The sequence below is a fragment of the Cupressus sempervirens genome, chromosome 4 (genome assembly GCF_028749045.1).
Source record: "Cupressus sempervirens isolate cs-2001-9-10 chromosome 4, ASM2874904v1, whole genome shotgun sequence".
Classification (NCBI taxonomy): domain Eukaryota; kingdom Viridiplantae; phylum Streptophyta; class Pinopsida; order Cupressales; family Cupressaceae; genus Cupressus; species Cupressus sempervirens.
This window is the reverse complement of record NC_143121.1, coordinates 46,574,667-46,813,839: the sequence shown is the minus strand read 5'-3', so window position 1 is coordinate 46,813,839 and position 239,173 is coordinate 46,574,667. Positions and strand designations below refer to the sequence as shown.

Genomic DNA, 239,173 nt, shown 5'->3' with positions numbered 1-239,173 from the left:
CAAAACACGGGTCTCCCTAGGGTTCACCTTCCTATCTGAAGCTAAAAAAATAGTCAAATCAATTCTATGATGAATAATTGGAAAACTATAAAATATTTATCCAATTGACTAAGTAACATTGCAAGTTTTGGCATCAACCAAGAATATTGCACCAAATCAAATCCATCTGGAATCTGTTAGAATTGAGATAGATTATTTTATGGTTCATCAAATGGTACTGTTACATGTAACATTTTGTCTATATGCCTCATGATCTATGAGATATGACCATTACAAGGTGGCAGTTGAAAAGTGCTTAGTGCACCTTAGAGACACTTCAAGGCATGATGGTCATGATTGTTCTGGACACTCTACAACCAAAACAAGGGTGTCCGTAGGGTTCACTCACCCATATGGAGCTAATGGACTAGTTCATTTGATGTCATGATGAAAACTTGGAAATATATGCAATGTTGCTCCAATTCACTAAGTAATACTGCAAGTTTTGGCATCAAGCGAGAATGCTACACCAAATGAAATCCATTTGGAATCTCTTAGAGTTGAGATAGGTTAATTTAGGGTTTTTCAACATGGTCTTGTGACATCTAATAATTTTTCTATAGCCCTCACAAGCTCCGAGATATGATCACTACAAGATGACAGCTGAAAAGTGCTTAGTGCACCTTAGAGACACTTCAGTGCATGGTAGTTGTGATTGTTCTAGGCACTCAACGATTGAAAAATGGGTGTCACCAAGGCTCACATGCCCATCCAAAGCTAACATAATAGTTGAATCAATGCCATAATGAACAGTTGGAAAGATATGCAATGTTTCTTCAATTCACTAAGCAACATTGCACATTTTGGCATCAAGAGAGAATGTTGTCCCAATTCAAATCCATTTGGAATCCCTCAAAGATGAGATAGGTTACTATAGGGTTTGTCAACAAGGTCCCATACCATCCACCAATTTGTCTATATCCATCATGATCTCTAAGATATGACTATTAGAATATTGAAGCTGAAATGTGCTTGGTACACCTTGGAGACACTTTAGTGCATGGTCATCATGATTTTTCTAGACACTCCATAGTTGAAACAAGGGTGTCCCTAGGGTTCGCTTGCCCATCTGGAGCTAACATAAAGTTGAATTGATGCTCTCGTAACATTTTGTCTTTGATTTTGATTCGTGTCATCTAGATCAATTGTAAGACTAAATGCATCTGGTATACCTTGCCATTAGCTCATCAATTCAATACTATCACTAGCTAAATTGTGATAGTAAATCCTTTCTACATATCCAGGTCTATTTCTTTAACAACCAAATTTATTTAACCATATATCTTCAACACTAAGCATAACACAATATAAGCAAGAAATCAATGAAAATGGAAAAACTCTCACAATATTTTGTCTTTGATTTTGATTTGTGTCATCAAAATTAGTTGTAAGAATAAACCCATCTTGTATATCTTGATATTGGCTCATCAATTCAACATTATCATGCTCATTTGTGATAGTAAATCCTTCCTACACATCAAGGTCTTTGTCTTCAATAACCAAATTTATAACCTTATATCTTAGCCATTGAACATAATAATATATAACCATTAAATCAATGAAAAGGGGAAACCTCTCGCAATATTTTGTTTTTGATTTGTTTCATCAAGATTAGTTGTAAGACTAAATCCATCTGCTATGTATTCTGACATTGGTTCATCTATTCAACATTATCAAGCTCATCTTGTTCATTTTAAAAGTTTTCCTTCTCTGTTATGCATCTAAACATTTAATATATATTATTATTATAAACATATTACAAATCTAAAATAAAAAACAATACATGGGATATGTAAACTCAACTTCTCTTATTATGAAAATTCATTGACAAAACACATTTTTTCATAATGAAAAAATATTATCAAATATTAAGTTTCATGCCCAATCAACCATGATCAAATATTGAGAGAACATGGCCAAATAAAGCATATATGCCAAATCAAAAGTACAATTACAAAATGTAGCATCACATATATGAACGCTGATATGCACACTACAAATATCAAATATGTAAAATAATTGGTCATTCAATGACCACAATGATGTATCTACATAACATGCATCTATACAAATCTACGATGAAGGAGGATCATCAAAATGAAGCTTCTTTGAAGCACTACGTGGCTTTCTTTATGTCTACACAAGAACAATTCAAATACTAAATCAGATATGTTACCCAAAAGTAATATCAAATTAACTAAATAGAGGACTAGGTAAAAGAATAAAGAATAAATGCATTCCTGTTATAATTAAGACACTAAAAATACGTGAGGCATGGAATAAAGAATAAATGCATACCAAAGATGGAGGTGGGACTGATGTGGTAGTAGAAGGTACATCAACTGATGAAAATGTTGTGATGTTTACCTATTTGGTAAAATACATTGTATTTTATATACTTGAGTGAAATAGTAAAACATAGTAAATTTCACTTTCAAGTAAACAAAAATAATGGAAATTCATACCTCCTTCCTCTCTTGTATTTTACTAGTAGGACTCCTAACAAAAGAAAGTAGCAAAGGGGGTTGTGATACATAAAAGACAACTAAAACAAGTTAATAATGCACACATTTGTTGACAATCAATCTAAAACTACAAATGCATGTAATTGAATATTTAAATGCATAAGTTTAAAGTGTGTAAATAGAGTTCTAATGCATATCACTGATGGTGGTCCTGTAGTGTCAAGTGCAACTACAAATGATGATGCAACTATAACCATTTCCTACATGAAAAGTCATAACATATGACATCCAGTCAGAAAGGAACCCGATTTCTAATATTTTTGAACAAACAAGAATGTAATTGAAATAAATTATGAGAATATTACCTCTTCCCTCTCTTGAACATCAACAACATCTGGTGCATTCATCTACTTTGTGGAACCCATTTGTTTCTACATTCAATTTATAATAAACAATTTAGGTGAATTCATTAATATAGACTATAAATTTCGTCGTCTTCAATCATAATCTATTTTAACAAATATAGTAGAATTGAACTTATTTTGTTTGGGTGTCTTCAATGATTTCTTCCTCTTTCTCAATGGCTTCGGGGTATATGAGGTGTCCTAACAAAAACATAAGTAACATAAGAGAAATAAATATGGTACTATATGAGTTATATTAATATTGTAAACATAGAGAGTCAAGATATGATACTGCAAAACTCTGTAAACCAAAGTCAATGGATAACAGTGTCACATCATTAATTTGGGATGCCTCACTCACAAAAAAAGCTCTATAAAACACCAATTAAATATACATATTTATTAAGAAGTAATATTTTCAAACCAACAAGTATTATTTTATTCTAGTGAATATTGGTTCTCTTTACCTTAGGTGTTTGAGCTACCCGTGTACGTTTATTGGAATGACCACTATGAGGTGTGTTTCTATAACCCAATGCACCCTCCAAAATGCATACATCATGTATCAATACATATTCTTATTTCAGTACAAATCTATCTTATTTTGTAAATTTTAGGTGAAATTAATTAATAACATGTCAAAAAAAAAAAAAACAAACATCTATCACCCCTTCAAAAAACACCATCATCATTAAATCATCACTAAGGGCCATGTCCTTAGCATTAGATTCTTAACATCCTCTCCCACAATGTATACATGAATGGGATGTCGATCTATCCTTATTCACATCAGTATCTAGCCCATCACACAAACCATGGCGACTAATGCACATATGTTGAATAGGCTGGGGGGCCGAACCAAATGAAATAAATGATGATGGAAGAGGTGGCATAGGCTGGGATGACTCTGGTAGAGTATGTGATGGTGATGGAGCTGATGTACCCCCTCCTACAGCTAGTTGTGTGCCATGCTCAATGATGACATGAGTAATGATGTTGCTACATGAAGAATTTGTAAATCCATAGGCCCATTCTCGACTGTAGGGAGCACAACATGAATCAAAGGTTTGTTTGCTAGATGCTTCCTTTACTTTGGCTGGGTAACTCTGTGCACCCCGGATCTATCATATGCAAATTCCCTCCCTCTACCCTAGAACTCGCATAAGTTAAAATAATTTGGCTTCTTACCGAGGATAAACTCACAATATAATTTTCTCAAAAAATATAAGGGCACCTCATTATATTACAGCCCATGGTTAGTCAAATACCATATACCACCTATCCCAAAACACTAATTTGATCCCCCTATGAGCACACCAATGAATAGGAAATCGAGGGGTGGTTTTCTCTAGGCTGAGGCTAGTATCAAGATTGGTGAAAATAACACATATGTAACCTTTTTTTATGTTTTTATTTTTCACTTGATCATATGATAACCCATTTGCACAATATGCACGATATCTATCCCTTTATGAACTCCATTTAGTCACCTCCTCGGTCACCTCATTGACACTAGTGGCCATTTTTTCTAATGTGTCAGCAAAGATGGAGTGGTGACCAAGACTAGAAGACCTCAACCTAGCAACTAAATTAGTTATCTTGGCACTATTTTCTGTGAGACAATTAATAAGGTCTTCTTGACTAGAGTTCATATGATCTAATGAGATCCGTGAAGGCCTTGGACGTGGTCTAGTGGTTGTTGAGGGGAAACCATTTGAGGTTTTTGAGTGTTTGGGGTTGCCTCTTGAGGGTTTTGTAGTTCATTTTGAGGTGTTTGTTCAGGGTTAATATTTGCTTCTTCGGCAGGAGGTAGCCTTCAGTTTTCTTCACATTTATTGGATTTAGATATATCTGATTATTAAGTGATTATAAAAAACACAAATCAATACAAAAAACCTAAAATAATACAACATACAATACAAAAAACAAAAACAAAGATAACTAACCTTTTTGTGGAGGTATCATTGAAGATTACCAGCAAACAAGATGACTTCAAGGTTGAGGGAGCCAAATTTGATCGCATTTGTTTTTTTTTTTTACACTTTGACCTCTGTTGTCCTCAAATTTGGGTGTGAAAAATGGCCCAACCTGCGAGTAAACTAAAATTTACTTTCACCAGTAAAAATGTGATCGCATTTTTAGTATTTTAATTAAATAAAATGCAACCCTGTATATTTAGTTTGATATTTTTAAAATATTATTTTCTTGGCTAGGTAACAAGCCAAAACCAATTTTGAATTTTATGAAAAGTGCATATAACACAATCAAGTTATGTGCACTTTTCACTTTTTTTCTTTTCTTTCTTCTATTGTATCCACTTTTTTGCACACCATCGTGGTGTACTTACCCATCCAACATTCACTTCATATAACTCTCTTATGTCCTAATGATGGATCATTGAGTATGATTTGAAACATTGGCACAAAAAAAATCTACCCAATTGATTTTGAAAATGCACACTCAAATTGGTATGGATTGTGAAAGTCTAATGTCTACCCAAACTATTAATAACTAGGTGAATGCCACAACAAAAGTTTGTGAACTAGAAGTAGAGATGAAATTTAAGTATTTCAAAAACAAATTTGAAAGTACAATTTTTTTATTTAAATTTTATATACCTTGAAAACATTCATATTTTATAAAGAAACATTGTCACAACTAAATCATTATAGTGATTATACTTTTAAGATAAATAAAAAGCAATAGTTTTGAAATATAGAATAATATGAATAATAAGTACAAAAATATATTTTAAAAAGTTATATTAGAACATAGGAAAAAAAGTAAAACTATAATTTTTTTTTTTGGGTATACATCTATTTTATGGAAACCTATTCATTATTATTTGTTGTACTATGCTTCAACCAAATGAATGATAGAGTCTGGCATTAAGTAATGCATAGCTTCCATGCAGATAAAGGATAAAAATTAGAGATTTAATTTTATTGTGAGATTAGTTTTGGGCACTAGGTGGAAATTTAAATTTCCATTGGAACTTTGTAGATAGATAACTGAGCAAATGAAGCTAAATAAAGATAGACATAAGTAAATTGACGACGATAGAGATGGTGAAGAGTGGTCTATTCTTAACATCACCTCAAGTCTCACCAATGTATGGGGTAAGCTAGACCAAGGCCCTCCACCTCCTCCTCTTAGTGTTGCTCTTTCCCTTTAGTAGTTGTTTATATTGTCAATATGTATATCTTTAATTATTAATAAGAACCATACATATTCATCCAATTATTTTAAAAAATGAAATTGAAGATCATTAGAAGTCCCATCACTTCTAAATCATAGCCCACCTTTGACATCGCCCCCCAATTCTATAGTAGCTTTACATACACATAAAATGTGAATTTCTATAGAGACATCAAAATGATTGTTGACAATTAATTACAAACATCAAAATGACTTGAGAATTGACACCACCCCCAAATTTAAAGTGACTTTTAAGATGAATAAAATAAAGATTAATAAAGAATTATCAAAATGATTATTAACAAGACATTTTCAATTAAAATGGTGGAGAACTTGTACTCTTGAAAGAGAGGTCACAAGTTCAAATCCCACTGGGGGGTAGGGTATGTACACCTCGTTTGTAGCGCCAAGCGCCTCTCGAAAAAGAGTATGAGGTAGTCCCATATCACTGTCACCATATGTAAACCCAAAAACTATAGCATAGTGTCGTGGACTATAAAACCACCTTTCCTTTCCTTTTATGAATAATTAAATCTCACTTTGACCTTTTTCTCTTATACCTTCTATCATAATAATATATCACATAGTGTGATTCTAAATATTAATACTAAAAACACTAATACAATCCAATAAAAAAAATATATATACTCATTACTCAATGAATTATGAAAACCTAAATTTTTAATTATATTCTAATTTTTAACTTATGAAAATCTTATTTTTAATTATATTCTAACTTAATATTAAACATAAACAAATACCTTCTCAGCAACCACCTTGATGGTTATAACTGTACCTCATAACTCTATGGCTGCATTGGCTATGGAGTTCAAGTTCTTTCCAAGTCATTGCCAAAATAAACTATAGGTATACATAAGGAGAAATTAAGTGTCCACTTGATAAACTATGCTTTTTGGTTTCCCCAAATATAGTAGATTTGCACGTGACCACACGCAGTGATATTTTATGCGTTTCCCGGAGATAATTGTAAGCGGGCAAGCTGAAGGAAGGATAAGCACGCCGCCACGAGCGCATTTGGGCCTCGCCAAGTTTTTTCTTCACACATTTTGTCTGTTTTATTAATAATAATTTTACGTTGCCTCGTGGTCTGAACTTTGTTAAAAGACATTTATTTATTTATTTATTTATTTTTTTTTATTTTTTGGTTAAATTTTCGGTTTTTAAAATGTTGGAATGTGATAAAGAATTAAGCTTTGTCAAAATACGATACAAGAACCGAGGGCTGACACATTCCTCTCAGATTAGGTTTAATTTTTTTTGAATGTCGAGAAAGGAAAGTCCAATTAGGATGCACACATTTGACTGTATGTTTATTAATAAACTAATGTTGTGTCAGAATTGTGCTTCAACACAAGTCCGAATTGTTGGGTACAAAATTCAAGATTAGCAGTATTAAATAATCCTTGTGCACATCGCATCGTCTGCTGGAAAATATAATTATATTTTATTATGATATTGTTATGAGAATTTTACAGTTTAGTTTCATGAGTAGTAATTCAACTTGAATCTATTTCTTATGAGAATAAATGGATCAGTTAGCATTCATTGGATCTAGTGAGACAAAGGTGGAGTTTCTTCAATTTTTAAACCCATTCTGCTTGGAGTATGGCAAGCCATTATAGGTGATTTTGTGATTTTTTTGGTCGAGCTTTTTGTGATTTGAAACGTTAATGTAAAAATATAACAACAATCATATTAGTTGATAAACTTTTAATTAGTAAAATTTTAATGATCAAACTCTAAAAACATGAAGAGATTAAACAAATCTATTAAAATTTTGTTTACAAGTAACTCAAGAATTGGGTGGCTAGAGCAACTTTCTAAGCTTGGTCAGATTGTTATCCATCCATTTCAATCCCCCTGATTTTAGGGGTACCGCTAAATTAGAATAACCTACAAAATTTAAGAACGTTACAAAAATACGGCCAAAAATAGAAAATCAGCCATGTAGCCGAAAAGTCATGCAGAAACTACTAAATAAGGAGAACGTACAAGCTTCCAATACCTGTGTTAACGAAAACACGTGACAAACTAATATTTGCGTGTCGCCGGAAGACGACAAACAAACAATTTGTGCCTTCAAGATTTAATAAAAAAAATTAAATAGGTTTGAGCAGACGGCGACCACAGGAGTCGGGACGGTGGAATTTTCGTGGCTACACATTCTCACATGTACCATGATCCATATCAATCAATAAATAAATAAGTTTTTGTTTGAAACGATTAAATTTTCGTGTATCGCTTCTGGTTGCTTTTTCACGGGGCATATTTCCTCACCTAATTCTTCAAATATTAATTTGAAAAAAAAGTAAAATCACAAGCGATATTCTAAAAAGTTTGAATAAAAAATAGTTTAAAGATTATTACTGTACTTTATATGTACTACTACTCTAAGGGGAGTTTTGCAGCTTGTATTGGATGAATAGATTAGCCCACACTTCTAAGTAACCCATTTTTTAAATTTATTTTTTAAATTTCTGTAAAAACCACCTCATTGATTTTCTATTATTCCTTAATTAAATAAAAACTAGAAAACAAATCATTGCAATTTCCTATGTAAATAAGGCCCCGTTTGGTTACGAGAAGAATAGACACGGAATAGGGTTTTTAGACCCAAAACTAGGTTATGGAGGAAAAACATGGCGTTTGGTTCACCAAACGCAAAACCCGGTTTCGATTTTCGCCTGCCAATTTTGCTAAAAAATTGGAAGAAATAACTTCTAGGAAATAGGTGGAAGTTGAAATGAAAACAAGGTTTTGAGTTTTTATGAATGCATTTGAATAAATCGTCGGGTCTGCGGAATCCACCTTAGGTTTTTGGAATAACAAATTGGGATGTTGTGTTGTTTTTGGAAGACGACAGATTTTCGTGCTCTGTTGTGCGAAGGCGAGGGTTTCTAGTTTGCTGGGTTTCTTGGGCTGTGGCCGTGGCGTTTGTTGGGCTGTGGTCGTTTGCTGGGTTTGTTGAGTTCTTTGTGGCCGTGGCGTTTTCTGCGATTTCTCCACTTTGAACGACTGCGGCGATTTTAAACGGTTCTCTTCTCCCACCCACCTTTGCATATTGGATTTTTTTGGGGTTTTTGTTGTTCATTCAAACGTAACAGTTTGTTGCAGGTCTGGTTAGAAAAATAGTTAAAATATATGCTTAGGAATGAGTTCCAGTATGTTTAACTCTGATTACTTGTATATATCATAGTTAAAGTTTTAATTTTTTGTACTCATAGCAATGAAATTTACAAGTATATCAATAGCTTTTATCTATACATAGCTGACCTATACATAGTTTATCATGGTTCTATTTCTATCTACTATCTGCTTAGCAATTTAGTCAATATATGTGGTAACTGTTTGTTTCAAATTTGTTTTTAAAATAGTCAATATGTGCTCACTAATAAATTCGAGTATAGTGCTGTGAGAGATCATTACCAATGAAATGAACAATTAAATTTTGTAACAGTTTCTAGCTATTTGTTGCAAATCTGTTTAGCAAAATAGTCAATATGTGCTCGCTAATAAATTTCACTATAGTGCTATGAGAGATCAATACCAGTGAAATGAACAACCAAACTTTGTAACAGTTTCTTGCCAGTAATGAGTTCTAGTATACTGCTGTGAGAGATGAATGCAATACCATTAAATAGAGCCAAGTCATAAACTTGTGCTCACTAATAAATTCCAGTATAGTGTTGTGAGAGATCAATACCAGTTAAATTAATAACTAAAATTTCTAACTGTTTCTTGCTAGTAATGAGTTCTAGTATACTGCTGTGAGAGATGAATGCACTACCATTAAATAGAGCCAAGTCATAAACTATGTATGGATCAACTATGTATAGATCAATGGCAATCATGACTTTTATCTATACATAATCAATATGTGCTCAATATGTACTTAATAATGAATTCCAGTATGTGCTCATGTGATTACCTGTATATATCATAGTGCCAATCAAGCAAAACATGGCAATCATGGCTTTTATCTATACATAGTTGACCTATACATAGTTTATCATAGTTCAAATCTGTTTAGCAAAACAGTCCAATATATGTTGTAACAATTTGTTTAACAAAATAGTCAATATATGGTCACTAATGACTTCCAGTATAGTGTTGTGAGAGATCAATACCAGTGAAATGAACAACTAAACTTTGTAACAGTTTCTTGCTAGTAATGAGTTCTAATATACTGTTGTGAGAGATGAATACAATATCATTAAATAGAGCGAAGTCATAAACTATGTATGGATCAGCTATGTATAGATCAATGGCAATCATGGCTTTTATCTATACATAATCAATATGTGCTCAATAATGAATTTCAGTATGTGATCATGTGATTACTTGTATATATTATAGTGCCAATCATAATAGCAAAACATGGCAATCATGCTTTTATCTATACATAGTTGACCTATATATAGTTTATCATGGTTCAAATCTATTTAGCAAAACAGTCCAATGAGTTCCAGTATAGTTTTGTGAGAGATCAATGCATTACCATTAATCAAAGTGAATCATGTCAGTGAAATGAACAACTAAACTATGGATATATCAAGTATGTATTGATGCATGCAAAATCATTCAACATACTTATGAGGTCATAAACTATGTATAGATAAAAGCCATGATTTCAAACTATGTATAGATCAATGCAGAAAGAAACTCTATTCCCACTGCCAACAATGCTACTTTTCATCTTCTAAAAGACGAGCCTAAGTTTCAGCGGACCCAACAGTTTATCAAAACACATTCATAAAAGCCCAAATTCAGGTTATAGTTTGTACATGTGTATGTGTACATACATACATGTGTCTGTACATTTATACATGTGTGTACATGCATACATACATACATACATGTGTGTGTACGTACGTACATAAATGTGTGTGTACGTACGTACACACATACATACATGTGTGTGTACGTACATACATGCATACATACATGTGTGTGTGTACGTATGTACATGCATACATGTGTGTGTGTGTATGTACATACATGCATACATACATACATTCATGCGTGTGTACGTGCGTACACACATACATACATGTGTGTGTACGTACGTACATGCATACATACATGTGTGTGTGTGTACGTACATACATGCATACATGTGTGTGTGTGTACCTACATGCATACATACATGTGTGTGCACATACATGTGTGTATACATATAGACAAATGGAATCAGCATTATGCTTTCATTAGTATAGATAGATTACATGGAGTAGAATGACACATTATTGTAATTTGTTCATATGGGCTTATGATCCTCAGTAGTTGGTACTCCTTGCTATATTTGAATAAATAATTGACTTCTTAATGCAATGAGGCTAGCAAATAATCATGTTGTATCTCGATAGGTGATAGTTGATATCTCATAACTGATAGTGTTTAAATTGTCCACCTTTCAGGTCACTGATGGATCCTATGGAGAGTATAGAGGTCCAAGGAAGCATAGTTAGGAAGACCACATACACCCGCATTCTCACAATTCTTTTTGCTTTTGTTGGCATAGCCAAAGTACTGGTAGCTCGAGAAGGCAGTCAAATGGGTAAACAAATAAGAAAATGAAATTCCTTTTGTAGAGACATTATTCATTCGAATGAGGTGGATTGTCATGATCAGATTTGGATGAGTAGGGCAGCCTTCTCCTCTCTAGCTCATATTCTGAGGTTGAAAGGAAGCTTGAGAGATATGATCCACTTGAAGTTAGAGGAACAACTAGTGATGTCCCTCCACACCCTTGGGCACAATCTAAGGAACCACAAGATTGCCCATAACTTTGGGCACTCAGGAGAGACAGTCAGTCGGTACTTCCACAAGGTTTTGATGGTTGTCTTAGCCCTTCACAGAGATTACTTCATACCACCTAGTCCAGGCACTCCTCCCGAAATTAGTGGGAAGGATCATTTTGAACCATTCTTCAAGTTAAATCACACATTGTTACAAGTTTATTGTCTAGAATGTTGTCCTTATCTTATTATTACTTGAGCATACATTTGATCAGTGTATCATATCCCATAGGATTGCATTGGAGCCATCGACGGAACCCATATTCCAGTGCGAGTCGATGTCGACATACAGGGTAAATATCGTGATACAAAAGGGAACCTATCACAAAATGTTTTGGGTGTCTACTCCTTTGATTGTAAGTTTCAGTATTGCCTTGTTGGTTGGGAAGGCTCTGCTACAGATAGCCGTGTTCTAGCCTCAACTCTATCCAGATCAGATCCACTTGTAGTTCCCCCTGGTAAGCCAAATCACATTTTAATATACTAAAGGTTATGCTAAATGGTTCAAGTATTGAAAATATACTTTCTTTATGTAGGAAAATATTATCTCGTGGATGTTGGATATCCAAATGCACCTGGATTTCTCGCTCCTTATCGGTGTACACGCTACCACTTGAAAGAGTGGTCAAGATAAAACCCAGTAAACTCTGCACATGAGTTGTTCAACCATCGATGCTCCTCTCTTAGAAATGCAATAGAATGTACATTTGGTATTCTGAAGCAGCGTTTTCCAATCTTAAGACATGCAACGTCTTATGATATCATGACACAATCCTATATTGTTTTAGCATGTTGCATAATTCACAATTTCATTACGATAGAGGATGGCCTTCCATCGAAAGAAGCTATTGAAGAGGAAGATGATCATGATAGGATAGAGATACCATTGCTTGAGACATATGGGTTGTCTGAGGAGGATAGAAATGAGTGGGCCCAATTTCGAGAAGATATAGCAAATAGGATGTGGGAAGATTATAGATCTCAAGAATAAATGATTTATTAGAAGGCAATGTGCTTTATATGATTAAATTGATGTATGCATATACAATGATGGTGTGTGATTTCGTTATTCTGATATTAGTCCTTGCTACATTCTAATTAAATAAAAAGAACATTAACTTTCAATTTCACACCTACATTATGTACAAAAATTGTTGATCATATCTGCAATACACAATCCAACTTGAAATATAGATTACATTGTTTTAAATGCAAGAAAGCACAATTATTATACATCTTTGCATTGAGAAAGTACAATAACATGCTTCATAATGGGGCTCATGACTATTTACTTACCATTGATATCACCATTTTGTCTTGCTGATAGTTTTTTTGATGTTGATGTGTTATCATCAATTATTGCTTAAAATGTGTATCATCTTCAGTTAAATGTTTTCAAGTTTATTAAATGTTAGCCTCATTGCATTAGGATGTATTAAAAAATGATATTTAAAGTTTATTGTCTTCAATTTTAAATGAAATACAACAAGGAGTACCAAATGATGAAGATCATAAGCCCACTAGTAAGAAGAGAACAACGAATTTGTTGAAAATTCTATTTTTCTGATGTTACTGCTTGCTGCATTCCATTTAAATTTAAAGAGCAATAACTTTCAATTTCAGTCGTATGATTACTTTAAATCGTAATACGTTTACCTATTCAATATGTTAGCCTCATTCCATTATGACGTATTACAAATTGATAGTTAAAGATTTTCACTTTCAAATTTAAATGAAATACATGAAGGAGTACACTGGCATATACCGAGCTCATGATGAGCATGGACGAATCTGATCATGTGAACCAGATGTGTTCTCCCATTACTTTGAGTGATATAGATGGATCCCTAGCTATGAGCAACAAATCTTCTTCTTCAAAGAAGAAAATGTGGACAAAATCGATGGAACGCAAGTTTCTAGACTTGCTCCTCGAACAAGTCCATCTCGGACGGAAAGGTGAAGATGGGTTTAAAAAAGAGGCATGGACTACAATAGAGAGGACATTCAATGTAGTGATGAACTTGAATCTGTCATGAGATCATCTTAAGAATAAGCAGAAAACATGGAAAGTAGGATATAAAGTAATGAAGGACTTGAAAAATACAAGTGGGTTAGCTTGGAATGAAGAAACTCAAACTGTGGATGCTAAGGATTCAGTGTGGGATGACCTTTTGAAGGTAGGATGATCTTTCTACTCTTTTCATTGAATAAATTTTCCCTTCTTATTTTAATAATGAAAAACTTACAACCTAATCCATCTATTAATGCTTACATGTAGATGAGAGAATTCAAAAATGCAAAAATGTATAAGAGGTCACCTTTCTTATATTTCAATGAGTTGGATGTAATTGTTGGTAATGACATGTTCGCATCTACAATGCCCCTTGATGCTGAAGAAGGGCACCCTATGAATGATGCATTTAACGTGCTTGATGAGGATGATACTAATTGTGGTACACCTCTTGACAACCAACCAGATATTGATGAAGAGTTATATCATTCCAATCAGTCGAGTGCAAGTGCTAGAGGGACTCCTCCACCATCATCATCAAGGAGGGGAAAGAGGAAGAAGACATCTTTGGCTACATCATTGGATGTGATATGCAAAACTATGAAGGAACTGAAAGATGGCCTCGGTAAGCCTTAGATTGTAAAAGTGGATAAATCTGAAGATGATAATATTTTGACTGTTGCATATACTGCTCTCAAAGATGTCCCTAAACTGAGTTGAGCAATTTTCGTGAAAGCACATGATACCTTCATGCTTCAATGTGAAAGAGCCAAAGGGTTCTTAATGATGGATGAGGTGGAGAGAGTGGAGTGGATTGCAATGACATTTGGTACCATTTAGCTATTTTAGCTACTGACTGGATTGCAATGACTTATGCTGCATGATTACTCTGTTCAATGATTTTGCATTAATCTCTAATAGCATTAAACTGAAACTATATTGATCTCACATCACTATATTGAAACTCATTATTGAGCACATTTTGATTATTTAATTAGTGATCTCTCACAACACTATACTGGAAGTCAGTAGTGAGCATATATTTACTATTTTGTTAAACAGATTCTAAACAAACTGTTACAGCATGTATTGGACTATTTTGCTAAATAGATTTGAACCATGATAAATTATGTATATGTCAACTATGTATAGATAAAAGCCATGATTTTCATTGATCTTCCATGTATCCATACATAGTTTATGAGTTGGCTGCGTTTAATGGTATTGCATTGATTTGTACATAGTTTATGACCTCATAAGTATGTTGAATGATTTTGCATGGATCTATACATACTTGATATATCCATAGTTTAGTTTTTCATTTCATTGGCATGATTCACTTTGATTAATGGTATTGCATTGATATCTCACAACACTATACTGGAAGTCATTAGTGAGCATATATTTACTATTTTGTTAAATAGATTCTAAATAAACTGTTACAACATGTATTGGACTGTTTTGCTAAACAAATTTGAACCATGATAAATTATGTATATGTCAACTATGTATAGATAAAAGCCATGATTGTCATTGATCTTCCATGTATCCATACATAGTTTATGAGTTGGCTGCGTTTAATGGTATTGCATTGATCTGTACATAGTTTATGACCTCATAAGTATGTTGAATGATTTTGCATGGATCTATACATACTTGATATATCCATAGTTTAGTTGTTCATTTCATTGGCATGATTCACTTTGATTAATGGTATTGCATTGATCTCTCACAGCACTATATTGGAAGTCATTAGTGAGCATATATTTACTATTTTGTTAAACATATTCTAAACAAACTGTTACAGCATGTATTGGACTATTTTGCTAAACAGATTTGAACCATGATAAACTATGTATATGTTAACTATGTATAGATAAAAGCCATGATTGTCATTGATCTTCCATGTATCCATACATAGTTTATGAGTTGGCTGCGTTTAATGGTATTGCATTGATCTGTACATAGTTTATGATGTCATAAGTATGTTGAATGATTTTGCATGGATCTATACATACTTGATATATCCATAGTTTAGTTGTTCATTTCATTGGCATGATTCACTTTGATTAATAGTATTGTATTGATCTCTCACAACACTATACTGGAAGTCATTAGTGAGCATATATTTACTATTTTGTTAAACAGATTCTAAACAAACTGTTACAACATATATTGGACTGTTTTGCTAAACAGATTTGAACCATGATAAATATGTATAGGTCAACTATGTATAGATAAAAGCATGATTCCATGTTTTACTATTATGATCGGCACTATGATATATACAGTTAATCACATGAGCACATACTGAAATTCATTATTGAGCACATATTGACTATTTTGCTAAACAGATTTGACACAAACAGCCAGACACTGTTACAAAGTTTAGTTGTTAATTTCACTGATATTGATCTCTCATAGCACCATACTGGAATTTATTAGTGAGCACATATTGACTATTTTTCTAAATAGATTTGAAACAAATAGTTACCACATCTATTGACTATGCTAAGCAGATAGTAGATAGAAATAGAACCATGATAAACTATGTATAGGTAAGCTATGTATAGATAAAAGCTAGTGATATACTTGTCAATTTCATTATTGAGCACATATTGAGCACATATTGATTATGTCTAGATAAAATCCATGATTGCCATTGATCTATACATAGTTTATGACTTGGCTCTATTTATATGGTATTGCATTCATCTCTCACAACACTATACTAGAACTCATTACTGGCAAGAAACTGTTACAAAGTTTAGTTGTCCATTTCACTGGTATTGATCTGTCACAACACTATATTGGAATTCATTAGTGAGCACATATTGACTATTTTGCTAAACAGATTTGAAACAAACAGTATGTATGTACACACATGTATGTACGTACGTACATATGTATGTATGTATGTGCGTATGTATGTACACACATGTATGTACGCATGTATACATACTTGATGTATGCATTGCATTGATCTCTCACAACACTATACTGGAACTCATTACTGAGTACATTTTTACTATTTTGCTAAGCATGTATGTATGTGTGTATGTATGTATGTATGTACACACATGTGTGTACGTATGTATGTATGTATGTATGTGCGTATGTATGTACACACATGTATGTACGTATGTATACACACTTGATCTATGCATAGTTTAGTCATCCATTTTATTGACATGATTGGCATTGGTCAATACGCAGGATAGTTGTTCATTTCATTGGCATTCACACGATTGGCATGTGAAGTAATTCTAGATGGTTAATTGGCTTTGTGTAATGGTATTGCATTGATCTGTCACAACACTATATTGGAAATCATTACTGAGCACATTTTTACTATTTTGCTAAGCATGTATGTATGTATGTGTGTATGTATGTATGTATGTATGTGCGTATGTATGTATGTACGTGCATATGTATGTACACATGTATGTACGTATGTATGTCTATGCATATGTATGTACACACATGTATGTACGTATGTATACATACTTGATCTATGCATAGTTTAGTCATTCATTACATTGACATGATTGGCATTGGTCAATACATAGTTTAGTTGTTCATTTCATTGGCATTCACACGATTGGCATGTGAAATAATTTCAGATGGTTAGTTGGCTTTGTTTAATGGTATTGCATTGATCTCTCACAACACGTAGTTTATGATCTCGTAAACATTTGGTATAGTTGTTCATTGCGTTGTTAATTAGAGTTATATTTGAATCATACATACGTGGAATACACAAGGAGTGGCAAATGATGAATGCTCAATTGTAGAACTTGAAAGCATATAGAAATGTGATTTGCTAGATGATTGTATAGTTCATGATTATGTCTTATGTTATATCTATAGTCCTAATTTTCTTGCATATGTTTTTATTTTTTGTCTTTTATTTGATTTCCTATGTATGTTCTCGTTGACAAGATTATCAAAAGTATTGAGGATTTCTTGTAGATGATTGTACAATCATGATTATGTCCCATGTTATATGTATATTCCTAATTTTCTTGGATATTTTTTAAATTTATTATTTTTTTTTTCCACAATTTGGTTTCCTATGTACGTGCTTTTTGACAAGATTGTCAACGGTATTGATAAAGTGTCTTTCTCTTGTATTTTTTATTGCTCTTGATTTGCTGATATTGCAAGACCACACATGCTGATAAAAAATGAGCTATCTGATGATTGTTTACTATGTTTGTAAATGGTCAATATTTCTGATGCCACTCCTTGGTGTATTCCATTAAAAAAAATTAGGTTTTAATTTTTCAAGCATGTTTAGTTCATATATGTAGGATTGACCATCTAACAATACAAACAATAATAGGAAGATTGAGCAGCATGAGAGGGTTTTCGTTGAATGTGGGGCATAAGGGCATACATCGTGGATTTCTCAGTGTTTTCATATTTAACGGTGTGCCATCGAATGTGGGGCATAAGGGCATACATCGTGGATTTCTCAGTGTTTTCATATTTAACGGTGTGTTTTCACACCACCATTCAAATCATGGATATTGTTCTATCAAGTTAGCAAGTTTTCATATTGTTCATGGATATGTGATCTAGTTAGCAAGTTTTCATATTGTAGTAATTATGTGAAATTCATTATCAGAATTTCATGATGTTAAATTATGATTTATATGATTAATGATTTTCATGATCTTTTTTTTTAAAATTGCATGTAAAATCTATGTAGCCAAAATTTCACATTTTTTAAGAGCAATTATTGACAAAGCATCATTTTTCTTGTTAAAGTTATCATCAAATGTTTAATGTATGTGAATGTAAAATGGTATATTTTTTCCTATATAATATTTCATGTAAAATTTTAGTTGCATATTTTGTTGAATAATTAACTAACTTAATAAATTTATTAAAAGGGAGAGATACATAGAGGGGTAGAGAGTGCAGGATAGGAAGGGGGAGGGAGGGACGAAGGGGGAGAGCGAGAGAGAGAGAGGAGCTTGTGTGTTCCTGCATCTGTAGAAAGGTGTCTGTTGATGTGTGTTTTATGACTCACCAAACAATAGAACAAAATACCAAAATATCTTATCCTCTCTTGAATATATATCTGTCTATGACCTCATCAAGATCTTCAAATGTCTCCTCCCCAATTGAAAGCATTTTCCAAGTCGAAGATAGCTAGCAAAATCCTTTTGGTCTTTTCCTCCCTCCACAATATCCTTGTGTGCATAAACTCCATTAAAAATGTTCAGTGTTAGAATCAAGTGAGTAGGCCCTTTCAAGCTTGGATGGATAATACTCTCCCCTGGCTCTTTATCTGCTAGGAACTTAATGGTTTCATTCTCTTGTTCACTTCATGAAATGGAATCCTTTTCCGCAAAATATGGATCCTTAACCTCCTTATCCTTATCCTGTTCACCCTGATAGTTATCATTCTTCAGTGAACTCTCTTTGCAAGTTAACTCAACTCGGTACTTCACTTTTGTCATAGTTTTCACCCAATAGGTAAGGATGCTGCCTTCTACAATTTTTTCTACAGGATCTATATCTAGATCATCAGAAAGCTCCTCTTTCAATATTATTCCTGTCAAGCCTGATTCTAGATCACAAATTATACGATGATTTTGGACTCTGTGGGCTGTTGCTTGCACAATTTTTCCCACTGACAGGGTCTCTTCATTTTCTCTAGTCAGCAGATAAAATTCCTCATCCTGGGATGGCTCTTTATATGGCAATCTCAAATCCTTAAATCCATGTAACAATTCACTCTTTATGTCAGCAAGGGTTTCCTGCTTTTTATTGGATGTCCGTTGCTCCACTCCTCTAGCATATTCATCAATATCAAGGGCATTTAACAGATCAGGATATTTTTTGACATGCTCAACAACCATTTCTTGTGTTTCCTCATCCATATCATCTATATCATGTCCAACTTCTTCACAATATATGTCCTTAGCCATTTTCTTGGCAAGTTCATATGACTTGGATGAATTCTAGTATCATCCAATGGATCCATAACATGGTTTCCGGATGCTTCTTGTCCATTCCCTCTAACCCTTAAAAAAACCAATAGCATTTATAAAGACAAGTCACTCCAATAGCATTTATAAAGACAAGTCACTTCATAGCCTCTACAGTTGGTTGCTATAACCATTACCTGCTCAACAGCTTCATACTTTTCATCTGGAGTAAGGAAATGTTCCAGTGAATGAAGCTTCAATGATAATATTTCTTTGCCAGGACTACATAATGTTGCAATCATGGCCAATGGATTCTGAAGATACCGACCAAGAGCCACATCACGCCTCACAATCCCTCTGTGTGTCAGCAATTGGTCCTAAGAGATGCGAGAATTCTCATATAGTGCAAGCAATAATTCATCTTCATAAACAACATTTATTGTGTCCAATCCTTCTACCAAATCACGTGGATGAACACAAACACAGGGAGGGATAGAGGGAGGACACAAACACACACATATTTAGCGGCTAAGTCACAAGGTTCGAGTTTGAGTTCGAGTTCGACAATTATGAAGTTTAGATGAACTTGACAATAAATTCAATTAGACGATAAATTTGTCTTACATAATTTTTCAAAAATATATAATATATATGATCACAATTTCCAACAATGGGACAAAAAATAACTTTGTACAAATGATTGCAAGTATGATTATTTTTTACTTTTCTTTGCTAATAAATAGAATTAAAATAAAAAATAATAATCATTTTATTTATTCTTGACTAACAAAATAAAACTGTGAATATTCAAGAATAAAAAATAATAATAATGTAGTCTAATTATAAATAAATTAAACCATAAATATTAATACTTTACTCATTATAATCCTTGTGTTTCACTAATAAAATAAGATTAAAAAAATTTACATCAAATTCCAATTCCAATTGGAAAATGAATAACCAAACACAAGAAAAAGATATTCCCAGTCATATTCCATTCCAATTCCAATTTCTAAATTGGCAACCAAACACAGAATATGGATTTGAAAATTCATCTTCTGTATCAACCAAACGGTCCAACTATCTTCCTAAAATACATAACTAGGTTTTCGAAAACTTGGTTATGAGATAACCTGGTTATGAGAGAAATTCATCTTCCCCAACCAAACAGGGCCTAATAGATTTTTAAAATGGTCTTATCAAATAGGTTTTCTCCACTATATAGCCATTTCATATCTTCACAACTAAGAAGTCACAAATCTCTCAATTACTAATTAAAAGAAACAAACAAGTAAAAATCTAATAATGTACTTTACATGTACTAATATCTACCCATGGAGTATGAGTTTTGCAACTTGTTAGTCCCTATGTATTAATTTTTCAACAAAAAATGAATGCCATATTAGTAGGTTTGTAAGGTTTGATTTTAAAATACAAATATGATACACAAATTTCAATTTTTTGATTGGTAGTTGAGTAATTTCAGATCTATAAGATTTCCACAATCCATGAAAATGAGTTTTAATTTTTGGATTTGATTGTGTATAGTTTTTTACCATTAACGTTTCAGATCATACTACATGATCCATCATCAGGATGCAAGAGAACATGAAGAACAAAAATGATAAGTTGCCAATGGGTTTATGTCTATTTTCATGAATGGAAAAATAGTAAATTCAAAGGTGGTGCTCTTAATTAGAATTTGGAAGCTTCTTACTTCTTAACATTATTCTGGAAGCTTCTTGTAGAAACTTCATACTCCTTATCTTGAAGTTGCTCTGTATTTTCTTCTTAGAAAGCTATAGTTCCCTAGGCACAATCGATAGAGACTACAGATCATATCTGTATCCAACAAATACAAGGGCCTTCCAGATTTGTGAGCACCAATAGGAATCCAATAGGAGCAGAAGTATAAGCATAGCCAGGACCAAAAGTGTGGTATACCCATCGGGATAATTATCGATATCAGTAGTAGTACAAGAAGTAGGGATAGATCTAGTCAAGGGGATTTTACAGTTTTCTCTCCATCGATGCCATTGATTGAGAATAAAATTGTCAACAAACTATGAAGGATTCAGAATCCAAATTAAATTATGTGTTTTTGAAAACTTTTTGATCAAATTTTTAAAAACTTTGGTGTTTTGAAACCCTTAGATCATAATGTAGAGCAAGAGGATCTAGATAAAGCTCTCACACTTATTGCAATCTGCAACAATGGTTAAAAGGAAGGAGTTGTTTGGAACAACTTTACAAACTATACGCCAAGCTATGGAAGCTCTATTTTTTCATTTATTGAATGCATTTCATTTCCCTGTGTTGTATTAATATATAATTTAACATTTCTTCTTTTTTCATTTTAGTAGCTTTCATAACAGTAGCAAATTCCTATAAGGCATTTTTAGCGACAATCTATCAAATAATTGGTCTGACAGAAACATCAAAAAATAGGATGAATATATGTATAGGAATTCAAACTAAATTCCACAACCTTCTCTAACGTTCTCTATAACCATGTCATATTCAAGTTTCCTTTTAAATAACATACATGGAGGAAAATATTTTAGATGAAGATGTGGCAGAATGCGTCATAAGGTTTCCAACGTCACCTATTTTATAAGATACTAAACAAAAGATTTTTCCATCATAGAATATTATTTCAGTTTTAAACCATAACCTTTTGGTCCGTTGAAGTTTGAGCTTCATGGCAACATTTACACATCATCTTACATGGACAAGAATTTTAGTTTCTACATATATTGCTAAATTGCAAATGCAATTTTTTCCTAAGAATTATTTTTCTTGTTGCCTAAATAAAGGACGTAGTACACACCGCATAATTCCTCCAGAAATGGAGACAGATTTAGTAGATCCTGAGAAAACATTGTAGAAAGTGTTGAACCTTATTTGAAAAAGAAAAAATACTAACGGTTACCATTCCTCATCTACAAATTTGATTTGATATTGTTACCTTCTCATAAATCAAAATCCAAGTTGCATTTAGTGGATTGAGACTAAAAAGTATAGATAAATTATGGGAGAAATGTATTATATTTACTTGAGAACTGTTGGTCCTAAGGCTTGTGCACATGCCTTGAGAGTATCATATAGCATGCCACATACTAAAATTTCCTCCATGTGTTAGTATGTTAAATGGTAGAGTGCACATGTTTGATGAAGACCTTGGAGAACATCTTGAAAGAACTCAAGTTTTATCACTTTTTATCAACACTGTCATTTCTTCGACACTATAGATTGTTGGCTGATTTTAGCACAGATCAGGAGATGGCAGAATCAACTTTGTGTTCCTCCTCTAAAAATATGAATTGTTTCTCAATAACTTGAATTACAAGTTCCAGTGTTCCAAGAAAGACTTTTTGAGAATTTGAAATTTCAATGAAGAGAGTTCTCATGTGTGTCACTTTAGAGTCCACATAACTTAGGATGTAGATGCATATATTGACTTCTTAGAGCCTTTAGTTACAACATCTTAAACATATGTTTTAGGTGGGTAAGTGCTACTTGCTCAGTATTTATGAAGAGAGTTGAACATGTAGCTATTCAAGTAGAGTAAATTTTCCTACTAGTTATCTTCTCCAACTTAAGAGCCAAAGGGAATAACACTTGTCCTTCCAACATAGATGTAGGGTATTTTCTCTAGGAAAGGGAAAACAAAGCAACATCAACTAAAAAAAAATGTGTTGAAACATTCAAAATTTTAAAACTATCGAGTGTCCAGCCAGGGTTTCTATTTCTACATCCGTTAAGCTGGTGGACTTTCAACCACTTTAATGTTGATGTACTCCTGGGTTTGGACTATTGTGAGGTTGTGTTAATTCATGGAAAAGGTAGCCTATTTGGGGAGTTATCTACTTGAACCAAACAAAAAATTCTGAATTAATTACCTCAACTCAACGAAGAGGGGCCTGAGACTGAAATATTGCCTTCTATTGTATTTCTATATTCACAATTTCAGCTTTGAGACGGAGTGATTTTGGTTGTTTTGCACAACACTAGATTTTGATGAGAATTCCTTTGATGTTTGCATCATTGAGCCAACCACTCTAGCATTGTGTTCAAGTCATAGGCTATATACACATTTGCTTCAATGAATATGAAGCCTTATAACTAGTTTGAACAAATGATTCAATTTTATACATACCCTTGCTAAAAAATTCAAAGTCCTCGAACTCGTTTGAACAACACAATTTGTTGCACTAGTCTTTGTGACTTAAGATATATTGTTATAAAAGGACATCTATTCTATTTAAACATATTCTTCTCCATACCAAAAATGCCTACAAATTCCTTTTAATTGTTGTATTGTTTGCAACATATTAATTTCCATGTCTGTTTAAACTTTATTTTTTTTCTCATTTCTCAAGCAGGTAATCTATAGAGACATTTTGAGATACAACCGCATAAATCTTGTATAACTACAACATCAAAGAAACATCCTCTTAGAAGCAATTGCCTTTTTCTAAGTTGTAAACAATTGAGCATTAAATCTCAAATAGATCTATAGGTGGTATTGTGATTTCAAAAGATTTCAAAAGACTATGATTTCAAAAGGTAGGGACTCCATCTTAACAATAGCTCTTGTATTGGAGATCAAATAATGTTTCCAAATGACCAATTTTTGACCAATGTACTTTCGTCACGACCAAGGAATGTTGCAACTAGAGTTATAAGTAATTAATTGGCATATAAAGGAGTTTTAAAAAATGCTAAAATATGATGTACCATTCAAAATCTTAGAGTGCATAAATTAGTTAAAGGGCTACATGTACCCTTCCCCTATGGTGTATAGCTTATTTTGTTCTTATTTCCTTTAAATGGTATGTAGTTTGCATATAATTAACTTCTCAATGTTTAAATTAGAGAAAATGTAAATTTTTGGTTTTTAAAATTATATATTTTTTGATGGAAGGATCTTTCTCTATAAAGCCGTGCTAGTTATCTTATATGGAAGCATGAGCCTTAGGGTGAAATCTCTTCATCTTCTACCCAAGAACCTCATAAGGGATATCCATTACATCTAAATTGTCTAAGGTGCACATTGAAACCCATTCTTTATGATATCGAAGCCTTGCAGTCAATAATATCTGAATGGTGCACTTATTAAGAACCATTCAATTTTATCAACAACCCAAGGGCCCATGTACTCTAGTTTGGATTCAATTTTAAATTATAGTTTGACTAAAAAGACATCTTAATAAAATGCTTAAATGAAATTATCTTTAAGTAAGTTGTTATGTGGAATTTTTTTTTGATTGGTAAACGGTTGAAGCCATTTGTTATATTGAATAAATTAAAATTGAATTTACAGGGTTCTCCATTTAAACAGGCACTGGTAGGAAAGAATAGAGCAAGAAAATCTCTAGTCTTCCTTGGGACCGAAGTCCTATATTATACAATTTAAAATGGACATACCCCAGTTTATATGAAACTTCATACATGTTTATACAAAATTTGATGAAGCATTTAATAACAAATAGACTTTGAAAAGGGGACATAAATCTAATGAGAGGCAAGGTTTTGAACAAAATTCAACAAGGATCTTGCCATGAAGAATTGATCCTCCAACCATCTACATGACATAATACAACTATCTTTTGATATGGGATTAGTACCAAATCAATGTGATCATAAAAAATAGGAGGAATAAAAAGACCAATCGACATACTGTGAGACTCTTCATACAATAATAATCCTAGATTGTACCAATGGAGTTAATCAAAAGAGGTTTATAATATGCTTTATGTGAATCTTTATCTTGAATCTCATCCCATTACCTATTCAGTTTACAATTTATACTTAGAGTGGATTATATTTTTAGGGTCCTTATCTAGTTCGAATGAATAGATCAATCAAGATTATATTAACTAAATTCAATAATTTTAGATGTTCCTTAATTCTACTTATTCTTATCGTATTCTTATGAGTTTAAGAGGAGAAGTCTGAATCAACAGCCAACTTGAATTCATTCCTATTTCCTAAGATTGTAAAATAATTAGTAGTAGGGAAAAACACCCTGCTCTGGTTAAAGCTCTAATCTTAGTATTCTACTTAACCTAATTCTGTTATGCTAAATAGATAAAGTCTTCTCCCTCCACTCTTTTATTTGCCAATTTATCAGCTTCTAAATTCCCTTCATGATAAATATTTTGTATTCTAATGTCCTCAAATTGATCTATAAGATTAAGAACACTTTCTAGTTTAGCATTTAATATCCAATTCGGTGTTTTCACTTTCTAATTACATTTAGGATAATTTGTGAATCACCTTCAATAATTAACCTTTTAATATTCTTTTTAATGCTTAATTTTAATCCTTCTTTTAATGCTTCCAATTTAGCTATATTATTAGTTAAATTACCTAATGGTTTAGCTCATTTTAATATCCAATCTCTATTTTCTAATCTAACTATACAACCCAATCCTGCTTTCCCAGGATTCCCTCTAGAAGCTCCATCAAAGTTTTATTTTTTCCATCCTATCAGAGGTGCAACCGATTTACATTCTTTTCTAGCTATAGTATCCTTTTTAGGATAAACTAAAGGAGGATTAATCAAATGTAGCCATTTTCCCCTCATATGCTCATCCCATGTTGAGAATGTACCTTTTGCCTTGGGTGTGTTCCTAAGATGGCAATTCATAACTTCTATGATGGCTGCCTCGATTTTATTGAAAAAAGTTATCTTACTAAGTTCTAAATTTTGAAATATTTGTCTATTTCTTTCCTTCCATATTTCCCACATAATAATTACAAGTGTAATATTCCATAATTTCTCATAGACGCTAATCCTATCCTTAATTGGCCAACCCCTAAGAAATCCCTCAATATCCTAAGGTATAGGGGATGTCCAATTCAATTTATTCTTAACCCAATACCAAAAATCTTGCATGAAGGGGAACTTAAACAAAATATGCTCCATATTTTCAGATTCATTTTTGCATAGACTACATCTAGATGGTCCTTCAAATCCCATTTTAGAGAATCTATTAGCTGTAAGAATCTGATTTTGAATTGCCACCCAAAAAAAGATACCAACCTTAGGTAGGCATGTTGAATCCTAGCATATATCCAAGGGTATATCAATATTATCCCATCTTTGTGAGTTAATTATAAGATCATATCCTATCTTAACTCTGTATATTCCATCATTAGATGCTCCCTAGATGAGTTTATTTGCTTGATTATTGTGATTCACAAATAGTTGTTATGTGGATTTTATATTACCTGTAAGATTCAATAAATATCCAAATGCAATTAGAAAGTATTTGAATAGAAACTATGAAAATAAATAATTAAAAAAATGAATTTATTTTGTGTAAATTATAGATTTTTAAAATTAGATTGATAGACATTTTAAAAATGTACAAGCAAAGGTGTCAAGTGAATTCAACTTGATGACATTTGATTTGTCCAAGCCAAAACTACACAAGGAAGGCTCTAGTCTAAAACTAAAGGAAAAAATAGAGGAAAACTATTGGGACACCAATGAGATTGTTAGCGGTCATTGATCTATGATAGATGTAGAAATAATTTGCAAGATTATTCTAAAGTGAAGATTGTGTGAAGCTATTTTAATTTGATACCATTAAAATATGCAAAATAAAATAAAAAAGTGAAGGAAACAATGTGGCTCAAACATGAATCAAAAGTAGAAGAGTGAAACCCTAGCATAGAGCAACATTAATATTCAACTCATCATTTTAAGGCTACAATGTACCTAAAAATGACTGCTTGGTAAAGAGGGGAGAAAAATAGTGAGGATTAGCTAACAATATCGAGGGAAATGAGAAAAATAGCCATCTTTTAGAAGAGAAAGTTAACATTGACGATGAAAACAAGAGAGATAACCTTGTTTGAGTCAAGAACATGAAAAAATTGGATGTGAATTAAGGAGAAAACACAACTAATGATGCATAGATGGATGAAGAGTTAGGCTAGTCATTGTGAACTGATCTAATAAACCCCTAAGTGAGTAAAACTTTAGAAATGCAACTTCTTATGACGTTTTTCATATTACTTGTAAATGTCAAAATAGAAATGTTATCTTGTTTCTTATTAAATGCATTCCTTTTGAGATAATTTTTACAAATGGTTACATATAAATTGGAAAAGTTGAGGCTAGGAGATAGAAGCTTTAAGAGGGCTTGAGAAAGTTTATCTTCGATTCATGTTTAAAATCAACAAACCATGCTTAGGTTGTTTCACAAAATGGAATTTAGGTCATTTGTTTCCAAATTTTTTACCTATAAGCATAAAGTTTTAATTTTCTCCTTGAAGGGCCTTATGATTCACATTACCCTATGTGGATTGAGTTTCCCTTTCTTAATCTAGCATTCAAACCCATCCTTAAAACCATTGTGGCACAATTGGGTATGGTGTTATGGTCTAGACATAATTATAATAAATTTTCAGGCTTAAAGGTCCATCAATGAGCTTGGATGGAAATTGTTAGTTAGATTTTGAACTAGACAAACCTCTTGTCTGCTTGAACAAAGTTGGAGCTCATTTTTACTATCTGTACCATCTTAAATTAGAAGCACTTCAATTTAATGATGATTTAGCACCTATTTAAAGTGAGGTCATCATTCATTTGCATCTCTCTTCTTTTCTTCCCCTTTCTTCCCCTTTCTCCAAGGTGGAATTGGAGTAAAACCTAATTGACCCTCTTTCAAGCTCCTACTTTCATGGAATAAAGCTCAAGGTATGATCCAACCACCTTGGTTCTCCCTTTTCTTCATCCAATCACTTGGAATCTCTTATCCATACTGAAATTGCTATATCTTGAGTTTTGTACTTGATTTCCAAGATCCATGACCTATTTCAAAATTCCAAGGGAATCTTGAAGGTTATAGGCCTTAGTTGATAGGGACACAATGCACCCTTGTCCAATCAAGAGAATAGTGTACCCCTAATGGGCCAATTATAGACATTGTGCATCTCTATTTGGGCCCTATTTTGTGTCCATTACTCAAGTCCCATGTCGAGGCAATTTTGGGGTGTTAACTTCTAGGTAGGCTAGCTTGTAGGAGTTACTCAATTATGAGTTATTTATAAATCCATTTAATTGCTCCATTTTGCATCTAATCATCAAGTTTTTAAGTACGCACTCAATCTCCCAAGCTCCCAAGCATTCAAGAATTCAAGAAATCTCTCCATTGAAGATCAATGATTCTTGCATTCAAGCTATTGAAGGAGTTTATGCTAGACCTTCTATTGCCTTCTCAACATTCAAGATCCTTTGTTGTATCTTCCATATTCATCATCTCAAGATCTACATTCATTTACATTCATTCATAAGGTAGATTTCATGCACATTCATTCATGAAGGCTTTTGTTTCACTTTTATTTCCTTTCTATGGTTTTTGAAGTTGAGTCAAGACTATTGCACTTATATACTTGATTACATTCCAACTTCAAGAACATATTCATAGAATTACATTTCTTTGAATCTTAGATCTATTACTACTACTTGTTAGAATTCTATTTCCATTTCAATTCAAGGTTAATTCCTAAATTGGGGTTTGATTAAGGTGATTCCCCCACCCTTAAATAATTAACAACAAACCCTTCATTTTGCAAGTTTTAGATCTTGGATTTACAAACAAGTTGCACATTTGGATACCCTTTTCAACTTTATTTGGAACTACAAAATTAGAATTAGCTTCACACATATTTTAATAGGGTTGAAGAGGCCACCCTTGAATTCAAGGTCACACAAGGTCATCCTTATAGGTGGAAGTTACCCTGTCAGATCGCCAAATGATTTTTGGGTTTTGTCTGCCTTGCAAATTTAAGTCTACAATATGAGATTCAAGCATTTTTTTATCTCATTTGATAGCTCATTCAAGTTTTTATTTCATAAGGTATATCATCTTTTCTTTTTTCTTTCAATAAATCTCATCATTTCTTTAAATTTCATATTTATATTGTATATCTTGTTAGGATTAAAGAGATAGAAATAGCAATTACATGCAAATATAACCAATAAATAAAAAATGCACTCAAAAGAGAACACAAGACACAAATATTGAAGGTAGTTCACCCAATCCCTAGGCTACAACCACTAAACAACAAGTCTAATATTATTATCCAATAATTTCAACTTGATTACAATCTAAAATCCTTTGCAACTGAATACCATTGCAAAAAGCTACCATCTCATCATATATAATGAAATTCATATCTCTAATCCATTTTATACAAGTTTTCTGACACTTGCAAAATTAGGGATACAACAAGTCATCCAATAGAAAAATGATGCCTTTTAAAATAATAAAGTCATTTGAGCATTTGGGGGTGCTACCCCTAAAAACCCCTGTAGGGGCACTACCCTAAAAACCCCACCCTATATTGTGATAAAGAGTGTGCTTGGAGCTCAGTGCCAAAACCCCGCAAGGGGTGCTGTCCCTTGACCTCATCTTGGGGGCACTACCCTAAAACCCACGTAGAAAATTCTGTTGGGAAACCACACGTAATAAAATAGGGAAAAAATTAACCTCTAAGTCTAATTAAGATCCACATAATAACATAGTTACTTTCTTAAAACATTTTATGTTGGAGGTGAGAGGGAAATAAATTTGAGTTATTCATTCTTTTTCATTATGTTTTGATTTGACTTCCCCTCTTGTGTCCATCAAATCTAATCAAGGCTTGGTCTTGATCTTCCTCCTTTTAAATGTATTAGGGCGTTGATTCCATTTTACCTGTACACATTTTGGTGAACCTAACTATTGTTCTTATTTCTTGTATTTTAGAGTTAGATTTCATTTTGGTGTATCTAGATCTACCTTCATATGTTATTATTTGCATTTGTTGTATTTAGATCTCCTTTTGCACCATTTTCATGTATTTACATTTTGAGAATATACAAAATTTGCATCTAATTTCTTTCATAGTAATTATATTTCATTTGAAAGAGATTATTATCTCTCTTTTCAAGCTTCATTCATATATTCAATTTGTTTCATTTCATGGATATAATGAGAACTTAGTTTTTCCTTGCATTGATACATTCCCCTTCAAAGGGTATCCTTTTCAAACATGAAGTTAATCAACCTTTAGTGATTCATGATGTTCCTACCCTTGATAGTGCTACTATTTGGGATGAGCCTTTGGATAGGAATATTGACTGCTCTCTCCCTCATGAAACTTTTTCTCATGGTTGTTTATCCTCTAATGTGTGATTTATTCCTTCTTTGAATGATATTACTATTTGGGTGAACCCTTAGATGAGATTATGGATTGCTCTCTTCCACATGAGAAATTTTTGGATGATGAGATGGTTGTTGCTTCTCATGATCAATCTCTTTCTATGTATTTTATTGATATTACTTCTATAAATGAGGCCTTGATGAGTTTCATTTGTCCTTCTCCTAAGAGTGCCTTAGTGATAGAGGACCACACCATTGATATTCATTCTTATTCCTTTCAACATACATCTCAAATAAATTTGGGTCTTGTTGAACATGATACTCATTATGACCTTCGTTTCATGAATTTAATCTTATATCATAAGGATCGTCCTCATATTGACCATATAAGTGGTTTCTCCTATCTTCCAAATTGGGACACCTTAGATTTCACATCAACATGCATCATACATTCTCTAATTTTTGAATCAAACACCTTTTCTTAATGAGTATATACATATTGAATTTTTCTCTTTACACTTTTATTTAATTTCGTCTAGAAGAGATCTTCCTTTTCTTTTCTTTATCAATTCCTTTCTTATGTTATGTTTCATTTGAATTGTAAAGATGGATGGTATCTTTTTCATAATCATTTTACTTGATACATCTACATCCCTATTATGTTACTCCTAGGTTTGTGACATTGTTAGCTTATCATTTGGGGGCTCATTTTCCTACTTTGTGAGTAACATAGTACACATTTTCCTTGTCTCTTCACTTGGGGGAAAAGTGCCTTATTTTCATTTTCTATCTATATCATAAGATCCACTATCTCCCTTAGCTGACTTATTTTCCTTCCATATGATGACATCATTTTCTTGCATTTATTTTATTGTGAATAATTGTGGATTAACATCTCGAGTGCAATCTTATGTTTTCTTGAAATCACATGTCCAACGTAGAATGAAATCACTTAGGGAGACATAATGTGTCATTCTTCTCTTGTTCAATGCATCCAATATCCTTTATGAATTTGCATTCTATTATAAGTAATCTATCATTTAGGGATTAAATTTTATTTTCTTTCTCTCTTCTCTCTAGGATATATCATCCCTTTCTTCTGACAACTAAGTAGGAATAACATGTGATTCTTTCATCCCTATATTTCATTTCTCTATAGTTTTATACTATTTTATGGAACATTCTTATCTATGGGTATGTATTGTTGTTATATGCATGACCAAATATTTTATCCTAGAAAATATCTTTTCATGCCTTAGATTTTAATGCCTCTCATTTAATGGTCATCTATAGTTTACTTCATATGTGATATATTTTGTAGAATCTTATGTTATTAGAATTAATTATCCTATTATGATTCTTTCTTTTTCTATGGTATTGCATGATTCAATAATACTTCTTGTTGGCTATGGGATATTTGTATTTTGTGCATGGCTATCAATTTTTGCTTATGAATCATCCTTATATCTTTCAAATTTTTGTTATATAATCCACTATAGATCTCTTTTTCTTGTCTTGGCTTGGGGGTATAAAGCAGGGTAAACTTTAAGAAACCCCCCTCCAGTAAAATATATAAATTATTGGCAAATATTTTGTTATTTTGAAAAATTAATTTATTTTTATCGACGAATCTCACAATTTTTTATATTTTAAATATTATTTACATTGGCGATTATTTTGGAATAATAATTTTTTAGTAAAAAAATATTGACGAATCTCAATAATAATAGGGAGTTCGCTAATCGTCATGGAATATTGCAAATCAAAATTGAACATGTTTTATCTCATGGAAATTATGAGGATAATTACATTATATTTTAAATCAATAGTGAAAACTAAATATTGGTAATATATCCCTAAAGTAACTAATAATTATGATAATTATTGGTGAATTAATTTTAATTTCTTTGATAATATATAATATTTAAGTGAATCAAATCTAATCATGTATCATATATTGTGGCGAATCTTTGAGTTTAATTTTTTTAATAAAATAAATTATTGAGCAATTTTAAATATTTTAGAACTAAAATTTAATAAAAATGTGGCAATTTAGGTTACATTAAATCTTAAATTTTTAGCCATATTACTAGCAAAAAATTTCTAAAATTCATAAAATTATGAATATTCACCATAAAAATCACCCTAGGAAAAAGCTTTGTATGGGTCAAAACACAAACTTGTGTCACCCTTTTGTAAAGGAAAAGGCTAGCAAAAGTATAACTATTCACCTTCAATGATATAAAATTCATATTATTATTTAGAATTTGAAAATGAAGCAAACTAATGAAATGTCTAGAAATTGATCAAGTTTAGGATTATAATTTTTAACAATTATTTGGAATAAGAATTGATATATTTTCATAAATTTTATAGATAAATTTTTATTTGCTGAAAAATGCTAAAAATTAAGTCACAAAACTATGTGGAAATAAACTTATTTCCTTTTGATCTCAGAGTATGTTATACATATCATATATAACTAGAACATTCTAAACTAAGAATTGGCTTTAGACACATATTTTCACTTTTATAATCATTCAAAGTTCAACTCACCTAAAATCGATAGTTTTCATCTCCCACCATATTTTTCAAAACAATTTTATTCTAACTACAATAAAAATTATACATTCTAGAAGAGGACTCTCTCCTCTAGAATGTCATATAAGATTTAATTTTTTTTTATATAATTTAATATTTTTAAATTATAATATATTATATCTAATTAAAACACTATAAACTCTATATGAGAATATTCTTGACTTTGAGCTCTATAAAATGGTGTTTATAAGTTATTAAAAATATATCATAAAAAATAGTAAGAGTTATTGAAACATCAATTTTCTAAAATAATTATATTTCTTTAGTAATTGGATACAAACTAGTATAAAACATGCATTTAATAGACATTTCCAATTGGAAAAGTGTAATACCATATATAACTTAGCTAGAATGAATTTATCTAGACCATATATTTGAACAAAATTGATTTTTAGATAGAAATACTCAAATTTAGTCAGTAACACAACTTTGTACTTTTTTTACCCCTATATTCTTTATCTCTTTTTTCTAAGGATCTACTTTCTTTGGGCTTAAGTGAAAATTTTTTATTATGTGATTTATTATTATTTCTCTATGAAGAATTATGTATTGGCTATGGATTTTCTCTTTTAAAAAAAGTGATGACAGGTGTATGTCCTAAGTCATCACCTCTTCTTTATCAAGTAAAGTTCATTATTCCCTTGCTTGGAATTTTTTATCCTTCATCCAAGGACCCTAATTCCGCCTATATAGGGGCCTAAATAGGTGCCTTCTTGTTCTTCTTCCCCTCTTCCTTTTCTCAGAGATGTTATCTTCATCAAGCACTCCTCTTAGGTAGATGTCTTCTCATTAATATTTCTCCCCTTTGAGGATCCTCTTTCCATAAGTGATGTATCATTTTCATGATATGTATCTCCTTATTGTGTAAAATAGGTATCCTCTTTCTCTTCCCTCATGTCTAATATATAGACATGATAAGGAGGGGGCATATATTAGCCCTCCTTGTACATAAATTTTCCTCTTAATCATGGGGTGGCAATTATGAATTCTAAGCATGGCTTAGAGTACTTTAGCCCTGGATGCTTGGTATGCTTTCTAAGTTATTCTATGATCTATGCATTATTATTTCATCTCTCTTTTTCACACACAAGGAAAAATGCTAAATCTTATATATGGGTAACGTGTACAAGCTCCCTAAGTCCCATACATGGGTAATTCTTTCCAAACATATATGTTTAATCAAATATATGGGTAACATGAACATGCTTGCTAAATATCACATTTAGGTAACACATTCAAGCACAACATGCTAAGCCCCATACACATGTAACACATTTTTACAGGACCATGACATGGTGATATAAAGGATGTTGATCTATGGATGGAACTTTGGGGGGTTGACTAGCCGGTTACCATCTTGTTAGACTATTCAATGTCATCTTTATAAGATTTTCTTCTAGTGATTCATAGTAGGGTGTGCACTCTACCATATAGGCAAGGTAATCACTCATTTCTTCCTTCTCTCTCTTTTTCTTTCATGCTAGTAGATGATAGATCACAAAGCTATGCTATTAATGATGTTTCTCTTGCATTTCTTATGTCATTGTTTATGCTCTTATTATAGCTTTACAAATATGATACTAGTGGGTGATACGTTTCTTTAGTTGATGTCTCTTTCACTGGTTGATTTGGGTTTGTTTTAGTACTAACCCCTTGTTGTGTCTTTATCTTTTGGATATTGATTTCTTATTGTTTTCTTTTGTATCCTTGTTCATGGATGTAGAGTTTGGACCCTTGGTCTTGGGGGCTCATATCCTTTGACTAAGTGATGTTCTATCTCATTGTGATTTGCCAGATTCTTCTCTTCTTCTTTTCTCTACTTTAACGCAAGTGCAAGCTGACCCATACTCTCACTAAAATGGGGGATAAATATACCATATTAAATTATAATCACCTCAATTTAATGATTATTTATCACTCATTTAATGCGAGGTATTCATTCATTTGCATCTCTCTTCTTTTCTTCCCCTTTCTTCTCCTTTCTCCTAGGCAGAATTGTGATAATACCTAATTGATCCTCTTTAAAGCTCCTTTTTTCATAGTGTAATGCTAGAGGTATGATCTAACCACCTAGGTCCTCCCTTTTCTTCTGCTAATCACTCAAAATCTCTTATCCACATCGGAAATACTATATCTCAAGTTATGTACATGATTTTTGGGATCTGGGACCTATTTTAGGACCTCGAGAGAATCCCAAAGGTTTTGAGCCTTGGTTGACAGGGACACAATGTACCATTTTCCAATTAGTGATGTAGTGGACCCTTGATGGGTAAATCAAGGATATTGTGCATCCTTGTTTGGACTATTTTGGGTCCATTTCTTAGGTCACATGTCCACATATTTTTAGAGTGTTAACTTCTAGGAAGGTTGGCCTATGAGAGTTAGTCAATTTTAAGCCCTTTATAAACTTATACATTTGGTCCACTTTACATCTCATCATTAGGTGTTTAATTATGTAATTAAGCTCACAAGCATTCAAGGCATTCAATCAATCTCTCCATTGAAGATCAAGGATTCATGCATTCAAGCTATTGAAGGAGTTTATGTTAGATTTTCTACTGCATTCTCAACATTCAAGATCTCTTCATAAATTAAAGATCCTTTTTTGAATCTTCTTCATTCATCCTCTCAAGATCTACATTTATCTACATTCATTCATAAGGAATATTTCAAGTGCATTCATTCATGAAGGTTTTGGTTTCACTTTGATTTATTTTCTAGAGTTTTTGAAGTTGTGTCAAGGCCATTGCACTTACATACTTGATTACATTCCAATTTCAAGAGCATATTGATAGATTTACATTTATGCATGTTAGATCTATCACTACTACTTGTTAGCATTATATCTCCATTTCAATTCAAGATTAATTCCTAAGCTTAGGTTTGACCGAGGGAAACACCCCTGCCAAACAAAAAACAATAAAATCCTTCATTTTGTAGGTTTTAGATCTTGGATTGGAGAACTAGTTACAAATTTGGATCATTTTTAGATTTCTTTGGAAATACAAAGTTATAATCAACGCTACAGACAATTTTATAGGGTTGAACAGGTTACCCTTGAGTTCAAGATCATACAAGGTCACCCTTGCAAATGGAAGTCACCCCATTAGATTGCCAAATGATTTCTAGGTTTTATCCACCTTGTAGTTTTCCAACTTTGATAGTGAGATTCAATGATTTTTGAGCTCATTTGACAACCCATTTTAGTTTTGTATTTTATAAGGTATATTATCTTTCCCTTTTTCTTTTCAATACATCTCATCATGTCTTTATATTTCAGCTTTATATTGCATATCTACTTGTGTAAACCCTCTTATGGTGGAGGTGAGAGGGAAATAAGTCCAAGTTATTCAGATCCTTTTGCATTAGGTTATGCATTGATCTTCCTACTTGTGCTAATCAAATATAATCAAGGGTTGGATATTGGTCTTCCCCATTTTAAATGTGTTAGTGTGTTTGATTCCATTTCACCCCTACACACTATCAAAGTGAAGATTATTTGACTTGTGAGTGTCCCATTAGAAGAAATAAATTGTTACAACCACTTGTAATAAAGGGTACTCCCCTTATCAAAATAAACACACACACACACACACACACACACACACACACACACACACACACACACACACACACACACACACACACACACACACACACACACACACACACACACACACACACACACACACACACACACACACACAAAATAATAGACAAATAACAACAAATTGGAAGAACATAAAACTTTCTTTCTATTATCTCCAATGAAATGGAATTACACAATAAAAATATAACATGCACAACCAGATGGACATTTTCATTAAAATATTATACAAGCTAGAGCCATGATATACATCCTCATAACCATTCTAGATAACCTCATGAGCCTTTATTATATAGGAAAATTTTAACTTCCCAAGAAGGTTCTAGAAATTTTACCCCTTAATTTTAAGGCCAACCATCCTTAAGATATTATTATTTATATTTAAAGACAATGGAATAGGCCCCAAAAAACTATTGGAACTCAAATGAAGTTTTAAAAGAGTTTTATTTCTCTATTTTAATTAGTGCAACTTTATGAGACCATAACACTTTGCCAATTGACTTGATTTGTTACTCACTACTACAATTAGGCTCGAATTGCAATGGTAGGCTGTTGCAATTACGATGACAACTTGTCGCCCAAGTGACAACAACATGAATTGGCTTCTATCGAATGGGTGTTAGACTTTTGCCATCACAAATTGCGATGACAAGGGCTTTCGTCACAATTGTGATAGATAAAGCTATCGTGAATTGAAGCTAGATGGGGTAATACACCATCACAATTGCGATGACTATCTATAGGAGATGTCATCGCATGTGTGATGTGTATACAACAACAATGCTGTAGGACTAATAACTAGCCGTCAAACCTGTCTATCACCATATCAACAAATTTGTGGTAGCAATTCTGTAGAATTGACAACTAGCCATTGGAATTGTGATGGCTTGCTGTATTAATTAAAAAATAATTTTGGTGGAAAAAGTTGAATAGTTATGATGCTCTCATAACTCATTGTAGATTCACACAATTAGTTGTCATGCAATCATAGGTTAATATTGAGCTTCACTTGGTTTTGAGAATAGTTTAATATTCTCTAATAATCAAGGCCAACCATGTGAAGGTTCTTGTATTGAATTTGTTTGCAGCCTAGACTATAATGCCTACCCCTACTTGACTTTTCTGATTGTATTGTCAAATTCCTTTAGGCCAGTTTTCTAATTTTGTTTTATGATTAGCGATGGTGGATTGCTAGAATTAATTAATTGTATTTCATATTTAGTTAATATATGTGTTGAGTTACTTTAGTACTAGTTATTTCAATTATTTCATGATTGTTTTGATGATGATATATATGTTCATTTAGTGATTTTCAATTATTTAATGATGTTAGTTAGATGGATAATTTTTATGTGGTTTCTATGGATACTTACCCCATACTTCCATGTGTATGGTGTGAGTGTATGTTTTCTTTATGTTTGATGTTTTTGATGTGGTCGAGGAAGGGAGTTGTAGTCACCTACTAGTTGAGATCTACACGATGAATCACTTCCTGCCATTGCCTGTTTAGTTTAGAATATTGTGTTTGTACATGTGTGAATTTTATGCAGATTGCAAGTACCAGGTATCGACTTCCCTGAATTGCCAGGATGAGCGTACCCTATCATAGTATTTCAATGGTATAAGTGGGGAGATAACTCTTGAGTCCAAATCCCAAACCCTAAGCTAATTGTCCTAAAAAATAGGACAAGTATCTGAGTTAGTTTACCCATCCAAATTTGTCAAGTGATGTGAATTCATGATTTTGACCCTAGAGTTTGATTATGTTCTTTGCCTTCAATTGAGTTGTCATTTTTAGTTTTGTGAGTATGTGGTGATTTTCTATTATAATTAAATCAAATTAAAAGATAATTTAATGGAAATTTTATAAAGAATTTTGATATTTAATTAATTAATAATTAATTAAATAAAAGAATTAAATTTAAAGATTTTATTAAAGTTCTATTTTTGACGTATTTATATTTATTTAATTTAATGATAATTATTTAAGAGTTTTATTTGAATTAATAAGCTCTAAATAATATTATTAGTTAAATTAATAAATATGATATTAAAAACATCTAATGATTAATTAAAGTGAGAAAGAAATTTAATTTAATAAATACATTTAAATTTAAATTGCTTAAATTTGTTGCATGAAAATTGTATATAAGAAATTCAATATTTAATTATATTTAATTAATTAAATAATTAATTAAATAAAAGAATTAAATTTAAAAAATTAAATTAAAGTTCTAATTTTAGCGTATTTATATTTATTTAATTTAATAATAATTAGTTAATAGTTTTATTTTAATAATAAACTCTAAATAATATTATTAGTTGAGTAATAAACATTATTTGATTAAAAAGAAAATATTAAAATATGTGAATATTTAATTAATTAAAAACTACTTAAATTTATGCTTTAAAATTAGAAGTCTAAATTTAGAAAATCGGTTAAAGAGAAAATAGAATATCATGTTATTTAATTACATTATTAAATATGTACTTCAGTTTAAAATATTTATTTTAAAAGTCTAATTTAAGAAGTTGAATAAAACTAGAATTAAAATATTAAAAGATTAAAGACTTAATATTGTTTTATTATGATTATTTAATTAATAATTATTAAATTAGAGTTGCTTTTAAATAACGAGCTTAAATTATTCTTATTAATTTAAATAATAAACTATGCTTTAAATAGTGCTTGTATTAATTAATAAAGTGGAGGAAAAGAAAATATAAAAGAATATTTTAATAAAAAGTTCTTTAATTGTGCATGTAAGAATTAAATTTAAAAGATTTGATTAAAGTTCTAATTTAGGCATATTTATATTAATTTAATTTAATAATAATTTATTTAGAAGTTTTATTTTTAATAAACTCTAAATAATATTATTAGTTAAATTAATAAATATTATATTAAAAACGTCCCATGATTTAATAAGGGAGAGAAAGCTTTAATTTGATAAAGTTTATTTTAATTAAATTGCATAAAGTGTTTGCATGACAATTATAATATAGTAATTAAAGACAAAGGGTTTTCACATGATTGCATGATCAAAGCCTTGATTTGGGGGAAAAACACTTTATTAGGAAAATTAGAGCTCATTTCTAGATACACAAGTTTGGAGGAGCCAAGTTTCAAAAAGAGGGTTTTCAAAAGAAAAGGAATATTCTTATTTGTTTGTGTATTCATTGTTTTAGCATCAGATCCAAGTAAGATCTTGTGGGTTTGTGCAGTAGTTACTCATTCTTCAAATTTCTATCTTCTTCATGTCTGTTGTGTTTCTGTTTTCAGAATTTCTTTGGGTTGAAACCCTTGTTTGAGAAAATTGATTTCCATTATAGAATTGTTCGTGATTTAATCTAAAAACCTTTAGTAAACATTGAACTTTAGGGCTTTCAAAACCTAATGAATTATGAAATTCACTTTTGTATGTACTTTTATTTTTATGACGTGTGATTTTATCATTGGCTGTCGGGTTGATTTAGCTTTGACCAACTAGGTTGTATTACCAAAGGCTTGGGAGTTTTGTTTGTGATGTCATGATGATGCATTGTATATGATCTTTTATACTCAACCATGGTAATGTGTCTAGTATGCTCTATGATGTGTGTTGATCTATTGATTTTTATTGCTTTCCAATGTTCTTGTGTGAAATTAAGGTGAATGGTGTGACCTATCTGATATAACCTTTGAGTCTTATATCAATTGTATTTGGATTACTTTCCAGTCACTTGTATAGGACTGAGGTGTTTGTATGATTTGTTCTTGGTGATGTCATGTTATGACATGGATTGGTTTATGTATACTTGATTTTGGGATTAGTCTTGTTAGGATGATTGTATTGGTGGAATCCATGATTATGATAAGTGTTTTTCAATACTTCTCAATTGCTTGTTTAAGAACTGATGTATGGTATGTGGTCTTTTGTGATCTTTTGATTTTACCAAGCTTAGGGTAGGTTATCTATATGTCATGTTGGGAAGTGGCTTGCGATGGAGGCCAGGGCCCAAAGTGGCTGCTAGGGTAACCCATTGTAGGTTATTTAATAAGTGATAACATTTCATTAAATGGGTTTAAAATGAATTAACAGGATGTTGGTACCATATAAAGTCACTAAGGGGCCGGAGGATTAAAAGACTAGCCGGGTAACCTTAGAGTTGACTTGTTAGTATGCCTTGTTAGTACAAAAGGATACTAGTGCCACATAGAGTCACTAGGGGGCCAAAGGATTAAAAGACCAGTTAGGTAACCCTAGAATTGGTTTGTGCGATGAAACTTGCCCACTTGCATAGTAGATTTCCTACGTGTTTGTGTTGCCTCTAGGATTAGTTGATACTTGTGTCTTGGTACCCTTTGAGATAGTTTGCTTTTAGGTGATTCCTTGAACCTAGATGTTGGTTTTTGACTTTTGAGTTTGTTATCCTATTTGGAACTTGAGACTATCTCCTTAGCATGGTGGGAGTGGACCTTTTTGGGTTCATGAGGTCAGGTGGTAGTGCTTTTTTCTTATACCATTGAGATCTGACCGTTAGATACCATTGCTGGATGTGTTGTGCAGATGTTCCTTTCTATCTATTCTTGTATTTCTATGTGGATGGTTGTACTATTGTATTGTATTTGATTTCATAAGATCTTAAGAGATGATGTAATTTATTTCATGATGTATATTATTTCAACCTTTCATACCTTGTGACCTATATAGTGGATGATTGTGCATTCTATTTATTGCCAAGTGGCATCATATATAATTGTATATTATTTAAATAGATTCATATTGGTATATTATTATTTGATGTGGATTTATTATATATTAGATTTATTATTAATTAAACTTAAATGTGATTCAACGTCATGGGACCCTTAAGAGTTGTAACCTATTTATGTGTTGTTGATATATGAGTGTATGTTAATTGCTTCTGCTATGTTAAAATTGTTGTTGTAAGTTATTAACTTCAACTTTTAAAAAAAAATGTTTGAAAAACTTAGTAAAACTTAGTAAAACTTTAGGTTAACTTCTTTTGGGTCACATGGCAGGGTGTCACATATACATGATTCTGGAATTGCTCGATAGGCACTGTATGTAGTGCAATGAGAAGATTATGGAGGCTGATGAACCTATCTCTGAATATGATTTTATATACTTTCATGTAGATTTCAAGTCTATTCAATTTTCATTGAGTTTTGCATTAATTTATTAGGTTTTAAATATGTGCTAGTTAATAAAAAGATTAATTTGGTTTTTTTTTTTGTAGAAATAGATATAATTTGGGCTATGCATTTGTGAATTTTACATCTACTAAAGCTACATGGAAGTTCTATAAAATATTCCACAGCCATTATTAGGTTAAATTTAATTCCAATACAATTTGTGAAATTACATATGCCAGAATCCAGGTACTGTGTGATCTTAAGGAAAGCTTTATATATGTACTCATGTTTGACTTATTATAGTTTTCTATTGTTAATCTTTGTATGATCTATATTGAAATAACCTTTGACACTATTGTTTATTTTCTTTGATAGGGCTTCCATCTTTTAAAGGATCACTTTAGAAATGCTAGGCTTGAATGTGACACAGATGAATTTTTGTCATTAGTCTTTGATCCACCCCACAATGTGAAAAATCTGATAGTTACAAGAATCATTTGGTCTCGTCGAAAAGGTAAAATTGACAGGAAAACCAGTTATAGTGGTAAGAATGTTGCAGTCTCTTGATAATGTTCAAAACCAAAGTTGAATTTTAGAAATAGATTTGTTAGGAAAACACTCTCTCCAATGCCACACATTCCATACTTTTTTTCTATTGCAATTGCAAAATTTAAAGTTATTGGATTCAAAAGTAGATAAGATGGTTGATGTATATATTGATGTAGATAAGAAATTTGTGTTTGGAAATATAAGGGATATTAATGAATTTCACTATATGTATGTATATATACAAAGAGATCTTTTTTAAGGTGCTTATTACATCTTAGTAGAAGAGAAAAATTGATCCAACTATATACATATTTTAGAATCCAAATAATAAAACAATAAAACTCACTCAGCTCGTGCTAAGTGACTTACCTCAAAATCTTGCACACAAATAATGTAGAGTTAATGGGCTACACACACACACACACACACATATACACACACATATATATATATATATATATACATATATATGTATATATATATGTATATGTATACATATATATATATATATATATATATACATATGTATACATATACATATGTATACATATATATGTATACATATGTATATATATATATACATATGTATATATATATATACATATGTATATATATATATACATATGTATATATATATATATACATATGTATACATATATATGTATACATATGTATATGTATACATATGTATATATATATACATATGTGTATATATATACATATAGATATATACATATGTATACATATACATATGTATACATATATATGTATACATATGTATACATATATATGTATACATATGTATACATATATATGTATACATATGTATATATATATATACATATGTATATATATATATATTTATACATATGTATATATATATATATACATATGTGTATATATATACATATGTATATATATACACATATGTATATATATATATATACATATGTATAAATATATATATATACATATGTATATATATATACATATGTATATATATATATATACATGTATATGTATACATATATATATATACATATGTATATGTGTATATATATCTATACATATGTATATGTATATATGTATGTAGGGGAAATATAATGCCCATTAAAAATGACATTAACTCTGCCCATTTTTCTTGGTATATATATACATATGTATATGTGTATATATATATATATATATATACATATGTATATGTATATATGTATGTAGGGGAAATATAATGCCCATTAAAAATGACATTAACTTTGCCCATTTTTCTTGGTTTGTACACACACACACACACACATATACATAGAAGCAGACAATGGGAGAAAGAAGTAATTGGGGTAGAGATGCTGAGGGTGATAGATGGAATTCTAGTATAGACTATAGACATGTGGATCATAGACCTTGAACTTCTCATCATGGCACAAGAAGATATGAAGAAGAGAGTGGTGGGAATGTTTGTAAGACTAAATTTGATGAGAGATATTCCTAGAACCCTGATAGGAGGTGAGAAAAAATACAAGCATAAATGATGACATTGATAAGATATATGCATTTAAAGGTAAAAAGCATGAGGAAGAAAATAATAAATATGATTGTTAAGTCAACAATTATAAAAACATAATAGTCAAAGAATGTTTGCACAAGCTTGCAAGCTCCTTGAGATATTATTTCGTACAATTTAGTATTTACATGGCATGTGATTTATTTTCTCTTTATGTAGACATGTTACTAAGAAGTAAAAGGTTTTATATTTTAGTTTTCCATTGACTCATAATATGGAATGGTGGGTTATATATTAGAATTTGGTAATTGCAAGATTTGTTTTTTTCTATATTTCAAAATAGATATCTATTTGTAAATTGGTCAAACAATATTTCTAGGATTTCCATTTTGAAAATAATTGGAAGGTTTTGTTGATTAATATCAACAATGTACTTCACTTGAAACTTCATTATTACCTTAAATGCATCATGCAATGAGAAATTCTATTTGAAAAGTTTATGGGCCACTCATTTTTTGGTGGTACTATTTCTTAAGTTATTTAAAGTTAACTTCTTATTGGTTCATGGTGGATTAGAATGTATTTAAAAGGAAAAAATGAATTTGTCAAGGTTTCGTGTCAAACTACTTGTTACTTATAAGTTGTTACTAAAAATGAAAATGTAGGTAGTAGTGATGATTCTCTCTTGTAATAATGTTGTTACTAAAGTCTTCATAAAACCAAACTCATATTGAAAAAAGAAAAAATAGTCTTGGTGAAATAGAAAGCACCTTAGTAAAACTGAATTTGAATTAAAATTCAAGAGCCATTTACTTAATCTTGCTTGTGATGTATATACATAACTTAATCAGGCATAACCCAGTTGAGGGTATTATATCAAATAGGAGATGTTCCATTTTTTGGAATCTAGGACTATTTTTGTATTCCAAGTATGTGAGGCAAACAAGTGAGTTTGACCTTTGCTATACATATATACATATATACATATATATACATACATGTATACACACACACAAACACACACACACACACACACACACACACACACACACACACACACACACACACACACACACACACACACACACACACACACACACATATATAAACACATACACATTGTTAGTCTCAGATTGGTTTTGACAATTAAGTGTCAACACACTTAAGAAATTTCTAAAGTTGTTGTCAAGTATAATATAGATGTTGAGCTACGGTATGTGCCGAACTAGAAATTCAATAGGTGCCAAGTTATTCAAGTGCCGAGTGACAATTGATGCTGAGCTAGTATATGTGCCAAGCCAATATAGGTGCCAAGCAAGACAGAGTTACTACAGGAGCCGAGCAAGAAAAAAATTCTATATGAGCCAAGTGTATCACCTAGTTTAGTAGTGTAACATGAATACTAGCTATTAAAGAAAGCATTAACAATACTAAAATTAGTAAACACTTAAGAGAGAACTGATTTGTTATCACCACAAATGGAGGCAAACCAAGAATGGTAAGCTCCAAATGGTATAACAGAATGATACAATAGATTTGTCCCTAATTTAAGGTATGTGTGCTCACAAGTATAGCTCAAGCTTCAAATGGATGGATGGGGTGAGTGAGATAAGGTTGCAACAATGGAGTCATGGAGTGATTTTGCCATTATAATGGTATTTTGGTAGTGTGTGTGCTCTCAAAATATCATTATAACTTTGCATGGAGGATGGATGATTTTATGAAGGGAGGAGGTTCAATTTATAGGCCAAGGGTTGAAGGAATGGATGGCCAAGATGTCGAGATGATGAGATGGTGAGGGAGGGTCAGGATGCACTCAAAAGGGAGCACAAGGATTGTGCTTGTTTAGCACCAATGAGGAGGTGACAATTGTCACAAGGAGAGTGCATGCGAGGGGATAGGGTATGAAGTGGTTAAAGGGAGTAATGAAGGGAGGGTGAGTATGCAAGACTAATGAATGAAGGTGTAAGAGCCATTAAGAGGAGTGTAAGAGATATTTGAGGCTCATTTATGTTGGAGGGTGAGGGGAAGATATTTGTTGACTTTAGCTTGGGTTAGCAAGTCTTAACCCATGTTTATGATTGTGCACATGATTAGAAGAAGGTTAGGATTAGCTTAGAAGGGGGGTTAGGTGGTGAGTGATTTATCTTTGATGGGATGGATTAGTTAGGAGGCTAAGTGAGGTTAGTATGGGTGAATGGGTTGGATTAGGGGTTAGGATAGGGTTTTAGGATTTCAAATATTTTATTAAATGAATTATTCAATAAAATGGGAGTATGGAATTAAATTGAATATATTTGATGAATTATCCGATTTAATAGAGGAATATGGATTTAATTGATAAATTGATTTTGGGTTATCATTTGATTTTATCAATTGGACTATAGTTAATTAAATTAATTAATTAACTAGGGGATGACGATTAATTAATTAAATAGTAAATATTTAATCAATAATGTCCTAGGAGATGACTAAATATGATTACTTATTGATGTAATCAGATTTAGGTGTCTACACCAAGCATCAACAATTAGTAAGTGTTGAGTAATACAAAATCAACATAAGAGTTTGTGCCCTCACAAACTCACATGTAAACCATTTTTGAGCCGACTCAAGATGAATCATGAAGGATCTAAAATATAAGACCAAATCTATTATATTCCCTATGTAATCAACATGCAACCAATTAGAAAAATGTAGAGAACATGCAACCAATTAGGAAATATGAAAAGAATTGAGCGAGAAAAGATGGATGAATCTTGATTGAAGATTCATACCTAACCCTAAGTCTTGAAACCTTTATAAGGAGGTCAAGACCCCATAATTCATAGAGTGAGCGAGCAAGAGGTTGTGTGGGAATGCATGAGTGAATGCTAGCGAAGTTTTGAAAGGGTTGAGAAGACTTAGAGGAAGAACAACATTGCAGAATCAGTTGGTCAAGAACATAGTATCAACACTTCAAACATGGATATAATAGATTAGGAAGGATCAGATTAGATTAAATAGAAAAAGGATATGAAATTAGCAATTGAAGATTGTAAGTCATCAAGTCAATACAATCTATTATGCTTTCTAGCCATTGTATCAGGAGAATGAAAATCCTATGAAGATAGGTTAGTTTAACAACCATGTTGTAAATCCTTTAACAGGGTGAAATTCCAAGTGAATGTTTGTAAATCTTTTAGATAGGTCACTTTTAACAAGGTGTAAAGCCTTTAATAGGGCAGGCCTTTCACAAGGCAGACCATTGATGGTGGTCAAACTTTGTGACCTTGACAAGTTACATATTGTTGTAGTGATAAGTTGTGGGTATCATCCCCACCCTAGTTTTACCTTCTCATTTTGGAGGGTTTCTGGGTGATCAAATCTTGTGTTATCTATTTTTGTGCATGTCTTTATTTTCATGTTAATTAGATGTGTTAGATGCATGTGAATAATCTCAATTAAAAGTTTTAGAGGGTAAAGTTTGTTACTTCTGATTCACCCCCCTCCCTCTCAGAAGTAAATCGTAAATCTTCCCAACTGCAAATTCCAACACACATAGTGTCATTGTTTAGAGGTAATGTCATTGTGGTAGAGGCTTCTACAAGGGAATGAGCCTCGTGAGTTAACATATAATATCTTAAAATAGTTAAATGCTACCTAAATATGTCCAAGTTGTCTACAAATTGAGGCATACTCTGCGTACTAGGCTGCCTACATACCTGTATCCATGCAATCAAGACCCTTGAACTACTCACTCTAACAAATATGTAGTTCTAGTTTCTAATTATTTTGATATAGCTATATTCTTATAACCACTGGTGAGCTTTACTCACCTAATACAACTCTTCACCATCATGCACCCACTTAGGTGAATAATATGGTTTTCTATAATTACAATACTATAATACCCTAGTGTAACTGTATTTTTGTAGTTTATAGTTAATGTAAGGTTAAACTATATACATCCTAACTCACTCCTTATATAGTTATGTTTAAAAGCTTGTGACAATAATGAATGTGACAGAAGCTTTTTTAAAAGCACATATTCCTTTTATTAAATGTAAGGTTGATTACTTGAACATCCATACATATATAAGCATGGTAAGTTTGGAATGTCATGAAATCAATCTTTAAAGTACTGGAATGTCCTCATTGCCTTGTGCTACTATTAGGGGAAGTCCATATTTATTGCTCATGAATAATTTATCATACAGGTACATCCAAAAATGTCCTCATCACCTCCTACATAAAATGAATCCAATATTGGAAAATGACCCCTAATAAATAATAGTTCAAGTGAAATAAACACATGAAAAATGAGAAAGAAAAAGAGGAATCTACTTACCAATAGGCACTGCCATTGCATCTGTGGCCATGCTATCTATTGAGTGAGTTTTATTATTTTTCTATTGTGCCAAGATCTCTTTGTATACATACATACATATATATAAAAATATACATATGTATATATATGTATATACATGTACATACATACAAACATACATACATATATATAGAGATCACAAGGGCATGATAATGAAATACAATGATCTTTGGCTTTGTTCAAGTCTTGATTTTAATGAAGTAAGAAAGTATGAAGTAAAAAAATGTTCAATAAAACAATTATGAAGTAACATAAATGGATCATTTTCTCGATCCTATTATGACTTTATGTGAATGCATTTGATCATTACTTGGATGATATTATGCATGAGATATTTACTCAATCACCAAGATATAATATAATCTATAAGTATAGATTTCTGCATACTTAGTTTGGTATGAATAGTTTCATTTGAATGCAAGGATAATTGTTTGTGTGAATTCAAGACATGAATGGTTAATTTAATTTAGTACAAGTACTATGCAAGTGTGTATGTATGCATGTAAAGTAGTTCACATAATGAACTGATATACATATATACATGCACATATGCATACAATCATCATAATTAGTTATCCTTGAATTTGACCAAAACTATTATATATGAACAAGAGCACAAAGATCACAAGGGCACAACACGACAATGAAATGCAGCGATCATAAGGAAACAACAACAAAATCCTAGATCTCCACTGATATCCACCAACATTCAGAACTCTCCACCCTTGTTTGGAGCTCTCCACCCTCTTTCACACACAAATCTCCACAATCAATCAAAACAAATGGGGAATTATTAATGCCATCTTTTCTTTTCTTTTTTATTTATAATCCATAATCTATAATCCACAATCCACAAGATCTCTCTTTATATATACATACATACATACATAGACACACATATATGTGTGTGTATGTATGTTTGTATATATACACACATACATAGACAAACATATGTGTGTGTGTGTGTATGTTTGTATATATACACACATACATAGACACACATATATGTGTGTGTATGTATGTTTGTATATATACACACATATATATACATATGTATATATCATATACATACATACATACATACATATATACATACATACATATATATATTAATACATACATACATACATACATACATACACATATATACATACATACATACTTACATATATATACATACATATATATACATACATACATATATACATATATACATACATAAATGCATACATACATACATACATAAATGAAAAAAAAAAAATGGTGTTGAAATAGTACATAAAGTGCTTGACATGAGATGTCCGCAAGTGAGGAAGTTGACCAATCTTTAAATATTGAATGCTGAAATGAAATCTATCGATGATCAAACATCTATTCTAGAGTTGCAACACAATGTGAAGTTGATTTTAGATAAGGTAGAGGTAGATATTCAAAAGTTTGATAATCAAAACTTAAGGCACGAGAGCGAAGGAGAAGAAGTGGCTTTAGAAAGATACTACACAACAGAAACAACATCTAGACAACATTGAGGATATAATGGGAGCCACTGGATAGAATCTAGAAAAGTGTTGCGATAGGTACTATGACATTGAAATCACTTGCAAGTGTCTTCGAGAATTTACAGTCCAAATATCAAATTCTTATAAGAGCATTTCAAGTATTGGCACAATCTCCCTATGATGATCCCAAGTATCAAATGCTTATAAGAGTGTTTCAAGGTTGGAAACCACTTCAACATCCTTTAAATGGTTTAGAGGTAATGTCATTGTGGCAGAGGCTTCTGTAAGGGAACAAGCCTTGTGATTATGACATTTACATAGAATAAAAACTTGCTTCTTCAACTCCTTACACTCAAGTTTTCACTGAATTTATTCTTCTAGTAGTGAGAATAGCAACTAAAAATTCTTGGGAGCTAAGGGACTATGAACCTATGCTACATTTTCTAGAGATATAAGAGAAGTTACTATCGGCTACAAACTTTATAACATTTTGGATTATATAGTGATGCCTAAATTAATAGTAGCAGTAGATACTTGGGATCCTTGTAGGGAGAGCGTGCCAATACATGCATTGTTACATCCCTAGCTTCCATAATTGGGTTAGTGTATGGAGCCTTTATATCCAACCATTCGTTATAAATTAGGGAATGTGCTTCATGCCTAACATTTAAGTGATGCATCTGCATATGCAATTTTATCACCATGGAAAATTGTATTTGATCCTCCTAGATGGAAACAACTAATTGTTCATTTTAATGTACCTAATCTAATGACAGTTCTACAAGAATTTGTAATCAACCCAATTAATCAACAAATAGACCCAATTTACCAGGTTATGACTAGCTTCTTTCTAAAAATATCTGCTATGATACATTTTTGTAAAATTTCTTGCCAACTCTGCCCTTTTTCCCTGGTTTACATTATTTTGTAGAGGATCTTGAGGTAAGTCACATAGCATGGGTTGAGTGAGTTTTATTGTTTTATTATTTGGATTTTAGAATATGTATGTAGTTGGATCAATTTTTCTATTGTGCTAAGATGTAATAAGAACCTTAAAAATATATCTAAATATACATGTTTAGAAGGAAATATAAATATATATCCATTTAGAAGGAAAAGAAATGAACATTTACATAGTTCTTGAAGAAAATGGCAGAGCTAGGGCACGTCAATGAAATCATAGAGCAAGGGCATGACATGGCAATGCAATCACAGAGCAAGAGCATAGAGATCACAAGGGCATGAGTGTTGTAATTCTTTAGAATAATTAAGTGGGGGGGTGAATTAGTTATCCAAGGTCCAGATGCACTATTAAAACTTTTCACAGCTTAGTGAACCCATATCCATAAAATTTTTTCATCATGCATGCATCCATTAGATTATGCAATCACTTAAACTTGTAGGTTACAATACACACTATTAAATGTGACTTGGTTAAAGGATTTCAATCACCCTATTAGGAGTGAGCCTTGTTAGAGGATTTTGGATCATTCACTTGGAATGTCACGTATTTAAAGGATTTACAAATGACTATTAGGTCAACCTTAATCCAAAGGATTTACCCTAGAATGATATAATGATTAGAGAGTAATAGTAAGGCTTGATTTGACAACAACTTACAACTTTATTTGTAGATTACAGATCTCTATTTCAATCCTCCATTCTACTTGGCTTTCACACTCTTTAGCTCTAACAACTTGTTCACCCTTCAAGCATCCATACCATTAAGCCTTCTTGCTTTGTTTGTCAATGTAGTCTCTTCTCTTATGTCACTAAATGAAGCAAATACCCTAGACTCCTTGTCTTCCTTAGGTTCTCACACATGACAACCCTTGCTTCTGACTAGCCATCTCTATAAAAAGAGAATTAAGTGTTGGAAATATAAGAGGAGTAACTGAGAGGGTGGGGTGAATTAGTTACCACTAAAATAAATCATAGATCCCTTATATGCTAGTACAAAATAAATTCTAAGAACTAAATACTGCTGATGCTCAGTAAGTACACATAAAATGGTGTAACTCAGTAAATACTAAATTTGCTTGATAAGTATCAACATGCAAATCTTTAATGTTATCTATGATTACCATTACTTTAACTTAGTTGCAAACACATAAAAGAAAATAGCATGAACACAATTGACACAAGGATTTAATGTGGAAACCCAATTTGGGAAAAACCATCAATTGCAACTACTTACTGTTTTCACTCTTCTGAAGTGATCCCTATTAGGAGCCAATCCTGTTAAAAGTTACAAAACACACTATTAGGTGTGACCTTGTTAGAGGATTTAATCACCCTATTAGGAGTGGCCTTGTTAGAGGTATTTAGACAATTCAACAGAACTGCCACCTTGCTAGAGGATTTACAAATAGCTACTAAGCCAACTCTGTTAAGAGATTTAGATCACTACTATAATGGTTAGAGAGTAACAATGAGATGACCTAATTTGAATGCAACTAAATTGCTGATTATAGATCTATATTCTAGCTTGTACTTCATCCTTCTTGATTAAATATATCTTATCTACTCCTCAAGGATATTCTTCTTATCCTTCAAATTCACTTCCTCTCTTCATCATTAAATCTTCAAATCATTCACACTCTCACACACTTTGAGATTCTCAACTTGACCTTATATTTATATCTTTCATATTGTCAAGTCAATTCAAAATATAACTTAGAATAATTAATATTTATTACCTCAGTAAGGTAGAACAATTAGATAAATCAGTTAATCTTAATATGCCAAAACAAGAAAATCCTTCATTAGCCATCACAACTCAGTAGATACTAACTTAGAAACAATTTCCTGTGTTAATCAATTGCATTTGGTTAATAGTGCATATTCACACTAATCCTTTGGTAACCAAGTGAGCTCGGTTAGCACTAGTTCCATCGAACTTTCCTTCATTAATCGAGTGAGCTCGGTTAACACTCATCTTCTGTAGACTTTCCTTCGATGCTTAAGTGAACTTAGTAGACCCTACCTTCTAAACTAGGCAAACACATGAACACTTAGTAGACACAAAAAATTGTCTTCACTGCTGAGTGATCTTCACATGCACTGACTGATAATGATATGACATTTGTGTAACATCAAAGACAATACACAATTAATTAATTGTATCCAATAATCTCCCTCTTTGGCAACACAAGATGTCATAACATAATGAAATTTTAAAGAAAGAATAAGGTAAGGAACATATCCTTAGTTTCATTCTGATTCTCATCCATGAGAACTCCCTCTATCAATGTTAGCTCTTTCTGCCCTCAGTTTTCTCCCTCTATCAGAAAACTTTTTCCTGCAACAACTTCTTGCCAAGTTCATTCCCCCTCTTTGACATTTGTTCATAAAGTTTCTATGATAGAAAACTTCACAAACTTCTCCCTCTTACTAAAAACTTCTTCCTCTTAGAAAAAAATCTTATGAGATATGACAAAATAACTTCTCCCTCTTTGACAACACATGCAAAAGAAAACAACTTGTAGTCTCAATGTACCTTAAGTTCTGATTCATTTACAATATGCCCTTGTCCATTTTGCACCAACTGATTGATCTTCAACTTAGCTTTTGTTTTAGATTAAGGTAAAAGTAGGTTTTGAAGGGACCCCAAAACCCTTTAACAAGAAGCAGAAAGATAAAGCATTATAGCCCAACCAGGTAAAACTTGCAACAAACTATAGAACAGTATCAAAATCAGGTTATATAGGGACCTGAAACCTCTAGAAAAGTCCAAGAACAAACTAACCTAGGTTTTACAGGGACCTGGAACCACAAATAGTCAAAACAAAAAAAACCAAAAACCAGGACCAGAGACCCCAACCAGTAACCAAACTAGACAGAAACTAAACTAGGGAACCCGACCTAGAGCCACTATTACAGCTCCTAGATCATTTTAGCAGCTTCCTTACCAATTGCTGTAGTCTCTTGAATGGTTTTAGCAGCCGAAGCAACAACAACTTTCATTGCACTCTTCCTTGAGCTCTGCCTTGTTCTTTTGCTCGGACTCTCAGCCGAAGTGATATCTTCATTAGCCCTTTTGCCCAGGTTTGCAACGGCCGCACATATACTCGAGATGACCTATTCCATCTTAGTGCTACTCTCCTTAATTAGCATTTTGAGGTTCTTCTCATAGTTGTTAAGTTTATTAGGGATGTCTCCCATCTGCCCTTCTAGTTGGCTAAGTTTGACATTGATAGTATCTAGGTTATGTTGGAGAATTTCCACCTTTTTCTTCAAACGCATCATTTCATTGTAGATCTAGGAATCTACTTTGAGGATGGTGTTAGCTTTATCCTTTGCAGAATGTAGGAAGGTGAGCATGGTATCCCTCTGCATTGAGTCACTATCCCGTGTGGGGGGGAATGAACATTGTCATTGTTTTCCTCCATTTCCATTTGATCCTCCTTTCGAACCCTGGCAAAGTCCTCTATGTGAGCAGAGTCCTTCCTTTTTTCTTCCTCTATCCCCTTGACAAGAGAAGCAGTCTTAGCCGTATGGTCCTCCTTACTATTCTCAACAGGATTCCCAATAGTGTTATCTTCCTCTTTATCACCCCCACTAGATATAGCCTAGTTACCCTCATTAATAGATTTACTCTATTCAAAATTACCTTCACTATTGGCTTCCTCTTTCCCTTGTTCATTAATACCTTTAGTCTCTAGGTACCCGTCCAAATTAGAGCTTAAATCCTCGACGTCAGTATCTTCCTCAACCTCAGGGTTAATATTCTCATGGCTTTTCAATTTCTCGATCTTAGACTCGTCATCCTCATGTTTTTGAGAAGCTGAGGGTTTCAAATTCAGGGCTTTATATTTACCTTTAACAGAGTCACCCTTCTTACTCTTAATGGAGTCCTTCTTCTTGTCCTTAGAGGGAGTAGAGGCAATGTGATTATTTTTACAATACCTCTCAATAAGAAGAATCAGCCCTTCATGTAAAATGGGTTTGGACTCCTTCTTATGAGCTTCTAAACTATGAAGTAAAGAAAACTGCAAAAAGAAGGGGAAATATATTCTATCTTTGTGTTTGAAGTGATTTAAAAAAAAAAAGTGGCATTTATGAACTCTTTTACTTCTTCCATCAAGTATGAAATACTCATGGATACAACAAAGAACATCCCTCCAGATCTCCTTTATCTCAAGCACATCGAAGAAATCACCACTCTTTTCCAGTTGCTTCTCCTCGTCTTCCATTTTCAAAAACTTTTTGTAGGCTGCATTTGAAATATTGGTTTTCTTGGTGAGTTTTATGCCTGCCGTGGAGAGCCCCGTGATCTCTACAATAAAATCCTTTGTAAGTTTCACAGTAACACCATGGAGAGTGACTTTGTCATTGGACCAGTTCTTAAAGAAAGTCGTAGTGATATGTGGCTTAAAACCATTAAGCTACTCCAGATAACAAGTCACATTTCCTTTCTATAGAATTTTCCATACATCCTCACGAGCCTTCTAGGCATCACAATTTTTTGGTTCCTGCTTGCATGGTTCGCCCCCCATCTGTAGAGAATTGAGAATGCACTCAAACCAAAGAAACCAGACGCAGAGAGTGAAAGGGTTAAAATGAAAACTATTTTTTGTCCCATGAAAAGAGACTCTCTTTTTTAGAGATACGTGCAAAAACCACATCACATTCATTTGAGTGTACTTCCTTGGGGAAGAAAATCTGGCAATAATATGCTCACTCCCCGAAATCATTAACTTTCTAATCTTTACAAATCTTTCCCACTTGCGCATGGATGGCTTCATAATGAATAATTGCTTTGAGATAAACTTGGTTAGTTAATTCATTAGTCCATCTCACCTTTTGACCCGTTAGGACAACATAGTTGGCAATCCAATTAGCAACTCCGTTGGCCTCTCGAAAGGTATGGGATATGACAACTTTTTCTTCAAATTTTTGAATAAGGTATTTGATCTCCTTGATTGTGGCCTCTATCAACCATGAGATAGAACTTTTATTATTTAGGATATTCACAATATTTAGAGAGTCACCTTCCAACCATAAATTCATAGATCCCAAATCCACGACAATTTTCATAGTATAAAGGGCAGCCATTGCTTCAGCAATGTGACTACTAGTCCTGCCTATGGGGATTGCTATAGCATCTTTAACATTTCCCCTATGATCTCTCAACACACCTCCACAACCCGCACTTCTTGGGTTTCCCTTAATAGCACCATCAAAGTTTCCTTTAATCTAACCATAAGGGGGGGAACTCCAAGTGATGGTTGATCTTGGGTTATCAGTTTGAAGTTTAGGATTTTTGGAATGCATTGGATTATCAATAGGAAAGGTTTTATCAGGGTTCTTCAGAGATCTGAAATTCTCCTTAAAAGATCTAATAATATTCTGACCAAGCACCCATCCAGGAACCTCTCTGTTTCTAAAAATTCTATTATTTCTTTATTTCCAAATACCCCACCAGAGATGAGGAAGAGTAATTTTCCATAGGAATTGAACATCAAAATTCTTAGAAGGGCATTGCCAGCTTTTAAAAGAAGATTCCACATTATTTTGATGAACCTAGGTCAAATTCCAATACATAAGGATCTCAGTCCAGACTTGCTGGGTATAAGAGCAGTTTAGAAACAGGTGGTCTCTATCTTCAAATCCATTCTTGCATAAAATAAACCTATTCACCAAATTTATACCTCTTTTTTGCAAGTTATCAAGGGTCAAAATTTTATTTTGAAGTAGGACCCAAAAGAAGATGTTAATTTTAGGAATGAGACCCTTAGTCCAAGCCTGAGACCAAAAGGGAAGATTTTCCTTCTCCTTAGAAACAAAGAATGAAGAAACTTTGAATTGCCCACTAGGTTCAGCATACCAAATAATCTCATCCTCAAAAGAAGGATGGAGATAAACAGCATTGAGAGATAATTGGATGTGATTGAAGCATTTATCAATGTCCTTCAAGTTCACCCAAGAGTCATTCTGCTAGTAATGACTAACAAGAGTGCCATATCTCTGCTTGCATAAGTCAACTTGTGTCATATCTTGAAAATCTTCAATTAAGGGGTGATCCTTAAGCCATACATCTTTCCAAACCATTACCAATTTTCCAAGAGCTTCCTTCTCCAAGAATTTTCTTTGTTCCCTGCACAACTCCCCAAATGGAGGAAGGATGAGAAACATCAGAAGAAGAGAAGAAATCAGGAAGAGAAATAGAATTAAGAAGGTACTTGTGTTTCCATATGGTACTCCACTCTTTGTTTTCATGAAAAACACACCATCCTTGTTTAGCTAGAAGAGCTTTATTCATGCTTCTAATTTTCCAGATGCCCAGTCCACCGTCCCTAACTGGTTTACAAACTTGGTCCCAAGCAATTAAAGGTATTCTCTTTTTTACCTCTGCACCAGTCCATAAAAAATTCCTTTGAATTTTGTCAATAGCCTCAGCAAATTTAGTGGGGATTTTAAAAAGACTTAAAGCATAAGTTGGTATACTTTGGAGAGAAGCTTTAAGAAGAATTAATTTACCAACCTGGCTTAAAAGGTTCCCTTTCCAACCAGCCAACTTCTTGTTGAATTTGTTAATAAGGTCTTCCCAAAAGGAATCTAGAGCCTTCAAGCCTAAAGGAAGACCTAGATAGGAAGAAGGGAGAGACCCTATAGAATAATCAAGGATTTTGGCAATTTTATGTTGTCTAAGAATAGGGGTATTGAGAAAAAACACATCACTTTTATTCCAGTTAACCAGTTGGCCCAAGGTAGAAGAATAAAGATTTATTGCTTGCTTCAAATTTTTGGCTTCCCTGACTTCAAATTTCCCCATAAAGATGGTATCATCAACAAATTGGCCAATTTTCCAAGAGCTCCCTTCTCCAAGAATTTTCTCTGTTCCCTGCACAACTCCCCAAATGGAGGAAGGATGAGAAACATCAGAAGAAGAGAAGAAATCAGGAAGAGAAATAGAATTAAGAAGGTACTTATGTTTCCATATGGTACTCCACTCTTTGTTTTCATGAAAAACACACCATCCTTGTTTAGCTAGAAGAGCTTTATTCATGCTTCTAATTTTCCAGATGCCCAGTCCACCGTCCCTAACTGGTTTACAAACTTGGTCCCAAGCAATTAAAGGTATTCTCTTTTTTACCTTTGCACCAGTCCATAAAAAATTCCATTGAATTTTGTCAATAGCCTCAACAAATTTAGTGGGGATTTTAAAAAGACTTAAAGCATAAGTTGGTATACTTTGGAGAGAAGCTTTAAGAAGAATTAATTTACCAACCTAGCTTAAAAGGTTCCCTTTCCAACCAGCCAACTTCTTGTTGAATTTGTTAATAAGGTCTTCCCAAAAGGAATCTAGAGCCTTCAAGCCTAAAGGAAGACCTAGATAGGAAGAAGGGAGAGACCCTATAGAATAATCAAGGATTTTGGCAATTTTATGTTGTCTAAGAATAGGGGTATTGAGAAAAAACACATCACTTTTATTCCAGTTAACCAGTTGGCCCAAGGCAGAAGAATAAAGATTTATTGCTTGCTTCAAATTTTTGGCTTCCCTGACTTCAAATTTCCCCATAAAGATGATATCATCAACAAATTGGCCATGAGAACATATAAGAGGATGGGAAGAGGGTTGCAATCCCTTACTAACTCCTTTATGCACCAGATCCCCAATGTACCTCCTAAAAAAATCAGCCATAATAACAAAGAGGATGGGGGATAAAGGGTCCCCTTGTCTCAATCCCCGAGAGGGATTAAAAAAATGAGAAGAGCTACCATTAACCAGGACAACAATAGAAGAAGTAGAGATCAACTGATGTATTAGTCCAACAACCTTGTTGTCAAAGCCAAAGGTAAACAAAATGTTTGAGAGAAAGGACCAATCAACTTTGTCATAAGCCTTAGCAATGTCCACTTTCATTACAAATCCTTGATTGTTAGAACAAGATAAGGAATGAATATTCTCATGAGCAGAAATAACAAAATTGAGGATTTGTCTACTTGGAGTGAAGCCATTTTGTTGGTCAGCAATGATCAAAGGGGTCACCAGAAGCAATCTAGAAGTAAGCACTTTGGAGATAATTTTATAGAAAGAATTACAAAAGCTGATTTGCCTAAACTGATCATGCGAATCAGCTCCAATTTTCTTAGGAATCAGGCACAAGAAGGTGGAATTGACTTCCTTCAGCAATTGTTTTGCCCCAAAGAATTCCTTTACCGCATCACAAACATCTTTTCCAACAAGTTTCCAAAGTTTCTGAAAGAAAAACATGGGAAAGCCATCAGGACTAGGGGCTTTTTCTCCTCCTAGAGAACAAACAGCTTTGAAAATTTCATCATTCTTAGGAATTAAGCTTAACAATTTGTTTTGATCCTTTGAAACCAGAGTGGGGATTACTCTAAGGAATTTAGTCTGGTGTTCCATATTGATGTTGGGGTCAACTGTCATAAGACTAGAGAAAAATGTCACCATTTCATCCATGATGTCCTTATCCTCCTCAATCTTCAAATCTTCCTTAATAAGATGTGAAATGTGAGATTTGGCTCTATGCTTCATAGTGGATAGATGGAAAAATTTGGTATTTTTATCTCCTTTAGTCAGCCATATCAATCTTGATCTTTGCCTCCAGTATATCTCTTCTTTAGTAATGATGTCATGGTATTGAGTCAGCTTTTCATTTTCTTCTAAAAGAAGGTCCGGGGAATATTCCTCCTTCTGAATTATATCCTGAATTATTTGGATATCCTCTTTCAATACAGATTTATCCTCAAAAATGTTTCCAAAGCAGTTTTTGTTCCAAATTTTGACTTTATTTTTGACATTTTTAAGTTTAGAAGTCACTTTGAAGAGAGCAGTACCATCAATTTTGATGTTCCACCATTCTTCCATTTTTCTTTCAAACTGAGGGTGTTGCATCCACATCTTCTCAAATCTAAAAGGAAAATTCATCTTAGGACTAAGCTTATTAGTAGAGAAAATAAGAGGGAAATGATCAGAACCAATTTTATGGTGGGCTTCCAACTTGCAGATGAAATCTTTTGTCCAATCAGGAGAGATAAGAGCATGGTCAAGCCTTGCCTGAATATAATCATTGCCAACTCTCTTATTACTCCAAGTAAATTGAATGCCTTGAAGATCCATATCCATTAGGCCCTCTTTGTTTATAAACTCCCTAAGGTCCATTCTTCCTTTGAGTTGGGTAGCATTACCTCCCATTTTTTCATGGTCATAAAGAGGGACATTGAAGTCTCCCATGATTATCCACCTTCCAGAGTAATCCATACTTTTAAAATTGGATGTAGAGTCCCAAACCTTCTTCCTTTGGCTTTTCATGTTGGGCGCATATATATTCACAATATACCAGTCCTCTTTTTGATCAACACTAGTAATTTTAGCAATCATAAAGTATTTACTAGCCCTCAAAATAGTCCCAACAAAGCAATTTTTTTCCATAGCATTAGGGTTCCCCCTGAAGAACCTTTTGAACTACTAGCATTTATAGAGTAATTTTTAAAAGCTTTTATCTACTCTGTTTTCTCTTTGTTCATCTTAGTTTCCCATAGCAGAAGAAAATCAGGTTTCTATTCTCTAACAAAGTTCCTAACAACATCTAGTTTATGGTAACTGTTCAGTCCCCTAATATTCTAGGTAATAATTTCCATTTCCATATTTTAGGGGTATAATCTAGAATAGTTGCTTGACAACCATTAGCAATATTCTGCAAGCTTTCTAACTACCTGGTTTTCTTAGAAGATTTCCTTCCATGTTCATCCAGAGACCCAACATCTAGTTTCACCTTGGACTGTTGGTCAATTTTTTTTCCACGTTTTACTGAGGTCGAAGCTTTGGGATTCACTTTAGTATGAAATTCTAATTTACTGCTTCGAGTCTCGACCCCCTTTATGTTATTCTTTTTTTTAGCCCTTTTCCTTGAATTTGGTTTAAGCTTTGAGATTACTCCATCTTCTTTGATAGCTTCTAGGACAGGAGGGTCCTTAATAAGGGTATCTTGGGAAAATAAAGGGGCAAAAACCTGCATCTCTGTGGGCTGAGTTTCATCATCCTCACTATGAGCTCCAGATTCAGCCAAGAATTCTCCTTCCTCAAGCTCTATCATCTCATCAAGATCACCCCATTTATCCTCCATCTTTTGATAAAGAACAATTTTCTTTGATAAATCCATCAGGTCATCTATACCTTGTTCAGGCAAGATGGGATCAAGTTGTAAGCCATTCACTTCTTTTTTAGAGTTTATATTCTCCGTCTCAGGCATGAGCCTAGCCCCATCCTTGAGAAGAAGTTTAGAGACAATATCCACAACTGCTGGTGGAGCTTTTGAGTTCTCATTCTCTTTCTTCTCTTTGAGATGAACATCTTTAGGTTTCCAAACCTTCTTTTGCTGAACCTTAGTCTTTTTCACTTCCTTCTCACTATTCAAGTGGATTTTACTCTTGGAGGGGTAGTTTTTAACCAAGTGACCCTATTTCTTACAAGCATAACAAGCATAAGGAAGATCTTCAAAAATGATTACTTGGGTTTTCTTACCAAGCTTAGAGATTAAATCCACCTTTTCAGGGAGATGATTCAAATCTACCACCTTCACATATAGTCTAGCACTCTGGAGTTTGGATCTGGTCATAGTAGCATTATCCAGAGCCACCAATTCACCAAAAGAACTGGCTATACCCTTAAAAATGTCCTCATGCTAGAATTCAAGAGGGAGTCCAAGAAGTCTGGCCCAAATCGAGGTAGTAAGGAAAAAGGAATCTGATAAAACCATATTAGGCTCCCATTTTTTTTATTGTAAGAGAACATTTTCCAAAAGACCAGGGACCTCCACAAAGAACCAAATTCATATCTTCCTTATAGTTAAAAATAAACAGAAAGAAACCATTTGGCATGGGAGCTATGTCCACCTCCCTGCGAATAGCCCATTTCCTCTTAACCATTTTCCTTAGAGAATCTAGATCTAGTCTTGCCCCAAAAAATTTTCCCACCAGCATGAAATCCATGGAGGAAACAAAGAAATCCACTAAGGGGTTAGGGATAAAGACTTGGAACTCACCTTTCTCCCAACTAGTCTTAGAAGTCACCGACGGGAAAGAAGATTTGCCAGTTGGTTTCCTGCCAAAAAGTGAAGACCAGGTCTTTTGTTCTGAGGACCCTACCTTCTCTCCAACAGAGGAATTAAATTTATTAGATTCCACATGATCTTTCTTTTCCTCTTTGTCCTAACCTGACACATGAGAAGCAAAGGCAGAATCCAAGGGCGGGTCACGGACCCCGCAAAAAGTGTCTAAAACATGTCCAGACTTACCATCATCCCCAATAGCCATGAAACTTGATCCAACATTCTTCCCAAGTCCCCCCATAGTTCCTCCAGGGTCTGTACCTCCTACCAGGTTCTCCCCAACCAGTTTCCCCCCTGAATGCAAGCTTGCTAATTCAAAAATTGTTAGAGCACCGAGCATGTCTAAACCGAAGAAAATGTTATGTTATTCATTATTCAGCTTAGCTTTTGTTGATGCATCACTAAACTTCATTTAGTGAGCTTCAGATAGGGGAATGAACCCTAACTTACCTCTTAGATATAGAAATGCACCTTTAGGTAATGGCTTGGTGAATATGTCTACAATCTATTCTTTTTTATTAACATATTCCAATCTGACCTCTTTGTCCTGCACCAATTCTCTTAAGAAGTGATATTTTATAGCAATGTGCTTTTTTTTGGAATGCACCACTAGGTTCTTTGATATATTGATTGCATTGGTGTTATCATAGTAAAGACTATTGGATCCTTGATTTCTATCTTCATACCTGCCAATAGTTGTTTGAACCAAACATTGTTTGTACAATTAACTATTGCTACCACATATTATGCCTCTACTATGGATTGAGGTGTATAATTTTGCTTCTTGCTTGTCCAAGATACTAGTCTTTTACCAAGAAAGAATGCTCCACAACTAGTGCTTTTCCTGTCATCAATACTTTGTGCTCAATCAACATTAGTAAACATGTTTAAGTCCAAATTGCCTCCAAGTTTGTACCATAATCCATAATCTTCAGTACCTTTCAGATATCTCATGATTCTTTTGATTGCCATCATGTGATTTTCTCTGGGATTTGCTAAGAATCTTGCCACCATACCAATTGCTAAAGTAATATCAGGCCTTGTATGCACTACATACTACAATTTTCCAATCATTGATCTATATGTGGTCTAATCCACCTCTTTGAAATCATCATTTTTGGAAAGCTTATGTCCTGTAGACATAGGGGTTCCAAGTGGTCTTGAGTCTTCCATTCCAAACTTCTTTAATATTTCCTTGATATACTTAGATTGAGTGATGTAGACACCATTTTTGTTCTATTGTATCTTCAATCCAAAAAATAATTTTATCTCACCAAACATGGACATTTCAAATTCTTTACTCATTTCTTCTGAAAATGCTTTGCACACGTCATCATTTCTTGTGAATAAAAAACCATCAACAAATATTTTTGCCAACACAATCTTCTTGTCTGGTTATTTCTTGATAAATAGACTACGGTTATCATTTGTTCTTTAAAAACCAATAGGTACCAAGTAATTATGAAGTCTTTCATATCAAGCTCTAGGAGCATGCTTGAGACCATATATACTTTGTGTAATTTGCAAATCATGTCTGTTTTGCTAGGATCTACAAAACTTTTTTGTTGTTCAATGTGTACTTCCTCATCAAGAATTCTATTCAAGAATGTAACTTTAACATCCATTTGATATATTTTAAATTCTTTATGTGCTGCATATGTTAGTAAAATTCTAACACCTTCTAATCTTGCAACAAGAGAAAAAGTTTCACTATAATGAATACCTTCTTCTTGATAATAACCTTTGCATATTAGTCTAGCCTTATTTCTTGAAAATTTTCCATCTTCATTCAACTTATTTCTAAATGCCCACTTTGGGCCAATTAAATTTTTATCCTTAGGTCTAGGAACAAGAGTCCAAGTTTTGTTCTTCTCAATCTGCTCTATCTCTTCATTCATTACTTCAATCCTGCTTTCATTTTCTAGAGCTTCTTTAACATTTCTAGGTTCAAATTTAGCAAGTAAACATGTACCTTTTAATTTTCTTCTTGTCATTGTTCCATCAAATTTGTCTCCAATGATTTGATTAGGTGCATGATGCCTTCTAACATATCTTGCTAACAAAAGCTCTTTGGTATTTGAATGAGTTCCACTGTCCTTATTATGAACTTCAGTTTCAAGCTCGAATCCTTCTATCTGTGACTTGGGTCCATCATACTCAGTTTGAACTAGCTCGATAGCCTCTGATTGTGACTCAGGTCCTTAAGACTGAGACTTAGGTTGCACTATTTTTAACTTGGTAACTCTTGGTGATTTTGGGGACTTGAGAGTATTAGGTTCATAGTAAACAAATCTTCTATAATCCTCTGGTTCTTTGTTGCTTTCTTCTTCACTTCTTTATGCAAAATCATCAATTCTTCTATAATTTTATGAGTAGATAGATTCAAAAATTTGTATGCTTTACTTTTGTAGGAGTATCCTAGAAATATTCCTTCATCACCTTTTACATCAAATTTTCCTTTTCAAGATTCTTTCAAGATATAACATTTGCTGCCAAATATTGTCAAGTAACTTACATTAGGTTTGTAGCCATACCATAGTTGATAATGAGTTTTGTTTGAATATTTCTTCAACTATACTCTGTTCAAGGTATGAATTACAGTGGTGATGACTTCCTTCTAGTATTTGAGAGCAACATTATTTTCAATCGTTAATGTCCTTACACAATCCATGATAGATTTGTTTCTTCTTTCAGCTATACCATTCTACTATGGTGTGCCAAGAGTTGATACTTGTCTCTTAATTCCTCTTTCAATGTAGAAATTATTGAATTCATTGGAGATGAATTCTCCACCTTTGTCTGATCTTAAACATTTCAACCTCTTTCCAAGTTCTTTTTCTACTCTTTCTAGGTACAACTTGAACTTTTAAAAATCTTTAGATTTTTCTTTCAAGTACATTACAATCATCATTCTAGAGTAATCATCAACAAAAAGAATGAAATTTTTTTTCTCCACTATAAATTTCTATTCTATTAGGTCCACATAAGTCAGTATGTACAATTTCTAAGACCTCTTCAGACTGATAGTTTTTGCTTTTGAAACTAGTCTTTCCCATCTTACCAATTTGGCAATTCTTGCATAAACTCATATCAAGTTTCTTAAAACTAGGAATATCTCTTACTCTTTTATGTTTTCTTATCTTAGCTAGATTATCAAAGTTTACATGAGATAGTCTTTTGTGCCATAAAAAAAATTTCTTCTACTTGAGCAATAAAACATGAACAATCACGAGATCAAGATAAAATAGATTACCTTTTGTTTGCTTGCCAGATCCAACCAAATTTCCTTTACCATCTAGTAGTTTGGCCTGTCCATTCATGAATTCTACCTTGAATCCAATGTTATTCAACTATGCCACACTTAGTAGATTATGCTTTAATCCTTCAACCCAATAAGCATTTTCACATGCAAGTTCATTGGTAAATGAGATACACCCTTTTCCTTTTATGCAACAAGGTTCATTGTTTCCAAATCTCACACTACCTCCATCATAAGGTTCCATATTCTCAAATTTTGTTTTATCTCTAGTCATATGATGTGAACAACCACTACCAATGATCCATGTATCATTTTTACTAACATGAGAGATAAGTGCCATCTTATCTCCATCATCAAATTCATTCTTTACAATAATATATACCATTTCATCTTCACTATTATCAGAATCTTTAGCCATAAAACAAGATTTCTTACCTTTATCCTTGAAGTTCTTGAAATCCTTCTTGCCTTTATGCTTGATTCTTTTCTTTTCATCTTTGTTTTCTCTATTTGGACACCTTGCAACAATGTGTCCAACTTCTTAACAAGAAAAATAGATAAGAGGAACTTTACCTTTGTACTTTAATCTACCTTTGGAATAATTTATTGCAAGTATGGCTTCAAAAACTTCAAGATCACTATCTAAACTTTCTTTTGATTATTCGTCTTCACTTCTTGATTGAATAGACTTTTTACCCTTTTCTTTGAGCAAGATTTTAGCTTTAAAAGCAGGCTCAATAACCTTTGAAGTGGGGACATAGTTATCAATGTTATCTAACTCAAAAGCTATCAATCTTCCAACTAGAGCATCTAAAGATATTTTATTATTTGGATCACATCTCATATCTTGAATAGAAGATAATCTAATTGCATAAATAGGAAGAAGAGTTCTAAGTACCTTGCTTACTACTATTTTCTCTTCAATGTCTCCTCCAGATGCTTTGATTTCACTTACACTTGCTTTGATCCTTTCCATATATTTTGCAATGTTCTCATCTTCTCTCATTTTCATCTAATCAAAATGGCCTCTATGACTTTCAACCTTAGCTCTTCTTACATTGTCATATCCTCTATATATATCTTTTAGTTTATTCCACATTTCATGAGCAATTTTGTAGTCTTTAACCTCATCAAATTCAACATAACTTAGAGCAAATGCACTATCAATCATCACGATTGTATGATTCTTCTTTTCAACAATATCTTCAACTGGCAATGTTCTAGTGGGAGTCTTGTATTCAGCATCAAGATATTTGCACCTTGAATCATTGATGGAAGCCAAATGTATCCTCATAAGTCCTTGACATGTTGCAAAATTGTCTCTATTTAGCTTGGGAATCTCTCTCTTGTAAGACATCCTGATCTTTAGCTTAGGTCCTTGAAACCTTCTTTGCAAGCACCAAAAGCTTTGATACCAATTGTTGGAAATAGAAGAGGAGTAACTAAGAGGGGAGGGGTGAATTAGTTACCACTAAAATAAATCGTAGATCCCTTAGATGCCAATACAAAATAAACTTTGAGAACAAAATACTGCTAATGCTTGGTAAGTACACATAAAATTTTGTAACTCGGTAAATATGAATTTTCTTGGTAAGTATTAACATGCAAATCTTTAGATGTTAACTGTGATTGCCATTACTTTAACTTAGTTGCAAACACATAAAAGAAATAAGCATGAGCACAATTGACACTAGGATTTAATGTGGAAACCTAATTTGGAAAAAACCACCAATTGCAACTAGTTATTGATTTCACTCTTCTGAAGTGAGCCCTATTAGGAACCAACCCTGTTAAAGGTCACAAAACACACTATTAGGTGTGACCCTATTAGAGGATTTAATCACCTTCTTAGGAGTGACCTTGTTAGAGGTCTTTAGACAATTCAACAGAACTACCACCTTGCTAGAGGATTTACAAATAGCTATTAAGCCAACTCTATTAAGAGATTTAGATCACTACTATAATGGTTAGAGAGTAACAATGAGATGAACTAATTTGAATGCAAGTAAATTGCTGATAACAGATCTTTGTTCTGGCTTATACTTGATCCTTCTTGATTGAATATATATTTTATATTCCTCAAGGCTATTCTGCTTATCTTTCAAATTTGCTTCCTCTTCATCATTAAATCTTCAGTTTATTCAGACTCTCACACACTTTGATGTTGTCAACTTGACCTTATATTTATTTCTTTCATATTGTCAAGTCATGATGTAGGAGCATCCATTGGTGTAAGGGCAATCCTATATCACCCATAATAATATGCTTAGAGATAGTTTCTATTGAATGTGTTTTTATTTCTGGATACCCATTTGGGTCAAATAAAGGTTCCAACTCTCACAGTTCCACTATTAGTTTTCTAGGTTAGAGTTTTTAAGCACCTTGGGATATGTGTAAATGCATAAAATGGGTTATTTTGTAATAGAGCCAAAATCATGATGAGTTAGAGGGTGTAATTTGGATGGATGATTATACTTGTAATTTAAAGCACTCTAGAAAAAGAATCAGGTCAAAATACTTTACGGTTAGAAAGTTATTGTAGTTTTAAGTTTCTTGGAGACCTCCTAAGAGTGTTTCAAAGTCAACTATGGGGCACTAAACAGCCTTGTACAGGGCCAAAAAATGGGGGACAAGAAAATCTAGTCCATAAGTCTATGGAACACTTCAAGAGCTTTTTGAAAATGTAAACAGTTCATCAATCAGAGTCTCGGTTCAAAAGTTATGCCTCCCAGAAGTTGGATTGCTATTTCTGGATTCTTCTAATTTTACAACAACTTCTAACATGATTTTTAGAACCTTCTATTTTGGTGGTGGATGCCAACTAGCATATTCTAGAATGTATTCCTAACCCTAAATGAATTGGGGTCTATTTAAGAACATTTCTGGCATTGTAAAGACAGTTCTTAGTGGAGTTAAAGAGAAGGTACTGTGGGAAGGATTTCTTTCTCCAAAATCATACTATTGTAATCCCATAGGGAATTTTTCATTGATAATAATATTCCCCTTTTCTTGTGTGTTCATTCTGGTCTTTGGTTGTGTCTCCATCAAGTGGTATCAGAGCAGGTTTTCCTAAGTGTGTAGACAGAGTGCCTATTGTGAGACAGTTTGCACTGGGACTGTGTGTTTGTGGGTTTGAGACAAGAAGATGCCTCCATGAAGGGAACATGGTGGAAGGGCCAGAGTTGTTACTCCTAAGGTTAGAGCCCCCCAGAGACAAGTTCAAGCATTGCAGGAGGAGATATGTAGAGGATTGAATGTTGCCACAGGCAATGAAAGTGAGGAAGAAAATGAAGAAGAAGAAAATATTGGATAGGAAGGGGAAGGTGAAGAGGAAGTCCTAAACAAGGCAGAGGAGAGGCTTTTTAGGGCCATTTCTAATCTTGGGAAAAGTGTAATGTCCCCTTTTTCGATTTACCTTTTTGGTCACTTTAGATTTCCAATTTATGGTTTAACATAGATCTTATAAACAATTCATACTAGGCAACGTTCATGATTTATCCCTTGAGTTTGGAAGAGGTCCACAACTATATTTAGATTCTTCAATATATATATGAAATGAAGTATATTTATTGTTATGCTCCTCTTAAAAATATGTATGCATCTCCTAATAATGTAGGGGTCTATGTGTATTATCTCACAAATGATAAATGCAATCTATGATTTTATTAGTAATTTGAACTTACTAGACCATCCAATTCCTTTAATAAAGTACCCCTTTTATCCTTAATTCTCCTCGTTTCTATTCAGACTCACGTGGGCTTCCTTGGTGATTGTCATACAACTTTATTGCCTTATTGTTATGTGAGAAACCTTTATTAATATGTGGTATTTTTTTTTACCTTTTCATATGCTTTGATGAACATCCTATGTAACTCGTGCTCTGTAGTTTACCTTGTTGTACTAACATAACAAAGAGGATCCTCCTCCATGGTTTTGGATGCCGATTCCTATGCTCCTTACTAAAATCCATGTTTGGTAGGATGGTTGTGACTGTTGCTCCTCTATTTGGTGCTCCATCCCACGTCCTTTGATGTGATCCGCTGGTTTATTTTGATTTTTGACAGAATACGTGTTTGATGGTAATTGGTTGAATGTGATTCGATGGTTGATAGATTTTGATGGATGATTCAGATCTTGCTTCAAGTAAATTTTATGAATGTGTATCCCCTCCTTTTTGACCTTGTCCTTATTCTTTAAATACATGCTGTCCTATTTAGGAGAGGTGTGAGTGAAGTGTTGCATCTATTGTTATGTATCATGACAGGTTGTGTGTAGTTTATCCAATTTATTACAAAAGGAAATTGTGAAGTATTAATATAGATACAAGAGAGCATTTTAATAATGAGGATTTTGATAAGTAGTAAATACAATTTATAAAGTTATATTGAAAAGTATTGATATACCTTATGAATTATTTGATATATAATTATAAAGGAGAAATAAATGATATTAGTTCAAGACCTAAATATGTATATGTATTACATAATTTATATTTATATTTATATTATTTTGAATAATAATTTATACTATTATGAATAATAATTTATATTATTATGAATAATAGAATTATTATGGATAGTTATAAATTAAATTATTATGAATAATACGATTAAATAAATCATAAGCATTTATCTATATATATTTCTTTTGTGACCAATAGATAATAATATATGAATTTATATTTAATCTAATTATAGGATTCTTTTTAGGAGGGGTCATGACAAAAAGACCTAATGTTGATGTGGGTATGTTTTTGGGAACTCTAAACCTAGGTGAGTTGATCAATTGGATCAATGAATTAGAGGAGTATTTTGAGTATGAGGATATCAGAGACCCTGAGAGGGTTAAATTTGCAAAGGCCAAAATGAAAGGCCATGCCAAAATCTAGTGGCAAGAGGTTCAGCTAGAAAGGAATAGAAGATGAAAGGAGAAAATTGCAAGGTGGGATCACATGGTGGACAAACTAAAGAAGTAGTTTATTCCAGTTGATTATGAGCTTGATTTGTTCAAGAAAATGCAAGGGTTAAAGCAAGTAGGAAAATCTATCTAGGAATATATAGATGAATTTTACTGACTTCTTATTAAGGTAGAGCATGCAAAAGCTAATAAGGAGAAGGTTTCCCATTACCTCAGTGGGTTACGATGTAGCATACAGGAGGAGTTAAGTCTGGTTAGAATGACTAGCATTGAAGAGGCATACTATTTTTCCCTATGAGTTGAAGAGAAGTGTAATGCCCCGCCAAGGGATCCAAAGAATTTCACTAAATTTACCAAACAATTTTTTTTTTAAAACATGAAAGTAAAACCATACACAACACTTATGGAAGCAATAGTAATATCCAACTGAAAATAACATAACATAACAGAATTACATTCTTTAAAGATCTCTTAACGTTTTATCACATGTAAATTAACTATTCATCTAACATTACATCCTTATGAAATAACAATGATACATCCAATGTACTTAAACAATATACAAGTGTCTTTTTAATAATCACACTTTAGAATTGCTCAATCATCCACTGTACATGTTACAAGGTATGAAAAGCTTAAAAGAATAAAAATACAAGTAAATAAAGTACATCATCATCATAAAAGACATAAACATCCATCATAAAAGATAACCATATACCACAAACATAAATAACTACATGCACAGTTCCTCCCAACCGTAAATAGCATCATTAGATCATCATGGATCCTAGCCATTCCTCCGTGCGTAACATTTCAAAGCACCGAAGAGATCATCGGTATTATCATAGTAGGAATGTCACTCCTAAAAAAAAATCCTACTAACATGCAAAGTAAAGCATAGGATACCATCATCTAACATATGCAAACCATCAATATAAGAAACATACTAGTAAATACATCCATCATAAGGTATATCATCTACCATAATGCTCCAAGAACATAATGAAGATAAATACCAACCAAGAATGCTCTAGCCACGGTGTCTCCGACGGATCTCAAATGATAAGAGTGATAAAACACTACCACCCGACCGCGTGGAACCTAAATGGTCCACTCCCACCGTGCTGAGGAGATAATCTCAAGTCCCAAATAGGATATCAAAACCACAAAGCATAAATCTCTTTAAGTCCAAGAATCCTAAAAGTATACTAAATCAAAGGTTCCATCACACAAAATTTGACATCTAATTCCCAGAGGCACAACAATGACATGTAGGAAACCTACTCTACAAGCGGGAAAGTGTCATCGCATTTATCACGTACAAGTTACCCTAGCAGTTAGCTAAACTCCATGGGTCCATACTGATCTCATGCAGCCACTAGTATCCTCTCATACTGACGAGGCATACTATGGAATGCAAGGTCACAACCATGCGTTCTCACTACTCCCATCCTAGCCTGTACAAGCGCTCAAGGCATGGGCGAGAACCAAAACAATTATCTTTTTAGGTTCATTTAATCCCCATTTAGTGTGTAAATGTTATCACTTATTAACCAAACTTACATGAGTTACCCTGGCAGCCACTTAGGGCCCTGGCCCCCATTGCAAGCCACTTCCCGACACTACAAGTAGATAACCTACCCTAGTGCTCATGGAATCATAAAATCACCACAGTCCTATACAAGCGACTGTAAAGAAAATCCAAAAGATAATCCATAAAAAGAATCATCAAATATCCATGATAAAAACATCAAATATCCACAATAAGAATAATCAAATCTCCAAGATAAGAATCATCAAAATCTCCATGAGCATCTGGAAAAACATCCATTGAAAATCATGACCACAACAGTTCTCTATTGGCAACTGAAGGCATCACTGATAATCATAAGTATCCATTGGTTCTCAATAACCAAAATATATCTCAAAATAATTACCATATCCATTGGTTCTTCAACAAGCAACCAAGAATATCTCAAAATCATACTGATCGAAAACTCCAAAATGGTTGAGTCAAAACATGTCACAACATGACATCATCAAGAAATAAATCAACATTTTAGTCCCATCATGGTGACTAGAAAGTAATCCAAGGATAACTGATCGATGACTCAAAAATGATTAGCTCAGGTATCTCATACACATACATCTCAGCTTCACACATGAAGACTGATGAACAAATACAAACATTTCATAGAGCATACGATCACATAACCATGGTTGGGCTTATAAAGATGGAGACCAATAATATCAACATGCCAACACATCTCATAACCCCCGAGCCTTTGGTAACAACCTAAGACTGGTCAACACTAGTCAACCCAAAACCCAAAACAAGAAGCATATAGAATACACGATGCAAACACATATTTTGGTTTACTAAATTCACATAGTTGAATAATGTGTAGGGGTTTCCAATTTTCCATTTGCAAGTATACCTCAAGTGTCTAAGTTTCATCATTTGACCTACAAGTCAACCCATTTGATTCCCCGATAGCATTATCCTAAGAATAACTTAAGGATAAATATTTACTCATTAAATCATTTGCTTTATTTTCTAAGATCCAAGTTACTAATTGAATATCTCTTCCTTATCATTATTTCAACTTTTTGACATAATCCAAGAATTATTATTCTTTTATAAAAGAACCAATTATCAATCCTCGAATAAGAAGATTATAACTTAATTAAAATAATCAATTTAATCAATCAATTAACATAGGTACACCATCCATGACCTATTAACATTCTAATAGTTTCCAATTCAATATTACTAAGTCTCACCATTAAAACATCTAAGGTCATTATTCAGGTCATAAGAATAAGACCTATCAACTTCGATGTAAATACTTCACAACTTTGCTAGAGGAATCAATATTAGCAATTAAAACACTATTACATAACTTGATTATTAATTAAATCTAATCAAACTTTTTACACCATTATTTATTAATAGTTTGTTAGACCCAACAAACATTAATAAACAATAGACTCATCCAAACTATTATTAATTGATCTTAAAGAAACCTTACAAACTTCATTGGTTGATATTTAACTGATTCTTAGCACGATTAAGGTATTAACAATAACATAATAATTCAAAACATAGCAATATTATAATGGTGTTATAATGTAATAATGACTCCTTGTCAAGTACACCCTAATCCAATATCATTAAAGCCTCTTAATTTTAAATCAACATAATATAGATTATCCTTCCTTAATTATTTAATAATACAATGAATTAAAAGTCAACCATTTCTAATCCCTAAATATTCAAATAGTTCCATATCTCTTGCTGGTTAACAATATTTGACAAGTTATTTAAAACGACATCCCATATATAACAATTATTAACATAAGAACTTATAAAATCACAATGTTAAAGTCTAACACTGGAGATATTCAACATATTTAATACTTATATATATATATACATACATACATACATATATATATATATATATATATATATATATATATATATATATATGTATGTATGTATGTATGTATGTATGTATGTATGTATGTATGTATGTATGTATGTATGTATGTATGTATGTATGTATGTATATATATATATATATGTATGTATATATATATGTATGTATGTATATATATATATGTATGTATGTATATGTATGTATATATGTATGTATGTATGTATATGTATGTATATATATATACATACATATACATACATACATATATATATATATATATATAGATACATACATATATATACATACATATATATACATACATATACATACATACATATATATATATATACATACATACATATATATATATACATACATACATATATATATATATACATACATATATATATCTATATATATGTATGTATATATATATATATGTATGTATGTATATATATATATGTATGTATGTATGTATATATATATATGTATGTATGTATATATATATATTAATAAACTCTCAATAACACCATTTCAATATAATTATTTCAAATTCGAAATATTATTTATAACCGAATTGCTCATGATTCATATAAAAAAATGGTGTGTTTATAAACTAATGTTTTGCGATTTAAAGGATGGCATGACTTTTAAAGCCACTGCCACATCGCACTAGCCCTGCGGCCTCTTTAACTCCCGGTCGCAATGCAGACCTACCGGGTAAGTTACTGCCGTCGGGTGAGACAGAAGGAAAGGATGGTGGGTGAAGGTGGTTGGGGGGGGGGGGGGGGGGGGGTTGTAAGCGCCGTGCGACGGTTGATAATTCTGTCACTGTCATACGTACTGGGTCGTGCGGTTGGCTGTGGCCGCAGTCGGCCCTGCGATCGCAGTCGTAGGTACGACTGCGCCAAAGACCACCGCCGGCATGAGTAATAAAAGGGTGGGGTGGGAAGTACCCCCGCCCTCCCATACACACATATATATATTTTGTTTTAAAAATGTTTATTAAAACGTTTTGCTAATATGCGATTCGGTTCATACAATAACATTTTTTTGACTGCGATTCAGATTTAACAAAGATGTTTTTAAATATATGTATATATATGTATATATACATAAGATACGATTAAGCACATATATATGTATATATACATATATTTACAAAGAGGACATATAGTCCAAAAGGGGCATCTCAATTCTATCAGTTAAGAATCTTCTTTATAAAATATCTGTTCTCTAAATATGTCCATTAATCCATCTAATAGATCTGACTCTAAATTTCAATCTAGAATTTCCATTTCAAGCCTCTTTCCATTTTCAAATTCAAAACCTTGTCAGTCTAAGTTCATAACTTTAATTTCAAACCCAAACCCGATTCAGATCTAATTTCCTTCCTAGATTAAAACTAGGGTTTTTCTTTTGTTTTCTTCTTAACCAAATAAAATACCTAGATTCCAATTTCAATTATAGATTCAATCATAAGACTACTCAGACACATAGACATGATAAAGACAGGAAGAGAAATAGTGCAAAGAGAATATGTGATTATCACGAGTGCACCTGGACACTGATGCTAATTTTGCCATGCCTCAGAAGTCCATAGAAAATCCTTTCCTTCTCCATCATTCGCAATCCTTCCAAGATCCAAGCCAACCGAGAATCTCCAAGTGACTAAAAATGCTAGAAGGAACATAGAAGCATGTAGAAAATATATGAGCATATGAACTTCTCCAATGCATTTAAGCTTTGAAGCTTCCATTTTAGCTTGTGGCTATTCAGCTTCCATTAAGTTTGTAGCTCGTAGCTTCCATTCCGCTTGTACAAACTCACTAGGAGAGCTTCTATTTAAAGGCCTCTAAGATGCATCTAGAGTGTCTCTAGAAACAACTAGAAGATAAGCATGACAACCAAGCATGAGCCTTCTCCAACCTTCTAGATAAGTCTTAAGGTTGTAGACACCATGTGCTCAAATAAAATGCTAACTCTTAAGTGTAGACAACTTGTGCATTCTTAGAGTGCAAACCCCTGTGTTGTCTACATGACAATTCTCAAGAATTTGCAAACTCCTAAATATTAAAATAATGTACAATCATTAATATAATATTTACTTTACTCTTTCCAATTTAATTAATTTATTTATTAAATCTCATGCACTAACTCTAATAACTCCACTTTTCAATCTTAATATATTTATATTTTAATCACATGAGATTTAGAATCTTTTAATAATTTTAAATATATCTTCCACTTTTAAATTTCATTTTCCAAAACTTAATTGCTAAAATATTTATTAGCTTTAATAATAATATTATTTAGTCTTTTATTTAAAAATGAACTCCAAATATATTATTATTAAAATAAATGTTGTCACATTCCAAATTTAAACTTTTATCTTCACCTTTAATTACTTTATTTAATTAATTTCTCAATTAATTAAATAAGATAAATATTAAAATATCATATTAATTTTCCATTTAATTAAACCATTAATTAAATCTTTTAATTAGGCTTAATCAATAGAAAATAAATCAAAGACTCACAAGGTAAAAATATGAAAATCTATCATAGCCAAAATACATACAAAATCAAACCAAAGGTTTATATCATGAATTATGTTATCCAATGTATTCAGAGGGTACTCAACTCAGATACTTATCCTAATTTTCCAATTAGAACAAATGGCTTAAAGGGTTGGGATTTGGACTTGAGAATTTATATCCCCTCTCTTATCATTGAGATAATATGATAGGGTACGCTCATCCTGACAATTCAGGGAAGTCGATACCCGGTACCTGCAACCTGCATAAAAACCACACATGTACAAGCACAATATATACTAAACTAAACAGGCAATGGCAGGAAGTGGTGCATCATGTAGATTCCAACTAGCAGGTGACTACGACTCCCTTCCTTAACCACATCAGACACGCCATACAAAAGTAAACACGCAAAGAAAACAAACACACCATACACATGCAAGTATGGGGTAAGTATCCATAATAAAACACATATGATAATAAATCATCTTACTAATTATCATTAATAACTACAAATACTGAAAATAATCATCATACATACATGAAATGTAGAGTCTAAGTAATCTCATCACATAATAAACTGAATCCATAGCAGAATATCTGATAATCTCAAAACAATGCTACTAACCATCAACATAAAACTAGCCCTAAAAGAGTTTAGCAACGATAAAAAAATGTGAACTAGAGGCAGGCACTACAAAAGCTAAACAAAAAGTTTGATAGAGGCAAAGAGGGCACGATCAAGGAGGAAGGGGCAGTGGTAGATCATTTAGAGGCCGAAACGAGACTCAAAAGAAAAATGAAGATGTGGGTACTAGCAGGAACTAGAGGAATGAGGGTTTCAATCATTTCTGTGATCAAAAATTTTGAGATTAGAGAGGAAGAGGTAGAGGATGTGGACAAGGTTTAGGAAGAGGAGACTTCTGTGGTACCTATTTTCATTGTAATGAAGAAGGTCATCATGCATTTGAATGCCCTCAATGATAAGGAAGGACAGATAGGAGAGCTGATGGTCAAGCAAGGGTTGCTCATGTGGATGAAGATGTGCAATCATCACATTCTAAGGATGCAAAAAGAGGAGAGATTCTCATAAATGAAAGGGTCTTACTAAGTGGTGAGACTAAACCTAGACAAAGGAGGAGTTTGTTTTGTACCAAGTGCAAGTGTGAGGATAAGTGTTGTGATGTGATTGTTGATGGTGGCAATAATGACAACTTGCTATTTGAGGAGATGGTCTCTAAGCTAAAGCTCAAAAGAGAGAAACACCCTCAACCCTGTTGTATCACTTGGGTGAAGGATGATAATAAGGTCATGGTTAGTGAATAGTGTTTGGTGAAGTTCAAGATGGGGAGTTACCATGATGAAGTTCTCTGTGACATTATCCAAATGGATGTCTTCCATTTATTGTTGGGAAGACCATGGCAATTTGATAGACATGTTGTCCATGATGGCCATGCAAATACATACTCTTTGACAAAGGATGGAGTTCACCACAAACTGAAGCCCATGATAAAGGAAGGTGAAAAGGTATGCAATAGTGCTAGGATATGTCTTGTTGATAGAATAATTTTTTTGGATGGTATGAAACATCAATGTATGTGTTATTCTTTGATTGCTAGAAGAGATAAGGAAGGTAGTAGTGAAATTCCACCTAAAATTTTAGGCCTATTAAGTGAGTATGGAGATGTCATCTTTGATAATGTTCCAGAAGGGTTGCCACCAGTAAGGCAGATCAATCATTAGATAGATTTAATCCTTGGAGCTAGTATGCCTAACAAGGCTGCTCATAGAATGACTCCTACTAAAACTGAGGAGCCAAACAAACAAATTCAAGAGATATTAAGGAAGGGTTTGATTTGAGAGAGCCTGAGTCCATGTGCAGTACCTATAGTACTAACACTGAAGGAGTGGAGAGTGGGGAATGTGTACATACTCTTGAGCTATAAATAGAATAACCATCAAGTATCAGTTTTCTTTTCCAAGAATGGATGATCTTATGGACTGCTTGAGTGGAGCTCAGTACTTCACAAAGATAGATATTAAGAGTGGCTATCACCAGATATAGATAGAAGAGGGAGATGAGTGGAAGACTATATTCAAGACCAAGGAGGGTCTATATGAGTTTTTAGTCATGCCCTTTAGACTAACCAACATGCCGAGCACTTTCATGTGGCTTATGAATGAGGTACTAAAGAAATTCTTGGGAAAATTTGTTATTCTCTATTTGGATGATATTTTAATTTTTAGTAAGACTTTGGATGAACATTTATTGCACATTTGTAGTATCCTTGAAAGGTTGAGGGGAGAGAAAATGTTGATTAATTTGAAGAAATGTAGCTTTGTAAAAAAAGAGTTAGTCTACTTGGGATTTTTTGTATCATCTGAAGGTCTCAAAATGAATCTAGAGAAGGTAAAGGCCATTTTGGAATGACCCACTCCAAGGTCTGCTACTGAGGTGAGATCATTTCATTGTCTGGTTAGTTTTTACATGAAGTTCATTAAGAATTTTAGTGGCATATGTGCACCCCTAACTGAAACAATAAGGGGGAATAGGAAAGAGTTCAAGTGGACTACAATAGTTGTAAGGAGATTTGACCTATTGAAGAAGAAGGTGACAAAACAACCTATGTTGGCACTTCTTGATTTTAGTAAAGTGTTCTAGGTAGATTGTGATGTTAGTGGTAGTGCTATTAGGGCTATATTGAGCCAAGAAGGTAAGCCTATTGCTTATTTTAGTGAAAAATTGAATGATGCAAAGAAATTTTTTTTTTTTTATGATTAGGAGTTCTATGCAATCATTCAAGCCTTAGAGAAATGGAGGCATTATTTATTTCCAAAAGAATTTTTCTTGTATATTGATCACCTAACATTGTAGTACCTAAATAGCTTGGGTAAATTGAACCAGAGACATATGAAGTGGGTAGAGTTCATGCAAAGCTATACATTTGTGTTGAAACATAGAAGTGAAAGGTCTAATAGGGTTTTAGATGCATTGAGTAGGAGATAGTTGTTGCTTACAATAATGCAGGTTGAAGTGGTTGGGTTTGATGAACTCAAGAATCTATACCCTAAGGATCTTGATTTTGCTGAAGCATGGAAGGCTTGTAAAGAACCTGTTACTGTAGATAGAACTAGGTGGCTAGATTATTTGATTTAGGATGGTATGCTATTCAAGGGCAGTCAATTATGCATTCCAAGGAGTTCCATGAGAGAAAACTTGATCAACAAGAAACACAACGGGGGAATGGAAAGACACTTTAGTCAAGATAAGACCATTGCCATTCTTAGAGAACATTAGTTTTGGCCTCAAATGTCACAAGATGTGAAGAAATTTGTGCAGAGTTGTTAAGTCTGTCAAGCAACCAAAGGATTTAGTCACAATACTAGACTTTATTAGCCATTACTTATTCCATCAAAGCCTTGGAAAGACATAAGTATGGATATGGTTCTTGGATTGCCTAGGACACAAAGGGGTAATGAATCAGTGTTTATGGTGGTTGATAGGTTCTCTAAGATGGCACATTTCATCACATGCCACAAGACTCATGATGCTGTACATATTGCAGATTTGTTTTTCAGAGAGGTGGTGAGACTACATGGTCTCCTAAAGAGTATTGTTTCCAACAGAGATACTAAATTTGTGGGGTATTTTTGGAGGACTTTATGGAAGAAGTTGAGGACAGAATTGAGGTTTAGTTCTACACATTGTTGCACTCTGATGGACAGATTGAAGTGGTAAATAGAAGTTTGGGTAATTTGCTAAGGTGTTTAGTGGGGGATAAGCCCGAGGGATGGGATTTGATTATGCCACAAGCAGAATTTTCTTATAATAATTCTATAAATAGGAGTACTAGTAGATCACCATTCCAAATTGTGTATGGAAGTAGTCCAAGGACTACACTAAAATTGAGAAAGATGGAGTAGGGGGAGAGGACAAGTGCTGAGGCAGAAGAATTTGCTAAACATATCAAGAGCCTACATAAGGAGGTCCATGCACACATCACCATGATGAATCAACAATATAAAGATAGGGTAGATCAAAGGAGGAGACAAAAGGAGTTCCAAGTAGGGGATATGGTTATGGTACACTTACGAAAGGAACAATTTCTAGTGGGTACTTACAACTAGTTGAAGATGAAGAAGTTTGGCCCCTACAAAATTTTGAAGAAACATGACTCAGGAAATGCATATAAGGTGGATTTGCTAGATGGGATTCACATTTCTCCTATCTTCAACATTTTAGAGTTAACAAAATATCATGATGATGGTGCAGATGAGGGGTTGATGCTAGAGCAATGTTTCTAAGAAGAGGAGATATAAGAGATTTTGGATAGTCGTGTGGGTAGGAGTACCAGAAATAGATAGTATGAAGAGTACTCGATGAAGGAGAAAGGATGACCAATAGATGACTCAACTTGGATATTAGCAGCAGAGGTTGCCCATTTGGGTTTTCCTCTACCATAAAGTGACAAGGTCACTTTTCAATCCACACTGGGTGTTTGATGCAGGAGCATGCAGTGGTGTAAGGGAAATCCTATATCACAAAAAATAAATTCTTAGAGATGGTTTCTATCTAATGTGTTTTTATTTTTGGATACCCATTTGGGTCAAATAAAGGTTCCAACTCTCACAGTTCCACTATTAGTTTTCTGGGTTAGAGTTTTTAAGCACCTTGGGACATGTGTAAATGCAAAAAATGGGTTATGCCAAAATTTTGATGATTTTGAGGGTGTAATTTGGAGATATTATTATACTTGCAATTTAAAGTGCTCCAGAAAAAGAATCAGGTCAAAAGAATTTACAGTTAGAAAGTTATTGCAGTTTTAAGTTTCTTGGAGACCTCCTAAGTGTAGAACCAGAATCAGTGTGCAACGAACATTAACAAATAAAGTAAACATTCACAAACCAAAAACTAAATTCACATATATGCTTAGACAAAGAAAGAGAACAAGAAGTGCAAACCTTACAAGAGAAAACACTCCATGCTTTCTTGATTCTGTAGATGTGTCCTTTTGCTGTGGATGTATGCTCAAGATGCTCAAAAGCTGCTTCAATGGAGATGGGTAATGGAAAATTGGTAGCTTTGTGAGCTCTCAATTTGGCATTATAAGGGTAATATTGATGGCTTTGGTTCTCAAAATAGCATGGTAACTTTAGCTCAAAGATTGTTGATGAAATGGCTTGGGATGGGATTCAATTTATAGGCTAAGGGGTAGAGGGATGGAGGGCTTAGATGCAAGGATGGATGAAGGCTTAAGGAGGGCTAGGATGCACTCAAAGGAGAGCACATGGATTGTGCTTGTTTAGCACCAATGAGAAGGTGACACTTGTCACAAGGAGGATGAGTGTGAGAGGGTAGGGTAAAGGGTTGGTTAAAGTCATGATGAGTGGGGTTGAGTATGTAAGAGGGATGTAAGAGGAATGAGTGTAGAAGAGGGAAGAGTGTGTAAGATGGATGTAAGAGTCATGAGTGGGCTTGTAAGAGTCTTTTATGTTTTGTAAGAGCACTCATGAATTAGTGGTTGGGTTTTTTGAGGGGAGACTTTGGTTTGGATTAGGAAAGTCTTAAACTTGTTTAAGGAATGTGACAACATTAGGGGGTGGATTAGGCTTGGGTTTAGGATTAGATTAGGGATGTTAGAGATGTGCAAGTGGATGGCATTAATGAGGGTGGGTGAGTTAGTGGCTAAGCTTGGTTAGTATGGGTGGATGGGGTGGATTAGGCTAAATGGAGGATTAGAGATAGGTTAGGGGTTTTTAGATTTGAGGGTTTTATTTATTAAATAGATTTATTTAATAAATGGGGATTTTGAAATTAGATAGAAGAATAGGATTTAATTGATAAATAATAGGTTATTTGATTTATCAATTAGGACTATAGATGATTAATTAAATTAATCAGCTAGGGGATGGAAAAGGATTAATTAAATAGGAATTTAATTAATGATGCCTTTAGAGATAACTAAATAGGATTACCAAAGCAATATAATCAAATTTAGGTGTCTACATTTTGCCCCTCTTTGACATAGTGTTGAGAAAACACTATTTCAAAGAAGTTTGAATGAAGACAACATGAGGAAGATGTTTTAGCAACACGGTTGCCCCAGTCTCGAATAAGAAGAGGAGAGACTAGACTTAGATGATGCCCCCTCAAGAAGGCGGCTGGGAGAGAAATGAGGCTCGATGACTTCTTGAAAAGTACAAGAAATTGAGATGAGCAAGGAGACTCAGATTGGCCTAAGAGAAGGGGCTGAATTAGCTCAAACTCTCACTACGGGAGAATGATAAAGGGAAATCAAGGGCACAAGAGGAAACAAGCTTAAGACTCTTGGGATTGGGGGGAGGATGAAGGAGCAGAGCGCTATAAAAGGAATCCATTGAAGCTTTTTGAGCGGGGGGGATACTTCAAAGAGAAGTACCACCATGTAGTTGAGCACTAGATTTGCTATAGGACTGTTGGTTAATTGCCAAGGTTACCAAGAACATCAAGGCCTTTTCACCAACCGTCCAGAGGACTGATGAACTGACTCAAAACAAACACACAAGGATTGCCCCAGTATCACACATGAATCCTAGAGGAAGCAGCATGGAAACGACACTAGGTAACCCACAAGCAGAAAAAGAAAACAAGCAAAAGACCTGATCAAGACCTTACACTCTAATTGCCCCATTAGTAGCATACCATGATATGGAAGATCATGGCAACCTTGAGGAGGGAACAAGGAGATTGCTTGGAAAAGATATTTCAAGACCCAAAAGGGAAGATCCCAAATCAAAAGAAAGTGAAAATCCAAAAGAGAACTGTTTGCCAACGAGATGGGTAGGACGAGGTACTAACGGACCAAGATCAAACATGAGGAAAGCTATATCCTGCAAAAATCTATCAGAGAACACCTAAGCTGATGGATCTGGATGAGTGATGCGTCTGGCAAGCTGAACTAAGAAGGATAACACTTTGGTGATAGGAGATCTAGCTAAAGGATGCATTGGAATATCTAACCAAGGTGTGCGATGTGTGTAAGATGTTGACCAAGGATGAACTAACATGAAAGCCGGATAGATACAATGATACTAAGCTAAAGAGGATGTATAAGCTGACAGACTAAGATATGTTACAAATGTTCATGTTTTGGTTTCTTTGTGAGATGGAAATTTTTGTGAAGGATGGGATGTCTATAATAGTTGATAGGTGGATAGGTAGATGGTTTGTGAAAAGCTTAAGGAAAATGGGATTCTATGTGTGCATGTGATAGGATATAGGCTAGGATACAAGATTATTTACAAGCTGGAATATGGTACAAGCTTTGGACAAGATTCAAATATATATAAGGTATGGTACAAGATTTACAAGGTATAATTCAAGCTTTGGTACAAGATTTACAAGCTGTATAGGAGGTATTGACAAGCTCCATCAGATTTTGGATATTTGATTGGAACACCAAGGGAACAAGCAGGTTTTTTATGGGATGGTGGGTGGATGGATGAGGGATAGGATAGTGATAGATAATAGATTAGTCTTTAGCACACAAGGCACCTGAATTACCAGGTTTTCACCAAGGTACCTATCCAAGGCGCTTGAATTGCCAAGTTTTCACCATTGGATGCTTATTTCTCTTTACTATTTTTATCTTGTATTTTTCAAAAGCTGGGTATACCAAGGATCTTCAAGCATAGAAATTCTTGAGATGAATGATGTTAGTGGGATCATTCAAGAGTTCTCCTTCTGGTGTAGATAATTGATAGGCTCCGGAGCCAAAGGAGGCAGTAACCACATAGGGACCAAGCCATGTAGGTTCAAACTTGCCTTTCTTTTCTCGATCTGCTTGGACTTTCATATTTTCTTTGAGGACCATGTCACCTAGCTGAAAGTGTCGTGGGAGCACCTTCTTGTTGAAATTCCTTTTGAGATGAGTTTGATAGACTGTGAGATGGTCATAGGCTTGTTGTCTCTTCTCGTCTAAGAGATCTAGCTAGGTGAGTCAAGCTACTCTGTATTCTTCATCTGAGATTTGCCCTCGCAAAGATATGCGTAGTGAGGGAAGTTCAACTTCTATAGGTAATACCGCTTTGGCACCATAGACTAGGGAGTATGGAGTTGTGCCTGTGGATGTACGGAAGGAAGTTCGATAGCCCCATAGAGCCGGATTTATTTGAAGGTGCCAATCACGGCCGAAATCATTGACAACTTTCTTTAGGATTTTGAGGAGGGTTTTATTAGTTGCCTCTGCCTGGCCGTTACCTTGTGGGAAATATGGGCTAGAAAAGTGGTGATGGATGTGGAGGGAAGTGCATAATTCTTCCATGTTGAGATTTTCAAAGTTACCTCCGTGGTCAGTGAAGATGGTGGACGGGATGCCGAAGCGGCAAACAATGCGGTACAAGATGAACTTGGAGACTTGAACTCCTGTAGCTGAGACTAGGGGGACTGCTTCCACCCACTTAGTGGAATATTCTGTAGCTGTTATTATCCATTTATGTCCATCAGATGAGAGAGGGGTGATAGTTCCAACTAGATCAAGGCCCCAACAAGCGAAAGGCCAAGGTGGTGCAGTAGGCTGTAGATCTTGTGCTGGAGCGTGCACAAGATTTGCATGTTGCTGACATGGGAGACACTTTCTGACAAAGTCACAAGAGTCTTCTTCAATGGTAGGCCAATAGTAGCTTGCTCTAAGGATTTGTCGTGCTAGGACAATACCACTCGTGTGGGCACCGCAAAGTCCGAAATGTACTTCTTTTAATGCCATCGCGGCCTCATTTTCATCTAAACATCGAGAGAGAGTATCGTGATAACCCCGACGATATAGGGTATTGGCTATGATAAAATAGTAGGATGATTTTCGGATGAGGTTCTAGCGTTGGGTACGTGTGAGGTGAAGGGATATGATACCATCGTTAAGGTAAGCGTGAATTTCATGGTACCAAGGGGATTGGGGACCAACCAAGATACAAACACGGTTTGAATCCTCATTCGCATAGGCAGGTGTGACGAGCTACTCAACTAAAAAATCATACTGCGTAGCTTCTTGGGGAATTTACAAGAGCGAGCCGATAGTGGCCATGGCATCTGCTGCCTTGTTTTGCATTCGAGGCACTTGTGTAAACTGAAGCTTTGTAAAATGCTGGGTCAGCTGATCAACTAGCTCTTTGTAGGGTAATAGCTTTTCATCTTTGGTTTGATATTCATTTAAGACTTGTTTGATGATGAGCTGGGAACTCCAAAGATTTCTAACTCAGTGATATTCCATTCTGCAGCTATCTTTAATCCTGCTACAAGAGCTTCATATTCTCCTATATTGTTGGTGCTAGGGAATTGTAGCTTGAAGGCTTTTGGAATGTAATCTCCTTGAGGTGTAACTAATAATATTCCTGCCCCTGATCCATGAGAGGTGTATGAGCCATCAAAATAAAGCTTCCATGGGGGCTGTTCTTCAATTAGGCAGATATGCTCATCTGGAAATTCTGTGAGCAAAGGATATGCATCTACTAGAGGTGCATCAGCTAGGTGATCTGCTATAGCTTGCCCTTTGATTGCCTTTCTGTCCACATACTAGATGTCAAACTCACTTAGTAGCATAACCCATTTGGCCAAACGGCCTGTAAGTGCTGTTCTGGAGAGCATATACTTGAGAGGGTCAATCTTGGAGACTAGTTGGATGGTATGACTTAGCATGTAGTGGCAAAGCTTTTGAGTTGAGAAAACAACTGCCAAACAAGCTTTTTCCATAGGAGTGTAATTGATTTCATAACCAACTAGGGTTCTACTAATATAGTAGATGGCTCTCTCTCTGCTATAATCATCATGTTGTGCTAGAAGTGCCCCTAGAGCAGTAGGTGTTGCTGATATATACAAGATCAAGGGACAACCAGGAACTGGTGGAACCAAGATAGGGGGATTGGTGAGATACTGCTTGAGCTAATCGAAGCTATGCTGACATAAAAGATCCCACTTGAAGTTCTCATTCTTCTTTAGCAAGTGTGAAAATGGTGTACACTTATCTGCAAGTTGGGAGATGAAGCGCCGAACAGATTGAAGTTTCCCTTGAAGAGAGCGAAGCTGTCATAGTGTCTGGGGAGGAGGCATGTCTAAGATAGCATTGACCTTTTTGGGGTCGATCTCTATACCTCGTTTAGAAAATATGAAGCCTAGAAGCTTGCCAGATGTGACCCCAAAGACACACTTCTTGGGATTTAGCATGAGATGATATTGGGCCAACCTATCAAAGACCTTTTCCAGGTCAGCAAGATGATCCATGAAGGTGTGAGATTTGACTAGGATATCGTCCACATAATCTTCCAAAATGCTATGGATAAGATCATGGAAAATGGCTGTCATAGCTCTTTGATAGGTAGCCCCAACATTCTTTAGGCCAAAAGGCATCATGGTGTAGCAAAAGGTTCCCCAAGGGGTAGTGAATGCTGTCTTATGCTGGTCCTCTTCTGCAATCTTGATCTGATTATACCCAGAAAATCCATCCATAAGGGACAGAATTTCATGTCCAGCTGTGAGATCTACAATCATATCTATGTTGGGCAAGGGAAAATCATCCTTTCGACAAGCTTTGTTGAGATCTCTAAAATCAGTGCAGATTCTGATGTCACCGGAAGGCTTAGTGACATGGACCATGTTGGAGATCCATTCTGAGTAGTTGATAGGTCAGATAACCTTAGCAGCTAACATTCTTTCTAGTTCAGCTTTGACTAGTAATGCCACCTTGGGGTGCATTTTTCTAAGCTTTTGTCTGACGGGCTTGATCTTTGGATTGACTGCAAGATGATGAACTACAAGCTTTGGATCAAGTCCTGGCATGTCCGGATATGACCATGCAAATCGGCCAATGTTCTCTCGTAAAACCTCAAAGAGGAGGTCAGCTTGGTCTTGTGATAGGGATGCAGCAATGTGAACAATTCTAGGGATCTCTGAAGAACCAATGTTGACTTCTCTAGTATCCTCTATTAGAATAGAAGACACCTCTGGTCGATTATCTTGAGGAGGCAATACTAAATCCTCATGTTCTACTTGTGGCTCTGGATTTTCTTGCTGAGGGGTTCTCTTTGCTGCCTTAGCTAGTCCCGATTTTACCTTAGTTCCAGTTTTGGGTGTATCAAAACTAGGTTGGGGATTTTCTCCAAAATACCCCTTGGGATCTAGCTTGTAGATGTAGGCAGAATCTGGCTTTGCCTTCTTATGAGGAGTTTCGGCTCCCATGAATCTTAGAAGTGCTTCCTCTGATGCGAACTCATCAATATGTATGACAGTTGGTTGGTCCCAATCTATGAGTTGTGGATGAGCAAGTGGTAGGTCAATGAGATGGATGGATAGTTCTCGGAGAATAGAGTCTCCTAGGAAGATTTGGTCTGGGATATCGTCGTAGGCTCTCTTTTCAACTTCCTCAGGAATGTCTTCGATTTCGACAAGGTCGTGGTGGATGTTCAAAAAAGCATGACGGTTCTCGTTGGTGCCCCTAGTTGTGGGTATGCCAAAGCCAAGACCTGACTTTATTTCCCAATTATGTGCTTCGATTGGACATTGCATGCCCCTTTCTTCTAGTCCTAGTCCACCTCCTTGATAGTTCCATTTTTCAGTGATGAGCTTATGTTGTTGGGGATACTTCTGGCTGAAGTGATCAAGGCGTGCTTGATTTCTTGGAGGTGCATCCTTATGTAGCCAATTGTTGATATCTGGAGTGAGCTCCTCATGAAGAGGGGTTTTTGAGGACACAAAGGTGGTTGGGCCAAACTGTTTGTATCGAGGAGGTGGAATCTCCTTAGCTTTGTGATATGTTGGCCGTCCATGGGTATGTGGATCAAGTGGGATTGCTCCGACAGCAAATGTATCTGATAGACTATATTCTCCACATCCTTTTTTGTTGATCTTTACAGTAGATAGGGTGGAGGCAAGGATGGTTTCTGCGTCATTACAAGTGTGGGATGAGCTGGCGATGGCTGTGCTGATGTCTATTCCAGGGAAATGGTTTGTATATGGAGCTTCAATCGCATTGCAGTAAGCAAAGGGTTTTGGATCGGCATGGATGGTTAACTCAGTGCCTTGATGCGGAAATTTGATGCACTGATGGTAGGTGGATGGAATGACCTTCATAGCATGAATCCATGGGCGACCGAGGAGGATGTTAAATGGTAGGTTTAGATCAACAACATGGAAAACTGTCTCTTGAATGACTGGCCCAACCTTGATTGGTAGCAAAATAGTCCCTTCTGTGGTCCTTTCCAATTTGTCATAAGCTTTGATGGTGATAACCTCACTGATCATATCTGCCTCAGTATACCCAGCTTGTTTTATGAATTTTAGGGTGCAAATGTTCAAGGCTGATCCATTATCTATCATTACTCTTTTCATGGCAAAATTGGATACCATGATGGCTATGCGAAGTGGAAGGGTGTGATCTGGCTCAACCGCGGGTATGTCGGTGGGTTTGAAAGATAGGGCACATGAGGATGAAAGGTGTCCAACAAGATTACGAAAATCAGTAGCATTGATATCAGAAGGGACACAGGATTCTATGAGAGCACTGTCAAGGATGTCTTTGTACACAGGACTAGTGCAGAGAAGGTCTAAAATGGATATTTGGGTTGGCATGTTCCCAAGGTGTTCCAAGATATTGTACCAGCTTTTTGATGGAGCTGATGGTGTTGATGAAACTGGTGGGCCTGCGATGTTAAATTGCGCTCTTCGAGTGGTGACCGCACACTCATTGTCTGGTCCTCGGATATTGATAACATTGACAGAAGGCTCTTTCTCAGATATACAACCTATAAGGCTACCATAGTCTATATAGGATGAAGTGTGGTCATTGTTCTTCCCATGCTGTTGGTTTGGCTGGCGGTTGTTGGTGTTGTTTTGGATAGGTGCTTTTCCAGGATTTTGGTTGTTGTGTGGAGGAAAAGCATTTTGATAAATCTGTAAGCCTGCATTGGGAGAGGTTTGGGCACCAACAGTGATTTCCTTCCGATCAATGAGGTCTTGCACATAGTCTTTCAGTTTCATGCATCTGAGGGTGGTGTGACCGTTTACCCTATGGAACTTGCAATACTCATTGTCCTTGTACCATGCAGCTTTGGATTGGCTTGGATCAATTTGCTGGGTAGGAGGAAATTTGATAAGGTTTTCCTTAGCCAATTTCTCAAAAATAACATCCAATGGCTCACCAAGGGGTGTATAGTTTCTAGGTGCAGGTTGGAATCTGGGCTTTTGCCCTGCAGCTACATTGATGGCATTAGCTTGATTGTTAGACCCTTGAAAGTTGGGTCTTGTATTGTGGTTTTGATAGCTTTGGTTATTTCGTTGTTGGTAATTGATAGCTTGTTGGTTGTTTGTTTGATATGGTGGGTTAGACTGGTTTTGAGAAGGACCAACGATATTCACATGTCTGGTGTTAGTAACCCCATCTGTTGCAACATGCTTGTTTTTGTTCCAATACCTAGACTTGTCATTGGAATGTGATTGATTTTGGTTGGCCTCTTTGCAAATATTTACCACACCATCTTTGATGAGTCCTTGCTCAAGGATCATTCCTTTCTCTTTGATATCCTTATAGGTCTGCAAACAGTTCATGGTCATGTGGTGAGCCAAGCTGGGATGTGCATTATCAATAAACATTTTCACCACATGGCGTTCTGGCAAGGTGCAGGATATGCAGGTGGTAAGGGTTTGCCATCTTTTCAGGTATTCGGCAAGGCTTTCTCCACCTTTTTGCTTGGTGTGGACAAGATCAACTATTGATAGGTCTGTTTCAACAAGATGGGCATATTGGGCTACAAATGCCTCAGATAATTCAGCAAAGTTTTTAATTGTGCCATAGGGGATTCTATAAAACCATTCAAGAGCTGGTCCAGCCAAGCTTTTGGGAAAAAGGCGCAAGAGGAAGACATCATTGTATGCCACGTCCTGGCAATGCATGTAAAATTCTTTGATATGTGTGACAGGGTCTCCTTTTCCTCTGAATTTGTCAAATTTAGGTACCTCAAAGTGTTTGGGAAATGGTGTCGTGGTAATGGCTCTGTCAAATGGGTAAGGACACACATTCTGAAACTTGAATGTCTTTGGATCATTCCCTTCTTGGATGGCTTTCAGAGCTATCTTCATTTGCTCCCACTCTGAATTGATAGGTGATGGTTGGGGTGCCCCCAATGTAGGAGTGCCTTGAGGTAGGTATGTGCTGGATGGGGCCATTGAATGTGGATGATTATGAGGGATTTTCTGATAGGGATTGTACATTGTTTGGGCAGCTGCATGGTGGATGACGGGTTGTTGAGGGGGAGGTGGCGCATATTGCTGCATGCGCTGCGAGGCTTGCTGTTGATATGGGATTTGAGGTTGGGATTGAGGTACATAAGTTGGCTGTGGGGTAAATGGATTGCTTTGTGGAGGTAAGGTATAAGATGGTTGTGAGGCTTGGGGAAAGGATCGGAGGGCTTATGGGGTTTGACAGTTATATGTGGGTTGTGCCCCCATTTGGGATGGCATCTACAAATAATTGGTGGTTGGCTGGGGTGGTGGATTACCTCCTAGTAGTGGCATTGAAAAGTAGTTGGTAATTGGAGGTAATGGATTAGTTGGTGGTGGAGGTGGTGGGAATTGAAAGCTTGGGAATGGAACTGATGGGGTTTGATAGCTTTGTGGCTGGATTTGGAAGCTTGGTAGAGTGGTGGTGGGAGCTAGGGTCAATTGGGAGCTTGGTAGAAGATTGGCAGTAGCTTGTGGGTTTTGATAGCTTTGTGGAGTGAAGGTAGTAGCTTGTGGATTTGTGGCTAGTGGTATTGAGCTCCCGAGACCTAATGGAAATGATGGGATTGTGCTTTGGGCTGTGGTGAACAAGCTGGGGGTGATGAAATGTTGATTACTTGGCCCTATGGGTGGCATCCCTATTGTATATTGCTGAGGTTGGCCAAAGATGCTAGCACTAATTTGGGAGATGAGTGGATTTGGAAGGCTAGGTGTGGGAGCAGCAGCAATAGTGAAGGGGGTGAATGGTGAGATGTTTTGGGTAAAGGGGGTTTGGAGTGGAGAGGTATGAACCAAGGATGGAGTGGTGGTGGTTGGGTTGGCTTGCGGCATGGAGATTTCAACTTGGGTGGATGATGGTATGTTTGGGTCTGTTGGGTCATATGGATTGGCTGGAGGCTCTTCTTTTGGAATATATTGAGGATAATTTGGATCATAAGAGCCTATGGGTGGTGGTAGCTACCCAAACAATGGGTGAGATGGATCTGATAATGGAGGGGGTCTTCCAAAGTCAAAGGTTCCTACATTCTCCATTCGAAAATTAGCCATGATTGTCTCTTTGTTTTTGTCTATAATGGTGTTTACAAATACTGCATTTCCTGGTTGGTTCATGAAAGCTTCAATGTCAGTAGGTGATGGCATAGCTTGCTCTGGGCTGAAGGATGGCTGAGTGCTCAAGGGGGGTGAGGCTGTTCAATCCAAATGATAGGGCTCCATTGTTTCTTTCTTCTTGGCTAAGCGAGTGACGGGTGGCATGAAAAATGCTCCTAGGGATGAGATGCAATGATGCTGATTGGATGCAAAAGGGGGAAGGCTTTTCTATGCAAATGATTTCCTAGGTTGAGGCAAAGCTATATGACAAAACCTAAGGAGGGTTGGGTTGGGGATTCTAACTTCAAAGATATGTTGCCAAAGTGTAAAAGGTCTACTTTCCTATGTGCAAGCTTGGTGGTGATTGTGTCAACTTAAAGATAGACTGATGATCCTTTAGGAAGAACACGAGATTGACCACTTGCGGATCCCAACCTTTAGCTCAAGGTGATGAGGGATAACAAGTGACAAAGCTAGATTAGCCTAGACAAAGCTCTGTCAAAGGGATAACCTTGGTGAGATTGGTGGATTTGGAAGATTTTAGGAATGGCAAACTTTTAGCAAGGTGACAACAATTTTGAAAGCTTAGATGTGCAGATTTTCGATTACTGGCTAGATGGTATGATTCTAAATGAGATGGATGAGCTAATAATGCTTAAGGGGATAACCTAAGATGGCTGGCTTTTCTACAAAGATGACTCTAGAGTGAAGCTTATCCAAGAAGATGTGGAGAAACAAGGGTGTCTAATCATAGAAATCATGCCTAGTTGGTAAGGCATAAGCAGGATTAACTCCTGGATGTTGGCTAAATTTGATGGTGCGCTCTAACCAAGCCTCTTGAAGTGCTTTGTCGGTAGCTTTGTCCTCTGCTTTGTGGAGTTTGGAAATTCGTGGGCTTGGTGTTATTTCTTTTCTCTTGGCTGAAAGTTCTTGGTATGCTAGAGATGGCTTGAGTTTGACTTTGTGAAACTTCTGTTTGGGTTTGGGTTGTTTCGACATAAATTCTTGAATTTTCTTGGCTTTGGGAAAAAACTTAGTTGTTTTGCTTCAACTTGTTCAACTTCCAAAATAGGCAGTGACTACGCTAAGTGTGCCCTAAGCTAGGATTGACCAAGTTTGGCAAACATTCATTCAACAAGTAAAATAAAAAAAAGCAATAGATAAGAACACCCAGATAGAAGTTTGTGGTTCTCAGAATGTGATACTTGCGCCAAGGAGTGTGTATGTTCTACAAATTTTTCGATCAGTCACTCCAAACACATTAACATCCTAGATGGTTTTTTGCAAGGCTGACAATTGGCTTAGCTAGGGAGTCCTCGATATACGCAAGGTACGTGAGGCCCAAATCCGTAGATGAGACCAAAAGGATGTCACACAGCCGAGAGGAGCGGTAACCCACTTCTCCTCTTTCACTTCTCAAGGGTATAAAGTTCCTTGAGGCTTAGCCTGAATGACAAAATCTTGATCCCAAGAGAGGTGTCTTTCAATTCACCTCCCGATTCTTATACTCCGTCGGAGCACTGGAGTTGAGGTCGTCCAAGGGGTGATGAAATCCCCAAGCAAGCCTCCTAAAAAGAAACAAGGTTTTGGATCCTAATCTTATGCACCCAAGATGGCTTCGAAAGATGACAAGGGGAGAGAAGACTCGGATGACCTTGGGCTAAAAAACACGCTTGTTCTTTTACCAACTGACTCTTATGTGTGCTAATCTAGACTTTGCAAGCACTCATGTTTAAGAGACAATGTTCAATTCCAACTTGTAGTGCCAACAAAAGTAAATCGATCGAAGAATGCAAACAATAGGAAGAGTTAGGGTCAACAAAAGCAAACTCGCGCAACCGGAGGCCCTCCACGTCAAATATCGATTAATTTTCTTTAAGGCATTCAAGATTGAGTGTGAGTTTGTTTTAAGCCCAAAACAAAAGTGTGTGAGATTCGATTTCAAGCGCACGCTCGGAGGCTCTCCACGTCAGTTGTTGTTCAATTTTAGTGCCCAAACTTGAAGTGTGATCGATTTAATCTAGAGTTTTGGCCATTTAAGAATTTTGATAAAGTTAAAGCAAACGTTCAAAGACCAAGTGAGTGAGTTAGATTGTGGAACATTTAACACCTTTTTCAAGTAGACCCATCCCGATAAATGGCGCTGAGATTGCAACCAATGGTTAATATTTGATGGGTGATTAGAAAAGAGGTGAGTCCAAGGAACTACTCAAATTGATTTTTGTAAATTTGTATTTTAACTTAACAAAATTTCTTAAATGTCCAAAAATCAAACTTTACCTAGATTGCATGTGAAAAAGAGATTTGTAATGGTTAATTGATCCTTGGCATTCAAGATTGGATTTTTTTGTTTTAAGCATGCATTCCAAAGAAAGTTGATTTTAATCCATGACATTCAAAAGTGTGTTTTTGAGCAACATTCATTCAATGAAAAATGTGTTTAACCATTCAAGTTCATTTTTTTTTAGCAACATGCATTCAAAGACAAATGGTTAAACATTCAAGTTCATTTTTTAGCAACATGAAAACCTGCAAGAAACATGGTTAGTGGTTCCATATGCGCTCCAATCTGCAATGAGACAAAAAAAAAAGCAATTTAGTTAGTTAGCCAAAATCTTAAAAAATGAGAGCTTAACTATGGGAAAATTTTTTAAAAACTTTTTTTGTTGTTTTTTCTACGCGTAAAAATGCTTAAAATGGTCTAAAGCAGAAATGGAAGATAAGCAAGCAGAGAAGATAGTCTATCAAAATATGAAGACGCTGAAATACAGAGACGCCAAAATACGAAGAGGACAAAACAGATTTGCAGCACAGAACACAGGTGAGACGCCGATTTGCGTAGATGCAGATTTTCGCAGACAACGATTTTCGCAGATGTGGATTTTCGCAGATGTCAATTTTTGCAGACGTCGATTTTCACAGACGTGGATTTTTGCAGATGTCAATTTGCGCAGACAGAACAGGTTGCAGATGCCAAAACTGTGCCAAAAAAGTTGAAAAATGCAATTTTTTTTTTTTAGATGGTATTTCTTCTTCCTAAGTGCGTTCTTTAACCTGCAAAAATAAGCAAAACACCCTCATAGCACATTCAAACAACAACAAACATTAGATGGTTAGAAAAATGACATATAGATGAAAATAGATGATTAAATGACCCATAGTGGGGTCCCACCGGGCGTGCCAAAATGTAGAACCAGAATCAGTGTGCAAAGAACATTAACAAATAAAGTAAACATTCACAAACCAAAAACTAAATTCACATATATGCTTAGACAAAGAAAGAGAACAAGAAGTGCAAACCTCACAAGAGAAAACACTCCATGCTTTCTTGATTCTGTAGATGTGTCCTTTTGCTGTGGATGTATGCTCAAGATGCTCAAAAGCTGCTTCAATGGAGATGGGTAATGGAAAATTGGTAGCTTTGTGAGCTCTCAATTTGGCATTATAAGGGTAATATTGATAGCTTTGGTTCTCAAAATAGCATGGTAACTTTAGCTCAAAGATTGTTGATGAAATGGCTTGGGATGGGATTCAATTTATAGGCTAAGGGGTAGAGGGATGGAGGGCTTAGATGCAAGGATGGATGAAGGCTTAAGGAGGGCTAGGATGCACTCAAAGGAGAGCACATGGATTGTGCTTGTTTAGCACCAATGAGAAGGTGACACTTGTCACAAGGAGGATGAGTGTGAGAGGGTAGGGTAAAGGGTTGGTTAAAGTCATGATGAGTGGGGTTGAGTATGTAAGAGGGATGTAAGAGGAATGAGTGTGGAAGAGGGAAGAGTGTGTAAGATGGATGTAAGAGTCATGAGTGGGCTTGTAAGAGTCTTTTATGTTTTGTAAGAGCACTCATGAATTAGTGGTTGGGTTTTTTGAGGGGAGACTTTGGTTTGGATTAGGAAAGTCTTAAACTTGTTTAAGGAATGTGACAACATTAGGGGGTGGATTAGGCTTGGGTTTAGGATTAGATTAGGGATGTTAGAGATGTGCAAGTGGATGGCATTAATGAGGGTGGGTGAGTTAGTTTCTAAGCTTGGTTAGTATGGGTGGATGGGGTGGATTAGGCTAAATGGAGGATTAGAGATAGGTTAGGGGTTTTTAGATTTGAGGGTTTTATTTATTAAATAGATTTATTTAATAAATGGGGATTTTGGAATTAGATAGAAGAATAGGATTTAATTGATAAATAATAGGTTATTTGATTTATCAATTAGGACTATAGATGATTAATTAAATTAATCAGCTAGGGGATGGCAAAGGATTAATTAAATAGGAATTTAATTAATGATGCCTTTAGAGATAACTAAATAGGATTACCAAAGCAATATAATCAAATTTAGGTGTCTAAACTAAGAGCACTTCAAAGTTAGATATGGGGCACTAAACAGCCTTCTATGGGTCCAAAAAATGGGGGATGAGAAAAGCTAGTTAGTAGGGTTGTAAAGCACTTGGAGAGCTTTCCAGAAATGTAAACAGTTCATCAATCAGAGTCTTGGTTCAAAAGTTATGCCTCTTTGAAGTTAGATTACCATTTCTGGATTCTTCTAATTTTACACCAACTTCTAATGTGACTTTTGGAACCTTCTATTTTGGTAGTGGATACCAACTGGCATATTATAGAATGTATTCCTAACCCTAAATGAATTGTGGTCTATTTAAGAATGTTTCTGGAATTGTAAAGACAATTCTTAGTAAGGATTTCTTTCTCCAAAATCATACTGTCGTAAGCCCATAGGGAATTTTTCATTGATAATAATATTCCCCTTTTCCTATGTGTTCATTATGGTCTTTGGTTGTGTCTCCATCAAGTCAACTCAAAATAGAACTTAGAATAATTAATATTCATCACCTCAGTCAGCTAGAACCAATTGATAAATCAGTTAAGCTTAATATGCCAAAACAAGAAAATCTTTCATTAGCCAAGCTAGGTCAGTAGATACTAACTCAGAAATGATTTTCTATGTTAACCAATTAAACTTGGTTAACACTAAATATTCGTACAAATCCTTTGGTAATTGATTGAACTCAGCTAGAACTGGTTCCATCCAACTTTCCTTTATTAATCGAGTGAGCTCAGTTAACACTCATCTTCTATAGACTTTCCTTCAACACCTGAGTGAACTTGATAGAGACTACCTTCTAAACTAGGAAAACATAGGAATGCTCAATAGACACAAAAAATTGTCTTCATTGCCTGAGTGAGCTTGACATGCACTAACTGATAATGATATGACATTTGTGTGACATTAAAGATAATACACAATTAATCAATTGTATCCAACATTAAGATAATTTATCGTTTATCCTCCATTGTCCATTTTAGTGTTAGAATAAATTAGGTAAGATTTAATGAATATACCCCTAATTTCATTTCATTCCCTTCTAGAAACTTCTCCTTCAATCCTCTTTGAGTTCTCCTCAAAATGACTCATCTTGAATTCTATACCACTAGCTCATTAATCTTATCTTCCACATGGTTCACACAACCCAAGAAATCAATCTTGTCAACTTAGATTCATCAAATTCTCAATCTTTCTCATAATGCTTACACTTAGAATTAATTGGTTTTTGATGCTCAACAAATATTGCATTACTTAGCATCTACTATCAAAACACTCGGCATGAACTAAAGTTTACTAGTGCTCGACATCAACCAAACTTTACTCAATTTACATTGTTTCACTCGACTTACACTAAAATTGACTTTGCTCATCTGCAACTGATTTTTTTCTCAGCTTGCATTAACTTTTCTCGGCACCTACTTTCCACTTAGTAAAGCTTGGTAGACAAACTTTTTTAACTTGTTCTTCTAAACTTACTCAATGTAACTAACCTTTGCAACCTTAAGTAGATTATTAAAGCACTATAATATCACTGTGTTAACTGATTTTTGTACTCCTTTTCATATCATAAATCAACCTTTCCTCTAGGTGCTATTATTACCTCATTTGATCAAATCCTCTTCATCAATCAATTAAATGATAGTACTTAAATTATATAAACAATTGTCTTACTAGCAAAAAATTATATAAACAATTGTCTTACTAGCAAATAGTAGGTTTGACATTAGTGAAAAGAAAATGATTGAAACAAATTTATGATACTTGTATCAATCTATTTTCAACAACCTCCCTCTTTGGCATTGATAACAAACCAAACTAACCAACCTTAATTAGTATGACTAATCAAAATATGAAAAAGAAAATAATTCCTTCTATTGAGATCTCTCCCTCTATCAGCAACTTACATCTTTTGAATAGGTTAAAAAATTCCATTTTGATCAATAGATAATCAACTCATCCTTATGACTCCCTCTTGATCACTTCTTATATCTCCCTCTTACTAGGTAGATGTAATCAACAGATACATCTTCTCCCTTAATACACTTACACTCTTAACAGTTAGGATTTGTCCTTTAGTAGGATTAGGTAGATTAGGATTTCTCCTTCATCTCCCTCAATTCATTCTTCAATAAAATTTCTCCCTCTTTGACAAAAATGCTGTGATGGTGCTGATTTTCAGTGGCAGAAGGCTGCTGGTTTGGTGGAGGATGGATGGATTGTAGTAAAAGGAAAAAAGGTCAAGCCATCCAATCCCTCTTCTAATATGGCATTGCGGTCTAAAAAGAAAGGTTCATAAGTGAAAGTCTGATGTGGCTATCCTTTTTCGGCTCTCTTGAACTTTGGCCTATTGTTCTCTATACTATCCCTTGCCTATTTTGGCATTTAGTCTTTTTTTTAGTGTGTCTCCATGGGGTTTCAGGAGCCTAGTCAATTTTTTTTTTTTTTTTTGTGGCTATAGTGTTTTTTTATATTTGTGTTGCCACTTTGTTCACCTTTTCTTTGGAGACATGTTTTGTATAGGGTTTCAAGCACCCTCCAAAACCTATTTGGGGTTTATGTGCCTATTCAAAACCTAGTTATGTGGCTAATGAGTACTATGTTATCTGTGATGCCACTCTGGTCATTGTGTCTTGTTGGGTCACCTATTTCAGCTTTGGACTATAGTTTTGGTTGGTTTGGACTTCTTTGAAAATTTCTTGATCTATAGAGGGTTTCAGATTCCCTTCAAAACCTATTTTTCTTATCAAAAACAATGCCAAAGACTTGTCATCTTAATATGTAGATATGAATATTTTTAGTTTCTCCTTTGATTACCTTGCTTCTGACTAATTTTTAGTTCCAACTCTTTGATTACTTTAGGCATCTCCTAAAGTAAGATCTACTACTTCAATGTGTAACATATGTCAATCATCTTGTTTGATGCAGGGCACTCCTCATGCTTCTTAGATAGTCTTTGATAGGGGTATCACCCCTAGTTTACTTCTTAGATACTCATGAGCATCCTTAGGTAATGCTTTTGTGAAGATATCAACTATTTTCTATTTTGTGTTGACATATTGCATATTCACCTCTTTATCTTGAACTAATTATCTTAAGTAATGATACTTGATTGTAATGTGCTTAGTATTTGTATGCATCACAAGATTCTTTGATATATTTATAACACTTATATTATCACAGGTTCAATAATTTCCTCCTTGATACCTTTGAGTAGTTGTTTAATCCATAAAATGTTTATACAATTTAGTTTAGCAACAACATATTCAACTTTAGTAGTAGATTGAGAAATGTAGTTTTGTTTTTTGCTAGTCCATGTAACCACCCTTTTGCCTAAGAAAAATTCTCCTCACTGGTGCTCTTTTTGTCATCAATATTTCTAGCCCAATCAATATCAGTATAGGTTCTCAATTCAAATTTCTCATTTTTCTTGTAGTACAGACCATACTCCTCTATTCCTTTCAGATATCTCATTATTCTCTTTACTTCCATCAAGTGATTCTCTCTAGGATTAGTAGAGAGTCTTGCAACTATCCCTATAGATAATGCAATATTAGGTTTGCTATGTACTACATATTGTAATTTACCAATCATAGACCTATATAATATTTGATTCACCTCAACTGAATCATCATTCTTTGATAATTTATGTTTTGTTACCATAGGTGTACTTATTGGCTTGGAATCTTCCAATCCAAAAGTTTTCAGTATCTCCTTAACATACTTTGACTGAGTGATGTGTATACCATATTTTAGCTGATGTACTTGCAAACTCACAAAGAAATTGATCACTCCAAACATAAACATCTCAAATTCTTGCTTTATTTCATTGGCAAAAGCCTTACATAAGGTATCTTGACCTCCAAATATGATATGATCAACAAAAATTTTAGATAAAAAAACCTATGCCTTTCTCTATCATCAAGTATAGATTATTGTTATCATCAATTCTCTCAAATCCAACATTCACAAGATAATTATGAAGTCTCTCATACCATGCTCTTGGTGCTTGCTTTAAACCATAAAGAGCTTTGTGTAGTCTACATACCATGTTTTTGTTGCTAGTATCAACAAATCCTTTTGGTTTTTCTATATAAACCTCTTCCTCCAATATACCATTCAAAAATGCAAGCTTAATATCTATTTGATAAAATTTGAAACCTTTGTATGCAAAGTAAGCAAGCAGAGTTCTTACTCCTTCTAATCTTGCAACAAAAGTGAATGTCTCTCCATAATCTATCCCTTCTTCTTATACATATCCTTTACAAACTAAACTTTCCTTTTTCCCTATAACTTCACCATTTTCATCTAACTTGTTTCTATATACCCACTTGGTACCAATCTCATTTTTGTCTTTTGGTTTAGGAACTAGAGTCCATGTCTAATTTTTCTCAATTTGTTCAATCTCTTCTTCCATAGCTTTACTCTAGTCCACATCTTCTAAGTCATCTTTCACTATTTTGGGTTCTTGCATGCTTAGAGAACACGTATCATTTCTCAACTTGTTCCTTTTCATTGGTCTAGCTTCTTTATCACCAATGATTTGTGCAGTAGGATGATGTCTCTTGACACACTTAGACAATCTTGGTTCAACTCTAGCTTCTACATTTGGTCTCTCAACTTCTAAATCATTATGTACTTCTCACTAAAGTAGTTAAACATATCTTTCATGTATACTAATGTTAGAATTAGAATGTTCCTTAGCTTCATCCTATAACTTGGCACTCAAATGTAGCTTGGTTCTTGAATGCAACTCAACATTCATAGTATGTGACTCGGGAGTCACTGAAACTTGCTGTTGGTTTGGAACTTGATTTACAACATCTCCTTCAAAAGACATACCTCCATAAAAGTATACAAATGATTTGTATTCTTCTAGTTCCTTCATAGGTTCAACCTCATATACTTCAGTATATTCATCAAATTTCACATTTGCACTTTCCACAACTTTGTTAGTGTTACTATTTAAACACTTATAAGGTTTACTTCTTGTGGAATAACCAAGAAACATACCTTCTTCACTTTTTGAATCTAGTTTACCATTCCTAAAATCTTTGAGAATATAAAACTTTCTTCCAAATACCTTAAAATATTTTACATTAGATAAGTATCCATAACATAGTTCAAAAGGTGTTGAATGAGTACCTTTCTTGACTTGTACATGGTTCAAGGTATAAATAGCTGTACTTATAGCTTCTCTCCAGTATTTCAAAGTAATAATTTTCTCAATCATGAGTGTCCTAGCACAGTCCATTACAAACTTGCTCCTTCTTCTAGAAATTCCATTTTGTGGAGGGGTTCTAGGAGTAGATGTCTATCTTTTGATTCCTTTGTCATTACAAAACATCTCAAACTCATTTGATGTAAATTCTCCTCCTTTGTCAGATCTCAAACATTTCATACTTTTACCTATTTCTTTCTCAACTCCTTCTAAGTACCACTGAAATATTTGGAAAGCATTAAATTTTTCTTTTAGAAACATAATTGTCATCATTCTAGAATAATCATCAACAAGAAACAAAATGTACTTTTCTCCTATGTAGCTTTGCACTTCAATTTATCCATACAAGTCAGTATGAACAATCTATAATATTCCTCTAGAGGTATGAGTATTACTCTTAAAACTTGACTTTGTCATTTTGCCTAATTGACATTGTTTGCAAATTATATTGTTAGACTTTTTCAAAATAGGCAAACCTCTAACTCTTCTCATGTTATTGATACTAACCAAGTTATCAAAATTAAAATGACATAACCTATTGTGCTATAGCCACACATCATCAATCTACAACTATACAAGTAGCATCCTCTATATCAAGGTAGAATATATTACCTCTAGTTTGATCACCTTTTCCAATCAGTTTTCCATTAGTATCATATATCTTAGCAATTTTGTTCCCAAACTCAACTTTAAAACCAAAATTATTTAGTTGTGACACACTCAAAAAGTCATAGTTAAGTCCTTAAACATAATAAGCATTGCCATATAAAATATTTTGTATGAGTTTGATTGAACCTTTTCCCTTTATCAATCACGATGTATCATTACCAAACCTTACACTATTTCCATCATAATAATTCAAGGTAGTGAACTTACTTTTATCTCTAGTCATGTGATGTGAACACCCACTATCAAGGATCCATCTGTCATTCTTGTTTACACAAGACACTAGTACAGTTGCCTCATCCTCATCAGATTCATCCTTTGTTGCAACATACACCACTTCATCATCATGATCTTTAGATCTATCTTTTATTTCCTCTTTAGCAATGTAGCAAGACTTCATGCCTTTGTCTTTATAGTCTTTGATGACTTCATCTCTTCTACTTTTGTACTTGTCACCACCTCTATAATTTTGACGTAGGTAAAGGGGTGAAAAACTAGGGCCAAAGGCTCACCCAGCTATCCAAACCAACCTGCAAGAGTTAACACAACGAAAGAAAACACAAGGGACAATAACCAAAGGGGGTGAAATACTTTTATTGATTCATCAAAACATTTTCATACATGCTTAGCTGTAAGGTCTTTTGGGTTATGGTCAATACAAATGACAAACTTCCAATTTTCACTTCTAGAAACATATCTTCTTTTCACAATTTTATCTCCCACTTCTATCTCTTATCTCTAACTACTTCTAAAACTTAACCTTATACTTCCTTAAATACTTGCCAAAATGACTTACAAAAGATTCTAGAACATAGAAAGGCCACAAGTCGACTCTATGCAAATATTAATTGCCTAATAGAAATTAAATGCAAGTAGAGTTGACCCAAACTAGAACTAGACACAGATAACTTGGAAAATGAAGACTTCACACAAACTAGCACTCAACATATACATGAACTCGGCACCCAAAGGATCACTTGGCACCAATAGGAACTTGACACCCAAAGGATCACTCGACACCAACAAGATCTCAGTACCCAAAGAATCGCTCAGCACCAACAGGAACTCAACACCCAAAGGATCACTCGATACCAATAGAAACTCAACACCCAAAGGATCACTCAGCACCAACAAGAACTTGGCATCCAAAGGATCACTCAACACCAATGGGAACTTGGCACTCAAAGGATCACTTGGCACCAATAGATAGAAAGAACAAATGTGTAGGTTTGCAAGGAAACCTAGGATGCTCCTGCATCAAATTCTTCTTCTCTAGACATCTAGCAACAATATGACCAACCTCATTGCAATTGAAACACATGATAGGTAACTTACCTTTGGACTTGCTTTTAGCTCTATGAAATCTCCTTTCTAATAGTGCTTCAAGTTGATCAACATCTTCTTCATCTAAATCACTATCACTGGACACATATTTTGCCTTTTCTTCTTCTTCTTGTTCTTCTCGTCAAGTTCTTTTAATGACAACTTAGCTTTGAAAGTAGATTTTGTTGGAATTATGATATATTTGTCATTAGTTACAAAACTTATTCGATTCTGAATGCTTACCGAGCTCATACCGAGCATTCCTTTGGAAGCCGAGCTTATGGGTAGTTCAGCAGTGTTTACCAAGTTCATAGTGGTTACCGAGCACAACAGTGTTCTCCAAGTAGTTAATGGTCACTGGGTTTCACAGTGTTTATCAAGTGATCAAGGTAAACAAAGAAACTTAGTGTTTATCGAGTGATCAAGGTAAACAAAGGACTTAGTGTTTACCCAGTGATCAAGGTAAATGAAGGACTTAGTGTTTATCGAGTGATCAAGGTAAATGAAAGACTTAATTTTTACCGAGTAAACAAGGTAAATGAAGGAATCAGTGTTTACCAAGTGAAGAAGGTTATCAATGGATTTAGTTTTCACCGAGTGACATAATATTCACCGAGTCACCAATGGTTACCAAGTTTCAAGCTACTTAAAATGATTAGTATGGACCATGCCTCTACTCTTACCAAGTGCATGATGATGCAGTGTATTGTAGTGGATGCCGAGTATCAAAAGGTCACCAAGTCAGTTTGAGGAACCTGAGTTTTCTACTATCTGGCTGACTTAGTCAAAATTTGTTCACTTATGTTTGGCCGACCTTGCCAGTGTACATATTGGAATGGTATATATCATTTGAAGAGAAGCAATGTTGTATGTCATTGTTGGTAATATATTCCAATATTTTGAGAAGAAGGAAAGTGAATCAGTAGCAGAACAGAGGAATACAAAAAGGTCAACATAGATACAAAAAAGTTATATCTATCACATCAGGTGATCAGAGCATAAAGGATCTTATCAACAATCAGTTGTAACTAGATCCACTGCTTCATTCTAACAGGTGAATCATTTTGTAAATCATTTAACAGGGTAGACTTAATAGTCTTTTATAAATCTCCTAACAAAGTGCATACTTCATTGTATGTTTGTAAATCCTCTAACAAGGTGGATCTAGCAATCCTACTTGCTCCTAACAAGGAAGATCATCAGAAGTGATCATTGTAAGCCTTAACAGGCCAACTTTATACTACAGTATTGAAGTTTTTTGGGCATCATCCCCACCCTAGTTTTACTTTCTAATTGAAAGGTTTCTGGGTCACCAAATCAGTGTGTTCATGTGTTATAAATGTTTATCTTTTCATGCATATAGTAGATTAGATGGATGAATGGTGAATATGTTATTATGTAGAATTAATTTAAAGTTTTAGAGTTCCTGATTCACCCCTCCCCTCTCAGTAACCTTGTTAGTCTTGATTATTTCCAACAATTGGTATAAGAGCATTGTAGTTCTCAGAATAAAGTTTGACAACTTGAGCAAAGATCAAGGACAATGGAGATATTCAGACTTGACAAATCTATTGAGAATGAAAAGCTAGATCTGGAAATGGCCATGGCTCAACTCAAAGAAGCAAAGGAGCATCTTTCTCAATCTCTGAAAAGAAGGAAGGAACTTGCAAGACAAATGAATGATCATCAGTATATTGAAGAAAAGATTGAAGACCTTTTACCATCAAGCAGTTCAAATGAAGCTAATGAAGCAATCAAGGAACTCCTAGCAAAGAATGGTTCTCTATAGGAAGAAGTAAGAAAGCTCAAAAGAGAACAACAAATCCAATCCATTAGGCTATGTGAAGTTTTGGAACAGAGAAACAAGGAAAACGAAGACTTAGAGGTAAGAAATAATCAATCCCTTCAGTATGAAGATCATGTAGGTCAACTATCTAATGCAAATGAAGAAATTATGAATCTAAGATTTGAGAATGAAAGTTTGAGAAATGATTTAATCACTGAAAGACAAATCAATGCAAGCTTACAACGTGATCTGAGATCTAAAAGACAAATCAATGAAAGTTTGGAAAATGACTTAAATGTTTAAAAGCAAGTCAATGAAAGGATGATAAAATCTCAAGCAAATATGGATCAATTGAATCAACAAAATGAGCAGAATCTTCATAGACAAAAAGGTAAAGCTGGTCTTGGATACAAGGAAAAAGGTGAAACCTCCAAACAAGGTGCTCAAAGGAATCAAAGACCCACTTGCAATCACTGTGGCAAGATAGGACATGCATCAAACAAATGTTGGAGCAATGGTAAAGGAAAATTCAATGGTAAATGCTACAACTGCAATCAGCATGGTCACAAAGCAAATGAATGCAAAGAGAAACCAAAATTTGAAGGAAAATGTCACAAATGCAAGAAACAAGGTCACAAGGCATCTGAGCGCAGATCTATATCATTCAATCCAGAAGAACAAATTGTCAATGCATTATTTGGTTGGGACTACAATACTTGGTGCAGATGTCATTATTGTGAAGAATATGGACATATTGGAATTAACTGTGCAAGGCATCATCTAAGGAAGAAAGATACTACTATAAGATGTTATACATGTATCAAACTTGGTCATATATCCAAGAATTGCATGAACATAGGAAGAATTGAAGATGATAAGAAAGCCAGAGCTGACAGCATTCGAAAATAGATGAGACAACAGTGGATTCCTAAATCTACCGAACGAGAAAGTTCAAATGATGGCAATGTCACTCAAGAAGTGGGTGACTCCACCATTTCTAATTAGACTCATCAAGGAAGATCAGGGACTACATCTTCAAGCAATATCCTAAGTAGTTCTAGAATGAAGGAGTGCAAATGGCAAGTCAGTATATCAGATACAAGACATAGTTCACTGTGGTGCATCTACCGAGCAAGGTTGGTTTTAGACTTAACCGAGCTAGGTCAAGAATATGAAAAGTTTTGTTTGTTCACCGAGTTGCAAGGTTTACCAAGTAAGTCGGTGACCATTTGACAAACCCTAGGTCATCTTAGCTACCTTCATACCCGAGCATTAATGGCAGATTTTTCATCAAAAAGGTAGAATTTGATCTCATTTTTCACCACAAATTTAGAATATACAGAGAAAAGAGATATCCAAGAGCACAAAAGTGAGTTCAAGTGATTTGAAGTAATTTTCCAGTGAAGAATTTGTTTTACAAAATCATTCACTCACCAAGCAGCAATGGCATCCGCAAGCACCAGCAGCAGCAAGGCAAAGAGAGGCTTTGAAATGCTTATGAAGGGAGTGGAATGGAAAGCACCTAGCTTCAAGCTCATTCCTGCCATAGCTGAATTGCTTGACCCACATGGAGCCCAATCACAGATTCCACAAAAGGTACTACTTATAAATGACATTCGTACTCATTTCAAATACACTATTCAAGAGATAGGGACACTAGATATGGATAATGCCCTAGCCGAGTTATGTGTGGATGGAACCCTCAAACCTGAGCACAAGAATCTAGAAACCAAAGGTTTGACCCATATCCTGCACTTGCCAAGGAACTTTCAAATGAAATGGATAAGATACATTTTAAGCCGTGTGCATAATGGTCAGTTGTGGTTAGAGCAAACCATCCTAATAACGAAGAAGATGATTCATAAGATCACGAGTTTACCTATGTTGAGCAAATCCAAAACCACTAAAACCCTAGGTCAGGATGAACTTCAGAAGTTAAGCCTAGCTGAATGGGATGGCAGAGGATTGAAACTTAACAATGTGTCTGATGCAGAGCTAAGATTTGGAATTCGTTTAATTGCATATAAGATGTATAGTTCTAGCAGATTGAATAGTGTGCCCTGTGAGGCTGTGGACTTAGCCTATAAGATTGTGAAGAAGAATATGGAGTTTGACCTAGCAGACATGCTATTGAAACAACTAAATAAGAACATGGATAGTATAAGGACCTCAAAAACCAACTCTTGTAAATTTGGTTCTTTGTTAGTTTGTTTATTTTTCTATGTACAAAAGTTTTTCCCTTCTAAAGGTACAGTTGTATGGAGAAAAGATATTCTAGTTTTGTATCAGATAAATGAGTTTATTGCAGAAATGGGTATAAATTTTGATAAGGTAATGGATAACTATTTTGATAAGCTACGAAAAACTTCCCTTCTTTTCCAAACCCTCCAATTTTCTCTTCAAACCTATGTGTGCAATAATGACACAAAACACTCTAATATAGAATCTAATTACCTTTTAGGGTTTCTGTCACCCCCACTTCTAAATTACAATTATTTAATTTAATTAATTATTTTACACACAATCAATTTGCTTTTAATTAAGACAAATGAATTATTAAATTACTTTATTTAATTTCCACTTGACTTCGCTTTAAATTTATTTATTAACTTTTTAAAATCTCATGCACACTTTAAAATATCTTTATTAAGTTCACATATTTTATCTTTTAGTAAATTTCCTATATTTTAAACTCATACACGCATCATGCGAACTTAAAACTTTTTCATAATTTAATATCTTTTATTTCTTAATTTATTTTTGAATGTTTAATTTGATAAATATTTATTAACTTAAATAACAATAATATTTAGCATCTACTTAAAAATGAACTCTAAATATATTATTATTAAATAAAATAAATATCATCACGTTCTAAATTTATTCTTATACTTTTATCTCCAATTTTAATTCTTTTTATTTAATTAATTTATCAATTAATTAAATATAATTAAATATTCAAAATGTCATAATAATTTCCATTAAATCAAATCATTAATTTAATCTTTTAATTAGACTTAATTAACAAAAAATTCATCAAAGACTCACAAAACAACATACGCACAAAATACTCATGGGTTTTAAAAAGGGTAGATAGTCTGTTACGAGTCCTCCTTGTAGGACAATTGTTATAGGCTATGCCTAGGATTTGACCTGATCATTATCTTCCCATTCTCACCATTTGAGCATTTGTAATAGGACATGCTCATCCTAGCAATTCAGGGAAGTCAATGCCCAATACCTGCATCCTGCATAAAATACAAACATGTACATGCATATAAATATATCTTAACTAAATAGGCAATGGCAGGGAGTGGTTCATTGTGTAGATCCCGACTAGCAGTTGACTATGACTCCCTCCCTTAACCACATCAAACATGTTAGACAGAAAGATAAAACAAACACACACAGCATACACATGCGAGTATCATAAAAACCACAAGTCAATATCAAATGCTCAGGTATGATTAATGCATCTCTATCAATACAAACATAATCATCATTAAAGACATCATGTTACGTTGTTACAAAAGGAACCACATTTACTAACTAGGAATCATTAAAACATCATTAACAACACATGAATGAAATCAACTAAGCAATTATAGTAGATATATCACTAATCCAAGTCATGAAATAATATCATAATATTGTAAATCTAGTATCTCTAAAACTAATCAATGCATAAAATTAGCCTAAAAGATTTTGACAATGATAACAGAAATGTGATCTAGGGGCAGGCACTACAAGTACCTTAAAACTAGTCCTATTAAGCAGATGACTCTAATACCAATTGTTGTTAGAGATAAAAGGTTAATTTCATTTCATTTATCAAATTACCTTTTCTCCCTTCTTAAGATTTCTCCTTTATGTTTTTTTGCATTCACATTTAATAATTAATTAGTAATTATTAAATGGGTTTGACCTCTTAGGGCTTCCCTTTCAGGGTTTTGATCTCTTTCATAAGGATTGATTGGTTGTAATTTCATTCATTCTATTTTGCACAAGTAAATTCAATCTTCTTTTTTATCAAGCAAACCCTTCTCTCTCTACCTTTCTTTCTTCCTTGTAACAAGTTATTTGCATGTAGGATATCCAAGGATCTATGAATTTGTTCATCATCAAATTCTACATGGTATTAGAGCCTTGCCTACGGCTACCTATTCTTGTCTAATGAAAAAGAAGAATAAGTATTTGAAAGAAGAAATCTATTTTTTTAAAGTTTTTTGTGTGAAAATAGGGGAGTCTCTAATTTTTGGATCACTTTGAGCAAAAATGGACCTCACTGTTGTGCTCATAATGTCCAAAACCCCTATTTTCATATAAGGCACATCCAATTTGAACACAATGGAAATATGAGGCAAAAAAATTACCCTTAGATATGACATGCTTCTTGAGGCAATGATTTATTTTTTATTAAAAATAAATCAATTTTTTAAAAAAAATAATTTTTTTTATAAATAGGCATTGGAAAAGTTGAAAAAAAAATGGCCCATACAAAAGGTTTTAGAAAAAATAAATACAAAAAACATAGTCAAAAAAACTTTAAAAGCATTGACATCAATGGTACAATCATTGACATCAGTGGTATAGTCACTAACAAATGTATAGGTGTTCACACCAACATTTTTCAAGCAAAAATTTGATGCTCATTCACCCATCATTGTTTGATTTGTTTTGTCCTAAAGACCTATTGTTAGTTTTTTTGCAATATCTTTAACATACGAGACTCTTTTTTCGATCTGAAAGATGTGTCAGAAAGTTTGTTGAGAGACATAGACAATGGTGTAGGTATTTTTTGTATTTTTATCTAGTTTGGTACCTATTTTTATGCTTGAATTTTGTTGATGTCTATCATCTTCCAGGGGGTGTAACTTGTTCGTTATAGCTCTATTTTTTCGATCCAAAAAATGAATCAAAAATATCTTCTCGAGCCCTATTTAGATTCTGTAATTTTTTTATCAGTGTTCCTCAAACGTGCATGTGATTCTAAACTAATTTTTTTTTGCTCTCTTCTTGTTTATGCATTCCTTCTAGCAGCTAGGGTTTGGTATTTTGCATTGTAGGGGGTGTTTTTCATATTGTTTCTATTATTTACTTATGTAAACTAGAACTACATTAAAAAAAAATTTAACACCTAAAAAAATGGCCGAGACCTCTTCTTGTCTAGAACTTCTGACCCCTCATAATTATCACACATGGAAGACCTTGATGACATGACTTCTCTGGTCAAAAGGGTTGTGGTCTCATTTAGATGCAGTGCAACCAGTTTTATAGAGGCCTTTTGAGGTCATATATCATATGAACAAGATGGATGAGGTAATAGGATTGATTTCTTTATAGGTCTTTGATAGTCTATAGTTTCATCTTGATGGGTGCAATACCCCTCTAGCTATGTGGACCAAGCTTGAAGGCTTGTTTGGTATAGTGAATGAGTTTAGGGCACTTCAGATTGAGGCAAAACTTACCTCTCTTATAGTAAATTATTTTCTCTCCATTAAGGTCTGCTTGATGAACTTCAAACAACTAAGATCTTTATTGCATGCTTGTGGGAAAATGAAGACTGACACTGAGTGTAACTACATGATTCTTTCTAAGCTTTGTGGAAACTTTTAGATTTTTTCTTCTACCTTCTATTCCACCAAAGATGCTTTGGGTAATAGATATACCATTCCATCCTTTGAGGTTTTTTGTGATTGGTTGACTTGAGAGCAATCTAAGATCCCTTAGTTGGATGCTCTTACAGGCTCATAGTTTTATGCATTGATAGCTCAATCATCTCTAGGGATGAAGGATAAGACACAAAAATCTCATTCTACAGAGTCTCAAATTGATTCTAGCACTCATAGTTCATCAGGTCCACCTCCTCCTAAGGGGGGTAAATGAAAGACAGAAAGACCGAAGTATGCTTATTGTAATAAGCCTAATCATGGTGAGTCATATTTCTATGAGAAGAAGTTAGATGGCTATGCCAAAAAGGTTTTTGATTTGACAACTCTCCTTAAGAAGAGAAACATTGATATTCCGTCTACTTCTCATATATCTTCTTCTTCATCATCATTTCAGTCATATGGTAAATATATAGGAAATGGTCATGCATTATGTGCATCTACTACTCCACCCTCTTCTAGATGGTTACTAGATTCCGGTACTTCACACCATATGGCATCTTCTCAGTATTTTTTATCTTCTTTTGACATTTCTCCTACTCCACATATTTTGATGGGGAACAACACTGTTATGACTTTATGTGGGAAAGGTTCTATTGACATTGATGATGGTACATTTTATAATGTACTTTGTGTTCCATCTTTTTCCTCTAAACTTCTCTCAATTTATTAGATTATACACAGTGGTATAGGGAAGATAATTAATTTTTCACAAGATTCAGTGCACATTAGAGATAGTGAGACATGTAATATTATTGCCATAGGGATTGTTGATCATGCATCCTGCCTATATTCCTTCTCAAATTTTGGTCCACCATCTCCACCATTAGAGACTCACTCTCCTTTTTCATGAGAGTCTACTGAGGTGAATCAGGTTGCTTGAACTTATGTGTTATTCCTGAGACTAGTGTTGTGAATTCTATACCTCCACCTCCTATTCAAATTCCATCTCTTGCATAGGATTACTCTTAAAAATGGCCTACTATTTCAACTCAAGTCATCAAGCCACCTACTGCATTTGTTGAGGATATATTAGAGGACACACATCTCCTCTGAAATGATAGATTCAACCGACTTGTTATCTCACCTCCATTGGAGATTCCATTTTAGGATTCTTATGCTTTCTCCTTTGAGCTCTGGCTAGGACATTGAGTTGCACCTTACATACATGGGTTTTATCATCCTTGTCCACTAGCTTTGTTTCCTTCAGATTAGAGCCACATTGGTATGTTCATCTGTTAGAATCTGAAAAGATTAATAACCCAAAAAACTAGTGCAAAGAGTAAATATCTAAACTATGAATGCAAATGATACAAAATCAAAATAGCATCATAGAGTTAGTCTCCAAGAGAGTAATGCAAATGATGGAAGCAAAATAGCATTAAGAGGATGCAAAAACAAGAGATGCAAATACAAGCCAGGTAGCATGCTTATATATGCTAGGAAGAGGGAGGAGGTGTCAACACCAACCAATGAGGAGCAACCATCTATCAGACTAAAGATAGCAAAGTATCTTCCCAAGATAGCTAATGGATGCTCACATGTAGGAAGGTGACACCTCACAACCATTCACCTAATAAGACATGCTTTATTAACCTAAGCAAGATTATTAAAAGTGTAGGAAAAACCTAGCAAAATAGGAAAAATAAAAAACTACACTAACATCATCAACACAAGAGTTCTCCCATTCTGGGAGGGCTATGAAGTCTCAAGCTTCTACCATTGGGTCTTTCAATGTACTCATGGTCTTGAGAGATTCTCTTGAGATTTTTCATTTGTGCATCCTTTTCTATCTCTTTTTGGGGTAGAGTTTTTTCCATTGGGTTTTCTCTATTTCTTCATTTCATAGAGATTTGGTGGTGATTGGGTACCTCATCAGGCCTTGTTGTGGGGACCCAAGTTTGCTTTCGGCATTGTTTGTAGCTGCACTGTTGCTCATCTTAAGGGAGGCTATTAGAGAAAAAGATTAATTTAATTTAATTTATTAAATTACCTTTTCTCCCTTCTTAATATTTCTCCTTTATACTTTTTTGCATTCATATTTAATAATTAATTAGCAATTATCAAATGGCTTTTACCTCTTATGGCTTCCCTTTTATGGTTTTGATCTCCTTTACAAGGATTGATCTGTTGTAATTTTGTTCATTCTATTTTGCACAAGTAAATTCAATCTTCTTGTTTATCAAGTAAACCCTTCTCTCTTTGTGCCTTTCTTTCTTCCTTGTAACAGGTTATTTGCATGCATGATATCTAGGGATCTATGAATTTGTTCATCATCAAATTCTATAATTGTTGGAATTCTTTAGAATAATTAAGAGGGGGGTGAATCAATTATCCAAGGTCCATATGTATAATTAAAAATTTTCACAACTTAGTAAACCCATATCCATAACAAATTTTCACCATGCATGCATCCATTAGATTATGCAATCACTTAAACTTGTAGGTTAGTGTCAAATCAATTTGAATAAATGTAAACATTAAATATAACAAATTCAATAACATATTTAACATAATGATTTAATGTGGAAACCCAATTTGGGAAAAACCACTAGTAACATGCTACTCATTCTCATTCTTCTGAAGTGATGTCCTGTGAAAGGCCAACCTTGTTAAAGGTTACAATGCACACTATTAAATGTGACCCTATTAAAGGATTTCAACCACCCTATTAGGAGTAAGCCTTGTTAGAGGACTTTAGATCATTCACCTGGAATGTCACCCAATTAAAGGATTTATAAATGACTGTTAGGTCAACCTTAATCCAAAGGATTTACCCTAGACTGATACAATGATTAGAGAGTAATAGTAAGGCTTGATTTGACAACTTACAACTTTATTTGTAGATTACAGATCTCTATTTTAGTCCTCCATTTTGCTTGGCTTTTACACTCTTCAGCTCTGACAGCTTGTTCACCCTTCAAGCATCCATACCCTTAAGCCTTCTTACTTTGTTTTCCAATGTAGTCTCTTCTCTTAGGTCACTAAATAAAGCAAATACCCTAGACTCCTTGTCTTCCTTAGGTTCTCACATAGGAAAACCCTTGCTTTTGACTAGCCATCTCTATAAAAATAAAATTAAGACATTTTTCTATTCATCCTCCATTGTCTATTTTAGGGTTAGGTTAGATTAGGTAGGATTCAATGAATCTACCCCTCATTTCATTTCATTCTTTTCTAGAAACCTCTGCTTCAATCCTCATTGAATTTACCTCAAAATTGTTCATCTTGAATTTTGTGCCACCAACTCATCAATCTTATCTTCCATATGGTTCACATAATCTAAGAAATCAAACTTGTTGACTCAGATTCATCGAAGTCTTGATCTTTCTCATAATGTTGACACTCGACATTAACTAGCTTTTGATGCTCGACATATATTACACTGCTCAACATCGACTATCGAAACACTCGTCATGAACTAAAGTCTACTAGTGCTCGATATCAACTAAACTTTACTCAACTTACACTATTTCACTTAGCTTACACTAAAATTGACTTTTCTTAGCTCCAACTAATTTTTTGCTTGGTTTGCACTAACTTTTCTTAACACCTACTATCCACTTAGTCAAGCTTGAGAGACAAAATTTGTTTAACTTGTTCTTCTAAACTTACCTTGTGTAACCAACCTTTGCAACCTTAAGTAGATTATCAAAGCACTATAATATCACTGTCTTAATTGATTCTTGTACTCCTTTTCATATCATAACTCAAGCTTAAGTAGATTATCAAAGCACTATAATATCACTATCTTAATTGATCCTTGTACTCCTTTTCATCAATCAAATAAATGAAAGTACTTAAATCATATAAGAAATTGTCTTACTAGCAAGTAGTAGGTTTGACATCAGTAACAAAATAATGATTGAAACACATTTATCATACTTGTATCAATTTGTTTTCAACACATGACATGGTGAAAATATTGTAGAGCAAGGGTACAACAACAAAATTGCAGAGAAAGGGAACATCAACCAAATTGAAGAGAAAGGACACAACAACAAACTATAGAGATCACAACAAAAAAATCATAGAGCAAGGGAATGACAATGAAATGTAGAGATCACATCAACGAAATGCATTAATCATAAGGGCATGAGAACATTCACATCTTTCCACCCTCATTTAGAGCTCTCAACCCTTTGTCCTACACAACTCTCCACAATAAAAACAAATGGGGAATGATTTATGTCATGATTTTTAATTTAAAAAAAAAAAATTATACTCATGAGGGCATCACAATTACAACACCAACATCGGTATTGTGATGATGTCAAGGAAAATTGCAAAAAAGGAGCATGAAAATCAATACAAATTACACTATTGTTGCAATTTGAACCCAAATGTTGTAGTGATTACACACCATTTTGAAAATGACGTGACATGCTCTATAGAGATGACTTGTGAAGTATCAGTCAATAGAGGTTTGACCCCCTTTGGGAGCCACTAAAGTCTTAAAAATTGAGTTCAAACTTTTTTTTTACCTTTCTCCCAAAATAAAAAATTTTAATTCTTCAAACTGGACATGGACTTGCAATGAAACTTTACTAGTATGATGATATAACCATTTAGTGAACCTACAATGAATAAATTAGAATATTTTGAGCTCTAAAAAATAACTTATTAAAAATAGGAAGTTTTCATAAGTAAAAACTCTGCGCTGAGATAGCCCTTATTGAGAAACTGGATACAACTTACTTTTGGGTGATGCAAGATTTCCTGTACACCCAGGATGCTCCTACATTAGATAGTCAAGATAATTTTAGTAGTAACCTTGTCACATATTAGGTGTTTAAAGAAAAAAAAAGATGGTTATCCTCCTCCCTTGACAACCACAATGAATCTCCAACATACCTTCCTTTTCATTTGACTAGATATGCTTCATATGTCATGTTTCTTGTGGTTTTTCCAACACAACTATTCAAGATGTCTTCAATTTACTCTAAAGCTAAAGGAGTTACTAGAATATTATACCACTCTAATGTGACCTCATCTTCAACATTTCCCTCATTATACTCCATCATATCTAAAATATTAGACATTGGAAAAATATTGTGTTCACTAGGCAACTCCACTTCATACACATTTCCTGACTCATACTTCTTCAATATTTTACATTGGTACAAACTTCTTTATCTTTAACTTAATATATGTTTCTACTGAAAATATCTCCTTCCTCAATTTAATGAACCACAACTTCATCTTCAATCTCAAGTTCCTTATGCCTCATTTTCTCAACTACCTTAGGCTTGTTCTGTATATTCATTTTATTATTTTGCTTCATCACTCCCGCATCTAAATTGTTTAGGTGTTATGAAAAGTCTTTATCTTTGATACTACTTGTTTCCATTTTATCCAACTTATTTAATTTTGAAGCATTTCTGGGAAAACTTCCATAGATTATCTAGAATGGTGATTTACCATTACTTTGATGACATAATTATAGTATGAAATATTTTCCTATGAAAAACCAAATCCAATCCCTTGGGTTTATCTCCAACCAATCATCTCAATAGATTTTCCAAAATTCTATTAACTACTTTTATCTATGGACCAATCTATGGACAATGTGTTGAGATGAACTTTAAATTTGTCTTTTACTTCTTCCACAATGTTATCCAAAAGTATGCAATTTACTTGGTGTCATGGTCTTAAACTATGATCTTTGGTAGGCAACGTAATATCACAACTTCTCTTAAAAATAATTTTATCATATTAATGACATAATTAGTCTTCATGTAAGGAATGAAATGTGTCATCTTTGAAAACATGTCTCCACCACAAAAAATGAACCATACCCTCTCTAAGTCCTTGGAAAAAAAAGAATAAATTTCACACCAATATCCTCGCATGGTTTCTCTCATATAGGTGATAAATGATATAACCTTATATTTTTTGGCCAGTTGGATGAGGTAAGTTAATAGGTATTTCCATCAATGGAAGTATTATGCTTAGGTAAGACAACTGAAGATATCTAGTGAGTTTGGTATTAGATCATGAAGAAAATTTTCTAAGTGCCAGTTAGGAAAACAGTGAAGAAAAGGATTAATTATGCTAGCGAGCTTCACTAGAAGTAGGTGTAGAGCTACACTTTTGAGGGAAGAAATTATGGAATACCCAATTTATACCTAAGGATGCTTAAGTTATTTTTTAAATTTGAATAAGTTTTGGAAGGCAATCCTATTGGAAGTTCATTGTCATAGAAATGGAACACATGGAACAAAATAATAATTGTAGTCAAGAAATTGATATGACTTGTCAAATATAGAACTTAACAAGGTAGGGATGACATCCTAGATGTTAATTTTTAGTGAAGAGAAAGTAATATTTTATTTTGGTAATATTTTGACAAGTGCAAGGTCATCTGGACAAAGAAAAGTGTATAAAGGAAGACTTTTTGGTTAAGTGAAGATGCCAATGCTTATGCTATGTACATTTTGTTAATTTTTGATAGATTCTATTTTGATGGTTAGAGTAGAGAAGAGGTCTATATGGATAGTTAGATGCAAGGTACAACAAAGAGCTGACCAAATATTTGGGATATCAACATAGTCATAATTTTGGTACTTCTTCATACTACTTGTAAAGTTGTATATTATTGTAAGAGGAGTGAGATCACCTTTTTAAATATAACTCCTAACAATATTGAAGACTCTAACAAGGTCTGTCTTCTAATAAGTCCAAATACACTAAATTTGTAATAGACTCCTAATAGGATCAAAACCTTTAACATAAGGTACTTTTGATTAGTGGATCATTTTGTGGGTACCATCTCCACTTGGTTTTCCCTTGGTTAGGTTTCCCTAATTAAAAAAAATGGTTTTATGATTTTATTTTTGGTTTTCTTAAAATCTCTTTTTTGTTTAATCATTAATGCAAGTTTAAGGTTAATTTATGATATACATATCTAGGAAAAAAGTTGTGGAATACTTAATCACCCTCCCAGTTTCTAACATTTGGTTTTAGAGCACAAACACTCAGAAGGAGACTAACCACTTGAGGGAGATCACTATGGATAAAAAAAATTCAACAAAACCTTGAGGAATAAGAGTAGGCAAATGATGAAAGCAACATGTTGAAAATAAAACTTAGAGAGGCAAATGATTTCATTTAATTGATAGATTAAATTGAAAACTCAAGGTCCAAGAGGAAGGAGCTAGTTGAGAAAATTAAGGAATTTGAATTAGATACCAAGCTCAAGAAGGAAAATGAGATACTAAATCATGAACTTAAAATTAAAACACTAAATATGAGTACGATGATAGATGAGAAAAAAGAAGAAGCAGATCTAAAGATTGAAAATACAAATCTAAAATCACAACTTACCAGGGTAACATCTAAACTTGAGGATATTAAATTAAAGTTTCCTAAACTTGAGAAGTATTATTGTATAGGAAAAGGAGAACTTGTACAAACCAAGCAAGATCTTGAGAAGTTGTATTCAAGCACAAAAAAACTTGATGAATAAATCATGACACAAAAACACTAAAGGAGATTTTGTTACAAGCTAGAGTTTCCATTGCACCAAAAGATCAACTTATTAATTCCTGATACAACCACTAGACTTATAGAACATAGGAGGTGATTAAGCCATGTCACGAATCTCAAAGGGGAACATTGGCAGTTAGTCGAACAATGCTCCCCCTAGCATTACCCAAGGAGATTCTGACCTATGACCAAGCTCTGATACCACTTGTTACAAGCTAGAGTTGTTGCTACACCAAAAGATCAACCTATTACTGCCTGATACAACCACTAGACTTATAGAACATAGGAGGTGGTTAATCCATGCCATGGATCTCGAAGGGGAGTGTCAGCGGTTAGTCCAACAGATTTGACAGGGATTGGTTATATTGAAGGAGAATCATCAAAAGAATAAGAAATGAGGGAAGATAATAGATTTGAATAGGAACCTAATCATACATTAGATTAGGGAAAGTAATTGGGAGAAAAATTTGAGAAATCTAGAGATCAAAGGAGACAATTCAATGGCATATGTGTTACATGCAATAAGTTTGGACATATGAAAAAGGATTATAAAGGTAACATGAACACTAGGCCCTTTACTGATTATTGTTATAATTTCTTTCTTTATGGACACAATTCACATGAATTCAAGAAGCTTAACTAGAGAAAAAGTATGAGGATGAACGAAAGGACTATCATGGTAGCTAGTAGAACTTTGAGAATGAACCATAATATCAATAATGGAGTTATGTGCTATAGATGCAATAGATTTGAATATATTGATATAGATTATAGATTATAGGTTAATCAGTTTGGATGAAGTTATGGTAATGAAGTTATTTCATGTCATATTTTTAATAACTTAGGTCATACATCAATATTTTATATATTTTATAGATTCAATAACAAGATGAGGTCACCTAATGTAAGAAGGAAAATTAATAATAGAAGAAAAAATTAGAATATGAATAGTTAATAGGTAGGAAGCATTGATAAGACATTAGTAAGAAAAGGATCTTTAGCAAACATGCACTTACATAAAAAAATTTGAAAGGAGAACACATATAACAATGTCAAAGCAGTGCCCAACAATGAACCTTCTTTTTCACCATGAATTGGTACTTTTCACCTAAACAAGGGAACTCTTACTAGTAAATCACCAAACCCCTAAATGATCAAAGTAAGTCATGTGATATCAATAATAACATTATTGGGTATCATGGAATTTAAATCTAAGCTTGTGGAATCTAGTTTGGAGATATGGAAGGCCACTAAATATTTTAAGGACTCTATAAGTATTATCAACTCTTTGGAAAATCCACTTAACACAATTAATATAAAATTGATTTGGAAATGATTTAACTGCAGAAGTTGAATGCATTCATTGTCATTTTAGAAAAGAGATCATGCAAGGAGATAGAAGAGAGATTTGAAGGTGAATTGGAGGATTTCAAAGTAAATTGGTTAATGCCCAAAGGTGAATTGATTGAGGTATTTATCATTCTTGTGAAATAGTCTTAAGCCTTGATTTTAGTTTTTTGGAAGGATTAATCACAATGGTAACCCCACAACTCTATAATTTCAATGAAAGATCCCATTACTAGTTTAATAAATATCCTTTTATTTCCATGGGAGATGATCTATAGGTGTGTTCTCACAAACCCCTAAAGGTGTGTTACACATAGAGGATATAAGGGCATGTATTCATTGTTAACTAGAAATAATCGAGGATAGAGGTATTTATTCATATAGGTTGATGAATTTTATCATGATGAAAAGACGTTTGAATATTTAGGAGACCTTAATGATTTGTAATTCATGAGTTATGAGGAATTGGATGAATAGGAATGGATTAGGATTGTATTAAGTAGAATCCATGATGGTGTGCTTTGGATGGGAGATCAACCTACTATGATAACAAATGGCTTAATTCATAAAGTGAATGAGTTGAGAAATACTAGTACTATTCTAGTATATACAAAGCTTGTGAAGAAATAAGTTGAGAAGTTGACATGAGTTAAGTGGTGTTAGCTTGTTTTCAACGCCCAAGTTTTAAACCTTAAAAATTGGGCCCCATGGAGAAAATTTCCTGAACACACTCATGACTTATAAATATTTTTGCTAATGATGGATTTGTAAAGTTATGCTTGGGATATTATCAGCTAGAGGTATTGAACTCAAACCTTGAGCCACATAGTTCATGTTTAGAAGTTCAAAGTTTATATTTTAACATGATACTCTCAAAAAAATAGTCTTGGTATGAATGCAGTATCTCAAAATTTAACCATAGGATCTCTCTCCATTTTGGATATGTTGTTGAGAGGAAACTTTCCCAAATTCTCACCAAAGCAATTGAAAAATATTTATAATATGTAAAATCTATTAATCTTTGAGTATAAACCTATCAAAATAGACTGACAATATCAAGCTCATATTGAACTTGAACCTTGAACCGCCTAGTTCAAGTTCAATGTTCAAGAGTTAAGTGGCTTGAAAAATCAACTAGTTCAATAGTTTAGAGTGTTTTTTTCAAACTTTTAGGTTAGTAAGATATGATATTGAACTTAAACTTTGAACTTTTAGGTTTAAAATTGTTGGTGTAAATACGTATTTACTATTTGCACTTAAGTTTACTTAGGTTAATGCATTATTTTATTATTTTGTATTATTTTTATTATTTTATTTTATGAGACACTTAGGAGTCTGGGCACCTTTGTGAGTTGTCATGTTGACAACACAGATGTATGCAACTCTATTTTAGCACATGTTGTCTACAACACTGATTTGCATGTTACACCCTTGTAGGCTTATCCTCTCAACATCACACTTACTTCCTTGCTTAAAGGAGGATAACCCATATCTAGTAGACATGTGCCTGGTTGTATGACTTATCATGTAGTTGATTTTGAGGCATTCTAGATGTATCTCAAAGGCCTTTATATATAGGCACTCCTAGTGTACTCTTACATGGCATATTGAATGAATATATCATTATTCTGATCATACTCTCTTTTTGGTCTACAGTTGTGCTTGTGTTTGAGTTCTTAGTTTTTGGGTGAATTTTTCCCCAAGGAAAATTCTTACATGGTATCAGAGCTTGGAGATTTTCTCTTCAAAAATCTGTTTGAGACCATTGTTGCTTCAATACCTCGGCCCGACTCTGGAGTACTATAGAAATTGGGAGTGTCTAGAGCTAGATCTAACCTCGCCATTGCATTTAGAACACTGATTCAGTGAAGATCAACTATAAATTCGGCTACCTTGGCCCAAGATTGACTATGAGGCAAATTTTTTTGCCAAATTGACACCTGGAGGCCCCAATTTGCAGTTCAAGTATGGTCATTTGTAGATCTCATTAAATATTTTTTTGGGTCTGTAATTAATTCTCTGCAATTTTTTTTGTCCTTCGGGTAGCCAATAGAGAAGTTTTCATGTAGAACCAGGCTATTAGATTCTGGCTCTGCACAGACTAATTATTTTCATACAATGGAAATTATTCCAATTTTTCACATCCATGGGCATATTCCATTGGTTTGGCATTGCACTACAATTTCTAGCGAAAGCTACCACTGGCCAAGCAAATCCAGTGAACATTTCAACTGGACTGACCAACCTTTCCACCATTGAGCACTTAACTCCCAACGAGCCTTGTTATTTGTGTATCCATGAGGGTTTCATTTTATCCACCATGGACTCCTTCTTCCCCACACATGTGGGATAAACATTTATAAAATCTAGTGCCCATGTTTACATTTTTTGGCCGCGAGTTTGAAAACTATCAATGCCATAACATCTCCCAGTGCCCTATGTAGATTCTCTAGCAACCTATGTTTAAACCTCTACCTACACAAAAATCCATGACATGCATCATCATGTTTGGCATATTCTAGCCATGGTGTATATTTTTTGCAACGTTTGAACTTTTTCAACCTTCTTTGTCAAAACCCAGTAGATAGTGATAGCTGTCCTTTGCCTCCAATCCATATTGGACACTTCGATATTTTAGCTCAACTACCATGCATGACCAACATGTAGATCCAACAACTGCCACGGTGGACATTGTCATGTGTACATGCAACAACCAACAAAATTTTACTACATGTCCTCCACTTGGACCCTACCATATAGCTAGCTCAAATCATTAAGAGACACATGTCAATAATCTATACTTGCCACATCATCGACCTTACAGTCCAATTACCTGCTACGTCACCTAATTGGTCTTTTTTCACTAACGTCAACATTTCACTAGGTTAAAATTGACAACCATTTGACCATCATTCCCAACCAATTTTGAACCGCAATGACAGTTGTTTGACCATCAAATTTAAGCTAGCAATTTTCTTGCCAAACCCCTCTCCAGATTGCTTTTTGATTTGGCAGCCTAGCTTTGTGAGCCCATAACTTGGTCATCTAGACTCTAATTCAGGTGCAATTTTTCTTGACATTGGGTAGAATTTTCTAAACTTTGTAGTGGTGGTGTTATTTTCTAGTTTTGGTGCAATTATTTTTTACAAATTGTATTTTTTGGCAACTATACTTGCTTAATCTTGTATTTTACAACTTCAAATGCTCCGTACGAGCTCATCTAGTCACCTTTTCAGGTTCCATTTTTTTGAAAGTACATTATTTTTTGTCTACTTTCTAGATATGTAGTCAGATTCTAGGGTTGTGTGGACAAAAATCTCAGTTTTAGAACTAGGGCATTTTCTACATTGTAAAGCTTTGATTACTTTTCAGAATTGTTGTACATTTGAGCTATAGTGCTTAGTGAAATATTAAGGCCTGAAAAGGAAGTTGTAAAAGAAAAATTAGAAAGTCCACTTTGTTCATTTTGAAAAGTGGCCCATTGTACACACACTACTTATAAAAGTGCCAAAAGCATCTTTTTTTGGGGGTTCTTTTGATTGAGTGAAAAGGGGGGGTGTGTATTGTGTTCTTCTGTCTCTCTTTTGTGCTTTTTTCATTTTCTACATCATGGGTTCATTTAAATGTCTACCTCTAACTTCATGCAATTATTCTACTTGGAAAGATATTGCATGGAGTAGATTAATGGAAAAAGGTTATAGTCTTTATGTTGATGGTACAATTACCAAACCTACTGATGCTAAAGAACTCATTGAATAAAAAGACAAGATCAACGAGCTTTAGGAATTATCAGGAGTTGTGTACATATAGATATCTTCTTTCACATTACTAGTTGTACATAATCCAAACTTGCATGGGACAAACTTGAATCATTGTATGGTAAGGTGGATGAAGAAAAGGGATTTCAGATTGAGGATGATCTACTTCTCTTGCATCCAAAGAACTTTGACACAATTTAGGATTGCATCAACAAAGCCAATGATTATAGGGAACTACTTAAAGATTGTGGTAATCCCATGAAGGATAAAAAGTTGATTCATCACATCTTGAAGAGGCTACCTTCAGAGTATGCTTCCTTTGTTTCGAGTTTCAATACTCATAGGTTGACCATGGGAGCTACTTACCAAAAGCCTACATTTGATGGATTCTCAGAGATGTTGATTGTTGAACAAACTCACTTGATGGATTTAGGACTTCTCACAACACCAAAGACCAAAGCCTTGGTGGGTAGTGATGAGCACCAATCAAGTCAAGGAGGGAAAAGCAACAAGAAGAAGAAGAAGCAATGGAAGTAGAACTCACAATTTGAGACACAACAATCCTCCTCATAATAAGGAAATTCTTCTTCCAACAAGAAGGGAAGTACGAAAAAGAAGGACAAACCTTTTTGTGCATACTACAAAAAGCCAAATCATGACGAGCATCATTGCAAGACTAAAAGAATCGATGAGTTAGAAAACCTACTCAAGAACAACAAGATTCAAGTGCTAGGTACTTCCAAGAATTCAACTCCAACCTCTTCAAAGGGAAAAGGGCAACCACTTATGGAAAACTCAAGTTCTTCTTTGAAATGGATACTTGACTCAGGTGCCTCCTACCATATGGGTTCTTCAAAGAAAGAATTTTTTCATTGAAGCAGTCAAAGGTACCACACATCTTTATGGAGATGATACTAAAATGGAAGTTGAAGGAAAAGGACATGTGGAAATGGATAATGGGGGATTCAGAGATGTTCTCTATGTTCCAAACCTTAGCTCCATTCTCCTCTTAGTTTACCAAATCACTCACCTTGGGCATGGTCATAAAGTTGACTTCCTTCCAGATTCAGTGATGGTGTGAAGTCTTAGAGATGATTCATTCGTTGTAGTGAGGAAAGTCAATGATGACTCATTTTCCCATTTTGTGCCTAAGTATCCTTCTCAAGCCTTATTGACCCACTCTAATTCAGAAACTACATTATGGCATGAGTGGTTTGGTCATCTTGCCTTCTTCCATCTTCAACAACTTTGCTTCAAACACATGGTCAAATGTCTATTTAACATCAAAATTTCTAAGGGTGAGTGTTCATCATGTTTAGTGGATATGCATCTCGAGGAGAAGTATGATAAAGGGAAGTCTTCACGAGCACCAATTATTCTCTAGTTGGTTCACATGGTTTTAGTAGGACCCTTTGCGGTGACTTCGGTCAACCAAGGTAGCCACATCCTTACTTTTAATAATGATTTTTCACCATTCACATGGGTATACTTCCTTCATCATAAGAATGGAGTGGTTGATAAGCTTCAAGCCTTTAAGAGTCATGTTGAACACAAATCCAGGAAAGCCATAAAGGTTCTATAGGTGGACAATGAGAATAGATATGTGGATAGAAGACTTAGAGACTTTTGCAAACATGAGGGAATTTATCTTCAAACCCCACCAACATTCAGTCTACAAAAGATAGATGCTGCAGCACCGAGGATTAGGACTCTCAAGACCATGGCAAGTTGCATGATAAAAGGAAAGTTTCTCTATCCTACACTTGAAGTTGAAGCTATTAGCAGTGCTACTCACATACTTAATAGGTCTCCTCATAATGCCTTAGCTGGTAAGACTCCTTTCTAGGCATGGTGTGATAGAAAACCATTTGTGAGTCATTTTAGAGTCTTTGGTTGTCTAGCATAGGCAAACCTATCTTCTAGAGGATGCAAGGCACCATCACCTAGGCCTTGTACTTCCATCATATATGAAGACAATGCTAAAGCTTACATACTTATGGATCCAGGGACTCATGAAATCTCTGTGGAAAAGGATGTTTACTTTGAGGGAAGTTTGTAAGGAAACTCAAGTGTGAAAACAACTTCCTACACTAATCTCTTAAGAGAAGTATGGTGCAAATCCTATTAAAATCTTTTACACTTATAGATTCAATATCATGTAAATCACAATATTTTAGCCAACCAAGCATAAAGAAAATAGATAGAGAAAGAAACACATAACACAAAGATTTTCCGGTGGGGAAAAACCTTTTGGTAAAACAACCCCACCCCTCCAGAACCTACACGATGTATTATCTTCAACACAAGGTTACAATACACTTGCAATGCAAGTTCAACAACGACAACAAAAGACTCCAGTAGGAACTCACAATACCAACAATACACTTTCTCGCATCGCTTCTCTTTGCAACCCTAAAAATCCTTATAACATGTGCTTTACTTTAGGGCTACTCCCAAAGGTAACCATATTAGGGTAGAGTGTACAACACTCAAATTTATCAGTTGCCACATGTCTTCACCTATCATTGAATCTTCCTAACAAAGCTCTTACGTGTCATAGGAATATGTCATAACCATTTTAGCGATGATCTCCTTATACACAATTCAAGATGTCGACACATCAACATAATTTGCAAGAAATAAATTTTACAAAAAAAATAATAAGAATAGAAATTATCCAAGGTTGAGTCACCTTATTCCTAAAAAAGTTCACCTAGCTTATCCTCTACTCGTCTCTGCACTTCATACATAGTGGAAACTGATAGTGATAACACTGATAGTGCTTCAACAGATTCAAACACATCAGGTTCTATCGACAGTTGTAGTGAGAGGTCATGACATCAGTGTAGTCCACATGTATATATTTCCATAGTGAAAGGTCTAGCAAAGCAGGATACATGTTTTCTTTTGGCTCCACCTTCACTTAATGACTACATGGTAGACATTCCAAGTTTGTTTGTGGAGTCACACACTGCAAATTTGGGAGACAACCTTGATGATTTGCATCTTCTCTTTGATGAAGGTGATCCTTCTACAGTTGTTGTGAGGGCTCACTTTGACCCTCATGTCCATTGTCTACATGATCAATCTTTACAAGTTAGCATGATCGTGGATCCTTATGAACAATAATTTTTGGAGGTCTCTTTATTAGCTGAGGAGACAAATGGTTCATTGGAATAGGTTTAATAGACATCCTTTCCATATCTACATTTTTTCTTTTTAGCATAGTTGGAAGGAGTGACCATCAGCATTAGCATAGGGATACTTGAGCAACTTTCCAGACCAACATACATCTTCATGATTGCACCCTTTCTAGTGTTTCTTCTAAAGAGGAGGAACATCATTCTACACTCATGGACCAACTTCTTCCTTGGATCAATGTTCACTGATAGGCATTTTTCATTTGGGGGGAGGGACTACCTTGTCTCTCTTCCTCTTCTTTCTTATGGGGGGGACTTTGTCCTCTTATGAGGTCTAGTTCATCTTATCCCTCACTTATGTATATAATAGATGTATGTCGTAATGGGGGGGTCTTGATTACTCCATCCATCCATGCATCCCTATTCATCTCTCTTTTTGGGGGAGGATTTTTTCCATGAGGTTTTCCCTCTTTCTCTGCTTTATGAGAGATTGCATTTCATTATGTACATGGGTACCTAACATGGCCTAGTAGCTAGGACCCATCTTGCATTTCATCCTAGTTTTTTGTAAGCTTAAGGGCATTCCCCTAAGTTGCACTTAAGGGGGGTGTTGGTGTAAATGCACATTTACTATTTACACTTAAATTTACTTAAGTTAATGCATTATTTTGTTATTTTATTTTTTGAGACACTTAGGAGTTTGTGCACCTTTTTGAGTTGTCATGTTGGAAAAATAGAAGTATGCAACTCTATTTTAGCACATGTTGTCTACAACATTTATTTGCATATTACACCCTTGTAGGCTTATCCTCTCATCATTGCACTTACTTCTGTACTTAATGGAGGATAACCCATATCTGGTGGATGTGTGCCTAGTTGTTTGAATTATCATGTATCTGATTCTAAGGCATTCTAGATGTATCTTAGAGGTCTTTATTTATAAGAACTCCTAGTGTACTCTTACATGGCATATTGAATGGATATATCATCATTCTGATCATACTCTCTTTTTTTGGTCTATAGTGGTGCTTGTGTTTGAGTTCTTAGTTCTTGGGTGAATTTTAACCTAAGGAAAATTCTTACAAAAATTCAAAGTGTTGGTATTGATTTGGGTTCAGGTTAACAAGTTGTCATATTGAACTTGGACTTTGAATCACCTAGTTCAAGTTCATTGGTTTGGAAGTGTAGATCTGAGTTGACATTCAAAATCCAAATGTGATTTAAGATCCCCAAACCATGAATACAGTTCAAAGTAATGAAATTTTAAAAGTTCAAGTTCAATGGTTTAGATGTGCAAGTTTAAACTATCCAATTTTTAACAGTAACAACCTGTAACTACATATTTTCTGAACTAAAAAATGGGTCTTGTTATGGGGGCCATAACTTTTAGCTCCACCATTGGATCTTTCTAATTTTTGGCTATATTTTCCAAAACCATATTTTCTAATTAATAAAGATGGGATTTGTAAAATATGGTGAGAATGAAAAGTTACAATGGACTATATAAGGGTCTATCAAGTAGACCACCAATCAAAAATTTGCTAAAGCCAAAAAATTAGTCATGTTGTAGGGGACATATTGTTTATTTCTACCATTGGATTGGGCTAAATTTTGGATAAAAAATTAGTTTTTTAAATTCTCTCTAAGATGTTTTAAAAAATGTATCACATATCAAAAGTTATGAGTGTCGTAGTGAAGCACTGTCTAAACTATCAATGATAGTAATAGGATGACAACACTTTGTCACCAACATATGCCACCTATCCAAGGATACATTTGGGTTGCATTGTAATTGGGTAAACATTTTTTTTTATTGTCGATGTGTGACTTCAAAATAGGTGAAATATGAAAGTTTAATAAAGCGATAAGATGAAGATGAGTCATGGGAATAATCAAAGTGATTTCCAAGAAATAGTTACAAGAACCAAAATGTAACAAAAAAACATTATTTATTGTATAACTCTCAATGCATTGGGGGTTCATCATTTTCTACTGATGGTCTTGAGGCCATGGATGGGAGAACATTTTCTAAGAATTGTAGCAGGGAAATGGAAATAGTTATTTTCATATTTTGCAAATTGATTGTAGTAGGGGTAAAGTAGTCTTGAGGTTGTTTTGCTATTTTTTGAAATAAAGAGGAATATATATGTGTTGGTTATTATTTCTCATGCATTCATTTTTTTGGTCAAAAAGGATCTTGTGGTGTTTTCTTTCCTATTTTATATATAGTTATATGTTATTATATCAAGTGGTAATGTGATTATGGATCAGTCGGTTAAAAAAGGCATCATTTACAGAATATGTGATTTAATCCCTTTTCATTTCCTTTGTGGTGTGAAAGTTTGATAAGTTGTTTTATGGCTGTTTGTTGATCTTTCTCTCTATTTTAATCCATAAATATAATAACCACACTCATTTCATGCTTATGTGTGGGTGTTAATACAAATTTGTGTCTTCTAGTTAAAGACATAACTAGTTATCTAAATTATTATAAATCTTTCTAGGAGGGAGCTGTACCTCTCAATTTAGAGGAGGATTATCAATTAATGATAACTCATCCAATTGTTAATACATTTTTTTCTTCCTTCTAGGCTTTTGGAGTCAATATATTTCATTATTGTTGAAGGACATATTTGTTTACTAACATATTTTTGGCGACCCTGCTGGGGAACTGGAAATAAAGATCAATGCTTTTTTTATTTTCCAAATTTTATTTATCTTTTTCAGCAAGAGATTGGTGACTCTATTAAACCATTACATAGGTTAAAAAGGTTGGACGAATAGGGAAAAGACCAAATCCCACTGTATACACTTAAAAACTGTCAAGTTAATTAATTACATATTCTAATATTTAATTAAATAAATTTTCCTCTATAAATTTTAATAAATTATTTAATATATCAAGTTAATTCACCTCTTTCTCAATTAATTAAATATTTTAGTATTTAATTAATAAGTTTTCCTCTATTAACTTTAATAAATTATTTAAATTATTAAGTTTATTCATCTTTTATAAATTAATTAAATCCTTTTATATTTAATTAATATTATTCCTATAGTAGTATTAATAAAATATTTAATTTATTAAACTAATTCATCTAAGTCAATTACACTATCCTAAGTCTTCTAAATAATCATATCAAGTAATTTATTTAAATTTCCTAATTATCCACTCACTAAAATGACTGATTTGTCTAGTCCACCTAGTTAGTCCATGTGATGTGCTAGCTCATAGTTGCAGCAATAATTAATTTTAATTAATTATTAAATTTTTTATATATATATCCTCACCCATGTGTCCTATTTTATAGGGAAAAAGGAGGAGATATGGTCTTGATTAACTCAACCTCTAAGACACATATCTTTGGGTGACTAAGACCTCTTCCACTTCCTCTACCAACTTGGAGTCAATAAATCCACCTCATGTAGGCTCATGAGACACTTGTGCATGGTATCCTGTCTAAAGCTATAGCCCTCTCAAGAGCTCTTGATGAGATGTTTGCCAAGTGTCTTCCTCTCCCTAACTATTCTCTCACAACTCAACTAAAATCCTTAATTTCATCCATCTCTCCAACCAAATTAATCTCATTCGTCCATCAACCCCAAATAATCTCTCCACCATTAGATGTTGTCACCTAGGCTAGGATTTTCCTAGAGTCTATAGAAGGAACCTTTATCCCCTCATACCATCATTTAGAATCATACTCAAATTTTGAATTCTTAATTAGCACTAGAAGCATTTCCAAGCAATTATTCATCAATTTCATAGTTGTTCTTCCAACATCCATTTGCATCTTTATTCTTTCATCATTCATCATCATCTTCATTTGGAATCCTAGGATAATTTGATAGATCTTTCATTGAAGTTCACAATCTCAAAAATCTTGAAGCATCTTGAAGAAGGGAGATGATCACAATCTGAGGGCACATAAAATTAAGAAACTCAAGACTATGAGGACAATGGAGTCATGTTGCAATTGGTAAGGAAAGGTAAATATTTCATTTTTATTTGTAATCCAACATTTTGTACACATTTATTTTCTTAGATTAATTGTATAGGTATGGTCACATAATTATGCATACACCCACCATCTTAGAGATTCTCCAAATGGACGATAAAGTGTTAGATGACATGTGGGATGAATGTAAGGAAAGTATTTATAATGCTATAAAAATAAATCTAAGCATTGGAGATAATCACATATCTTCTCTATTATGGGGAAATATTTGTGCATGATATCATAGGTTGAAGAAGTTGGAAGAAGAAATGAATCAATTGCAAGCACATGGGAATAGCTTATTAAATCTTAAACAAGGACTAAGAATCAATGATGATAAAGTTATTGCTTCCTGACAATCTTTTTGTCCTCAAAATTTCTCAATTTTGAGTGACAAAGAAACCTAGCCAAGAATACAAATTAGAAAGAAACCTACAATTGAAGAGTTAAATCTAGAAAATTACCACACATTGAAATAGCTTTGGATTGCATTTAAAAGAAGTAGTTGTAAAGCTGAAAAGAATGGATTAAGCCCCTCTAAAGATTATATACCTACCTTATTGCTAAAATGTGTGCACAAAAGGTATTATTAGCTCATGGGCCTTAAACAAGAGGCATTTTATTCTATATAGATATCAAAAGAAAAATAAGAAAATAAAGAATTGCTATCTTTCAATTTGTCAATTCTTGGAGAATAAGATTGTAATCCAACAATATTAGAATCATTATCACCTCAAAATCATAATAAAAAACCAAAGGAAAGTTTGCACAAAGCTGAAAATGAAGAGTCTACATATTCTTCATCAAATGTGTTGGATGGCTAAGAAGAAGAGATGCATGTACAAGAAGACCTTCTCCTACATGATTCCCCACCAAATGATGAAGATTCCCTTTCTCCTCTTGGAATGGAGATTTTTTCAAATGAATGTGGAGCAAGGAAATGATCATATTGTGAAAACATTGTATCTCAAATAGTTGATGGTTGGTTTGGACAATGGTGTTCTCTATTAACAAGAAATTGCGTTCGAGTTCTTATCAACTATTAAACAAGGTAAATCTATTTCAAAAAGTAATTTGGGTATCAATCCATCCCATATCTCTATTTTAAATGAAGACTTTTTAGAATTGATTTCAATAAAGAATGATGTAGTTTATCTTTTTTTGGTTAACAATTTGTCTCCCTTATCTTTTTTCTTTATACCTTGACTCTTAAATGACCCAATGGCTTATGGAGGACAAAGAAGTTAACAACATAATGGGTCAATGTAATAATCTATCAAAGACCCCTAGATTGAAAGGTTTGCAATGAATTTTGTTTTTCAAATTTTGGGGGTATGCTCTTAACTAGAAAGCAGAAGAGGTAAATACCAGATTTCTCAACACTTTAAACAACCTAGGTAAGTGAAAGTAAGGACTGACTCACAAAATGAATTCTATTTTGATCTAAATGCATAGATAAGGAAATATTCATAACCAACTAGTATAGTAGGAGAAAAGGAAAAGATGGAAGAATGGGTAATGCTCGGATTACAAAGTTAAGTGATGTTCTAACAATACCTAGATTGTCTATATCTTAGCCACTCCATTGACCAATTTCCAGTCTCCTTATACAATGAACTACACTACACACATAAACTATGATGTATAGAAAAAAAAATGAAGGGAAACTTATGTTGAAGAAAGTAAGGCATACAATCTACTGAATGGAGGAAATAAAACCAAGTTCATTTGCATTCATTCAATTTTCAATAATAGCACATTCATTCCACATATTATATTGGACCTAAATCATTAAAAAAATTAAAAATGGACTTAGATTTAGAGATAGTAGTCCCAACTATAGTAGTTTGACATAAAGTAATTTTGCTAATCTTATTAACTTCTCAAAAAGTTACATATATAGGCCTTCTCAAAATGGTTGGTTACACTAGATGATTACTTCGTAGAGCATCACTGAATAGAATAAACTAAACATAGGACAAGCTTGAATCATTATCCATTACAGAGACTAAAAGAATGCCATAATGGAAGCAAAAGGAAGAAGGAGAGGGAGAATCAAAGATGTTTGGAAAAGCATCAGAATATCATGCCTTCTTAGGAGTAACTTTTTTGGCTTTATAAGCTTTCATGGCATCAGTTACTTTGTCTAGTTCCTCAACATCTGGACTAATGATGTTGTCATCTCAAATCATCTAGTAGTCATGCATCTTAGTCAATTCATCGATTTTAGCGATCTTTGACTAGAGCTTTTGTAAAGGTCTTCTTATGATTTAATTTGTAGATGAGAGTTCTTGAATATTTAACATTCAAAATTTGAGTGGATCAACAAGTTCATCAAAAAATGCCAATAATTTTGACTTCATTCTCTTCACATCCACAAGTTTAACATTTGTAGACATGTAGGATTCTATGTGCAATATCTTCACATATTCAAATAATTTTTTAGTGACCTTCTGCACTAGGTCATGTACATCCTTGAGCTCATCTCTAGACCTCATAGAGCTCTCTATAATAAATTCCAAGGATTGTTTGTAGTGAAACAATGAATCCTTTCTTGTCTTGAGGATTGCATGGGTAATGACAACATGGGTCTTCAAAGTTAATAACTTCTTGTAGTAGGGTTAACTACTCTATAAGTTCATCTTCTACCTTTTGTATGGTAGTCTAATGATTAGAAGTTGCCTCCCTTAACTTGTGGGCATCTAAACCTTGGACTTCTAAAATTTTCAATTTATGGGGTACCTTGAGCCTTCATCTGGTCTACCCATTTTTGACCAATCTACCTGAATTGCCTCTCTTGTTACAATGTTAGGAGTAGATTTTTTTCCTCCGCTGCATTCAAGTCAAATTGACTTGATGAAGTTCTCTTGAGTGTAGACCTAATGTACTCCATCGATTCTTTGTCTCAGGCCTTTAGGACCTCCTTTTCTGCTCTAATCTTTCCCAACATATCTTCAACCTTGTCATTGGTGGACTTCCATATGTTCACCATGGAGTCATGAACAAGGATACCAAGATCTACCATTTTGATCTACAATTCATCTTTGGAAAGCTCATGGAATTTTCCTTCCTCTTATGGATTGACAATCTCTACTAGCATGTGGCCAATAGTTGAATTAGTGGCCAATGTAACAATTGTTTTTTGCTCCTTCATTTTCTTGGATGGCTAAGAAGAGGTGGCTTGTGTGATATAGTCCTTTGATGGAGATGCTTCTTCATATATCCTCTTCTTCCTATTAATGGTCTTCTTAAGCCATGACTCAGTAGAGCTCACATTAATAGTAGACTACACGAAAATAGGATTGATGCAGTGCAAGGTATGAGAATCCCCAAAGTAGATGTCCTAGCCCCCAAAAAATAACCACACAATGGAAGATACACAACAATGCAAGATTTGAAGCCAAGTCACAATAGTTGATTCATAGATATAACTGATTACATGCAATGTGCCAGGGTGTAATGCCTTCCTAGTTACGACCAAATACAAAGCAAGTAATAGTTCTACAAGATCCTTCAAGATCCAATCCAAACCCTAGCTAGTCCATATCAACACTCTAGTAGAAACCTCGAAGTAAGGTCCAATAGGTACTCACAAACCCACCAAGCAATCTCCTTGTTTCTCAAGCCTCATCTACTAACCTTCTCAAAATTTTGCTCCTTTACCACCTCCTCTTCTTTGAAATGGATGAATAATTATAAAGACTTGACCACAAGCCCTAATTATACCAATCTATGCTATAATTTGGCCCAGTATGCTACAAATTAAATATCCCTTACATTAACTACTTGAAGAGCCACAAGTCGGCCTGTAATAGGAATTAAATACAAAATTCCTTTAAATGCTTACAATAATTACTAAATACATCAAAATTAACTACCCAAGACCCAAATAGATCCACTCAACTCCACCAAAATCCCTTAATCATGTAGGATAGCCAACTAACCCAGGATGCTCCTGCATCAAGGATCAAAAAAATTCCTTGGTACTACAAGAGTTAGCTTGCTTTGGGAAGTAGCAGTAAGGCAATGACCTTAGTTACTGAGAGGGCCAAGGTAACGCCTAGCTGATATGTGTTTTGTTCTTGGCCATCCATGGGGTTGGTTTCAAAATCAAAATTGATGATTTGGATAGGGGAGGTAGGCTTGGTCACTAATTTCTCTTATTCTTTCTCCTTGTCCTTGTCTCCTCCCTTTTCCCCAAGTTTTTTGTTGTCTAGAAGATAGCCATCTCCATAGGTAATAGTGATTGGCACATTATTCTCTAGAGGATGGTCTCCAATTTGACCAATAAACTATAATGGCCCTACAAATGTTGAAGTAGATGCTGTAGTGGTGGTTGCTATAGTTGATTGAGCAATACCAGAAGATACTCCACCCAAAGAACTAGTGCTCCCTATCCTCTTCTTCCTTGCTTGGGTCCATTCTACACATTTGTCTATTCTCTTGATTATCCCATGCATGAAGGCCTCTCTAGTGTCTATGATAGGTCGTACAAGTGGGATAGACACAATAGTAGTGCCTTTGATATTCTCATAACATGTGAGGAGCATATAGGCTCCATCATTTGCATGTTCATAAACATCAACATAATTGATATATAACATAATTTCATCAACTGTTAGTGATGACCAAAATTTCTCCCAAGTTTGGTATTCATTGAGACACCCACCTAAGAAGTCCTCAATATTTGGAACATGCCTATAGGCATATACCAACTTTAAGTGATCTCTTACAAAGTTGATTGGATCATATTGAGGCCTGAGTACCTCATAGTCCACCAATTTATTTTTTTTTCTCAAAACTCTTCACCATATTCCAAGCATCAGATCTAGAACCACATGAATAGGGTCTAACCACTATAGGGAAGGGAATCCTGACTATTTTCTTCATGTTTTAACATAAGGTAATCATGTCAAGAATTTGTTGACATATCTCAACTAGAACCACCTTGTCCTTTGTTAGAAATGCTTTAGAATAATTTAGAGGGGACAGGGGGGTGAATAAGTTATTCAAGGTCCAAATGTCCTATTCAAACTTTTCACTAGGTATAGTGAGCCCATTAAATCATTCATTCATCCAAGCTTTAACTTTTCTAATCAGCAAGTTACTGCAAATTAACATGCATGCATAACACATAAGAAATCAACACATAATACAGTGATTTATGTGGAAACCCAATTTGAGAAAAATCACCAGTAAGATGCTATTCAATTCTCACTCTTCTGAAGTGATGTCTTGTGAAAGGCCTGCTTTGTTAAAGGCTTACAACATCTATTAAATGTGACCTTGTTAGAGGATTTAACCACCCTATTAGAAGTGGGCCTAGTTAAAGGACTTTAGAACATTCACTTGGAATGTCACCCTGTTAAAGGATTCACAAATGGCTATTAAACCAACCTAAGTCCATTTGATTTTTAGATCTAATAAAATTGCTAGAGAGTATTAGAAAATCTTTGACTAACTACAACATACAACTTAACTTGTAGATTTTAGATCACTTCTCAGCTCATACCATTGCTTGGCCTTCAATCTCTACAACTTTGATAGCTTGCCCTCCTTTCAAGCTTAGTCTCCTTAAGTCTCCATGATCAATGTACCAATGCAATCATATCTTCATGACCACTTGTAGAAGTAGAGCCTCTGTACTCTTCCTTCTCCTAGATGTCTTCTCCTTGACACCCTTCTCACTACTTCATAGTTTGGCTCTTCAACACCAATAGTATCAGCAACGTTTGCTTCTTGGTCTATGACTCCTTAAATAGAAGTCATGGAGTTCTTTTTCCCAATTGATGTTTCCATTATTTAATTTCAATTTGTATGGATTAGGTAGGATTCATTGTTTCTAACCCATATTTTGTTTCCTCTAGAAACTTCTTGAATTTGCCCAAAAATAGTTTACATAGAATTCTATGCCACTAGCTCATTATCCTTATCTCCCAACTCATTCAAAAAATTCAAGGTAACCACTTTATTGGCTTAGATTTGGAAAATCTTCATCATTTGAAATAATGCAGCAACTTGGCACTATTGAAATATTGGTGCTTGGCACATATTGTGTTACTTGGCATCAACTATGTTTTTTCTAATGCTTAGCACCTGATCTTCACTTGGCACATGAAGATCACTTGGAATATACTAGAATTTCCTATTACTTGGCTTCAATTGAGAATTTTTTTGGCTTCAACTAACTTGCTCGACACCCAGTAATGATCTTAGTTTAAACTTTGTATTCAACCTTGTTACAACTTCTTCCTCCAATATTTCTAAGTGTGACCAACTTTTATATCTTTAAGTATGTTATTAATAAATCATTTAACCATTCACTTAACTAATCCTTGCACTTCATTACAACATCATAACTCAACCTTTCCTTTATGTGCTCTTGTTACATCTTGTTGATGAAATCCTCTTCATTAATCAACTAAGTGATAGTACTTGGATCTTATAAACAAATGCCATTCTTACAAATAGTAGGTTTGACATCAATGATAAAACAATGATTAAAAACATCAATCTTCCTTCTTTGCAACAATCTCCCTCTTTGATCTTCAACAATGAGCTTTTCAATTAGATTTCCAACAATCTCCCTCTTTGACATTGATGGAAAACCAAACTAATCAACCATCAGACTAAACTATTCAACCACAAGTTAAATAATTTAAAATAGTAAGTCAAATGTTAAAAAGTAATTGTAACTTCACATCTGCTTCTACTATCTTGATTGCTTCATTTCTACTTCTCCCTCTTGGCTATTGTATCCTTGTTCTTTATTTTTCTCCCTCTATATTGCTCATCTTCTATTGTTCTAATCAACTTATAATTATTTCTATCAACTTCTCCCTCATACTTTTGATTACCAAATCATTAGCATGTGATTAGTTTCTCACAACTTCTCTTGTTGATCAGTTTTTCACAACTTCTCCCTCTTTGACAACAATGCCAAAGACATATTAGCATCTTAGTATGCAAGTTTAACTTTTGTAGGGTCATTTAGTTTCTCCCTTGTCACCTTGCTTGTGACTAATTTGGAACTTCAACACTTCTATTACTTTGGGCATGAATCCTAAAGTAAACATCCTTTGCATCAATGTGTAAAATCTTCAACATTTGACTCATTTGATGTAGGGCAGTTTTGTTTTTACCTCAAGTAGCCTTGGCTAGGGGTATCACCCCTAACTTACCTCTAAGATACTCAAAAGAATCTTTAGGTAGTGCTTTTGTGAAGATGTCAGCAATCTATTCCTTTGAGCTAACATATTCCATCTTCACTTGTTTGTTTTCCACCAACTCTCTTACATAGTGATACTTGATTGCAATGTGCTTGGTTTTAGCATGCATTATAGGGTTCTTTGATATGTTGATAGCACTTGTATTGTCACAATAAAGTATCATAGGATTATTTACCTCTTCCTTCATAGCTTGCAACAAGTGTTTGATCCATACAATATTGGTGCAATTTATAGTAGCTGCAACATATTCAGCTTTAGTAGTGGACTATGAGGTGCAACTTTGCTTTTTGCTAGTCCACGCAATCATCCTTTTTCCTAAGAAAAATGCTCCTCTACTAGTGCTTTTTCTATCATCAATGTTACCTCCGGAGTCTAAATTAGTGTAGGCTTTTAGTTCAAAATTTTCACTCCTCTTGTACTACAAGCCAAAGTCATCAATTCCTTTTAGGTACCTCAGTATTCTCTTTAATGCCATTAAGTGATTTTCTCTTCAATTTGCAAAAAATATTGCAGCTTTCCAATCATTGATCTATATAATGTCTGATTCACTTCAGCTAACTCATCATTCTTGGATAGCTTATGTCCAGTTGCCATTGGCGTACTAATTTATTTTGAGTCTTCTAACCCAAATGTTTTGAGTATCTCCTTGATATATTTGGATTGGGGCACAAATGTGCCTTGTTTCAATTGATGTACTTGTAACCCAAAAAAGAATTTGATTTCTCAAAACATTGACATCTCAAATTCATGCTTCATTTGATCAAAAAATTCTTTTCAATTAACATCAACAAAGATTTCTAATATCAAAATGTTTTTACCTTTTTCAGCTTTGATGTACAAGTCACTTTTTTCATCTATTCTCTCAAATCCTATCTTCACAAGATATTTGTGTAGTCTCTCATACCATGCTCTAGGTGCTTGCTTTAATCTATAAAGTGCTTTATGCAATTTGTAGACCATGTCCTTGTTCTTCTCATCTACAAATCCCTCTAGTTTTTCTATGTAGACTTCCTCTTCTAGTATACCAGTCAAAAAAGTAGATTTAATATCCATTTGGTACACTTTAAAATCTTTATATGAAGCATATGCAAGTAATGTTCTTACTCCTTCCATTCTTGTGACAAGGGCAAATGTTTCCCCATAATCTAGTCCTTCTTCTTGTGCATAGGCTTTGCAAACTAATCTAGCTTTGTTTCTTGTTATCTCACTATTCTCATCAAGTTTATTTTTAAACACCCATTTAGTACCAATCACATAGTTATCAGCTGGTCTAGGAACTAGCGTCCATGTTTTTTTCTTTTCAATATGATCTATCTCCTCTTCCATGGCTTTATACCAGTCATTATCTTGCAGTGCATCTTTCACTATTTTAGGCTCAACCTTGCTCAATAGACATGATTCATTCCTCAATCTATTCCTTGTCATTGGTCTGGCATCCTTGTCACTAATGATTTGTTTTGCAAGGTGATGTCTTCTTAGATACTTGGCTAACCTTGGTTTTGTTCTTCTTTCCATGTTTGGTCCTTCAGCTTCAAAGTCATTCTATTCTTCTTTATCTGGCACTTCATCATTGCTTTCATGTATACTATTTTTAGAACTAGAATTTGCATTTTCTACATTCTACAGCTTAGCTTCTAAATGCAACTCGACATTCACTTGCTATGACTTGGTAGATACTAAAATTTCTTGTTGATTCCCAACTTGATTTGCAACATTCTCTTCAAAAGTCATTCCTTCATAAAATTATACAAAGGATCTATAATCGTCTGATTGCTTGGACTCATCAACTTGGACTTCTACATGCTCATCAAATTTACATTTGCACTGTCCACAATCTTTTTAGTGTTAGCATTCAAACACTTACATGCCTTACTTCTAGTGGAGTATCTAAGGAATATGCCTTCATCACTTTTTGCATCAAACTTGCCATTTCTAGTATCTTTAAGAATATATCATTTACATTCAAATACTTTGAAATGTTTAACATTAGGTGAGTAACCATACCATAGTTCAAAAGGTGTTGCATTTGTACCTTTCTTGTCTTGAACTCTATTTAGTGTGTAGACTGTAGTACTTATAGCTTCTCTCCAGTATTTTAGTGCAACATTTTTCTCCATCATCAATGTTCTAGCAAAGTCAATTACTAATCTAGTCCTTCTTTTAGGAATACCATTTTGTGGTGGAGTTCTTTGTGCTGATGTTTGTCTTTTGATACCTTTGTCATTGCATAATATTTCAAATTCATTTGATGTGAACACACCTCCTTTGTCTGACCTTAGGAACTTTAGATTCTTTCCCGTTTCCTTCTTAGGTCTGGACAAATACCACTTAAACATTTGAAATGCATCAAATTTTTTCTTTAAAATCATAGTAATCATCATCTTGGAATACTCATCTACATAGCATTATGTATGTGTCTCCTAGGTAGCTTTGCACTTCTATTGGACCACATAAGTATGTATGGACTAACTCTAGTACTTCTTTGGAAGTGTATGCTTTACTTTTGAAACTAGACTTAGTCATCTTTCCTAGTTGATATTTTTTGCATATTGTATTTTTAGATTTCTTCAATTTTGGCAACCCCCTGACCTTCTTCTTATTGTTGATGCTAATCAGATTATCAAAATTAACATGACACAACCTTTTATGCCACAACCACACATCATCAAATCTAACAACACGACATGTTGCTTCTTCCATGTCTAGGTAAAACAATTTACTCCTACTTTGTTCACCTTTTCCTATTAGATTTCCATCATTGTCATAGATCTTGGTAGTTTTGTTTCCAAATTCAACTTTGCAACCTACATTACTTAACTGTGATACATGCAACAAGTTGTAGTTTCATACTTCAACATAGTATGCATTATCACATGAAATTTTCTCTATGAACTTATAGAGCCTTTTCCTTTAATTTGACATGGAGCATCATTACCAAATCTAACACTATTTCCATCATATTGAGGAAAAGTAATGAACTTACTTTTATCTCCTATCATGTGATGTGAGCATCCAATGTCTATGATCCACTTGTCATTCTTGTTCACGTAGGTAACCAATGTTGTTTTTAAATCTTCATCTTCATCTTTATTTGATTCATCCTTTATGGCCACATAGACTACTTCATCATCATTCTCATTAGAATCTTCTTCAACAATATAGCATCTCTTGCCTTTCTCCTTGTAGTCTTTGCTATCATCTTCCCTCTTGTTCCTATACTTGTTTCCTTATTTGTAGTTCTTCTTTTGTGTACATCTTGCAGATATATTACCTACTTCATTGCAATTGAAACATCTGATATGGAGCTTACCTTTTTCTCTATCAAATCTCCTAGCCAGTAGTTTTTCTAACTATTCCAAATCTTCCTCATCTATGTTACTATCACTGGATGCATATTTTCCTTTTCTAATCTTTTTTCTTGATGTCTCTTCCTCAATGTCTTTAATTATCATCTTGGCCTTGAAAGTAGATTCAAGGTTCTTAGGTCTGTAGTTATCAAAATTGGACAATTAAAATGCTGTAAGTCTTCCCACTATTCCTTGAAAGATTAGTGTGTTTCCTTGTAAACACCTTAGCTCTTGGATGGCTAAAACTCTAATAGCATAGATAGGGAGTAGAGTTCTTAAGTATTTGTTGATGATATTTTTTTCTTCCAATTGACCTCCTATACTTCTTATTGCACTTACCACTTTTTTCATTCTTGCAACATACTTAGTAGTATTTTCTTCTTCCTCTATTTTCATATCATCAAACTTTCCTCTTAGGCTCTCTCTCTTTGCTCTTTGCACATTCTGATCTAGTCCATAGATATCTGATAAGGCTTTCCACATCTTAAATGTAGTGTCACAATCTTTGATGTCATCATATTCTGCATAATTAAGTGCAGAGGCGATCTCCAACATTGATTGATTGTGCTCCTTCTTTTTGTTCAAATCATTTGCAGTAAGAGGTCCTATTGGATTTACATGTTCTATTCCAATTGAGGTTTGTGCATATTCACCTATTGATCCAAGGTGCAATTTCATCAGACTCTGCCATGTAGCAAAGTTGTTTTTGTTGAGCTTGGGAACTTCTCTCTTAGACATGTTGATCTTTGTACTTCTAGTACCTTGAAACTAAATCAGCAGATGGCTCTGATACCAATTGTTAGAAATACTTTAGAATAACTAAGAGGGTGGGGGGGAGGGGAGTGGAGGGGTGAATTAGTTATTCAAGGTCCAAGAGTCCTATTCAAACTTTTCACTAAGCATAGTGAGCCCATTAAATCATTCATTCATCCAAGCTTTAACTTTTCTAATTACCAAGTTACTATAAATCAACATGCAAGCATAACACATAAGAAATCAACACATAACACAATGATTTACATGGAAACCCAATTTGGAAAAAACCACCAATAACATGCTACTCAATTCTCACTCTTTTGAAGTGATGCCCTATGAAAGGCCTACCCTTTTAAAGGCTTACAACACATTGTTAAATGTGACCTTGTTAGACAATTTAACCACCCTGTTAAAAGTGGGCCTGGTTAACTGACTTTAGAACATTCACTTGGAATGCCACCCTATTAAAGAATTTACAAATGGCTATTAAAACAACCTAAGTCCAAAGGATTTTTAGATCTAATACAATTGCTAGAGAGTATTAGAAAATCTTTGACCTAACTCCAACATACAACTTAACTTGCAGATTTTAGATCACTTCTTAGCTCATACCATTGCCTGGCCTTCAATCTCTGCAACTCTAACACCTTGCCCTCCTTTCAAGCTTAGTATCCTTGACTCCTCATGCTCAATGTACTAGTGCAATCATCTCTTCATGAACACTTGTAGAAGTAGAGCATCTGTGCTCTTCTTCTCCTAGATGTCTTCTCCTTGACACTCTTCTAACTACTTCATAGTTTGGCTCTTCAACAACAATAGTATTAGTAGCATTTTCTTCTTGGTCTATGACTCCTTAAATAGAAGTCTTGGAGTTCTTTTTCCCACTCAATTATTCCATTCTTTAATTTCAATTCATATGGATTAAGTAGGATTCATTGTATCTAACCCATAGTTTGTTTCCTCTAGAAACTTCTTGAATAATCCTCTTGAATTCGCCCAAAAATGGTTTACATAGAACTATATGCTTGGCACTATTGAAATATTGGTGCTCAACACATACTATGTTACTTAGCATGAACTATGTTTTTCCTGATGCTTAACACCTGATCTTCACTTAGCACCTGAAGATCACTCAGTACACACTAAAATTTCCTGTTACTTGGCTTCAATTGAGAATTTGTTTGGCTTCAACTAACTTGCTCAACACCCACTAATGATCTTAGTTTAAGCTTTGCATTCAACCTTGTTACAACTCTTCCTCTAATGTTTCTAAGTGTGACCAACCTCTATATCTTTAAGTATGTTATCAATACATCATTTAACCATTGAATTAATTGATCCTTGCACTTCATTACAACATCATGACTCAACCTTTCCCTTAGGTGCTCTTGTTACATCTTGTTGACCAAATCCTCTTCATTAATCAACTAAGTGAGAGTACTTGGACCTTATAAATAAATGTCATTCCTACAAATAGCAAGTTTGACATCAATGACAAAAAAATGATTGAAAATATCAATCTTCCTTCTTTGCAACAATCTCCTCTTTGATCTTCAACAATGAGCTTTTCAATTAGATTTCTAATAGTCCTCTAGGTACTTGGGAAATCTCTTAGCAAAACCATCAAAGACACCTATCTGTAGATATGAGAAGCTCATAAACTAGATGACTGAAAATCCAAATTGTCTAACAACCAAGATTTCTTCTGGTGAGAATCTCCTTTTAGGGAATCATTGCAATTCTTGACATAGCCTCATTGTGAAGGCATTGTTCACTACCACATACTACTTGAAACTTCTTTGTAGATATAGATGAGGGCAGAACTCATATACCTTCATGTGTTCAACATAGTTTTGGATTGTAGGAAGGCTAGGCCATTAGTGGTGAGTAGCCAAGGCATAAATTAGATAGGAGGACATGTAAAATTGTTTAAATCCTTTGGCCATATTCATCCATGAGGCAAGCTCATCACAAATGATCTGCACCCAATTAATTTGCATACCATCAACACAAATAGATTGTACCAAGAAGAAATGGTAGTTAATGGTGGGGGGGGTGCAGTGAATCAGTCCTTCAAATCTTTATCGACTAAAAAATTCACCACACATCCATCTCACAATTCCCATGTAAATTGAAATACCAAACTAAACATGTTCATCCATAGCATGAAAACAATAAACATTCAACACATATATGATACAAAATATCTGGTTAACTAGAAACCCTCCAATGAGAAGATAAAACTAGGGTGGGGATAAAACCTACAAATCTTCACTACTATAGTTGTAAAGTGTATCTAATGAAGGTTACAATGTTTGACCATAAACTATGATCTACCTTGTGAAATGTCCACCTTGTTAAAGGCTTACCAATAATGTTAGATCTCACCCTATTAAAGGATTTCAAGACCCTATTTGAAGTGTGCCTAGTTAAAGAACTTCAACTTACAATGAAGTAAGCACTTGGTTAAGATATTTATACAAAAGTCTACTAGAACTTGAAACCTGTTAAGGCTACTTTGTTAGTAGATTTTACTCGTTCTCTTGTTAGAATGTCTTAGCCTTGACCTTTTATTTAGAATTTCTTTTCTAGATAATAGATCACATCTTTCTTGATGTGTACTTGATCCTCTCTAATTAGATGTATCACTTTTGTTCTTCTCTTCTTTCCTATGTTCTCTCTACCTAGTTTTGCAATTCATATATCAATTCACAACTCCTTAGTCACCATGAATGCTCTGTCTCTCTTCACTCCTTAAACTCTTTAGGATTTTCCTTCCTTAAGATGACCTAGGTGACTTAGGGCTAGGTAAGAATCAATGATTGTGATTAACCCATTTTTCTACTTAGAACATCCCTATATATTATTGGTTGCATGTACTTGATAGGTATTCTCAATATAGATTCATTCTTATCATCTAGAACTGCAAACCAATCCTTAAGTCAGCCCAAAAATGGTTTACATAGGAGTTTGTGTCATTACATACAACTATGTCTGAAACTATTTACTCGACACTTAAAGCCTTTGATGCTCAACATCCACTATATCTTCAATGTTGTAACACAACCTCTGAATGAATCGACATCCATTGTTTACTTGGCATCTGAATCACCCAACATATAATAATTTTCTTGGTAGTGGAGTGACTTGATATATACTACATATTCTTCTTGGCTTGCAGTATCTAATATGTTATGCTCAACATACACTACTTACTCAGCATGCACTTTTAGGAATATGACCTAGTGTGTAGTCACTAGATGAATATATCAAAACCAATATGAGATTAACAATCTCCCCCTTTGAAATGAGTGGAAAAAATAATTTCTCATGTATATATATACTTAACTTAAACATAACTGAGTTAATATTTAATCTTTACTTGGCTCACATACAAAATCTCAAAATTTCAAAATTTTGTAAAACTAATGACTTATCAGCCTCAAAATTGCATAACTCCGTCTGAGTTGATTGTTTTGTTTTGTATCTGAATCTGATACTCTTGCTAAGTAAATTTTCTTTAATTACTGGCTTACTCTATTTCTACATTTACTCCTCATTTGTATAATTTCTCCTTGTTCTTCACAATCCCCCTTTTCATCAATTCCTCCTTTTTGACACTTATGGCATGGGTGGTACATGAGTGACGTGTTTGTCCAAAACTATTTGATGGACCTCCATTATAATCTTTAGTACTACATATCAATTGTTGCACACTACCTCTAAGATTGAATTTGTACATCTAGTTTGGTAGCAAGGTCCACTAAGCCTTCATGAGTAGAAAGATGAGAATATTTATTCATTACTATTTTTGTAAAGGTTAGATCCTTGTGCAACACCTCCATGTGTGGGGTTAACATGGCTTGAATATTTATAAGGGTAGCCCTAGTATTTAAATCTTGTTCTTGTAATGTAGCTAGCTGACATTGAATAGATAATAATCTTTGAAGTGAGTCTTACTATGACCAAGAGACAAATTAAGAATATTACTCATTGTCTTTAAGTCTCCCTACATTTGGTCAATTGCTTTCTGTGCTTCTTGTGTGAACAAGTTCACATCACAATGCATTATGTATAGAGAAAATATATTCTCTAACACCTTCTTCACATCTTCCATTTTGTTTGCTAAGTCAACCTATCTGAGTGCAATAACACTAGACATATTTTCATCAACTTTTGTTAAAAATATCTTCTTAGACCATTCTAAATGTTTGGTGTTTGTGTCCAGGTTTCCATCACTGATTTTGTTCACTAAATTCACCAGTTGCTCAAGAATAGGTTTATCTTAATTAGGTTTTTGGAGGTTGAATACATCAAGAAATATGTCTTTAATATCATATAACACTTATCTTTGCTTGTGCTCCCTCCTAAGTAACTCTTGATTCTTCTTCCTTGCCATAGTTTCTTGAAATATGTTGATATGTTCTATGGTGATTATTGCTAGATCAAATATTGGAAGTTCAATAAACTCATCTAAGTTGACATCTCCATAAGTTGTTCCTTCTCAAACCTTAGATGTATTATGACCAGGCCTTGATGAATGCAATGGTGTAGCATCTACATTTGTCCTTTAAAGAGTATGGCTAGGAATAGGAGATGCATAGCTTGGTAGGGTAACTAATGTCTAAATTGCAATATGTTCCTCTAGTTGCATAGTAAAAAATAAATCTTTAGTCCTATCCTTCTCCTTATTTTTGGTTTCTTCACCTTGAATCTATGATTTAGGTTCAGGACTTCCTTCTTGACCTATTTAGACTTGTGTCCCATCCTTCTCAACTATTAAAACTACTTGCAGTAAAGAATTTGGCACAAATGTGCTAACATTTGATGTCATTGAGCCCATTCTTTGGTATACCACAATGGGCATCAAAAAATGAGTGTTAGAGGTGACATCCTATTGTGCTTCTAGACCTCTTGACTTTGTAAGTGTAAGAGCCATAGTAGATGTGTTAGTGTTTTGTTTCTCCCATGTTGATGCTTTGTCAATTTTATTTGTACTGATTAATATAGGATTAGTGAAAAGTTTAGCAACTACATTTGAACCCTATAGAATCCTCTTTAAATCTTCTTCTATCAAAGGATTGATTTTTTACATAGTGTTATTAAAAAATCCCCTTATTTTGATAGTATCTTGTTGACTTTCTTATTCCACATGAGGGGGACTGTCACTCTGCATATGTACCTTAGGTACACTCTGATCTTGTTGCTTCTCTTCTTTAGTTGTTGCCCCTAAATCTACTTCCTTCTCTATGCCTCCCTCATGACCATCCTTGATAGAACCATCCTTGGTAACCTCAACTACCTCTTGGTCACCCTTGTCCTCAGCTACCTCCTTAGGTGCTTTCTCAATAGCTTTTTCTATTTGCAACCCATAGATAACTTTCTATATTTGGGTGCTCTGTTTGAAAACTTCCTCAATGTTATTCTACAAAATGTTGAAAGCTTTGTATTTGGAAGAAAATATCCCCTTGTATTTGTTAATGGCCTTAGTCATAGTTGACTTATCCAATTCTAGCATTACTCTAGCAATACTACTCTCCCTTATATTCCTTTCGGTAGTTAAACTGTATTGCCATCTTTGTTCAACTCTGTCATATAGACTTTTGGGTAAAGAGTTGGCAAGCTCAATAGGGATATTCTTGAATGTGACCATCATCTTATCTATAGGTTCCTCAACCTTATTCATTTCTACCTTTCTAGGTTTGTCAAACTCAACATTTGTGAATCCTGAAAAATCTACATTGTTCTTAATGTTATCAAAAAAGTCATCTAAATCAAAAGAGGGACTATGGATTACCACTTGGAATTGACTATTTTCATCTGACTTGTTCCTCTCCTCATCTAATTCATATAGAGCTATATACTTCCTTCTCTATGGTTGATCTTGCTGATTATACTCCGCAGTAGCAATTGTTGTTTTGCTTTTGGGTTTGTTAGATTCTTATGTTTTCTTTGCAGTAGCCCTTGAGTTAGCCTTGGTGACAAGTACTATTGAATTTTTTTGTGTTGGCTTCACAAGATTCATATGTTTCTTTACTACTAGCTCCTTGCCTTTTCTCTTCTTTTTCTTCTTCTCTACAGCCTTAGGTCCTTCATTGGCTTCTTCTCCCTCGATACGTTCATCATGCTCCACTTCCTCTTCTTCTTGGTCCTCTCCTTGACCTTGTGTTAGTGCAAGTGGGGCTTGAGAAGGTTTCTCATCTTATTCTTCCTCTTCTCCCCCTTAACCAAATCCTTCTTTGAGCTTCTTCACAATTTTGTTGTTTTTTCTCACCATGGAAGCTATCTTCGAATCTATTATGATTCTAGATTTGGCTTCCTCATAGTTGCCAAATGAGTTTTCAATCTTGTCTACTTCCTTTGCAAGTAAAGCTGTAATGGCTATTGATGCCTCATCCACATTGATTTCATAGGGAAATAGCTTGAACCATCTAACCCTAGGAACAACTGTTTGTATGTATGTAAAATTAACATCCATTAGAAAACAAACATCATCATAATATTTCTGTACTAGTGACATTGGTATCCCCAGTCTTTGTTTCATGGACTTCTTAAAGTCTTCAAAGTAACTAGTCATGATTGACTCAAAGTTGTCTCCAAGTTTCTTTATGAACTCTCCAATTTGAATTGTAATTGGCCCATTGGTCTTCCAAGCCACTTTTCGAAATGAAGGAAATGTGTTTGCCCATAGAAGAATATGAAAACCAAAAAAGAACTAAATTTGCATTGTGCACTCTTTGTCTTTCTTATGTATTTCAAGTTTTCTAATAACTGCTGGAGTTGTAACTTGGAAAGGTCATAAGAGTGATCCTTCTTCACTATCTTGTTGCCCAAATCCATATGCATACAATATATATTGTTTAATGTACTAGATTGAAAGAACTTGTGAGCAATAATTCTCACCCCAAATGCAATTAGGGGGTCTAAAATTGTGTCAATTGTCATCCCTCTTTTGTTCCATACAACCCCTCTATTCTTCTCAATTACTTCCTTCACATCACTTTGCATTGTCTTTGGTCTATCTAGGGTAGGATAGCTTGTTACACATTGAACGATCCTTTTAGTGATCTTGGTAGGTACATTTTCCAACCATTTGAGTGATCATGTACTCTTCTCAACACTACCTTAATCTATTTTGTTTTGAATACATTTGGAAAATCTAGGGCAATGGTTAACCCTTTTCTCTCTACAATCTTATTTTTCTCCTTTAACACTCCATCAACACATAGTTTTCCATACAAATATTTGAATTCCATGTCTCTAATATTTCCAACCTTACAAGTGTAATATCTTACATCTTGTACCATCAATACCTATGCTGGTATCATTGAGAATGCACCAGTTGAATCTCCCTTGTATGCAATCTCGAGAATAGCTCAAAAGGGTGGTTGTTTAATCTCACTGCTTTTCAATTTGACATTTAAAACTTCTTTTCCTTCTTTCCTAATAGTAGTAGAAGAACTAGATGTCATATCAAATAACTAGGGTTTGTGATAACTCAGACAACATAACTCAACATATGATAAATACCTTATGAATCTAATGATCAGTGACAAGAAACAGCTAAATCAAATTCACAAATGCTTGAATTTGTCACCTTAATTTTCCTTATGCTCTTTGTGCTCTCTTTGATCTCTAATGAATGAAAATGAGTCAAAAATTGACCATATAGCCCTTAAAACTTGACAATAAATGCTTAGTGCTTACACAACTGTAAGCTTGGTTATCATACCAACTTTAACTCACTCAACTTTCACATGATTTCTATTATACTCGGTAATCACAATGAGCTTGGCTAACACAATCACCCTTAATAGCTTGACACTAATTGAAATTCTGTTTCCACTCGGTAACAACATGAAAACTAAAAAAACTTATATATTTCTTCTAGGTACTATCCTATACATTGCATCTTAATTCATGCATATATAATCTTTTAAAAACTTAGATTCTTGGAACTGATGTAAAATATATCATTGAAATATCTGTCCCACATACCTTTTGATTGCCTAGTTGGAGGTGATGTGATCACCTGATCCATTGGATGGAGTGATCTCATATGAGCTTGATGTCTTGCAATATTTCTTTTTCTTCCAAGTCTTGTTCATTTGCACTTTGACATTCTAAACATCAATCTTCCCTTTTACTTTGTTGAATTCACTGCTAGGTGCTTTGACCTTGTTGGACAATTCCTACCAATGTGACTAGTCTTCGAATAACTAAAACATGTAGTTTGAATCAACCATCTATTATAGTCACTTTTGAAATGTGTTCTTATTAAATTCTCAACATGTCCATACTCTTGACAAAAGTGACAACTAAAGCTTGTATTGGAATTCTAATTGTAGGGTTTTCCATTTTTTTGTCGCTTTGTCTACTTGTTTGATGTCTACTTTGCATTAGATATGCATTTGTATGCTCTATATCCATATTTTTTACAATTATGGCAATGCCATTCAAATCTTTGTGTTCTTGTAGTCTTGGTCCAACCACTATGGGGAAGGGAATCCAAAGTATTTTCTTTATGTTTGAACATAAGATGTTCACTTCAAGAATTTGTTGACATATCTCAACTAGAACTACTTTGTCATCTAGGTACCTAGGTAGTATCTTAGGAAAACCATCAAAGGAACCTATCCATAGATATGAGAAGATTGGATATTGGATGAATGAGCATCCAAATTGGCTAAGAGCTAAGCTTTCTTTTGGTGAGAATCTCCTTTCAAGGCATCCTTGCAATTCCCAACATATCCTCATTGTGAAGGTATTGTTTACTACCACATACTCCTCAAAACTTCTTTGGAACTACAGATGAGGGTAGAACTCATATACCTTCATGTGTTCATCATAATTTTGGATGTTAGGAAGGCCGAGTCACAAGTGGTGAGTAGCTAAGGCATAAATTAGATAAGAGGACATATAAAATCCTCTAGTGGAATTCATCCATGAGGCAAGCTCATCAAAAATGATTTGTATCCAATCAATTTGCATACCCTCAACACAAACAGCTTGCACCAAGAAGGAATGGTGCTCAATGAACTATTGAAAATACAAAAGGGAAGGTAAAGTCTGGGGGGGGGAGGGGGGGGGGGGGGGGGCATGGGGGGCGGGGAGGGGGGTGAACAGTCCTTAAAATCTTTATCCACAAAAAAATTCTCCACATATCCATCTCACAATTTGCATATAAATTGAAATACCAAACTAGGCATGTTCATCGATACCACGAAAATAATAAATATTCAACACATATATGACACAAGATATTTGGTTACCTTGAAACCCTCCAATGAGAAGGTAAAACTGGGGTGGGGATGATACCCAAAAATCTTCACTACTGCATTTGTAAAGTGTATCCAATGAAGGTTATAATGTTTGATCATAAACTATGATCTTCTCTATGAAAGGTCTACCCTGTTAAATTCTTACAAATATTGTTAGACCTTACCTTGTTAATGGATTTCAATACCTTGTTAGAAGTGTGCTTGGTTAAAGGGCTTCAACTTACAATGAAGTAAGCACTCAGTTAAGAGATTTATACAAAATTCTGCTAGAACTTGAAACCTGTTAAGGCTAATCTATTAATAGATATTAATGATTCACCTATTAGAATTTCTTAAACTTGATCCTTTTGTTAGCACTTCTTTTCTAGATAATAGACCACCTCTTTCCTAATGTGTACTTGATCCTCTCTTATCAGATGTATCACTTCTATTCTCTCTCTGCTTTCCTCTATTCTCTCTAACTGATTCTACAATTCATATCTCAATTCACAACTCCTTAGTCATTGTGAATTCTCTATCTACACAATTAAAATTCTCTCTTTTCTTCTTAAACTCTTTAGGGTTTTCCTTCCTTAAGAAGATCTAGGTGACTTAGGTTTAGATAAGAATCAACAATTATGATTCAACCATTTTTCCACTTAGAACATCCCTCAATTTTATTGGTTGCATGTACTACATAAGGTTTCTCAATATAGATTCATTCTTAGCATCTAGAATGACAAAAAAAATCCTTAAGTCAGCCCAAAAATGGTTTACATAGGAGTTTGTGCCATTACAAACAACTATGTCCAAAACTTCTTACTTGGCACTTAAAGTCTTTGATGTTGGACATCCACTATATCTTCAATGTTGTAACACAACCTTTGAATAACTTGTCATCCATTGTTAACTCAACATCAGAATCACTTGGCATATATTAACTTTCTTGGAACTGGAGTGACTCGGCACATATTGTGTTCTGAACACATACTAGTGCTCAGTAGATACTGCATATTCTGCTCAGCTTGCATTATCAATACTTACTCAAAATACAATTTTAGGAATGTGACTAAGTGTGTAGTCACTCATATGTCAAAACCAATCAGAGATTAACATGAACTCTAGAATTTCCTCTTTTCCTTTGAGTTTGAGCAACAAAGCAAGAATATCTACTATCTCTCTTTTCAAATTTGTGCAAACAAGGTCTTGGTCATTTTTCTCTTCTTTGAGTGAGGAGTTTGGAACCATGTCCTTTGAATATCTTCCTTTTTGAGGGTCTTCTTTTCATTGAGCATATATGTAGAAGAGATGAAGTCAATATCATAGTACTGCAATTTTATGGGAATGTCGAATGTGGACTGCATTAGTGACTTGTTGATCGAGACAAGGATGGATTGATTAGGAAGTATAATCTACTTTGTTTTTGGGTCATATCTCCTGATACATTCCCTCACAAGCTCTAGTGCATGTACTACCATTGGAAAACTAGATAGCTCAACCATTCCACTCTCTCTAAGCTTTTGAGTGATTTGGTGAATTGACTAAGAATTGAGTCTCCAATGGAGATCACACAAATTGTATAATTTGAATGACATAATTGTTAGCTCTTTCAATCCACTCTCCATTCCTTTTAACTTATCATAACACGCAACTCTAATTGCTAGTCATTATAATTGTAAATGATATAGTTCTCAATAAATAGTCATTTTAATATACTTTAAGAAATCAATTTTAGGCAATTCTGATTAAATAGGTATAGGAATTATAATGTTGGCACCACACAAATGAAATTAAGTTTGGCCAATGATTAGAAGGGTAGGATTTTCTTTAAATTTCATAATCAATGACTATTTAAAGTTTCCATTTTCTTGCACCTAAAACTTCATAACCCCATAATGCTTATTACTTTACATAAAGTGAAGTCACATTAATAAAAATTACTTATTGAAAGAGGTGCTTTAGTTCCACGGGAAGTGCCTTGTTTCACTTTAGAATCTACAATGCAGTTATATTTGATAAATTAAAAAATTTAGGGGAGATAGAAACATAGCTTTGACATGAGCCATGCTTTCTTTCTATTTAGAATCACAACACTAGGAGTGATCCTTTTTAATCTTGTGCACTTCATTCTTTCACTTTCCATCTTAAGCATTTAACACTTCCTTTCCTTCATTGGGGTCACATTCTCACCACTGACTTTTCTAGAAGTATCTTTTAAGAATCTCTGAAGAATATTCACACTTTAAGGTGGCTTGTGTTACTATTTTCAAAGCTTTTAGAGAGGTGACCTTTTTCATTACTTGGGGACAAAAATCCCCTATTTGAGAAACATTTTTTTGGAATGAAGTGAACTAACAATACTTTACCCTTTAACCTTAATCTGATGACTTCAAAACTAGATCTTGAGCATGCCTCACCGATTAAGAGCTCAAAAAAACTCATTCAACATCATGGTTTTACTTCTTGTATGTAAAGGCTTGGATTTCACATAACTCATTGTAGCTTCGGAAGAAAAACAAAAACACATTCACTTCCATTAGTGCACAACATAAAACTCAAAGACCCACTTTTCCTTGTGAAAGTAAATTTTACATTTGCAACATGAATGGGCTTCTTCCTGATTATGATCGATGACTTTGTGGGTCTTTCTATCATAAAATAATCATAAACATGGCTTGCTAATCACTGCCATGGATTAATTCTCTAGATATAGACTTGATTAAGTTTTTTGAAGGGGAAAATTGGCTTGATTGCTCAGAATCCATAGGGAAAAGGATGCTAGGGAAAGATAGTAGATGGTTAAAGATGGATAACTTAATTCTCATTAGGAAGATGCCAAAATACTTCGCAACCATACCTAGATCACCTAGACCCCATCTACATCATAAAAGCAACAAATCCACATAGGAGAATTAGGTAAAGGTAATGCAAGGGAGACTTGGGAAACAAAGAAAGTGATGTAATTGAGAAAGATGGGAAGTAAGTTACAACCAAAAGGATACTTAGACATCACACTTGAACAAAAACTAACTTAAATACCAATTACTTTAAGTTTTATAAGGGTAGGACTAAAACTTGACAACATCTTTATTTTTTGGATGTTGTGAATGCTCAAAATTTTCCTAAAAATGGTGATATCAAAAGTGTTGATTATGAGAACAATGTAGTCTTTTATATGGGGATGTCCAAGAATTCTTTTCCTCAATTAGAAGTGGAAAGTTTTAGTTTTGGGGACCCTAAAGGTCATCTTAAAGATGAATTTTTTTAGATCAGCATGCTACCAGACTATCAAACTTTTGGTTTTGATGAAGTAGTGAATGAAGATAATTATCTATACTTGAAATCTTATAACCAACCCATTATAGAATATCTTCATTCTAAAAGTGGAGGTTGTGTTGACAATAAGATAAAACCATGTTTTAAAGAAGATTCTTCAAATTATGAAAATCTAATTAAAGAAATGTGGTTAAATGTAAAGCAAGACGATTTCTCAACTAATGAAGTTTCACAATCCCAAAATTTCATTGGTTGGGTCAGATAGCTTGTATCTTTTTGAAAAAGAAGTAACAAAGAAATTCTTGGAATCCATTAAAGAAGAAGATTCTTCCACAAAGGTCTAGGTATTAACATAATCTAAGCAAAAAATATTATGCTGGTTGAAGAGTTTTCCTTTCATTTGCTCAAATTTGATGCCGCTGAAAAATATAATGGTGTATTTGAAGAGATGAATGGGGAAATGAGTACCACACATCATAGATTTAATGCTGATTTTATTTGTGATAGAAATAAAGAGGACATCTTTATTGGAGTGATCCTATGCTATATGAACCATCACTTTATTGTCAGATTAGTCTAAATGTTGAAAATTGTATGAGAAATACTAGTCTTAGCAACAACAATTATGAAAATCATGCAATCTTTTCCCATGAAAATGAACGTTGTTGTTTTCAACAAGGGATAATAAAGTATTCAAGAAGAAATATGCAAGAGGTTTCAAAGGAATCAAAAGATTATGATGAGAGATGGCTCTTTGGGCATGATTATATATTCACCAAATTTTAGTACATAATTAGTTTGAGTTTCAACACCGACGAAGTTGCAAACATACAATCATGGTGCACCATGCCCAAGGGACACAAATCCTTAGTGAGAAAAGGCTCATAATTTCTCCATTTGGTAAATGGATTTGTGTAATAATTTATGATATCTTATTCTTGTGGTGGGATTTACCTAAAAATGTTCATATCTATAAATAGATTTTAGCTTTGCAATTTTTGGTTGTGCTTGGTTTTAGTTAGCTAGTTTTTGGGTTGCTAGTAGTTTAGGTGTTTTGGTGTGTCCCCTTTTCTCCACCCTCATTGCAAGAATCTCCCTATCCTCTATGAGATAATGAATCTTTTTCCAGTGACAAGACATTGGCCTTATACCAAAAATTTCAAGATTCTCTATGTCCCTTGCAGTCCATGTCCCTAGTTAGAGCCAATTGTTAGCCTACTTTCAACACCCAAGTTTTAAACCTTAAAAACTAGGCCCCATGGAGAAAATTTCCTCAACACTCTCATGACTAATAAAGATTTTTTTCTAATGATGATTTTTTAAAGTTATGGTTGGGATATCATTAGCTAGAGGTATTGAACTTGAATGTTGAATTATATAGTTCAAGTTTAGAAGATCAAAGTTTGAATTTTAAAATGATGGTCTCTGAAAAATAGTCTTGTTGTAGAGGTAGTATATCCAAATTTAATTTTTGTATCTCTCTCCATTTTGGATATCTTATTGAGAGACAACTTTTCAAAGTTCTCACTGGAGTGATTGAATTTTTATTATCATATGTAAAAGTTATTTTGATCTATAAGTACATGTCTATAAAGATAGACTAACAACCTCAAGTTCATATTAACCTTGAACCTTGAATCACCTCGTTCAAGTTCAAATTTTGAAATGTATAGGTTCATGTTCGATGTTCAAGAGTTCAACAATTTGAAAACTGAACTATTTCAATAGTTCAAAGTCATTTTTCAAACTTTCAAGTCAGCAAGTTATCATATTGAACTTAAACTTTGGACCATAGAGTTCAAGGTTAAAAGTTCAAAGTGATTCTATAGATTTAGGTTCAAGTTGACAAGTTGTCATATTTAACTTGAACTTTGAACCACCTATTTCAAGTTCAAAGTTCAAGTTCACTAGTTTAGAAGTGTAGGTCCAAGTTGAGATTCAAAATGCAAATGTGACTCAAGATCCCCAAATTATGAATACAGTTCAAAATAATTAAAGTTAAAAATATTAGGTTCACAAGATCAAGTTTTAAGGCTTATATGTTTAGGTTCAAGTTTGTAGGTTCGAACTATCTAGTTTTTAACAACAACCACCTGTACCTATAACTTTTCTAAAATGAAAAATGGGTCTTAATGCAGGGCACATATTTTTTAGCGCCACTGTTGGATCTTTCTAATTTTTGGATATATTTTCCAAAACTAGATTTTATAAATAATCAATGCCGGAATTTGTAAAATATGGTTAGAATTGAAAGTTATAATGGACTGTATATGATGTAGGAGCATCTAGTGGTGTGAAGGCAATCTTGTATCACCCAAAAATATGCTTAGAGATAGTTTCTATTTAATGTGTTTTCATTTCTAGATACCCATTTGGGTCAAATAAAGGTTCCAACTCTCATAGTTCCACTATTAGTTTTTTGGGTTAGAGTTTTATTAGTTTTTAAGCACATTGGGATATGTATAAATGTAGAAAATGAGTTATTTGTAATTGAGACAAAATTATTATGAGTAAGAGGGTGTGATTTGGAGGGATGATTGTACTTGTAATTTAAAACACTCCAAAAAAAGAATTAGGTCAAAAGGCTTTATGGTTAGAAAGTTATTGTAGTTTTAATTTTCCTGGAGACCTCCTGAGAGCGCTTCAAAGTCAGATATGGGGCACTAAATAGGCTCATACCAGGCTAAAAAATGAGGGATGAGTAAGCTCCTCCACAGGGCTATAGAGCACTTTGAGAGCTTTCTAGAAATGTAAATGATTCATCAATCGAAGTTACGGTTCAAAAGTTATGCCTCCCGAAAGTTGGACTACCATTTTTGGATTCTTCTAATTTTACACCAACTTATAACGTGATTTTTGGAACCTTCTATTTTGGTGGTGGAGGGAAACTAGTATATTCTAGAATGTATTCCTAAACATAAACCATTTGGGGCTTATTTAAGAACATTTTTGGCATTACAAATGCAGCTCTTAGTGGAGTTAGAGAGAAGGTACTGTGTGGAGGATTTCTTTCTCTAGAATCATACTATTGTAAGCCCATAGGGAAATTTTTATTGATAAGAATATTTCCCTTTTCTTGTGTGTTCATTCTGGTCTTTGGTTGTGTCTCCATCAAGTGGTATTAGAGGAATTTTTCCTAAGTGGGTAGACAGAGCACTAACTGTGAGGTAGTTTATACTAGGACTGTGTGGTTGTGGGTTTGAGACAGGAAGATGCCTCCATGAAGGGAACGTGGTGGAAGGGCCAGATTTGTTGCTCCTGAGGTTAGAGCCCTCTAGAGATAAGTTCAAGCATTACAGGAGGAGATCTGTAGAGGACTAAATGTTGTTGTAGGCAAAAAAAGTAAGGAAGAAAATGAAGAAGAAGAAAATATTGGACAAGAAGGGGAAGATGAAGGGGAAGAACTAAATCAGGTAGAGGAGAGGTATTTTAGGGCCATTTCTAAACTTGGAAAAAGACCTAAAATTTATGTGGATATGCTTTTAGAAAATCTAAACCTGGATGAGTTGATCTACTGGATCAATGAACTAGAGGAGTATTTTGAGTATGAGGAGATTAGGGATCCAGATAGGGTTAAGTTTGTGAAGGCCAAAATGAAAGGCCATGCCAAAATCTAGTGGCAAGAGATTCAACTGGAAAGAAATAGAAGAGGAAAGGAGAAAATCACAAGATTGGATCACATGGTGGACAAACTAAAGAAGCAGTTCATTCCTATTGACTACAAGCTTGATTTGTTCAAAAAATGCAAGGATTAAAGCAAGCAAAAAAATTTGTCTAGGAATATACAAAGCAATTTTACCGACTTCTTATTAGGGTAGGGTGTGTAGAAGCCAATAAGGAGAAGGTTGCCGATTACCTCAGTGGGTTATGACCTAGCATTCAGGAGGAGTTAAGTTTGGTTAGAATGACTAGCATTGAAGAGGCATAGACATACTAGTTTGCCCTACAAGTCAAAGAGAAGCTAAATAAAAGGTTTGAAGGAAGGTAAAGAGGGCATGGTTAAGGAGGAAGGGGAGGTAGTAGGTCATCTAGAGGCCAAAATGAGACCCAAAAGAAAAATGAAGATGTGGGTACTAGAAGAAACCAAAGAAATGAAGGTTTCAACCACTCTTGTGATTAAAATTGTGGAGATCAAAGAAGAAGAGGTAGAGGACATGGACAAGGATTAGGAAGGGGAGGATTTTTTGGTACCTATTTTCATTGCAATAAAGAAGGTCATTGTGCCTTTGAATGCCCTCAATGACAAGGAAGGATAGATAAGAGAGCTGATGGTCAAGCAAGCGTTGCTCATGTGGATGAGGATGCATAGTCATCACATTCTAAGGATGTAGAAAGAGGAGAGGTTGTCATAAATGAAAGGGTCTTACTAAGTGGTGTGACTAAACTTAGACAAAGGAAGAGTTTGTTTCGTACTAGGTACAAGTGCAAGGATAAGTGTTGTGATGTGATTTTTGATGGTGGCAGTATTGACAACTTTGTGTCTGAGGAGATATTCACTAACATAGAGCTCAAGAGGGAGAAAGACCCCCAACCCTATCAGTTTGCTATGGTTAAGGATGATCATAAGATCCTAGTTAGTGAATAGTGTTTGGTGAAGTTCAAGATTGGGAGTTACGATGATGAAGTTCTTTGTGACATTATTCCAATGGATGTCTACCATTTATTATTGGGAAGACTATGGAAATTTGATAGCCATGCTGTACATGATGGTCATGCAAATACATACTCTCTGAAAAAGGATGGAGTTCACCAAAAACTAAAGCCCTTGGTAAAGGATGGTGAAAAGGTATGCAGTAGTGCTAGGATATGTCCATTTGATGGAAGAATTTTTTTTGGATGTTATGAAACATCAACATATGTGTTATGCTTTGATTCGTAGAAAAGATAAGGAAGGTAGTAGTGAAATTCCACCTAAAGTTTTAGGCCTATTAAGTGAGTATGGAGATGTCATCTCTAATAATATTCTAGAAGGGTTGCCACCAGTAAGGAAAATCAGTCATCAGATAGATTTAATTCCTAGAGCTAGTTTTCCTAACAAGGCTGCTCATAGAATGACTCCTACCAAAATTGAGGAGCTAAACAAACAAGTTCAGGAGCTATTGAGGAAGGGGTTGATTCGAGAGAGCATGAGACCATGTGTAGTACCTGAAGTATTAGCACCAAGGAAGGATGGAGAGTGGAGAATGTGCATAGACTCTCGAGCTATAAATAGAATAACCGTCAAGTATTAGTTCCCTTTGCCAATAATGGATGATCTTATGGACTACATGAGTGGGGCTCAGTACTTCATAAAGATAGATCTCAAGAGCGGCTATCACCAGCTGAGTGGAAAAATGTATTCAAGACCAAGGAGGGTCTATATGAGTGGATAGTTATGCCTTTTGGACTGAGCAACAGGCCAAGCACCTTCATGTGGCTTATGAATGAGGTACTAAATTCTTGGGAAAATTTGTTATTGTCTATTTGGATGATATTTTAATTTTCAGCAAGACTTTGGATGAACATTTATTGCACATTTGTAGAGTCCTTGAAAGGTTGAGGGAAGAGAAAATGTTGATTAATTTGAAGAAGTGTAGCTTTGTAAAAAAGGAGTTAGTCTACTTGGGGTTTGTTGTATCATCTAAAGGTCTCGAAATGGATCTAGAGAAGGTAAAATCCATCTTGGAATGGTGTACTCCAAGGTCTACTATTGAGGTGAGATCATTTCATAGTCTGGCTATTTTTTTATAGAAATTTCATTAATAATTTCAGTGGCATATGTGCACCCCTAACTGAAACAATAAGGGGGGACAGGAAAGAGCTCAAGTGGACTACATCAGCTACAATGAGCTTAGAATTGTTGAAGAAGAAGGTGACAAAACAACTAGTGTTGGCACTTCCTTATTTTAGTAAAGTGTTCTAGGTAGATTGTGATGCTAGTGGCAGTGCTATTGGGGCTGTATTGAGCCAAGAAGGTAAGCCTATTGTATATTTTAGTGAAAAGTTGAATGATGCAAAGAAGAAGTATTCTATTTATGATCAGGAGTTCTATGCAATCATTCAAGCCTTGAAGAAATAGAGGCATTATTTATTTCCAAAAGAATTTGTCTAGTATACTGATCACTAGGCATTTCAATACCTAAATATCTAAGGTAAATTGAACCAAAGACATTTAAAGAGGGTAGAGTTCATGTAGAGCTATACATTTGTGTTGAAACATAGAAGTGTAAGGTCTAATAGGGTTGCAGATGCATTGAGTAGGAGATAGTTTTTGTTGGCAGTAATGCAAGTTGAAGTGGTTGGGTTTGATGAACTCAAGAATCTATAGCCTAAGGATACTGATTTTGTTGAAGCATGGAAGGCTTGTAAAGAACCTATTACTATACATAGGACCAGGTGGCTCGATTATTTGATTTAAGATGGTATGCTATTCAAGGGCAGTTAGTTATGCATTCCAAGGAGTTTCATGAGGGAAAATTTGATCAAGGAGAAGCACAATAGGGGGATGGTAGGACACTTTGGTCGAGATAAGACTGTTTCCATTCTTAGAGAAAATTATTTTTGGCCTCAAATGTTACAAGATGTGAAGAAGTTTGTATAGAGTTGTAAAGTATGTCAAGCAACCAAGGGATTTAGTCACAATACTAGACTATTAGCCATTGCCTATTCCATTGAAGCCATGGGAGGACATAAGTATGGATTTTGTTCTTGGATTGCCAAGGAAACAAAGGGGTAATGATTCAGTATTTGTGGTGGTTGATAGGTTCTCCAAGATGGTACATTTCATTACATGCCACAAGATTCATGATGTTTTACATATTGTAAATTTGTTTTTTAGAGAGGTGGTGAGACTACATGGTCTCCCAAAGACTATTGTTTCCAATAGAGATACTAAATTTTTGGGGTATTTCTGGAGGACTTTATGGAGGAAGTCAAGGAGGAAATTGAAGTTCAGTTGTACACATCATCTGCAGACTGATGGATAGACATAAGTGTTAAATAGAAGTCTGGGCAATTTGTCGAGGTGTTTAGTGGTAGATAAGCCTAAGGGATGGGATTTTATTCTACCATAGGAAGAATTTTCTTACAATAATTCTGTAAATCAGTGTACTAATAGATCACCCTTCCAAATTGTGTATGGTAGTAGCCCAAGGACTGCACTAGAATTAAGAAAGATGGAGCAAGCAGAGATGACAAGTGTCGAGGCAGAAGAATTTGTTGAACATGTCAAGAGCCTACATGAGGAGGTCCATGCACACATTACCAAGATGAATCAATAGTATAAAGCTAGGGTAGATCAAAGGAGGAGGCATAAGGAATTCCAAGTAGGGGATCTGGCTATGGTACAATTACGAAAGGAATGGTTTCTAGTGGGTACTTACAACAAGCTAAAGACGAAGAAATTTGGCCCTTGCAAAATTTTGAGGAAACATGACTTAGGAAATGCATATGAGGTGGAGTTGCTAGATGGGATTCACATTTCTCCTATCTTCAACATTATAGACTTAATAGAATATCATGATGATGGTGTAGATGAGGGGTTGGATCTAGAGCCATGTCCAATTTCTACTTCTAAGGAGGAGATAGAAGAGATTTTAGATAGTCGTGTGAGTAGGAGTACTATAAATAGGTAGTACGAAGAGTACTTGGTTAAGTGGAAAGGACGACCAATAGAGGACTCAACTTGGATATCAATAGCAGAGGTTTCCCATTTGGGTTTTCCTCTACCATAAAGTGATAGGGTCACTTTTCAATCTATCCTAGGTGTCTGATGTAGGAGCATCCAATGGTGTAAGGTCAATCCTGTATCACCCAAAAATATTCTTAGAAATAGTTTCTATTAAATGTGTTTTCATTTCTAGATACCCATTTGGGTCAAATAAAGGTGTCAACTCTCAGAGTTCCATTATTAGTTTTCTGGGTTAGAGTTTTATTAGTTTTTAAGCACGTTGGGATATGTGTAAATGTAGAAAATGAGTTATTTTGTAATTGATACAAAATTATAATGAGTTAGAGGGAGTAATTTTGAGGGATGATTGTACTTGTAATTTAAAACACTCCAGAAAAAGAATAAGGTCAAAAGACTTTACAGTTAGAAAGTTATTGTAGTTTTAATTTTCTTGGAAACCTCCTAAGAGCACTTCAAAGTTAGATATGGGACACTTAACAGCCTTGTATAGGTTTTGAAAAATGGGGGATGAGAAAAGCTGGTCCATAGGGCTATAGAGCACTTCGATAGCTTTCCAGAAATGTAAATGGTTCATCAATCAGAGTCATGGTTCAAAAGTTATGCCTCTTGAAAGTTGGACTACCGTTTCTAGATTCTTCTAATTTTGCACCTTCTAACATGATTTTTGGAACCTTCTATTTTGGCGGTGGATGCCAACTGGCATATTCTAGAATGTATTCCTAACCCTAAACCATTTGGGGCTTATTTAAGAACATTTTTGGCATTGTAAAGGCAGCTCTTAGTGGAGTTAGAGAGAAGGTACTGTGAGGAGGATTTCTTTCTCTAGAATCATACTATTGTAAGCCCATAGGGCATTTTTCATTCATAATAATATTTCCCTTTTCTTGTGTATTCATTCTAGTCTTTGGTTGTGTCTCCATCAATATAAGGGTCTATCAAGTAGACCAACAATCATGAATTTGCTAAAGGCAAAAAACCAATCATGTTGCGAGGAGCATAACTTCTAGTCCTACCATTGGATTGAGATAAATTTTGGATATGTTTGCAAAAATATAGTTTAATCAATCCTTTACAAGATGTTTAAAAAAATTCATCATGGATCAAACTTTATGAGTGTTAGAGTGAAGAACTGTCTAAATTGTCAGTGACAGTCATAAGATGACAATACTTTGTCACTAACATATGCCACGAGGGTAATCTTTAAGAAACACCCCTCTAGAAAAAGATATAAAATATTGGTGAATCTTTCATTATTTAAAAAAATAATAATATTATTTCTATTGGCGAATCTCTCAAATTTTTAATTTTAAATATTTTTTATATTGGCGATTATTTTGGAATCATAATTTTTCTATAGAAAATATTGGTGAATCTCAATAATAATAGAAAGCTCATTAACCACCATGAAATATTACAAATCAAAATTGAATATTTTTAAACTCATGGGACATAATGAGGATCATTACATTATATTTTAAATCAATAGTGAAAACTAAATATTGGTGCTATATCCCTAAAGAAACTAATAATTATGATAATTATTGGTGAATTAATTTTAATTTTTCCAATAATATATAATATTTAGCTGAATCAAATCTAATCATATATCAAATATTATGGTGAATCTTTGAGTTTAATTTTTTTATAAAATAAATTATTGAGCAATTTTAAATATTTTAGAACTAATTTTATAAAAATGTGGCAATTTAGTTTACATTAAATCTTAAATTATTAGCCAAATTACTAGTCCATTTTTAAAAAAAAAAATTAGGCAATTGACAAATATTAGCCATTAAAAAATACCTTATCTACCACCTATCCAAGAATACATATGGGCTACTTTTTAATTTGGTAAACATGTTTTTCTATTGTCCATGTGACTTTAAAATGGGTAAACTATGATTTTTTCAAAAAAGTGATAAGATGGAGATGATTCATGGGAATAATCAAAAGGATTTCTAAGAAACAATTATAAGAACCAAAATGTAATAGAAAAACATCATTTATTATAAAAATCTTAATGCACTAGGGGTTCTTCATTTTTTAATGAGGGTCTTGAGGCCACAAAATGGAGAAAATTTAGTAAGAATTGTAGTAGGGAAATGGGGATAGTTATTTTTCATATTTTAAAAATTGATTGTAATATCAGGGGAAAAGTAGCCTTGAGGTTGTTATGCCATGTCTCTGAAATAAAGAGAAATATGCATGTGTTAGCTCTTATGGTCTGTGCACTCATTTTTCTAGTTAAAAATGATCTTGTGGTCTTTTCTTTCCTATTTTAGATATAGTTCTATGTTATTATATATATACAAGTATGAGAATATGTTTCAATCATTATTTTTCCACTAATGTCAAACTTGCTACTTGCTGGTATGATAATTGCTTAGATGATTTGAGTATTATCATTTGTTTGATTGCTGAAGAGGATTTGATCACATAAGGTAACAATAGCACCTAGAGGAAAGGATGAGTTATGATATGGAGAAGAAGTACACGGATCAATTAAGACAATGATGTTATAGAGCATTGATTATCTACTTAAGGTTGCAAAGGATGGATACATTAATTAAAGTTTAGAAGAACAAGTAAAATGAATTAAGTCTACTAACCTTAATAAATTGCATAGTAGATGCCAAGTAATTTTAGTGCAAGCCAAGAAAAAAATTATTTGGAGCTAACAAAAGTCAAATTTTATTATATGCTAAGTGATACAGTGTAAGCCAAGTAAAGTTTAGTTGGTGTCGAGCACTAGTAAAATTTAGTTCATGACAAGTGATTTGATAGTGGATGTTGTGCAACACCTAGTATGTGTAGAGCATTAGAAGTAAGTTAATGCCAAGTGTCAGAATTATGAGAAAGATCATAAATTCTGTGAATTTGAACTGACAAGTTTGATTTCTTGGATTGTGTGAACTGTGTGGAAGATAAGCTTGATGAGCTAGTGACATAGAATTCAAAAAGGATTGAAAGAGAAGTTTCTAGAAGGGAATAAAATGAAAAGATGGGTAGATTCATTGAATCCTACTTTATCCTACCTAACCCTAAAATGGACACTAGAGGATGAATGAAAAAAGATCTTAATTTTCTATTTATAGAGATGGTTGGCTAGAAGTAAAGGTTGTCATGTGTGAGAACATAAGGAACACAAGGAGACTAAGGTATTGCTTCATTCAGTGACCAAAGAGAAGAGACTATTGTTGGCAAGCAAAGAAAGAAGGCTTAAGGTTATGGATTCTTGAATGGTGAACAACCTAATAGAGCTAAAGTGTGTAAAATTCAAGTAGAGTGGAGTACTAAAACAAAGATCTGTAATTTGCAAAGTGTGTTGTAAGTTGTTATCAGATCAAGCCTTACTGTTACTTTCTAATCATAGTACCAATCTAGGGTAAATCCTTTTGATTAAGGTTGACCTAATAGTCATTTGTAAATTCTTTATCCATGTGAAATTCCTAGTGAATGATATGAAGTCCACTAACAAGGTTCACTCCTAATAGGGTGATTGAAATCCTCTAACCAAGTCACATTTAACAGTGTACATTGTGACCTTTAATAGGGTTGGCCTTTTATAAAGCATCACTTTAGAAGAGTGAGAATGAGTGGCATGTTTTTGGTGTTTTTTCCCAAATTGGATTTCCATGTAAAATCATTGTGTCAAATGTGTTATTGAATCTATTATGTTTCATGCTTACATTTCTACAAAGTTGATTTGATAGTAACCTACAAGTTTAAGTGATTTTATGATCTAATAGATACATGCATAATGAATGTGTTTGATGGATATGGGTTCACCAAGTTGTGAAAAGATTTATTTGTACATTTAGACTTTGGTTAATTGATTCACCTCCCCCCTTAGTTATTCTAAAGAATTCTAACAATAGGTATTAAAGCCATCTGCTTAAGAGGACTAGTTTGAAGGTACTAGAAGCAAAATATCAAGATGTCAAAAAGAGAGGTAACTAAGCTTAATAGAGATAACTTTTCTAAATGGAAAATTCTGATGAAGCTACACCTAGGAGGTCTTGGAGATAATTTACAATCTACCATGAAACCATGCAATGAAGCCAACATCAAACCACGATTTCTCAATCATAACTTATCATTAATTTGAGTGCCTTAACCCTACAGAAGAGTGATAAAATGAATCACTACATCACTACCTTGATCTTGAGTTAAGCTTAACCATCAATAAACTTGTGATCTAGATGAAATATGTCTACTAGATTTAACTTCACACCATCAAATCCAAGAACCGTAAGCAAGCATGAAACATTGCAAAGATGCACTGACTATAGATTTAGCAATTTTTCCTCTTCGCAACTTAATATTATTCTTTTTCATTTGATCTACCACATTGAAAGGAGCATTAACTTATTTGATTGAAGCCTTAGGATCTACATGGGTAGGTGGCTGAATTTCGGAAGTATGAGGTTTAGTAGACTTCTTGTTGCACATATTCTGCTTCTCTTGAGGAACAACATTGGATTGTGCATTCATCTCTAGCACATGAGGAGCAACATCTGAAGTTGAAGCTTGATTAAGTGAGGGAGATGTAACATCTTCAAAATCTCCCCTTTTACTTTTGGTGTTATGGGCTATAGCATCATGACAGGCATGACAACGCCTTTCTAAATGATGGTTCATGAAAGAACAATCATCCTATTTTTTAGATGAGATGCATCAGTAGGTTGGATAACATTATATTATTGTACTACTAATTTCTCTTATTTAGTCAATGCTAAGTAAGATTCTACCTTCTAGCACATGCAATATCCATACGAATAGTTACGAATACTATTGTCATAAAAGCTTGCACCCTTGGCTAACATTTTTACCTAAATGCAACCTTGTGAAACATGGAAACAATCTCCAAGCTATGAGACTTGGATTGTGAGATTGAGTCTCTAGAGAAGGCTGACTTCCTTACTATCAAGTTGCATCTAACTACTATTCAAGAGGAAAAGGGAGAACGAATGCATGAAAGAAAAACTACCTAATTTAATCTAAATTGGGTGATACAAAAAAGTAGTTTCTTTAGTCATATCTTTGCCCAACAATGTACTATTTATCGATATAACCTCAAAATACACCGATTCAACCTTTGTCTTAATCCAATAGTTACATATGGATCAAAAACCAAATGAAATGCCACAAGGAAGGAACTTCACTCTACAACATTAAAAGGCAATAATAAATACTATTATATAGATTAAAGAATGAAAATGAAACACCAATAGAGACAAGGAGATTTTTCACTAATATTGATGGGAGAATGAGGTAAAGCAAAGGATTACATTCATTATAGACAAAAGGAAATTATAGTATTAGAGTATAGAATATTGTTGTTATAGAATCAAAGAAAAATGATCGACCCTAAGATGGGTTACAAACTCTTCTTTTATAGTGCAAGCATAACTCAAATAGCTTCTACCCTAAGGCAACACACAACAACTACATTTAAGGTTGCAAAGAACAATCACTGCAAATCTAGGAAATATTTGATGATGGTACACATCTGGATGTAGGAAAATCATATTATTCACCAAACAAAACCTTGAGAAGATAGAAATAGCATCCATTATCTCTCTGAATGGGTAGATGGATAATCAATAGGTGAGGGGATGTTCCTCTACATTTATTAGGCATGGGGAAGACCAAATAGTGGTTGTGGATGATAAAAAAGATCAGATTTTCTATTTAAGAGTTTTTCCTTTCTTTCTATCAGCACACCAAGTTAACTATGCCATTGGTCAACTAGAGTCAATCCTCAGGCTTCACCACATGGATCAATAATATTTTATCATTCCTCCACCTTGTTAGCATTCAAAATTATGTTGACCTATTGACCTTAACTATTTTCATAAAAGTTTGCACCCTTGTCCAAAGTGTTTTACCTAAGGACAACCTTGTGAAATGTGGAAACAACCTCCAAGATATGGGACTTGAACTATGAGGTTGATTCTTTGGGGAAGGCTAACTTCCTTTACTATTAGATTTCACCTAACTACTCTTAGAGAGGAAAAGGGAGAAGCAATGCATGGAAGAAAATCTACCTATTCTAATCTAAGGGGTGATGCTCCAAAATAGAGAGTTGAAACCAATCTTTGCCCATATATGCAATATTGAACCATCTTGACACCAAAAGATATACACCTTCAGACTTGATTTAATCTAGCAATCACATGCAAATTAGAAAACCCAAATAAATGACACAAGGAAAGATAAGAATTCACTTATATATCATTTATAGGCCAAAATAGATACAGTCATGCAAGATTGTAGTTATCCACAATACACCAATCAAAGGAAAATAGTTATAGCACTTTACATCAATCACTGAAGGAGATAAGGTAGAATTTCTTGCGGTTTAGAGGCAAAGGGAATTTACAGTGAAATTGTAGAGCAATATTAAAGAAAATAGAGCAAAGTCAACTTTAAGAAAATCTACAAAAATTTCCTTTATAGCTCAGGCATAACTAAGATATCCTCTAATTGAAGTTACTCCACAACCACTACCATTAAGTCTTACAGAGTATGATCAAGTTGATCCAAACAAAGATCCTAGAGAAAATCTAATCAGGCACAAATTTAGATGCAATGGAATCCAACATCTTGCCAAAATAGGACCTTGAGAAGATAGAAATGATGCTATTAAACCACTCTGATGAAGTAGATGGATAAATTGGGGTGGTGGAGTGTTCTCCTTCATTCACTGGACACAATATTCATTTGGGAGTGGTTGGAATTGATTGTTGGCCTTAGATTGGTTTTGATAATTGAGTGTCAACAAACTTAACCAATTCTCAAGATGATGCTGACTATAATATAGATGCAAAACTATAGTGTGTGCCGAGCTAGAGATTCAATAGGTGTTGAGTGAAATTTAGTTGCTAAGTGTAGTTCAAGTGTTGAGTGATAAATGATGTTGAGTCACTATAGGTGCCAAGAAAAGTATAGATGTGAAGTGAAACAAAGTTACTATAGGAGCCAAGTTGCAAAGTTGAAAATTCAAAGATTTCATAAGCATTGTCGAGTTGCCCTTAGATGCCAAGTAAAATCTCAATACATGTTGAGTTGATTGTCAAAGATAGTAGAAGCTGAATGACTAGTTGGAGTCAAGTTGGTAGTGGAAGCCAAAAAAGGATACTTTTGTGGATGTTGGATGATAAAAAGACAATAAAAATTGAGTAATGTAGAAATTCTTAAGAAGCTGAGCGGATAGCTGTAAATGCACTAAGCATTAAATGCAATGAAAATAGGGTAATTATTATGTTTTAAATCATTTTTCTTCATCACAATCAAAGAGGAGAGACCAAAAAGAGTGAAGAATGACTACAAAGTAGAGAATCTAGTGTTTATGCAGATTTCAATAGCGATTCAACATGATTTCTTCAAATTTGAGGTATTTCCATTTGCGCTGAGCTACGTAATTTCACATTTTCTTTACATTTTAACCCTAGATCACAAAATGGCTTCTAGCTCTTGGAAAACCCATGACAAAGAGTTGTTTGAAGTCCAACTAGTGTCTAATGAGGTTAAGTAACCTGATTTCTAGCCAATCCCTAAAGTGGCATATAAAAATGACCCAATGGAAGCCCTATCCATCATACCCCCTAAAGTTTTTATGGTTTAGGATGTCAAGAAGTGTTGCAACTATAAAATTGGAGCCTAGGAGATATGGAAATGAGAGAGGCATATGTGAAACTATGTGAAAATAGAGTATTGAAGGAGGAATATCAAATCATTGAAAAGAAGGGTTTGACACATGCCCCAAAATTCCCATAATTTTAAAAACTAAATGGATTAGGCTAGTTCTTAGTAGAATACATGATGGAAGTTTATGGCTAGAGGATAGTCTAGTAAAAATCACAAAGAGAATTGTACATAGAGTGATAGCGTACCCAACCCTAGATAAGCCAAGGATCAACAAAAAGCCATAGAGCAAGGAGGTCCTATAGAATAACTGAAAAGAAGAAAATATTTGCACCTCCTAAGTTAGAAGAAGAAACATAGTTTGATAATGAGCAATACAGGTTGGCAAGACATTCTACCAAGTCTAAATAGGAAAATTTTTGTAATAACATTAGAGATAATGTAGACTTAACTGGTTTGAAGACCATTTATTTTAATAAATTGTCAAGAGAAAAATAAAACATAGTGGAAGAGTCCATCTACACTATGATGGCTAATTTCAAAACTACCCCACTTGAACTAGACAATTCAATGCCTAAGGAGCTAAGCTCCATTGTAGAGAATAAATGGCATTACTACCTTAATATGGAAAAGGAAATAAGGGAGTCAACATTCGATCATGTAATGCTAGACCTTACTAAAGGTCAAATAGGTAAGGCTAGTAAGAAACATGGGAGCAAATTTGCACCCAAATACAGAGCCTTCAAAATTCTGTAAAATCAAATTGAGTATGTAGTGCAAAAATCCACTCTTATATGGAAGGTTATCAATTAACTCCAAATAGTCAAGGAAGGGTAGGAAGATCACTTTGAGGGAAGAAATGATGAAGAAGAAGGTGAAAATTAAAAAGAGGAAGAAGGGGAGGAAATAGTGGAGAAGACACAACAATGTGGAGAGGCAACGACTAAGGAGTAGTAGGAAGAACAGAGTGTCCAAGACACCCAATTGCCACCACCAAGTCCTATAGATACAACACTTATAGAAACTATAATTTTCAAGGATGTTCATGACACCTCAGGTTAGAACATCAATCCATTAACTGCAGAGGATCTCAAAAAGATCCTTCACCAAACTATATTACAATCATAATTGTGCACAAATACTATTTTGGTGATTATGGAAGAGTTATAAAAAGCTGTAGCAGAAATTACAAAGGAAAGGTGAACTCACAAGAACCACCTTCACAAACTCCCACAACTATAGATGATCAACCAAAAGAGCAAGAAAAATGAGACACAACTACTAAAGTTGATCCCATAGCAATAACAACTACAACTGTCGAGGAGTCAACAAAGGGGAAGACATGACAAGATGTTCCTACTACACAAAGCCAAGGTGCACCTCCTTAGATCATTGTAATTGATCAAGGTAGAAGAGAGGAAAATAAGGAAGAGGAGAAAAACCCAAAAGAAAAAGAGAAAGAGGCAATATAGACATTGGTGAACTTGCCTACCTCAGGGACTCCTACCAAATAGCAGAGCACTGATGTAGTCCCACTACAAATCTTAGTACTAGGCTTGAGCTCCACCAAGGTAGCAAGGGTACTTCACTATGGAGAATCGACACTTGATGAAGAAATAGTCATACCCACCTATGACTATAAAACAATGAATTTAGCACAGATAAATGAAGTGCAAGATGTACTAGAAAGGAAGAAGAAACATGAGATACTCAAAAATGAGTATAGACAAAAGCAAGCACTGATAGAGATCAAAGATATATTTGTTGATGCATTTCGCGTGCCATTACCTGATGAAACAAAGCCTATTATGGAGTAACTATCCAATATAGTGGACCAAGTACAAAACAAAGACCTTGAAACTAATGTCAAATTAGTAGAATGGTCTAAAAAGAAGTTTCAAATGAAAGTCAATGAGAAAGTATCTAGTAAAATAGCACTAACAGAAGTTGAACTGGCTAAGAAAATAGAAAAGGTAAGAACAATACTTGGGAACATATTCTCATTGTACTCCAAATTGTGTGACTCATGATACTTCACACAAGAAACTAGCCAGAGAATACTGACCTTGGAAAGGAATCTTAAGATATCTAGCACCCAGTTACATAAAGATCTAGCTCAATGTGAGAAGTATTTTTTCACAATGCTTCACACTTAAAAGTAGTTAGCTATATTAACAATAGAAGAGGCAAATATTAAGGCCAAATTAATGCAAATTCAATCTACTATTACCTCACACCTAGAAGTAATACATAAGGAAGTGACCTATGCAAAAAGTGTTTTGAAGAAAGATCCTAATCTTTCTACTTTAGAAGGCCTAGTCCATCTTGCATCAAAGACAACGATCTAGCTCAAATCACTGGAAATAACATTGGATAACTAGGATGCTTCTCTAAAGATGACATTGGAGGTAAACAAAATATATTTTGCGAATTACTCTATTCATTCTTAGACCCTTTGACATAAGTGTCAAAAAGAGGGAGATATTCATGTAAGGGAGAGAAATTCATTTTTGAGATAAGAAATAAGAATGGAGGAGATATGCCCAAAGGGGGAGATAATAAAATTTTGAATTTTAATGAGAAATAAGGAGATGTATGGAAGGGGAGTAGAACCAAAGTGAATGAATAGATCAGAAATAGGGTACAACAAAAATAGAGGCAAAGGAATAACAAGGCAAAGAGTATTAGACACATCAGCATAAGAAAAATTTAGCACAAGAGTTTTTGGTTATAGGAATGTAATTTTGGTTATAGAAATGGCACATTAGCTCAGGGGGATATACAAATTTTTTGAGGTATATAATCATCTACAACATTTTAAACAAGTTTTTGAAGTTTTATACATATACCAAATAGAATATGTAGTATACTCATAGAGATTAGATTCATAATGCTTAGTTATGTGTTTTTGCTACTCATGTCAAAGGGGGAGATTGTTGGTCTTAGATTGGTTTTGACAATTGAGTGTCAACACACTTAGAAAATTCTCAAGATGATGCTAAGTATAATATAGATGCTGAGCTATAGTGTGTGCCAAGCTAGAGATTCAATATGTGTCGAGTGAACTTTAGGTGTCGATTGAAGTTCAAGTGCTGAGTGATAAGTGATGTTGAGTCACTATAGGTTCCAAGAAAATTATAGATGCTGAGTGAAAATAGTTACTATAGGAGCCAAGTGAGAAAAAATTTCTATATGTGCTGAGCATCAGAAAGTATTAAGTGCTGAGTAACATAGAATCAACATATGAGTTTGTGACTTCACAAACTCAAATGTAGACCATTTTTGAAGCCAACTAAAAATGAATCTCAAAGGATCTTGAAGATAAGATTGAATCTTTTGCATTTCCTATGAAATCTACATGTGGCCAATGAGAAAAATTGAAAAGGCATGCAACTAATAAGAAAATTGAATGAATTGAGTGGGAAATGAAGAGTATATATTGAACGTAGATTCATACCTAACCCTAGGTCTTTGAAGCCTTTAAAAGGAGGACAATACCCCATTATGTGCATATATGTGAGAAGTGTATGGGTGAATTATAGTGAAGTGGAGAAGGCTTTAAAGAATTAGACAGTGTAGAGTAGCATTGCAGAATTTAGTTAATCAAGAATAGAGTATCAGAGTTTCAAGAAGAGACATATCAGATCGAGAAAGGATCACATCAGACAGAGTAGAACAAGGATTTGGAATCAGAAATTGAAGATCACAAGTCATTAGGTCAAGATGTTCTACTATACTTTCTAACCATTGTATTGTAAGAATGAAAATCCTATGATGATAGGTTAGTTTAACAACTATATAGGTTAAGAAACCATATTGTAGATCCTTAATAGGATTGTAAATCCTTTAATAGGGTAACATTCCAAATGAATGTTTGTAAATCCTTTAACTAGGTCACTTTTAATAGGGTGTAAAGTCTTTAATAAGATAGGCCTTTCATAGGGTAGACCATTGGAAGTGGTCAAAACTTTGTAACATTGAATAGTTACATATTGCTGTAGTGATACTTTGTGGGTGTCATCCCCACCCCAATTTTACATTCTCATTTTGGAGGGTTTCTGGGTCACCAAACCTTGTGTTGTCTATTTTCATGCATGTCTTTACTTTCATATTTATTTGATGAATTAGATGCATGTGAATGTTTTTAGCTAAAGGGTTTTGAAAAATTTAAATTATTTACTTCCAATTTACCACCCCTCTTAGAAGTAAATCTTTCCACTTGTAAATTCCAACACCAATCATGAAGATTGGATTGTGCAAGAAAACTTGACTCCCTTCATTTTTGTCTAATGAATCAGCAAAGTCAATAAGTCAAACAAGTTATACAACCAAAATGGGCCATGTGGGCCAATGATTTTATTTCATTTTTCCACCCTACAAAAGTCTCCATGCTGTTGCCCACCTTGCAACCTCAACTGACTGCACCACCTTTATAACTCTAACTATGACTGCCTCAAGAAACCACAACCTAACTATTAATGTTATTGCAATTCCATCTCCTTAGCTAGGTCCATAGTGACACATGTCCTTTAGGAACTTCCTCATAATGTTTAAATACCTTGTAACTTCATAAAATGAGGATGTGCTGATCATCAATCTAATGAAAGATTGATGATCGTGAAAGATCTTCATTATTACTGTGCTCACCCTTAAAATTTTTGGACCCATGAACCACTCAGTAGCCACCTTGTCAACTTAGCATCCATTTGGCATCACCTTGGGGCTTAAATGATAAAACTTGACCCCATAATGACACGCAACAACAAGGTGCTCACTCGTATTCTTTAATATCCTTGTATCTTCGTAAAGCAGTAAAGCACCATCCATTGTTCTTGGGAGATCTATTAATAAATGAGAATTCATAGTTTGTGGATGATCTACATAAGTACCTATCCAATGAAGAGTCTTCCATATTCCAACTTGACTAACAACCCTTTTTCTTCCCTATAGCCCACCAAGGAACATATTTGACCCCACCAATCCATGTGGCACAGTGGTGCTTGCTCACATTGTTAGGAGGTCTAACAAAACATAGAATGTGAGAAAGTGCTCACAATTGAAATCGCCAACTCACTTGATAGATTTCCCACTTGACTATGATGACTCACAAGAAGATGAACCCACATGTCCACAAGGAAACAAGGTGCTTGCCTGCACTACTTAAGGGTCGCTTATTTTGAGAAAGTGGAAAAGCTCCTATTGTAGATCTATGCAAGATTTGACAATGTGGAAAATTGTGGGCCCGTGGAAACAAACATAGGGACATAGGAAATATCATAAGATTTTAATTTGTTAATTTTTTGTATTTCCATTGGTATTTAAATATGGAAAGTGACTGTTGGGTGAGCTTACATATTTGAATTCAACTATTTGGTGAGAGGAAAATATGGCTAACATTTCTAGTGACTCAAAGGGGATGCAAGCTAGTTATGCTTATGATCAGTGACCTTATGCATCCATTGGGTTATAGAGTCATAAAAATGAAGATCATTTGATTTGTGAAATCCTAACCCTAGCTCTGCAACTAGAACTAGTGACCAAAAAAGCCTCCTTGCAACCTTAACACACATGTGCTCATGCACTTCTTGGAAAGTAGGAAACCAACTAAAAGGAAATTAAACTACTTATGTACATGGAACCTTAACCTTCATCAGAAGCATGGTTTGAGATAGATCCCATTTACTAGGATAGGAAAAATTTCACCATTAGGCTTGCTTAATTGGAAAGCATTGGCTTGGTTGCAATTGATAACCATGAAGTGACCACTCCATAGTGTATCAAATTTTGAGTGCCTCCTTGGATTTTCCCTATTTACATCCCATTTCAATATGAAATCATCCTCTTTGAAGATTCTGACCCTAGCCTTCCTATCAAAACTCCTTTTTAGCTGTTGCTGATGTGTTTCTAATGTTTGCATGGCTTGATGTCTTTTCTCTTCTAGTTCCATTAGCTTAGCCATTCTTACCATCATGGCATCATCTTAAATTAGCTCTAGTTGATGAGCTAGTTCTAGGGATGGGAATTCTAATGAAATTGGAAGCCTTGCTTCCCTACCATATACCAATGTAAAGGGTGAATTTCCTATTGAACTCTTAGGTGTTATCCAATCAGCCCACAGGGCTATCTTCAACTTTTGATGCCAACACCTCCGGTTATCTTCTATTTTCCTTTTCATAATCTTGATTAAGTTTTCATTGGATAAATCAACCAAACCATTGCCTTAAGTATAGTAGTTTGAGGATGTACTCAAATAGATATTATGATCAACTGCCCATGCCCAAATCTAAGGTCCAACAAAATATTTTGCATTATCTAAAATAATGGTTGAAGGGGCACCAAACCTAGTAACAATTCTATCAAGGAATTCATCAACTAAAGATTCTATGGCATCCTCCAATGCAATTGCCTTTGTCCATCTGGTGAAATAATCTATAGCAGGTAGAATCCAGTTGTGATCAAAACTAGAAGAAGCATTGATAGGGCCTATGAAATCCAATCTCCATTGAGCAAAAGGCCAATCCGCCTAAATGGGGTGAAGGGGAAGAGCTATAAGCTTTTACTTGCTAGAGAAGAAGGCACATTTTCCACATTTCATCACATACTTATGACAATCATGGAACAAAGATGGCCAATAGTAACTAGCCCTCATGATCTTCATTGTAGTTGTCCTTGCTAAAAAGTGTCCACCATTAGGACCATCATGAAGTTATTTGATCATTCTTTTAGCTTGATCTATGTTGATACATCTTGATAGAGCTAAATTGAAATCTCCCTTGAGAAAGATACCATCAATGATGGCATAGGGAATTGATTGCAATCTATACTATCTCCTTTTAGTTCTATCTAATCTTGAGGATATCCATTGCTTGACAAGAAATTCTTCATATCATCCATCCAATTCTTTGGGTTATCATTTCTTATCTCTTGCCATTCTATTAATATCATAGCAAATTCCTCATCTGATTCTTGAGATGATATCATCTATTTGCACAATCCATTCCCTCTTACCAAATCGTTGATTTGGATGTCAATATCATATTCCATTACCTTAGTAATCTAACCAGCTCTCTTCTCACTAATATCTTTTCTCAAAAGGAAATCCTTCACACTAGCATGGGGTACTAACAAATGATTCTTGTTGTGGGACAGAAGGTGTCTAAACTTATTCAAAGCTCTAATGACTGTGAGGGCTATATTTGTCTTCATACTCTTTAAGCCCTTTACTAAAGAAGGCTATGGGCTATTCTTCATTCTTATCATTAGTTTGATTCAAGAAAACATAAATACTTGACTCACCACCTAATGCATAAAGGATGAAATCCTTTTCAAACTTTGGATCCATAAGAGTAAGGCCTGAGGCTATGGCTGCCTTGATCTTTTCAAAACTTTCTTTCCCTTCCTTGGTCCATGCAAAGACCATATTCTTCTTGAGCATAGTTGTAAGGGGTTTCACCATGGTAGCAAAATTACGAATAAATTTTCTCACAAAATTTATCCTACCAAGAAAACTTTGTAGCCCTTTCTTATGTTTAGGAAGAGAGAGAGCAAGTATTGCATTTGGTATCTTTGGATCAGTGGTCAAACAACCTTAGATACAATGTGTCCTAATAATTTCCCTTGATTGGTAGAAAAGATACACTTACTTGGGTTAAGGGATACCCGAAACTCTTTACACCTTAAGAACACTTGTCTTAAATGATCCAAATGATCTGCTATATGTTTTGAGAGCATAGTTATATCATGAAGATAGACCACTAAAAAATATTAAAGCACACCCTTGAAGGCCATTTCCATTGCCTTCTAAAATGTAGCACCTACATTGGTTAGCCCAAATTACATTTTATAGTAAGAATAGGTACCTCATTTGGCTGTGAATGCAGTCTTGTACCTATCAGACTCTTTAACCAACACTTGATTGTAACTAGAGAATCCATCAAAAAATGAAAAGCTCTCTGAACCACTAAGTTTGGACAAAATATGCTCCATGGAAGGAAGCAGATGGTGATCTTGAAGGGAAGCTTGGTTAAGGTCCCTAAAGTCCACACACAATTTGATTTCTCCATTCTTCTTCCTAATAGGGACAAGGTTTACTACCCATGTTGAGTGGGGAAAATTATATTGGCCTCAATCAATTTGGATAGCTCCTTTCTCATCAAGGGTTCAATTTTGGGATTTACTGGACTCTATTTTTGTCTTACTAGTTTGACATTATCAATTAAATCTATGGTATGCTGAAACAACCTTGGGTCAAAACCCTTTAAATCATCATATGTCCAAGAAAATACATAATTAAATTCTTGACATAGATGAATAAAAATTTCTTGCTTAATTTTAGAACATACCTTCCCCATGTTTATGGATTTTCCATCAACAACTGTGACTAGGGTGTGACAATCTTTATCAACAGCTAGGTTCATGACTCTGCCTCTTGCTTGGTCATTAGGATTGAAAACGCTCTCTAAGGTAATGAGACCTTTAGGTAATTTGTTAGAATTGAGATTAATGATCTAATCACCATACTGATCCTATAGTCTCAACTTGTTTCTATCTAAAAACTCTACATCATTCTATAAGAAGATTATAAAATTTTCATCAAATTCAAACACTTGCCAATGGTTGTTGTTGTCAGGGATGGTGAGCCTTACTGCCACTTTGATCTATTGCTTCTCCTCCTCCTCAAGATTCTGTGGCACATCATAAGATGCAAATATTGTTGCAAGTCTATCAACATATCTATTTTCTTTTCTAGGGATGCTCTAAATATTAAATACATTGAAACCTTCAAGAAAATCCCATACCCTATGTTTATAAGACTTGAGCAAGCCATTCTTGGTGATATTTTGATTTCTCACTTGATTAGCCACCAATTCACTATCTCCATATACACTTAAGGCTTGAATCCCTCTTTTTTCAACAAGTGGGAGGCCTTGAATTAGAGCTTCATATTTTTCCATATTATTAGTGCAACTGGATTAGAACCTAAAGGGGTAGTAGTACCTTACTTGTGTAGGAGAGATCAACATCACACTAGCCCCTGATCCATTCTTATTCCTTTATCTATCAAAGTACATACTCCATATCCCACTCACATCCTCTTGGTCTTTCTCAAGTTGGGAACTAGAGCATCCTTCTATGATATACAATATGTACCAAGGCCTATCTAGAGGTTTTTTCACATAGGATCAAATTGATATGCATCAGCCCATTTGTCAAATAGAAAATTAGGTATCTTTGCTGGATAAGTGGCAAGCTCATTCAATATGTCATTTTCCTCTTCCTCATAGATGGTAAAATTCATATTTATGAGATTAGGGGTCTAGGGTTCAATGTGATGGAGGGCTAAAGGCTTTTCTTTGATTGAAGCTTTGTTCCCATATCTTGTTCTAAAGAACATATATGACCAATCAAAATATATGTAACCACCTATTTGGGTAGTGAAGTCTCTTGATAGATAGATGGGAAAATGTGGCTTGACTTTAGCAACTAATATATCTTGGACTACAGTACAACTAGGGTAGGCATGTAGGGCCATTTCCACATTCCTAAGGATCCCTATAGTCTTGATAGTACTACCATCCAAATATAATACATCCCTAATAATGGGCTCATATTTCATTTCTAAAGCATCAACAACAGACTTAGGCATCACTGAATTACTAGCCCCTAAATCAATCATGCAATTGTGGACTAGTTTATCCCCTATAATTAGAGAAACATAGAATGGGGAAGGTCTTACCTTTTTACTTGTTTCTAGCTCTCTTGATGGTTGTATTAGACTTGTGGAACTTTCCTCACTAGGTGGTTGATCCTTTGGTTCAATGCTCTCCAATTATTGCTGCAACAACATACCACATGGAAATACTCACATTTGTCTTCTTCATTTGATCTACTACATTGAATGATTTAGTAGGTACTTTGGTAGAAGCCTTGGGAGCTACACTTGTAGGAGGTTGAGATGGAACAACCTTAGGATAACTTACATCCTTTCTACTATTATTTTTCCTTTCTTGCTGAAAGGTATTTGATTGATCATTTACTACTCATTCATGAGATATTGCATTTGAAGTTGAGGCTTTATTGAGAGGAGGAGGGGTAGAATCTTCAATAGCTCTTCTTTTGCTCATAGTGTTGTGAGCAATGAAATCCTGATTTACATTACAATGTGTAGGAGTTGATGAAATCCAACTCCACAACTCACAAGGATAACCTACATACAAATAACCTATGAAAGGGAAACCAAGAAGGAAGAGGTGGAGCTTGGAAAAATCCTAAATTAACTTGAGAGAGAACATTGCAAAACAATGAAAATGTATTTACAATGAAAATGGAATGAGAAAATATAATGAGAGAGCTCGAATATAAAGGCCTCATAGAAGCTTGTAGAACAAGCTAGAAAGTGGTAGAAGATAAGGTTGACAACTAAGAACCCACCAAAAGGTGGAACATGCTAGAAGGGAACAAACTCCTATGTTGTCAACAACTCATCACTACAACTATTAACTACTAAATGTATTAACCTAAGTAAAATTAAGTAAATAGAATAAATAATAAATAATAAATTATTTACTCTATCACCCCCCCTTAAGTGCAACTTAGGGCAATGCCTCAAGCTCACAAAACTAAGATCAAAATGCAGAATGGGCCTCAACAACAAGGCCATATTAGGTACCCATGTATAATGCAAAGAGCTACAACCTCTCAAAATGGGAAAAGAGGGGAAACCTCATGGGAAAATCCTTCCCCCAAAAAGAGGTTACTAAATGAAGGACTGAAGAAGCCTCTAACAAGAGAAATGTCCCCTAAAATAGGAACAAGGAGAGATCATGAAGAGCATCACTAAAGCATGAAGAAGCCAAAAAATTTACCATCAGAAAGAAATTTCTAATTTGAATAACTTCCATGGAAGATGGAGGCATGAATCAAGAATTTCTATATGGTAGATGACCCATCTCACCGAAATGCATATGTAGCCAGCCACTGCAATCACCTAGTATATAGGATCAACCACTGAATACATAGCTCCCACTATCAAACTATTGAACCAAAAATGCATTATAACAACAACATAAACCCCCCTTAATGTATATGGGGTGAGATGATAGGCAACTAAGAAGGTGGGCCAAAATCCTCTGCAAAAAGAACCAAGAATGATGAGAGAGGGAAGAGGTACAAACACCTATAAAGACATGGTCATACTAACACTACATGGGAAAAAAAAAGGAAGAAGGCCTAAAATAGCAAACAACTACCCCCCTCCCCCCCCCATGGTGCTTTATAAAAATAGTGCAAGTACAACTATCTCAAAACAATGTTCATAAACCCAAAATACAAGAGTGGCAATTTATCTCAATGTGTATAAAAGGAAAAAAGTTGATACAAAAGATAGTACAACCCAAAAAAAAAGATTCCATCCCAAAACAAAAGATTCCATGCCAGGAAAATGATCCTCAAACTTGAAATACCTAAGATATTGACCATAGAGAAAAAAAACAAAAAATATGATAGAAAGAGCATGGAAAAAAATCTAAGGAAAAAGACCACATTTCTGAAAAGATGACAAAACCAACTTTCAAAAAATATAATGTTTTCAAAAAACTAACATGGGATGCAAAATATATGCATGCCGGAGTAAAAAATAGAACTTCAGATTTCAACTAGAAAAATAGGTAAAAAAATTGCATCAAAACCTAAAAATACTTATGCCAATGTCTCTGTCTCAGAACCAGCTTTTTGGTACTTCTTTCGGATTAGAAAAATACCTTCGTATGCTCAAGATATGGCCAAAAAATTGCAAGTAGATAAAAAAGGACCCTAGAGAGGTGTAAGAGGCCATATCTTGAGCATATATAGGTATTTTTTCTGATCGAAAAGAAGTGCTAGAAAGCTGATTCCAAGATGAGACATTGGTGTAGGTATTTTTAGGTTTTGATGTAGTTTTGTTGTCCATTTTTCCAGTTGAAGTCTGAAGTTCTAATTTTGAATCTAACATGCATATCTTTTGCATCCCATGTCATTTTTTTGAAAATGTTATATTTTTGGAAATCTAGTTTTTTCATCTTTTCATAAATGTAGTCTTTCTCCTTAGATTATAACCCATGCTCTTTCTATCATGTTTTGGCATTTTTTCTCTATGGTGGATATCTTGGGTGTTTCAGGTCTGAGGATCATTTTCCTAGCATGAAATCTTTTATTTTGGGCTATACTATCGTGTGTATCAATTTTTTTCCTTTTCTAATCATTATAGACATCATTTGTAAGCTCTTTTATGCATACGCACTAAGATAAAGTGCCACTCTTGTATTCGGGTTCATGAACATTGTTTTGAGATAGTTGTACTCACTATTTTTATAAAGCGACATGGGCGGAATAGTTGTTTGCTATTTTAGGCCTTCTTCCTTTTGTTTTTCCATGCAGCATCATCGTGACCATGTCTTTATAGGTGTTTTTACCTCTTTCTTCTCTCGTCATACTTGGTTTTGTCTATAGAGGATTTTAGCCCACCTTCTCAATTGCCTGTCATCTCACCCTAACTACATTAAGGGTGGGTTATGCTATTGTTCTAATGCATCTATGGTTCGATGGTGTGAGCTATGTATTCAGTGGTTGATCATATATACTATGTGATTGTAGTGGTTGGCTACCTATGCATTTCAATGAGATTGGTCATCTACCATATAGACACACTCAATTCGTGCCTTCTTCTTAGAAGATGATGAACCAGTAGAAGAGGGATTTGATATCTGCTTTGACTTTTCCTCCTATGTATCATCACCTACATGAAAATAACTTATTGAAGGGAAACCAAGAAGGAAGAGGTGGAGCTTGGAAAAATCCTTAATGGACTTGAGAGAGAACGTTACAAAACAATGAAAATGTATTTACAATGAAAATGGAATGAGAAAATACAATGAGAGAGCCTGAATATAAAGGCCTAATGGAAGCTTGTAGAAAAAGCTGGAAAGTGGTAGAAGATAAGGTTGACAAATAAGTACCCAGAAAAAGGTGGAATGTGCTAGAAGGGAACAAACTTCCATGTTGTCAACAACTCATCACTACAACTATTAACTACTAAATGCATTAACCTAAGTAAACTTATGTAAATAGAATAAATAATAAATAATAAATTATTTACTCTAACACAATGTTCCTCCACCTAATGATTCATAAAGGAGAAATAACCTTGTCCTTGTATATATGACACATCTTTGAATTGGTCCTCCTTGTATGATTATCCTACTGCAAGCTCTTGGATCGTCAAAGCCAAATATGATTCAACCTTCTGACACATGCAATGGGCGTAGGAGTAGTTATAGGAGGGACACAAGTCTTGATCTTGGGTAACGTTGTTTTGAGGGACTATGGCCCTACTTTGGTTTACATTTGAGGTTGAAGCATGATTATTCTATCTACTCTAATCAAAATAATTATTTCCATAGTTATAATTTGGAGACCTACCACTATTCAGAGTTTGACATTGCAATTGATAAGCCTTACCACATTGATCTTGTTGCCTCTCTAAAGTCACCACATTGTTTCTTACTTTCTATATCATAGAGAAGCTATCTTCCAGCTTCTTCTCTTGGCCCTACAATCTTTTATCTATGTTCAACATCATAGACTACATCATCTCCTTGATTTCACCTATTCCATTTGAGGATGTGGAAGTTTGAGGGACTAGAGCAAGGGATTGTGATGTGGAAGTTGTGGGAATAGGAGCCATTGTTGGTTGGTGATTTGAACATCAGAGATGAAAAGAATAGGAGGTCTTGGAGCTAGCTTACCTCCTTGTATTAAGATATTTTCTACCTTTATTGCTATATCATAAGCATTAGGAAAGGTATCTCCTCCCATAGTTTGGATTGTAGTGGCAATGTCACTGTTAAAAGCTTTGAGGTAATGCAAGAAGGCATTACTAGGGGTAGGCTTCACTAAAGTAGGTATTCTATCACATGTCTTTTAAAATCTATAGTTGAAATTAGTAATACATTCATGGGGGGCTCTTTTTATAGTATTCAGCTATTCTAAAAGTGATAGACGGTCACTTTTGTCCTCAAAGTGTTTACACAGTCCTACTCCTAATCCATCCCAATCTATTATAGAGCCATGAGCCAAACCTCTATACCATTGTAGCACATTTCCTTTCAAGGATGAGGCTAGAAGTCTAACTGCAACATCATCCTCTATAATACCATGGATATTGCAAACATTTGCAACTTCTTGAATGTGTCCTAAGGGAGGGATAGAAGTTTCACCAGTGAATTTAGGTATAATATTGAGTGCAGCTACTAGTATATCATGTCTTTGGGCCAATAAAAGAGGACTTCCACAATTAAAGGTAGCAAAAGCATGAGCTCTAGGCTGCGCCATATAAACAAGTGATCTAATTATATGTGCATCATGGCAATCTAGGCTGAGATCTAACAATAGGAGGAATAGAGATGGATCTTGCAAGTCTATTTATTATTGATGCACTCCTAACTGGTGATAAAGATACTCTAGTCTTTCTTCTAGAATTTGAAAATGAAAGCTCTTGGTACCAAAATTTACCTCTTGAAGATGCCCTTTTTTCAACTTTGGGCATGAATCACTACAACTTTGTCTATAAACTAGATATATTTGAAGCTCAGAGTTGCCAAGTACTTGAAGAATGAACCTATTGAATCCTTAAATACAAAAAACCAATACTATATCTTTGGTATTAATCTTGAAATTTTCCTTTTGACACTAGTAGACTTGAAATTATCTAAATATTAGTCCCACCATGTGTGCCAAAAAATTTTTTCATAAAAGTTTGCACCCTTGTCCAAAGTTTTTACCCAAGGAAAACCTTGTGAAACATGGAAACAACCTCCAAGCTATGGGACTTGAACTATGAGGTTGAGTCGTCAGAGAAGGTTGACTTCCTTTTCTATCAAGGTGCACCTAACTACTCTTAGAGAGGAAAAGGGAGAAAGAATTCATGGAAGCAAATCTACCTATTCTAATCTAAGGGGTGATGCACCAAAATAGAGTGTTCAAACCAATCTCTACCCATATACGCACTATTGAACCATCTTGACACCAAAAGATATACAACTTCAGACTTGTTTTAATCTAGCAATCACATGCAGATCAGAAAACCCAAATAAATGACACAAGGAAAGATAAGAATTCACTTATATCTCATTCATAGGTCAAAAGAGATACAGTCATGCAAGATTGTGTGTATCCACAATACACCAATGAGAGGAAAATAATTCTAGCACTTTACATAAATGGCTGAAGGAGATAAGGTAGAATGTCATATAGTTTAGAGGCAAAGGGAATTTACAATGAAATTGTAGAACAATATCAGAGAAAATAGAGAAAAGTCGACCTTATGAAAATCTACAAAAACTGCCTTTATAGCTCAGGCATAACTAAGATATCTTCTAGCTGAAGTTACTCTACAATGACTACCATTAAGTCTTATAGAGAATGATCAAGGTGATCATAACAAAGACCTTGGAGAAAATTTGATCTGGCATAGATTTAGATACAATGAAATCCAACATCTTGCCAAAATAGGGCCCTAAGAAGATATAAATGGTGCCATTAAACCACTCTGACAAAGTAGATGGATAAATTGGGGTGGTGGAGTGGTCTCCTTTGTTCATTGGACGTAGCATTCATTTAGAAGTGGTTGGAATCAATCATGAAGATCAGATCGTGCAAGAAAACTTGACTACCTTCATTTCTGGCTCATGAATCAACAAAGTCAATAAGTCAAACAAGTTTTGCAACCAAAATGGGCTATGTGGGCCATTGATTTTATTTCATTTTTCCACCCTATAAAAGTCTCCATGCGGTTGACACCTTGTGACCTCAACTAACTATGCCACCTTTATAACTCTAACCACGACTGCCTCAAGAAACTGTGACCTAACTTTTAATGCTACTACAATGCCATCTCCTTAGCTAGGCTTGTAGGGACATGTGTCCTTTAGATGCTTCCCCATAATGTTTAAATACCTTTAAACTTCATAAAATAAGGATGTACTGATCATCAATCTAACAAAAGATCGACGATCAAGAAATATCTTCATTATTACTATGCTCACCCTTAAAATTTTCAACCCCATGAACCACTCAATAGCCACCTTGACAACTTGACATCCATCTAGCATCACCCTATAGCTTATATAATAGAACCTAACCCCACAATGAAACACTATAGTAATGCACTCACCCACATTCTTTAACATCCTTGTATCTTCGTAAGGCAGTGAAGTGCCATCCATTGATCTTGGGAGATCTATCAGTCAATGAGAATTCATAGTTTTCTGATGATCTACATTAGTACTTGGCCAATGAAGAGTCTTGTATATGTCAACTTGAATGAAAACCATTTCTCCTCTCTATGGCCCACCAGGGAACATATTTGACCCCACCAATCCATGTGGCATGATGACACTTTCTCGCATTGTCAAGAGGTCTGACAAAACACAAAATGCAAGAAAGTGCCCACCAATCAAATCATTAGCTCCCTTGATAGCTTGTCCACTTGACTACAATGGCTTACAAGAAGATGGACCCACATGTCTATGTAGAAATGAGGCACTTTTCCGCACTACTTAAGGGTTACTTGGTTTGAGAAAGTGAGAAAGCACCCTCATAGATCTATGCAAGATTTGATAGCACAAAAAATTGCAAGTTCGTGGAAACAAACTTAGGGAAATAAGAAATGTCATAAGATTTTCATTTGTTCATTTTTTGTACTTGCATTGGTATTTAAATATGGAAAGTGATCATTGGGTGAGCTTAGGTATTTGAATTCAACTTTTTGGCAAGAGGAAAATATGACTAACATTACCCTAGTCATAGCTTCACCACCTTTTATATTAACTAACTCTCTCACCTTGAGAAACTATAAACTCAAACTAACTATTATCACTACTTCACAACTTGTCCTTAAGATTTTTCACTAACTATTGTGATCCAATGAATGCTTTTGACTTAAATATAAATTTTTGAGTTTTCCACAATTGAATAGTTTAGGTTGTAAGGTTGAGTTTGAGAACAAGATTGGTAAGATATATGATACTGATGGAAAACTAATTGGAAAAGGTGATCAAACTAGACGTAATCTATTCTACCTTGATATGGATGATGCTACTTGTTTAGTTGTATAATTTGATGATGTGTGGCTATGGCATAAGAGGTTATGTCATGTTAATTTTGATAACTTGGTTAGTATATGTAACACGAGAAGAGTAAGAGGTTTGCCTAAGTTGAAGAAACTTGAAAATATAATTTGCAAACAATGTCAATTAGGCAAAATGACAAAGTGAAGTTTTAAGAATAAGACTCACACCTCTAAAGGAATATTGGATATTTTTCATACTAAATTACGTGGACCAATTGATGTGCAAAGATACAAAGGTGATAAATACATTATGCTATTTGTTGATGACTTTTCTAGGATGAGGATAATTATGTTTCTAAAATAGAAATCTAATGCTTTCCAAATGTTTAAGTGGTACTTAGCAAGCCTTGAGAAGGAAAAAAGTAAAAGTATGAAATGTTTGAGATCTGTCAGAGGAGGAGAATTTACATCAAATGAGTTTGAGATGTTTTGTAATGATAGAGGAATCAAAAGACAAACATTTAACCCTAGGACCCCTCCAAAAAATGGAATTGCTGAAAGGAGGAACAAAACTACAATGGACTATGTTAGGACACTCATGATGTAGAAAAATGTTGCTTTGAAATACTCAAGAGAGGTTATAAGTACAACTATCTATACCTTGAATCGTGTGCAAGTCAAGAAAGGTACTCACTCAACACTTTTTGAACTATGGTAGGGATACTCACCCAATGCAAAATATTTTAACATATTTGGAAGCAAGTGTTATATTCTCAAGGATTTCAGGAATGGTAAACTAGATGCAAGAAGTGAAGAGGCATATTCCTTGGCTATTCCATAAGAAGTAAAGCTTATAATTGTTTAAATACTAACACTAACAAGGTTGTGGAAAGTGCAAATGTAAAATTTGATGAATATACAGAAGTACATTAGGCTGAACCTATGAAGGAAATAGAGGAATAAAAATCATTTGTATATTTTTATGAGGTATGTATAATAATGAAGATGTTGTAAATCAAGTTTAAAATCAACAAAAAGTTTCAATGACTATCGACTTACATACTATGAATGTTGAGTTGCATTTAGGAATCTAGCTACATTCAGGTGTCAAGTTATAGAATAAAGTTGAGGCACATTCTAATTCTAAGATTGGTGTACATGAAAGAGATTTTGAACTACCTAATAGAGACATACATAGTGATTCAAAAGTTAAGAGACAAAATGAGAAAAATAGAATAGAACAAAGATTGTTAAACTATGTAAAGAGACATCACCTTGCAGCACAAATCATTAGAGATAAAGAAGCAAGACTAATGAAAAGGAACATGTTGAGAAATTATACATTTTTTCTTCGCATGGATGAGCCTAAAATAGTGAAAGTTGCCTTAGAAGATGTGGATTGGAGTAAAGCCATGAAAGAAGAGAATGAAGAGATTGAGAAAAATAGGGTATGGACTCTAGTTCCCAGACCAAAAGATAAAAATAAAAGTGGCACCAAGTGGGTGCACAAAAACAAGTTTGATGAAAATGGTGAAGTCACAAGGAACAAGGAAAGATTAGTTTAAAAAGGATATTTACAAGAAGAAGGGATAGACTATGGAGAAACATTTTCTCCTATTGCAAGATTGAAAGGGGTAAGAACTTTTCTTGCTTACTCTGCATACAAAGGTTTCAAAGTTTATCAATGGTCATTAAATCTACATTTTTGAATGACATATTGGAAGAAGAGATTTATATAGAACAACCAAAAAGATTTGTTGATGCTAACGACAAAAACATGGTATATAGACTACACAAAGCTTTATATGGTTTGAAGCAAGCACGAAGAACATGGTATGAAAGACTTAACAATTATCTTGTAAGGATTGGATATGAGAGGACTGATGATAACCAGTATTTGTACTTGAAGACAAAGAAAGGCAAAGGTATTTTACTATCTGAAATTATTGTTGATGATATCATATTTGGAGGTCAAGATACTTTATGTAAAGCTTTTACAAATAAAATGAAGAAAGAATTTGAGATGTCTATGTTTGGAGAGATCAAGTTCTTTGTGGGTTTGCAAGTACATCAGATGAAATATGGTATATACATCACTCAGTCAAAATATGTAAAGGAGGTACTAAATTTTTTTGGATTGGAAGCTTCTAAGCCAATAAGCACACCTATGGTGATAGGACATAAATTGTCAAAGAATGAAGATTCATTTGAGGTGAATCAAACATTGTACAAGTCTATGATTAAAATATTACAATATATAGTACATAGAAGACCTAATATTGCATTATCTATTGGGATAGTTGCAAAATTCTCTGCTAATCCTAGTGAGAATCATTTGATGGCTATTAAGAGAATAATGAGATATGTAAAAGGAATAGAAGACTATGGTCTATACTACAAAAAAAATAAGACATTTGAATTGAGAGACTACACTAATACTGATTGGGATGGAAATATTGATGACAGAAAGAGAACTATTTGAGGAGCATTTTTCTTAGGAAAGAGGTTGGTTACATGGATTAGCAAGAAAAAAATTTGCATATCTTAATCTACTGCTAGAGCTAAATATGTTGATATTGTAGTAAATTGTACAAACACTATATGGATCAAACAATTACTCAAATGTATGGATAAAATCACTTAACTTCTGATACTTTATTTTCATAACACAAGTTCTATAAATATATGAAAGAATCCTATGATGCATACAAAGACTAAGCACATTGCAATAAAGTATCATTACTTGAGAGAGTTAGTTCAAGATAAAGTGGTGAAGATGGAATATTTTAACAAAAAAGATAAAATAGCTGATATCTTCACAAAAGCATTACGTAAGGGTGCTCATGTGTATCTAACAGGTAAACTAGGGCTAATACCCCTATCGAAGACTATTTAAGAAGCATGAGAAGTGGCTTGCATCAAACAAGATGATTAAAATATGTTACAAATTGATGTAGTGGATCTAACTTTTGGATTTGCCTAAAGTAATCAAAGAGCTGGAGCTAGAAATTAGTAACAAGCTAGGTGACAGAGGTAGGCATTGAAAATGTTCAAATCTGCATATTAAGATGACAGGTCTTTGGCATTGTCCACTAGTACAAAAACAACAATATATGATTAAATAAACTACTAAAAATCTGAGATCTATGACTAATTTTGATCACATGACCAATGGTAGTTTATTGCCAGACATTTATCTCGCAACCAAATTTATGAATTAACTATTTTAATAATTGATTTGGTCATTTATTGTTGTTATGTGGTAGTTTATTTGGTAAATTTGATAGTATATTTGGTATTTGATTTGGTAATTTATTTGGCAGTATATTGGGCAGTTTATTTGGTAGTTTATTTGGTACTATATTTGATAGTAGATTTGGTAGTTTATTTGTTAGTTTATTTGGTAGTATATTGGGTAGTTTATTTGGTAGTATATTTGGTAGTGGATTTGGTAGTTTATTTGGAAGTCTGTTTAATCATTAATTTAATCATATTAGGGCATGATGGAATCGAACCACCAACCTCCTACTTGTAAAGCAAGTGCTCTTCCATTGAGCTAGTGCCCTTTAACTAATGAACATATCATGTATCCTATGTTAGCCCTCCAACCTTCTAATGGAGACAAATAAGATGCAAGTGAAGAACATAAGAGGTGTTGTAGCCAAAGGATAGAGTACAATCCTAATTTATTTGAGAGAAATTATTAACCTAAAAAAATCATTAGTTGGGTTCAAAGAACATTATCTCAATAAGAGACACAATGTGCGAAAGTTCATGTCACTGGTGTAAAGCATTTAGAGATAAGCTGAAGTGAAAGATTGAAGAACTTGAAATAATAAGAAAGAGATAAAACACCTTTTTAATACAATTATTAACTAAGTTTTAATAGTTATGGAACATGAAAGTGATTATTAGGAAATGACAAATAAATATTGGAATTATGATAACTAAGTGTGGTTTAGAAGGCACAACAATAATCAAGCTACCATAAGTTGTGATCTTTATTTAGGAAATTAGTTATTATAAGGCACCACTCCTTAAATAAACATCTCCCTCCATAATGTCACCATTCTCAAGATATGTTGAAGCATAAGAAGAGATTAAGAGGTGTGTTTGAAGGATAGAAGAGAGGAGACAAAAATATATATATTTGAAACTTGATTGAAGTATCAATAAGGAATTGGATCATGGATGAAGATAACCAAAATTTTGGAGCCCCATCCTAAATATGGATTCTAAATCTGAGAACATAGATAATGCATGTCAATTATTTTAAAGAATGGTGTAATCAAATGAAGTTTCATGAAACACAATTATTGATGGGCATATTAAGAATGGACTTGCTAGTAAGGCCTTGGTATTGTTTTTCCAAATACAAGTTGTAGGCCTCAAGTTGGACATATTTCCATTTTGAGTAGACTAGTAGCATGTGCTAGATTATGATCTTTTCTACAAGGAAATAGAGGAATAGTTTTATAAAAAATAAGTAAATTTAAAATTACAATCTCCAATCTGAACTAAAAAAAATTCTTTATATCAATAAAGTAAAAACCTAGTTTAATTTATTGTTGCTCCAATTACATTTCTTCATTAATCGCCTCCAAAAATATTATATATCTCTTTGAAAGTTTATATATTGCTTTGAGCATGCACTTATTTGCTATGAATATGATTTTATATATGATTCCATTTATATTTTTTATTTTGTTATATGGTCGTAGTATCCCTTTTAGAAAGCATGAAGGGATGCAAACAAGCTTCTAACCAACACAAACCTTCATATTAGAAACCTAATTCATAATTGAAAATCAATGCATTCTTTCAAAACAATAAATTTCAAAATGCATCATCATATTAATCACTTGGTAAATAGACCCGCAAAATCAAAATAAAATAATGAGATTCATAGATTAACTTGAAAATAAAATAATATCTCACAAAAATCATATGATAAATTAAAATATAACTTTTAGGGAGTTAGGGTAAGAGATATTCCTTATTAAAAATTATCCATGTCTTTATTGGTAGAATGAAAATATTTTCCCTTCTTCAATAATTAATTCCTATTCTCAAAAATATTTACTATATTTCAACCCTCAAATTAAACCAATAATTAGTATAATCAAATATTTTCTTCAAAGTGAAATAGCTTAATGTACTCATAATTCCCTCTGTATATTTAGCTTTCAAAAAATGTTTCTCTCGAATATACCTTTTTAATGTTTTTTCATGATATGATAATTAATTTAAGAAAATATTTACATTACCATTTGCCAATTATATCCACATTATGAATTACTTTGGAGTGAACATATGGGCTTTCCAATTACTTGATCATACTTCCAATATTTTTTAATAGAGGAGATTGGAAAGAATCAGAACTTTACAACCAAAAATTGAAAGTTAGTGAAATATTAATACCAATCGTGAATTTGTAATCAATTCTAATTAGACTTAGGGCTTTATTATTTTTTCTCCATATTAAAGAAACAACCAAAACTTTGAATGATGAAGTGGTGACTTCAATCTCTGCATTTCTGACAACTTCTTCAAATTCCTGTTGAACTCTTGATAAAATCGAATTCAAATGAATCTTATCAAAATTGAAGCCTGGGACTACAGAACTTCATCAACATCAATGAGCATCTAGCCAAGCGAAACCGTACAAGATATTGTGTGCTATAGGAGAGGTTTCTATTATTGGCATTAATCATCATTTCCTTCGCCGTATCTCAAGAGTGATTGACAACTAATCAATACCCCAAAGGTCAAACCTTGTAGCCATAAAGAAGACTTTATAGATTGGATTTTTATGAACAACATCCACTAATCATAATTCTCAGTCATAAGATTGAGTGTAGTTTTTAGCAGCAAGCATAAGTCTTTGGTCAAGAAAAATTACAGACTATGATCAACGTTACATTATTTTAAGCAGTGTATTTTATGAGTATAAACCCTGACGCTTTTTCCAATATTGTCAATTCAACATTTGAATACTTGTTTTTAACTAAATAAATGCATCTTACAATAAATAAAATGCAGCAAGAAAACTAAAAGTAGGAACATTTGAATGAATACTTGTTTAATGTTCATTTACGCCAAAACAATTTTTGCAAAGGCAATATGTACAACGATATTGAATCATTTGTTTATGGTTTGCATTTCACCATCATCCATCTAGTGCTTAAATAAAACTATATACCTTCTTTGTGTGTCTTTATCAACAAAAATGCGACAAGACTCCTGAGATTCTCTTCATTTATCAACAAAAAATATTAACAGCACTCTACGAAATTTATCAACAAAAAAGGTTTCTTAGAGTAGGAGGAAAAACTATCTACGAAATTAACCCATAAAATTATCAATAAGAAAAAGACATTACATTGCTTTATACATCTTGCATCTTCTTCAGATTTAACCTTATTCCTTAAATCAAGCATTACTATATATTATCTAATTTCGGTTTTATGCTACTAGTCACGTGCCATATGCAATAATGGTGAAAATATTTTAAAGATAAAGCTCATCAACTAAAAAAGATTACCATTATAATTCACTCCTGCAAAAAGTAAAACCCTAAAAGGATCATGGGAAAAAAATGTATATGGTCTTAAAACATTTAAAACATTTACAGAATAAGCATAAAGCATGAAGACCATGACTAACAAATATACTGGAATTATTTCTAGTTGAAAGAAGTAGTTCAAAGCCATCATTTCAAATACAAATGTATCGTAGGTATAATGTCCAAAAGGAAGGAAATAAATTTATAGAAAAAGAGAAAAAGATGGGTATTTCTTGTCAAGCAAGATTTCAAGCATGCCAGTAAACTAGATGTCTGGAAATTGCAAGAAAAATAGTCCATGTTAGATTATGCACTGTTCGGGGGCTGGGCACCTAGAGTGAATTGAAGTTCCTCTAGCCAAGGCTTGTGGGCAATATCCCCAGACCCATAGAAAGGCTCACCAACCTTCAGGATATGTCTTCTTCATTGCAGCTCTTGAAAAATCAAGTTAACTCTCACAATGAAAATAATATACTTACATGTTTGATTTTGGCAGAGCGAGGAGAATCTAACACTCATCAGTTGATTTCTAACTTCAAAGTTGCCTCTTAGCCAAAGACTAATCTGCCACCTCCTCACTTTCAATGGAAATAGGACAATGTACGAAAATAGGACTTTGAATATAAAATAGGGAAAACTGTCCTAAAGTAAGATTGTGCCATTATAGACTGTTGGGTGAAGTACATAGCCTTTATTAGTGCCGATATAACCGCTCTTAAAATGAAATAATTATTAATGAGACTTTTTGTTGCTAAAGGTGTGGCCAATGTTAACTGACGATAGCATGCAGAGGGCCCAATGGAGCTAATGTTTTACTGTTTACATAAATGATGGCAGTTCTTCAAAAGATCCTCAGTTAGTTCAAATGATAAGATGTTAAAGCATTGAGTTTTTATTTTCTAATGGCTCTAAGTATAAATTTTATTAAAGTCAAAGTCAAAGGTATTAAGTCTTAATTTGGTTATTCTGCTTTTGATTTAGGGTAAGATTCCTATCACTATTCAGAAATGAGTTTAATTCTTTTATACATATAATTTTTGCATCAAAATAAATTTTAAATTATTGCTGATATAATTATGAAAGAGTAATTCAGAAATATTAGATCTACAACCATGGTGTGCATTTGACAATTTGGCCATCTAATCTACCCAAAAACTTAGACAAAGCGGTTTGATGCTTAGTTCAGATGGTAATAATTTTATGTGGTACTCATTAGCTCTAATATCCCACACAAGGTTAGGAGGTCCGATATCCCCTAAACCATGTGATACCTCAAGATGTATTAGTTGCAAGGTCAAAAGGTCCAATATTGTCCAACCAATATGTTACCCCTTATGGTGGTAATGAGATTAAAAGGTTACAAGGTCCAATATCTCCCCACCCCATGCGACACCTCTTGTGGTAGTCACGAGGACACAAAAAGCAATATCCCCCAACCTATGTGATACTTCCTCTAGTAGTGATGAGCTCATGAGATGCAATATCCCCTCAACTCATGTGATGCATCTTGTGTTAGTCAAGAGGTCAAGTATCCTACCCAAGATGTCAAGTATATCCAACAATGTGATGTTGAAGGACATTGTTATGACAATGTATGTTTATCAACACTTTAATACCTACAATTAACAACGGTACCATCACATATATCCAAAGAAATTGAGAGAGGGGTTGGAGGCCTAGGTCTATTGAAGAATTTTTGGGACAATCACAAGGTTGAGTTCTTTTTATAAAGCAATCAACAGCACGCTTGGATTCGGCAAATCATTTATTAACTCTTCGCATATCCAAATTCTTCCTTGTTATTTTCTTCTTGTGCATGCCTTAAATTGTGCATCTACAATATTATAGTTGTGGCTTTTTGTTTGTTCGTTCTCTTAAATTATAATTGCTGAAAACCAATTCGACAAATGTTGATTTGAAAAATAAAAGGCTTGCTGATATTTCAAATAAGATTGAATTAATTTAATAACTATGTGAAATAAATTTCTTAGTTCACAATTTAGATGACTAATAATACCTCTCTGGTAATTGCATTGGCCTTCCATTTAAAGCTGGAAAAATGCAGCCCGTAATTAGAAAAGCCTGCTAGTGTTAAAAAATCATCAATAACTTTGTGAATATGGCTTCCAAGGTGTAGGAAATAGTTTGGGCAAACATTTCAAGGCTAAAATCATCATTTAGCAACAATTTTGAACTCCAACATAATGCATGAACTGTCTTATACGAGATTCAACTTCTGTTGCTAGTCTTACGTTGAATACTTTATTTTTGTGACTGATTATCATTGAGGAAGATTCTCTTTGTATTACCATTCTTCCTTTGCCTTTAATTCAAGCTAATTATTATTTTTGTTTCCTCACTTCCCATCTCCTAAAATTGGTGTTGCCAACTAATCATAATATCCCATTTCTGCATAGAAAACGTGGAGGTTATAAGAGAGTGGCTATCAATATCAAAGTATAGCCCTACGGTGGGGGTCTTTTCTTTCCCTCATCAGCCACTTTGATAAACTCAAATGATTTTGGAGTACTAGATGCTTGGATGTTTTGTAGTATCAACAGAATATAATGCAAGCCATATAAATTTAAAAGAAATCAATTTCACATCATGCCAATGAAATATTTGTTATAATGAATTGGACCTACTTATCATAACATTAATCATTCCATATGGAAAACATCTCAAATCAGTAATCATATACTTTCCTATATCTATTATGAATGCATAAAGCTTACCCTCTTTTCACAATCAACCTCAAGACATATTTAATTTGGCACAATAGAGGTCTGAAAATAGCATGGAATCATGCAAAGGTACACCCCTATTAATTAAATGAATAATTAAAATGGTAGATATGACTGCACCTATTTACAACAAGATACAATAGGGTCAATTTATGGCTATGAATCCATTAATAAAATAGTGATTTGCATATATCATTTTATGCCTTTTAAACTTTTTTCTTCTTCTCACATTTGGACAAATGGACACAAATTACAGTCGAGCATGTTTAATATCTGAGGTGAAGCAAGAGTCTTTGAGGTGCGAATCATATTAATACAATGTATCTCTTGGTCTAAAAAATCTAGATAGTACAAGAGAAGATGTTTGGCATATGAGGTAAATAGTAGTTAAAGATTGTATTATAGGTAAAATGGATAGAACAAGAGCACTGCATATACTCATTTGTTAAATCTCGGAAAAATATCCAATGTCTCCACTTACATGTTCCATTTTAGATCTAATAAAGAAATGACAAACTTTGTTAGAAATCATAGTGACTGGGAGAACGTTTCAACTCTATTGAATACTAATCCCAGCTACCATACTCATTTGGGATTTTTAGTGTGGGAGGAAATAAAGATTTAGAGGTGCCCTAGCATGGCTAATTTTGGGTGTGCTTCCTTCATTGTTGTTCATCAAAGCCATGTTAGAACATTCAAAATTGCTGGCCCTTCAAATTGTCAAGTTTTTATAGCGAACCTAATAAACATAGCTCAAAATCAGGTGTTTCAACAAGAATAATAACTAACAACATGTGGTAGCATAAAAGGACTCTAAAAGAGAAATCTTTGTATAAATGTGTAATTAAATGATACCAAAAGTAAAGTGACCCATTTAAAGCTCGGGAAACATTGCCTTTATTAAATAGCTCTAAACTTGATGAACACATTAACATCCCTACAAAACCATAACTTGGATGACCAAATAAATAGCATTAACAAGTTTAACCTCTTGAAAGAAGGCATGCATTAAAGTCCTTCCTAATGTCAACTATTTTCCAACTCAAGCAATTCAAATATTAGAAAACTAGTTGTTCATGAGGGGTTAGTATTCCACAAACATAAAATATAATATACTAGGTATATTATATTTTCTCTTCAACAAGGAAATCTCAGGTTCTACTAGATATGATCATATGAAATACTCCCAGAGTTCTAGTTTTGTCAGACCTTGATTTTTATTTGGAAAGACACACATTTACATTTCCTTGCAATAGTACTTTATCTACCTAGCTAACTTCATGCAAGTCTAAATCTTGTACACTCAATATATGATCATGTTATGGACTTGAGAAGGACTGGTGGTAGGGAATAATCTACTCCAAATTACATATATATATGTAAATCTGTTAGTCAACTGTTGTCTCATTGAACCAATTTGGATAGATTTGAATGGGCATGTGGTCTGTGGCCTGCGTTAAGGTACATGATGTGCTGCACAATTTAGAGTGATAATTTTCTAGAAGAGGATAGTTTCTTGACTCGGGAAAGAAGAGATCTAAAAAAATTTCAAGCTAATGATTTCTCTAGATACATCAAAATATCATTGATAGCCAACAACTTGACAAATGTGCCCAACACATTTAGAGGCCCCTGTATCTGTTCGTTGTTACTTGGAGGAATCTAGAACTGGTACAAGTCATAGCCAAAATGAGAGCATATGACCATTCAGATCACCCATCATTTGACCCAATGGGCACCATGGAGTGCGATCCATTTTCTAGTTAGATCTCTACTAGTCAGTTATTGCAAAATTTGGAGCACCATATGGTGACTAATAGCTTTAATTAAGTTACAGGTGAAACTTGCCAAATATAAATGAAACTATTTATCCATAGAAAATTGATTCATGACCATCTTAGTACTCATGTGAGACTACCATATTCATCAATTTCATGTTCTAAGAAAAAGTGACTGCAGACTAGTAATATGCCAATAAACATAATACATAGAATCATCCTATCAATATGCCTTGAATATATAGTAGCCTACACTTAATAAAAATGACAATACATGCCCCAGTGAGGCTATTACTTAGCAATAGTGAAAGAACATGGCTAATTTTGTTTTGAAGTTTCTCTTAATGGATAAAGCATGACATTCACCAACTTATAAACCTCAATCATTCAGATAGAAACAACGAGATATTATTGCCTAGAGAACAAGCATTAGCTACCAGCTATAAATTGAGGCCAACCACATGAAAACACTTGAACCTAATAGGAAATAAACAAGATTTGGAAAAAAGTATTGAAAGTCTTTAAGTATCCATAGATCTTGAGGGACTCAGAACTGAAAAAAATACAAAATTTCTCGAAAAGAAGGAGCTAATAGATTTTAATGAACTCCTATACCTCTTCCATCTATCCATCCCTACTGAGGAGATAACTATGTAGGAATAATTCTCTGCTATTGGTGTGATAATCCAGTAAATCCATGTGGTTGTTTACAAAGAGAACCAATGAAGGAAAATTTGGATATTCGACATTGTAAATAATTTTTGTTTACCATATAAAATATTAAAGTTGAAGTCTCAGAAATTCTTTACTGCAGTTATCTTAGAAAATGCAAGGATAAGATAGAGTTCAAAATTTTAGATATTTTATATTGTAAATAATTATTGTCTTTACCTTGTACTATCTCTAAGCTAAACCATCACGAATACTTTAATGTAGTTGGCTCAACAGATACATGGATGAGACCAAGTACAAATAACATTGTAAGAAATAGGCTTTGACTAAATGATTTGGGAAGTTTGACACAACTGAAAATGTTAAAGCTAGAAAACAATAAGGAAACTATAAAGGAAGGAACATTAGCAAGACTAAAGAAAATGAAATCTATGCACTTTGTTCTAGCACAAATGGAAAACTTATCATGTCTTTCAGTTTGAACAGATATGTCTAACGACTTCATTTCCAATAAGCATCTGCATACTACCATCTAACCACCTGAGAAAGTGCGCATTTCTTTCAGAAGAGATGGCACCATTACAATTTTAGACCTTCCTCCATTACACTAGATTATTTTCCAATCTAAGACATTTCTAAACTCCATATTCATTTGTAAAGAAGACTTTGTCTTCAACAAATGTCTTCAGATAAAATGGTGTTGGTTCAATACCCATTAATTATGTTTGACACTTGCATGATATTCATCTTCTCTGAAAGACTTGGTGATGCTACAAGTGGAATCTCCAAATCCAAAGGTTGACCTACTGGCTTCTCCTTTATCTTTGATCAAATGGTTGCTCTTCTTTAGATTCATATTGCTCCTATTCATCACATATTATATATTTGGTTGCATTTCCCTTTGTACACTTCCTTCCTCTTCTAAAACATCCCTACCTACACTTTGCTTCAGGCTATTCTAACTGGTATATTCCTATGGCTCTTCCTTATTTAAATCATTAATAACATCATTCATATTTGTTGTCAAAGGTAAAATAGAGTGTTTGTCACCTTCCTCACTTGGTTCTATGACTTGTTCAACTTCTTCATCCTAATCCTCTAAGACCATATGCTCTCCAGACCCTTTACTACACTTGCACTAACTAGATGTCTCTAACTTGTTGCTTCCCTTCTTTCACATTCTTCTGCATCACTTTCTACTTATTTTCCATCACTCTCCATTCTTTGGCCACTAATATCTCTTTCTGGTGAGTTTCTATTCCTTTCTCCTTCACTTCTTTTTTTCAGGCTCACTATCTTCTCTTTCTCCTTCACTTTTAGATTCAGGTTCACCTTCTCCTTCAATTTATTCTTGGCCTTCTCTCTCAAATTCCCATTCTCCTTCTTCATTAGATAGGCATGCAAATTGTTGAACATCTTCTTGATTAGAGTCTACTTCTTTATCTGATTCCCCAAACAGGTTTTGCATCATTTCTTGACTTTTCTCTTCCCCAGCCCCATGATGACCAAAATTGTTTAGCATAGAGAAAATGTTTAATTAATATGGACACAATCGTCCCCTATGTTGATGTCACTGAAAATGCAGGGAAAATAGGTTATGCAACTCTATGGGGTTTTCTATGTTCTTTGTAAATCTCAAGTGATGATAAATTTGGGTTTAAATAAAAAATTCTAGGAAATTCTTTATTTTTGTCTACAACTATATTATAAAAAAAATCATGCTTTCTCTTTCTCAGACTCTCTAGTATTTTCCATTCCTAATTTTTCTTATTATGTTCTCCATTTTGACATAGGGTATCAATTATTATACAAGAAGAGTAATTTAGGAAATGGGAATACATAAATATCCAGGCAAAGAAAATAGAATAAAAGTTAGATGCTTACCATTATTTTGGGATAAGTAGGGGAAATATTCATCTCCTTCATGTTTATTACACCATTATACTTTGGTATAGGAAAAGGATCTGTTGTCTACCATAAATGAAGGCACCAACTCCAAATTGCAAATTTGTAGATGAGGAGGTCCTTCTTTCGATTCCTGGGCTCCTGACCAATTGAGTTGATAAACTACATAAAATGGCATTCAAAGTTTAGACCAAATGTAGCAACACATAAGAAAGTAGATTATAAAATTAATGATATAATAAAAGAAATAGTTGAACTATGTGTAAATCTCTACTAGCATACACAAGCTTGTAGAAAAGGATGCTTCATCTTGCATGAGTGGTCTTCATGATGTTTTTGCATGCTTCCAATTGCTCCTTGCTAGGATATACCAGGAGAATGTAGAAACTGGTGTTAATAATTCTACTTCTATTTAAAGGCTTATTGAAATATTTTTAACTTTTATCCTAATTAAACATACCCAAAATCTTGAGGTCAGACTATTGTTTCCTCTGAGAATAAAATACCTCATTTTTTGGTTCCCTAAGAATAGAACTTCACCTGCGCAAAACTTCAAAAGGCCACTGATGATTTTAGGCATAGGGTCGAATATGAAGGCATTGACATGGTTTATTAGGTACCCTAACAGATGACACCAAAGTGACTATGAAGAAGAGCCAAAGTATCTTAAAGGAAAGGCATGAAGGAATGTTACCCAAAAATGAAGAGAATCGATATCCTAAACCATGTAAATCTTATAAAGCTCTGTGGATTTTGCACCAAGGGTTTGAATCATTTGCTAGTGTGGTGCTCCTGACTAGGTACCTCTTGCGATCTGATGGAAATTAGGGCTTCTCACAAATTTTACAAAGTGAAGCATATGAAATGGGATTAAACTAGTGACATTCTTCCTTTTTCATAGAATTTGTGTGGAAGGGGAAGGAGAAGGGGGTGTGATTGGAGAAGTTCTCGCAAGAAATATCCTATTGGTATTATTGTTTTATTTTATTATAGTAATTTATTAAAAATTCTTACTGATATTACTTAATTTTATACTTTGATATAGGCAAGAGTCTACAATACAAAGGTAAATTGTGCACCTCTTATCCAAGAGGTCTTGGGTTCAATTCTACATAAACTAAACAAATAATAATAATGAATCTTGGCTTATTTTCATATTATTAGTATGGATCTTATTAACAAGCTTGCCCAAAACATTTCTATTAAGAGACAACACAAACATTTCATAATAGTATAAAATTTTATGTTAATTTAAAAAATTTATTACAAAAAAAAATTATTTTTATTTTATTTTTGATTTTATGTGTTAAGCGAATTTGAACCCAAGACCTCCGAGATGAGAAGCTCACAAGTTATTGTTGTGTTGTAGGCTCTTGCCTAAAATATTTATTCATTATTAGAAAATTTATTACATTATTAAGAATTATAATCAAAAGATTTGTTTTACAATTAGAAAAGTTCTTATTACAAAATTTTAATTAGAATTAAATTTATAATTTATAATCAAATTATATTTTGAAATTAGAAAGTATTGTTATTAGAAATTTTAGTTTTGCATTAAATATTTCAAGAAAATAAATAAATTAATAAATAATATTAAATCTTCAACCTTTACTAAGATATTTGGTCAAACAACTCATATGCACAAATTAATAGTAAATATTTTTTTAATTTCATAATATTATTCAATGAAAACATATATAATATATCAACAATTGTAATGCAATTAATAAATGTCATTTTATATAATAACTTAATGCATATTCAATATATATTCTAGGCAAGATGAGACAATATATGAGTTCAAATGTTTATATTATTTAATAAATGTAAGTTAAATGGGAAACTTATTGTATTAATATTATTGCATCATTCTTTTCCATATTCAATAGTTATTAAATATTGAAATTCACTACCTATTAAATATTGTAAACATAATAATAGCAATATAATATAATACAAACAAAGGAGATATTTTGCATGGTCATAATTTTGTAAATAACAATAATCAATTGTTGAAATTTATCAAAAAAAAAAATCACGAGTGATTTTTGTATATGCGAATAGGAGGTTTCTTGCACTTTAAGTTCTTTTAACATTTATTTTGCATGGAGGGAGTTTTTCAGATTTTGAGCAATTTTCTTAGACCAAGGACGACATTTTGTTTACTCATCTTTAGATCCAATATAATATGCTCATGTTCCCATGTATATTTTAAATTAATATTGATATAGATTATTTAATATAAGATATAGACCATTTTATTGTAGTAAGATGAAATGTTCTATTATAACAAAATAATTCTTACCTAAATTTTTTATTGTATAATTAAATTTTGAGCAGTTCGTAGTTAGATTTTGTAAAGTTTGAGTGCAAATTGGGGTAATTTTGAGTTTACTTGTAGTTCAATATTAGTTGAGAGGAAATTTGAGTAAGTTAATTCACATTGATGTATTGATAGGACACAAACTCCATAGTTTGGCAATAAAAGTTATAAAAAAGAGCTAAAGAATGTATTAAAAGTTATAAAAAAAAAGTTAAAGAATATATTAATATGGTAAAAAAAAACATCTATCATTCATTCAGTCATTTGTTTGAATGACTAATTATAAGTGATCAATTTTTTAGTCATTTATTTAGTCACTTATCTTTGTCTCACATTGTGATTTTACTTGATGACCAAATTAGTCATTTATTTAATCATTTATACTTATGAATAACAAAATATTACTAGAATTTGATCACTTTTAGTCATGTGACTAAATTTTTTAGTCTTGTGACTAAAAGTTCTAGTCACGTAGTCATTTATTTGCGAAAATGCTACTAGTGGTCGTCAAAGAGGGATATTGATAAATGGTGCTCCTCTTAATACCATAAACTCATAACAGAAACAAAGATACATCAATAAATTCAAGAACAAAATATGAACTTCTTATTTGTGCCGTAAATGCAGTGTTAAATAATTCACAAGTACAATATGCTAACCCACATGGGCACCTTCATTACAATCATCTGCAAGAAAAGCTACGAACTATCACCTTGAGCTATTCTAGACAATGTTTGGGCCTTTCTTAAATAGGCAATTTTATGTTGCCCAAGAAGGTTCTAGACAATGAAACTTAATAACTAGGGCCGACAGACCCTAAAAATACATATAAATTTGGCCAAATACAACTTTGACATTTATTTTAGATATTTTGGGCAGCCCAACTTCAAAAGAACATAACTCTCATACCATTGCTCCGATTGGCTATTATAACCACTTTTCAAAAATGCTAGCTCCTGATTTATAGGCTCAAAACATCACAAGTGCCCTTTCATCGAGTTTTTAGACCTTATTCATGCACTCTAAGTGCCTGAAGATTTTTCTACAAATTTTTCCACCAAAAATCCACAATAACTTCTCAGATACTTAAGTTGGAGTAATGATTTTTTTATGGTAGGCTTATAACTCTTGAATGAACCTTCATGTAGAAAATGAGAACATTTTGAGCTCGTATGAAAAACTTACTAAAAATAGAAAGCTCCCATAAATAGTAATCACCCTATCTACTAGTCCTTATTAAAACAGAAAAGATTGAAAATAATTTTTTTTAAGGTGATACAAGATTGCTCTTACACCCAGGATGCTCTTGCATTAGACACTTAGGGTAGTTTGAGAAGTGACTCTGTCATGTCTCAAGCATTTAGAGGAAATCCAAGACAATTAACCTCCTCCCTTGCTAGACATGATACATCCTTTCCTGGCCTCCCTTTACATTTGACTAGGTATTCCTCATAAGTTCTATTCCTTGTACTTTTTCCAATATGGCTATCCAATATCTCCTTAATCTTCTTTGTAGCCGAACTAGTTGCTAGAAGACTCCACCACACTTCTACAACTTCATCCCCATCATGTCCTTCATAATACTTTGTCAAATCTGAAATATTAAATATTGGTGAAATATTTAATTCAGTAGGCAACTCCAGTTCACTAGAATTTCTAGAATCATGCCTTTTCACTATCTTGCATGGTCCAAATTTCTTCATCTTCAAATTATTATAGGTACCCAATAGAAAATGCTCCTTTCTCAAATGAATAATGACCTCATCTCCAACCTAAAATTTTGTATACCTCCTTTTTAAATCTACCTTAACCTTGTATTCTATATTCATCATTATGATGTACTTCCTTACCTCCTCAAGGATGTTCTTTAAATGTTGAGCAAAATCTTCTACTTCAGCACCACTTATCTCACCTTTATCACACTATCATAATTCATAAGCATTTCTGGGACTACTCCCATATATAATCCAAAATGGTGATTTACCAATACTCCTATTGAGAAAATTATTATATGCAAATTTTGCCTATGATAGAATCATATCCCATCCTTTTGGTTTATCTCCAACCAAGCATCTCAGTAAGTTTTGAAACTGTGATTCATAGCTTTTATCTATCCACTAGTCTATGGATGATGTGATGAACTAAATTTTAAATTGGTCTTTAACTTCTTCCATAATGTACACCAAAAATACCCAACAAATTTGGTATCTTGATCAAAAAATATGTTCTTTGGTAGACCATGTAGTCTCACCACTTCTCTGAAAAACAATTCTACCACATGAACAATGTCACTAGTCTTCTTGGAGGTAATAAAATCTGCCACCTTTGAAAAACTATCAACCACCACAAAAATAGAATCATACCCACATAGAGTCCTCGTTAATCCAAGAACAAAATCCATGCTGACATCCTCCCACAACTTATTTGGTACAGGTAATCACTGATATAACACTCTATTTTGCTTTACTCCTTTTGCCATCTAACATACTCTACAACTCTGTACAAAATTCTTCACATTTTGCTGCAACTATGGCTAATAAAAATTCTTTGCAACCAAAGCTATGGTTTTATCTCTACCAAAATATCCAGCCAATCCTCCATTATGTTTCTACTTGATGAGACTCTCCCTCAGTGAACTTCTTGGAATGCACAACTGGCTTCCTTTTTAGCAACATACTATCCTAGATTATGAAATCCAACCACTTTTTCCTATCAAGTTAATAGGTTCTATACCAAGCCTTCCACACTTCACCAAAATAAGGATCATTTGGATACAAAGTACTAAGTTCCTTGAACCCAACCACCTTTATCTGCATTTTTGTCAACAAAATTTTTCTTCTACTAAGAGCATCCACAACTTTGTTAGACTTCTCATGCCTATGTTTCAAAAAATAAATATAACTCTACAAAAACTAACCCTAGTTCAAATGCCTTTGGTTTAATTTTCCTTGACTATTCAAATATTACAAAGCTTGATAATTAGTATAAAAAACAAAATCCTTAGTAAGAAGATACTGTCTCCACTTCTTCAATGCTTGAACTATAGCATAAAATTCCTGATCATAAAATAAATATTTTCTTTTTGAATCATTCAATTTCTCACTAAAGTAAGCAACTAGTCTACCTTCTTAGCTCATAACAACTCCTATTGTAATGCCACTAGCATCACAGTCTACTTGAAACACCTTGTTAAAATTAAGAACTTCTAAAATAGGCTACTTAGTAACTTTCTATTTCAACATATTAAAACTCCTATCTACTCCTATAGTCCACTTAAATCCTTTCCTATCCCCTCTCATTGTTTTAGTCAAAGGTCCACAAATAATGCTAAAATCTCTTATGACATTTCCATAAAAAATAGCTAGTCCATAAAAATATCTTACCTCCATATCACTCCTTGGAGTAGGGCATTCAAGAATAGCCTTCACTTTCTTTGGGTCCATTTTTAAACCTTCTGCTAAGACTACAAATCTACGTACACCAACTCCTTTACAAAACTACACTTCTTCAGGTTTATCAACAACTTTTCTTCCCTCAATTTATCAAACACCTTGCGAATATGGATCAAATGTTCCTCTAATTTCTTACTAAAGATCAAGATATCATGTAGGTAAACAATGAAAAACTTACAAAAAAATTCCCTTAGTACCTCATTCATGAGCCTCATGGAAGTGCTCAGAGCATTGGTTAACCCAAAAGGCATGACCAACCACTTGTACAATTCTTCTTTGGTCTTGAAAGCAATCTTCCACTCATCACCTTCTCTGATATGAATATGATGGTACCCACTTTTTAGATCTATTTTTGTGTAATACTCAGCTTAACTAAAATAATCCATAATATTATCCATCCTTGCTAATGGAAATCTATACTTGATTGTGATCTTGTTAATAGCACAAGAATATGCACACATCCTTTATTCTCCATTCTTCTTTGGTGGTAAACTGTTGGTACACCACATGGACTTAACCTCTCTTGAATCAACCCCTTCTATAATAATTCATGAACTTTTCTGTTCAACTCTTCATTTTTGTTGGTGTCATTCTATGTGCTGACTTGTTTGGAAAACTGGCTCCTAGAACCAAATCCATCTCGTGACTGATCTTCTGCTTTGAGGATAATCCATCAGGCACATTATTTGATACAATATCAAAAAAATCTCCCAACATATTTGCAACTTTTTCAAGTACCTCCTTTACTTCCTCTTTACTATCTTTTGTAATTATAACAAAACACATATTATGGCAGCACTACATACCTTTTCTACTTTCTCCTTCAATGACTTTAACTTATGTTTAACTCCATCCTTGGTCAATGTGTAGGTATTTTATCACCCATTGTGTACTACATGTCTGTCAAACTACCACAACCTACCTAGAAAAATATAAGATATTTCAATAGGTATGATATCACATAGTACCTCATCCTGGTAGCTTCCAATCTTGAACTTCGCTAAGCACTGCTCATTGACCATGACCTTGTGGTCATCTTGCACCCAAGCAATATGGTATGGATGCAACTATTTCTACCTCTTCAGCTTGAACTTAGTGACCATCATTTCTGATACCAGTTTGTCAGTACTTCCACCATTAATAATCACATCACAACTCTTATCTTCACATCTAGACCTTGTGCAAAACAATCTCCTTCTTTGATTAGGTTCATTCTCACCACTCAACAAGACTCTTCTATTAACTAGGACTTTTCATATTTCAATGTCCTTAGAATGTGAGGATCTAGCATCTTCATCAACATGTACAAGTTTGGCTTGACCTTCTGTTCTTTGATTTGTCCTTCCTTGGCACTAGGTACATTCAAATGCTCTATGCCCTTCTTCTCCATTGTGAAAACATTTCCCACAGAAGCCTCCTCTTCCAGATCCTTGTCCTCTATCTCTTCCTCTTTAATCTCTATTGTTCCAATCATGGAATTATTTCCCCTTTGGTTTTGATTGCTACTTCCAACTTCATCCTTGTTCTTCTGATCATCATTACAACCTCCATAAGATCATCCCCAAGATCTTTTATTGTGACCTCTTCTACTATTCTTGTTCTCAAACTACTTGCTTAGTTTCTCCTCAACTCTTAGGGAAAATTGGTATGCCTCCTCAATACTGTTCATTTGAACTAGACTTAGCTTTTCCTAAATGCTTGGCCTTAACCCATTAAGATAATAGACAACTTTCTCCTTATTAGCTTTTGCATGGTCAGTTCTAATGAGAACTTGGTAGAACTCTTTGGTATTCTCTTGAAAAGATTTTCCCACTTGCTTCAATCCTTGCATTTTCTTTAATAGATAAAGCTCATAATCTATGGGAATGAATTTTCACTTCAGTTTAGCTATCATCCATTCCCATCTGGTGATTTTTTCCTTTTCCTTTCTATTTCACTCCGACTGAACCTCTTGCCACCAAATCTTTGCATGTCCCTTTAGTTTTGCTTTCACAAACTTGACCCTATTAGGATAATCACTATCTTCATATTCAAAGTACTCCTCTAGTTCAATGATCTAATTGATTAGCTCCTCTGGGTTAAGATATCCCAAAAATATGGGAACTTCAAACTTAGGGCTTTGTCCAATCTTGGAGATTGCCTTAAAAGGCCTTTCTTCCTTTATATTTAGAATTGCCTCTGCTTTAGCATTTTTTTTTACTTTGTCCTCATCCTCACTTTCATCTCTTATAGGAAGATTTATTCCTCTACAAATTTGTTCTTCCAATGCTTGCATTTGTCTTTGGAGGGCTTAAAAACCCTAATGTGTAACACCTAGAGCTCTTCTACCACACTCTCTTCGTGAAGGCATTTTTGCACTTCTGCTAAAATCTTAGTGCAAAATGCCTCACAATTGGTGATCTATCTACAAGCTTAGCCCAAACCATGGTCCTAGTGCAAACTACCTCACAATCAACGATCTATCCAAACACTCAAGAACTCCAGCTTTGATACCACTTGATGAAGGGTGCTCCCCTTAATACCATAAAATCATAACAAAAACAAAGTAACAACAACATTGGCGAGAACAAAATATGAACTTCTTATTTTCACCACAAATGTGGTATTATAGAATTCACAAGTACAATATGATGACCCACATGGGTGCCTTCATTACAATAATTTGCAAGACAAGCTATGAACTATCACCCAGAGCTATTTTAGATGTTCAGGCCTTTCTTAAATATGCAACTCTATGCTGCTCGAGAAGGATCTAGACAATGAAACTTAATACCTAGGGCTGACAGACCCTAACAATACATATAAAGTCGGCCAAATACATCTTTGACAATTATTTTAGATATCATAGGTAGCCCAACATTAGAAGGCCATAACTCTTGAACCATTGCTCTAATTGGCTATTATAACCACTTTTCATAAATTCCAGCTCTTGATCTACATGTTTAGCACATCATAAGAACCCTTGCATCAAGGTTTTAGACCTCATCCGAGCACTCTAAGTCATCCAACAGTGAGCCTGAAGATTTTTCTACAAATTTTTCCACTATAAATATGTAGCAACTTCTTTGATACTTAAGCTGGGACAATGAGAGTTTTATGATAGGCTTATAACTCTAAAATGAACCTTCATGTAGAAAATGAGAACATTCTGAGCTTGTATGACAAACTTACAAGAAATAGTAAGCTCCCATAAATTGTTGTTGTTGTAAATAAATATTTACTTATTACACTTACTTAAGTTTGATTAGGTTAATGCATTATATTAATATTTATTTATTAGTCACCTAGGACTATGTGCACTTTTTTGAGTTGTCATGATGACATCATAGGGGTCCGCACCTCTTTTAGGCACATGTTGTCTACAACACAAGAATCTTCTACACACATATGACACTTTGTCCTTCTTATCCATTCATCTAGAATGTTGGATAAGGTCCTTAGTTGTCTTATCTCCTACTTGTTTCTAGAGACATTCTAGGTGCTTCCTAAGAGGCCTTATATAGAGGCACTCCTAGTGTACTCTCAAGCTGTCATATTGAATGAATATTGTCATTTTGATCATACTCTATCTATTTTAGTCTACTATGTGCTTGCATGAGTTCTTTAGTTCTTGGGTGAATTCTAGCCTAAGAAAAATTCTTACATGGTATCAGAGTTGAGGGAGATTCTCTACATATAACCATTGAAGACTGCTCATGCTTCAGTACCTCGACAAGAATCTAGAGCATCCATAGAAATTGGGAGAATCTAGAGCTAGATTTGACCTCACCGTTGCATCCAGAGCATAAAGTTAGTAAAGATCAACTATAAATTTGATCATGAGGGAAATTTTTTTTGCAAATCAAAACCTGGAGGCCCTAATTTGCAATTTAGGTATGATCATTTTATTGATTTGATTAATTGATTTTTCAGATTTGATTTATTTTTAATCTCTGCACTTCTCTGTAATTTTTGGATTTTATTTTTGAAATTAGTAGCACAAGCAGAGAATTTTTTTTTTTGCCTAACTGGGTAGTGATACCTCGACTCAACTCTATAATTATTGGTAGGATTGTTTATTTAATTTTTAGGGTTTATTGAATAATTCTGCGGGCTCATTAAGCCATTGACAGCCTTCACATAATATAGTGGAAGTAATACATTATTCTATAGCATGCCTGCTAAATATGGGAGCAATTAATTATTGACCACGTCTCATTGGACCAATGGCCACAACCTTTGCTTTAGTGATGCCATGAGTTTTGTTTTGTAAAATATTGGATGCACAACATTTATCAATGTGGGACTAATAGAACACAATTGTTGCCATTTTTTCTACCACCGACATAGCCATATTTCTTTTTGGCGAATGGAACACAAATCTCTAGTAGTCATTAAAATAATCCCAGCAATTGAAAAGACAAGAATCTAGTGACACTGTTCAGAGTTCAGCGATTCAGTGCACAGTTTCAGAATCTTGACAATGGAAAAGCAATTCATGATAGCTTGCAGTAGTTTCCTAGCAATGGAAGTAGGAAACTTGGCCATCGTTACAACACCAACATAAGTCAAATGACCACTCAACATGCAACAAAGTTCCAGTCACCCACGCAAATAGTCATCCCTCCAATTTTCATTTGACACATGGCAAACTACCATATGCAGGACAACCCCAATCAGAAGCCATACTAGCCTTGTCATTGCCCACGACTACAAAATTTGTACAGTCTGTAGATGACATGTGGCATGTCATAAATTTTTTTACAATGCTGATGTCATGTTGATGTCATCATAGGCTAGAAGAGATGCTGACATCATCAATTTCCTGCATGAAAATTGATGGTTGTTTGGATGTCAAAATAGGGATAAATACAACTGCTGCAATGGCCATATGATATAGTGTTGAGAATGCAATCACAAAAGGTCTTGAAGGATGTGTGTTGTGACACTTTACAGGAATACAGGTAAGCAATTGAGTGAAGGGGTAGAAAGGTGTTGATTTGAGGTCTACGCATCTATGTTCTAATGGATGGCGTAAGAATGTAATGCCCCGACATGGCATAAAGGAATGTTTTGTAAGAATGCACAAAATGTTTTATAGTTCTCTGGATAAAGTCAGTTTGTAGGAGCAAAGGTGAGATGCTATTGTGTTTATGTGCATACATTTCTTGGGCTCGTGAATTTTCATAAAGCTAGATTATAATAGTGATTATTTAAAGTGGGACCTGTTGAGTTGTTAGATGGGCCTTGGTGCAAGTGAATTAGATGGTGACACATCATAAATATTAGATGGGCCTGACCCATGTAGCAGATAACTTAAGTTCTTAATTTTGCGTGTGCAAAAAAAAATAGTGATGTTATTTTCTATTTGTTTATGCTATAATCTGGGTCGTTGATTAGTGAAAAAGTGAAATTTTATCGTTACACCTTTATGCTTGCAAGGTAGGCATATGAACTAAGAAATATTTTATCCTTTCTCTGTGGTTATGAGTTAGGTCTAAGCATATGAGCATAAAAGGAATTGTGAAGAAATGAATACAAGGCTCTACGCTTATATAAGAAAGAAAAAGTGTAAGAATAGAATGCCATCTGTAGAAGCTTTCCAGTGTTATGAGGATAGAGTAACTCTTGCAAACATAAAGGAGGAATAAAGAAAAGATAAGAGGCATCATAGTACTATGGGTAAAGCCTAGTTCGTATGACCAGAGGATGAATGTTTAAAGAGCTACGATGTCTTGGGTAATGATGTAAGCAAAGCAACATGAAGGAATTTTTCAAGGTTTCCATTGATATGTGTGTTTGTGAGCGTAAAAGGTAAAGAGAAGATAGCAGCAAGGGTTTTAAGCCTATACCAAGAATGTTTGATTTGTAAGAGTGAAGGTGTCAGTTGCAAAGGTTTGAAACTCTATAGTGTAAAAAGTTAATTGCCAGTGGGTCCAAAAAAAGATGTCGTCAGGGAGGAATCTGTATACATGGTTAACTCTCATTGGGTTAACTGGCCAACTTGTCAAGTGGAATACTTGTCACCTTTTGTTCGTATCCCTTGATCGTAGGATTTTCAAAGATCAACAACGCAGATTTAAACATCAAAGGTGGTGCCACTCTATGCATTTATTAGATATGAAAGCTTCACATGTGTAAAATAGAGTATAACACAAAGGATTTTCTTAGTCCCACCTTGTGTGAATAAATATTTCAAGCCTTTTCTAAATAGAAACAATTAATGAGAAGATTATATTTGGCAAGTGTGTGAACCAGTTTGTTCGAGGAGAAGTTATAGAATTATATAAAGGAATTAGAAAGAATTTCAAGTAACTATACTATAATTTATGTTGTGTTCCAGTCCTGCAAGATATAGTCAAAGAATGCCTCCAAGAGACTCACCAAATTCTAGGTTGTGGGTAGTGAAGGGATTTCTTAATGAAAGTAATTGGGTCTAAGATGCTGATACCTTGCAAATTGATTCAAATTTGTTCAAAAGATGGTTTGTAGAGAGGAAGTTGTTTGTTCCACATGCCAGTATATGGAATTTTGACCGAGTAAGACTAGTAGTCTGAGATGTTTTTATGGATTATGATCTCCTGGAGACTGTGGCAAAGAGCTATGATCAAGTCACTAAGGTAGTGAAAAGAGCAAAGGGTGAACCTAGAAAAATTAGAACCTTGTTAGCAATAACATCATTCTCTAAGGAATCTTTCAAGAAATTATACTTCAATACCAGATTTTATACCCATGTGTTTCATGTGTATAATTACTCTTACTTTTTGTTAATGTATGTCTTTCTTTTCAAAAGAGGAACATATTTTGGTAGAGGAATGGTTCTGAATGTAGATACGGCTATGGTAGCAGAGAATGCTCATTTTTAAATATTTGATAGCCACATTACCTCCAAGCTCAGATGCTTCATATTAGGTGACAATCCCATAACCCTAGGATACTATTTTAACCAAGGAATAGTGACAGGTAAAAGTGACTCTCATAGTATATTATAATGATGATGAAACCCACGGGTTGAGGTTAGTTTGTAATCATCAGAAGAGATTTCATAATTGGTGGGCTTAGTAGTTGCATACACGAAGGAATTAGGGTAGCAGCCAAATCAGAATGAAGAAATGTAATAGAAAGGGACCTGCAAAGGAATTTTTGGTTTGCATATCTTTCTATTATTTGCAATTTTTTTTTTTTTTTTTTTTTTTTGTGATAGGTGTATGTAAGTATCTTTTGAAGGACACCTATTAATCAAATTTTCCCTTTTCTTGTTGCAAATCATGCCTATATAAATGAGTTTGCAAGGCAATGTGAGGGTCCAATTTCTAATTCTTTTAGTCATATACTTAGTTTGTTTTTGGTCTAGTAATTTGAGCAAGGTTTATGATGTATCTTCTCTGTAAGTTTTCTGAGAATACATGAATACAAAATGATCTCTGTGTTTCTTTCTAAGATCATTCTGAGTTAACTGCATATGTATAAAATTTTTAAAAAAATGAATACGAATTATGAGCTATTCCTATATTAGTTCTTTTTGAATTCTGTCTCCTTTTGATTACTTAGTTATCTTGAGATTATGTGAGTAAGAGTTTGTGCAATTGAATGCAATCCATTTAGATTGTATATCTTTTCATCACTGCTATTAGTTCAATGAAATAAGTAAGAGCTTTGATGAATTTGATAGGGTTGCTAAAGTAATGGGAAGGATTTTTTGAATGATGGATTCCGTTAAGAATTGCTGATAATATTTGTTGTAAGGCAACAAATCAGATCCATGGAATTGTAGTAGACTCTGAACCCCAATGAATTAGGCACTGGTCCAATTAATTTAGTTGGAAGAGAAATAGATCATAGATGGGTATCAAATGCAACATTATAATAAATTTTACTTTTCTTTCCTGAAGAATTTCAAAGTTAGTCAATGCTTATTTGCATGGAATATTTTGGACTTAGTTAGCCACTATTGTTGAGACCAATTGCAAATTTACAGAAGAATTTATGACCAGATCTGCTATATGGGATGCATGCTATCCAAATGTTACAATTAGATATGTGTTTAAGGATTGAGGATGAGAATAAGAATGAAAATAATGTAGTTCTTGCACAATAGTAGTCAAATTGAGTCATCCCTTAGGTATACCCACCTTGGTTTTGCAAAACCTAAAGTGAAGGAAATCGTTTTTGGTTTTGTTGATGTTGGGTCCAAGTGATTTGCATATGTAATTGAAAATAGGAAGTGGCTTTTCCTTAGGTTGCATAAGTGATCTCATTTTGGTATTGAAGCATTTTGTTTCTCAATAGTTTTAAAACTCCAACAAAATGGCAACTCTGCTGGGGAATTGTCTAACAAAAATGTCTGTATGAAAGTATTGTAGCTTCTTTAGTCCTGTTGTGTATGTGGGTGTCAGATTTTTAGTTTTGCCCATGATTATAAGGGGATGTTTTAGTGAAAAACCATGAGAATTTAAAAAATAAAGAAAGAAAAACCCAAATGCCACAAAGATACATTGATGTATCCAGCCTTTCCAAGTGTCTTATCTAACAAATCAGAGTTGTAGTCTTATAATATTAGTGATTGGTCCATCTATATCAGATATTTCTATCTCTACTTGTGTTTTTCCTCAAAGTTAGGACTAATTATAATTGTTTATTTTCCCAAGAGAAGGGTGGTGACTCAATCAAGATTTTGAAGCTAGTGCTTATTTAGTATATAGTGAAATGGCTAACAAAAGAAAAAACACAAGAGCCTACACAAGAGCTCATCTTGATGAACCAATGTATACTGGTTTACCTAAAGGTGGTAGGAAGAACCTAAATAAGAAGAGGATAGATTCAAATCCCACCTAGAAACCCAGAGGTAGTGTATCCATTAATTTCTAGTATCAACCGGTGATAGGAAGAGAGTCTTCTTCACTTAGCTCTGAACCAGAAATCACAAGACTCCTAGGAGGCATATTTACTACCCTAGTACTAGATGAAAGAACATATCAAGATAAGGATATGTCACCAGTAGGGAATATATCCCCTAGATGAGATATCATAATTGAAATGCATCATAGGTTTGGACTTAGGAGTTCTTTTGGAGATCCTTCTAATCCTAAAACTATCCCATATTCTGAACCAAATCTTATAGATATGGATGACCCTATTGAATTAGAAGCTACTCCTGTAGAAGTACAATTAGAGAAAGGATTTCTAAAGAAGTGGATTGCTGAGGAAGAAGCTAAGCACATTTATCTTTAAAAAGAAGAGCAAGCCACCTTGGATGCTATAATAGAAAGAGATGTTCTGTTGAGAAGAATGACTGCCTTGAAAGAACAAAAAAAAAAGTTAGAAGATAAAACCATGATTGTCCATATTGATGTTTTTGGAGACATAGACAATCTGAGAGCTAGAGTTTAAGAACAAGAAAAATGCCTGAATCAAAAGCAAGATCCAATTATTGCTCAAGTCCAAGACTATAAACCTATACAAGTAAATCCTAGAGAACCCATTGTGAAAGTTATAGACAAAGGAAAGGGTAAAGCTATAGGAGTCCAAATAAATGAATCTCAAGCTCGACCAAGAAAACCCTTAAAAAATTCCATGTCAAAATTGGATCTAGATTTGGAGAAGGCTAGAAAGAAGGAAGATCTTGCAAAAGAGCTTGAGAAGGTAGAGAATGAAGCTCAAGCTACAAAAACTAGGAGAAAAATTCAATTTATTAAGTCTAATTCTGCATTAGCCTCATGGCTGAGGGAGATATAAGAAGTGATCCAAAGGAAGTCATAAGGATGATTTGATTATCTATTGATCAAAATAAAATTTTGTAACCTATTTAGAAGATGGAAGTTACTAATAGAGGGAGAGATTTCAATAGAAAGAATTATTTTCTTTTTGGCATTATTGTTGGTTGTATTGATTGAATTGGTTTACCATTAATGCCAAAGAGAGAGATTGTTGAAAACAGATTGATACAAGTATAAGAATGTGTTTTAATCATTATTTTGCCACCAATGTCAAACTTGCTACTTGCTGGTAAGATAATTGCTTAGATAATTTGAGTGCTATCATTTTTTTGATTGATGAAGAAGATTTGATCAAATAAGGTAACAATAGTGTCTAGAGGAAAGGTTGAATTATGATATGGAAAAGGAGTACATTGATTAGTTAAGATAGTGATGTTATAGTGCATTGATTATCTACTTAAGGTTACAAATGATTGATACACTGATTAAAGTTCAAAAGAACAAGTAAAACAAATTAAGTCTACTAAGCTTAACAATATGCATAGTAGGTGTTGAGAAATGTTAGGGCAAGCTAAGATGAAAATTAGTTGGAGGTGAGAAATGTCAAATTTTAGTGTATGTCAAGTGATACAATGTAAGCTGAGTAAAGTTTAGTTGATGCCAAGCACAAGTAAACTTTAGTTCGTGCTGATTGTTTTGATAGTGGATGCCAAGTAACATAATACATGTTGAGAATTAGAAGCAAGTTAATGTTGAGTGTTAGCATTATGAGAAAGATCATGAATTTGATGATTCTAAGCTAACAAGTTTTATTTCTTGGATTGTGTGAACCATGTGAAGATAAGCCTAATGAGATGGTGCCGTAGAATTCAACATTAAGTATTTTGTGGAAAATTCAAAGAGGATTGAAGGAGAAGTTTCTATAAGGGAATAAAATGAAAATATGGGTAGATTAATTGATTCCTACTTAATCCTACCTAATCCTAAAATGAAAAATAGAGGATGAACAACTAAAGATCTTAAATTTCTATTTATAGAGATGACTAGTTAGAAGAAAAGGTTGTCATAAGCAAGAACCTAAGGAAGACAATGAGTCTAAGGTATTGCTTCATTTAGTTACCAAAGAGAAGAGACTACTATTGGTATGGAAAGAAAGAAGGCTTAAGGGTATGGATGCTTGAAGGGTGAACAAGCTATCAGAGCTAAAGTGTGTAAAAGCCAAGTAGGATGGAGGACTAAAATAGAGATTTGTAATCTACAAAGTGTGTTGTAAATTGTTATTAGATCATGCCTTATTGTTACTTTCTAATCATTGTACCAGTCTAGGGTAAATCCTTTGGATTTAGGTTGACCTAATGGTCATTTGTAAATCCTTTTATTGGGTGACATTCTACATGAATGATCTAAAGGCCTCTAACAAGGGTTAATCCTAATAGGGTGATTGAAATCCTCTAACTAGGTTACATTTAACCATGTGCATTATAACCTTTAATAGGGTTGGCCTTTCATAGGGCATCACTTTAGATGAGTGAGAATGAGTAGCATGTTATTGGTAGTTTTTCCCAAGTTGGGTTTCCACATAAAATCATTATGTCAAATGTGTTATGTTTCATGCTTACATTTCTACAAAGTTGATTTGATAGTAACCTACAAGTTTAAGTGATTGTATGATCTAATGGATGCATGCATGGTGAATATGTTTTATGAATATGGGTTCACTAAACTGTGAAAAGTTTTATTTGTACATTAGGACCTTTGATAGCTGATTCACCCCCCCTCTTAGTTATTGTAAAAAATTCCAACAATTATATCAAGTAGTAATGTGATTATGGATCAGTCAATTCAGAAAGGCATCATTTATAGTATAAGTCATTTAATCTATTTTCATTTCCTTTATAATGTGAAAGGTTTGATAAGAAATATTACATTTGTTTGTTGATCTTTCTCTTTACATTTAATCCATAAATGTTATAATCATTGTCATTTCATGTTTATGTATGTATGTTAATATGTCTTTGTGTCTTCTAGTTAAAGACATACCTAATAATCTAATTCATTGTGAATCTTTCTAGGAGGGAGTTATACCTCTCAATTCAGAGGAGGGTCATCAATTAGTGTTAACTCAATTTAGAGGAGGGTCATCAATTAGCTATGAGTTTTTCTGACATTAGGAAAATAAATGCAAGGATGATTTGAAAAATCCTTGGATAGAAGACAAATTACAGTTCAAGGCATGAATCTGTAGTAGTAGGCTCTATTTATACAACATGTAAGATGGTTGTTAAAAGAGACAAATTTACTGTCTACGAGATCCAAAGACAACAACTACTTGAAAACATCAAAGTGATTAGACATGTAAAATATTAGCCCTTTAGATTTATGCCATTTATCACATATTTATTCTTCCATATTTTTCATATGTTTCCAACATGTCACATTCAACATTGGGAACAACTAAGTGCACCAAGGAATTGATTATTGTTTACTATAGATTTCAAACCAATTTTATGATAATAGTAGATATGTTTGGGATGGTTAAAGGATTCCAGATGGAGAAAAAGATTAAGGATACTAAGATTTATTGTAGACAAGTATGAAGAAAGCATTTTCTTCATGGGTGAAAATAATTACACATGTATGGAGAAAATAAAGCCTACAAAATTATTTATACATCCAATAGGATATGAGGTAACATAGGGAATTATTGAAGGATGTGCAAAAATGACCTTAGAATTAGAAAGAGACCCTACTTGTAAGAGATGAGGTGTTTATAAAGAAAATCAAATGAAATGAGAGAGAAGTTGTATAATAGAACTACAAAGAGAAAAGTAGAAAAGATGATGGAAAATATTGCTAAGGAACAAGGTATGAGTAAAGAGGAGTGGCAAGAGGCCAAACATATGGTTAGTGAGTTAAATTCTAAGGAAAATATTAAAGCATCAATAAGTGAGAAGGCTAAGAATCCCATTACTTAAGGATACAAATGCACAACCCATTGTAGATGATAGCAAGGAAGAATGTGATATTGAAATCCCAGGGGTACATTTTATTCCAAAATTTCAAAAACCTAGAGATGTACTATATATTTTCCTATAGCCAAGAAGGAAGACCAAAATAAAAGTGAACCTAAGAAAACTACAAGATAATCCCTGAGAGTAGAAGAGAGGACTCAAGAGGAACCTTAGAGAACTACTATGAAGAAGGCCAAGGATCTTGGCCTAGGCTTCAAGAATCCTAAGATCAGTGAGAACTAGAAAATTACTAAGGACCAAAAAAAAGAGGTCATAGAGTAGTGAATTAAGGAAGAAGTTACATAACAACCTACTATGCAAGAAATGGATTTAGTAGTAGAAAGGGAGAAATGAAAGCTATATTTGAAGAAGATTATAGAAGGGTTAGAACATGATGGAAATCTAGATCAAAAATATTAATTTTACTAGAGGTATAATGTGGACCAAAGAAGACTAATTGAAGATTCTATCATAACATATTTGTTTAAATTTAAGAGGAATGTAGTAGAATTTCAAGGAAGTATTCCAAATCATCTATTTGGAATGTTGGAGGAAAGAAGTTCAAGAGCTATTAAAGAAGATAAGAATATAAGAGCGGATAAAGTTGGAAAACTCTATACATTATGTTGGAAGCTACATTTGGAATAATCTTTATGTTGTCATTAATGTCAAACCTTACTAGTGAGATATTTTCTACCATAGTAGGGTGCCATATCTAGACAATTGATGAAGAGGATTTGAAAAGAGAAGATAACAAGAAGATCTAGAGGAAAGTTTGAGTTATGTAAAACTAAAATTGGCACTTGATCAATTAGACCTTGACAAGACAATGTGATTGTTTATTCATAATACTAAGTAGAGAAGATAATTGTATTAAATCCTAGAAAAAATGATCAAAGGAAGATGAAATGCATGGGCTTGACCAAGAAAAAGAGAAAAAGATTAAGAAACTAGAAGAAGAATCCAAGTGATGCTAGTGTTGATCAAGTGATGATATAAGTTGAGAAGAATCAATAAAGTGTGCCAAACAGAACAATTAGTATTGACTGACTTATTCAGTAATGCCCAAGTGTTAGCATTTGACAGTTTGTGAGGAAATCTTGATTTCTAGCCAACACAATTGAATTCTTAGAATATGTAAAATATGTTGAAGATAAGGATGGATGACCTGAAGTACTTAATGCTTGATAAACTATGTTTGTGCACTCCTAGGCATGGATTCAAAGAGAAGTTTTAAGAAATATCTAGAAGGGGAAAGGGAGAACAAAGTAGTGGAAGGATTAGATGAATCTAACCAAATCCTAAGATCTATGTTGATGATTAAGCATAAAAATATCAAAGCTACCTATTTAAGGAGGCATAGGGTAACCTAAAAATTTAGGGATTCATTTGTTTATGCTATTGACTAAAAAAATTAAGTAGGAGGCTGAGAAGAGTTGTGTAGAGATGAAGTGTGATTTCTTAAAGGGGTTCTAAGGAGATTAGAGATATAAATTAGAATGGAGGTTAGTTAGTGGATCAACATATGAGCTACATTGTAATCTATATTTGCAAAGTGAGTTGTATTTATTAGATCAACCTATTGTTGCTTTCTAACCATTGTATCAATTTGAAATCCTTTAATCAAGGTTGACCTAATAGTTATTGTTAAATCCTTTAATCAAGGTGTCACTATAGTAAAATGTTCTTAAGACCTCTAACCAGGATACTCCTTGTTCAAAATATGAGGTAGGCAAGGTTACTAAGAGGGGAGGAGTGAATTAGGAACCAATAAAAATTTAACTTATTTCACTAATTAATCCTTCATATAATATTATGATCTAATTGCATTCATGAAATAATGAAATAAGTAAAACATTCATAACACTTTGACACAAGATATGGTGACCTAGAAATCTTTCGAATAGAAAGTAAAAATGGGGTGGGGATGATACCCACAAGCTTTAGTACTATAGTATAAAGTTGGTCTATTAAGGCTCACAATTGATCACTTCTAATGATATGCCCTATTAGGAGTAGTAAGGACTACTAGGTCCACCTTGTGAAAGAATTTACAAACATACAATGAAGTATGCACTTGGTAAAGAGATTTTACAAAGAGTGTTAAGTCTACTCTATTAAAGAATTTAACTGATACACCTATTAGGATGAACCAGTGGCTAATCTTTGATCTGAAAATCTAATTTTCTGGTTGAGATTCCTTTGAAATGTAGAGATCACCTTACTATGATAGATAAATCTTTGCTATCCCTTGTACTGCTTGTAGCCTTCTATATTCATACTTTTGGTCTTTATATTTGCTTCATATATTATTATTTGGATATGATACAATTCATTACATAATACCAATCCAAATCATAAATCATCTAAGTCAAATACAACATAGGTTTTCATCAAGTTAACAAAGTCAACCTAACTATTGACAGTCATGTTCAGAAGACAAACTCAATGATATTTTAATACTTGACAACCATTATCAACAATTGACATTGTCATGCACTTTGTAGAAGTAGAAGCTCAGTTCATACTAATCACTTCCAAGTAGCTTGAACTTAGTCAATACTTGTGTGACTCAGTGAACACTATGAAAGTTGGTATATAAAGTAAATCACTTGGTTGACACTCCTTGGCTCAGTGAAGACTAACACTATGAGCTCGGTATAAACTGAATCACTGAAATGTCCCCAATTAGGAAATTAGATTTTTAATTTTGACTGTGCATATAATGTTTTTTCCCCCTCTAATGATCCTTACAAGAATGTTATTATTTATTATTTATATTTTATGTAGTAAAAGTCATGTCCTTTCATAATAATAATTATATTATAATTAATAATAATATAATTATATTAATAATCTTAGTTATATTAATAAATATTATAAGATATATTATATTAATAATTATATTACACTATATATTATTTTAATAATATATCAACTATATATATTATAATACTTTATTAATATAGTGTTTCTATATTAAAATGCAATATATATAATATGGTATTATTAAATGATTGTAATATAATATTATTTATAAAATATTATTATTAATATTACTTTATATAAAATATTTATTATTTAAATTATACATCGAAATGGGGATATCATAGTCCTTCTGTCTCGAATTTGTGTGTCCTCAAGTAAAATCATTCATACACAAGCTCCTTCATAGATACAAAACACATCTGCATACAAAAGGCCTAAAATATTTATGAGATATTCATCTTTAATAAATGAAAACATGAAGCAGACACGAATTAGACACATGAATGCATGAAAGCATGGAAAATACACGATGTAGATAGGTGAAGACATGGATCATACATGATGGAGACAAATTAGGACATTAAGCATACATGATGTAGACACACAATGCACATGTTATGCAATCCCTTGATTGTGAACCTGCAACCAAAACAATCATTAGTACACACACACACACACACACAGAGTATAGTTCATTTATTAACTCATCATTTTTTGAGTATACTATAATAGGATGCCTTGTTTCCCAATAATGGGCCTCATCGTTCTCCCTTATTATTTTTATCTCTCTCCAACCATCATTTCTAGGATAATGCCTTTGTATGATTTACCCTAGGGTATTCACTCCACCATAGGCCTTACCTAGTACCTTTAGATAATGGAGCCCAATGCCCATTTCATCGCAGGCCTTACCTAGTACCTCTGAGTGGTGTCACCCAGCCCATTCCATTGTCAGCTTTATCTTATCTTGGAAGTTGGTAATCTTATTTATTTAATAGTTTTGGATTGATTAAATCATCAATTTAAGATACTTGTAATGTCCCCTTTTTGGATTTCCTTATATTGAATCACTGGCAAGGTATTTATACTCTTGATTTTAGAGAACATAGAGATTTGATCTTAAAGTGATTTTGTCAGACCATCACAATACGAAATCTTTTCAAAAATATAATTCATCATAATGTTAGATAATTTATCATTCAAGTGTAGGAGGAGAAACCATAATAGGGTACCCTGTTACCCAGTCATGGGCATCACTGTTCTCTTTCATTATTGTTATCTCTCTCCAATCATCATTTCCAAGATAGTGCCTTTGTATGATATACCCTAGGATATTTGCTCCACCATAGGCCTTACCTAGTACCCTTGGATGATGAGTCCAATGCCTATCTTATCGCAAGCCTTACCTAGTACATCTAAATGGTGTCACTCAACCCATTCCACTACTGTCCTTATCTTATTTTGGAAGATGATGATCTTATTGATTTTACTTAACAATATTATTTGTGATAATGATTGAAAACTAAACTCAGTTAGATTTCAATATTAGAATTTTGAAAATGTAATTCTATTCAATCATTATTTAATGGTATATATATAATTCAATAATTATCTAATTATTACCTATCAACTTAAAATCAATTTCATTTCATTCTAACTATTAGAATCATTGCTAGTGGGTATTAGACTATTCAATATTCATCACAATAATAAAATATATGAATAATAAGAAAGTTACAGATAATAATATTTTATATGATAATAGTAACTTTTCATATTATTAAATTTTTCAAAATAACAATATAAAGGAAATATTTAACTTACCTCATACCTTATGTGATAGGGTGATGATGTGGGAGTCTGCAATAATCTACCTCTTCCATTCTGCCTCCTTCCATTTTTATTCCTCAATTACCAACATATCCCACTTAGATATAACTTTATTATAACTTTTATCAAATACCATTTTCCATCATGGATGACACTTTGAGTATCTCTACTTTTGAATGAATACTGTAATTATAGTTGGATGATGTACCTGACCCCTCGAGTTCTAAGGTGTACTACTTGGTTTAGTAATGTAGTGAATCCCAAGTTGCCCTTAATACTATGCAATTCTTAGATTAATACTTGTCGATGCATCTCTCCTGGTTCTGGGGTCTCCTCTTTTAAATATTTTATCCCCTTTCTCTACACATTTTCCAATGTATCCATTTAATACTTTAAAGATGCCCAACAATCTAGGTAGCCAAGTTCATCCTTATATGGATTGCTGATTTTTTTCCTCATATGAGGATACATTGATTTCTAGAAACACCCCTAGAATCTCAAATTTGTCTTTACTATATTGGTCAAATAATACCAAGTTGATGACTGGAATAATGGTTCGAGTACATGAGAAAGCCATCCATTTTTTCCATGTGTCTCTTTGTATTTATTCTTTGTTTTCGACACATGACACGTATTATATGCTAAGCATTGACACCCTGTTATCATCAATCAAGTTTTCTAGATAGTAATTAATGGAAATTTAATCATTTTGATATATTTAGTCTTGCTAACTCAACTCCTTTAGTGGATTCAATGGTGCAATTGTGGCTCACTATTTTGAGTTTCGTAATACCATAGTTTACCTAGGTGTTATATAGAAGTATGACCTAATTGAGGGTATAATTTTTAATGGTGATAATCCAATGATAATCTCCATTAACTATCAATATTTCTAATGTAACACTTATTGTTTGTGCAATGGAGGGTTGTTTCTGATGGAAACTTCTATGCCCAAGCCTAAGTGACTCCCCCTTTCTTTCTACTCGAATATGGATAATACATGAGGAAACATGGAGTGAAATGTAACTCACATTTCATCTTTGTTGTGGCATACAAACTTGTTCCTTAATAGAAGGAGTACAAGAAACATCTTAATCAACTTTTTTCCTATGAAAAGTCACTTCCAAGGATGTTGAAATGATAAACATCTGTGATGAGCTCAATGTCTTTAGGAATGTCTTCTGCTATTTTCTTTTGTCCAATAATTGATATTTCAAACATGTCATGAACTATTTTGCTCACCAGTAATGTCACTCTCATGTTTTTAATGGCTTGAAGATCTACCAAATTATGATGATATTCCCATACATATATGACGTTATTCATGTTTTATAATGCCTTGTGTTGTTGAACAAGTCAAACATGGTGCATTTGGTGATGAATCTTAATACTATTGTTGTTTGCGCTCATTTGTTGAGTTCTCCCCCAACTTGAACTATAGTTGGGCCATCTATATTTTCCTTCACACGAAAAGGGACTTGAGGTCTTAATGCAAATACAAAGAGAATTTTTTCCTTTCATGAATCTCACCAACAACTTTAAGTATTTTTTATATAATGTTGCATAGGTGGCTAAGAAGCACAAATGTGTTGTATTAAAATAATTTATTCTAATTCTCTTTGGTTAATCTGAAGAGGGATTGGTTATCTTTTACATTTTATCACAAATATTGTAGCTTCAATAGCTATATCATAGGTTGGCAGAATCTGCGCTTTGATACCACTTGTAATGTCCCCAATTAGGACATTAGATTTTTAATTTTCACTATGCATATAATTTATTTTTTCTCTCTAATGATCCTTACAAGAAAATTATTATTTTGTATATATATTTTATATAGTAAGAGTCAAGTCCTTTCATAATAATAATTATATTAATAATAATATAATTATATTAAATATATATTTATATTAATAAGCTTAGTTATATTAATTAATATCATAAGATATATAATATTAATATTCTATTATAATATATATTATTTTAATAATATATCAACTATATATATTATTATATTATAATACTTTATTAATATAGTGTTTCTATATTAAAATGTGATATATATAATATGGTATTATTATATGACTATAATATGATATTTGGGGATATCACAATCACTTGGTTGACACTCCTTGGCTCAGTCAACACTAGATTCTTATCACTAATAGTGTAAGTTTGATAGATACTAGAGAGCATGGTTGACACTGTGGAACTTGGTTAATACTATGAAGCCTAGTTAGCACTGTCTTTGAATAGCTTAGTAGATACTGCTTGTCATGAACTGTATAAATATTCTAGAACTCGATAGCAACTGTAGAAATCGGTAACAATTTTATTACTCAGTAGTAACTATATTACCTGCTAGTAACTGGAGCACTTAGTTAACACTGCAAATTGATAGATAAGCTTAGTAACAGCTTAACTAATTGACTAGGTGTGAGTTACAAATAATTTTTTTTTTACCTTAATGCCAATGCTCCTAACATGGTGATTCAATTCTTTAATAACATCACACCTAATAGTGTGTATTGTAACTTTTAATAGGGTTGACTCCTCACAAAGCTCACTTCAGAAGAGTAAAAATTTGGTAGCATTTTAGTGGTGGTTTCTCCCAAATTGGGTTTCCATGTTAAATCTTGGTGTCATACTTGTGGTGTTTTACATTCTACAAGTTTTTTACTATTAGGAAAGTGAGCTACAAGTTTATGTTCCTAGTTATTTTCTATAGAGACTGAGCTACTTAATGATTATATCTAAATTGGTTGAAGTGCCTTAAAGTTTAAGTGGTACATTTGGACCTAAGGATATCTAATTCACCCTCCCCCCCCTAACATAGTTATTCTAAATTATTCTAACAATTGGTCTCAGATCTTGTGGTGATTGTAAGGAAAATGTTTAAGGTACTTGGAGCTAAAGATCAAGATGCACAAAAAGTAAGTGCCTAGGCTAAACAAGGAGAACTGCCTTGCATGACAAAGTATGATGAAGTTGAATCTAGCAAGAATTGGACAAGAAGCAACATACTATGTGGGACATACATACATCGAGACACTATTAGAATATTTAGAATAACTGGGGGGGGAGGGGGGGGGGAGGGGGTGGGGTTGAATTAGTTATCCAAGGTCTAGATGTACCAATTAAACTTTTAACTACTTCAAATACTTCAGATCTAGTCATTCAATATCTTGGTCTCTATAGTAAATATTCAGTAACTTAAACTTTCATTCCGCTATCCTAATAGTAACAAACTTGGAAAAGGTAAAATATTAATAGTAATACATAATGTATGACATCCACCCAAGTCTAACACTAGGATTCAATATGGAAACCTAATTTGGGAAAAACCACCTATAACATGTCACCAATTGTTCACTCTTCTAAAGTGAGCTCCATTAGGAGCCAACCCTATTAAAAGTTACAAAAAATACTATTAAATGTGACTTTGTTAAAGGATTTAATCACCCTATTTGGAGCAACCTTATAAAGGGATTAAGAACATTCCATTAGAATGACACCTTGATTAAAGGATTTTAATATTGATACAATGGTTAGAAAGTAAAACTAGGTTTGTTCTAATAAGTACAATTCACTTTACAAACATAGATCACAATTTGGTTCACATTCTTATCTACTAACTAGCCTCCATAGTCATCTCTATCTATGATCTACTTGGAAACATTTTAAGAAATCACTCTTCACAACACTTCTCAGCCTCCATCTTAAGTTTTCCAATCAATACAATCTAGAATTGTTCCAACCATACTATATTTTTAACAGCTTTGCTAATCTCTTTAACCTTAGCCCTTGTACATCCTTAAATAGATAATTATGATCTTTTTCTTCTTATATACCACTATAGATCTTAAGGTTTCGTGAGATCCATCAAATCCTTCCATCATTTCATCTCCTCTTTTCTCTTCTAGAAAATTTTGAAAATTTCTCATTGAATCCTTGAATAGAAACACATAAATATGGTTTCCCTCAATTTAAATGATCCAAATCATTGATCCTTATCTTGAAAATTCTTTACATATTCTGAGAGATCAATTGTGTTAGCTGGAAATCATGATTTCCTCATAAATTGTCAATTATCATCTCTTGACCAATTTTATTTTATGACGCTCACTCATCACTAGATTAATTGGTCACAACTAACTGTTTATACTCAATACATATAATATCACTCAATCAATGCCAATGCTCAATCAATACTATATTTTCTTGGCTTATACTGGTGCTTAGTCAATTTTAGCATTACTTGACATAAACTTCAAGTTCCTTAATCTTCTAGTCTTTTTCTCGATGAAGCCTACACATTTGGTCACTCTTTAATTACTTGTTCAAGGTTGTAGTATAACTATCTTCTTCACTTTTAGTATCATTAAACAAGCACTTTATTTTTTCAAAGTCCAACTAATCAAGTACCCATTCTAGTTTTCTCATAACTCAACCTTTACTCTAGGTGCTTTTGATATGTCCTTCTTCTCAAATCCTCTTCATCAACCATCTGGATATGGCACACTACTCAGATAGAAACTATCTTACCAAGAATGTTTAACATCAATGACATAATAATAATTTTTTCACTTGTAGTTTCCAGTAGGTACAAAGAACTATATCATCCCATCAGAGGGAAGAGAATCAAGAACACAATCAGGCAAGCTTGGAGATTGCATCATCCCTAAGCTATATTGAGTTTGATGACATGAAGAAATGCACTACTACCAAGAAAATATGGCATACACTAAAAACTATCTATAGTGGCGACAAGAATGTTCTAAGAGAAAAATTAGAAAGCTTGAGAGGCAAGTTTGATGAGATGAGAATGACAGAAGGTGAAACTATTGCTCAATACAATGGATGAGTCAAAGAGGTCATAAATGCCATAAGAGGATCCAATAAAAATATTGATGATGAAACCATCATTAGCAAGGTACTAAGAATGCTACTTCCTATTTATGCGATTAGAGTTTCTGCAATACAAGAACTGAGATGTACTCCTAGTAACAATTTGACTTTGGAAGGATTAGTTGGTAGACTTACTACTTTTGAATTGTTAAATTTTGATAAGTTCACTCCTACTATTGAATTCTCTTTCAAATATCAATTGGTTCTTAATAAGAAAGGAAATAGAAAATGTGTAAATAGTGATATTGATATCTCTAATAATGATCTTGATGATCTTGAAGCATTAATGGCTAAGAGACCTCCAAGAGGTAAAGGAAAAGTCAAATGTAAACTTCCTGCAATATATTTTTCATGTAACAAAGTTAATCATATTGCTCGAAGATCTCCTGACAAAGAAGACAAGGATAAAAGAAGGGAAATCAAGAATATATGTAGAGGAGATGATAGAGATGGTTGAAGAAATAAGGACTATAAAGAGAAAGTTAAGAAATCTTGCTATATTTCTAAAGAAGAAACTAACAATGAGTCTAATGATCATGATGAAGAATTTGTTTATGTTTTTATAAAAGTTGATTATGATGAAGATGCAGAAGTTACATCAATTTCTTATGTGAGTAAAGGTGATAGATGGATACTTGATAGTGGTAGCAAACATCACATAACTAGTGATACAAGTAAGTTTGATAACTTAGAACAATATAAATGAAGTTGTGTAAAGTTTGGTAATGATGCACCATGTATTGTGAAAGGTAAATAATCAATAAAATTGTTTGATAATATTACATGTGATAATGCTTATTGGGTTGAAGATTTTAACTATAATTTATTGAGTGTTGCATAGTTTAATAGATCAAGATACCAATTTGAATTCCATCACAAGAAGTTAAAGATATTTGACGCTACTGGCGAGCTCTTGGAACTAGAGAATAGATAAGAGATAACTTGTTCTATCTAGATTTAACTGATGAGACATGTTTGTTTGCAAAATTTGATGATAAATGGCTATATCACAAGAGGTTATGTCATGTGAACTTAATTTGGTAAGCATTAGTAAGATGAAAAGAGTAAGAGGATTACCAAGATTGAGGAAACCTGATAATGTTATGTGTACAAAATGGCAACTAGGTAAAATGACAAAGTCTAATTTCAAGAGAAAGACCTACTCATCAAAGGATATTCTAGAATTAGATTATACTAACCTTTGTAGACCTATTGGAGTGCAGAGCTACCATGGTGATAATTTTTTTATTCTATTTTTTGATGTTTACCCAAGAATGATGACCATGATGTTTCTAAGAGAAAAAATTAACAATTTTCAAATTTTTAGGTGGTATTTGACAAGACTTGAAAAGGAAATAGAGAAAACTATGAAGTGCTTGAGATCATATAGAAGAAATCAAGGGATAGATATCAACACCTAGGACCCCTCCATAAAATGGAATAGTTGAAAGAAGGAATAGATAATTCATGGATTGTGCTAGAACACTAATGATGGAGAAGAATGCATAACAAAAATATTAGAGAGAAGTTGTAAGTACAAAAAATTATACTTTGAATTGAGTGTTGGAGTTCTTTCTTGTAAAGAACATATCAGGTGAATTTAAACCTAATACCTGGAAACAGAGATAGGGACTAGCCTAAGGATGAGCTAAATCCTATATTCAACAAGGCTAAATCTTGGTTCTAGGCCAATTAATAGAGTCAACATGACTCACTTCACTTTAGGCTCTGCTAAGCCAAGGCAAGAAAACCTAAGGGATTTATCTTATTAACTTGATATTCTTCTATCCAAGACTATCCCCTATAGTAGAAATGGTCAATATCTTTTATGATTTGCTGACAAACCTTCCAGCTGCAATAGCCAATTACAATTTAAAGAAAGCACACTATCTCTTCAATGCATGAAAGTAAATTGATTTTTTTATTGTGATTATTGTGTAAAAAGGTGAATCAACAATGTACTCTTGAACTTTAGAATGGACCAATGCTTTATCCAGTGGGATATAGAGTCAAAGATTAGAAGTTTTAGACCATTTTAATCAACTTGTGATTAAAATTTTAGTTTCATTATATTTCTCATCCTTTCCATAAACCCTAAATCTCACCAATTATAGAAAGAAATTACCCAATTATTTGAATCAACAATAATCAATAAGAGACATACAACATTTTGGATTGCATTAAACTAAAAAGAAACTTGCCTATTCAGTCACAGACCTATAGATATATGAAGAAGAGGCAAAACCTGAAAGATAATGATTTTTAAGGATAAATCCTTCAATTTAAATCTTAACACTACAAATAAATCTCATAGTATGACATAGAGATAAAACCATTAGTCCCGAATATTCCTCTTGTATTCAAGTATGCATACATGTGAACTAATTCAGATAATTACAAAACAAAAATGGATGGACTAAAAAATAATACTGATCTCTACTTCTCATCATAGGAATCCATATATAGGATTGCAACAAGCTACAAATGAGATGAGGACACACATCAAAATTTTAATGGAAAATAAAAACTTTGGAAGATGGGAACCATACATTTTTCAAAACAATCTCCTAGAAGATCGATAAAAAGGATAAGTAGCTAAGATGAAAAAAAGCATTAATGTTGAATCTTTGATCTTTTCTTCTCCATGAACTTCACCTATCTAGCTTGCAAAATATCTTAGCCACTTCATTGTTGAACTGATTGAGTATCAATGCCCATCCCTCTTGGCTAAGATGATTCAATAGTGTCCTTAATTGGCATTGATGTTCCATGTCCCTATTCTCTCTGAGCTAGAGCAATCCTCTATTCTGCTTGTGCTAGTTGCTCTTTTGAGATGTGATTTCATCTTCAATTTCTTGAATTTGGCCTCAAGTTTAGCAAATTTTCTTTATACACATGGCTGCACCCAAATCCTACTAGTTGAGAAGCTCGTTATTCATTTCATGACATTATGTTTATGTTAAAATAAGATCCTATGATATTAGGACAAAGGTAGCTGAAAAGACCTTTCGTGACATTGCACTACTGCAACCTTGGCTTTTTGATCTTACAAACATCATTTGAAAAACTCTTATTGACTAGTTGAACATAGAGGAAAAAACCCTTTATGATCTTACGACACCCCTGTTGTCATAGTGTTGATACCAACTTTATCTCCTTCTATGATCTTATGATAGTAATGTATTGTGCCATCGTAAGTTTTAAAATTTTTATTCATGACCTTACAATTGGGACCCCATTGTAGTATCACAACACTATTTTATATCTCTCCCAATATTACAATTGCAGTTAAGCTCACCCTTTTTAACATCATGAATGATCCCATTTTCCTTTATGATGCTATGCCAAACCCTTGAAAGCTTCATATCATAACATTGACAGCTTATGATTATTCTTCTACCATCTCACGACATGCCCATTATGATAGCATCATGACTGCCCCTTTTATAGCTTTGAGATCCTATGATGAAGGAGTCATCGTAAGACTAGAGACCATAAGTTGTTGCCCAACTTTAAAAAAATTTGGTCCCACAAATCCTCAAGGACATGTGTCACCTAGTCGCTATCTCACCATACATAAAGAGTGAGCATGTTGCCTATGCAAGATTACAATGACCATTGATTTCATCCTAATTTGATGGTCGACATTTTAATGCAGTTTTAATACCAGGATGTTGGGTCCCTTGGTTGGAATGTTAGGTTGGGTAAAGAGTGCACAACTTCTCATAACAACTTGGAGATGATTGTTGATTTGATGATTACAATCTTTCATTTGAATTGTGAGTTGGGCATGGGTCCATGCTATTGCTGATGTGTCATCATCTAATTTTTCTCCTCAAGGCCCAAGTGGAAACTTAATAGGTCCCACACAACATGTTTTTCCTTATAAGATTGCCTTACGGTTGCTCGCAAGCCAAAACAACAAAAGCCTATTGATGAATGTAAACCTTGCCTCATTCTTATGAGCTTCCCTTAATCATAGAAATGTAAAACCCACTTGATGTTACTTTAATATACCTTTATGCTATGATAGGCCTTTACATTCTTACACCATTTAGCAAATCATGAGAGCATAGATCAAAACATTACACCTTCCCATCCACTCAACACATTACTCATATCCTTGAAAACAAAAGATGGTCACTTTTAAAAACATATTATGCTTATATGCTCAAAAGGAAAATCTATGATTGAAAAATACATGAATGAATTGCTTTCGCTCATCCGAGTTAACTCATCACTGTAGAATGATGAGACAACTTACATAGTATAAAAAGTCTTTATGCGTCTCTTCCCAGAGATCAATCATATGATCGAGAAACCCCAAAATGAACTGCTCCACTATCATGAGATACAGAACCATATACCCATAAACCATGAATTCCTTTATGCCCTTATGCCAATTAGGAGAACATATCCATAGAGATAAAGCGAGAAAGAACTTCGCTCTTACAAGAAGCCTGAACACTATAGAACTGTAAAGGAAAGGAAATTAGGAATTTTGAAAACCCTCCCTTGTAACATCGTAAGAAATAAGAAACAATGTGTAGGGAAAAATAAAAACCTGCTCACTTATATGGCCTATGTTTAGGGAATAAAAATAATGGAGACCATCCAAATTTGCTAGGGTTAAACTGTGAATGGGAACAATATAAATAGAACCCTATCAAATAACTCAAAATTTTCATAGCAAAATTTAGAAATTTAATTATTAGTGGAAAAAGGAGCTATCAATGGCTCTGTTTGGGGATGATGGATAACTTATATCCATGCAAGAATTTAAAATCTATGGTTTGAGCAGACTGCATACCTGAAAGGAGCAAGAACTAGGGACTATACAAGAAAATGTACATATATATAGAGGTTATACACATTTTCATAGGTATTTATAGAGATATATTGTTCTTGGGAAGTAAAATAACTTCAACAGAAGTAGCTCTTCAAAAATTGCCCATGAATTGGCAATTCTAAAAAGCTTCCTGGCAATTCTTTAATGAAATAAAAATTTTCACCCCAAGGAGAGTCAACCAAATAAGCTCCCAACCAAATCAAATCAAATTTTCCATGTTTACCTTTATCTTCTAGCCTTGCATTCCACATCAAAACAAGATCATCAATTTTAAATTTCTTAATCACTACCTTCCTATCATATAAATGCTTCATCTGTAACTACACTTTCAAATTTCTTGCAGAGGCTTTTTTTTTTTCTTCAGCTAATCCAACCAATTCATCAATCCTCTCATGCATGTCATCAATAATATCATCATCATACATCTAAATATATTTATACAAATCCATCAGATTATTCTGAGGCATCTTGCCCTGAATTCCATATACAAGGTCAAAAGGTGATAAACCTATTTCCTTCTCCATTATCACTCTATCAGCCCAAGTAGCTAACAATAATTTTGAATCCCAAGCCTTCTTGTTTTCATCCAAGGTCCTCTTGATGACCTTTAATAAACTCTTATTTTTAGATTCTTCTTGTCCATTCCCTTGTGGATGATAGGGTGAGGAAACTAACCTAGTGATACCATATATTTCATAGAACTTGATAAATTCTTAAGATCTAAAGAACATAGAATTATTAGTAACTATTCTTCCAAGGCATCCAAAACTTGTAACGATGTTATCGAGTAAGAAATTATTCACCACTTTTCTGGTTGAATTTCAATTAGGAATTGTCTCAACCCACTTTGTGAAATAATCAGTTGCAACTAGGATCCAAGAGAAACCACTACTAGAGCTAGGTGAAATCTCACCTATAAAATTTATTCCCCATTGCTGAAAAGGTGCTTGGACCTCAACTAATTTCAAAGGTGTATTTCCAAAAAAATTTAATTTTCATGCAAACCTCTGGCATGAATCACATTTTCTTACTAAGATTTGAGCATCTTTAAACAAATTAGGCCACCAAAATCCTACCCTCATAACCTTATGGGCTATAGTATTTGCCATATAATTCCCACCACATATTCTTGAATGCATGTCATTTAATATTTTTTTAGATTTCTATTGATTAATGCATTTCAACAATACACGTTCAAAATTTCTCTACCATAACATTCCATTCACAATAGTATATCTAATTAAATGCAATTTTATAGTCCTCCTTTCATTGTCTATTAGATGAGGTGGAGATTGTATACGTTTCAAGTAATATATTACATCTTTATACCAATAAAACTGATCCATATCACATATGCCAAGGCTAGGATTTTGATCTTTAGCATTTATTTGATTCGCACCCAAATTTTTTTGTGCAATGAGTTTTTCCAATCCTTGACCTCTTACCATCTTAGTAATATAGATATCTACATTGAATTCTTGGTTTCTATTAATCCATCTACACCTTCTACCGGATACCTCTTGTTGAGAGAAAATATCCTTGATTGCTGCATTTGGCACAAAATCTATGACAAGAGCTTTAACAAGAGCATTTACAAGAGCATTTTACTAAAACATGCTATAGGCTATTCATGTCCATTTTCATTTTTCTGAAGCAAAATTGCTACAACAATATGAAAAGATGCAAAAGAAAAAATATGCATGGACTTTTCATAATGAGGGGTCTTGAGAACTAGAACATTCTTAATAGAATTTTTTATTTCTTGGAAAGCAATAGTAGGCTCACTTACCCAATTTATTGTAGTACCTTTCTTGAGCATTTTTCAAATTGGCCTACTAACTTCAGCAATGTTAGTCACAAACCTCCTTAAGAAATTGACTTGTCCAAAGAAAGACAGTATACCTTTAACACTTTTTGGCTTTTGAACCTTGTTAATCACTGCTACCCTTTCAGGATCAATTTTTATCCTTTCTTTTGAAACTACATGCCCTAAAAGCTTTCCTTCCGTGACCCCAAAGGTACATTTTCTTGGGTTCAAAGATACTCCATACTCCAAATCGTTAATGAAAATCTTTTCAAGATGCCTGCAATGGTCTTCAACCTTTTTTGAATAAGCCGTCAAGTCATCTTGATATACTACCATGAATTTGTTAATATAGTCTTTGAAAGCCACATCCATAGCTCTTTAGAAAGTTTCCCTTGCATTTATGAGGCCAAAAATCATTTTGCATACACATAAGTTGCTCGTGGAGTGGTGAAGGCTATTTTGAACTGTTCCTTTTCATCAACAAGAGCCTAGTTGTGTGCTAAAAAACCATCCATCATGGACATCAATTTTGAACCACTCACTTGTTGAAGCATAGCCTCCATATTGGGAAATCCATAATTATCTTTTAAAGATGCAACATTTAGGTTTCTAAAATCAACACAATGTCTGATATCACCACTCTTTTTTCTAACAGGTACCAAATTAGACACCCATGAAGAATGCCTAATAGGTTTGATTATTTGACCATCTCTGAGCTTCAATAGTTCTTCCTACATCTTAGGGGCTAGAGTAGGATTAATAGGCCTTTGTTTATGTCTGAAAGGTTTTACACCTTCTTAAGAGGTATCACATGTTGGAACAAATCTTGCCTGTAAGCCTTGAGATCATCATAAGAAAATGTAAAAAAATGTCTAAATTTTCTTAATAGATCAATCAAAGACTTTCTTAATCTTATGGGTTAAGGTCTTTCCAATATATACCTTCTTTGGGGAATCAACTTTGCCCAAATTTATTTCCTCTAGTTCTTGTGGTTTTTTATCTTGTACATTTGAGTGCACTCTGTCTTGATTATCAAAAGCACTTTCCAATACAACCAAACCTTTGGGTACCTTGTTATTCTTTAATTTTAGGATCTCTTACCCAAAAATTTATTCTCTCCCACTAATTGTTTCTACCAAGGCACTGCAATCTAGTTCCTATCCATGATATTTCTCCCCATTGAGTAGAAAATTTAAAATATCCCTGTCATCCTCAAAAACTTGCCAACTATGTACATTATCTAGGACTTAAGGCCTATTTTGTACTTCTACAATAGATACACTAGCAAATGATATATCATTGGGCTTTATGACCACATTTTCCAATAGATATACCATCTTATTATTACTTCAATCTTTCTGTATTATCCCAAAAGCATCAAAATGCTCAATCATGTCCCAAACAAAATTCCTATATTGGTTCAATCTTTTATTTTTTGACACATGTATACCTCTAACCTAAGAGATAATCAATTCAAAATAACCAATAACATGTATTTTCTTGATTCCATGATGTGCTACAACTTTCAATCCTAACAACAAAGCCTCATATTCTGCAACATTATTGGTACATGTAAAATTTAAGGAAAAGGAAAACCTAAATGTATTTTTATCTGGGGAGACAAAAACAATTCTAGCTCCTGATCCTTCCTTTGAGCATGCTCCATCAAAGTACATGTTCAAAAAATTTGGAGAATCCAAGCAACATGTAACCTCCTGTCCAATTAGTGTAGGTAATTTTTCAAATTCTTGGATAATCAATTCAGCTCTGAATACATTCACATCTGTGTCGATGAAACAAGTTGTATCCTTGTCAATATTTCCCTCAAAGATATGAGTTACTCTTGGTTCTCTATTGACCTTGATAGCCTTCTCCCTTACCCTAAAAGTGGCATATGAAAAATCACATTGCATACTACCTCCCATTGTAGCACTCCACTTCCTTGAAAGTAACATCCCATAGTGGGGGGGAATATCTATTGCAAGGACTGACATAGTTAGTTCTTCATTAGAATATACAAGAATTCTGAAAGGTAAAGCATTAATAGTACCTATGATAGGTACCTCTCTAGCATCCATTTCCCTGCATCTACCTTGTCTAGTGTCGACTCCCATACCAAGATCCTCCATAACCTTGAAAGGCATTATATTATTTGAAGCACCAAAATCAATCATACAATTTTTCAATGTCCTACCTTTTATGACTAAACTCAAGAAAAATGGGTCAATATCCTACAAGTATGCAATTGATGAATTGTCTAAATACATTTGGGATATTTGAGACATGAATCCATTCTCTTCCTTTTCTTTTTCTAGGATTGGGATTTGCAGTGTATTTATTGTTTCTTGTATAACAACACTATTATCTTGTATCCCTCCTAGCCAAGATAGAGCTTTTCTCTTATGTTCCTCCATCCTAAACATTTCTAACAAAGGAACCTTGATAGTGATTTGTGATAGCATTGAAATCATATTAATTGGATCAGAAGTAATATTTTTAACACTAACACCTAAGGGTATAGGAGTTTGGGCAATAGATAATTCATTTTGCCTAATAGATTTAGACCTTGTTCCCTTTTTTGAGGTAGTTGGCTTGATGGTTTCTTCATTCTGGAAATGCACCTTTTTCTTTGGCTCCCACTTCTTACTCTTACTTTCCTTAATCTTAGGAACCTCTAGAGGATTCTTATCATTTTCATGAGCAATTTTTTCAGTATTATCTTTGATGAAAATGCAAGATGACTTTATAGGAGTACCATTTACAACTCTATTTCTCAGATTATAAGTACTTTGGACTTGTGCAACTAATTTTGAAGTGATTTTGTCAATTTCTTCATTGGAAGGTTTTCTCAAATTGATATGATCAATTGTAGCTAAAGTGTTACATATGACATTTTCATTTTGGTCCTCACTATTAGAAAAAACTTGTTGATGATATTTGTGAAACACATTTCTTTGGTTTGTAACATCATGGTTAGATTCATTAATATTTGATTCTCCATCACTGTCACAAAGATGAATCATATTACATGTAACATCCTTTTAATTTTTATCATTTACATCTTCATCATTTTGCACCTATTGATTTGCAGTAAAAGACTAAGCCACAACACAAAAATCAAGGGAATGTGGTGACTGATAAACAAGACACTAGGGGACATCCTAAGTCATATTTATAGAGTTTCTTTGCAAAGGGTCTAGTGTTCCTTTGCCCATATTCCCTTGTGTGGGAATAGGAATTGGCTTTCCATCCTTCCACTGAGTAGTATAAGGATAATTTTGTATCCTAGGTTGCCTATTTAAATTATTATTAAAAGGATCCTTTTTTGCAACATTTGTTTTTTTTGCTTGGTAAGTTGGAGGTCTTAATTTTTTTGGTAAACTTAGAACCTGTCCCATTGTATCATCTTTAGTTTTCTTTCCTAAAACAAGCTTTTCACTATCTTTCTTCCCTCTAGGATTGAACAATTTTGGGTCATCCCTTTTCCCAAGTTTTCCAATAGTTCTTCTATTGTTTTCAATATTTACAACCATTTTATAAGCATCCCTTAATGTTTTTGGATCTTTATCCCAAGGAAAATAAGCCATCTTACTATCAAAAGCATTGAAGTAATTAGTAAGACACACAACCTCATTTAATCTCATTACTTGGAAAAGCTTATACATACCTTTTTGAAATCTGACATTGAAGTCAAAAGATGATTCATTTGGGTTCTTCTTGATGTTATTGAAGTCATTCAAAAATTAACCAATATTAGTCTTGTCACCATATTGTTCCTTGAACAAGGTTTCAAGATCACTCCATGAGTTGATACTATCATTATACAATCTTTTGAACCAATCTCTTTCATCTTCAATTAGTCAATGAACAAATAGTTTCATCACTACATCTTCATGTTCTACCTCATAATCATTTAGCATATCAATGAACTTTCTGAGATGCTCTTCACTAGTAATAGCATTATT

At 33.9% G+C, this 239,173-nt stretch overlaps 1 pseudogene; it reads right to left on the bottom strand.

The window, feature by feature from the left end:
* Positions 1-60,988: 60,988 nt before the first annotated feature.
* LOC149559863 (uncharacterized) lies at positions 60,989-200,178 on the bottom strand (annotated as a pseudogene).
* Positions 200,179-239,173: the final 38,995 nt, after the last annotated feature.